The 288358-nt window shown below is 41.2% G+C and overlaps 6 protein-coding genes and 2 long non-coding RNA genes across 42 annotated transcripts in view; 4 read left to right on the forward strand and 4 right to left on the reverse strand.

The window, feature by feature from the left end:
* Positions 1 to 1852: 1852 nt before the first annotated feature.
* FLNB (filamin B) lies at positions 1853 to 73860 on the reverse strand. 3 transcript variants are annotated; one of them, XM_048315259.1, is made up of 46 exons: positions 73405 to 73860; positions 49562 to 49810; positions 48443 to 48540; positions 47411 to 47558; positions 44175 to 44293; positions 43364 to 43441; positions 42414 to 42576; positions 40942 to 41139; positions 39104 to 39241; positions 37829 to 37955; positions 37147 to 37283; positions 36581 to 36774; positions 36114 to 36227; positions 35466 to 35609; positions 35022 to 35145; positions 34615 to 34775; positions 33998 to 34088; positions 33591 to 33760; positions 31315 to 31432; positions 30352 to 30614; positions 29145 to 29742; positions 28749 to 28922; positions 28208 to 28370; positions 27662 to 27822; positions 26676 to 26843; positions 25045 to 25168; positions 24616 to 24772; positions 22851 to 23040; positions 20758 to 21005; positions 18941 to 19015; positions 18125 to 18227; positions 17089 to 17229; positions 15425 to 15553; positions 14773 to 14946; positions 14461 to 14619; positions 13861 to 14064; positions 13112 to 13264; positions 12685 to 12807; positions 11873 to 12139; positions 11501 to 11638; positions 11290 to 11405; positions 9350 to 9482; positions 8148 to 8324; positions 5556 to 5774; positions 4424 to 4627; positions 1853 to 3670 (listed from the first exon to the last, which is right to left on the reverse strand). In XM_048315259.1, the coding sequence occupies exons 1-46, from the start codon at positions 73751 to 73753 to the stop codon at positions 3483 to 3485; spliced, it is 7869 nt and encodes a 2622-aa protein (XP_048171216.1). In that variant the 5' UTR covers positions 73754 to 73860; the 3' UTR covers positions 1853 to 3482. The 3 variants fall into 3 exon arrangements, with proteins under 3 accessions (XP_048171216.1, XP_048171217.1, XP_048171218.1); XM_048315260.1 differs by lacking the exon at positions 18941 to 19015 and having other exon boundaries at positions 73405 to 73785; XM_048315261.1 differs by lacking the exon at positions 5556 to 5774 and having other exon boundaries at positions 73405 to 73785.
* A 1015-nt stretch (positions 73861 to 74875) lies between these two features.
* On the reverse strand, positions 74876 to 92279 carry LOC125331372. Its single transcript, XR_007206015.1, has 3 exons — positions 91802 to 92279; positions 88834 to 88909; positions 74876 to 74991 (listed from the first exon to the last, which is right to left on the reverse strand). It is a non-coding gene; the product is annotated as an uncharacterized LOC125331372 (long non-coding RNA).
* A 23979-nt stretch (positions 92280 to 116258) lies between these two features.
* On the reverse strand, positions 116259 to 195263 carry LOC125331442 (sarcolemma associated protein). Of its 32 annotated transcripts, none has more exons than XM_048315421.1 (25): positions 195186 to 195263; positions 193716 to 195066; positions 161856 to 162003; positions 156161 to 156233; positions 155314 to 155350; positions 153854 to 153916; positions 152734 to 152829; positions 152392 to 152463; positions 151576 to 151716; positions 150828 to 150965; positions 149432 to 149600; positions 149296 to 149346; positions 148735 to 148785; positions 145248 to 145310; positions 139586 to 139642; positions 136101 to 136184; positions 135784 to 135843; positions 130491 to 130613; positions 129885 to 129959; positions 125708 to 126028; positions 124772 to 124889; positions 124287 to 124458; positions 122736 to 122870; positions 119195 to 119284; positions 118049 to 118195 (listed from the first exon to the last, which is right to left on the reverse strand). In XM_048315421.1, the coding sequence occupies exons 2-24, from the start codon at positions 193911 to 193913 to the stop codon at positions 119201 to 119203; spliced, it is 2529 nt and encodes an 842-aa protein (XP_048171378.1). In that variant the 5' UTR covers positions 193914 to 195066; positions 195186 to 195263; the 3' UTR covers positions 118049 to 118195; positions 119195 to 119200. The 32 variants fall into 32 exon arrangements, with proteins under 32 accessions (XP_048171376.1, XP_048171375.1, XP_048171383.1 ...); XM_048315420.1 differs by having other exon boundaries at positions 161850 to 162003; XM_048315419.1 differs by lacking the exon at positions 119195 to 119284 and having other exon boundaries at positions 116259 to 118195.
* LOC125331446 lies at positions 162785 to 163942 on the forward strand. Its single transcript, XR_007206059.1, has 3 exons — positions 162785 to 162844; positions 163350 to 163419; positions 163861 to 163942. It is a non-coding gene; the product is annotated as an uncharacterized LOC125331446 (long non-coding RNA).
* A 7554-nt stretch (positions 195264 to 202817) lies between the features above and the next one.
* On the forward strand, positions 202818 to 224680 carry DENND6A (DENN domain containing 6A). Of its 2 annotated transcripts, none has more exons than XM_048315452.1 (20): positions 202818 to 203021; positions 205686 to 205724; positions 205831 to 205873; positions 208580 to 208692; positions 209685 to 209765; positions 210138 to 210243; positions 211349 to 211428; positions 212873 to 212935; positions 213581 to 213636; positions 213974 to 214096; positions 214275 to 214370; positions 216409 to 216503; positions 218239 to 218304; positions 218395 to 218459; positions 219102 to 219191; positions 219898 to 219951; positions 220038 to 220147; positions 220706 to 220808; positions 222285 to 222359; positions 222829 to 224680. In XM_048315452.1, exons 1-20 carry the CDS (start codon positions 202833 to 202835, stop codon positions 222958 to 222960), a joined length of 1779 nt encoding a protein of 592 aa, XP_048171409.1. In that variant the 5' UTR covers positions 202818 to 202832; the 3' UTR covers positions 222961 to 224680. The 2 variants fall into 2 exon arrangements, with proteins under 2 accessions (XP_048171409.1, XP_048171410.1); XM_048315453.1 differs by lacking the exon at positions 222829 to 224680 and adding an exon at positions 221772 to 221808 and having other exon boundaries at positions 222285 to 222344.
* Positions 224681 to 226286: 1606 nt separating this feature from the next.
* On the forward strand, positions 226287 to 236988 carry ARF4 (ADP ribosylation factor 4). The gene is made up of 6 exons (XM_048315593.1): positions 226287 to 226570; positions 232621 to 232701; positions 233193 to 233302; positions 234436 to 234507; positions 235021 to 235146; positions 236034 to 236988. The coding sequence occupies exons 1-6, from the start codon at positions 226504 to 226506 to the stop codon at positions 236118 to 236120; spliced, it is 543 nt and encodes a 180-aa protein (XP_048171550.1). The 5' UTR covers positions 226287 to 226503; the 3' UTR covers positions 236121 to 236988.
* Positions 236989 to 242601: 5613 nt separating this feature from the next.
* Positions 242602 to 247337, reverse strand: PDE12 (phosphodiesterase 12). The gene is made up of 3 exons (XM_048315592.1): positions 246076 to 247337; positions 244952 to 245030; positions 242602 to 244216 (listed from the first exon to the last, which is right to left on the reverse strand). The coding sequence occupies exons 1-3, from the start codon at positions 247312 to 247314 to the stop codon at positions 243774 to 243776; spliced, it is 1761 nt and encodes a 586-aa protein (XP_048171549.1). The 5' UTR covers positions 247315 to 247337; the 3' UTR covers positions 242602 to 243773.
* Positions 247338 to 247525: 188 nt separating this feature from the next.
* Positions 247526 to 288358, forward strand: part of DNAH12 (dynein axonemal heavy chain 12) — a 59558-nt gene continuing 18725 nt past the window's right edge. The window contains exons 1-51 of the mRNA XM_048315555.1: positions 247526 to 247932; positions 248041 to 248142; positions 248919 to 249082; positions 249308 to 249398; positions 249676 to 249702; positions 250629 to 250818; positions 252117 to 252195; positions 253076 to 253234; positions 253672 to 253867; positions 254278 to 254466; positions 255278 to 255428; positions 255548 to 255639; positions 255884 to 256062; positions 257349 to 257484; positions 258241 to 258366; positions 260105 to 260239; positions 261044 to 261237; positions 262198 to 262414; positions 262952 to 263137; positions 263500 to 263700; positions 264789 to 264983; positions 265199 to 265320; positions 265452 to 265734; positions 266343 to 266462; positions 266836 to 266992; positions 267216 to 267388; positions 268706 to 268858; positions 269276 to 269515; positions 269991 to 270236; positions 270533 to 270652; positions 271355 to 271464; positions 272098 to 272281; positions 273030 to 273170; positions 274082 to 274165; positions 274249 to 274437; positions 275069 to 275188; positions 275990 to 276178; positions 276840 to 276991; positions 277694 to 277832; positions 277920 to 278086; positions 279147 to 279402; positions 279592 to 279891; positions 280602 to 280780; positions 282329 to 282521; positions 282610 to 282771; positions 284106 to 284300; positions 285125 to 285258; positions 285497 to 285659; positions 286106 to 286186; positions 287264 to 287440; positions 287825 to 287956. Coding sequence (XP_048171512.1) covers positions 248919 to 249082; positions 249308 to 249398; positions 249676 to 249702; positions 250629 to 250818; positions 252117 to 252195; positions 253076 to 253234; positions 253672 to 253867; positions 254278 to 254466; positions 255278 to 255428; positions 255548 to 255639; positions 255884 to 256062; positions 257349 to 257484; positions 258241 to 258366; positions 260105 to 260239; positions 261044 to 261237; positions 262198 to 262414; positions 262952 to 263137; positions 263500 to 263700; positions 264789 to 264983; positions 265199 to 265320; positions 265452 to 265734; positions 266343 to 266462; positions 266836 to 266992; positions 267216 to 267388; positions 268706 to 268858; positions 269276 to 269515; positions 269991 to 270236; positions 270533 to 270652; positions 271355 to 271464; positions 272098 to 272281; positions 273030 to 273170; positions 274082 to 274165; positions 274249 to 274437; positions 275069 to 275188; positions 275990 to 276178; positions 276840 to 276991; positions 277694 to 277832; positions 277920 to 278086; positions 279147 to 279402; positions 279592 to 279891; positions 280602 to 280780; positions 282329 to 282521; positions 282610 to 282771; positions 284106 to 284300; positions 285125 to 285258; positions 285497 to 285659; positions 286106 to 286186; positions 287264 to 287440; positions 287825 to 287956 — 7968 coding nt within the window. The 5' untranslated portion in view covers positions 247526 to 247932; positions 248041 to 248142. The remainder of the gene's footprint in view (positions 247933 to 248040; positions 248143 to 248918; positions 249083 to 249307; positions 249399 to 249675; positions 249703 to 250628; positions 250819 to 252116; positions 252196 to 253075; positions 253235 to 253671; positions 253868 to 254277; positions 254467 to 255277; positions 255429 to 255547; positions 255640 to 255883; positions 256063 to 257348; positions 257485 to 258240; positions 258367 to 260104; positions 260240 to 261043; positions 261238 to 262197; positions 262415 to 262951; positions 263138 to 263499; positions 263701 to 264788; positions 264984 to 265198; positions 265321 to 265451; positions 265735 to 266342; positions 266463 to 266835; positions 266993 to 267215; positions 267389 to 268705; positions 268859 to 269275; positions 269516 to 269990; positions 270237 to 270532; positions 270653 to 271354; positions 271465 to 272097; positions 272282 to 273029; positions 273171 to 274081; positions 274166 to 274248; positions 274438 to 275068; positions 275189 to 275989; positions 276179 to 276839; positions 276992 to 277693; positions 277833 to 277919; positions 278087 to 279146; positions 279403 to 279591; positions 279892 to 280601; positions 280781 to 282328; positions 282522 to 282609; positions 282772 to 284105; positions 284301 to 285124; positions 285259 to 285496; positions 285660 to 286105; positions 286187 to 287263; positions 287441 to 287824; positions 287957 to 288358) is intronic.

Below are 288358 nucleotides of genomic sequence, written 5' to 3' on the forward strand. Positions count from 1 at the left end.
GCCGGAGGGGGCTGAAGAGGGAACTCCAACAGCTCCCCAAACCAAAGGAGATGGCCAGTGGGCAACCAGTGCAGGTGAGACCCCAAGGTATGGCAGGAATAAGCACAGCCCAGGGTCAGGGAAGGCTACAGGGCAGACTTGAGCTGCAGGGTGAGAAGGACAGGCTGACTGTATGGGTTGTGAGGAGCTCCAGGACATCATCTCCAAAGACCCCTTCTCTTTGCCCATGGAGATGTACAAATGCATCCCACCAACACCATGCAGGGGGATGGAATGCTCTGGAGTTACCCTCCCATGGCAACTGCTGTGCTGCAGGGACTTACCTTCCACCACCCACCAAAATACCCAGTGAACCTCTCAGATGTGCCATGGGTCCCAGCCTGTGCTCCTGGGTGGCAGTGCCCTGCCCTGGGTCACTGGCCAGCAGCAGGCAGGGCTCCAGCTGGCTACCAGGGCACTGCCACATCTGGTGCAGTGCTTGCAAGACAGCTTGGGCCAGCTGCAGAGGGATGGAGGAGTTCCCAGTGGCACTGAGGGAGTAAGTGGCTAAATCCTACTGCTAACCACCATCAAGGAGAGAGACTACAAACAAAGAAAAAGAACAAGTTCAGCCAAATTGGTAGAAAGGCACTTCCACACCTGGAGGCAAAAACCTGATGCCAGTCCTCTTTCTATGCTGAATAAAGTGCATCTTGTACTACTGCAAGTCTACCCAGCAGGAGGCACTGGGACACCAGTAACCGAGATGACATACCAGTCCCACTGCACTTTCACAAAGGTTTCTAAGTGCCAAAAGCAGGGCAGAATGTCCCCCAAAGCACTGATCTGTGCCCAAAACAAAGTCAGTCCTCAGCTGGCAGAGCTGCTGGGGTTAGCTGAATGTTGTTGCCCAAAATCAACCCTTCCGAGAAGCTCTTCCCAACACCACCACTGGGTGCTTGCTATCCTTAGCAAAGTAATTTTTGTGGCCACTCCACAGCCATCAGTGCCCAGGCCAGGCAGAGATGGTCACTTGAAGCAGAGCTCGGTTTTTATTGAAGGTAACCCCAGCCACAGTAACAACCAGGGTCCATCAACTTCACAGCCAACTCCTGCTAATTTCAGCCAGTGTCATTAAACCGAGACAAGGGGCAACAGGCAAGAGAAGGCCAGGCAAGAGCAGCATGACTGGAACATAGGAGTTACACAGGTGAGACATCTCAAGGTTTACTCACCCCAACAGCTGTAATCCAGGTTTTTTTGTTTTGTTTAAAAACATTGAATAGGAGGCTCACGCTGACGTAGCACAAGGCTAATGAAACACAGTTAACCATAAAAAGGAAATAATCTGATAAACCTCAGGCAGGAAAGTCCTTGGCAGTCACTGCATCTCAGGTTTCACCGGGGCTTTCAGCAGGAGAGTGTTTGGGAAAACATCTGCTGGTTTCCATGGCTGTGCCTGGAGGTGCCGGCCCCAGGTGCAGGGAGACACCTTCTGCAAACAACCCCAGGGATCCCGGGGGGAGCAGCGGGTGCTGGGAGCGCCCTGGGATCAGAGCCCAGCTGGCAGCTCTGGGCACACAGCACTGCCTCCATGCCTGGGGTCTGCACAGTGCAAACCAGCACAGCTGTGTAATGCCCTATTCACACTGTGCCCACTGTACCCTGTACGTTTATGCCATGTACTAAACTTCTGCCATTTTGTTTAAGGCGGAAAAAAAAGGTTTCAGGGAAAAAAATTAATGGTGCTGAGGTTCTGCCTAAATTTTCACAGCTACCTGCACAGGCCATGGCCTATTTGGTCTGCCTGAAGCTGCTGTGTGGTGAAGTTTCAGTGTGAACTCTACTGACTACATATGAAAAGAATCCGATGTTGTTTTTAACATGCACATTTTAATGAAGCAAACATTTCTATTTAATAAGTTATAAGATACAATTTTACAATCCTGCATTTTATTCCAGTTTATTTTGGTTTTACTTTCTAGTTTACAATGTAGTGAGCATTTCACATTAAGGCACAAAAAAAGCACAGTAAAAAAAAAACCCAACCTTCCTTTATTTTCCTAATAACTGTGCTGGAGAGTAGTGCATCCACACATAACTACAGAACTGTAAGCATGAACTTCTCCCGAGGGACAGTGACATGTCAACAAATTCTACCTTCTCCAAATTGCAGAGTTAGAGCTCATCAGGAGAGTTTATTGAAGCCCCAGCAGCTGACAGCAATTCAGATATGCACTTGGGAAGTAGTATGGAGTAATCTGGGACAAACAGACAAGTTACAAGGAAGTTTCCACTCCCTAACCCTCAGCAGCAACAGCGGTTGCAGCACAAAGGGGATTTCAGGAGAGATGAGTTTGCTTCAGGCATGTCCTTGGACTGAGATACAATAAACACCTTGCACCAAAGAGGGGTTTGTTCATTGATACTGCTATTACTGGTACTGCTATTATTGGTATTGCTATTACTGGTAACTTCATAGACCCACCCTGTGTCCCACTGCAGATGTAGGTCCCAATCTCAGAATGCCTTATTTGCGCCCCATCTCAGCCACCAGCCTGGCCTGCAGCCTCCAGGGAAAACCACTGGTCATCTTCTCAACACACCATGGTGCTGTGGACTGCAGCGACTCTGGGTCTCACAGGTGACAGCCATGCCTAGCTCAGCAAGTTCAGGGGCTTCACCTAACCCAACCAACCCAGGGCTTGTTTTAAATCAAAAGAGTGGGGGGCGGGGGGGGGGGTTACCTGTGAAGTTACAGAAACATCACCAGCATCCCAAGCTCATTAAAAACCGCATTACTAGCATCATGGCCAAAAAGCTACCTGTCTATAAAGTTACAAAGCATTAACATAGAGAGGCTGAAAGATTACAGGAAGTCATTTTCAGTCTGCTTTTGGTTTGCTATAAAAGATAAACTTTTTCTAAATGTAAACCATTAGCAAAGCATTTTCAGAAACATTTTAAATTTGAGTGGTAAAGCTACTTATAGTAGCTTTTTATAATGTTAAGCGTTAAAATTGATCAAGTATACAAAGGCACCTATTATAGTACCAGTTTTACCTCATTTCTTTACAGAAAAGAATTTGAACTGGGGACAGCCCAAGTCATATTCCATAACTAAAATGTAAAGTCTCCAGTCAAATAAAATCAGTAGTTAAGATACCCAATTACAAAGACAAATTCCAGTTTTCAATTAACATCTAAAGTCTTTAACATCCGCAAGGGAAATTAGTGTCTAGTCATCCACATGATTCTCCAAACATTAACAGTGACCCAGACAGTACTACAAAGGTACAATTTGAGGAGATATTAAATAGATTGACATTAGGTTGGTAAGTAGGATAGAAGTGAAATGCTTGTAAAAACAGTTACAGAGTTTATGTCTGACTATTGAAATGTGAGCTGTGTGTATCTAGAAACTGCATTTTGCAACAGGACTGCACCCAGTACAACTCTACATCTGAACTGCAAACACAGAGAGCGCCTGACACTCAGCGGGTTTATGGAACGGTGACATGGAAGGGACTCCCAGGAATGTGCTCGTCACCCCACTTCACTGCCAGGACATAGTCACCCCTTTCCTTGACAACATAAGCGACGTTGTACTGATGGCTGCCCAAATGCTTGATGGACACCTCTTCGCACGGTATTGTAGGTCCATGTACGCCAACTAACAGCATGTTGGAACCTACAGCAAAACACACCACTGTTAATATTCCTGAGCTTAAACAAGGCAGGGTGGCTGTACCATAACATACTGGCTCTGTAACACATGGACTTTGTTATTTTAATTCAGAGAGTGGTAGCTGAGTCATACATCAGATTAATTTGGTATAAGAAGGAATCCTATATTAAAATGCTTTCAACCTCAGAGGCGAGGGTTTAATCTGTGCTTTTTGCCAGACCTAACAGGTTACCACTATCTAACTACAGGTTACCACTATCGAAGTAGAGCACAGGAGACATCAATGTTGCTTGTGAAAACAAGCTGGCATTGCTTTACAAGTACTTCATCAGAAGTTAATAGCAGGGGCCAGTGGACACAGCTGGCCTGTAATCCACCTACCACAGAGATCCCAGATGATGATGATGATGATGATGATGATGAGCATCAAAAGGTTACAGGAACACCATGCATTACATGCTACAATGTACCACAAGGGTTGCTTAAGTTCAGCAACCTGTTTGTTCTCATGCCATAACCCTGTGGGTCTTTCAGGTGCACCTGGCTCAGATGAAGCCATTTGGAAAGGAACTGGCATCTTTACAGCCTCTGAATTAGGACTCACTTGGTAAGCACAGTATATAGTATTTAGCAATTTTCTTTAGAACCAGATCATTACCTCAAGCTCTGAATTTTAATTCTGCAAGTTGGGTTAGGGAAAAAAATGCCCAGCTAAACCACCCACCCAGAACATCCATCTGGTTCCTGTATCCATACCTGCTTTGCTGCAGTCCACAGAGAAGGAGCTTTTCTGACCCACAAAAGCCTTTGAGAGTCCTGCTCCCCGGGAAACCACTTTGCTGGCATCCGAGGTGGATTTGGGAATGGCGCTATAGCAAGTTTCAGTCGATGACCTTGTCACCGACTCTACCAGGATGGAAGAGGTTTCGTTGGCACTGCCCGGACCAACCAGTCGCTGCCCTGGAAACAGAAAAGGTTTCTCACATTCAGATTCGCCCCATCTGAAAGGCATTCACAAGGAGGTTTCGAAACCTTCCTAATGACTAGCATGCATTCTGGATCCAAAATGCATTTTTGGAGAGGAGCAATTTCCTACTTGGGTTTTTAAGCTGACATCTTCCAGCACCGCTGGCAACAATCCCATCCCAGAGCCCTCAAGTGGCTAAAGGACCACAGGAACTTCAGGATTCATTAAGCAAAGCTAGCTGCTTAAGAAGAGTTAATTGTGCTCCAATCACCAAATGCCAAAAATGACGAGTTGGCAGAAAAGCAGGTGCAATTTTGCAATGACACATTTTGAAAGCAGAGCATCCCAGCCTGAGGGAGTGCAGTCCCTGCCACCCTCTCCCGAGAACAACACCACACCAAGGGCACCACGAGGGCTCATGTCACTAGCTCAGGGGCAGCAGTAGAGATGAGCTTCAGCCTGTGCTTAAACACAGTGCTGGAGAGAGAACAAGCTTCCTAAACCAGCCTTCCTCACTTCACCTAGAAGCCTCCCAGACATTACTGACCTTTGCTTAGGTGATACCTGCACCAAAATTAGACCAAGAGAGGCAACACATGCTACAGGTGAGCAGGTTTCAGGCTTTGGGGGTGGGGGGAAATGGGTAAATAAGTCATATTTCCCGGCTACCAATGAAAGACCCTAGCACTAGATTAGGACTTAATATTACCCCATAAAGCTTTTTTATGCCTCATCACTGAGTTGAGCTGCCAAGCTCCATGACTACTGCTTTTGTAGCTGCTCCTGAGACCCCTCATCTAGGCTTTTGCTTCTAATGTTTTTGGGCATCTAGACCAGAACACCACATTATCTCGGAGGGACGTTTTCGCTGAATGACATGACCTGCTTCAGGCACAGAGTAAATACTAATTAGCTTTTTACCTGTAACCTTTGCCTTGAAGGGGCTGCCCACTATGTGGTTAGGTCCACCATATTTAACTCCAATTAAATAGTTTCCTGGAGCCATGGGTGTGTACATGACTTTGTAACCTTCTGGAGTTTCCTGGCAGTCCATTTTCACCTTTGATGGCCCTTCAATTGTAACAGAGAGGGTACCTGGACCAGCCTTGGTCGTGTTAATGAAAAACTCCGATTGCAGTCCTAGAAAGATGTAGCACAGTGAGACACACTCTTCCTCACACCCGATGTTACACACGCAGCCTCAGGCATTACATCAGGGCTAATTCGGCGCAAGATCAGGCTGCCCAGGGCTGCAGGCAAGGAGGGACACCACATCAACCCCAGCAGCCTTGCACAGGCCAGCCCCAAATGGAGCTCTGCACCCCTGGCAGCCTCCCCGGCTTCATCCTGCTCCCTCCTCCAGTTAAGCTATGTGACTGTGTTGGAGAAGGGGTCATAAGAGCCCTTCAGGACTGAAATGGAAGTAATTGGGTATCAAAAAACTGGCTTAGACAGAAAACAAGAGCTTTTCTGCTGGGCATCAGAGCCCACACCCACACAGCTCCAGCAAGGCAAATTTTGGGAGAGCTCAGAGCTGTCTCACTGCCTGGACTGTAAATCAGCAGTGAAGGGTGCACAAGAAAGCAGGAGAGACAAGGGGCAGGAGATGGCCTGGAGGAGATGGGTGTTTGAACTGCTCGGCAACAGCACTCCAAGCAGTTTGTGGAAACAAAAGCTTGTTTAATTACAGCATCTGGTTAACACAGCTGAATTATTGCTGCTAATACTAAGCCAATGACACAATGCCAGCAACACAAGAAAAAATTAAGTAAGGCTTTCAGCCCCCAAATAATTTACTGTCAGACTCTGGCCTCAAATATTTATGATCTTTGGGCTGTTGCATGAGACACTGTTGAAGAGGAATAAAGTGCTCGGGCTCACTCAAAACCAGGACAGCCATGGGAAAGTTTACTGCTGCTGCGATGGAAGCATGAAGACATGGGAATAAACTCGGGAGAAGTTTCTAGCCTCCCCACAAAAGAGGCTGTGTCGCAATGCTGGAAGAGCCCAGCTCCCACAGAGGATTGTGCCATCTTCCAGTGCTCCAGCAGCCCATCCCCCTGGCACCGCTGGCCCGGGAGGTCAGTCATCAGCCCACAATGCCCTGCTCAACTGGAGAGAAGTTAATTCTCAAAGCCAGCAAGCTTCACAGCTTCTCTCTATGAGTTCTTGCTCCAGAGGCACTGCTTTTTCCTGTGCCTCAAATGAAGGCTCACATTGTTGGAGGCTGCAGACGCTCAGCCCTCCCAGGGGGACGGTTCAGGTGCTCAGCCACTGAAACCCCTACACTGGGTCATTGTTCTAAAACGCTGCTCAGCAGCTCCCAGGGCACCGCACTTTTGGCAGTGGCCAGGATTCAACAACGGGGCACAGAGCAGCTTTGCTGAAATTAAGCAGTCTATTTAGATTAAAAACAACCCCAAGCACCTTTATAGATGAAGAAATATTCCCTTCTCCCTGATGCTTCACTGGCTGGTATTAATGAGTGCTTTTGTTTCCACCCATTAAAGCAGCTCGAGCTATATCTTTATTTTATAGAGTGTATCTGCATGTTTCCAAAACCAACTGCTTGGTTCCTCCAGAACAGCAGAAGCTTTGACCAAATAACTGCAGTATTTTTTTTTTTTTTCACAGTGAGAAAAATGGTATGAAATAGAACCCACAGGAGACAGCAGTGGATAGGATAAGATGAACTAGCTATTCCCTTACACAACAAAAGAAAAGAAAAATAATCTATCTCTGCTATTTACCTGTGTGTGTGGCCTGAGCAAGAACACAATTAAATAAATCAAAGTGCATATCCTGGAGTGTTTTCATACTTTCTTACTACGGCCACAAATCATAGAAATGAAAAAACAAACCCTAAACCCTACATTCTTGAGCTGAGAACTATCAGATGAGGCAGCCACAGCAGACAACGAGGTGTCAGATTTCCAAGAAGAGACTGTTCACGCTGCATCTGGAGCATGCATAGCATACTACCAACAGAACAACCCACCTTCTCCCTAGGGTTTACACATCCTACTGCATTTCACTTGAGATTTCTTAGAGGTACAAGCACCAAAGGAAAGGGACAGGATACACCCTCATACTCATTTAATTAACACAAGTCAAACAAGATTCCTTCATCTAGACAGCCAACTCAGACATTGTGTTCACGTGTGGAAGGGAGCCAGAGCATCTCTGGAGCTCGAGGGACCACCGACGTGGAGCTAAGCTAAGCAGCAGTGCTGTAGCCCAGCTGCTAACCAGCAGTTCAGTGAATGCATGTTGCAGTTGCTGATTTACAGAAGTTTTAAGTTTGTTAAGGCTCAGTATAGGGTGCAGACTTGTGAGTGATGGTTATGACATGAGGAGCATGCTAGAAAGCAAAATAAGCCTGCACTCAGGTCAGCAGAGAATGTGGGTTAGTTCAGCTGCCTTAGCAGGTGAAGTCATGTACAAGTATGCCTAGAAATAGGTTCTGTGTGTCTCAAAGCCCAAGTGCAAGCAGGTTTGTAGGAGAAGGGTTACCCGTGGTGCCGCTCTCCAGGCCGGATCCATAGGCTGTGACGAGGGCGGGGTTGCCCGCCTGGCCGGGCTCGCCCACGCGCACCTTGAAAGGGCTGCCCACCACATGGCTCCCGTTGAACTTCACATCGATGGAGTGGATGCCGTTCTCGTGGGGGATGAACCGAACGGCGTATTTATCTGCAAGGGAGAAGGGGCTCTTCTGACAAATCAGAGGCAACAATCCAACCATAAACCACCAATTAAACCCAACGCAGGGCTGATTAGCAACCCAAGCTTCTGAAAGGCTTTGGCCTATTTTGGTCCCAGCTTAAGTGAACTCAGCTACACGATCTGCTAAACTCGTATTTAAGCAGGAAAATGCTGTATTTATCACAGAAGGTTTTACAGCTTGAGTATTCACCTTGCTCACTAGGACTTGATCTCAGCTGTCATCTAGTCTGCAGGGTGAATTTTAGGATTATTTGCCTCACTCGTGCACTAAAACATGACAACTGAATCACAGCCCAATCTGTCAGCAGCTGAGGGAGCAGTGCAGAGAAGAAAAGCAGCTGGTCAGAGCAAGCCAAATCTTACCAGCGAGCTGAGTGTGCTGCTCTGGCACCACACCTTTATCTAATGAAGTCATTTAGCAATTTGCTGATATTTCACATTTTTGATTGCATGTTAGCTCAGAGGCGGGACTGATCTCCCCCAGCTGGACAGCTGCTGTCTGTTCATAGTACAGACCATAACTCATACAGACTTCAAGTGAAAAAGAAAAGCTCATTGCTGAAACAGGTGTTGAACTTTCTGTAGTGTTTGCTTATAGACAGCTTCCTTGACATTTCATGTGAAGGAGTGAGTGCGAGTTAAAAATAAACTATTAGTCAAAGACCGAAGCATAGCTTTGAAAAATAAACTTCTTCCCTGGTTAAATTCAACAACCACATCATATTTCATTTATTACTAATGTCACTGTACCTTCGCTGGCAAGCCAAGATTTAAATATTTGTATCTTACACAAGTTGGGGCTCACTCAGTTCATGGAAAAGCATGGACATAACCCTGATTGAACAACTCTTGACACCAAAAAAGTCATTTTTCAAGCAACGTGCTCATCCCTGGGATACACTATTCGTAAGCCAAAGGAACTGAATTTCCTATGGGGCAGCAAGTGCTTTGAGGTCATGCAATTGTGTTGATCATCATCAAGCTGTGCTCACCTGGCTCCAGCTCAGACACATGGCACTCTTCGACAGCTCCGGAGGGGCTGTGGACTTTAGCATCGATCTTGCCCTTTGCCCCATTCAGCCTTATTGCAAAGGATGCTGGCTGATTAACTTTTAATCCAGACTCCTGAGAATGCAACAGTCAGATTATCAAATTTAAACTTTCATTTCAGACAGCACAAGATTTGTGGCAGGAAAATAACCACTTCAGCATGAGGGCTTTTCAGATTTTAACAAAAGGCATAAAGTTGTGACTTGCATTAACTCTCAAATCAGAAGCTCTCTCTCTCTTAGGGGGTGGCTGATTCAGGAGTCACCCACGTTGGCTAGGCTGACTTTTCCCACGGTAACAGACTGTTTTTGGAAGTCAGACAATTGTGCCACATCAAAGAGATGCAGGTTTACAATACTAGTCACCCGTTATCACTGAGGTCAGCCCTCAGTATTCAGGCACTTGATTTAAAGGATGCTTAAGCTATAGCTCCATTTTCAGCCCATTCATTTATTCCAGATTCATTCAGGGAAAAGCCTCTGATAATCCAGTTGTCTGAAAGAGTAATATGCATGTTTATATTTGCCACAAGAGGCTGCATTTAGAACACCACCACAAGACGTCTTAAACATGAGAAAGTAATTTAAAACACGAAACCAGATGTTGCGGTGCTGTCAGGCCACTGGTGGAAGGCGAGGCAGCTCCGCATCTGAGCCACAGTGGTCTTCGACCAGCACAGCCCATGCAGCTATCCAGCAGTAATATCTCATGTTTAACATACTTTACCTCATCTTGTTTTCAACTAAATCCTGAAGAGGGAAATAAATGCAACTGAGTAGAACTGAGGTACAATGTATAAACAAGTCCCTGATGTGGGTTTAGTGGAAGCTGATGCTGCACAATGCACTCCGTTACCGAATACTCAGCTTTATCTGCCTCTCCAGGACTTAACTGAAGTGAGTATTCCTGTCAAAGAGTCTTTAAATGAAACACAAGGCAAACATCAATACCACAGTGACTAATTAACGCCCTTGTAACTCCTGGGTAGAAGAGATACTATCAGATCAGGCTGTCATGGTTCATTTACACAGCTGAGGTGGAGAATTCCTGCAGCCCAGGCAAACTCCTGGGGATCACAGCTGGGACATAGCCAAAAAAAAGCCTCAGCTGAAGTACTAATCACCACTCAAGGAGGACTAAGGTACAGTATATTTAGACACAGATTCTCAGTCTCACATCCAAGCTTCTGGCTTTGGAGATTTCAGTCAGGCTTTTAATGTTACTTGTATTTTAATGCCTGTAACCACACACACACACAAATTATATGGTGAGGTTTCCAGATGAGCCCACACCAGCTACAAAGCTGTGATTCACTCTGAGATTCACTACTGTTCATGAATCATCTGAGCTGTGACTCTGTGGTTTTGTGACATCAGCCAGAGCAAATCTGCACTCTGAACTCACGGTGGGGCCACCTCTGTCTGCCCAGCCAGTCTGCAGTGATGTTCCAACCATGCAGCCCTGCACTACCTCACCCATGGAAATGCAGCTCTTCATCCACGTGCCAAACGAGGAACTTGGTACCAACATGATCACTGGTAGTTCACCTGAGTTTTAGTTCTCCTTGGCCTTCCCCTAGCTAATGGCATGGGAAACATGTCTTAGCTCCTCCAGTGCTATTTCTGGAGCCTCTTATTACTAATTCCTAAGTGTTATCACTTGTAACACACTCAGTTGAGCCTTCTGCCTTTGAACTCTGGCTAGCCAGAGTTATCCAGGGGCCAGCTGCCAAAAATCTCTCTGACTGCAAGCTGAGCTTGAAAACAAGCACCAACCAAGGCAAGGCTATTACTAAGAAGAAAGGACAACCATTTTGGTTTTGGAGAACAAGGACGAAATCAGTTTCTGTGGTAAGTTGTAGAGATGTTTCCTTATGTCTCACCTGAAGACTAGTGACAGTGAGCCTGCGAGCATCATCAGAGGGGGCGATGACGGGAACCAGGTAGGGGCTTTCAGGAATGTGCTCATCATTGAACTTTATGGACACCTCATAGTTGCCTACAGAGAGAAGAGAAGAGAAGCAGTGAGTGTCCTTAGTTTCTTTCAAAGTCACATTCAGTGTTGTTTCCACATGATTTTGTCTCAGTACATACCTGGCTCTTGAACTATATATGATGCACCACAAGATCCATCTTTATGGTCATCAAAGGTAATTTCTGCTTTACTTGGGCCTTCTACAGCAATAGACAATCCTCCAGCTCCAGCTTCCCGTGTCCATATGCTGAACTCAGCTGTTGAAGCACATGAGAGCACACACAAGAGTAAGTTTGCTGCTTGCAGCTCAGCTTCCTCCTAACAGACTGTAAAGTTCCACATTTGAGAGTATTTTTAAGAATGGTAACTCATCCTATTATCCTGGGAGATACTGCTTAGCAGTTTCTCCAGGAGGCTGCTGTTAGCCAAAACATTGCACTGCAGACCTGCACACAGCAGATCCTGGAGCCCATTGAGGGCAGAGGACTCACCTGGAACACCTGTCTCTCCACGCTCCAGCCCTGGGCCTCCAGCTCTCACTTTATGGGCTCCCCCCTCGCCCAGTGGCCCCACGGTGAACTGGAAGGGGCTGCCTGGCACCGGCTGCCCTTTGTATTTGACATCCACAGTGTGGACCCCCATTTCTTGTGGCACAAAGCGGACACAGTAGGTGTTTTTGTCACACTCTACAATTTCAGCATCGAAGTTTCTCCCAGAGGGACTAGTTACCTGGGCTGTCATATCAGCACAATCAATTTCTAGAAAGAAGAGAATAAAAAACCACATATTAGAAAGTGACAAAGGGTTTTGGAAGCAGGACCTGAGCTCAAGTGATTACCCAGGACAAATAACAGAAGAGGCTTCATGTGTGCTTCTGAGCAGCAAACCTGGCCAGCTGCAGCTTCCCAGGTGCTACAGAGGCAGGTGAAGTGGCTCGATAAGTGCAGCCAGCTAAGCCTGGCCTACGTGATTCACAGTTTCCAGACAGCAGTACAAACATTTAACAGCCAACAGGATGATCTTAAAACCCTGGAGCTGGGGTGAGCTGTGCAGCCCATTCTCCAGCCTGCTATGCACAGAATAAATTAAATAAGGCCTCACCAGTATTTATTTCTCCATGTGTTGATCGTGGTTATACTTATTTTTAACTGTTTGAAAAGACACACTACCAGTGTTTCTTCCCTAAGCTATATTAATATGAGAATGTCTTTACCACACTGAAGTTCGTATTTTCCCTGCTTCAGGTACACCCATGCTACATAAGTGCAAGTTGTGGTTTTGGGGATAAGGATGTTGTTCTTACCTGGGATTTTTAGGTTCAGATCACATATGCTTCCTACTGTTGCAACAGAGGGAGCCCGTCTTGTTCGTGTAATGCTCTCCTTAACTCTTCCTTCACCACTTATCTTCACACTAAATGGGCTGCCTGTAAGTATCACAGCAGGTCATTCCTCCTCTGCTCATTACACACTTCATTGAGGGCAGAAATGAAAGCTTCCTCTGACTTGTAGGGGATCATAGGGGAACTCTTATAGCCAACTAATCAAGTCAAATACACCCACATAACCAGAACAGTTTCGGATGCTTGCTGCCTGGGGAGAACCTTCTTGAATCTTTGGAACCTATGGCCCAAGCCAGACCACACAGCCTACCCACAGTTCCAGAGCACTGGTCAGCCAGGTAAGACTTCTGTTGTACTAACCAAAAATTTGCCCAGCACTTCTGCTTACCTGGAATGTGTTCGTCTGCAAATTTAGTGGACACAATGTACACACCAGGTACAGTTGGAAAATAGGACACTTTGCAAGTTCCATCTTCTAGATCTTCAGTTTGGATCTCTACCTTGCTGGGTCCTTCGACTGCCAGTGAGATCCCACCATAACCTACAATATAGATAAGTTAGCCTCAGATTTCCATAACTCTACTCTAAATCTGACATAAAATAGTCCAAACCCATAGCAGGTGCTAGTTGGTAGGTTTGTATCATACTGGGCACATGGGAGTTGCATGATGCCTTAATGGCATTTCCATATACCTCATCAGTCAGACGTTGAGGCACAGCATGCATTCAGCTCCTAAAATTCTCTGACCATATCCCTTTCATTTCATTGATGTTGAAAAGTCGTCTTCCAAGCTAAAAAAAGTTATCTAAGGCTTCAAATTAAACCAACAGGGAAATAAATATCTTCCTCATCTCCTTCCTGCTGTACCAAATGATACTAGAGCCAGCACCACCAAACTAAAAAGTTTCATCACTGCCCCAGTGACAGTCCCTGTTGGTTGTAACAAAGACATGAGCCAGGACCTTAAAAAGCATATTCTAAGTTAAGAGCACTGTCTGTCGTTAATAACTGACAATAATGACTGTGTTTAATGGCAGCTTGTGACCTGGTGGTCACATGCTAAGGGAGGCGGTGCCCTTGTGTAGAGTCAATATATATCTCACAGCATCTCATGGTCCCTTTGTGAGGGAACTAACCTGCATCTCTTGTGTCTACAATGAAGTCACACATTTCAAAGGTTCGTCCTTCTACCAAGCCACGTCCAAAAACTCTTGCCCGTCTGGCATCCCCGATCTCGGACTGGACCACCATGATTGTTACAGGGCTGTTTGGTACATGGCTCCCATTTTTCTTGATGCTAACCAGATGTTCTCCTACTTCCCGTGGAATGAATGAGATGCCTACAAAGCAGAGAAATATGAGAAATTTATTCAGTTTTTATTCATGTTATACTTGATTTAAATGTCTTCATCACACCAAGAAATGAAATACTGCAAGAGCACTCTCTTTACTCATGTTGAAATCTTGCTGTCAAGTGGACCACAAGGCCATTCATATATGCCAAGGCCATTCATTATATTCATATATAAACCCACTTCAATCACAACCTGGCACATCACATACAAGCTAAGACAAGAGGTTATTCTTCATACTTTTCTGTCTTTGAACAAGTGTAGCAAACACTATCAACTACTTGGTTGGACAACACTCTTCCAGAAAGGAGCACAGAAGTCAGTCATTTTACACAGCAAAGCAAACTGGAGTAAAGGCTATCACTGTAATCTCTCAGAGCTTACCAATGTGGTTATTGGGCAGCCTCTTCAGAAGACAAGGCTCATCACGACCAGATGGGGCTTTAATGCTGGCTGTTAGGAGACTGAGATCAGTCTCATTGATGTCCAACATGAAGTCAGCAGCAGAACCAAGTTTAACCTGAGACCGCCTTCTGTTATCATCTGAATGCATAAAGAGAAACGAGTCACAAAACATTATAAGGTTAAGTGCAGAACAAGTCAGAGGACTTCAAACTCCTGCCACAAACCAGGTTCCCCATGCTATCAGAGGTTAATTTTTAATATGAAGTGCTTCCAGAAGTTTAAACTTTATACCTGTGATCTTGGCTGTGAATGGACTGCCTGGAATGTGTTTGTCATTGTATTTGACCAGGATGCTGTAGTTCCCAGGTAGAGTAGGTAGGTACGTGACTGTGCACGTCCCATCTTTGTTATCAATGCAGCTGATCTCTGCTTTTGAAGGTCCTTCAATAGCCAAGTCCAGCCCACCTAGGAAAAAAAGTAGAGTGGCACTTACATAAATCTTTGTGAACACGAGGTCCAAAGACTAGGTCCAAAGAGAAATATCTAGTACCTGGTACTGAACACTGATCTTAAATGCATGTTTTCAAAGGACAGCAGCAAAACTAGCTCAGGCCAATCCACTAAGGCCACAGCTCCATTCAGTCTTTAGATTTACCCAACAGTGATTCCACATCCAGTCATCATCCACTAGATTTAAGCTGCTTTCAGTTTATTTTTAATTAAACAAACAATTTGCACCCTGTACCACAGGGTACATCTACTGCTCTCAGGAGGGGTAATAAACCAGTTTTTACTGCAAGTTACAGCCTGATATTTGCATAAGTCATTTGTATCACATCAGAGATTCAGAGTTGGACAGATGAATGCAAATTAAAGCCAGTGTGCATTACACTACCAAGAAGTTCCTTGCTTAGGGTAGGATGGGTTTAAAGAACTGACTTACCCTCTCCTGCATCTTCTGTGACAATGGTGAAAGTTGCTGGTTTGTTGGCAACCCCATAAATGAGGCCAGGCCCATAAGCAGACACACTGCCGCTGTTGGGGTAATTGACATAGAACTGCAGAGGGCTCTCTAAAGGGGAAAAAACCAAAAAGAAGCACTTTTAAGGATGGGTGGTCTGGACTACAAGAACTGATGCCCATGTTCTTGAATGCCCTTCTCATTATGTGATATCTGACAAACCTCATTGTGACTGTAATGCACTTAAAAATCAAATAAGCCTCCGTTTCCACCCTCAAAAGACACTTCTCTACAATTTGTGCCACATTCAGTCATGGAAGAGTAAGTGTTACCCTAGTTACCAGAGATAAGCTTAAATGATGTTGTAAAGGTTCCTGTTCATTGCAAGTTTATTTTTAGCACATTAAATCAGAACATGACTCAGAGGCAGGCTTTCAGTTCAGGCACTGATTCTGAATTTTGGTTGCTCAGAATTAGGAACTAGCACAGCACATTGTCTGACTCAATGAACCTGAACTAGCAAATTTGAAGGGTATCCAAAAATGTATTTGCCAGCCTCAGATTAGCTAAGCTGGTGCACAAGAACAAAAAGTACAGTCACCAACAGCCAATAATGGTTTCAAAAAAAGGCACAGATAGCTCTTCAGTTCGAAGTTAGATTTTGCAGCTGAGACAGTAAAAAGTTTAGTTCATGACAACCTTCAAGAAAGAAACATTATGGCACATCATCTTTCTATCCCACCACAGGGTAATGGTCTTAGTGAACCAATACATCAGACAGGTCAGCACCTAGGGAGGTGCTAATATCCATAAAGGGCTGAAGAGACTGAAGCAGCACCATGCATCACATCACTGAGCTCCCTACTTCAGCCTAAGTTATCCTGCGTTTTTGTACCAACAGAACCAGCAGCCCCTCTCAGGCAGTACTGAAGGTATTTTGTTTCATGTCTACACATCCTTCTACAGGTCTGCCCCTTTCTGCCCAGCCCCCCACATCCAGCATGCCTGAAGAACCACAGGCCAGCCACAGCCTCCAGGCGAGGCAGCGCGCTTCCGCTGGGGAGCTGGTGAAGCAAGGACAAAAGAAGAGAAATGGAATGAAAGGCAGTGATTTCTGTTTGTTAAGAAGCAGCCAGGAAGAAACAAAGATTACAGCATGATGTGCATGTGTGTTTTATTTTATTGCAATCAGATGGAAAGAGTAACTATAGTATTTTAGCCAATCAGTTCTCCCCACAGTTTTGAGATTTTTTGCCAATGCAGTTTTAAGGATAAACACACACTGTAACCAGTAGTTTTGTTGAGCACCATGGCAGTAAATTTCAACCTGAAAAACTGGTAGTTAGAAAATTGTATGTTTCTTCTTCATAATAAAATGCCACAAAAGCTAGTTTCCCAAAACCAAAATCCATTTTAAGCCTGGCTGGTACTATTAAACCACAATGGAAGCTCATATATGCCGTCACTTACTCCTTTGCTTTAGCTCTGCTCTGGACTACTTGCAGAGAAAGGGCTGTTGAATGGTAAAATATCCTGGGCAGATCTTTCCACAGCATGTACAACTCAGCTATAGAACCTCACCAAGGAGCAGATGCATCAGCAGGACTCTACACTCAGATTTGCATCGCCTGCTTTTTCAGACTTACCTGGGATGTGATTTCCCATGTATTTTATGTGCATTTCATGCAGCCCAACCTCAGTAGGAGCATATTTCACTGTTACTGTGCCATCTTTGTTGTCCACAATATCTGGTGTATCCGTCTTTCCAGAGGGCATGTGTACTTCACCTACAAAATGCCACCATGGGAGTCACAGAAGAAGAAGCTGCCTGCTTCCCCTCTCCCACCCACAGAGAATTGTCTAGCCATTTTAAACAAGCATTTAAAATTGTTAAATTCCTTACCCACAGGCACAAATAGGAGACTAATGGGAACACTAACCAGACATGTTTTCTGCTTAAGCTATATGAATACAAGGCAGTGATAGACATCTGGCAAACAGTCCTGTGACCTTACAAACTCTACAGGCAGGGCTGTTTGCTGCAGCCACTGAGCTTTCCACAGCAAGCTGCAGAAAAAGCACTGATCTACCTCGTGGCAAGATGCTCCATCTTCTGTTGCACTTTTGAAAAGGAAAGACTGACTGTTCTTTCAAGCTGTGGCAGGACAGGGCTTGGGGTGGGATTGCTGAGCTAGGGGGCAGAGGGGACACAGGCCTTGTGAGCAGGAGCTTAGAGCAACCACAGTACTACTGGAGCAATGCTCTCAACTGCCAGACCTGTAGAAGAGGGGTCACCTGATTTGGAGAAGGGATGTAACAGGAATGCAGAATTAACTGCTTTACAGCATCTGCACAAAAGAAATAATGGAGCTTATCAAAGATGTGTGTAGCTTCTGTGTAGAAGGGAAAAAGCATCAACAGGCCCTGCAGTGTAGTAGCTCACAGGCTAGCACTGAGGGCCACAGCAGCACCAAGAATCCCCTGATTTAACTCAAACCATTGAAGGGGCGTATCCTACTCATCCTCAGCGGGTGCCACTCGATGTGAAATTAAACAACTAAGTTGCTGGCAGGATACAAACCTCCCCCACACACTGTGGTCTAGACCACCCAGTCTGTTAGCTGCAGATGGATAAACACACTAACAAAAAGCATAAACCTCCCTGAGAGGCACTCCAGGTACCTGTTATTTCTCCTTTCCTTACAGCAAATGGGATAACCATATCAAAGGGCCTGAACCCCATGCCATTCATGTCTCCAACCGGGACATAAGCTTCTTCTGTAACCTAAAGGAAGCAAAAAGATGGGTCACTTCAAAAAGGATGGTAGAGCCAAATGAATACTGAGCAACTCCACTGCAAGCACAAGCAGAAGAGAGTGTGCGGTGATTATTGCAGCCAGCCAAGGACTGGGCTCAACCAGAGCAGTGTCCGGCCAAGCTCTCCTTCACAACACCACACCGCAGAGCAGAGCAAATCAAACATGGCGCGGACGGAAGACATGCTGGAAAAAAGTCAGAGATAAAAATGGAACACAAAGGGATGGAAGACAATGTAGCGCACACAAGACCCAAAGTGGCTCCATCTGAAAGGATTTAGTTGCTTAAGGCCTGGAAGAGAAAGTGATTTTTAAATGGGGCAGAATGATTGCAACACAAAATGGACAAAAGAAACAAGTTTCACAATGCGACTCTGAACTCAAGACACTGTGATTTTACTGGGAAAACAAAGGAGTGCACTCAGGGTGCATTTGCCAACAGTAGACATTTCAGAAGTGGAAGCTGTGGGTGCAATGATCCTCTTCACGTTTACATAAGTTTATTTGGAGATTCCCTTCAAGCAGCAAAGAAAAAACAAGGTCTGGATCCCAAGAACAATTGATGAAACAGAAAGAATGAACACAATGACCAGAGCGATCAAGCAGTCCCAAGAAGCAGGCTGTCATCTGAAATGGAACACAGATGGGGAAAAAACAGCTGAAAAATGTAAAAATTTTGTACCCAAGGGCGGAATCCGGGTGGGGAAGCGCCCACTGGCTCCTGCGACCGTGCGGTGACATCATCTGCATCTACAGCCTGGGCAGGGGTAGAGGCAGGTTAGTTGTTATTAGATGTTATTCTAGCATGGAGGCAGTCCCACCTTTCACAGTTCAGAACACACAGCTCTTTCTAGTTCAACACCTTCTCCCACCATGTAGCCCTCCCAGTCCTCTCGCCATAGCAAAGACCTGGATCCAGTCAGGGAAGCTGGGAAACTGCCCTTATCCACAGGTGCTGGGGGAAGCCACCAGTGGCACAGCAAAGGGACAAAGCTAGTACGTGCTGTTGTGTGATGCTTGCGAGGGAAGCAGAAAGCTGTGCCTGAACACTGGTGGAATTGAATATCAGAGTTGCTTTCTTATGGGACTGATGCAGTGAGGGAAGGGAAAGGTTTAAACCTAAGATGAGAGTCCCCGAGCACTGCACAGCGTGACGTGCCAGCGGGGAGGCAGGGGAGCTGGCTATCGTGGGAAGGCTGCTCCAGCTCACGCACTTGGATGAATGACCCAGCCCACATCCAGCAAAGCCATTCTTCTGATTCATAGCTGGGACTGCGTCGTCAAGACACTGAATGTGTTTTCCCCTGGCGCAGCCGCTCTTCTCACCAGGCATGCCAAGAGGATGACTTGCAAATTCCCATATCTCCCATTAACCTGACATGAGTGGCTGGGACTGACACCCACACAGGCAGCTCCCCCAGGCTCAGCCATCCCAGCCCCTCCTGCCCATTTACACCACTGCAAACCATCCTAATAAAATAACCCACTGGAAACTTCTGCATGGATGGACTCCACTAAGAAAACCAATGCAAAACAGAAAGGCTGCTGTTTCAGTGTTCTCTGTCCCCAGCTGAGACACCCAAGTCAAACGCATACTGTATCAGGCAGCTAGGAAGTGGGAATTTTGGCTGGCCAGGATTGGGCTCCCTGACCTTGAGAGGCATTTCCTGTGGTGAACCTTAAGCAGTGACCAAGGGAGTCGTTTCTCTCAAGGAAATCTTCAGACACCCGTAGCCAGGAAGATAGGTAGGAAGAGCCAGAGTTGCTGGCCCCAAGGACTTGCTCATGAGCTCCATCCGGACTCAGCGCAAGTACAGTCCTGTGATTTCATAGACCGAGACGCACCAGAGGTTGCTTTGGATGAGATTACAGGACCAGGAATTGTTTTGCCAACACAGAGAGATGTTCTTCATAAGAAGGGCTTCTGTGAGCCCTGAGAGGCACCTAGTCTGCTCCTCAGGGGGCTGGGGTATTGTTTGCTAAATGTGGAGTACTGCACATTGGAAAGAAGATAATTAGAAGGAGGGGGAATTTGGCTACAACAGTTTAACCAGCACTTACAAATAATTTTTAAGTGTGAGCTAACAGTCTGCTTCCCTGGGATCTGTTAGCAGACCGTTCCTTGTTTTGGGGTCAACTTAATAAAAAGTGAGAGACAGAGAAGGCAGAGCACTGTATCTGACAATGGCTAACGTAATTAGTTGTAGAAGCTGATTACAACCACCCTTACATCATTTAGAAAAATAACTACATGGTCAGGAAATGAAAAACAAATTTCTTCAGAAAAGCTAAGTCTTCATCCTCTGATGGCTTCTATCCCGTTTCACTTAACTGTATTGCCTGCTCAAAATAAGCTCTGCAAGGAACAAGGATTCATTAGCTCCTGCTATCCTAATAAATGTCTGTACAAACATTTACACACAGAGTTAACCTATCGCTAAATAAAACATGGCAGCAGGAATCTGAGTGGGAGGTACTTCTGGAGCAGAACTGGCTTACCATGACAGTGAAAGGACTGTTGGGAATGTCCACCCCACCAAAGCGGACATAAATCACATAGGTTCCTGGTTTGGCAGCAGTGTAGAAGATATCGTAAGTCCCGTCCTCATTTTCAACAACATCTGCTTCAGCTTCTGTCCCATCTGGCGTGAGGACAGTGCACGTCACTTTTCCCTTCCCTGCTGATTTGGCGTCTACCACAAAACCAACCTCCTCACCAGTCTTCACAGTGGGTGCAATTCCAGGACCTACAAGGCAATTTTCATTACTGAAAGTGTTCAGAGGACAGTTTTCCCAGGCAGGCTGCCTGCAAGGCGCCTGGGGAGCATGGCACCAAGACATTGGTCCCGGGGAGTCACAGATGTGGGTTTGGGAGCAGATGTACAACAAGGGACATTTGTTAAATTGGTCAGCACAGTGGTATGCAAGAGCTGGCTACCAGCTCTCCTTCTCCTCTGCAATCACAGAGGATGGATGGGAACAGAGAGGAAAAAAGCTAAGTTTGAAGAAAGCAATGCCTTAACCCATACTCTTATCATCCTACTCCTTTATGCAGAGCCAAAGGCACTTTCTTCTGCCCAGCCAGCAACTTGGCTGCACTGCTTTAACATAAACCTCCCTGTGTAAGCAGCTGTAAAAGGGCACAGTAGCAGCCACGGCCACATTTCCTCCACCATTATCCATGAACAATTTTCCACTGTTCTGCCACACATCCCAAAAAAAACATCATGCAACAATGCTAAAATTGTAGCAATCAGATCTAGCTTGAAGAACACTGTGTTTAAATGAGAACTATTATGTCTTATTTGCAGTAGTACATAGTGAATACTCCTGCTTCTGACCTGCACTTGTTACCAGGTAAATGGCTCATTTTCAAGTGGCAATAAACCTGCTGGTTTAATACCTTGGCAGTATTCCAGCACTTACTCCTAAGGTGATTGTATTTCAGCTTTACAGCACTGAATCAGAAGCACTTCTTGGAAAAGGGAAATTTTAGCTGGCATCTGGCAGTAATCTCCATCTCGGTTACTTTGAATAGTTAGTGACTTGAGTTACTTGGAAGAGTATCAGATTTACCCATTAAGGCATCTTTTAAACAAATTTTGAGGCAAACGGGATACCTCTTTTTTCTTCCATTGTGTCAGGAACGTATTTCTGTTTAAAACAACTTGAAAGCAGCCAGCTCCTGGACAGGCTTCAGGTGCACTCTAACTGCACAATGTCCAGGTCCAGCACAATGCCCACACACTCTCACAGGTCTACAACAACAGATTAGGTTTCCCTGTTCAATTTGGCCTTGCCTAGTTTATTTAAGTCTCTTGATTGTAGAATAAATAATGTTCAGTGGCATTCTTGTAACTAGTTCCTGTCACTTCTGCTCCCTGTCACAGCCTCCTGGGAGGTGGGAGCATGCCACAGTGACCAGCCCAAAGCCATGTGATGAACACCCATCCTTAGAACTGGTAAGGGACAAAGCTGTGTGCTCCTACAGCAACGAATTTGGTCCCTCCCCTACACCAAGGCAATGATTTTTTGAGTCATAGTAATATCTTATCTTTAGGTTCTCTCCTTCCCAAAAGCCTGTTCAGACCCAGGCCAATCTTGACCAGACAGAAAAGCAGCAGAAATATTCACTAATAACACCCAGCCTGAACAAGCTTTGCTAATATAGAAGCACATGGCCAGCTATGTACATCCTCGGAAATAATTCTGTTTTAGCTTGGAATGAAAAGCTTCTTGCAACACTCACTGTGCAAGAAGCACGATGCAGTGGACACACACATATGTGTTATTTTTAAATCAACCTCACTGAAGCTCTCAGCTAGATCTATTGATGCCAAAATAAGCATCAGACAGTTGCATCTGGCTGTTTGTAACAGCCCAGGCAGTTTGACAGATTTTGCTAGAGGCTGCAAGAGATCCCTGCTCACCCAGAGGGTGGACACTTTATCTTTAGGAAAACCCCTTCTGTACGAGCAGCCAGATTACACAAGTCTCAAGCACGTCTTCTACACCCATCACATCCACTGTACCATGTTCAGAAGGCAGCTTTACATGCAGAACAACAGCAAAGAGAGGAGTCAAACACTCACCCGTGGCCAAACACTTGCTGGCATCCCCAGCTGGAGATGCCCGGATCCGATAGGGAGAGGCCGGGATATCATCTCCACCATACTTAACGCCAATTGTATAGCGGCCTGTTTTGTCAGGGACATAGGTGACTGTGTAAGTGCCATCCTTGTTGTCATGAATGTCCACTCTCTTGGGTTTGCCCTCTTGGTCCTGAGGAATGCAAACCAGAAGATTTAGATACTATGAAGGTTTTGAATTTCCTTAGCTGGGCATCAAATCTGTTCACAGCCATACTTAGGTGGTCTCAAACAGATACAGAACTGCAGCTTCTTGAAGTTTAAATATATTTTGCTCAAAGACTAGTAAGAAAAGTAGACTATTACGAGGAGGAAGGTTATCAGACCACTATAAAACAATCAGGGGTATCATTAACTACTCTTTGGTTAGTATGAGAATGTTTATAAGAGCAGCAAGCCATTTTAATAAGCTTTATATTAATTGTAAGAAGTTCGGGCGGGCTTCACTGTCATATTTCTACTGGAAATGAAGAAAACTTCCCAGGTCCCTGAGGCACAGACGGGCAGTCAGACTGTGCAGCTCTGTCCTGAGTAAGCACTGGGTAGCCTTAGGCAGCTGCTCCCTGACAGGTCAGAAGGGAGAGGGAAGCATTTCTGGAGTCTGCTATCAACCCCCCTGCATGAGGCATCCTGCTGCTGGCACACTGCAAAGTCTACAGTTAAAAGCAGGTCTGTGCAGTCCCTTCAACTACCATTTCTCATCAGCTGCAAAGCACGAAGCATTTTAGAAAGTCTTCCAAGCCTGCTTACAGGGAATCACATGTTGACTCCACTTTGTATTTTATAACTTAACACTGCCTGGGCTACAGTATAAGCTGCAAAGGACTTGAGATTTTAGGTACAGCACAAAAGAGCTTACTTCTTTCAGGAAGGCTTGTGAAATGTTTGACATTCAACAGCTCAGAACAAGAAACAAACAAATGCTGCCAGGAGGATCACCTGTGCACTTCTACCGTATCAGACTTGTGGAACTGGATCTTCAAAGCCGCAGCCAGGCTGGGAGCTCTGATAAGCATTTTGGATCCTTTAAGAGCACACTTGCACGCCAGAATAATGGCAACTGCTTTGGTGCACCTGAGCAGGCATTGAGACAGTACAGGAGCAAGAATGCAGAAGGGCCAGTACAACCAGCCATGCCGTGACCTCGGCATGCCAGAGCTGAGCTATGTGCTTTATGGTCCACTAAGCAGACACCTTTTTGCTGAGGCCACAGAGTCCAGGCACTAGAAACTTCAGAAAGAGTAGTAACAAAGATAAATCAAAACATTCCTGCAGTATCTCCTTAAGCAACTTATGACTTCTGGCAACCTTGAGAGACATCATAATGTGATGCTCAGAGTGGTCATTATCTCATGGCCTTGCTGAAATACACTGCTAGAACACTGTTTCCATTTCAAATGTTATTCCATTTCAATGTATTTTCATAATCTTACAAGCGACTACTTATCTCATTTTGGGCATTTGCAGAGTGTAAGGTTAGGCAAGAGCCAAACAGAGCATAGCTGATGACTAAGACAGAAGTTTCACAAAAGCACTCTCAAGAGCTCCACAAATGCAGAGTGCAAGACTCTCCTGTACCAAACCTTAGAGTCCAGTCAGCAGCCCAGTCTCCAGGACACTGGGTATGTGAGGATAAAGCTGCGGACACTTCTGAAAGGAGAGACTCATGCCCACCTAGAAAACATGTTTCCTTGGTTTTGTTACTCACCGTGATCTGTACAGCCAGAAGTCCCTGCCCAGCATCCTTAGCATCCACAGCAAACTCCACAGGCAGGCTGGCTAGAATGCCATAGGAACTGAGCCCTGGTCCACTCGCTGTCACTTTACTGGCATCATATGTAGGAAGCACCTTCACCTTGAAGGGACTTAAAGAGAAACCCATTATTTCCCCTCCTCCCAAGTCAATGGCTGCTAGTTGCTGCAGTACGCGTTGAGGTACATGTGGATACACTCCTCCTACAGTGTCTGCTGCAGGTGCAGTGGACTCAAAATATCACTGAACCCTGAAGTTGTGCAAGAAACTGCACTGGTTAAGTAGAAAGGACCACAGCCAGTCCTTAAATGGTGCTCATGTGCTGGGAGAACACAACTGGATTGTTAAATCTTCAGTTCTCCAAAGTTTCTCTTATCACCTTACCTTCGAGGAATCTCTTCATCAGCATATTTGACAGAGATCATGTAGGGTCCCTCCTGCATAGGGGTGTACACCACCGTGTGGGTGCCATCTCCATTGTCTACCACATTAACAGGTCCCACAACTCCTAAAAAAGCAAAAAATGTTTTTTTCAGCTGTGCTATTAAAATACAGTCATCTGCTGCACAAAGCTACAAGATGCACTGCTCATTTACAGCTGGCAACAAGCTAAATTTCAATGGGTTTTTTTTAATGAAAGCAACAGGCATGGATCAATGATCAGTTTCCCATATTTTGTATTCAAAGCCATTGACTTGAGATAGATTTGTTATCCACTGCTCTCTGGGCTCCCATCTTCTTGCTGTAAACAGAAGCTAGCATGAAAATACTGGAGAAAGATCTGCCTTTCGGTACAGTCTAGGTCAATTGCTAAAAGTGCATTGAAGATCTTTCAAGACAGAAAATGAGTAATGCTTATAATTGTCTGAACTGTCATTTGCAAGATTACTTATTATTACTGGGATTCACAGCACAGAATTGAGCCCTAAAGCCAGTTGGTGTGTAGCATTCACCAGCTGAGTCTTTCACAATCAGGTGTTTGGAAAGGCAGGCTTGCTGCCTAGGCAGGAACACCCTGCAAGCTGCCAAAGAACTAAGAAAGCAGGATCAATCATTTCAATTTGCATTAAGCTAAATCTACAACAGATTATGTGACATATCAGTTCAGATCAACACACAAAGCAGCCTACAATTACAAGTTGGCTTTAAAATATAGAAAGGATTAATAATAAAGCAAGCACAAAAGAAATGTATACAGTTGCCATGCACAGCCTAAAAGCAACACCTTTGGCTCCCATTCCCTCCTCCAGATGATTCTTGCTGCTGCTAACCGGATTTCCAAGAGCCAAAATTGCCAGTAGTTAGTGAGAGTTCAAACCTGTCTCAGTGTCACCCTTGGGACCACCTTTAAAGAAATCCGAAATTGCTTTCAATGGGGAGCGCCATCCCTGGGAATCCGTCTCATCCGCTAGAATTAAAGAAGTGTTACCTGCGGGGCACCTGCACAGCGGGACCTGACACTCCAATGGGGAGGCAGCTCTCACCTCCCAGCAAGGTGAAACTGGCAGCCAACAGGTACTCACTGCCAAGATACTGTGCCACTGAGACACGGCTTTCTAGGTTAATGCAAACACCATTAATGCTATCATTCAAGGGCCTTGTTGCTCTCTGGGGACCACTGGGAAGTTTCACTATGATTCAGAGACTCCTGCAATACACTGACACAGGTTTCCCAAGTCGCTGCTCACATGCTAGACCTGTGGATTTACTTTTTGATGTCTAAAACTTAACACACAATTGTTCACCGGTGATGGTTACTCACATCACTTCTCCCAGCCCTGAAGATTAGGCTAAAGCCATCAAAGACACTGTCCAAAGCAGCACCACCCAGGACACAGCTCTCCTTTCACAGCATGACACGTGGGTCAGCTGCCAAAGGGCACATGCCAGATGAACAGGAACAGAAGTAAATGCTCATTCAAGTGGCACTGCCACCCTTGCAAGCAGGGCCAGGACCATGTTACCTGCCCAAATACAGATATGGGCACAGTTAGATGGAATACTTTGGTTCTTACCTCTGGGTCCTGTCACCATCACCTCAAGAGGTGCTATTCCTGCCTTGCTGGCATCTACAGTGAAGGACTGGGGGATTTTGGCTCGGACAGCTGTTCCCAGACCTGGTCCTGCTATCTTCACCTTGCTGGGATCCACAACATCCTTCACAGGAACCTTGAAAGGACTGCCTGGAAGTTGACATAGCAAGTGTTAAACACAAGAAGTTAACAGTTACAGAGAACAAACAAAAGGTCTTTTCTCCCCACTTTTCCTTAGGCTTTTTTATTACTGTGCCTTTGCTGCAGGCAGGAATGACAACCCCACAGCTTCCACACTATCCCTCTGCTTCTGCAAAACTCAGAAGTATAGTGATGGTGCTTCTACATTTTCATATAATTGTTGACAACAATTCTGTTGTGATCCATCTGCTTCTCACACCTCAGGAAAAATAGCAAACATGAAAGAAACCAGAAGGGCAGATGAAGCATCATGGAGGCAATGCGTTTCCTTCATATCTTACCAAGTTCAGTAAGTCAACAAAGAAAATGGGACCAACAGGAAACATCCAATTTACATGCAACATACAATGCATGCACAGGTAAATGTCTGGTTTAGGGAACAGTTACTATGCTTTCTGCAGTGACCAAAAATTGCAGTGTTTAATAAAATCCCCATGACAGGATCACCCATTAGACCCTCTTACTGCAGAATAGGATCTTTTATGTACCCACATACCAAAGGGCTATTTTCATGACCTAAAGTATTACACACCACTTGTGCATAAGACCAGTTATTTGTCAAGGGTTAGTGTCCCTTTCCCTGTCCCACTCATCTGTACCCACTTGAGCAAATGCCACTGCCTTTTCTGCCTGAGTTCTGAGGAAAAGCAGAAAGTCAAAATCACATCAACATTTCATAGCACAAGGGAGATGCAGCCAACTGAGAGCTCCAAGTCCTTAATTTGACTTCTTCCCTCTTCTGAAAGCCACTGAGCAAGAGTTCTTACCAGGAATATGCTCTCCCCCATACGTGATGTTAACATCGTAATCTCCTGGAACATAAGGAACATACTCGGCACTGCAGCTCCCATCTTTGTTATCTTTACAGCTAATTTTAGATTCTGAAGGTCCTTCAACAGTTATTCCAAGGCCACCAATTCCTGCCCCTCTGTAAGACAGAAACACACATTGTTAGAATCACCTGCTTCTAATGGCAGCTTTGTAGCCTTCGTGTGCTCTGGCTGCATTTTCATCCTTTCTGGGAATATGGTGTCCTGACTTGCGATGTTCAGCCTTCAGCATGTGCTGACAGGCAAAGCTGTTCAGCACTAGCTGATTCACATTTTCCTAGAATTTTCTCCTCAGTAACTATCAATCCCTAATGTCAAATGTTTGCAGAGCAGAGTAGATGATGAGGTAGCACACAGTCATCAGCAGGACACAGCTCGGCCTTTTTATAAATATTTGTATGGAGTTCAGCATCCTGCATTGTGCACACCACTACACTCTTCCCCCCCTCAGATATTCCTTCAAGATCAAGCAGGCCCTGTCACCTGGTGACAACCGAAAAGGCATTTGGCTGATTTGTGAAAGCTTCTGTGAGTCCAGGTCCTTGGGCCTTCACACGTGATGGATGGCAGCCCTCTGTGACATTCACTCTGAAGGGACTACTTGGCACAGGCACACCATCGTACGTCACGCTGACTGTGTGCGGACCTGTTAAGAAGAGGGAAACATCTTCTGAATTCCCTAAACATGCTCATAATTTAACATCATTCTACAAGATGCTACAGACTTAAATGTCAGTTTATGGGTAAGTGTTTCCTCCTGCATTTCACAAGATTTCACTAGTGTTTTGTAACTGAGATGCCATCTACACGCTGTTCTTTTAAAGCCAAGTTACCGTAAAAGTCAGTTCTTCAAGTTCAAGTAGAGCTACTCCCTGCAGAACTAGCTCTTCTACTGGCAGACCTCTTGCAAAGATGCCAACAAGTTACTGGCACACCTCAGGGGTTTGCCAAATGAAAGTAGCAGAAGAGCTGCTTGCTCTCGGTTTTCCCCTTTCAAGTAAAAGAAAACAAGCCCTGCGGTTACCCTTTTCAAATGGTGTGTACTCCACTGAATATGTTCCATCGGCATTGTCTTGGATGAGACAGTCTGTGGGGGAGCCAGATGGGCTCGTGATCTGTGTCCTGATGTGGTCACCACCAGCCTTTGTTAAAGGTCGAGCATCCACAGTGAACTCAGTCGTAGCTTCTCGGAAGACGTCTGCAGGAAACATTTTGAAGAGTCACTTCAAGAAGTGCATATATTCTCAACAACAAAACATTTCGTGAAGCAGCATGATAAACAACTTAGCTGGGAACATGAGACTCCCTCCTGTCCAAGGATCACCATGGAAACATGCAAGGCTTTTACAACTTTCAATGCTCAGAATACTCAAAAAGAACTGCAAGTCCTACAAACTCTGATAACAACAATTATTCTCACCTTTTCCTTCCACACCTGGCCCAAACACTTTAACTCTGCTTGTGTCCACAGCTGGCTCCACTTTGACCCGGGCTGGGAATTTAGGCACTTGCTCTCCTCCATATCTCATCTTGATTGTGTACATGCCAGCCGAGAGAGGCACGTAGGTAACGACATAGGTTCCGTCTTTGTTATCATCGATCTGGACCTCAGCTTTGGAGCCAGTATCTGACACCATGTCCACCCGCAGGTCCCCAGGGCCCGCTTCCGTGCAGTCGACATTCAGCAGCCCTGCCTCGCCCACTTTACCACGCTCCAGACCTGGGCCTGTGGCAATGACTTTAGAGACATCAAATGGCATTTCTATATCTGCCTTAAAGGGTGAACCGGGAATGTGAACTTCTTCAAAGAGGATGTTTACAAAATACTCTCCAGGCTTCGTAGGCAGGTACGAGACAGAGCAGGTTCCATCGCCATTGTCCGAACACTCAATTTTAGCTTCACATGGGCCTTCTACTGTCAAACCCAAACCTCCAGTTCCTGCCCCTTTAGTATCTATTGTGAACTGGGCTGGTTTTCCAACGAGGCCACCTCGAAGACCTGGACCATGAGCTTTTACCTAGAAGAGAATATGCAGTTGAGCTAAACTGCCTTTTCCATGTTATTGCCAGAAGACTGCCTAGTTAGACTTGTTTGTATGCGGGACTCAATTAACAGGCTCTTAAAAACACACAGAAGGCACTGTTCTCCTTGCCACTCATCCCATTTTTACTGTAAAGTTGGTACTCCTCCTCCAAAGAGGTTTCTAGGCAAGGATATTTGTAATTTCACCATAGCTGTTTTTATATAGCCGTGGGAAATAAAAGGTGGAAATTTTAAACTATTTGATGGCTGGACAAATGTTTTTCCTGAAATATATTTCCTTAGAAAAAAGTATCTTAATATATCAGAGATGCTTATCAGAAAGATTCCTATTAAATTAGGAGCAATGCTTAAGTTTACCACACTATGCAGGATGCTTGCCATATTTTTGATTAGCTCAATGGTTTTTTTAAATACAGTGTTACAGGAATGAATTCTACAAGTCCTAGAGGCTTCAAAAGGAATCACTGAGTGCTCTGAGTAAGGCCATTCTGTTTTGGCCAAGACCAAGCCAAGTCTCATGCAATAGCCCACAATTCAGTTTTCAGGTATCAGTTGCTGTTACAGCCCTATACCACTCACTTACCTTGGAGGGGTCTGGAGGTAATGTGGCCTCCACAGTGTAGGGGCTCCCTGGGATTGGGTTGCCATCATAACTCACATCCACCACATACAGTCCTTCTTCCCGTGGGATGTATTTTGCAGTGCTGCACTCCTTACCCAGAACTGGTTCCACCAGACATGGCACAGCCTTCCTCATAGGACTGGAAATACTAACCTCCAGTTTACCCTGCCCACCTGCTCCTTTGGTATCAATTACAAATTCCTGATCCTTCCCTACTTCCACTCCTGAAAAAGACAAAACCCATATTACATTACTTACTTAACATCAGACAGTGGTCCAAGGAATCTCCCATGCACATATCACTGAGGGAGCAGGTATTGCCAGAGCCCTGCCCAGTTTACATCCCTCTGCAAGCAAAAACCCCTCCCAAGCCAAACAAAAAAAAACCCCAACTAAAATCAAATGCTTTAGTTAATTGATGCTACAAAGCTATAGGGGAAACAAGCCTGTAAGATGTGGTCTGACAGTATCAGAGGCTCATTTCAGGAAAGCAACATATTTCACTGCCTTAAGTTCTTCCACTTCAGGAAAACAAAAAGACTGTATGAATGACACTGTGAACTGTAGCAGTCTGACACATTTAAACAAACAGCCATCTAGCCCTCAGGGAAACAGATTTCATCAGTGAGTGCTCAGCCTGGTGAAGCATCCAGCTCTGTTCACCACAAAGGACCAAACCCCAGACACACATTTTGTCCACATAACTATGTAATCTTTGCAAAAAAGAAAAAAAAAAAAAATCTAAATTAAAATTCAGTCCTCATGAGGACTGAGTGGTCAAGTTGTAAAGTTGGAGCTGGTTGATGCCCAGCTGTAGCAAGTTAAAAAGGAGATTGTTTTGCCAGCTCCTGTTCCAGCAGGACATGTTGCCTATCACCAAGACTCCAGAGACCCTTCAGAGGCTTCCAGCCCACAGGTACTTACTGTTTTCGAGTCCATTGACCTTAACTTTGCTTAGGTCTAGAGGAGCAGCAACGCCCACCGTGAAAGGGCTTTTAGGGATAGGATCACCACCGTAAGTCACCAAAACCTTCATTGGACCCTAGTTGGAGAATTTACAAATTAGCTCAGTTCCCCACTTCGTACAGACACACCAACACCCAAGCAGTACATAACCACATCAACTAATCCATTTTATCTGGCCACAGCCAAACTTACTGATTTATGGACACTAAAGCTCTCACACCACTGCAGCCCTTCAAAGTACTAAATGGTTTTTATTTAATACAGGAAGAGAGAAAAAGACAGTTCTTTCCAACATTTAATTAGACTATATCCAAGCTGCCTGGCAAAGGCTCTAGCTCAGGCTGGCTCCCACCCTCCCGGCGCTCAGATCCGACAGCTGAATGAATGTCCCACTGCTCCAGACCAGGTATCCCCTTCCACCACATGGAGAGGCCAAAGCTAAGACTGCAAAGAGGCCGTATTATTACAGCATCTGAAATACCAGGAGTTTAAGCTCTATAAGTCAGAAAGATTAATGCTCTTGTGTATTTTGGCTGGAATGCTGCACAGCCATGGCAAGCTCCAGCCCCACGATGTGTGCTCCTTTTATTCTCTCCTACCGCAGTCCATATTTTAGCTATAGTCACTGTTTGCTTACTTTTCATTCTTGGCTGGTTCGGCTCCCAAGTGAAATAATCACGGATATTTCATGCAAGCTAGTGAATAGCTTCCATGATTATTTTTGGTTGTTTTTAGAAAACACACACATGGGTAGCTGTAGCAACACCACGAGATAGATAAGACCGAATAAACAGCATTAAACCAAGGCTCCTCTGCGGCTGACGCTGCCCCTCAGGAATTTAACTACCTACTCCATCCTTCCCCTGCTCTGAAGAGTCCAGAGTCTCATTCATAAGCTACTGCTTAGGAACCTGAGCAAGACAGGGTCCAGGAAAGACCTATGTGCTCACAGCGTGGAGGGACAATGAGGCTACTCTAATTACTGAGCAGTCTATCTTCACCTCTCTTTAACCACTGCTCTCCTGCCACTGCTGTCCACAAGCATCTCCTGTAAGCCCACAGCTCCTCCATGACCCGTGGTACTTCTCCAGATGGAAGACCCAAGCGAGAAACCTGGTTTGGGCATCTTAGCTTGTTTTACCAGTGCTTTTCAGGTGAAACACAGCAATCTGGTACTGCTCATAAACACATGGAGTACAGAGGAGTGCTCCCTTCTGTGTACCAACCCTGACTGAACAAGCAAAGCCTCTCCAAAAAGGCACGCCAGCCATATCCTGAGATCATGTAACTGCTTTATCCAAAAACAAATGCTAGCTCTATGGTGCTTCCAAGAATTCTAATCCAGCATTATTATACTGCAGTCTTCCTTATCAGACCACTTTCACATAGCTCCATTCAAGGAAGCTGGGGTAGATGACCTAGTAGCTCATTTGGTTGTTAAGGAGAGTAAGAGCAGCAAAACACTTTCATCTCAGCACCAGAGCACCTATGTCCTCAGAAATACAAGATTCGTGCATTCTGGTGTTTAGCAGCCCTTTACAAACATGCAAGTACAGCATAAGGAAAAATATCTCCAGTTATTAGCAGCTTCCACTTTCAGCTCTTTAATGGTGTTGCTAGGAAGCACCTCTGTGAAATCAAGTCAGACTCGATTTTTTCCAACCTAAGGGCAAACCTCAACTGCAGACAAATACTTTGATGCATTTAATCTGCAGCTCAGCTTCCCTCCTCAGCAACAACTTCTTCGCTTTTCTACTGGGAGCTAGTGCAAACCCAAACCCTTCTTTTTGTCCCTGCTCAGGTTTGCACTCCAGCTCCTGATATGAGCAGCTTGCTGACAGGCAGCACTCTACAACCCCAACTCTGCAGGACTGTGGCAGCCCAGGGCAGCTGGGGCAGCAGTCAGCTCCATTGTGGAGTCTAAGAAGCTTTGCCACTTTTCTTCTTCAACTGATAAGGTATAGAATGGCAATGTGAGCTGTGTGCTACCACTTCAATATCTCTCTTTTCCAGAGAAAATAAAACAGTGGCAAGCTATCAATAACTACACCAGAAAAATTGGATTACCCCTTTCCAATTCCGATTGTACTGCAGGCTTTAGGGATCCTGGGGAACAGGACACCCTGCCAATTTTTTCTGCTTTTCTGTCTGTGCACAGGTACTAGGGAGGGAGGTCATTGCACTACAGCAACATGAGTTGTTCACTCTTGTACTCCTGCAAGAGTCGGACTTACCTGCTGTATGGGCGTGTACCTAACAGTGTGGGAATAGTCATAGTTGTCAATGATATCCAGATCCATCACTGCCTCTCCCGGCACTGAGCTGCTGAACTGCACATCCAGTGGTGCTTTTCCAGCTCCCTTGGTGAACACAGTGAAGTGTGTTGGTTTGCCATTTTCCACACCTAAAGAAATATGTTAATTGTAATTTACACCCAGCTCACACATAGAAACTCTTCTCAAGAAGCATTCAGTACCAATAAAGCCCAGTGAAGAAAAATGCCAAAGGAAAGGCGTTGTTTCCAACTGCCTGACACCACACCCTGCTGCTGCACCCCAGCAATGCTCGGCCAGGCTGTGACCACCCTGCAACAGCTCCTCATGGTCCAGTACTGGCCACACTACATGAACCCAGCTCTCACCAGTTTTGTTCAGTCCAGGTCCTTCAGCTTTCACTTTGCTGGCATCGTGCGAGGGGTCCACTTTCACTCTGAACGGGCTTGCAGGAATTTCCTGCAACAGAAACACAACCCCAAAAATAACCAGGTCACTCTTCACTAGCCAAAATCAGATAATAATTTTAAAATAATTCTGCTCTAATTCCAGCATCCTGAGTAAAATTTCACCTCACTTAAACATTGCCTTACTGAGTAGTATAATTCAAAATCTAGGGCAAAGTTAACAGCTGGAATTTTGTCCCTCTCTGTTTTTTATTTTTAAGGAAAACTTTTTTCCCTTATTTTCTTTGAAAGTCACTTAGGCTTTTTTCCTTTAGAAAGCAGCCTTGCCCCACCATGGAGACCACACTCATTATGCCAATCTAACACATTGCACTTAAACTTCAGTGTCCCCAGCCAACTCCTCTCCAAGTATTACAAAAGAAGTTTCCGTTTTTTACACTGCTACAGAAACAGTGACCAGACAAAGTGCATGTGAACTGACATGGAAGGAGCCAGCTGTGAACTGGCACATGCATGGTGATCAAAGAGCAGATAAACAGATTCTAGAAACATCAGGCTGCAAAATGAAGATTACAAACCTCTCCTGCAAAAAGCACTTTAATAGTGTAGCGCCCGGCAGCAGGGGGTGAGTATTTCACTGTGAACGTATCATTAGCATTGTGAATGATGTCGAAATCTATGTCCTCTTCCTCATTGCTGACCACACGAGCATCACACTTAATTCCAACACTGACATCACCTAGGAAAAGCAAGTGGAGGTTTTGCTACTGGACAGACATTACCAGCCAAACAGCCAGACCATTCCCATTTCTAGTTGTTGAGTCATCATGTTAACTAATGTAACAGACCAGATCACAAGTCACTGCAATGTTCTGCTTCCAAGGTTTTTCCACTACACAAGGAAAATCAGCATGGAACAGTACATAATCCCCTCCTTGCATGACCTGTGATTCTGATACCACAGAACAGCCCTGGCTGCCTTTACCTTCTCCTGCATCTGTGCAGTCTACAGTGAAGTGGGTTGGCTCACTTGCTTTCAGGCCAGTTCTCTCCACACCAGGTCCAAACACTTTGACTTTCTGAGGATGACTCCCTTGACCTATAAGGACCTACACAAATTCACAAGGGTCAGGATCGCACATCTCCGTCACACTCAAGATCATAGCCAAGTCAGAGCATTGTTTGGAGCTACAGGAAAACAGATGCAAATGAATGGCCCCAAATATCCCAGGCTGCAGCTGGGCTGATAGGAAACCACCATGTGAGCTTGTAAAAACAGAAAGATTTATACAAGTGGAGAGATTCCTAAAAAAATGGAGCAGAAGGGCACACCTTCTTGAAATTCACAGAAGGGTTTTATCATCCTAACAAGTAGTTGTGAGCACCAATGTCCTATTTGGCTAGAACTAAGAACTATCTCTGTACTTACCCTAAATGGGCTATTGGGCACATTGGCTCCTCCCCAGACAACAGAAATTGTATGTTTGATTGGTTTAACTGGCACGTAGGAGCAGGCAAACACACCATCAGGCTTGCTCTTTATCTGGATATCAATAGGGTTTCCTTCTCCATCCTAAAAAGCAGTAATACAAGCAGAAGGTTCAGGCACTTCAAGTATGTTTGCATAGTTTGAACAGCCCAAGACTGTTCCAAAATGTGTCAGGTTTTTCAGAACTGCAGCTCAGAAATACTGAAGAAATGTGAAATTTACACTACTTTAAGTCTTCCTCATCTAACACTTGCTCATTCATACACCATCCTACAACACATAGAAAATTCACAGGTTCAGAGACACTTCAGTGCTTCCAAATGACAACTCAAGGAAACTACACCTTGCTTTGCTGAGGAGACTCCAAGTAAGGAAGCAAAGCCATGTACTTCATACACCACAGAGAAGTCACTTTGTCTTCAGTTGTTGCCTGACTACATTACACAGATCAAAGCACAGAGCTGTGAGTGAATTACACATGCCCAGAATTAAGTGGCATGTAAGCAAGTAGAAATACTTAAGGCATTTTTCTAAACAGTATTAAAGCCCTTTTGCTGCAGTTTCACACAGCTGCCTTTGGGTTTTTACCTGTGCATACATCTTCAGAGGTGCTTTCCCAGCGTCCTTGGTTTCAACTGTGAACTCAGCAGGATTGTTCACTATACAGCCAGTCCTCTCCAAGCCCGGGCCGTAAGCCTTCACCTAAAAGGGCACCTCAAGAGTATTAGTTTGCAGTTCAGAAAGAGAAGCAAAACTAAGTGATTTATGTATGAAGACCTGCCCCCTCCACAAACCCCATGAAGCATGTGATACTACTTCAGCAAGTTTTCATTACATTAAATCAAAACCACAACAGTGTTATTAGAAAAAGCTGGGGAATATCTGGCTGGGTAATACCTTGGCAAATTCAGAGCTTTAAGCAGAGGTAGCTTAAGAGTCTGCTACCAGAATCCTTCAGAAACATCTCTGTAGTTACACCAAACTATATAAAATATAGCATCCACTGTAGTTACACCAAAGACGTGCTATGCCATGGGTGAACTTCTATGCCCCACCTTATCCGCATTGAAGTCTCCTGAAGCCGGGCGAATGAAGGCCATGTAAGGGCTGTCTTTTATGTCCTCATCATCACACATGATGTGCACAGCATATTCACCAGGCTCTTTGGGCCAATACTTCACATCACATGAGCCATCGTTCTTGTCATCACACTCAATTTTAGCCTGAGAAGGGCCTTCTATTGCAAAGCCTGAAAAAGGAACAAGTAGGTTCCTCACGTTAGGTTTGTGGTGGCTGCTAACACCACTTCCACAAATAGCTTTTTGTTAGCCATAACCACACCTGATCTCTCAATCACCCTTCTTCAGCAATACAGGAGATAATCCATCATCCATCATTCCCTTCTGGATCTCATCCCACAAAAGCACAGATTAACACTCTCCATCACACATACTCCTGTCTCTAGGACTTGCCTTTGATACTCTGATAGACGTTTCTGTTTAGACCACAACATCTTACAGACATGTTTTTTTTACTGTTGGGAAACCTATTGTTTCTCATGAGTTCGTTGCTGGCATTGCAAGATGCAAATATTTCAGGGAAACTAAGTCAAGTAACATACCAAGAGAGCCAACTTCTGTGCCAATGGACTCGACCACGAAGTCGGCCGACTTGCCCACAATTCCCTCATGCAGTCCTGGCCCCCAGGCTCGCACTTTCTGAGGACCTGCTTCATGACCCACTTGAACTTCAAAGGGGCTACAAGAGAAAAACGAGGCATGGCATTAGAAATGAGGGCAAATATAGCATCCATGTTTTTCCCCAGGCATTTTAATGAGGCTTTACATTGGATTTTCCAAATTAATAGATGCTACCATGTGGTGGCACAGTGCCCAGCCGAGTGTCTTTCTAGCAGAGAGGTCATCCAACTCATCACGTTCTTACATCTTCCACCACAAATCCTGCGTGTCAAATACTTGCTCTGCTTGCTATAGCCCTGGACACTGAAATAACATATCCCTTCAAAATCTTACAGCAAAGTCCAAGCTGCATGATCCACCATGTTTTATTAGTTTTTTTTGTTCCTGATTTTGGGTTAGAAAGACTGATGCAAATCACCCTTCAGAGCTTTGTCAAGCTGCTGCAGCCCTAAAACAGGCTGTTAAAAATAAAATGTTACAACAAGTTTGCCACTGACTTGTCTCCCCACTGCTTTCTCAAAGGTCAGTGTTGCTTTAAAAGCCCACCAGCTACACAACCCACCGAAGGACACAAAAATGCCCAAAAAGCTACTTTTAACTCACCTTTTTGGGATGTTTTGTCCACCCCATGTAATTGTGACAACGTACTTCCCTGGGGTAGCTGGATAATATTCAAATGCATATATACCATCCATAAAGCCTTTTTGTTTCACCAACTCCTCCAAGCCCTCTGTTGAAAGATCAGTTCAGCATTAAACTTAACAGTTTCCATCCTGCTTTCAATTACTCAGACAAGTTCATGTTTTCTAGTATTTATTTTAGCTTGCAAGAATAAATTTCTTCCACCAGAAAAAAAAAAGGTCAGGTTATAAGGGAAGTTAGTTCTAGCTGCCCTCTAGGACAAAGACAGCAAACACTTCCAGAAGAAATACAGCAGAAAGTATTTTAAGTTACCAGACTTAATAAGTTCCCTTGTGTTTTATTTTCTTAGTCTGCAGTATGATGCGTGTCATATGTTAAAACAAAAAAGCTTAACATTCGTCAGACTTTGTAACCACAAGTATGCAGGGAATGCCTACTTTTCATTTTCTTCAAGATGAAGAATTTAGGAAGAAAAGCTTAATACACTAAAATTTACATCGATACGTCTGTTGCTTTTTTTCCCCCCAGCCTCACGAAGCCACACAGTCAGAGCTCTGTGTGTGTGGAGGAGGTGAAGGCAATACAATGCACCTTTGAGTGCTGCCCCAGGCGGGGGGAGGTGGCGGGCTCAGAGTACCACACAGGACTGCTGCTGGCAGCTGCATGAGCCAGCGGCTCCTGTGCTCCCATCCTCCCAGCCTGCCAGGCAGAGGGGCCACATCCAGAGCTCAGGACACACCAAGGCACCTGGGGATAGATCCTGACACATGGTCTCTGTCAGCCTATAGGTTTCCTTTCCTCCCCCGCTTGCGTGCCCAAGCGGCTTGTGCCACCAGGAATACTGCTCTGAGCCATTCCCAGCTTTATGACAGCAGGATTTCCATCCTGCCACAGACCCTGGCATGTGACTTGCTTCCACAGATTGGATGAAGATGCAGTGTGTACCCATAAAGCTTAGAGGCCACAGCAGGCAGATGCATGGATTTCCTCAGTTTTGCTAACTGATGCATTAAAATGGAAAGAACTAAAACCAGATATAATCTTAACCAGCCCTGCAGATCAAAACCTCCCCACTAGACACAAAGTAACAATAAACCCTTCTGAAATCTGGCTTTTTATACAGATCCCATCAGTTCCATCAGGACACCATCTCCTTCCTGCTCTTCCTTTTCCCAGGCTCTGCTCCTTTCCATTCTCCAAAACACATGCACAGCACAGACTCACTCCAGCACTCACTTGGTCCCTTTATAGTCACTCCAAGGTCTCCGCTCCCTGCTGCTCTTGTATCAACCTTGAAGTCGGCCGTCTCCCTGATGCGGACGCCCTTGGGCTGTAGACCTCGACCAGTGGCACGACAGGCGTTGGGGTTGCAAGCTGCAAGGCAATTTCAGGCATTACTACTGTCTCTGATCTCAACATACAGGTAGCCTAGCCAGCCTGGGACAACCTTTAGTTTAATGTTGACTCAGGGCAACCACAGCTTAGCTTTCAGCACAAGGTTATAGAATTAAGGCAGACAGACAGGAGTCTGCCCAGCCACTGTCTATACTCCCTGGCTTTTAGGCAATAGCAGTTGGTGCAGCCAGGCAACACTGACCCCCTCCAAGGCCATTTCTTAGAATGGTTACAAACACTGAAGCCCTGCTGCTTTCCAATTCAGTGCCAGTTATCAATACAAGACTTTTACACAGCTATCACACAGAGATATTTACTACAGACACAACCTTCCTGACGCCTTTCACACTGAGGCCCACTGCAGCGTGGGGTGAAGGGTCCCTTTTGCAGATAAGCCCCAGTGAACAGTATTATTGTGCTGATCTTTGAGAAGCACATGACTGGGATAACTGCTATTAGCAAAGCTGAGTTTTGCCTGTGCTTTGTTAAAAGACATCGCATCAAGCCCCCTCTGCTTGTCAGAGTTCACACTTTCACAGAAGCAAAGCCACCAAGCCCTCTGCAGACTGGAGCAGCCATGGGTAGGGGCAGGAGATTACACTTGGCTTAGGCTGATCTTGGCCTCTCTACTCCAAGCACTTCTCTGGACCTGCAGAGTGGCTGCAGAAATAAAGTACCACACACTTATGAACAGTTTTCATTACACAATCCCAGCTGTCATAAGGTCTTCAACGCCAGAGACTTGAGAGGTTTGAAGAGACTTACAAACAACCACAGCTTCCCAGCACTGTAAACCAAACATGCATTTTCCCCAAACACACTGTGCTTACAGCAGGAGCACAAGTCTGTCAAGCAGCTTGTTAGGTTCTCACTCACTACAACAGCTTACAGGTTTTCCCCTCACCCCTGCAGCAGCCAACATCGCCCCTGTATCTTATACCGGACGGTGTGAGCAGGGATCGTGTGCCATCTGCCAGCTCTGAAAGCTCAGTGGGAACACACAGGAGCGTGGCTGACGTGGAGTGGGAACAGCTTGCAGAGCACTTACACAGCTGCATCAGGCAGCCTGTGGTTAAGCCAGTTTCACTGACTGGGTCACACAAAGCTTCAGTTCACTTGCAACTTTCCTCCCCAGTCCCAACAAAACCAAAAACCCTTTTGGCTGGGACAAGCTGCAGGCTAGAAGCTTACAAAAAGCAAACATGACGGAGCATCCTGCACACCTCTTACCAACTATGAAGCCATTAGCAGTGAAGTCCAAAATTCCACAAATGGAGGGTAGCTCAGGAGAGATGAGCAGAGATCTAAAAGCATAGGAGCACGTAAGGATGGAACAGAAAGCAAATTAGGTGTCCGTTAAGGAGGAAAACAGTAAATACAGTCATTTGAGGAACAAGGGTGGAAAACAGCAAGACACTGCATAGCTACATAAATTACTCAAAAAAATACAAAGGGCAGCTTAACATTTGTAAGTCTAGGCAGAAAGGAAACTAGCAACAAAAGCCATATTACTGTTAGAGAGCACTGGTTTACTCAGAGTATCCAGGTGATCCACTGAAACAGGACCAAGATGTTGAAAGGTACAGAGAATGTAAAAGGCAAGATCCAAGCATTTTCTGTGATCACATCCAAGGAGAAAAGTGGCCATCTACATTTATACGCATTTTGAAAAAACATACCCTCTCCAACGAGAACAGTGCAAGGAGTTTTGGGAATTGCCTCCCCTGCAAAAGTCACTTTGACAATGTGAGGACCAGCTTGAACAGGTTTGTAGGTGCAACGGTAGACTTGGTTGCCTTTGTCTTCCACCACAACTTCAGCAAGGCTTCTCCCCTGAGGATCCTCCACTTCCACAATCACGTCACCCACACCAGCACCTGCAAAGGAAACAAGCCCAGCTGAGTCTTGGCTTCCCCAGCAGCAACAGGCACTGTGTTTCAGACCACCACCAGCTGTCTGGGCTCAGCCAGCCATCCTCTGCTGCCAGTGCTAGGCACAGTCTCTGTGTTCAGCTTTTGCTGACAGCAACCAAACATTTGAGCAGGGAGTGGGCAAGACAGGATAGTGGCATGTCCATGAAGTCAAACTGACAGGGCTCTGCTGCTCCAGCCACAGGGTTTCACAACACAGTACTGAATATACACAGCCTGGTTACCCTATGGCTACCACCCTGTAGCACCTCTATCGAAGATCAGCCCGCAGCTTTTCCAGTCAGTTCAATCTCTCAAGCTTTGAAGTGGTTTAGATTAAGAGATTGGACAAATGAATGCTGGTCTGACAAAGATCCTCTCTGCTGGACTATATGTATTCACTTTTGTTCAGACACCTGCTTCTCTCATCTTTTTCAACTCACCATCCAAGAAAAACAGTTTTCTATACACTTTCAGAGGCCAGACATGTCTTTACATGATTCAGACCACTCCCTCTCCCAATTAGAGGCTGAACATAGTACTTCCCTCACTATAACCACATTTAATTTTATTCCTAAGCTCCCTCAGGCAGAAGGCAATTTAAAATATGCTACTCAGCATATTTTGGTGTTTAAATGCTACAAGTAACTGCCCTAAGTAGTTTCACATTGTTCTAAATGAATTAACATTTGTAGCATCTTATTGACTCATTCCTCTAGGCTACAGCATTGGCCTAATAGCAGGTAACAAATAATGTGATGGAGATGCCCTAATGAAGATAGTAGCCCTCTAATAATTACAATAGAGGTTGAAACCAGTTCATCATTGAAGTATGAACTCAAAGTAACACTGCAGCAGGTTCTTTCTGTAGAGCTAAATACAGAACGCACTATGCGTTTACAGTTTGCTCACAGTTTATCCTTCACATTTATGTTCAACCTGTCACATTCCTGTTTAAAACAAGTCAGGGAAAGAAACCAGACAGAGACTTGACTGCTGCCATCCAGCAAATTCATGGCAAATTTCTGGGTCAGGCTTAGTGCCCTCTTGCCCCAGCTTGGCTCCACACTTCAAATATTTCATACACACCTGAAGCCTTCAGAGCAGCCCAGCTGTTATGTCACCTATGAGCTTGATGGGGCTACAAATCCTCATGCACTTTTCAGCTTTATTTCTCCAAGGCCTTAGGTTCTCACATTTGAGGAAACTGCAGGATTTCCATCATCATTCATCCTGCTTACCTGCTGTGTAGAGGTCAAAGTAGGTAGGCTTATTGGCAATGTTCCCTGCTGCCTCCAGTCCCGGTCCCTTTGCTGTCACTTTGCTTGCATCTCCCTGGGCTTTGTCAACATTCACTTCAAATGGGCTCTTCGAGATGTGCTGCCCAGCAAACAGGACTGAAACCTAGAGACAGACAGCATCAGCTCGGACCACCAGGCAGAGGCAGAGCTCAGATCACCACCATAAAGCCAAGAGCAGGCCCAAGCACCTCCATTCCTAACACAAAGAGTCTTTCCCTCAAAGGTGAGGGACCATCCATCCCACAACCCTCATCACATCCATGCAGTCTAACTGCTGGCCACCTCCTTAAAGTTCTCTTGATTACAGAGTCAGCCACACCAGCATGGAAGCTTACATCAGGACGTGCCAATACGAGGTGGATCTTCATCAAGCAATAAGGTGGCAGCAGAAGTTGCATTTTATCATTTCAGGCTGGCTGTGGGGACCAGCCACTCTGGAAAGTGTCAAAGCAATAGGATCCACCATCATAAACCTGCTTCTGTGGGCATCCAGGGACAAAGGGAGGGAACCCTTCTCTGCAAAACCCCTATAGTGTACGGTACCATCAGCAAAGAGATACCTTATAGAAACAACCTGTTGTTTTCATCTGCATCTCTGACTGGCTTTGTGAGTTGGACAAAGTGGCCCCATGTGAGAGGAGAGCCACCTGTAGCACTAGATACCCAAACACAAATGCACTTTCTCCCAATACACACTTCTTTCCCCATTGACAAGGGGAGCAGCCCAAAAGCCAGATGGAGAACTAAGGCCACATCAATTTAACTCTTCTTCAGGATGCCTGAGGTGGCTCTTACCCATCAGTGAACAGGGAGCCCTCAGGGGCTCACATTAACAACCAGCAGAGCAGCGTGTCTAGCAAGAGAATACTGGTTATTGACACACAACGCACCTTGTGAGGTCCAGTAACCCTTGGAACATACTGCACCGAGTAGGTCTTGTTTTTGTCACTGGACGGCGTTATCTTCGCCTAGGAGAGAAAACACATCCATCATCGAGCTGTGCCTACGCACGCCAGCTAAACTGTTTTCTGATACTACAAACAATTTCCAGAGTCAGCAATGTTAGACACTTGTTGCTGTGAGAGCAGGGATTCTTGCTATTCCCTCTTCTCACACGGAAAAATACCCCATTGGTTTTGTCTTTGCAAGAGAGGAAGCAAGCCACCTTCTCCCCACCCCAGCCCTTTCCTTTGCTGTTAATTGCTCTGTTGAGGCAGGCCAAAACTGAGGAGACAGTAAGTCCAATGTACAGCTGTATTTTTCTGGAATGTTGTAACATGATCGAGTGGAACACTTGGATGAGAAGTTTCTATAAACATTAAAACCAGCATTTTAACTCAAAATGATTCATGGCATCTAAATAGCTACTTTAGCCATTCTTGCAGAATGAGTAAAGGCAGACAGTGATTTAGTGATGTATGTTATCTAAAAGCAGGTCAGAGTGTACTTGGCCAGTCAAGCTAAAGCTCTGCAACTACTGGACACTAGAGTTGTGTTGCTTAGCTGCAGATAGTGACTTTTTTTCAAGGCAATTATGAAGAAAAGCTTGAGGCTTCTTGCACTTTAGATAAACGGTATTTTGCAATTTCTTTTTAAATTACTTATTTGTGAAGAACTCACTTGTGAAAGATCAAGGTTACCGCAAAATCTATGCATTCAGACCAACTTTACTTTTCCATACAAGACACTTAACTTACATACCTCCTCTCTGTTTCCTTCTGGATCTTCTATGAAGACCATCAAGTCACCCTGCCCAGCACTGATAGTGTCCACTGTGAAGATGGCAGGCTGCTTCACCATGTTCCCATGAGGCTCAATCCCTGTGAGAGAGATACAGAACGGCACATTAGCTGCTGCCACAAAACCTGAAAGATAGTTTGGAGGTTACCCAAAGGCTGTCCAACCCATTCTCCCATGCAAGCCACCAGAATCAGTTTTCCCAGACTCCTGCACGACAAGTCTTTACCCTCTGCCCAGAGCATCATGCTCACAATAAGGCCTTCTCTTACAATACAAGCATTTTTAAAAGATGGTTGAATCATCAGCACTCAACCCATCTCACAATCTCTGACCAAGTCAGGAATCCAGCTGCTATCTGGATTCAGGGGAAAGCAAGTTACCCTGACAGGTACTGAGGGTCACCCCCACTGCTGGTGAGTGCAGGGCTGATGCTGACAGCAAGTGGGATACGTGCATTAGCTGCTCTTTAGGAGCTGCTCTGCTTCACACAGCTGAATTTTGAAGTGTGCTGCATCACAGGATGGGTGACTAGAGACGCAGGAGAGAAATTCTGGGAAGCCTTTAGGTGAAGGCATTACCCTAGAGCCAAGGGTAAAAGACTTACTTTAAGCAAGACTTTTTTTACCTATACTGTCCCATCTTACTCCATTTTCAAAACCCAGCAGTACAGATACTGCTCAGATTTACTATTCTTTAAAATCTGCTCAAACTACCTGGCCAGAATGAACACTGTACAAATAGCATGCAGGAACATCTTAAAACCATAAAAATCCTGCTACTTGGTGTGGTTTCCACTTAACTTTTAATCAGTTTCCTTATTCCTCAGCACAGGGCCTGCTACAGCACGCATTTACCAGCAGGGTTTCATCATCTCCCTGTACATAGTTCCAGGTCATGACATCTGTCATGGTGGTGTCAGACTGAGTGGGTGGAAGAACTTCCCAAAGTTGCTGATTCCAGACTAGCCCAAACACATATACCCTTCCATCCAAGGCAATTAGTCCTTGGCTGATTCATAAAATCGTGGGCACTACTGCTCCATAGCACAATTAGTGGAAAGCACAACGTCTGATAGATTATAAAGGAAGTGGTTGCGAACAACAGAATTCCTGAACTTGTTTATCTTCAGAAAACAGTAACTTGAGAGCAATGCAAGGAAGATCATGTTTTTGCTAGGAAATCTGAGCATTCTGATAAGGTGTTAACAATTGACATATTCATTCTTTCAAACTAAGCCCTAGCTTATCATCTAGCTGAAACTGCTATGAATTTGCTCTGCATCTCTTCAGTCCATCCCACAAGCATTAGAAGATGGTATTCAAGTTAAGTATCTCTCCTTCTGCAAGCACAAGTAGGATTGATCATCCTCCTCTGAAGACAATTTCAGCCAGGACAGCATTAGTTACAACACTTTATTAGCCTACACTTCATCTTCTAGATTTTACTATCTTACCCGTGGTCTGCTTTGGATGGTTAAATGAGAACTCCTAGCACACCAGTGACAACCTGCACAACTCTGTACATCCCCTCTGCAGGCTCATTTCACACTGGCTCTACACGTGGCTGTCCCCCCAGCACAAACCCCCATGGTGTCCAGGGAGGTGTGCTACAGCTAAGGCTCGCATTGGGAGGTTATGAGTAGCTTACATGAAAAATGGTAATAAAAAGAGCTAAGACTGACCCACTTCACACTTGACAGTCATCTTTTTCTGGAAGCATGAAAACCTGTTTTTCAATCGTACAAAAGACCCTGCTCAGTCAAGGACTAAAGCCCCTTGCTGCTGGAGTCACCTTCCAGTTCTGACATATCTTAGCAGTCAGAATTATCAATTAGTATATTTAGTGACTCTGTTTTAGCAATTAACTTCAGGAAAACATCAATCTTTCAAGAAGAGCCACTCACTCTAAAGTAGTTTTCATTACGATGGCTCCAGAGCACCACACACATTAAAGCAGACAACAAAGTAATTCCAGTTTCTGAATGAATAAAAACATGACTAAAGCCAGACTTGACAGATTGAGGCAGGCTAATCAGTCTTCAGGCTAATCATTTGGGGCCTGAAAAATGTGTCTGTGTATTGTGGTTTGCTGTGGAAGGCTCCAACAAAGGACATAAATCCCAAGCCGGACAGGTGCTAAACCCATTCTGACTGTTGCAACGGCTCCTAAGTGCACAAATAATGTCCATGTCCATTCATTCCACTAGTTAAGTTTCAATGGAAAAATCAAGTTTAAAAAAACCCAAGCAAATAAAAAAGCCAGGAAAAAATATGGAAAGTTTTGTTTCTTTCCATTTCACTCTCGTACACCCAATTCTGAAACTCACTCATTCTAAAAATCTTGAAGGACCAACAGCAGCCCCAGATGTAAAAAAAAAAAAAAAAATTAAAGATGGAATGGAGAGCCAAGTGTAATGCTGAAGAGATGCCTTCCAACATATCAAACATGTTAGAGGTAAAAATCTGTTACTTACTCAGTTGTGACTGTGCACCAGTCTAGAATAGAACCTCATCGATACTCATACGAAATTATCAATTTAAAAGGTCAGTTAAAAATAAGAATGCCTATGTAGATCTACAGTTGCATAAACATCTGTGGACAAGTCCTTCCAATCAGCAAACACAGCCTTTCCAACAAAGGCTTTTTAATATCTCAAGGCTTACCAACCTATCTTTGTACATGTGCAAAGTATTCAACATTACCAATCAATTCAACTAAGTTCTTTAGAATTAGCCCACTGTAACACACATCAAAGCTAGTAAATGGAAAATTGTCTCTACAGAGAGCCTGCTCAGAGAGACAGTGAGGTGATGAGGTTTGTCCTCTTTTAAGGAGTGCTTTATCACAAGAAGCATTCACAAGGTGCTAGATCATCACCCATCAGCAGCAACACTGCTGGCCTGAATTCCACACTAAGGTTGTTTTAGCCCCATAGCATGCTACTTCTTCCAGCTGTGGATGGGAGGCTGGCAGCTTGCAGAACAGGTTCAGACTGGGGAATTTACATGTTAGAACTAGGAGTGTCTTTTGGACTATATCCATGTATTTCTGAAACCAGGCACCACACCAAGAGTATACAAGTGAAACTTTGAAGTCAGTTAGTTACAGTAGGTCTGAAGTTCAACATAAGCAGAAAACCCCACCCAGCTTTCTGAGAAGTTACTGCTCCATGCAGCTTCAGCTCATCAAGTCCTTACCTCTGCCATAAGCCCTTGCTTTCTTTGGATTCAGTTTGGGTTTTAAAGGAGCTCCGGGTTTCAGCTTGGCTTTGGGGAACTGGGACAGGTAAGTCATCACAGAGTGCTCATCTACATCAGGGTGGATAATTTCTTCAGGGGTAATAACCTGAAAGACAGTGCAATTAAGTATATTGTACCAGTGCTTGGTTACTGCATGTCAACAAAGAAACAGAGCTATGACACAGACTTAGATTTCAAAACTCCCACATGCTAACGAGATTTCTTACATTTATTTTCCCTTTGATACACACAACATCATTTATTATCTCAGGCAACAAAATCAAGATGCTCATTATCGTCCCAGTGCAGTCTGGGGGGCTTTTCATGCCTTGATTATTAGGGGTTCTCAGGAGACTGCAACAAGTGTAATGGTATCAAAGCAAGACAACAGTCGTCATGTTCCCCTTGAAAAGTGACATGGGGATAATTGATACTGAAAAAATTAGTAATTCATAATCCTGTATGCTACAGCTCTGAACTGCAAGGCTTGCAAAGTAAAACTTGTGACCAGTCTCTTCTCCTGCTTCCACAATAAAAGCTGTTTCAGAGACTTCTGGAATTCTGTTCAACTTTATCAGCATGAAAATAATCCAGTTTGTAAATACATCACTCTCTGTTTGAACATTATCATCACAGGTGATTTCCTAGGCCAGTAAGTTTTTCTTCTGTGGAATTCAATGCAGCAAAACATACTCACTCCATGGACTAATAGATCAGGCACCACCACATAAGCCCTTTCCTCCTACCTTACACGCTGCAACAGCAGCTGTCTTCAGCAGACACCTACACAAAATCCTACAAGCTCTGAAATGCAATAGTGTGTTTCACTACAGTGCACCCTTTCTCAGGCAACTCTACATGAATTAACTGTAACTTTTCAGAGCATCCAAGCAGCTTCACCTGCTTTCCTCAATTTTAACTCCAGCTAGCCACAAGGCCAAAGCTGGCCACTGTGCTCCCCACAGGCAGCCCACGTCTTGGTGGCCGTACCTGCGGCACACCCAGCCAGTCATCCGCCTGCTGCATGGCTTCCCGAGCATTGTCCACGGGCTTCTTCGGGTCCCAGGTCTCCCAGTCAGGGCACAAACCTGCAAGCACATTTCAGTTATGTGTTACCTGCCAAGGTGCTTCCCTAGCTGAAGAAACCAAGCACAAACTCCACATTCCCTTGTGTTACACTGCTTTGCAGAAAGACATTCAAGAGTGTTGCAGAAGTAACCAAAACAAGACAAGCATATGCTGACCACTGAAACACCTCTAAGACAGCAACCAGTGTAGAGTCAGAGAATGGTTTAGCCTGGAAGGAATCTTTTAAGGTCATCTATACTGACCCCCCTCTGCCCCTCCGCCCCGCAATGAGCAGTGACATCTTCAAGGAGCCCTGTGTAACCTGGCCTTGAATGTTTCCAGAGATGGGACATCTACCACCTCTCTGGGTAACTTGTGCAAGATACCAATATAAATTTAGCACAGATACATCTACCATCCTTTATGTTTCACTGGTCCTCCTGCAGCATATTTGGTGAAGAAAATTTCAACCGCTTGCCACAGCAGCCCAGATTGCATTAGATGAGCACCAGCAATCATACTAGCAAGGCTGTTTTATAAGGTGGTGAGGAAATTTTGCCTTTTTCACACTTCATCAAATTATTTGCCTTAAGCAGCTCAGTCTCAACTTGCTAAACACCGAAGTTTCAGGTACTGTGCAGCTTCTGGCTGCTCTGTGCTGCCTCTGCAATCCTATTTCAGGAGAACACATGAAGTCTCCCACTGCACCCTGAAGTTGAAAGGCTGTTGGCACTTGCCGTGGGAACAATCCTTTCTTCCATGTAGGAGCCAGCATTTGTGCCTTTGTCCCTTGCACCCAATACAAAGTTTAGATGTGGCGCCTCCCAAAATGCAATCACACATTCTGCTTCCGGCCAGAATTTCTCTGGGCCAAGTAGTTTACAACTTGCTGCTTCCTGCAGCTGGTCTCTGGACTTTTTTGGTTTTCTTGAAAGCCTCATTCCAGTCTCTAGCTCAGTAGTGAAAACTTCCTCTCATAGGAAAAGCAGCCACAAGGACAACAAGCAAGGAAAACACTGGGCATCAGAACAAAGGACTTACCTGGAGCACAGCTGTCAACAAGAGCACCCAGTGCTTTGCCATCCTGCCAGTTCTGATTGAAGTTTGTGATTGGCAAGTACGGAATTTTGTTCTGGATCCAGCCCAGCAGCCTCTGCTTAGGGGTCTGCTTCTTCGCATCATCATCACCTTCATCCTCCCACACTGGCATAGAAATGGAGTAGTGGAGGATAAGGGTCCATATCAGGCCAAGGATCAACTTCAGGTTTCCATCAACTATGGCTTTACTATCTGGAAGACAAAAGACATACAACTGATTATTTGCCATTCTAAAGCAAAGAGGTATGTTTTTAAAACAGTGTGCCTGCACTCATGCACAGATAATCAAGGACAAGAAAACTGACCCAAGCCACTGCAGGCATTTGCTCAGGTAGAGACACCATTCCTCAAGGGGTGCATTAGACAGGACGAAAAGAGAAGAGTCAAAGGACTCAGTGCTCCCCCGTTGTATTGAGAGATCAGTGCTCTCCAAGAGCGTGACTTGCCCTTCAGCTTTACAATCTTAGCTTAGGAGAATTGGCAGTTTAAGTCTCTGGTATTTTGATTTGGATAAGTACCACCTGGTATTTTGTAATGGCATTTGTATCTTATGAAAAGGCCAAACAGCATGTGATGGAGTTCTCCCAACAGGCATGAAACACTCCAGGGCATAGCTAAAAGCATTATTTAGGAAACAGCATTTATATACAGAAACATGTCTCCCACACACATCAATAATTTGCCTTTAAAATGGTAGGGGGAAAAAAAGTGCTGCTATGTAGTGAAGACAAGCAAATACAGACTTTGGAATTAGTCTGGATATATCAAGACCTGTGTACAATCAGAGAAGTGGGCAATGGAGGTCCATGGAGGATTCTTTGCACCATCACACAAGATGTCATCCCTTCACACTACAAATTCAGAGTTATAGAAAAGAAGAGCCAGCTTTGGCTTTTCCATATCATTCTCCAGCTTAAGAAAAATTTATCATCAGAGTGGCCCTGCTGCTGTTCTGCTTTAAGACACACTATGGAGCTAAGTTTAAGGCTGCTGGGTATCAAGATCAGATTTTCGTAAGCAACGTCTGCAGGGGCAGGATGCTTTTCTGCATGCATCAGTTGTGCATCAATTTGGCCTTGTGAAGTGACTGCTACAGGTTTGCAAATTCTCATGCAAGTTGCTTTAGCTTTAATGAGTCACAGATTAAATGCCCTCCCTCCCGTTGGGCTTGTAGTTGTTACTCAGGTTGTATTACACTAACAGTTCAAGTTTTTTCAAGCCCACCCAAACCAGAGCTTTTCCACAATGTTTCAGGATGCTCTCAGCCTGACAGTTCCTCTTATTCACAGCTGCATGTTACAGCACAGCATTTTTCTGTTCTTTCCTCCATCTCAAGTGAAAACTGTTAGAGAAATCCCTCTTCAGACAACAGAAGTTACAAGTGACCTGGAAGCTTTTGTGTACTCTCCAGCTCCTGCAGCAGACACTGGAGTAAAGACAACTACAGCTGTATAAACTCCCTTTCATGCCACCACAATTATTGTACAGGCACCTTACAGAGTCCTAGCTAGCAAAGTAAAAGTGTTCTGTAACTGGATTGCACTCTCCAGTTCAAATTCAGTGTTAACAGGCAAAGTCCTCCAAGGTGACCCTCCCTGTGCCCAACATCCACTGGGCATGCCTTACCTGCTCCTCTTCAGCTACAGAGATCACAGCAGCAACCCAGCACCATCTTATCAATGCAAAAAGATCTACTGACTTCCAAAACAAGTGATTATACAGAATAGTGACCAAGAACAGTATCAACCAGGGTGTTCCCTTTAACGCAATGCTCAAGCAAAGTGGTTAATATTTACAGGGTTTCACAATAGAGCAGTATGTCCTAAACAGATAATAATGTAACTTCAGACCTTGAATGGCATTCGGACTTTCTGGATAGTTAGCGTCTGGTTTGTATGGGATTTTTTAACACTGGTGTTGACCAATGTTACAGGATTACGATACATGTCTGCCACTCGAATGTTCACTGCTGATTGCACATCCAGTCCAAGATAGAACAGATAGCTATGAGGTGATTAAGCCCCACTAGGTTTTAATTACAGGTTCCAAGGTAAAAGTCTACATCATGTAAGCAGTGGGTCTCCTAGCAACAACTAAACATGCCCTACTGTTACCCGTTTCAGTCCTCTTTCCAGCCAAGCTGCAAACTGGTCAGTGGTGTGAAGATGCTCCCTCACACCAAACCGTCAGTGCAAATCCTCACTACCCACCTGCCCCCTGTGCCAGCAGCCCCTCCATCCTGCCCCATGGCATGACCACCAGGTCACACAGTGGTGCTGGAGCACACCAATGGCCAGCCCATCTCTGCTCCAGAAATGCCTCCAAGCTTCAGTTTCAGATTTATATCAACGTCGGCATTTTTACTAGAGGGACACAGGGATGATTTAGTATGCTACAATGATTTAGTATGACAGCCTCATCTCAGAAGGCTGTCCAGCATTTCCAGGGAGGAATGCCAGCAGGACAGAACCACCTTGAGTACAATGCTAAGCACACATTACTCGAGATAATGAATGGCTCCTTTTATATTTATAGCACATAAATAATGTCTATATGTGGCTGCACTGTGGTTACTGCAGCAACCAGCTGTGTCTTCAGAGCTTCCCCCAGCACCCCATTGCCCTCTCCAAAGGCATAGCGGGCCTGTGGTCCTTGACCTGGGGAAGAACAGCTGTACAGGGCTTCACAAAAAGAGCAAGAATATCCCATCTCATCAGCCTCATCCAGAGAGGCTGGGCACAGGGCTGCTGCCCTTATGACAGGAAAAGGTCATCACAGGAACAGGACAGCTCTTCCTCTCTGGGGTTGGTGCCATTGCCACGACTGCACTTTGTTAGCAAGTTAGCAAGCTCTCACAGCCTCCCAGCTTCCTGACAGGCATAGGGATCTCATGATGTAATTTTTTCCAAGAGAAGGAGGAGGGCTTGTCTGCTTTCATTTGGGGTGGGGAGTAGGGAGGGTGAAGAACTCCTGGGCAGGACAGGAGACCTTATCGGCAGCCAGCAGAGCTGCCCGCATGCTCTTTTCGCAGGCACCCCACTTCCAGCACTGGCTCACAATCTCTATCACTATATAAAAGAACCCTCCAATGTTCAGGAGAAAACCAAAGTCCAGCTCACAGCAGGCTTAGCTTCCATGCACTGCTGTAAAGCTCAGCACCACCTGGGCACTCAGCCTCTCCAGAAGAGCCTCTGCTTTAGTGCTGCCTTTTTCATTAACTGACTAAAAATATTCAGTGGATTCTCCTCAAGGTCTCTTGGGCTTTAAGATGAAAGTGGCAACTGGGAAGACGCACATCCACTCACAGGTTCTTTACAGGGAGCACAGAGCTGACCCTGAGAACACTCTTAGTACAACCAAATTTGCAAGAATCCCCCACCAGCTCTGAGTGCACACTGTCAGTGTAATAGTGCCAAGGTGTTGGGATAGTGGAAAAAATAATATATTCCAATGACCCTTAAGAACCAATAATCATTACTGCAGGCACTGCTTGTACCCCAGCTCAGCTGGCTTTCCACTGAATTCCCTCCATTCCCTGATCTGCTTCAAGACATTTTCTGGCCATCTCAAGCTGGAAAATGGATTACATAAACAGCAGACTTCCACCACTGCTTTCCTACTACAAAAATTACTTTTAGGCATACTTATTACTCACACAAACAATACAGAGTCTTCAAAGTCATGTTTCTCAATTACTCCACTGGAGTTCATAGTAAAATGACAACATAGAGATGCACAGTTGTGGTCAGTGTTTCTGAATGGCAACAGCCCAGCCCCTTCACAATTCACCTCCACAACTCCCAGTTGCATTTGGCTTTCAGCTTCAATGAGTTAGGTGGACAGGAGCAAATTGCCTGCTTTCAGCTGTGAGAGCATGTTTACTGCATAGCACCAGCCATGTTTCCACAGATCAAAGGACCCCTCTCCATGCAGGGGACAGTCACGGGTCCCTGCCTTCCTGTGGCTTGGAGGAAGTGAGCTGTTGGATCTCATCTGCCAAGATCATTTAGCAGGGCTGAACCAACTTTTTATAGCATCATTGTAGACAGCTTTAATGTAACCTTTCTTGGAGAAAGTATGGTCATCTGCATAATTTGCTTTATTCATGTCACAGTGCTTATGTTAACATCTGCAAGATGCACTTACAGGTGTGTCAGAGAGCAATGTTTCCTGGTTCCCGGTAGGAGACGTGTGCTTTGGAGATCAAAGTCCCTGCACAGCTGACTCATACCTGCTGACAGCCACTGGACTTCTACCTTCAAAGGGCACATTTTTACGGGAAGCCCAGGCATGAAGCAGGAATCCATGCCACAGGACCTCCATCTTGCCTCACACTAGTACTTGGGAGGACTTCAAGCTCAACTGTAAACAGACAACTTTAGAGATGCCATCTAGAAGAGCCAATGGATGAAGGGTTTGGAAAGGGGGTTTTTGCACTGTTTTTGGTGGGTTTGGGGTTTTTTAAGTTATTATCAGAACTAAGAATTTTGTGGGTATGATATGCAAGTCCTCCTGACATTCTTGCTGTGGACTCCAAAATTTTGAATGCTCTAAGATGACCACTTTCAGACAGTCTGCAAGTTCTCATGGCTAGACATGCTGTCCTGAACCAGCAAGACACAAAAAAATGCAGAAACAATCAAGTCCAGATTTAACACAAACCTTCATTCCCACCTACACTGTTCAACATGCATTTTAACTTCAACTCTCCAGCTCCAACTTGCTTTCCTCCTCTAGAAGTACCCAATGACAATATAACATCAACAAAATAGCAGCAACCATCAGCAAGATGCAGTCCTGTTCAGCTGCAGGCAGGAGCCATCTGCAGGGAAGGGTTGCTGTCAGCCCACTGCTGAGGTCCTGCTGTCAGGGTGCATCTCAACATGGCCTACATGCTGACTACTGGGGAAAACCTGCCAGCCAGACTTAAGCTGTTCTGCAGAATCAACAACAGTATTGAACAACCAAGCACTTTCCTCAAAAAAAACCAAACCAAAAACAAGCGCCTATATATAGCCTACAACATTAAGTTTTATGTAGAAGTATCCTGCTTCTTAGTCAGCTATTAAGTGGCTGCCTGGTAGGGTGAAGAGGAAAACAGACTGAACCAGAGCTCATTTGCTTCCCCCATCACACCTCTGAGTCTAGATTGTAATTCTTCCACTTTTATTATCCTATTAACTACATGGCAACCAGCCCAAAAAATGGATTATGGCAATTCCATAGGCCAACAGTACATACCACCAGTCTCACTCTTGAAAAGCAACCAAGTTTCAACTGCTCAAACCGATTTATAATTGTTGCTCTATACTAAATATTAATACGATATGTTACACTTGGACTGCTAAAATCACACTCCTCAAAGGAAAAAGAAAGATGGTAAAGTACCAGGGCTTCAGCTAGCAATGTGACTAGTCTGAGCCAACAGTGTGACCATTTTGAGACAAATGCGTGTCATTTTTATGGCTGGGGCCACAAAAAACTACCCAACCTACCAAGTGGAAAACTGCCAATGCTTGGTCGTCTGCATTTGTCCTTATAGCTGCCCCAGGAGCCAGTGCCAGAACTGAAACCTGGCACTGGCTTGAAGCTTGCACATTTATCTACTCCAGTAGAAATCCCTAAATTCTATTCAGAACACAGGGCTTGAACTACATGACCTTTATTAGGTCTACAATTCTACAATTTTAAAAAAAGCAAATAAACAAAAAAGCATTATAAACAAGTTTGTGACTAGTATCATTTGCTCATATGCAAGTCTACTCTGCATTCAGATTAAGTATAAGTACTACCCAAACTGTGGCAATGTTCCTTAAACTCTGCCCTACAGCAGGGCTGCAAGTCATTCTCTGTTGGACAATTAGAGGAAACAAGATAAGCCACTGAAACAGACAGCTTCCTTACTAAACCGAGCTAGTCATACAGACTGTGGAAGCATTGCAAAAACAAATGAAGGACTGAAAAAGCAGCTTTTGAGTAGTAAATTTTATTTTTTTTTAAATAGTTTCACAGCTTAGGCTGCAGTCAATACAGCTTGTTCACTATCTCACAAAGCCATCTCAGAAGCTTTGCTGATGATTTTCACACAGAGAAGTTAAAGCACAACCAGCACTGATCTTTGCATCCACCTTCTCTAAAAAGTGGTCATCTTCTTCATATTTTTATGTCTTCCATATTTAAACTTTTGTTCTATGCATTATATGGAGGGAGAACCCAAATCCATGGTTCTCAATATAAAACACAGTCTCACCAGCAGCCCTTACTCCTTATTTCCGGACATGGAAGGAATTTTGCATAGCACACACAAAGTTCATTTCAATTATGGATCAGTTATGAAGAGACTGTAGGAATTTAGTAGATCTTAGTGTCTTTAAGTGTCTGAGCATTTCCCCACATCTAGTTATTCTCACCTATTGCTAAATAGCTATAGCAGCTGGGGGACAGAAAAATTAAGCAATGATTAGGGTTTAATCTTCTGGAACAGAGAAAACACCACACTGAGCAGAGCTGCATGCCAAACTGAAGTATGCAGATGAGATGGTGCTGAGCAAGCTGCCCAAGGAAATTCTTTCCTGAAGCATACAGTATGTGTTCACAGGCTTACCATGCCTGCTAAAGACATTAGCAACATCCTCTGTAGGGATAATATGTCTTTAAATCAATTACAGGGGTTCCTCTGTGCTTTGAGAACATACTGCAACCATTTCCTCCAGTGTCCCTTAAGCCCAGGTCCACATCCCAGCTCCTCAGGGTCAGCACATCACTTGTGTCCTGCCACGTGCAGCAGCTCACCCCACGGAAGCATAGGCTGTGCCTATGGCACAGAGCTGGTTGAACTCAAGCTGGTTTTGGGGATACCTGGTTGTGACCTGCCAGCTTCCAACAGTGACATGCTGCAGTCCATTGCATCTCTGCTTCTCAGCAGTGTTTGCAGGAGGTGCTGTGACCCCTAGGACAGCTGTTCCTCAGCATCCAGCTTACCCGAGCATCCCTGAGCTTTCAGCTCACTGGCTCCCAGCTGAGCTCCCACACCCTGCCAAGACACAGCCACTCCTCAGCTTCACTGACGAGCCTCAGGGAGCTCATCACCTGAGGAAGTGTATCTTCAGGAAGCCTAAGTGATACACCATGTACACTCAGAGATCCACTAAGCTTTTTACAAGGTAGGTTTCCCAGAGGAGGAATGACTCTTCACTGGAGGGTTGTAAGAACAGTAACTGGGTGCTGATCTGGGCATGGACAGGAGGATGGAAAAGAATATGGAGTTTTATTTTTTTGTAAGGGACAGAAACCATTTTCTTCTAAGCTTACCAGGGTGACTGTTTACAAAAAAAAAAAAAAAAAAGAGTAAGATTCCTCTGTGATACAAATCTTCAGATTTGAGATATTAAACATTACACTTCAGAGGGTTTTAAACTATTAAAATAGTGTTTACTTTAACTGGATTTGAAACCAATCATGTCAGAGAACTTCAGGCCACTGTTGCATCCATCACCCTGTACTGTCTATTAGTGCATGTCGGGCCTCTAGAAAGGATCTCATGAGATGGAACTGGCAACTGAAAAAAATAAGTTCAAATCCAGTCTTTTCAGCATAGGTTTGGCAAGAAAAAAAATATCACACAGACTTTTAATACAGTAAAGAATAAAAATAATCAAACCAATGGAGCTCTCAGGAGCAAAATACAGATTAAAATAGCTCTGCCCTTAACAGGCACCCAGAGACCACTCATGTCTCACATCCAGAAGAAAAAGGCATAACACAAAGCAAGTTCAAGCCAGCAGTATAACAGCAATAGCAACCAACCCAGCTTCTCCAAGAGAAACTGAAATAATCCAACAGGGCTTGAAGGAGAAGTCAAGAATTTCAAAATTAGGAATTGTTAAGGGGGGGGGGGGGGGGGGGGGGGCGGGGGAGGGAGTCAAACTGTGGGTGGTTTATTAACAAATTCCTTAATACTTTCAGTCTGAACACACCTAGGTTTCTTCTGCCTTAAGTGCCACATCCCAAGTCAAGATATGAGAAAGTAAACATGTTAGTCTTATGTCCAGGACGAGCCACAGGCAGGTGTTGGTGAACATCCAACCCTTGCTGTGAATACTGTCAGAGAGCAGCAGATGGGCTCCACGCTGCCGGCACACTGCTGGGATGGGATCAGCAGTGAGCAAGGGTGCAATACAGAACAATGAGAGCTGCCATTCACAGTGGCTATTTCAGACCCGGCTGCTGCCTGCCAAGCAGGTCCCCACGCACAGCTGCAGGACTGCAGCACAGATACCCAGCTGAACCGCATACAGGAATGCTGCGCCCATTATCTGAGATCCTTTTGGGGCGGGGAAGAAAGGAAGGCGTCTGAATGTTCAGCCTTTTTAGAGCAGCAAGTTGCCATGAGTGCTGCTTTGTCCGCAGCCAGCGAGCCCCTCGCCAGCCTGGCGGGGCAGCGCGCCAGCGCCACACTGACCCCAAAACCCCGGCTCGCCTCGAGAACTGGCGCGGCCGAGCACGCGGCAGACGGGGGACAGGAGGCATCACAAGGGGGTTCTCCCACTCCTGGAACCCCCGTGCCCCACCTGCAGCTCCCGCCCCGCACACAGCCAGCGGCACAGCAGACTCCGGGCCTGCCGCGGCACGACGCTGGCCATGGCATCCCTGCCAAAACCACCCCACAATGGGCCCTGTGAGCACGGCCCCTGCACCAGCAAAGCACATTCCCCGCTGCTGAGCTCATCCCAACACCCCTCGGTGCTGCTGCCGGCCCCAGGAGTGGCTGGGACACCGCGGCTCCCACGTGCCTATGCCAGGGACAGACAGTGCAGGCATCCTGCACCAGCACCGAACCAGCAGTTGACATTCAACCCCTTCGATAGCAGAGATCCACATTTCCACGGAGGAGTGAGTGGGAAGCTGGGTGGCAGAACAGGAAAAGGTCTGCAGTCCCTTCATGCTTCAGTGTGCAAAGGGAGCCCAAGCCTGCATGGGACAGTTCTGCTCCCTATGGGCTCAAGTCGACTCAGCAGCCCCCCATTCTCCAGGACAACAGAGCTGGCAGCATGCCAAGACCGACCCTATCAACTTCAGACAGCAGGTGGATTGGGAAAGCCCCCAGACAGCACCTGGCAGCATGGAATGGGGCTGTAGAGAAGGGCTTCAGGATAGCACCTACACAGACACTCACCCCCAGCTGCCCCAGGTTCAGAGGCAAGTGGAGGGAAGCTCCAGGAAGTCATGGGGACAGCACACCACAAGGCACCCAAGTGCTGATTAATCATCCAGGAATAACTTGAGAAGGAAAGTCCCTGAAGTGGGGAGTGAACATGCCAGAATCGGATTTGTATTAAATGAGGGAGGGAGGGGGAAGAAGGCATCCTCCTGCCTTTGCCACACTCTGCTGAGAAACACTTGGCTCAGCTTTTGAAGCCAAGTGACATAACACAAACTACACCTTCCTCCTCCAGGCACGAGACAGAAGTGAAAAAGGAATGATCCTACACCAGGTCTGTGCTCCCCCCAGGAGTCAGTACATTTACTGCCATGGCACAGAAGGCTTCACCTTCCCATCAGAGCAGACAGCTACACCTGAGTCAGCAACACCGCTAGCCAATTCACAGGAAGTGAGCTTCAGTTTAAGCAAGCCATTAAAATTTTAGTTCAATGTAATACTGTCTACACCTTGCACAAAACACATCTCTAGGAGTCCGATCAACTCAAGGTCATTTCATTCACACGTGCAAATAAAAAAAGCACCTCATCACAGCACCCCTTGTGCACACACAACTAGAATGCCAAGCCTCAATCAGAAAGGCTGAACTGAAAAAAACAGCTGTAGTGCCAGAATACTGCAAGTGATACAACAAAGCTACAAATTGTCTCTGAAGCCTAAGAGTTCTGTAACCATCTCTGTAGGATTAAGGTAATCCTAAATCTTGCAGGTTACTCCAGGTCTCATCAAGGTCCAAAACCTGTCTAGTTCTTGCAAAGACCTCCCGGGACTGGGCAGAAACATTAGGTGACAAGCCATTAGTGATGAGCTGTATCTCACATTACTGAAGGAACGCTACCAAGCTTCAGTGCAGGGGACAACAGGAAGGTCCACCCTCAGGCACCTCAGGCATTGGAGATGAAAGAGTTGCAAGAGACAGGGGTACAAAAAAAAAGATGCCTCAGCAAGACCAAGAAGGAACGAATAATCCAGAGGTTTCCAGACACCAGAGTGACCTCTGTGCTACTAACAGCATGTTTACTCACACTGGGGGTAGGTCAAGATAGTTAGATGAAACAGCATGTAAAATATTGCCGAGATAAATGAGCCTATTCAGATAGGGCTGTCTAACATCTTTTGAGCAGCGGACGCCAGGCACAAAAGCTGCAAGGGATGGACTTTGTGAAGCCAAAACCAACACATTAGAAATTATCAGAAGTGATTACTGTTTGGGGAAATCCTTGGCCACAACATACACCAAGATTCAATTTTTCCATTTGAAACCAGAGTTGCTACACTGACTGTGAATCACTGTGCACAGGGCTGTTCAAAGGAAATCCCCATTCATGCAGCCCTGCACAGCTCAACCCATCTCCACTTCATACTGCAGCACCAAAGTATGGAGGACTGGAGCACATTTTGTGGTCGGGGGTTAGTAACACATCAGAAAGTACACTGCCAGTTCCTTTAGTTTTGCAAAAGATTTGTGGTTTGTCTCAGTTCTGATCATCTCTGATTCTGAGCACCTAACAGCACTGCTCTGTGCAGGCTTGTTTTGAAGCATATAAGCCCAGGTACCATGTTACAGATGCTCTGCAGCCCTCTGCAGCTTAGTGACAGAGCCATTCCAGAATGTATCAGCAGGTCAGCTATCTCTGTCCAACCATTTCCCTGAGAAGCAACAGGAAAGGTAATCAAACTCTAACATGCTCTGCTCAGTTTGGCTGGGATAGAGTGAATTTTCCTCACAGTAGCTGGAATGGGGTTGGGTTTTGGATTTGTGCTGAAAACCGTATTGATAACACAAGGATGTTTTTGTTACTGCTGAGCAGTGCTTACACTGAGTCAAGGCATTTTCTGTCTCTCATCCCACCAGCGATTTGGCTGGAGATGCACAAGAAATTGGGAGGGGACAGCAGACCCCCAGTGACTCAAGAGATATCCTACACCGTATGGTGTCACACTCAGCACGAAACCAGAAGAAGGAAGGGGGGGAACATTTGCAGTGATGTCACCTGTCTTCCCCAGTAACCATTACATGTGATGGATAGCTGAACACCTTCCTGCCCATAGGAAGTGGTGAATAAATGCCTTATTTTGCTTTGCTTATTAAACTGTCTTCATCTCAACACATGAGTTTTCCTACTTTTACTCTTCCATTTCTCTTCCCCATCCCACTGCAGGGAAGTGAGTGATTGGCTGTGTGGGGCTGAGTTGCTGGCTGAGCTTAAACTACGACAAGTGCAATTATACCCCCAGTGCATATAGGAACAGGCACTTTGAAGATACCCTCCAAATCTGAATTTCATAATTTCATTTTGACATTCAGACATAGTATTCACTCAACACAAACACACAGCACCAGAAGTAGCCCGACACCCACACACCCCAACACCAGAACTGTCTCACCAGGCCACTGCCCTTCAGCACTGCTGTGATGATGTGAAACATCCAAAATGAGCCACCATCCTGTCTTCAAGCTCCAGCCATCACCACTACACTGCCATGCGAGTGTCCATCAGGAGGGGGTGACACACAGCCAGCCTGCTTTCTGCAGCTGCACACCAAGCGAGGATGAGCAGGACACAATCACTACAAACACATGCATGGCCTGGAAGGCACTGCTGCTTTTCCATGACCATTATGAAGGTGTCTTCAAGCTTCTGTGTGTAAGCCAGCTAGACTAAATTCCCCATGAGCTTTCACACACAGACATCTATCCTCCCCTTCCACTGGAAACCACGAATACCCCTCTCCAAGAACGAATGGGGTCACTGTCTTCTTGGAACACCAATTCTTAAATAAAAAAATATTTAGTGTTGTGCAGCTGCATCTTGAAGGAAAAATGCTCTCCCCTCTTTCTGGGGAAAGAAAGAGGTTTGAACGCATTTTTGTATGCTTGTGCAACGCAGCCGTAAACACGCTTCCATCTGCACATTACACACAGCTCTCTCCTGCACCGTGTCGATTTGAGCCCTGTGTGTTTAACATCCCACACAGGACAGCGCTGTGTTTATACGGTTTCAGCTACAAGCCGCTAACATAAGGAATAGACGCTTGGCTTGAGGCCCAGGTAATTCATCCAACTGTGGCAGCCACTATCAGACAGACCTCTTTTGAGAGGAGCTTTCATGAGTGGGAACACGGTGGTGAATCTGCAGAGGCACAGTCTGCACGGGTGGTCTCCAAGCACCTTAAAGAGGACCATCTGGGATTAATGGTACAGCTTGAGCACACATTAGCCCCAGCTGTGCGACACCCGCTCATGCAGACCACATACCCCTGCCTCCCACTCAAATTCATTCCCTGCACAGCAAAGCTTTGCTTCAAATGTGTGAGTTCTGCATGGCCCTGAGTAGTCCAAGTCCCATCTCACCCTAGCTGCCATGGGCTGGCCAGCCCCAGAGCTACTCTCCTGCCCTGTGGGTCCTATGCCACACCAGGGCTCTGCTCAGGGGCCATCCTCCCACTCTCCTAGAAAGCGGCAGAGGCAGCTCTGCTCATTTGACACCATTAGCCTAATCCAACTTTGTCAGGAGCTGCTCAGCCGTAACAGGTTCTGGCTGCTAACAGAGTTTCCAAACTAGCCAGTGCTCAAAGGGATACTACCTTTACTCTCCAGAGGCTGGACTTTTAAGTTCTCCAACTAAAGGCTTCACACAAGCCTTTCCAAACTTCATAAGCTTGCAGATCTCTTCCTAGTCTTCAGGGACAGCACTTCACCACACACATGCTGACCAAGAAGGGTGCAGGCAATTACCCAAATCATCCCCCAGCTGCAAGATCCCATTTTTAATCTGTAGTCTCACATTGTTCACATTTGCAAGCCTATTGTATTTCACATTTTTAACACAACACTAAAAATAGAGAGCACTGGCTCTAGGGGCAATTTTTCTAGAGCTGGAATAGTTGCAGCAACTTCACAAGCTATGCTGCTCTGTCTGATCTCCCATACCTCTTTCAGTTACCTATCAGGTTTGGTGCAGTGTTAGACAATGCCACTTGTTAGCAATTCCTCCATTTCACTGTGAAAAATGTTTACTGGCATACTATTACCTCCATCCAGACACAACAAGAGCCCCACAGGTGTTTATCTTACTTCCCAGAGGAAGTCTGGGCTGCTTCTTTCAGCTTCTACATTTGAGCTTGGATACTCTTGCTAACCAGGTACTGCTCCAGAAGTTTGAGTTACTTTTCTTACAGATAAAGTAAGAAGTATTCTGCAGCTTGTTAAAGCCTGTGTTTAAGTAATCAAGCTGGTTAATTAAAATATTGAGCTTCCTCTGCCTTAGGCAGTGCTTTCAACCAATAGCTGCAGCACTATGTGTGAAGCAGTTCATTTCTTCTTTTTTGCAATTAAAACATTTCAAAGGGACATAGTTTTCTTCAGTTATTTATCTATATCAGAAGAAATACTTCTTTACTCAAACACTGAACTCAGAGCTAAGCTACAAAAGCACAGCAAAATTTGAAGTAGCTTTGTTTAAGTAGGGTTTTATGCCACTAACTTCAGAGGGCTTCACTCTGAGTCAAGAGTCATTCAGCAGAGCTTTCCACCCAGGAAATCGCTGACATCTCCACCATTTACAGGGCCTGAACTAGCAGTTCCTCACTCAAGTCTGCTGCTCCTGGTGCTTTCACAGCAAAGCAAACCTCCTCCATGAGATAAGCCTTGCAGAGTAGCTCCAAACTGCTTTCTTCTAGAAAGCAGTACATTGGGATATACTCCAGTGAGAATCCCAGTGGCAATGCAGTTAATTCTCTGGGGCAAGGTCTTTGCAATAACCTCGTCCAGGGCATTGCGCATGCTTCTATCCCTATAACTGCAGATGTCTGCAAGTCATTAGCACGCTCAGCAATGCTCACTGAGCAGCCACGGATCATCCGGTGTGACAGCACCAAGGGCAGTCCCGGTGTACTCCCACTGCTGTACAGTGGCTATGAGCTGAATGCAATCAGGGTTTCTTCACTCATGTTTTTGGAGAGAAGCTGGACCACTAGAAGACTATCTCAGGCTCTTTTTGGATGCAAAAAACATAACTGACCACCTGGGAGCTGCACCTGCTTCCGCATGGCTCTGGGGAGTACCAGGGCACATGGCAGCTTGGGGATCTGCAGGCACTCCTGGGTCACCTGACTTTGCAGCCTCCCACCAAGCAGACAACTCGCTTGGTCTTTGGCACCTTGACTGAGCTGGCAATCCCTGCTCCTGCTCAGCACTCAGGTTAGGCCAGAGAAGTACTATTAGTACAGGAGCTGGTTTATCAACATGCAGCAACCTCTGCCAGCTGGGGTCTTCTCCAAAGCAGCTGTATTGGGCTATGGCAAGTTACCCTCCTCCCTCTGGCCACCCACATTTGATGTTGTTGTTCAGGTGTCCAGCCCACATGCTGCATCCTCTGTTAAGAGCATTGAGCTTCATCAGTCAGCACTAAATAGCACAGGAATACATAATCACAAAGTACTGAGAGCATTAAGACAACACCACTATAGAGGGTCCTGCGGTCCCAGTTTAAAAGCCTCCATGTCTTTGTCCTGACTTCTGACAGCCAGCACTGGTGAGCTCAGGCTGTGGCACCAGAAGTCATTGCCCTTTCAAGTGTCACCTCAAATTTTCCTGGCAGTCACCAGCCCAGTTTTTCTACTTCTTCAAAGCTGCATTTTTACTACACGTCTAAAACAGTTACCAAAAGAAATAATCCCCAGAGACAACTAAAACTGTTTCTATTTGACTTTTAATTAGATCATTGATCTTGTTCTAGCGGTTACATGAGCTATAGGATATTTGCATGCAACCACACTGGTAATCAACAGCCGGAACAAAGCTGAAACAACACTATTAACATCCCAAGTCTTCCCACAAACAGTATTTTAAGTCTGCTCAGACACCAAGTTGTCCCCCACAAGGAAATTTGATAACAAGCTATATCCGAGCAAGTGACAACTGCTCAGAGTCACTGCAACTAGAGTGACACCAGCAAACAGCAGCCCTTCACGAACATCCAGGCGCTGGAGGAGGCTTAAAGATGCCTAGACTTCAGATTATTTGGGAGACCAACAAGCAGAATTACTTCTAGTCTTGCAGCAAAACCCGACAGAAATTCACTGTCTAGCTGTGATGGTGAGGTAACATGTGATATCTTGCACCATTCAAGATGACAGACACCAATTCTGTTTAGCAAGCCAGCATTTCCTGTTCTGTAGCAAGGATCAAAAGCAGAGAAAAATCCAAGATTTGCGTCTCACACCATGACAGATACAAGGTGTATTTATTATCCTGCCAGTTCCCAGCATGGAAGATGCATCAAAAACAAATGCAGGACCTTGTACATACATCCCAGGCCAGGCTCTTTGCTCCTGTAGTCTGAGACCAGGGAAACCTGCTCCTATCACTCACCTTATAACAAAGGGAAGATCTGCAAAAAGGTAAAGCTCACCTCCAAGATGTACTCATCAGTGTTTTAGCATTGAGACTTAAACTAGTTCTAAGACCTGGCTTGCCAGTATTTGCCTACGGAAAGTCCACTAAAACTGCTGTACCTATTACTGCAAGGTTGTTGAGAGAAAAGGGAATGCAAAACAGTTAATTACACCAATTAAAGGAAACACAGATAGAGCAAGTTAGCATCTAGCCGAGGGGAACAGTATTTCCTTTTCTGTGTTTGAATAACCTTCAAATGCACATATCATGGGTGTTTGCTCAGCACAGCTCTGTACGCTGTGCCTTGTGCTGCGGGGCCCCAGAGCAGACGAGTACACAGCACAGCTCACCAGTTGCTCATTTTGGGCCCACCAACCACGACAGTGCCCTTTAATATAGGCTCACAAATACAGAATACATTGTCTCCTTACAAGAGAGGCCACAGACAAATCAAAACCAGTAGGCAGCCACAAGCACACAGGGTAGCCCAAAACTGCCGTGGGCTGTGAGCTGCAGAGGAGAGCAGCCACCAGCTTCCTACTCCCAGGTCAGGCTGGGGCAGGCCCCAGGCCCAGACATGCTCACAGCACCAATGCAAAGGATAGGAGTTGGCATTTCAGAGCACCATGTAATAGCTCAGCCCAGAGCACATCACACAGGTTTCAGTACAAAAAGCTGAACCCCCAGATTTCAGCACAAAAAGTGTGTGGAAGCACACCAGCTGTGGGCTAGCAGTTGCCTCCAGTGCCTTCAGCTCCTGCTCTGCAGCAGAGCAGCCATGCAGAGGGCTGTGGCCAGTGTCACAAACACCTGCACCCCACCCAGACAAGCAGGAGGCAGCAAGAGCCACCCCAGCAGCATGGGGAGAGCAGAGGGCAGCTGACAGACTCTGCTCAGCACAGCACCCACACCATGCCAGAACCACACACAGCAATACAACACTGGGACGTGCTGCTGTGACAGCCATTGCCCAATTTGCCCCTCTCAGCAGGCAGACTGTGTGCCAGCGTGGCAGTCTGTGCCCACCTCGCCCTTAAGAGGACCCATCATTTGGGAACTGTGCTGCCACGAAGCCTGGCCAGCTCATGCCAGAGTAATTCAATGCTCTGACAAATAAATGCGTCATGAATTACAGCATGGCCTGAAGCAAGGGAGAAGGAGCCACAGCCCATGATGTCATTGCAGCCCACAGTAATTTTTGTGCTGTTACTGGGTAACGCTGGCAGGAGAGTTCATGCAACCTGCTGCTGCTGTTAGAAGAAAACAGCTTGCCCCTTTGTAAGAAAGGCTCCGGCCTGGATGGTCAAAGCTCTGCCACTATCAACTCACCAGCCTGATCAGTAAAACTTGCTACATTTCAGTGACCCAGAGAAATTAATTCTGAAGTATCTGCTGAATTTATGCTTTAAAGTAAGAGACTGCTTCTGTATTTATTGATTCCTTCCCATTAGATGAGTTGTCTACTTCTACAGGTTGTAAGGAAAAGCAGAGGACCGTCACCTCAGAGGAAACATCCCACTAGTAACCAGACAGTGCAGCTGCTTGTGTGGCCACTCAGACACTTTAGAGGGACATGGCTGCTGTCTTTCAAGGGCAGTATCAGCAGGAGGCCCAAACAACTTCAACCCATCACACCAGGGGAGACAGGATTCAGCTGCTCCACCCTCTGCCCACTCCCAGGCAGCCCAGGGCAGTGTCTTCTGTCTTACCACAAAGGAGGATGTGCCAGGCAACCCTTGCTTCCCCAGGAACTTGGGCAAAGCTTCATTTGGCTGCTGTTTGAAGAGGCCTAGCTTGTTTTCACTAACACAAAAAATCCAGTTTATTCTTGCAGTGGTTGTATCCCAGTTGCCATGTACAAGCACAGTAGAAACTAGACATTGCGTACATCTATGTATACACTATGGATGCTAGACTTCAATTGCTGACAGCAGAATAGTGCTTACACAAGGAATTGCAATCCATTAGGTGAACCCAAAGCCCACCACAGCAGATCCAATCCTCACTGTGATGTACCAGATATTATGTAGGCATTTTCAAAATTCAAGGTTAGTTGTAGGAGGGACAGAGCCAAGGGAGGCTCACAGACAGGTTAGAGACCACATCAGAGCCCAGAGAACCATCTGGTTGAGATACAGCATACACTTACTAGAGGGCTTTTGAGTACAGAACTGGGATTTATCTCCTAATGATGACCTAGAAGAAAGTCCTCCCTACTAGATTACAGAGCACTAGCTCTTCCTCAGGAGGAACACAAACAGGCAGGAGTGCAACTACACAAACTTTTGCCTTGTGGGGAAAGAAAATCTGTGCCAAGTCCCCAGAAGCAGTACCTAGGGGGAAAAACTCACTAGAGTTTCATTGCACAAATCCAAATAAACAGGCAGAGCTTGCTTAGCCCATTGCACAGAACCTCAGATCTCAGTTGACTCAACTCTGAACCCGAGGTCAAGTACCCAGGAAGAGCAGGGGTAGCTCTAGCAACCCCACCCGGTGGGTGGTTGCAAGAGGGTGGGTGAGTATCCACTTTTACCACACACACAGACAGACAACTACAGCAATCAAGAAAAGATACAGAAGCAGCTAGCACAAGTTTCACAGGCACAATATTTTCATGAAACTGCTACTCTTATTCCTCCAAACACAATGTAAAGATACTGTTCCACCACCACCACTCCTTGACCATTAGCAGGAATTCAGCCCACAACAAGCTAAGCAGTGCCATATAGTGAAGGCTGTAGCAGACTGCTCAGATCTACTTGCAAGGGTAGGTAGTGCCTTCCCTTAGTCTTTTCTACATTTATTTTGGGTTGGATTCTTCCTGCAACAGTTAACATTCAGCTACACAGCATTTCCTTCCTCTGGAAGAGACACACTTGGTATATCTGATTCCGTTTTTTCTTGCCACATCCAAGTTGATTGCAGCTACCCACCATGTGCACCCATCATTACTGTGGTGCACTCTTCTCCCCGTGGGTGGGTACTCTAGGACATGACTCACAGTACTATCAGAGGACACACAAAAAGCAAGAAAACCCCTACAGTTTGTCTACAGAAAGCCTGGCTACCTCACCAACAGCCAGAGTCAGGGTCAATGCTTTGTAAGCAAGAGCCACTGTCACAGGCTCTTCAGGCACACTGGTACCACACCAGACAGAGCCAAACACCAGGGCACTGAGCTCTGTGTCTTTTTCACTGTGATGACTTACAAGTTAAGTGCCATGTTCATGAGCTCACTATCATGCCAGACAGTAAAGGAAGACAGGGCCACCTGATGCTGGTGGCAGGACCTGGCAAATGTCACAGTACAGCAGAGGTTTGTTCACTTCAGCATCACCTGCAACACACTTTCACTCTGTGCGCTTGCTAAACATGCATTAGCAGCCTAAACTTAGCAGACCCTTGTTCAGGGCCCGAACTAGCTGCTCATCGAAGTCTGTTTCTGAGAGAAAGAGAGAAAACAGAATTCCTCTGCAGGCCTGGGGGATTCAGAGACCATTGTTTTACTTCCCATTGCTTGGAGCAGACACAGAACAATGCTGGCAACATAGCAGCATGACCACACACAAGGCTAACCACATTCTTAGATTACAGTTGTAGGCTAGAAAAGAGTTATCCTAATCCGTTTAAACATCCCCATGTAAGTCAATACAGGACATGGCATTAGAATATGGAGCAGTTAAGATTTCAGTCCATCTTGAATAGCTGGCATAGCCTCCAGTGCCTTAAATGAAAAAGCTGTTTAGCACATTAGTCTAACTGGCCCCAAGTAATTTTACCAAAGTTTGATCACTTTACAAGTTTCCGCTCATATGTAAAAGAATGCAAGAACAGTCTGTGTAAGCTACCTTAAAGTTTCCTGTAACTTGGAACTCATAGTTCAGGCAAAGGCACTTTTTCATTAGACCAGCAGTCCAACTACTGAAACAGAAGGTCCTGAGGAGACCAAGCACCCTCCAAAGCTGAAGCCACCTCCAGCAGAGAGGTCCACTGCCAGTCTATCAAAAATTATTTTCAAGGGGAAGGATTAAGTGTCATATTTCCAAGAAGCAGAAATCTGCTTCCAAGACACACTGGATATTTTCCAGAAAACAGCCTCCAGGGAAGTCACACATAAGTGGCAGACAAAATGCAAGTGTATTTTGACTACCTCCTTATGATGTGTTAATAGAACATTGAGTGAGACAGAAGAACCCTTAAACGTACACAGGCTGAAAACACATTTTCTTTTTTCAGTTTTCAAGCACCTAGCTCTAAGTGTTACAGGACAACACATTTACTGTTTTACAAGAGACTAGTTTTCCCTCTAGAAATGTACGGTTTACTTTGTCAGTCTTAAGTGTATCAACAGCCTAGGGAAGAAAGCTGGGTTTCAACTACTTTCCTAAAATAAGATTTCTTTAAGGTCCTCAGACTCATAAGTCAAGATACTTTCACCTTTAGCACCCTACAGGCCACAGTGTGTGCATCAAGTACTTGGTTATTAACCAAAACCGCACCCAATACACAGGTTAGGATTGGTCAGTACTCCTGCAGCTGGGATATGCCAAGACCACCAAACTCTCCATGAGGCAAGTACCAACAGACCATGATTATAACACCATCCTCTCCTCACCCATCTCCTTCCTGGGATAGCTTAACTCCCTGCAAGCACTGCAGCAGGGCACAGGACCACCACAAAGACAAACCTGTAAACAAATCACACAACTGTAGCCAAGGCCAGCATCGGATCCTACTGCCACAGCAGCAGATGTGCCACTGCCCATCCATTTACTTGCACTGCCACTTGACATCCTGCTGCTGTGAGGCAAGCCAGGTCAGCTCACTTACCTGGTGAAAGTGCAACCTGGCAGAGAAACCACATTTTTCAGCTTGCTCAATCTGACTGTAGCAGCCTAAGACTGAAGTTTTACCCAACAAGGCAGCTTGGCACCCATCCTGCCTCTACCAGTGACACGAGGCTGCTGGGTGAGCAGTGGCCGTGAGAACATTGCCAAACGGGCATGGAGCAGCATCAGAGTATGCAACTAGGACCTGCTGGCTGCAAGCTTGGGTGCAACTTGGCAGGTCTCACTCCAAAACCATTTGCCAGGTCTCACCCCAAAACCATTCAGCCACCCAACTCCTCTGTTTCTAAACTACATCAGTTGACTCCTATAGCAAATTACCAGAGTTTCTAGGGACAAGCTCAGTGCCAAATTAGCTTCAATTCCCCTCCCTTCTCTGCTAAGCAATCTGTAGAGTTGATCAGCCCCTTCAGCCAAGAGCAAAGCCCTTGTGCTCTACATTCCTGGCATCCTACTCCCAGTGCCTGTCATGCAGCATGCCACTCAGCACCCAGGAATTTGCAATTATCTCAGTCTAGCAGACAAGGAAAAAAGCTAGACTTAACACTTGTTAACACTTGAGCAGCACACCAGCCACCTCATGTTGAGCAGAAGGCTCCATGAAGTCACCTACTCTCACAGCAGCTTTTTCAGCACATTCACTCCCATCTTTGCTGGATGGCACAAAGCACCTATGTGCTTCATGGCCTTCTTTACAGTAGATCATACATGCAGTCAATTTTGCATTGCAGTGAAGACACTTCACGCCTAGAAGAAAAGCTTCCTGAAACTAGCAAAAGACTTTGAGCAGAGACTAAACAAGGGGTAACCACAGCAGGAGAGATTGGGCTGCTGATGTGCATCCAGAAAGCTTTGTGGTCAAACACTGTGTATAGGCAGACTTATTTTATATGGACGAACATTGAATGCCAAAAGCTTGCTACTGAAAAGGTTTTAAAATGTGGTTGTAGTACAGCAGCAGTAGCTGAGCCATAATACATGGCTTCCAAAATGTTCCTGGAAGTTAAATAATAACTGGAACAGGCACTGCATCCACTTAGCAGAGGTCTGATGGCATTATTAATGCCAGAAATCCAGCAGGCGCAGCTGTCAGGTTTTCCCAGTTGATTTGGCTCAGAGTTGGCCCTAAACACCCAGGCCCTAAAGGCCAACCTGATCATAAAAGTTCTCTACCTAAAGCCTTGACTAGTTTCTTTTTTCACTTTAGCTCCACGGCCTGCAATGGACCTGGTTTTGTTCAGCAGCACAAAAAAGAGTAAACAGTAGAAACAAAAGGAAAGTCTCAAGTTTTTCAGAACCTGCAGGGAAAAACACACCGGGGCAGGTAGTGATTCCAGCAGATGCTGCACCTGCAGGAGAGGTGCTGAGAGCTTCAGCCCTTCAACCCAGCAGAGCACTGCAAGGCTCATTCAGAAAGTCTTTCTTGGAAAGGGCATTCAGAATGTTTTTTCAGGACAGGCTCAGTTTATCCAGGACTGTACAGTAAGGCTCCTGTGCTACTCCCTTGGCTCCAGCTCAGGTGGCAGAGCACTGATGGAGCTGTACACCCCTTCATGCAGAGGCTGGGATATGCAAAAGCATTAGCAATCACAGTCATTCCATTCTCTCAAAGCTTCAAGTTTTCCCAGGTTTTGGGGTTTTAAAATTTTATTTGTTTTTTAAATAGCCAACACAATGCAAGTAAGCTGTAAAAACAAATATACATGTCTTAAATGATTACAGCCACCCTGCAGCTCAGCCTAACCATGTAAAGGAGCTGCGCTGCTGCAGCAGCATTTCTAGAAAGGAAGTCACTGAAAGCCAGACCTGACTGGAATAGCCTTGATCTCCCAAACCCGTCACCCTCGGGAAGTTCCACAGACAAATAGGAAGGCAGCTGGAGCAACAACATTTTTCTAGGGAAAACAATACAATAGGAGGGGATTGCTGGTCTGGTGTTGGAGCTAGTTCCAGCAGCTGCCACAGAAAGGTGAGCTCTGATATTAGCAAAAGCTCAGCCCAGGAATCAGCAGCTGCAATTTGAACCCCACTGAGTGCAAAGGGAATCCATCTCTAAGTAAATAATTAGCACCAGCTTCATTCCCAGCTGCAAATACATGAGCTGTTTTGCCCAGGGAGGACAATCAGCCACTCGGGACCAACAGTTCTCACTTCTTGTCCAAAGCTGCTTTTACACATTAGTAGAGAGGGACAAGAGGGTACCTAGCTACAGGTTTCCAAAGAGGGCCAGGTCTCCCCTAAACCGGAGAAGTTTCTATTTTCTTGCTATTGTAGCTAAAGCCTTTGAAAAAAAACAGCTTTCACCTTGGCCAAGTGTTTTAGACAACTGAGGAGAGCTGCACTCACCCAAATTCAGCTGTGCAATTCATCGAGGCCAGAGTAATCAGGAAGCAGTAGTTAGAGTTATCTGGCAAAGAACTAGAAAAGGCATTCACATTCCTTCCCAGAGATCTCAGGCATTCAGATTACTGCTTTACAGACTACGCTGTGGCCACACCTGAGCTATCCCCCAAACGGTCACCAAATGCATTCCTGAGGGATCATCCGCAATCCGACGTTCATACCAGCAGCTTTCTCTCCAAACCACCAGTTATCAACTGCACGCTCCAGTATGACACGGGCAGGCATATCTCTACCAGCCTGGGTGGCAGTAGCTCAAAGCACCCATTGCCTGGGCTTAGCAGGGTTCCTTGAACGTTTCCTGCCGTAACCTACCGCAGCAGAAAGATTGTGGAGAAAGCGCAATCCTGTTCAAAAGCTGCAACTATGCTTAGGCAAGCATCAGTGCTAATCTGAACGCTGGCATCATCTACTGGACTATGGTGAGCAAAGTCTCCCCACTCTCCTATACTACCTACGGCTGCAGCTATTTCCACACAGCCGCTCAAGTCTGGCTCCAGCACCCTGCCAGAGCCCAGGTACGCCCGGCTAGGGCGGCATCGTCCCAGCCGCATACTCCTGCCAGGCTGCTGGAGGGGTCAGTGCCTGGGGGAACTGGCTGCACGGGGAGAGAACACGCTCTGGCACTAGGTTTCTTCAGGAAAGACCTGAAAGCAAAGCCTCACTTATGAAGTAGTGACCAAGAGGGACGCTGAGGAGTACAGGAGCTCACTGCCAGCCCCGACAGCCGGGCTGTTGAGGCAGCCCCACAGCACACACAGCTCTTTAAAGATAGAAGCAGCAGAAGCCACGCAGCTTCCGAGCCCGCAGCCCCCATTGCCCTGAGCCCTGTCACGGTTCCACCAGGCAAAGGTCCAGCGCAGGAAAAAACACAATAAAATGAAAAAACAACAAAACCACCCGCCGGAGACGCACTCACCGATGGAGACCAGCTTGATGCTCTCCCGCTCCAGGAACTCGAGGGCCACCGAGACGTTCTCCAGCTGCATCTGGCGGAAGGTGGGCCGCTGGTGGTACTTGCGGTACATGCGCTTCTGGCTGAGCACCTCCAGCAGAGCGATCAGCCGCAGCCCGTCGCTCAGGTCATGCTGCAGGTTGCCAATGCGCTTGTTGACGCAGCGCAGGTGCTCGTTGCACCAGCGGGTGAAGGTGTTCTGCTGGATCCGCTTCCAAGGCGCGTCCTCCGCCAGGTCCTTCTCGGTGGCCGGCATCTCGCCGTCAGGATCGGCCGCTCTCCGCGCGCCCTGACCCCGCGCCTGCGTGCTCATGGCCAGCCCCGCTCCGCCTCCTCGATCCGCTGCGCTCCGCCCGCGCCCCGCCCGGCCGCGCCCGCCCGCCTGCGGGGAGGAAGGGAGAGAGTGAAGAGCGCGGCGCTCAGCGGCCGCACCGCTCCTTTTCCTGCTCTCGCGCCCGCTTCTCTTGCTGCCGCTGCCGCTGCCTCCCCCGCTGCCCCGACCCGCCCGCTCTGCGCCGCTCCTTCCCGGCTCTATGCGGCTCCGCGCCGCCGCCCGGCCTTTATCTGCTGGGAGCGGCACGCCCTCCGCCGAATCAACCCCGCGCCCCGCCGCACCGGCCCGTGGGGGCCGGCCTGGGCTGGGCTGGGCTGGCAGAGCCCCCGACGGAATGGGGGCCACGCTGGGCCCACACTCACCTGGCCGAGGTGCCGGGCGGGGCCGGGGCGTGGCCCCGGGGCACGGGCAGGAGCACAGCTGGCCTGGCGATAGTGCCCGGCCGGCGTGTAGCCCCCTCGCCCCACAGACAAATGAAACCGCAATAGAAACAGGAGCGCAGACCCCGACCCACCCGCACACCCCTATGACAGCCGCACTCAGGCGACACAGGTCAGGCCGCCAGCCGTGTGCCGGCCGCGGGTGGATGCAGCCACGGGTGGGTGACCCCTCGCTGGGCCTGCAGAACTGTGTAGGGGGCCGGCAGAGCCCGAGCTTTGGGCTGAGGGGATTTGATTCTGCACAGCCCGCGCCGGGAGAGGCTGGGGGTGCTTACACGAGATGCGATGTGGCAAAGGGACAGCAACCTCTGTGCCGACACACATGATTTTATCGGCCATTTGAAGATTATAGAAACTTCTAAAAGCAGTCAATTAAGGTTCGAATTCTTGGGGGGTTCTGTGCTTTTCCCCTACTTTAGTGACTGATTTCCTGGCGCGCCACTCCCTGCTGACATACAAGACTGTGACTTGCTGCTGACTCATTTGACGACAGCAGTCAATAGAACTACTCCAGCTGCCTTGCTGCATGCTGAATCTTTGCAGGTCGCCGAGACATCTCATGACACTTACTGGGTCAATGATAGCTGCGGTGAGGTGTCCCTGCGTGACGTACCCCGAGGGAAGCCTGTGCCCACCCACTCACCCTCCTCCTGGGTCCAATCCTGCACGCACTTACGGTCTTGGCTTTGCTACCAGGAGCTGCTCCACCGATTCAAGCGAAGTGTGTGTATGTCTACTTATTTACATCAAGGCTGCCACGCTGAAAGGTGCAGAACTCTGTCAGATAAAACAGATCCATTAAAACACAATCAATAAAGTCTTATTAAATTACTATAGCTATTCTCAGCTAGAAAATTAGAACACAGATTTTCAATTATTTTCTTTCAAGGGTGTTATTCTAATGCCTCCACTAAACCATGACACTGTGGTTTCTCTCCAGTGACCTAATAGATCCTTCCCCCGGACTAAGTTATATTAGATGCATTTGTTGACAATAAATTAAGAAGGAAGCAAATATGAAGATGAGGGAAAGTGGGAGTTATATCTAAGCTTCCATTGTTTCCCAATCAGCATTGTCTCCTGTTTGAAATCAAAGAAATCAGAGATCAGATTTACTATACTGAAATGTTGAGGTGTATCTCATGGCACAGCAGCCACTTCAAATTACTGAGCCAAGCAGCAGGAAGGATTCAAATAAAAACTGACATTAAGTGAGAGCTTTAATTCACAGAGCAAAAGCAGTGACAGGGCATAGAGATGCTGCAACCAGGGCAAGTTGTGCCTCTGTGAGCAGCTCTCTGCTGTCAGCGCAGGCTTGTCCAACCCAGGGGAAAGCAGCCTCGAAACATGGAGCTGAGGCTTTTCTCAAGGGCTTTTCTCCCATCATCCTATACTTCATCTTTTAATAGATACTAATTGCTTATTGACTTTGGCCTGGGTTGGGACTCCTTAGCAACCATTCCACATCCGGATTAGCTGATTGCTTATAATATTTTAATTTCCGTTCCTTTTCACTCCCACACCTAGTAATGCACACTCTTTAATATCATTTTGTGCCCGTGCCATACTGAAAGTTGAAGCTTCAGACATTTTTTTTCTATAACAAAGACAGTGAATGGGAATTACATAGGAAAAAAATAGAATTAGTATTAGGACCTCTATTTTTAACTTACATATTTACTAAAAATTTTCAATAAAAGTAATTTTTTCCATAGACCCAGCAAAGCAAAATTTCATCCCATGCTCTGCACACATAAGGACAGCAGTTTCATTGAGTGGTTTTCCACCATTTCATCCATCCATCCATCCATCCATCCATCCATCCATCCATCCCATCAGAAGCACTCAGGCACAAAACCAGATGTGAAGTGCTCAGCAAAGCTCTGGCATGGACATGCAAACCCAGCTCACCCTGTCAGACTCAGGACAAGGGCAGTGGCACAGTCAGGGCTGCTGCTGTTGGGACCATTCAGGGTTGATGGGGTGCTGGTGGTCTGGATGCAGCGGCCCATGTTGCAGCTGCCCTTCCCTGCACATCACAGGGCTTTTAATCAGAATTCAGCCTTTTGCATCCTGACTGCTTTCATGATTATTGGGAAACAAAGACTGCTTTATGGCAAGAGAATGAAAAAAGCAAAATAATTTCTGCTCTGAGGAACAGATCTTGTTTCGTTCCTTTCTTCCCAGTCACAGATGACCCTTGCAGCTATGGTCTGATCAACGTTTCTGGTTGACTGGTGGCAAAGAGGGGCAGCCCCTGCGTGCACCCCCTCGCCTGCACGGGTGACTGAGATCAGGAGAGGTGCTCTGTCTGGGACCTGCCTGGCTACAAGCGTGATATCCGGCTGTGGCAGCAACTGCAAGGCTGGGCATCAATGCCTTGTCTCATCTACTGATGAGAGAGTCCCTCTGTACTGCTCTGTGATCGGATTCTTATGGGGGTCACATTTGACCTGAAAAACTGCATTTCCTTTGAAATGAAGTTGGAAGACACTTTAACACAAATGAACACGTGTTTCAAGTTTCATCAAGAGACAGAGAAGTAAAGACAAGCTAACCTATGAATCTGTACTTGCTGGAATACCATCTTGGTACTGTATATTATTACAAATGAACTAATGTATGCCTTGCAGAAATACCTTATGTGCATATTTATATGGGTAGATATTTGTGTGGATGTATGTATATAGGCAGAAAGGGAGGCAGATTTCAATACTGTGCTCTGGGGTGGATACTTTTTTCTTTTGATTTGTCCTGTATGTCAAGGATCTTTCCATCCCATTCTTCCTTTACTTGCTAGAGGCAGATACAAGGAAGGAAGAACACTGTCATTGCTTTCTTGGTTCTCTTTAAGCAGTTGTAAAAACACAGCAATGATTTTTTTCCACTGTTTTAAAAATAGGCTTCCTCTATGGTAATTCACTGCAAGGCTGAATTAAAAAAAAAAAAAAACCAATTTAATTCAGCAGCAGAGGGCTTCCACTGCCACATACTCACTGTTTTATCATGGAACTGCTCAGTATATTTTGTGTTCGAAAATACAGCCTTGACAAATGGAATAAATTGTAAGGGCAATTCATTATGGCATACTCTATTTTTAGCAAAAAGTTACTGCAGAATGTCTCTCAAACCAGAATATGGCATTAAGCTCTCTGAACTCACAGGGAGTTGCTTTGCTGGCAGGAATAAAAAAAAAATTAGGAGCACAGTTTAAACTGTAAAGGTAAATAAAAGTTGGCTGGCCTTTGCAGGTATGTTGCTGCTCTTTTTGGGATCACTGACAATCCTTAATGGAAATTTAATCTCATTTATCATATCTTTGGGGGCCCTGGAATGGTACCATGGGACTCCATGGTGGACACTTGCCATTAGTTTTTTTGGAGCATATTAACAGCAGAGGGAAATGGCAGCTCTAACACCGGCTGTTTCATTGAGGAAAGGTCTGTTGAAGCCTGGTTGTGCAAAAGCAGAAGGGTGTGGGGAGCGGCGGCACGGGCCCTCACTGACATCAGCGAACAGGCAGCGCATGATGGGGTGACTAATGAAGTCAGGTCTGTTTCAGGGTAATCAACTTATAACAGTCTCATGTGATGATATGTTCTTGGATTACTCCAAGTCATGGGCCATACATGAGAGATCCCGGCCATTTGGGACACTGTACATGCTCTCTGCTTGACGCATTGTTCAGCAACAGCTTGCTTTGATTGTAAGAGGACAAGAATCGGAATTAATCTCAACTGTTAATCCAACATCTGCACACTTTGCTTAGAGCAGGAATCGGCCATGGCTGAGGATTCAGGCTGAGTCTTCGCAGGTAGAAGGACTTTCCTCTGCCCCTGGAAGGTTGTGGTTTAATTATCACCTCAGAGAATCTGTGCAACAGAAATGTCACCTTTTAAAGATTTCAGTGGTGCTGCTAATACACAAGGAGCAATGATTTTTTTTTTTCCCACACTACAACTAACCCCACACAAGTGACTTTGAAGATGCATCATGTCTCAGCAGAAATGTGTGGGGAAAAGCCAGCAGGATGCCTCCATCTTTTCCAAAGGTTTCTGTCAAAGAGGCAGCACACTGAGGGTTTGTACCCTGCGGCTGTCAAAACTTGTGAGTTGTCAAGGCAATGGCTTGGAAAAAGAATAACTGGGCCACGGGCTATAGCACCCGGGTAGCTTTAGAAATAAATCAGGAGGTTTTAAATATTTATAATTTTTTGGCACATAATAGCCTTATCCAAACACAGGACAGCATTGTGCATTAAAACAAAAGCCGTGCATAACAAATGCCATAAAATAAATTCTAGCACATTCAAGCCAGTGTGCAGATGCTAATCCTCACATCCCCGTGGGGCAGCTCATCCTCTAACCCAACATCCAGCCAGTAACACTAAAGATCCAGCAGCTGAGGCTCACAGTAGTTAAAGGTTTGCTTTTTCAGAAGCCGCAGGCACCATAACTCGATGGGATTTCATGACTAAGTGACCATAAATGGCATTGCCGCACAGTTGGCAGCACCGAGCCTGGCTCAGCATCACAGCTGGGTCCTCCCAGCCTCCCGTGTCAAAGGTTTCCAAACACACCACACATCTCCTTCACCCATTACCTATTTACTGGGTTCTGCAAGACAATAGAAGTGTTTCTTCTCAATTGATGAAGTCGTCATTAAACCTCTCCTTTCGTTACCATGATCTCTACCAAGCGAAGCCAAACCCAGACAAGCTGTTCAAGTCAAAGCATGAATCAAATGGATTGCATCATATGGATTGCATTTTCCTTATTCAGCAGCTCTATGGAAGGCAAAGAAGCTCTGCATTATACAGATATTGGCTAGGACCTTTGATACAACTTGTTCTGAGTTTTTCCATCTTCTGTTTCCTGCTCTGTTATCCAAGGAAGACAGCAATATGAGAGCCTGCAGCAGCAGTTCAGTCCAAATTGGACAGAGGGATGTCTTTAGGCAGAGAAATCTCTAGAAGTATGCTGAAAAATATAGCTTGTTCTGGAATTTGTATTGAAATTTATCATTCGAAGGTCTATTCAGGCAACAGTTGCTTCTAGTAGCAGTTGTGTCTGGGGCAATTTTCATCTCTCTGTGTCTGGAAGAACATGTTTTTTCTTCTGCACAGAGTTCTTGCTGCATTATATGTATGTATATATATGTCTTACTGCATTATATATGTATCCAGAAGCTGAAACTGGTGCCAAAAGCAGCCATCCATCTGGCAAACACAGTGTTTTGCCAGAACTTACAGTGCTGCTTTTGCCTTGGGTCCCAGGGAGACTCACAGCTGGAATTTAAACCTCTGGTTTTGACACAGGCTGTAAACAGCCCAAGAGCAAGGCTGCTTGTGCTTTCTGCTATCCTGAAATCAGAGGAGACAACTAAACTGAAATCCATCTAGCACATACTGGAAAAGCAAGGACAGGGCATTCCCTGGGAGTGTCTCATGCAGGAATTCACCTAATTTATTTGTCCAAAATACCCTTGCTGCTTGTTCCCGTGGAAATGTTGTGAAGTTCATCTCTTTTTCTTGGTTCATCTGTTTTTCTGACTGATAAACTGCTGCAGGGGGTTTAATTTTACTTCTGATTTGTGAAGTTGATTTTAAATGAAAAAACATATATTCACAGCCATGTATAAGCATCTCTCTTTCCTAAATCCAAACAAAGTTGTGTTGGTACCTGAGGACAATGCCTGGCAGTGCAAATGTCCCCACAGCAGTGCCTGCTCTCAGCCAGAACCCCCACCGAGCACCAGGAATGCGGCGATGGCTGCGCTGTGGGTGTCCGAGCGAAACATAGCTTACCCAAATAAATGTGACTTGACATATCAAACATGAAGTTGAAAAATAATTTGAAATAGCAGCTCATTTTTAAAATAACTCAGGATCTGATTTCATGACCTGGGAAGTCAGATCCTATACAAACCCACACAATGCTCCAGTGTGCAGCTAATCAGGGTTTCCTGCCCCTAGCAGATACCGCAGGCACGGGCCTCATTAGACATTTTCTGTGCTTACTTCCAACCTTACCTACTGCTTGTGTTTGCACTCAGAGTAACCAGAGCTCTCTTCCTAAGATGATACACCCATTTTTCTCAGGGTTTGAATTTCTTTGCTTGTGCTTTTACTCCATGAGTTGGAGCTTGCAGGAATGATGGTGTAAAGTTGGAATTAAGCAGCTCACATCTGCCAGAGCTCATGGACTGCACAGAATTCCAAGTGTTCCCCAGTTAGTCTTCAGGAGCTGTTTTAACCTGAGATACAGATGAATAGTTGTGTTTGACTGCAGAGGAGCGGCCAAGCTCCTCCTTGGGACAGCTGGATGTAGCGTAGGAAGGAACGCTTTCCAGGGGAACAGGGTATATTTTTTAAACAAACCAAAACTCTTCTGTGTGACATAAACAAAATTGTTGACCCGTGTCCAGCGAAAGGGAGAGGTTGTTTGGCTCTCCTGGCACATGCCCCAGGATGCAGCAGTGGGGTGAGAATGCCAGTGCACAGAGTGAGTGAAAACATAACATCCCAGCTATTTCAGAGGAAAGGCGTGACACTGCGGTGCTCGGTTCTACCGTCCCCACTGCAGTGTTCTCATGATGGTGAATAATCAACACCAAAAGCATTTTAAGTGGATTTGCTTTCTGCAAAAGGCTGAAGTCATACTCTTCTCTTTTTTAAACATTCCCACAAAAATATTCCCAGACAGAAATCTTGCATAAAAGAAGACTTAAGTCTACTGACTCATTTGAAAGCTGCTTTATTAGCCCCTACATGGGCTGATAAGCCTTGCCTGGTGCATAAGGACACAAGGGCTGTGCATTGTTCTGCTGCTCAGCTCAGTGCAGTGCTAGCAGCCTGGGCTTGATCCAGCCAAGCAATTAGAGAATTTAACTTCCTCCATAAATGCTTGTACGTGTGAGGCCATGTGTTCGGGGGCATTCCTCTACTCAAAAGGAATCTAACGTTTTAAACATGTTGCAGAAACAGAAGGAATGGCAGAGGCCTCTGTGGACAGCATCACATTGATTTGGGTGAGAATTAGGAATAATAAAAGGCAGAAGAAAAGCACTTGGACCTGGCCAGCAGTCACCAGCTTAAAGCCACCCTTCCCCCTGCGTAGCTGTTAGTCAGTTCTGCTATTAGTGAGTATATTGCAGCATAACAATGTCCTGCAGCTGAGCTCTGCCCAGCAACACCCTCAAAGAGGAAAGGCGGGTGTGTGGGTGCAAGAAGCACCAGCTGGGGGAAAAGGGCAGGGTGTTGCCGTTGTCCCAGAACAAATGGAAGACACCACCCCAGGGTGGGCAGGAGGAAGGTGGCAGTTTGAAAAATCCTGGGCTGTGTGTTCCCTGCATGAACTAGGGGGCTGGCTGTATGGGGACAGCTCGGTAAGGGTTTGTCCAAAGAAACCAGAGTTCTCAGATGGGAGAAAACAGGGCAGGAAGAAAGCTGAATAGATCACCCACCCCATGGCACAATCACTGCCTTACCAATTCCTAGGATCTTCTCTGGCCATATACTTTCCCTAAAAATGTGAGATTCCTCTTGGGAGATCCTCACTCTGCTCTGGCTCAACCTTTGGCTTATAGGGCAAAACTTGAAATTCCCAGGTTCCTGCTTTTCTCAAAATGATGATTCCTGGATTTTGTGAAGCAGGCCCAAAATCATACGCTAATGGGAGAAGATGGCATCAGAAAGGTGTTACTGGTGGAGCTAGCTGGGCAGCTGGCACCTCTTGCTCCTTGTGTGCCTCATAGTCCTGAAATGGGAGATAATATTGAGAGTGAGCCCAGTCACAAGCTGTCTAATTGAAAAGGACCAAAAAGTAAAAATAGATCCTTTTCAAACTATGTATTTCAAAGGGCAATTCAGCCACTGCAGCAGCTGGCATTGCACTGCACATCAGCCATCTGGTACGGCACTCCAAGCAAGGAACATTGTCCTTGTAAGCATTGTCACTTCCCTACAGGTTAAAACAGCAACCAAGAGCCTGGTATGACACAGAGGGGAAAAACAGAGCCCTGCCAAGCCCAGTCCTACTAATCAGAGTGAGCAAGAGCCAAATGTAACAGGGGGACAGAGTTGGGGCATGGTTTGAGACCCTTTTTTGAGGGTGGTCGCTGTGCCTTAGTTCTAGCTGCCCCATTGCTGCAATACTGGTAGAGAAGAGGGAGGGAAGAGTGATTTATAGATAGAGCAGCCCAGGTAAGTGGTTTTATCTTTACAGCCCTGGTGATAACAGAGTTTGCAGCAGGATGGAGGTGATCTGATCCAGCTGGGGCTAGTTGTGCTATGTGGGAGCCCCATGGGGGCCTGGCAGTGAGGATGTCACCAGTGCAGGGCTGCAGGACCTCTGCAAAGCTCAGGGTTATCACCACTGCCCTCTCAGAGGCACTGGCTGTTTGCACAGGCACAGCATGGTGGCCGCCCAGGTACCTCTGGGGGCCCTTGTTTGCTTTTGGCTTCTCTGAGACTCAAGCCTGGGGAGGGAGATGGCAGCAGCTCCTTTAGGGACCAGAAACAGCCCCCAGCTTGCAAGATGCACTAAGAGGGCCAGGTGCACCCACAAGGAGTCTCCTTCTCCTGCCTCCTGCACAGCAGTTGTTTTCTGGACATATCTCCCCTTTGTTGAACTTTGTATGTAAAACTCTTCCTCTGTTCTGCATGGACTTTAGTCCCTTTGGCACAGCCATCGCTGGCTGGCAAGCAGCTGGTATGACTGCATCTTAAAGCATGGGGCTGAGTGGGGCACATGCCAGCACACCTGTGTTATCTCTCTGGGAGCAGTAGGTGAGAAGACTCCAAGTGAGAGGCTTCGATCCTGTGGGAAAAACACTAATCTGGCTGTTAACACACTGGGGCTGCTGGTGCTCACCTGGCACAGGTACCGTGGCCAGCCACAGCCCAGAGCCTGGGAGCTCCATACAGACAGATGAGCCATTCCCTGTCCTGTGACAGGCTGGTTTGGCCCCACAGGAGCCTTCCTCCTGCTCCTTCGCCAGCCTTGGCAGTGGTGTGCTGAGTTTTCTGCGGTTCTCACAGCAACCGCAAATTTTCCTTCTGCAAAGCAGAAATCTTCTCCCAGGTTCCTTGACAGCAGCAAATATCCAGTAGCAAAGTGGCAGGGGGTGATGAAGCAGCTGCAAACTGGTCAAATACAACTGGAGAACGGCTTCGTTGTCTGAGGGGGCGGCAGGCCGGTTTCCCTTCCCGGCAGATCCAGCCGCTCTGACAGCTCCTAGGAACACTGATGAAGTGGGCAGGGGGTCCCTGTGGGCACAGCCCGGCTCCATGCCCGCGGCTCCATCCCCGCCGCGCCCTCACAGCGAACCGCCCCCTCAAAGCCCTTGGCACTGCTGCCCCCTGCCGGCCCGCGCAGCCCCGCCTGGCCCGGCCTTCACGGCGGCCCCGCTGCTCCCGGCACCGGACAAGCCCCAGCAAAACGCCTTATTGGTTTAATTTGATAAAAATCCCTGCAAAAAAAACCCCGCGGCGGTGCAGTCATAGAGCCATAGAATCGCTTAGCCTGGAAAATCCCTCTAAGATCACCAAGTCCAACCATTAACCCAGCACTGCCGAGCTACCACTAAATCCATGTTCCTCAGTGCCCCAACTACGTGGCTTTTAAGCACTTCCAGGAATGGTGATTCCACCACTGACCTAGACCACCCGTTCCAGTGTTTGACAATGCTTTTGGTGAAGAAATTTTCCTTAATATCCAATCTAAACCTTCCCAGGTCCAACATAAGGCTGTTTCCTCTTGTCCTGTTACTTGTTACCTGGGAGAAGAGCCCAACCCTCACCTGGCTACAATCTCCTTTCAGGTGTTGTAGAGCCATAAGGTCCCCCCTGAGCCTCCTTTTCTCCAGGCTAAACACCCCCAGCTACTCCCAAGGAGACTTGTGCTCCAGCCCCTTCCCCAGCTCTGTTGCCCTTCTCTGGACACACTCCAGCACCTCAGTGTCTTTTGTGTAGTGAGGGGCCCAAAACTGAACCCAGATTTGAGCTGTGGCATCATCAGTGCCCAGTACGGGGCAGTCAGGCCCTGGTCCTGCTATCCACAGTATTGCTGATACAGCCAGGATGCCACTGGGCTTCTTGGCCACCTGGGTACATGCTGGCTCATGTTCAGCCGCTGTCAACCAACATTCCCAGGTCCTTTTCCAATGGGCAACTTTCCAGCCGCTCTGCCCCAAAATCACCCAAAGCCCGCGCAGCTGATGGGTTCATTCGTGTTCCTCAGGGCTTGAGAACCGCAGTGGTGGGGTGGGAGCAGGGAAGGGGCTGTGCTGCCCCTGCTGCGGCCTGGGAGTATCTCCTCATGCCGCAGGAATGTGGTTATGTCATGGCGAGTCCCCCACACGCCCCGCCGCTGCCTCCCAGCCGGCCGCCGGCCGACAGCTCTGGGAAGCATCGTTACTGCTGAAATGGAGGCATAAATTTCTGCTGGCAGGGCTCCTGGCTGTGAAAACTTGTAAGCCGTAACAACCTCTCACTGCGACAAAGTTACTCCGACATTTCCCATGGTCCCGGTCCCATCCCTCAGAGCTGGGGGCAGGAAGAGGGGGAAAAGGTTTTAAAAACTTTTCATTTTCCTTACGTAGTTGAGCGTTACCAGGGGCAATATTTCTGACTGTGCATGAATCCTTCCTGCTGAACTCATGGGGCATGACGCACCCACAGGAGGGGAGAGCATGCCCGAGACAAGAGTGGCTGAAATACTCTCCTGCTGAGCTGCTCTTTCTGAGGATTTGTATTTCTTTTTCCAGGTTAGAAGCTTTATTATTACAGAAAGAACATGAGATTTTTATGAGTGACTTTACAAATTAGTTTCTCAAATTGTTTGCAGCAGCACAAGAAATGTTGCAGTCATTAAAGTTCATAGAAAGTATCAAATGCTCCATCACCGCAAAGCTTTTCCTTGTGCAACAGAAACAAGGCAAAGTCGCCCCTGGCATGTTCAGACGTCTGACTCTGAAATGCTGGTCATCTCTCCACCATAGCATACAGCAACTCATCCTGCCCTTGTGCACATTGCTAGAACGAGCCCGGAGCTGAACCAGCACAAACCCAGCTACAAACATGATTTTAAAAACAAATAAGTAATTATTTCCATTCACCTCATTTAATTTGGGTTCATGCAGAAATGCTGTTCATCCAATAGTCCAAAATATGTCACGTATTAGGAGCTAAAGCGTCCAACCCAATGAATGAGTCATCACCCAGTGGATGAAATCCCATATCTTCATGGCTGCTCATAAATAAGACAAGCTCAACTTTATAGTAAGTCATAAGTAAACAATGAACTATATGAAAATCAGACTCAGCTGTGTTATAACTGCATGGGCACAGTGCCCACATAGAAATGAAAAGCGAATGTGATACCATCACCGTTTGGCATTGGAGGCTGAATTTAGGACTGAGACTCTTAAGAGGGGTTTTGATGTGTGCAGCAGGGCAGTTGGATATCCAGGCCTTTGAGGCCACTGCAGATGCCTGTTTGCAATAAACAACACATTATCCCGGCCATTAGCACTTCTGAACCTCAGATTCCAATGGGCAGATTTTCTGAAACTGTCATCTGATACCTTCTCGCGACAGCATGAAATCTCCAGGCGGTGCTCCCGTGTTCTTGCAGCTTGCTCCTGCATCAGTGCTCTCTCCTAGAGGGAAATGAAGGGCAGCAAAAAGCTGTTCCTTCACCCTGAGATGAGCATTGGTACATCCTGTGCAACCCTCATAACCATACCCTGAGTGCTGGGCTGGATTCACAGAGCTGGCTGGAGTTTTTGATTTGTTAATAACTATTTGAACCAGTGTTGTGAGAGAAGGAGGGAAACAGCAGAAAGTATTGATCAGCCTCTATCTTGTTATAAAATTAACAGCATATAAAACACAGCACTGAAATAACTGGAAGCCTGACCACACTGCAGACAGCCCAGCAGAAAGGCCAGGCAAGAGAAGCTGTGTTGATGGCACTGAGAAAGACTCTGGCTTGTGGTCATGAAGGGATCCTTCTGCAGCAGGGGCAGCTGAAGCCACCTCCAAGTCCAAGATCCATTACTCCCCCAGGGAGGGTGTCCCCAGCCACAAGCAGCTCATGGGGCTGCAGCCAGTTTTGCAGGGGCATTTACTCCAATATAAACATCTTTCTGCTCCTCAGAAAGTGTTTTGCTATCTTGTCAAAGACTCTGGGAAATGTCTCGTAATTTCCTATTTGTATTCAGGTTAAGGGTGCTAGTGGGATAAAAAGAAGATCATAGGAAGCAAATCCTTGAATTTTAGGGAAACTCAGGGTGTAGCTGGATGTGACAGAGGGTAGACAAGGTTGACAATCTCAAAGGATATTCTCTTTTCACGAGACTGACACTGTGCAGGTAACCATTAATGGCAGAGCTGCTATTGCCTGAAGAAAGTGCTCCAGGGACAGGTGCCCCACAGAGGAGCCACCCTTGAAGACTTCCAGGTCTGCATGGGCTTGGTGGTACACTCTGAAGTGGAGATGTCCTGCTGCTCCCTCACCGTAGCCTTCTCCTCTCAAGTACAATAGAGCAGCTCAGGCTGCCTTTCGGATAGCAGTGAGGCCAAGACAGTAGCTGTCTGGCTATAGGAAGGGAAGAGACGAAAGCAGATTTTCCCTGAGAGAGCAAAGTTCCAGCATCTGCCAAAGTACACAAGGACACAGACCGCCTTGTGGCTGTCCCTGCAGAGCAGGGGCTGGGGCAGATGGGGATATCTGTTCTACAGTGATGTGTCCAGACACGGGGGAGGGCTTTGAGATGTGGCACAACAGTGAAAGCCCAGAAGAGGCCCAAGCCTAGTCACAGGCAGTTGGTTCATCCCAAGGGACGCAGGGTCTCATGCTGGAGAATGGGGCCTGGCTCCCTTCCTCCTTCCTGCCCCGACATGACTGCATTTCTCTAAAAGGCTGAGAATAGTTGTGCACTCTCAGAGTTCCACAGATGACTTACAGGTCCTCTCAGGAGATCTCCAAAGAGCTCCTCTGGCTCCCCTGCCTTCCTGGTGGTCCTTGACCCAAGTGGCTCTGGCAGTCAGAGCAGGCTGGGCAGTACCACAACACCAGCTCAGGCTTTTCCCAAAAAAAGATGCTCTGATCAGGGAAGTTGTTTTATTTTCTCAATCCCAGTACAGTTGTAACAGGGCAAAACATGAATGATATCCAACCAGAGATGTGACTGCACAAGCCCAGGTCACTACTTGCTGTCCAAGCAGAGATCCTCCGTATACATTCTCTTTTTAACATTGGAAAATTATTGTACTTTAATAAAGTTCTGTAAATGGATGAATAATTTCCACAAAGGAAAGAATGTTAAACTTGCATTGGCACAACGTTACTTCTAATCAAGTGATCTTCATAATTCTCCAGAACAAGCAAAACTTCATATTTTCCATATGTAACCATCTTTGTCACCCAAAGTACTTTGTATTCAATAAAAATACCAGCTTTCATTAAAGAAAAAAACCCTTTTGCTGCACAGTTTTTCTGGCATTGCACATCTCTGGTTCACTCACTCAACATGTTTAGAATTAAATCACAAAACCTTAACTCACCCTCTAATCATCTGTTTGTTTCCAGATTCATATTCCCACAATATGTTTGCTGACAGCAGTTGGGCTCTTTGACAAAAGTCAAGAAATTTTTCCCAACAATGTATATTTGCTTCATTCTGGTGAATTACAGGGGAAGGGTGCAGGCTGTACAAGCTGTCACCAGTAACGTGACTGTAAGACCAAGTGTAATTTATTTAGTACAAGCTAAATGTTTATATTAAGTGTTCTTTGTTCCGAACATTATCACTTCAACATTGAGCTTTTTATGAAGAGAGTTGTGAGAAAGGTTGAGCCCTGTTTTGAAAGGTTTTTTAAATTTAGCATCACTGTGACTTGGAGCCAAGACCCCAATGCATACTGTTCTCAGGAGAATGATGGCAAAAAGCTGCTCGTCTCAGTTTCAGGCACTTCTATAATGTTCTTTTTGACTTCGTATTATGTGTTAGAACTGAATAAGAGCAAACCAATTCTTGAAAGGATATGTTGTTTCAAAATAAATCTAAAATCTTACACTCCAAATAATGTTGAATGTGGTACTTTGATATTATTGTACTTTATCCCTTTCTCCCACTCTTAAAATGATCCCTCCAAATTCACATTGATTTCACAAAGCACTTTGATCTCAGCAGAAACAAAACACACTGGGATGAAATCTGGTCCTACCAAAGTCTCCTCAGCTTTTCTCACCTGCCCACCGATGGACAGGGTCTGGAAGGTGTCCCCACCTTGGTGCCCACACACAGCTGCAGTTCAAGCAATGACAACAAGCAGCCCTTCTTTAATAAACCAGTGACACCAGTTTATTAAATTGGTGATAAAGCAACACTCAGTCTGTGACACCTGGAGAGCCCTGGATATGGTGTCTTCTAAAAGTAAAGTGCAAGTTACTCTGTCCAGAAGAGCACTGGACTTTGTCAGTAGCATGAATAATCTCATTCCATATAAACATACTTAAAACTGCATCCCAGTATGGTATTTGCCACTCAGAAAAGACAACAAGAAAAAGAAGAGCAGCAAGGAGGATGATGACTATGGCACAGGAAACCCACCTTGTACTGAAGGGCTTCAGGACCCTGATCTGCTGCCGAGAAGGTCAAAGCCAGACACGGTCACGAGCTGCAGCACCTGCATGGAGACAGCAATGTCAGAGGCAAGGGGTTTCCACTTCCCAGGGGAAAAGTGATTCATGGCTGAAAGCTGCAGCTAAGCAGCCACACACTAGGGAAATAAATGTTCAAACAGGAGTAATTTGACCTTGTGAACAGCTAACTGTACCCTTAACTATCTCTTACAGTAGATCCTCCACCTCTAATATGGAAGAATCAATGTCAGATCTTTCTCTAAAATCCATGTAATTTAAATAGGAACAGTTGAAGGCAGTCGTCCCACCTTACATACTGTATTTCATCCTAGTTCCTGTTTTCTTGGGAGAAATTCATCCTATGAACAGTGATTCCAAGTTTTACTCCTAGAAAGTATTAACATCTTAGTATTACTTCCATTTTTACAGCAGCTAGAATTATCCCTGTTTGCTCATTGAAAAATATTTTAGACACAACAAATACAATAGCTCTGGGTTTATCTGAAGAAAGGAAATCCTTTCTGTGGACTCCCCTTTGGTTCCTGCTGAGTTGCCAACTCCAAAGCCTGCAGAGTGCCCAGCAGCATGAGAGGGTGTTTCTCTGGGGTGTGAAGCTGACCCTCCTCTATTACAGATAACAGCTTTATGGCACAAGCATTATTCTTTACCAGTGCCCTGTTTTCACAACGTATTTAATGAATAGGCTTTCAACTCTAAAAACACAGGCCAAGATCAAGAAGGCAAATTACCTTTGCGCTTGTGATTGTATGTTCACATAGTTACACTTATTCTCCTCATTAACATATAGGAGTCCCTTTTGTGTTAACACACTTTATTTAATTCTAATAGGCTTTTTGTTGTATTTAAAAATCTAGAGGAAAACAGAAAAAAAGTCCCATTGTTCTCCCACATGTTTGTTTTCACTACAACTACTAAGAGGAAAAGCCCTTTACAAAAACAGGATACAGCAGACTTCTCTGCGCTGTGCACCCCCACACACTCGCACACTCTGAGCATGGCTGCAGTGGTAATCGAGACTCCATAGAAAGTCATCAGTGATTGAAAAAAATCAATGGGAGTTTTATTATCCACTTAAATGAGAGCAATATCAAGTCCCTGACAAATAAACCCCACCAGCCTGGGCAGGTTCTGCTCCCCTCAGACAAATTACCATCTGCCTAAGGACATTTCCTCTGTGACATCCATTAGAGAGAGAGGGGCAGACAGGGATGCCTGCAGGCCAAACCCTACCATTGTAGAAAGGCATTAAGTCAATGACAAAAGCCATAGCATCCAGCATCCCTTCCCAGCAGTCTTAAGAAACAAATCACCAGGGAACCATGTGATGTCACCTACATCAGGTGGTGCCTGGCCCCAGATCCCCCACGAGATCTTACTGAGCAGCCACCGGCTGTCTCTGGGGTACCCTCAGGAGTGGGGCTCCCCACTGCAGTTCTACTAAGGACTTCTCAGAGCTCCTTTCTTAACGTATCCCATGGCCTCCTTTCCCCCCTCTTGGATTATTGCTTCCCTGATGGATTTTTGGTCAGTTGGCAGAGGGCTGTGCTGGCAGCCCCCAAGAAAGGCCAGGGCTGAGGCAGGAGGACTCGTAAGCTGCACTCATTGCAAAGCACATTCCTGTGGGCTGTTGTTAAGAAGATAATAAAAATTGCTGTTTTCTTTCTCCCCACACATTAGCATTTGGAAGGGTTGATACTTCCAAAGAATAACACTGACTTGTTCTCCATGATACGGAAGAATAAATCAAATGCAATTACCAGGAGACCTGCATTTTTGTAATCAAGAGCCTCATCTCTGGCCAGAAAGTACCTAGGGAGAATCGAGTTCTAGCGACCAGGAGGCCAGTAAAGAGCAATTTGAGCTTTTCTGACTCTGAAATGTGGTGATTGCAGTTCCATTCGCCTGGGCAGAAACTACCGCTTAGCAGCCTGGCAACCTCCTTCAAACACCATCCCAAGAGCATTTCAGTTAAGAAAGAAGTCTCGAATTTTAGGGAAATATGACTTCTGGTTTCTTTCTAAGGAAAAACATAAAATGCCATAAGGGTTGAGGATATTCTTGCAGTGAAGGGAACAATATACTACTTTGGTTTTAATTTTATAGGGTTGTGGTTCTACTTGTTTTTCTTTTGACGATGTTAAGTAAGCCTTGTTTCTTCACCAGAAATTATTATGACTTTTGATTTAGCCATGATTTCTGAACAAGAGATTTCTATAATGCAAAATTATTACATTACAATGTAAATTATATGATAAATCTTTATGCAAATCCATAGGTAAAACAATACAATTTTATTACTGCAAAATAAACTTTCAGATTACTGACACTTTGTCTTCGAACCAGAGTCTTTGCTATCGCTCAACAAACTGAAGAGCCAGGGAGACAATTTAGCACAACAGGCTATGCCTAATACTACTTAGAATCAGACCACAATGTTTTCAGTTCAAGGGAAAAAAACCAATTTCCATTATATCAAAGTCTTTCAGTGTTTAGAAACTGTAAACTGACATCTGCTGCTTTTTGCATTTATTGGTAAATTGCTGGCCATCATCAGAGGACAGGATTAAATAATGTGGCTGTCATTTCTTCCTCATCAGGGAGAAATAAACCCACAGTGTCCTCCCTTGCTGCATGCAAGGAGTTCAATTACAAAACTATGCTTTTCCCAAACTCTCGGTATCTGCCGACCGGGTGTCCCAAAAGGCAAGAAATCACAATTCCCTAGGCAGTGCCGGGACAAGCTCACTTTGAGCAACTCCTTTTCTGAAAGCAGAACAGGGACAGCCCTCCGGGCGCTCCCTCCATCCCACGGACCCTCACCCGCTTCCATCGCCCTCCGGTCCCAGCCCCGGGGTCCCGCCGGAGCCGAGGGCAGGTCCCACATGGTGCCCAGCCACGCCACCCCTCGCACCTACCGTGCACCGCTCCCCGCGGCCCCACCACGCCGATGGATGGATGGAACTGCCGGGCTTGGCTGGGAGCTGCTGCTGTCCCAGCAGCGGGAGGTCACCAGGCTGCTGGTCTGATCTTCAGTTCGCTTTCCATCTGAAAAGTTTAACTCCTTCACGCCCTGAAAGGCAAAATATCTGCAAATACTGCGGCGCTGCGCTCATCCCTTGCCAGGGATGCTGAGCACACCCTTGTCCCAGGCTGCTCAGAACAAGGACACACACCTGGGAGAAACCAGGATACGGGGGGTTGGCATGGGCAGTTTTGCCCTGAGACTTGGGGGTGAGTGTGACACAGAGAAGTCCTCGATGAGATATTTCTCTTAACAACACACACCCCTAAGCCCTGTCCTGAAGTCTCCTGTATTCCCACGCATTCCTGTGGCTGCCAAATCCCCGCCGGGGACCCCAGGGGCTTACACTTTGGAAGGGAAGGGGAAAACCTTTGACAGCACTTTTTCTCTTTCTCACCAAGTCCCTGGGAAACCGAAGGGGGTGGAAATTGCTTCTGGCAGAGGAGAAACCCAGATCTGAAAGGGCACACTGGGAAGGGGCCCTAAAAAATCCCAGCCCCAACCCTGCTGCCAGGAAACCCCAGCCAGTGCTAGCCTGGCCATGCCCATCCCTGGGGACCCACCTCCCTCCTTGCTTTGATCAGAGAGATGTTCCTGATGATGGGGTTTTGTGGTCCAGCTCAAGATGCCTGGGCAAGAGCATGGGGAAGAAGCTGCCTCTGCTTTGCCCTCGCAGCCCACTGGGTTTTCAGGTCTTTGCACACCACTCCCAGGCCCTGCATGTGGTACTGCCAAAATGCATAGGACAGAGTAGTGGCAGCCACCAGGAACTCCAAGTGCTGCTATTTCCAGCAAGATGTTTAAAATGGTTACATGATGATGTCAATCCTGACCTCCGTGTCCCTCTTGCACTCCTCTGCTGTGTGACTGTTGAGCAATGGAAACACTTTCTGGGTTTCAAGGCACTGTGTCCTGCCCCCATCCCTGGCTGTGGGTTCCCTCTCACCCTCAGCCACCACACTGTTCTCTGCAGCCTATTCAGAGCTGGCAGATGGGAAATTTTAGGCTCCTGCCCCCCCCCCCCCCCCCCCGCCCAAAAACTAAATCTGGCCCCATGCAAGGCTTCTTCAAACACCACTTGTTAGGCATGAAATCATGGCTCAGTAAAAAAGCCCACTCTCGCTGCCACACATGGGCTGCCTCTTGCCCAGCTGTGGTGGCAGTCACAGGAAAGGGACAGGTGTGAACCTTCCTCCAAAGGAGAATGTGCCAGGTGAGCAGGCTGCAGGACATCACAGGGAAGGCCACAAATGGCAGGGACAGGAGCATTTCATGGGGCTGGCAGCAGGTCCAAGCTGTGTTGGAGGTTTTCTACCCAGGGTGTTGCAGTGCCCTGTGGGCACAGCGCTTGCCGGCCCAAGCGCACTGGCACTCGCCATGCTGAGCCCAGCTGCTGCCCACCCCTGCTCAACCTCTGTGTCCTTTCCAGTGCACCAGCCCATGCATCCGCAGGAATCCAGACAAGTCCTCGTCGCTGGCAACAAAGTGCTCACAGCAAACAACCAACACAAGGCTCCTGTAACCCACAGCTCCGACACCAGCACGTCCCACCCTGCACCCTGTGGCTGGGCTTGATTTGTGAGCTGTCCAGGCACAGGCTTTGCTGGGACCCTTGAGTCAATCCAGTGTATTTTAGCCCAACATAAATAACATGACCCTCAGACAGCCCCTCCAGAGGGGCTGCACCTGGCAGAGTCTCTTCCTGTCCCAAAGGTGATTCCCAAAGGACTATTGGCTCATGCCCCAGCCAGACCCCTTCAGGTTCCAGGCACTGTGAGTTGTGCAAAAGATGACTTTTGTCCCCAGTAATAGGAGTCTGAGTGAGGGAGAGGGAGGGGAGAGGTGCCCCCCTGCCCTTTCTCCCCAGAGCAGGAGGCTGTGACTGCAGTGCTGTAATTCCAGGTGACACATGGCATCTCTGAGGCTGCACCATTGATGGGGCATGAGATGGTGGCTGACATATAATCCCCATGCAGACACCCTTATGAAGGGGCTGCAGCAGCTTTTCATTCATCCCTGAGGTCAGCAAAAACCAACATTTAAGATAATTTTCTAAACCTTGCTCTGGAGGGAGAACAGCTTTGGGGCTTTTCATTTCAGGTATGAAAAATGTAATTATGGATAATGATGCCTCTTGCTAACCCAAGCAAGAAACCTTTCTGTGTTCATGGCTGGTCCCTGTGCCCTAAAGTAAAAGAGGGTTTCTGCTTTCATTACAAAACATATTTGTATTTCAACCTGAAAGGCTCTCTCATCTGGGAGCTCTCTAGTGGCCAGCACTCTCTCCTGCATCTGGTGTTACTTAGCCAGCAATTTTTCTTCTGTGTTGCCTGGGGGCCAAAAATACTCCCCAAAAGGCAAAACACGAGTTAAAATTGTTAAGAGAACAAAACTCTGTTAGAACGTTTTATTGGAGTCTGGGGAAATTACTTCTAAAATACATACACATAATATTAGCAGCAATAATAGAGTTTTTAAAAGTTCACTGTAAAAGTAATGATGTTTCAGATGGGAGCCAGCATTTCAAACCCATCTGTATGGAGATGACATCAGACACACAGCTTATGTTTCCACTTTCGGTGGTGTGAAAGAAAATAGGCTGCTGCACGTACTTACCTTTAGCTAGTGTGTTTGCTAAACTTGGACAGTTTGGTTTGGTATCTGCTTGAACTCAGAAAGCTTCACTTTCACAGAATGCAAAAACTGGGGTTTTTTCATTTACAGGCTTCTCAGCTTGTATCAAAAACCACCCCTCTCAATCCTCACTGAGTTCTGTCACTATGACACTTAAATCCACTATTCTATTTAAATTTTTATAAGGTAACAAATTAATTTAGGGCATGGTGAATGCAAGATCTGTCGCAGCAGACATCTCACAGCGTTCCATCACAAATGTTTAGGCTCACCTGCTTGAAATCAACCTTCCGTTTTCCCCGACCGTTCAGTGAGGGGTGGCAGTACCAGGGTGGGCAGTATGGAGCTGCGCTGCGACCCTGCCCTCCCCCTGGGGCAAGGCAGCTCCAGCACTCCGGCCACAGCCTTTCCTGGTGCCAGGTAAGCAGATGCATTAAATGCTGGCGACTTCCCAGCTGAAAATAGAGAGGGTGGGTTATCCCACGTGCATCTCTTGTGAGCAGGAGCCAGGTCTCATTTCTCACCTGCCCATGACAGGAACCCAGTGCGCTGTGGGCAGTTGTGGGGACAATTCAAGGAGGTGCAGTCCCCGCTGATTTGGACCTGCCCAGGATGCACTGGGTCCAAGCACATTATACATTGCTCTTACTTAAGGATACTTGCCACTGATGGCATTTTCTGCCGGGAATGGGAACTCCTGAGGACTGTTCCCATCTGCAGAAAGATGCCATTGCCTGCACTACAGAGACAGGCATTGAGGAGGGGATCTGCTGGCATGCGCACTCTAAAGTCAGTCTGAGATTTCCACATCATCTTAAAAAAAGGGTAAAAAATCTAAGTGATAAGAACAGAACAATGAAATCTGAGCAAACAGCTCTAATGGATGTTTCCTACTTTCTTAAGCTCCCTCCTATGTTTATAAATGAAAGAGAAACATCCAGAGATTTCTAGTATGAGATCTCATTTCTTTTTTAATCAGAAATGCCCTGAATACTTCTCAGTTTCTGTTTTCAGATGTTGCCTTCTCACAGAAATGACCACCTACAGCATTCATCTTTTTTTTTAAAAATACATCTTTTCATTTAAAAATTACATTGAGATTTCATTCTTATTCCAGTTCTATGTTTTTCTTTTTTTTTGACATGAGTACAAGCATTTTTCTAAACTTAAAGAAGCCTTTCTCAGAGGGGGGTGGAGATATGAAATGTTTTTAAGAGGTAGTTTTCTTTGATTTCCAAAGAATTTGATTCCAGTGCTAGAAATCTGCAGAAAATAATCCCAGTGAGAGGAATAACCAAGAGCCAGGTTATTCCTGAGGCTCTGAGACCCTTTCAAGTTGGTCTGAAAACCTCATTGTTAATCAAAATAATTGCATGAGAACCAATCAGGAAATCCTGAAACATTCAGAATGAAACCTTGTCATTACAAATTCACCATCATGGCTAAAAAACAGATTATCTCTGTCAAAAGCTGTGGGAAAGTTTGCTTTGTAGCAGTAGGGGCAGAAGTAAATATTTGCCCAATCTGTTTTGTTTATCCTAAAAACATATATACATGTGCAGAGCTTCAATTAAACACTATTTTCTTTTCCCCCATGTGTACATCATTTGAACTGCCCATGTGAGGAGCTTTTAAAGCATCTCTCCCAGGAGTCAGGGAGATGGCTCTGTGCCAGCGCCTTACTCAGACCATTACGCCATGGCAGAGCAGGTCGGATTGCTTTGAATTTTAAGCCTCATTTCTTTGGTCTCACCTCTGAGTCCATTTAAACAGAGCTGGCCCCTTGCTGTAATTTAAAGCAATCTAAAGCAGATGCACAAAGTGCCACTGAAAACATACCCATAGACGTGTTGGTTTTGCTGGTAAATGCCACAACTTCCCAAGGCTGGTGCTCACAGGGAGCAGGAGCAGGGGGAAGGGGTTCGGGTGTGGACAGGGTCTGTTTCACCAACATGCTGATTCCCCAAGTTACTCTATTTAAACCACTTTAAAAATTGCATATTTTCTCAAGGAAGAGTAGTGCTGGGGATGTCTGAGCTGGTGGAAGAACTTGAGGGGACACCAGGACAGATCAAAACAGCTGTTTTACTACCCTGTGGGAGTCACGAGCCCCTCCTGTACCTACCCCAGAACCTTCCGTGCTGACACTGCTTTTGCAGCGACACAGTCAGAGATACAGATGCGAAAGGTCTCCGGTCTGGGCTCTCCTTTGCAACAGCTGTTTGCAAAATTAGTGGTACACTTTGTTTTGAAAATGAGGTCCACACTTATAAACATGCCATTTAAAAATGCAGTCATGAAAAAAAAAAAAAAAAGAAAAGGCAAAGAATAAAAATAAAAAAATTCCAGCCAGTGGTTGAACCCTCTGAATCCTTTCCCCTGCGGCAACAGTGTTCAAACAGGTGAACAGGGAAGAAAAACAAAGGCTGGAAAAAGAACAAATGGTCACCACATTTAAAAACACCTGCTGGAAGTGACTGCAGCAAAAAATAGTTCAGAACATTTTGGAAAACACCTGAATGATGCCCACAATCTACTGCTGCCGCTGAGGGGGCTGGAGACCTAACTGCACCCTGGGACCCCACTGGAGCATCCACTGATCCCACTGGCAACACGTAAGTGCAACAATCCTCTGTGAGGTATTAAGAGCATTTCAAAGTCTCTTCTTGCATGGAACAACTCACAGCAAAACAAAAGTACAGCTGATTTTGTCCAGATTTATCAAGCCTTAGATCTTTATCATCTCAGGGGATCAGGGTCTTGGTGCTTCTCCCACTCAAGTCATTGGGAATGCTGCCACAGGCTCCAGACAGCAACCAGACCTTATCCTACAGGCTTCCCTGTCGAGCTGACACCTTTTCATTTCCCAGCACCTATGGCAGCCATAGATTTCCCAGAGCTGGGCAGTCTCCAGGCAGAGCAGTGGGACAGACACCAGCCTCCCACAGCTGCACAGGCAGGCGATGATGCTCGATCACGATGGCTGCAGGTCCCTCTGAGCTCAATCCCCAGACCTGCTGCTAAACCAACCTGTGCTGGGATCCTTGTGGTGGAGGATAAGCTGGAGGGGCCACCTGGATGCCCTCAGCCCTCCAGGCCTGGACCTGTGGTTGGGGCTTCTCTTCCCCAGCCATGGGTCAGCAGTGCAGGTGAGAGATGTGTTCTAGGAATGATGAAAATCTGGCATTTTGGCCCTGCTCTCCCTCCAGGTCCTTGCAGTGCAGTGAGGGGTTGTCTCACCCCAGAGGGCTGCAGCCAGGACTGCACACAAATTTGCACATAAGCACCACCACTTCCATGTGAGGAAGACAACTGGTTTGACACAGTGCCCTATTTCAGAGTAAGAACTGGTTGCAGCTACAGGCCGGTCCCCTGCATGGCTGGATTTAATTTTCAACCCATTTCTGTAGGATGTAGCAACAAACCTTTGTAACATCATTGAAACAGACACATCTTGTGTGCATCCCCTAGCAGGACCATCACTTCTGGTGTCTTGCGGTTGTCCTGTGCAGGGTCAGGAGCTGGACCCAATGAGTCCCTTCCAAGTTGTGATACTCTATGATCCTCTGACCAGGAGCATTTCCAGCTACCCACCCTCCTGTGCTGCAGCACCTCACTGCCATCAGAAGTCACTGCTGGTGACCCAACAAAGCTGAATGACAGCTCTGACCGGCTGTTTATGCCTTCACATACACAGACATGGGTCTGCCCTAGGCAAACAGGCAGAGCAGGCACTGCTGCCAGCCAGGCACCTTTGTCATCCCAGCCCTTGGAAAAAATAGAGAAACACAGAGGAAGTCAAGGACACCTTAAGAGAGGAAGAGAAAAACAATGGGGAGCTATGCTGGGAGGGAAAGAGGCCAAGGAGCAGGATTATAGATGAATAACATGTGCAGTGTAATTAATCTAGATTAGTTTTTATTTTATAGCATTAACAGCCCGCAGTCGCAGCATGCGGTAATCTGGTCCCGCGAGTTCCCAGCCTTCGCAGGGCTGGGCCGGATCGCTGGGAGAGCTCCAGGCAGAGCATCAGCGTGCAGGAAGCGGTGCCAGTGACTCACCGGCTGCATGCTTGCTTGGAGACTAATGAACTAATACCGGCACTCCGGCCCTTTCCACGGCCCCCTTCCATTAATCTTCGGGTTAAGAAGTGCAGCAGTCGCTCAAGAGGGAAATTCCCACAGAGCAGAAGGATTTGTGCCGGGAGCCCCCTGTGCTGACCTCCTTGGCAGCCTTGCAGAGCCAAAAGTCCGACTCCTCCGCCCCAGCAGCCGCGCTCGGGAGCCGCTGGGATTTACGGCTCTTCCTCCGCGGGAGGCTGCGCGTCCCACAGCGCCTGCCCGTGCAGCGGGCTCGGGATGCGGCTCATGCCTCGGGCATTAAATGCAGAAGCAGGGTCTCGCCCTGCTGCTGGGCAGCTCACACCCATATCTTTGTTCCTCTAAAAGGTTCCCCTTGGCATTTTTGTGTAGATTTCACCTTCTGCAATAGCAAGTTGCCCATCTGAAGTGCTCACAGCCATCCTCGCCTCCCTCCCAGCCTCCCCCCGCTCCCAAACTCTGGAGAGTAGGGGTTTTGCTTTCCCTAGGTTACAAATGGCCACATGCTGTCCTATTACCAACAGGCACTACCCCTAAAGGGCCCACGTGTCAGTTGTGGCTGGAGATGTATTAGAGCTTTCCCAATTTCAAAAAAGTGAAGCACAGTTAAAAATTGTTTCTTAAAACTCCTGAGATAGAAGAGCTGCACAATGCCACAAACAGCAGGAGAGCAGGGGATGGTAGAGACAGACTCTCCTGGAGAAAGATGTGCGATAGAATTTGATCTGTGCTTCCCTTTTCATCCAGGACAGTCTGTATTTAACATTGTATCATCATGTGGAAAACAACTGAATTATTCCAGGGGTGGCAGAGACCTGCAACCGCAGTCTTGGGGAATGGGACAACCAGTACAGTTGGGGACTGGGGGTCCAGTTACCACACAGCTACTTTACTCCATCCTTTGTCTTTATTTTATATTTGTATTTCTTCAATAGAATAGAATACAACTTATTTTACATAATGTATACAAACTATATCACAGTGCTTTACAGAGAAAAGCATGAATTACATGGTGAAAACTTGGGAGAAAAATGACAAGGTCCTCTGCACTGCCAAGCCTCCTCTTTCCTCCTGATTCCAGAAGACCTACCGGGACACCCTCAATCTAGTGGGAAACTCCCACCTGACTAATTACTGGCCCCAAGGTGAGTTTGGCTCATCACTACTGTGCTCTCCCTTCTCTAGAGCACTGGCAGGGCTGGTATCCCAAAGAGCTGTCACATTTAACCCCTTTGTTCTTATCTCCTTTTTCTCACAAGACAAGCAGCAGCTCTTTCTTTTGAGCAACATAATTACTCTCAAAGTAATTAATGGAAACTCAGGGAAACCCCCCATCATTCTTTTCTCCCAGGATGAGCTATTTTTTCCAGAGCACATGGGTGGCCCCAGATAAACCACTGGGTTTAGCAATGCTGTTTGCTGCATTTATGAAAGCAGTAAATCCATCACAACTCCACAGTAACAGCTCCAGGGTGGGATGCAGACCCGGCTCCTCCAACAGTCTCTTTGTAGCTGCTTTATGAACACAGCAAGCAAAAAGCACTCACAACCATCATTCATGGTATTACAGGATACTGTAAGTGACATTGGATAGATGACTGCCAGGTCTCTGAGACCTAGGAATGAGAGTACTCACAACGGGAAATGGGAAGTTTTTGGAGGCTGGGAGAGAGTGGGATTGTGGACAACAGGAGCTGAGGGTCACGCATACAACAGGGACATGACAAGGACAGACAGAGGGAGACTGACCTTAATGCTAGATGAAAAGTTTTCAGGTGGATCCCCAAAGTGATCCCTGTAGGAATCCTGAACACAACACACACATCTGTGAATAAATACACATGTAGCAACAAAAGGAAGGAACTGGCCATGGCTTCCCTCAGGCCCTGAGCTACTGCAGAACATCACATTGTGAAACAGGGCACTGTTTTAACACATACTTTTAATGAGTAATAAGAATAATAAACCACCCATTTTCCATTCTCTAACCTAATGGAATAAATGTAGAAATTCCCAGCATTTGTACAACAATGTCATGTCCAGAATGATCAGGATCCCTTTCTGCAGCAGTAAAATGGAACACACCCATGGCAGAGCTGATGACAATGGGCAGAAAAAGAGCAAAGGCAGATGCGTAGGAGTAAGTTTCCCTACAACACTTAAAATAGAAACATAGGTCAAATATACATTTGATGAGTAGGAAAAAGTGAACAAGAAACCAAAGTTTTCCTAACTTCATAGTCCATTTCCTCTTCTAATCCCTTTCATTCCAGATCCACATCAATGAATCAGAATTTGACCTAAAAACTTTGCAGCAGGAGAATTAGCCAAATGCTTGAATTAAATATTGCTTATAAAAATCTGTTTCCTTTTCTTAACAGCAAATTTTCCAACTGGGAAGAGTTTGAGGCCCACAGGCTTTCTAAATTTGGAGAACTAGACATTTCTCTCTTATATCCCATCCCTCATAACTTGGAAAAGATACAGCTTTACACATTGAATTATTTTCCAGGAGAAACTCAGCAGGATATTTGCTGAGCAGGAGGGATTCTCTACATCTAAATGATACTTGAACAATCTCTTAATTTCTGGCCACACATCCTGTAGCCATTGAAACCACTTTGAGTATGATGCGACTCTGCTGGCCCTGGTGGCTGTTGTTTGGCATTCCATGACTTGCTCCTGACCAGGACCTGGTGTGTCTGCTGGGGCTCTCCTAGGCCCAGTGGCCAAGGGACAAACCTACCTTGGCTTCACTGCAAGCTCAAGTGCTATCGTGAGGTCACTCCAGCAGAAAAAATTAAATACCTCAGACCCTGCCTACATAACTGCACTTACCTAGAAAGTCCCAAAACAACCTGATCAAAAAAACCCCATGTCCCTCTCAATTTTATAATGTATTGATATGTAGTTATAATCTCTGGAGCAGAGCAGCTTTGGCTTGTTGAGCACACATGAATGAATCCTGTGCAATGGCCTAGCTCACAAAATAAACACATTGCCAGATCACACAGGGCCATGCTGGCACAGGCAGGTGAACCACAGCCTACAAAGCTTTCACGAAGTGACTAAGGCTTAGGGGATAGGACTGGGTCCTATCTGACTGATTTTGCTTTTAATCAGTGGAGGTACACAAGCTTTTATCTCTACTGATAAAGTTTGGGCATGAGGCACAAGTGATAAAGATGGCAACTGTAATCTCAAACACTAAAATAACAAAGGGTTTATTAAATGAGTACTGGCTGGTCCATGTGAAGCTTCTTTTCCAGAGAAGGATACGACTATAATTAAAAAACATTTAAAGTCTAAATAGGATTTGGTTACTATGTTAAGGTCCTATGTTCTTAGTCCATACGTCATCACTCTTGGCTCAGCTTTCAGCTGCAACCATTTTTCAGACCATGGAAAGGAGGTTGTATCTTCCCTACAAGCAAGCAGAAGACCATCAAGCTTAACTAACGATGGAAGCTTTGCCTGTGGGAAATATAATAATTTAAGTTTCCATATTGGTGGCATAACTGGAATATCTAAGTAATGGCGTGAGTGTTTTCTTGGACTAGTTTTAAGATTACTGCATAAAAGGAAACACTTTGAAGTTCAGGCAAAAATCAGAACTGGTAACTGGTGGTTTTATATCCTGCTGGGCCTTTCAGAAGCCATGGACATACATTTAGAACACCAATTAGGTCAAGCTTTTCTATTGTTCCCAAGACATGTAAAAACATTTTTTGAGAATTCTTCCTTAACAAGAGAGAAAAAGGAGGCAGCTCTCCCTGCATGGCTCCTGACTTGCAGAGGGTGGCTTTACACGATGCTCCACAAGTGCACAAGGGCCCACTCCTGCACACACACAACAAACCTGGGGGCCTGCAGTGAGCCCCTCACTGGGTCTGTGCACACACACAGACTCTTCCTGCCTCTCCATCACACTGCCGTGCTCCAGCCATGGGGAATGTGTCCCCCAGGCTCCTCCAGACAGCTTCTTTGAGCCTCTGCCTGGGGCCTTATGCTCTCGCAGGAACACAGGGCCATGGTTCCAGGCAAGATGACAGCACAGACCCTCCCAAACTCCCCCAATGCTGATGGCACTCTATCAAACAGCTTTTCCTGCACACAGGATTCCTGCCTGCCACATCCCCCTCCCTCCACAGAGCAGTCAAAACACATACAGCAAACTTCATTCACATATTCATTCACATAACGTAAGTTATTGTTGGGTGAACAAGAGCCAGAGAGCAAGACACAGCAAAAAAAGGGCAAAATATCAAGAATCTAGCATGGCACCAGTTAGCTTAGATTAGTCTTTTTGCTTTACCCCCCCTTTCTTTAATTGGATCAATATTTTTAATGCAATATTTATCATGTCTTACTAATGAAAACATTAATGATGATAAATATCCGATTTTACTGGAACAAAATACGTGTCACTGCAAAGTATAATTTCCTAGGATCTCATGCTCATGGCATGTAAGTCACTCTGATTCCTGTTCTAGGTGTGCAAATAGAGATGTGTCAAGCTTTGAAGGACACAGAAGATCCTAATAAATACCCATGAAATAGCCCTTCCTCAGAAAGTGCTGTAAGTAGATATAAGGAACACTGAAATAGTCCGGAAAAAGTAGATTGTATCCTAAGGCAGTGATGCTTCAAACATGTGCTGAAGCCCATAAAAATAAGTTAAGGGCTGTGTTGACAGACAGGATGAAGGAAAAATCTGTTTCTGGGATTAGTAGTTACAAAAGGTCTTCCAGATTCTGGAGTAATCATAGGATGAAATTTCCAGATGGCTCACCAGGATCTTAGTAAGACCAGGGAAGAAACACACATCCCTAAAGTTACCAGGCAGAGCATATCTTCTGAATAAATGGTATGTCAAGGATACTCCTGAGAATCATCACATGATGGTGGCACCCAAAATCGTCTCTGAATGAGGACCAGCTTCTCCAAAATTGGACAAATCTCCTCACCTTCCTGGAAGCAGGAGGAGTGAAAACTGCTTCTTGCCCCACATGTCAGCCAGGACACCAGCCCTCAGGCCGGCGAGGGGCACACTGAGGATCTGTTTGGGGCGCTGCTGATATTGGGACCCAGTGAGGAGCTGGTGGATGTTTGTGAGATGCCCCAAACCAACTCACTCCCGCGCTCACGCCAGCTGGGTTCATCTGCTTTCACAAAGCTGCTGTTTTGAGATGAGGGTGAAGACACTTAGTAAGCTCAAAGAACAGAGTGCCATCAAGGAGTTACCCCTCCCACAGGGAGCTGCAAAGACAGAACACCTTCAGATGTGATCTTCCTCAGGTTTAAGTGTGAAACTCGGGCATTAGAGCAAGTGAAACCTGGCAGGAGCCATGAAAAGCAAGTTGGTGAGCTCCCCCAAACCAGCTCGGCAGCCCTGGAGCCTTTCCCAGGGCCGGCCCAGGCTGATGGGCGGGTCCATGAGCGCTTCCCCTGCTCCAGAGACAGCCTGGCAGCGCTGCCAGCGGCAACAGGGAAAGGAACTACCAGAGGGGGGATATCAGGATTCTGACCCAAAGGTTTGCTGAGCCAACCCTGGCTTAAAGCCAAGGAAAAGTGGCAACAGCTACTACACAAGGAAGGCTGGGGAAGTGCTGTTCTGCCCCTGATATAATGCAACATTTACCTTCATTCACCCAGGAAACAATTCAGAGAAGACAATTCAGAAGAAGTTCTCAGGTTTAGGACATGGCTCGAGGACACTGGGCCATGGCACCCCCCAGTGTCCAACGGCACTTACCCCCAGCCCTTCCCGTGGCATGAGGCCAGGTTTGAAAGCAAACGCACTGAAAACAATCACTAATGCTTGCTAAACACTTGTTAATTTTTTTAAACAAACAAACAAACCAACCCAAACAACTTTCAGCCTTCTGTCCCTGTCTGACCAGCACAGAGGAAGTCACTTGCTGGCAGCAAGAAGAGGCATAGAGACATGTCCCTGCAGCAAGGCAGGTGCTAGGAAATGGGGAGCTTTTGTCTACTTTCCTCATGGTAATTCAGGAGCAATTCTTTTCAGTAAATATGGCACAGAAAATCCAAGTGAGGAGAAAACAAGCTTTTCTCTCTCAACAGGCAGGTCCGTGTGCTGCTGCCAGTGTGCAGCTGGCACAGAGGTGGAGCCTGCCAGTCTGCAGCCATCCCCTTTGGAGAGAGTGATTTCCCATTCAGGTACAAAAAAGATGCAAGAACCCAGCCAGGCCAGTGCTCTTGGCTGCTCACAGGACGTCTTTACAGGCTGAATGACAAGCTGTACAGCAGATGTTCACCCTTGGCAGCAACCCAGCCATACTGTGGTGTTTAGTTTTGCTTTTTCAGCTCTGGCCAAAAAGGATGCACATTTCCTCCACGCCGTGTGATGGAGAAAAGACTGAACCTGACTGTGGTGATATTTTCTAGTGGACATCAGCAAACTCATCCAGTAGGAAACCAGGTGCTTTACTGGCAGTTCAGCAGTGCCCTGAACACCATCCCCTGGATGACTAACACTGAATCCCGGGAACAAGGCAGCCGTTACTGTCACTGCATGGGTCAGGCATCACTTACAAAAGGCTTTTGGAGGAGTGCAAAAGCAGATTTCTGGAGAAAGCTGAAAGGGGACAAAATGGTTGGCTCTGCTGCTCTTCACACTCCCCACCAGGCTGCAAGCACCAATTTTCACATAGTTTAAAAGAAAAAAAAAATTGATTGATTTTTGCTAATGCATTACAGTTTGAAATGGAGCAAAGTCAGATTCACAGAACTGATCTGACTCAGGATACAGCATCTTTTTTTAAATATAGACACCTAAAGATGAATCACACTTGTCTCATAAGGACACTTCCTAAAATTTTATCTCCCCTTACTGTTTAGGGTTCCCGTTCTGCAATAGAAGATGACGTCACTGTTTACATAAATAAAGGCAATGGTGCTCAGATCAGATCTAGGAAACCAGTCTCTTCCCTCTTAAAGTTTAGTAACCATTTTTACTTTCTTACAAGGTTGGGGAGTGTAAGAACTGGCCAGGGAATAAATAGAAGCATAGACAAAAAAAAAGGTGCAAAAGTGACCCAAATCACATACTTAACACAGATTTCTTTTGTTCTTAGAAAACTGGCCATGTTAAAAGTAGGGTAGCTCTCATTACTCTCACTCTGTCCATATTGGGGAGATTAAACTTCTGCACAGGAGACTTGCAACTGAAAAATATTGCCATTACACTGAGCACAAATAGCTTTTCTCTTGAACACCGAGCATGCACGTGGCCTCCCCTCTCCCCCCAGCTTACATTTTATGAAATTTTGGACAGTCAGAGAAAACTCTCCTTCCATATGTTCAGGATGTTAAGATTTCAACCTCCTTGCAGCAGGAAAATAAAGTCATCTTCCTTGTAATGCCACAGCACTGAGCACACACAGATCACCGAAACAGTAACACATGAACTGATCTCTGCCATTGCGGAAAACTGCAGGGATCCCGGAGCAGGTCTTGTTCCTGTCATGTCTGCAGATGCTCTGTTAAGGACTCCAGGGACATAGAGCAATTACTAGGGTTTGTTTCTGCTTTCCAGGAGCAGTTCTGTTTAGGAGAGAATAGAAAGGGATTACTTTTACCTTATAGTTTGGACTTACAGGGTGTGAACTGAATGTTTCTTCCCACAGAGAGACATCGTGTAACAACTCCTGCAATGCTCTGTAATGGGGCTGTTCCTTCTCAGCAGTGCCCGAAAGCCCAAGGGCTAACGAGGGTGACAGGCAGGGCCCAATTAGCAGCACAGGCATAGGACCGCTGTGTTTAGGCCACACACTGAGTCTAAAGGGTTTTTTTCCTTTTGTTTTGGGGGCTTTGTTGGTTTGTGGTTTTTTTGCTTTGAGTCTAGAAAGTTGACATCTGCTTCTAGTAAAATTAACAAACTATTTTGTCAGTAAATGTAGATTGAAACAGTACTGAGAACTGCATTGTCTGGGTCTGCGGGATCGTAGGAAGTATCGATGAAGCATTTTCCACTGGCATGTGCATAGAGAACAAAACATTTAAGTGAAGATAATTTTTTCCATATATATTATGTACATTATTAGATACAAGTGAGAATTAGATGAAACAAAACTAGAACAAAGATTCTTTTAAGTTTTAAAAGGATCTTTGTCTCTCAGCCATAGGGATGGCTCAAGCCAAGATCCATGGATGAGGCAATGAATGAGGCAACAGATGCATCAAAGGCATCTCACTCGTAGTACACAGTTTAGCCAAAGCAAGACAGATCACGCAGGGATGTGCTGGCACCAACGTCATTCTTGCTACAGCAGAAAAGATGCTCCCCAGATCTTACCTTCTCCTGATGCAGCCAGGCACAGGTGCACCCTCCACTGTGCCCCACACAAGTCCTGGCACTTGGGCCAGCAGAGCTGCTCTCACCAGGGGCTGTGCCCACCCTGCAGTGGCACTGTGCCCCATGGCAGCGTACCCAGCTGCATTCTGCAATGTGATCTCCTCCAAATCCCATCCCACCACATTCCCTGCAGCTGTGACTGCCCAGAGCAAAGACTTTGCTTCCTGGACACTTCAGTGACCAGAAGGGTGTCTCCAGTTGAAATCCCCTGGCAGCTATTTTATTGTTCACCTGGCTTAATGGTGCAAACACAGCTCCAGGTCACCTCCCTGTTGTAAAAAGCAGGAGAAATCTTCTGTATTCAGGGAAAGGGAAGCCCATGGACCCGGCTCTCATGTGGTGGTGGAAGGTGCTGGCCCTACACGGGTGAGAGGAAGCCTCAGGTCACAGTGGACCCAGGGGTCAATGCCAGGAAGGGGACAAGAATGGAGCAGGCTTCCCACGAGGTTCAGGCACAGGGCAGGAAGGCAGATATTGTCTGGGAGGCCCCTCTCTTGCACAATGCGTTAAACATTAAACAGCACCTTCCCTCTCACTGCTCCCAAGGTCACACAGGGCAGCTCCCCCAGCTCCGGGCAGCAGCCCGGCTCAGGGAGGCAGGCAGCAGACACCAGCAGAGGATGGGGGTGCTCTCTCAAGGCTGGAAGAGTACTTTGTCCCTCTGTGGTAAAACCCAGGAACATCCTTCCCAGACCCATTTGACCCTTCCCTTCCTGATGTGCCCCCTACACCATGCCTCTCTCTTGCATTGTGTGGGAACATTGCCCAAAACACAGTTTTCCCCTCATTTCCTTCCTCTCAAGACACCTGGAACTTCTTCCTGCAGGCTCCTGCCACCCCTCATGCAGGCCAGGCCAGGCCAGGCTCTCCAGGCCACCAGCTTATTGTCCAGGAAACCAAAACAACCAAACATCCAGCATGGAGCTGCTGGGGCAACAGGCTCAGAGACAACACAGCTACCAGGGCTTTTGTGTACTGAGGATGACAAATAATTTATTTCAGCAAAAACAGCCTGACATATTTGAGGAAAAACAGAAATAACAACTACCAGCAAGGACTCCCCCAAGAAGGCTGTAAGGGAAGTATTTTCCATCACAAAACACGTTTTGAAATGTATTTGAAATTTGTGATTTGACATCTCAAGCTGTTAGTAGAAGCTCCTTGCTTAAATGGGTCAGTTTTGCATGCATTAAGCAATGCAGCACAGAAACAAAAGAAAAAAATCCTCTCCAGCTTCAATGCCAGTTTAAAAGTTATTGGGAGGCAGCCAATATATTTGGGGAAGGTTTTTAAACACCCTCTTTCAAACTAAGATGCCTCAGCAGAGATCAGGGCACACAGCACACCACAAATCGCGACTCCAACTTCACCCTTCTAACGCACTGAATTTTAAAAGCTTAACATACCTTTATCTAAACCTCTGTATCATTAAAACTGCACTGAGAAGCACAAAGCTTCATCCCACTAAAACAGAATGTATGGGTAAGTAGAGTTGCATGCTCTGCTACACCAGCTTGTTTCTGCTACATGTTCATTTGATTCAGGAAGCCATGCAAAAACAGCTTTGCTGGCCCACTGAATGTGCACCGTAAAACAGAAACTTAATCACAGAATATTCTGAGCTGGAAGGGACCCACAAGGATCATGGAGTCCAACTCCTGAATGGCCCATACGGGGATCAAACACACAACCTCGGTGTAACTAGCACCTGCTCTGACCAACTGAGCTGATCTGTCACAGAATCACTGAACAGTCTGGACTGAAAGGGACCTCAAAGATCATCTCATTTCAACCCCCTGACATGGGCAGGGACACCTGCCGTTAGATCAGGTTGCTCAAAGCCCCATCCAGCCTGGCCTAGAATACTTCCAGGGATGGGACATCCACAACTTCTCTGGACAACCTCCCTCACAGGGAAGAATTTGTTCCCAATATCCAATCTAAATCCATCTATTAACATACATGCTGGACTCCAGCTGAAAGCCAACCTCACAAGGCAGACCACAGCACCTTGAGATGTGAGAGGCAGACACTGCTTTTCACTGATGGGCATTCACAGCCTCCTCTCAGGGGTACTGCCAACTGCTGGGGTTCAGCTCTCTCCCCCTCTGGACACTGGCAGACACTGGAGCAGGTGTAATCACATGTAATGCAGAACCCACATGACAGCAAAACACCTCAGCCTGGCACTGCAGAGAAAAGCACGGGGTTCTCAGCTGGATGGAAGGCCATTATGTGTGCCTGGGTCTGCAGCCACCAAGGCCCTCTTGGCCCTGAGACCTCCATAAACACAGTGCTGAGCCTGAGCTGCTTCTGAACGGGAGAGATACTTGCATGCAAGATTTGGGCAGCCACAGATCGCTGAAGGACTGGCCTTTCTCATACTTCCAGGTGCTCCTTTTTACCGCTTTTCAGCTTTCATTAGTGAGAAGCAGGAAGAGTGAAGTGGCGGTGTCCCCAGCCAGTGTTAACAGGATGTGACTCTGCCCTGAGTCATCATCCTCTTTCTCCTCAAGTGGAGATGGCTGCTCACACCTGGGTCACGGACACCTCTGGCCATTCTCATCAGGACAAACCCACTACTTCCCAAGCTTGCAGTTCAGAGGCTGCAGCAAGCAACCTTCACATCACACAGTTAGAACTTTGTATTTTCAGAGTATCTTCACAACCAAAAGGACTGAAGAACTCCAAAATGTGCTCAAAATCTAAAGAATAATACAGCAGTTTTCTGATGAAGTATCTGAGCCAGCAGCATCTCACTGAGGTCTTACTTACGTCCAAGAAATTAAAACATTACACCACACAGCTGCAGAATATGACTAAATATGCAATTATTGTTCTCTATTTTACATTTGAAAACTTACCATGTTAGAATAATCTCCAGTGAAATGCATTTCATGGGAACTGGAAACAATTTACATTAAATGAACCAAATGAACACCACTGTTAAGGAGTCCACGTGCACATGAGCAGAACTGAGGTGCCTCGGCTGAGAATGATCTCTGCCAGTACTGTGCCTCATCTTCCATCCTGACAAACTTTACAACAAAGGTTTCCCTGATACATTTCCCTGCCCATCTAAGGCAGTCATTCAGTAGCAGCGACCTCTCACAGACTCACATTCCAAGCAGATGCAACATCCTACACATCTGACAAAGCAATTCAGTTCTCACCAAAGAAACATCCCAGAAGTGCTCATTGGGATGGAATTATTCCAGTATTTATTTTTCTATTACTGGAAGAAACATCAGTGTGGGGCAAATAATTTTTTAGCACTCTCTCTAGACTTCAAGTGAGACACACCACATAAGACAACAACATTTTTTTTGGTATTTGTCTACTAAACATCCTCCTGAAAAGGGACATGGATGTGCTAAGGTACACCCTCACTCGCTGCAAAGGCAATCATGTAAAGTAATAATAAGGGAGATCGTTAATTATTTATTATTGGCTGGGTCATAATTCTTTTAAAGCAGAATTAGAGTTCAGAGAAGACTGCAGGGGAAGGATGTGCTATTGCTGCAACTTGTAGCACAGGCACACCAACACCTGGCCAACCCAAGGCTGGAAATGCAATTAAAAAATTACTGTAAAGTTGCTGCAGGCTACATCTTGGCTTATGTGCCACTGCAATAATTACAAAGTGGAGGAAAAAAAAGAGCAAAAAATGTCTCTCACAAAGGCTAGCTACAGTTGGATTCCAGTCAGGTTCTGCAACAGAGGAACTGCTAGTCAGCAGTGGCTGCTACACTTACAACAGAAACACCAAACACCTGGAATATCACACCTGAGCCTGGAATATGGACAGTGAACCTTTAAAAATGAGCAAACTATCACCACCTTTTACCTGTAGCATTACTTGGAAATAAACTCATTCAGGGTCTAAGGAAGAGTGCTCAGCACTGGTGTTGGCAGACAGGAATTCAAGACAAACTTGTAAAACATTAAGTGCTACCAACAGTGTCCCAGGAAGAACAGCAGTTATATTTATCACCTTTTTAGGCTTCCTTGTCCTCCCCAAACCTCCCAGCTATCTACTCCATCTGGAAGAATGTTTTAAACATTTAACTTTCTAAACAGAGAAGCAGAAGAGACAAATTACCTGGGTATTACACCAGGACTTACTGGTAGCCTGGAGTGCAACCATGGGGACTTAAACTGCACCCTGGGGTGGATCCAAACCACACAGTCTCCAAACAGTGAGGAGACTTTCCTTCCTCAAACTTGCTGAAAACTGTGTGAGTGACTCAGTGAATGTGCTTCTCTTGAATCAGCACTGAAACAGAGCTCCAGAATTCCCTCTGATTTACAGTGCAGATAAAAGACTGTAGAACTGTTGGTCTTCTTAAAGGATGATCCATGACTGATCCCCTGAGGGTGTCTCACCACTAAACCCATGTAACTCCTGCACAAACCAAGGTTGCATTCCTACTCCGTGTTCCAGCCCTTCTCTCCCTGGGTTCAGACCTGTTGGAGCCCGGCTTTACCACGTCACACAGAGGAGGGAAGGTCATGTGGCTGCAAATCCCACTTGCACAAAGTAAACAGGTAAATAGATTCCAATTTTAAAGTAAGTTTTAATTGATTCATTAATTAGTAACTTGTTTTCTAGCACAGTAAAGCAAGTGGAGCAGGTTCAGAAGTTGTGGAGTGCTGAAATTTGGAGTTAGGCTGAATGAAAGACTATGTACAATGCAAATCAGCTTTCTGTTGTGATGTAAATTTATTCTCATAATTTTTACCATTTATTCATCCCAGAAGACATATTGCATATTTGGAACATTTTTAAAGTAAGAGCCACTATATTCAAGACAAGAAGTAGTTTTGTCACATCAAAACTGATGACATAATAAAATTATTTTCCAGAGCAAGAACTCCTTACAAGAAATATAAATAGAATATAAACTTCATAAATGATCTAGCATGAAAAGATTAAAATAGTAAATCCATTCCATACTGAAGGCAGTACTTTACCACTCATAGTGTGTGTGCGGAATTTCTAAAAAAAAAAAAAAATCCATGTCCCAACAGTGGGTACTGAAACAAATACCGGTAAGCTTTTGGTTAAATTTTATTCCCATAGAACAAAATGCATTGATGACTTCACCCTTTTGTCTCAAATACTAACACAATCAGGTAATAAAACATTGCTTTTAGTTTAACTCGGGCTTTGGAATTGTTCATCAGACACGATGAAGGGATGACACGCTTTGGCAGCACATTGGCTTTTTCAATGTCTCACCTGATGTAACGCAAGAATTACCTCTCCCTGCCAGCATCTCCATTACCACAGCTGAGAACCATTTACCCAAGAATCTCAGTTACATCCCCACTCCCTCTCATGGCTGCTAAACACCAGTGACCATGTCCTGTTCCACCACTTGTAAGCGCAATCTCAGAGCAGCACAGACACACATCCACATCCCTCAGAGCTGAGACACATCCAGCTCTGGGAATGATGCTCACTGAGCACACTGAGAAACTCAGTCATGTCAACAACCTCCAATTTGAAATGCTTAGAGAGGGAAGTGTCAGTAATGTGCAAACAACATGACGGGGCTGAGGGAAGAGAGTAAAATGTCTGATCCTGAGAAAAGGACTGGCTTTGCTTCACTCTAAGATGGAAGCAAATCATAGAACAACCTGTGGGAAGCAATCAGCAAAAAATTCAAGAATGTCAAAGCATTTAGAAAATAAAATTCCCCTTTCAAAAGTTTTTTTTAAAAATGAGTTTATTAGTGTTATTAAACCAAGACTTCTGTAAATCCTGACATTCCAATAAAAGTGATCACTACACTACTATCACTGTAACTAATAATGCAGGTTACAGAACAGCTCTCTGTTTGTAAAAACTAAGTGAAGGAATTATTCTATGAATATTTTCCCTATTGTGCTTCAGGGATCAGATTTTGTCTCACTGCTGTTCAACAGTGTATGATCAATAGTCCTGAATAAAGCTTCAGGAGTCATCTCTGTAAAACCTGAAGGGAAAAAAACCCTTTCAGTGCTGTGCTGAAGAGTCATGGGAACAGGTTGCTGCCTGGGCCTGCTGCCTACAGTGGTTTTTACCAAACAATATTGCAAAGTCAGATACCACCGGGTGCACCTCATACTGGGGTGATGTGAGGAATACACAGATTTGATTAACACAGTTAAAATCTAGAAGCTAGAAGTCAGTGAATCCTGAAAAAAAGTTCTGGTAGACAGTAAACCAGGAATACCAGAGTAGGATATAAAGCTTATTGTCTATTTATTTATATGATGTTAGTAAGGTAATTACTGTAAGGACATGTTCTATTCTGGCATCTACTCTTCAAAAAAGAACACTCAGAAAATAAAAAATTGTTTAAAAAGCTGACAACAAAAACTAGAGGGATGAAGAAAAAAATTAAGAAATTCAATTCATTCATATAAAGTAAGATTGGAGGGTATGATCATGGTATGTCAAATCCGTGGATGAGGACAACATTTGCAGCAGAAGAACATCCTCCAAGAGAGATGTATTGGAGTCCAATTTTTGGAAGCCAAAGCAAGATGAACTCAAAGACAGGGTTGGGGTTTGGTTTGGGTTTTTTTTGAGAGGACAGTAGTTGCTCACGTACCTTATCTACAGAGGTGACTGATCCTTTATCTGAAGTTCTTACAGCAAGAATTTTTTTTTTCTAACAGATACTGAACTTCTTGACATTCTGCTGCTTATGATGAAATCAGTCTGAAGTTTTATGACTGTGATATCCTGATTAGTGATCAGATGAGTTCCCCTTACCTTTACAAATGGGGACTTGGGCCTGTAATGTCCCTTCCCATTGAAACCTGTGTTTCAATTGCTGATTTACCTCCTACTGCTGGGAGCCTTTAGTCAGACACTGGTAGCACCCAGCTTTGAAAGCAGCAATGGGTGCAGCCCCTCTCTTCCAAGCAGAACTTGGCTCTGTGGACAAACCTCTGCTCACTTTCAACAAGTTGGTACAAAGTAAAAACCCAGGAAATGAACCTCACCACACCCCCCCCCCCCCCCCCCCCCCCATACTGCAGCCCAATTCCCCATGAAAGAAAGAGGAATTCTGTGCTCATAAGCACGTGCAAAGAGGGACTGGGATGAGCAAATGAGCTGGATCTGGGGAATTGAATGCAGCTGTTTGCAGGAAGCAATCACCCTTCAAACAGACCCAGAGGTATATGCAAGAGAGAAGGAAAGAATATGGCTTCTAATTCTTTTATACGATCAATTGCTATTATTAACGGAGACTCAACATTTTGAGACAGTTGCTAATGAAACACTAATGGTGGATGAACAGCCAGAGGGGAGAAAAGGCCCCTGGTGAAACCTGGCCAGCCCCACTTGCAGAGCCAGTGCAAAGGACAGTGGCTTCCCAAAAGCCATAGTGGTGACCTGGTGTTTTAAAGCACTCAGATGCTGCTGGTGGAATGAATTTGGCAGTGGATTTGTCATGGAGAAGATTCAAGCCAAAGAAATTATTCTTGCAAGTGGCAGAACCCTATGGATTAAGGCAGGAGACATTCAAAATCTTACATAAAGCACACAGAAATCTGGAACAGGTAACATACTTCAGAAGACTTGATTAGAAAAATAAGTTAGGGATATACCCCAAAAATATGTGCACAGGTGATTGATTACCTTTGCTTCAGCCATCAGTCATTTGATACTAATTCTCACTGTTTTATGAGAACTCTTGCAATATATTGTGCAGGCTCACAATTCTCCATTTAGCACCAAAAAATCCAGACATTCTGCAAAAAGGATGAGGCTAAGACTCCGGAAGAACACATTTAATTCAGCTACAAGGAACAGGAAAATCACACTGTATTTTTCACATATTTATATTTTTAAATAAAAGGTCTGCTATTGTAGTCCCCACACAGGTAGAATTCTTTTAGAATTTAAAAAAGATGCCTCAGTCAAGACACCATGACAAATCTGAAGAACTGTTCAGATAGTCTAAGATTTATACTAAATCTTCCAAATTGAACTAGCAACTGATAAAACAACTCTCTGAGGAGCTTTGCTACTATGAGGAACCTTTTTAAAACCTCAAACTTCAGTGCAAGCTCAGAGCACTTGTTTTACAAGTGGAGCATCTCACACATGTGAAAACACTGCTCGTTACAGTAACTCCAAGGCTTAGCTAATCAAGCCTCACAAAAGAAAGAACCTAAATATGAATGTAAAAGAGCACACACACTTACCATTAAAAAAAGCAGTAAAAAAACCTAGAAAGGTTTGTGCAAGGAGTCCTTGCAAAATAACTCCACTTGCTGTTTTAGTATCGAAGCACTGAAGAACAGCAGCTTCCCAGTTACCCAACCCTTCTCCAGGGATTCTTGCAACAAAAGAGTGAACTGTGCATTTTAGCTCATTCCTTATCATTTTGAACATGCAAATGTCAAGAACTCCTGGAAAAGGCACTGCATTAGGTATACTTGTAAGCACAAACCCCCATGCAATGTGTACTATGCACCTGTGTATATATAATATAAATATGCATACATGCACATAATGAAATTAGAAATATTTCTCCTTTAATACAACCATGTTGGGCCTCTAACTGCAGCTCTCTGATGCTCTAAAGATTTCTGAAAACACAACACTTGTCTTTAATACAAGGACAAACTTAAGCCCCAGGCAGCACTGCTGCAGTGCAGGGTCCCCCCGGCTGCTCCCAGGGAACCTGGCACTTCCCTGCTGCCAGCAGGGAGGGACCCCAGCTCCACCAGGCTCCACCTCCTCAAGCCACCTCGACATGCTACTAGCAGGGAAGAGGGAAGAGAATCCACTGCACAAGAAACAGTAGCTGAAAGGACAAATGGGCAGTTTGAGATGCTAAAGACTGAGAAGGCAGCATCAGGTTCCCTTCCCCCAGCAGGGCTTTCCTCTATGGCCCAGGACCTGCAGCCACTGCTCCTCCCATCTCAGCACCACTGCCACCGGCACATCCACCCTGCAGCTCCAACACCTTTTCCTCCTCCATGGCAATATGCTCCCAAGCCTTCCATGGTTCTCTCCTACCCCATTTCCTTCCGAAAACCACAGACAGACGGATCAGCTAGACCAAAACTTAAACCAGTGCAAATGTGAAATAAAAGGGAAAAAAAAAGTCTTTTGCTCTTACTGGACATGCTGCAGACATTGTGCCTAGTAACTGTGGCAATATCTAGTGCAAAAGAAACTTAGCATGAATCTCTTGTTTTCAAATGACATTCAACTCAAACATGCATAGGGAGAGTAAAGTTATTTTATTAAATCATGCACATCACGTGTGTTAGTGCAAATAGTTTAATCTGTACTCCAGAAATTCTATTGTATTTTTATATCTTTACAAAATAGATTTAAAACAATTATTTACTTTAAAAAATGTAATTCTGAAGTTAAGCATTTCAGAACAATATTTGCAATAACCTATATACAAGAGGTACTAAGTACCACTGGCATACGAGTGTTCTGTGGTTGGGTGGCTTCCTGCAACTGAAAAGGATGAAATGAACGAACTAAATGACAACAGTTATTTTCTACAAGTCACTTGTGGACTATTTTCTCCAACTAATAATCCTCCCATTAGCAAATCCCATGTAACTTAAGATAGAACCTTTAATTAAAGGACAACGACCCTTAAAACCTCACAAAGTAAATTATATGCTAAATTTCTATTTAAATATTTAAACTATCTGTCGATTGCCATAACACTTTTTAAAGCCAATTGAATTGCTGAGATTACCTCCCTATTTTGAAGTTTCCTTTAGCAGAGCCATTTTACTTTACCATTCTTTAACATATTATTTAAGTCTTTAATAAACCTTTTTGACAGAACTGCTGAGCTGAACAAGACAACTACTGTCTACATTTAATTCAGCACTAACTACAGTGATTCCCACCAAGAGTCAGCAAATAGCAATGGTTATAGTACTTAGATAAGGAAAATAAACTTTGTAATGGGGACCACTGCATCATACTTACAGCCATGTGATAAGGATCCACAAAATTTTACTACCAAATTAAAATCATCTTCACCTGACAATACTTCATCAGGCATACGATTCCAATTTTGTAGTATTTTATGTATCTAGATTTTCTCAGCTGATCACAGACGTACTGTAGCAGTTCTCTTAATAAAGTTACGTCCACAAAAGCTTATTCTAAAGAGCTTCTCCAGCTCAAGTCAGAAAGTATCAAATGACTGAAAAAATAAACTGATACATGTGATATGTGAGAAGGTATTCATACTTTTAAAGAACGTATCTCTTTAAATATATGAAATTTAATAAATTACATTCAAACTAAAGTTAACATAAGTTGAACCACTGCACTATGTCCATCAAATGACCAAGTACTTGCTCCCAGAAACACCTTAGTTCACTCAAGAACACACACATGCTTACACTCGCACACGCGCACACTAAATACTTTAGGCTGGTCTTCACCATCAGTATCTCTATCTCTTTAAGGCTGGACATGAATTGTGTTTATTCCCAAAACCCATTAATAAAGCAATCCTTAGGAAAGAAAAATACACTTCCTTCGAAAGGCGTGGTAAGAGAAGTTTTCTTAAGTCTTGTTCCCAACAGCTCAGTGACTAACAGCAAGTAAAATGATACACTAGTTTAAAAAAAAATAGATCATACTGAAAGGCACTGAGCACACTGCATCTGTTTCCCAAGTATCTGCAAGGTTACTTGGCTTGGATGTCCAAATCAGTATCATCTTCTTAAATCTAGCAATCAGATTCTAAAGTCAGTGTCCACAACCCTAGCCATTATAAATAATTTGGTACCAAGAAGCCTACTTTAGGCCACCATTATAGTATTCAGAATCCCAACATACTAATTTAAAACTTGCATGAAGTTGTAAGCAAAAATATTGCTCACAGTATGATGAATGACAATTTTATTCCCTCTTTATAGACAGATACATTTTATACAATTTAAAGCAAATGACCCTACTGCTGTTCTCACGCAGAGCTGTGCTGTATTAAGAGGTAAAAAGGAAGAGAATTAATCTGTTTTCCCTCAGTATATGAATGTTGCCAGCTTCTAAAGGGAGGACGGTGTATGGATTCAACAACAGTTCTCATGGAGAAGCTCTGGTTAGGCCTGGGTACAGCACCACGGCTGTTACAGCAACCAAAGCTGCCATCACAGGCATCCAAGGCCATTGTCTCTGTGTGGAGAGAAAAAAGAAATCAATATCATATTTGTTCTAATTCATACTAATCAGTTTACCTCGTGGTTCCTGCAAGTCCTGAGTACCTGTTGATAGGCATCACTACAGTGTTACCCACGAGCCCTGCTGCAGGCTAGTCCTGACTTGGAGCACCACAGCAAACCACGCTCCTCTAGCACAGGGAACTCCACACCTCTTCATGACTGAGGATCGTCTGGAGGACTTTTGGCAGCTCCGTATTTCCAGGTATGTTATTGTACACACCTCAGAGAAATGTGCCACTGAACATGTGAGGGCTTGAGATGTTTAAAACATGGCTTGCGCCAAGTCAAGGCTAGACACAAGTTTATGCACATCTTTAACTTTTGACCGTTTAAATCCAGGTCTGTGTAGCAGATCCTAACATCATTTTTAACAGATTGTCACAATATTGCATGACAACAATGGCATTTTAAGAGGAGGACACACTGAGAGACAAGAGAAAATGCAAGCTGAGAGTTCAGAATACAAACCAACCACCTATTTCTTGTCTTTTTTTCCATCTTTCCATCAGCAATAGTGAGAAAAATTAAAGTGTTTAGAGCCAGAGAGGAATTTCTTAGTTCATAGATAGGAACCAAAGCTTGTTGAATTTTATTATTAGAGGCAAACTCTTCATTTTTCATAGTTAATTAAGCAATGAAGTTTTCTTACAAGCCCTAGCATCGCGCAAAAGGCAGCCCATTTGCTAAGGACAAATGGAGACCGAGTTAGAAGAGGCACGTTCAAGCACCAGTGAGAACAAAATTAATTGTTAGAATTAAAGAAATCACAGAGATGTTAAGTGATTAGTGGATTGCTCAGCTCGTCAGTGTCAACAGAATGGCATATTAAATGAAGGGTTTGCTTCAGGTAAAGAAATACCTGTGAGCATTTCACCATGCACTATTTGATACAGAAATGGCACAAACAGGTGAGAGGGACAAACATACATTGACTGAACAGTAGTGCTTGTACCTTTCGCTACCACAATGGGCCGTAACACCAATACAGGAAAGCCAGGATTAGGCCGATGAATACGGCTGGGACGGGTTGTAATATGGAAGGCTAAAGAAGGGAAGGGATATTAAAAATCACTTTGTGCTATAAATCAATCAGGTAAAGATGATTTAGAGAGGGGAAAATAAGTCAGTAAGTTTTGTTTTAATTGAAATGTATTAAAGACGTCTAACACATTACAGTATTATCTAATCTGGTATACAAAGTTAGTACACCATTCTACTCAAATGAACAGGGATGTTTAAAAATAAAGGGAAGTAAGCAGAAAATGTTCCAAGAAACCTCTTGTCACAACTTGGAATTTAGCACCTGAAAACAATACAAATCTTAAACGATTTGCCTGTATCTTATTTGTAGTTGGTTTTAGTTTTTCTAAGTGAGAGGAAATCCCATTTGGATTTCTTGAGAGACAGACTCACACCAAAAATTGGATTTTTCAGCTACTTCATTCCTTGCTAGTTAGCCTTTTCCATTTTCCATCACCAGCCTCCGGAAAAACAATCTTTTTCCTCCATTAGTGAATCAATTACAGATATGTGCACAGGCAAACCCAGTAGTTCAGACATTTCCGTGAGATTGTAACATGACTGTACAATCCACACTCAGTTACTAAAAAGCAGAGAAGCACATTTCCATCAGAGATAACACAGAGCTCAGCATCTCTGCCAGGTCAGCAGCCTTGTGACCAAATGGAATTCTGAAAATTGATCGAATGCTGCAGCTGGGCCAAACCAGCAGCTGACCAGACTGCAGGGTTCAAACAGCTTATGGCCTCCTCAGAACCATCCACACGTTTTCTCAGCTATGTTGAATTCATGTAAACTACTGCATATTCTGGATGAACAGCCTCTATCTGTGATACGATAAATTAAAAGCAAAAATGGACCTAAATGCTTTTTAAGCTGTCCTTGGAAGACATCTGCTTTCTCTGTATCCTACTCTATATATTTGTGCACACACAAAGACAAACAGAGGTTAAGGTCAAACCATGCCAAATATTTTTGAAACTGTTTGTGCTGAAGCTACCTTGATTTTGTTCAGTCAAATAAATACACAAATGATAAATTCATGCTTAACTTTTCTAAAACATTGTAACTAATAAGTAATATCTCATCCTGTTATGAATTTATAGGAATCACTTATTCATAGAACCTCCAATATGGTTCAAAACACAGGAATATTAGAAGGTATTCTAGTCTTGTTCAATTAATTTTTTTTCAATCAAGGCAAATACTTAACAGAAAAATTATGTGTCACTATTGAAGTTTTTTTCATGCAGGATTATTTTTGTGTCATGGGTGCCACGAATCACAGTGCCACCTTCCCACAGAAAGCAGAAATGATCACAGCAGTGTTCAAAAAAGTGCCAGAGGTTTAAATCAACCAGAGCAGCTGATGTTCTCAAACCATTCACATCATTAAATCTGTCATGTAAAGCGCATCAGGAAGTAACCAGTGACTACAAGCATGCAAGCACAAGTAGTACACCACACTGCTAAGCATTTCAAAAACACAACACTGCAAATTTTTTTTTAAAAGTAAAACTTAAATATTAAAACTTAATATTTAAATGATATCCCAAATGGAGTACAGAAGCCTTGTCTTTTCTAACATTTGTTGGTTCACTGAACAATTCAATAGATTTTTTTTTTGTAAGTTATACACATTCTTGGCAAACGAAACCGATGATAAATATTCATCATATTAAATGAGATCACCTCCAAATGATTAGATTTTTCTCTCACAGACTTATTAATACATAATAAAGCTCCCTCTTGTCAAGGAGCATTGTAACTAGGTGCCTCAATAAAATTGTGCATATTTTATTAGAATATGAAGATACGCAAACTCAGACACAGATGGGCTGCAAAAAGGAACAAATCCCACAGTGGGAAGTCACTTTCTGTCCTCGGAAATGAAGTAGCAGATAATGATTCCAGCATAAGGGGGCAATGGTACTTGAAAAATTTGACCTTGGAACTCAGCCCAGTATCCATGATGTTTGAAACAATCCCCAAGATGGATATGTTTTACATTACTGACTGTGAGTAATGTTTGGTGAGCAGAGTTTGCCCTTATATGGAGGATGCTCTTCATCACACCCTGACCTCCAGGTTTCAACTGTCACAATGAACTCCTCTTATACAAGCAGATTTTGGCAACTGCCATGGCTCCTGCTTTCATTTAAATACTCACCTTTAATTCTTCCTAAAATTTCCTTTTAGCTTTTCCACTTTCATCAGGTGCTCCAATTTCCTTCACAGTATTTCAACCCTTTACTATCCCCCTTTTTCCACTGATCATTTTGATTCTGAGGTTAATGTTTTTAACAGAGCAGAAAATCTCACATTCACAATTATTTATTCAGTGTGATCTCTTCCATTAAAATGGGGTGGGGTTTTTGTCTGGTTGTTTTTGACTTCTGCTTTAAGTAAGTCAAGTAACTCAGCATTATCTGAGCACTGCAGAAAAATTCTAAGCAAGACTCAGGTTCCAAGAGGATTATGAAATCATATTCCTGAAAATATGGCTGAAAAAAGTGAGAAATGCTTTGAATTCTTTACATCTTTGACAGCTCTATACTGTTCGAGGTTTATATTCAAGAATTGATTATGGTAAGGATATTAATACAAACTTCTGGCATCCAGCTGATTTTAGAGGATGGGATCTGTAAAACCTTCTTAGTAGTCAGATAAACAGTTTGCTAAAGTCTGTCACAGAGCATTTATTATCCTCCTGTTTTGTACTGTGCATTACAGGAGCTGTTCACCCTGCACTGAGCACAGAGGCAGTACAGGAAGACAAAAACAGCCCTCCCAGGGTAGTAAGGGACCTAAAATAAGGCTGTGGCCACCTTATAATGGCCTGCCACACCCTTAATGTTTGGAACATTTCAGAATCTCAGTAAAATAAAAAGCTGTCTCCAGCTGGGAACTCAGTTCTAATGATACAACCTCTCAAATAAATTGCAACAGAAAACAGTATTTTCATTAGTGAATAGAAAGGACAGCTCAACTTTACTGTTTAAAGAATGAGCCCATGAGAGATAACCACGGTTAAGAAGCATAAGCAAGAGTAAGGAAGGAGCATCCATTGTAATAAATACTAATAAAATAAGAGCAGCTTGAAAAAGTTTGCTCAATTCATTTGGATACAGGTTTCTCAGCTTTTACCTCTGTATCACTCTTCGAAATCAGAAAATTTTACTCAGTTCTGATTCACTAGTATTTAAGCCACATGTTTTCAAGAGAGCAGATATCTAAGGACATACTTAAAACTGTCAAGCACCTGTAAGTTTAACTTTCATGCATAATTGTAACAGTGTAATGATCTGCAAATCTGCACAGGTAGGACCAGAATGGAATTTTGCATAATATGGTATACAGCTAGCTTTTTTTTTAAAGTCCATCCTTTTCTCTTTGACTCTTCCATATTACTTCAATCAACAGGATTGCCAGTGTCATAACCTGACTTCCCCACACATTTGGTACAGACTTACGTTGTTTCCTTTTTCTTGTAGCAGCTTCAGGTTTTCTTTACATTGTTTGAGCTCTTCCGTGAGTGACTGGTTTTGTTGTTCAGCCACCTCAAACTTTGCCTTCAGCTCTGAGAGCACAGTCTGTGTTCTTTCATACTAAAGACAAAGAGAGAACAATCTGTGGACCCCTGGACACCCAACACATGCTGACAGCTTAGCACACAGCTTCCTTTTCTGTCATCTGCCTAGACTAACTCGCCTTGCATCAGTGCACTCTCCACAAAAGCAGGGTAGAATTTAGATTTCCTTTTCTTCTAAATTAAAATTTTTTGCCCAGCTTGGCAGGGCTAGGATTACTAAACCCAAGGAAATACAAAGTAAATGCTAAGCCTTAATTAATCTCTCATACCAGTTATTTATTATCATATTGGAACAGACTGTAAAAACTACAAATAAAAAACAAGAAAGTGGGGAACAAGGAGTCCTTCACATCTGAATAGTGGTCTTACATCTAGGCTGCAGCTTAAATACCTACACCCCTCTAATAGGTGCAAAAATAAACACTCTGTATGAAGTAAATCAAACCCTCTTCCCACACAGCAAATTCAAACCTAACAGCAAGGCAGGCATTAGAAAAATATTATGCCTTGTTACTGTCATGCCATAACCCTCAGTGTGGGTCAAGAATAAACAGTACTGGGTGAATGTGACATGTTCCTACAAAATGGGTAGCTTTTCTTTTTTCAAATCCACATCCCATTTTTTCTATTCCAGCAGTCCTCCTGACTGGGCTTAGTAAGGACAGAACCAGTGACTTTCAGTACTGGCACTCACCCCAAATTTAGAAGATGCGGCATCTTTACAAATACTTATCTGATTACAAAACAGAGATTAAGATAACTGGGATTTTCAAATTCTGAGAATTGTAAGGAATGTAACATGGATGAATTAATCACAAATCAAACAAAAGGACGGCAAAAGAAACTAAGAGCAGTGGCTGGGGATACACTCAAACTGCTCACAAAGAGGGAAGGAGTAAGTGTTGGAGACTATGGCCTTCCTACAGACATAATCTTTAGAGGCCAGGCAGATTAAATACATGCTCAGAATGCTGGCTCTTCCTTAGGCACTTACAAATCCACTAAGATAAAAGGAGATCTTTGTAAAGAATGTGTAGTCTCATCGTCAAATAAAAGAGTTCAAATCCAACCAGGAAGATCAGACTGTAAAAAAGAATTAACTTTGACTCATAACAGCTAAAGAAACTCTGGATCATGATGGTCATGAAGACTCTGAGTAACGATTTACCTGTCTGAACAGCTTAAAAGTAAATTCATTACAGCAATGCATGAAAGGAAGGTTTAGGAAGTTCCCAAAGAACACATGTTTTTACCTGAAGTCTTCCTTTTTTAGATTTGACTCCCAGTTTATATTTTCTTAGCTACCATTTAAACTGCTTGCAATAAACATAAGAAATAAATTCATTACCAGAAAACTTTCCCTTTTCATTTAGCTTAAAAAGTTCAGCCATTGGGCATTACATTCTTGCAAAATGGAAATGTTTCGTGTTACCTCTTTCTGAAAATCTTTTGCTTGACTCTCAGCTTCACTGAGTTGAGTTTTCAGACTGGCTGCATCCCGTTGATGTTTTTCTCTCAAAGATCCCATCTGATTTTCAAGTTCCTTTCGAGACATTTCAAGAACACTTATATCGCTGGTCAGTGCTAAACTCTGCTTCTGAGAGCTGAAAAACAAATCCAATTGATTCCTTATGCATTTTAAATTTACATAAACAGGCACTTTTCATCCTTGAAAGCTTAACACACTGGTTTTAACATGTAAATGTCAGCTTAGAGCAATCATAGAAGTACAGACCATTATCGTTTCCCTGTACAAAGTGCTGACACAAAAGGCTGGCCATGGTCTTGCTTTTAAATATATGTCCCCAGCTTGCTGTGTATAACTAACATTTAGTACCTCTTTTGGGAGAAAAAACCAACAACAACAAAACTCTTCAGCTGCTGAGGTACCTCCCAGACAAACCATTGTGTCCTTACCTAGAAAGCTCCTTCTCTTGTCGCTGAAGTTCAGATGTAAGAGAAGTATTTTCCTTTCTCAGTTTAACACATTCAGCTTCCAGAGCAATCCACTCTGCCTTCAACTTCTCAAGTTCATCTGCAATGAATAAATTTAATTCAATTAAGTAAAATTATTTCATGACTGCTTCAAGTAACACCAACTAATAAATGCAGGAAAAGCTGCTATTGGTTGTAAATCTCAAATATACTTATCATATCACATGAATTCTCTCATGAGCACCTGTAAAACATTACAGTATCTTCTACTATTATGAGGTTTATGACCCATTACCAGGGAAGTTACTTTCTTCATTAAAGCTTTTTCTAAGGTACAAAGAAATAGAAAACAGTCTTTTTATGGGTCAACTCCAGTATTTTAGAAACAGTGGTAGAAATGCATATTTGAAGAAAATTATTTCCAAGGCTTGAAAATAGCAAGAGAATCACTAGAAACCATGCCTCTGTTACAAGGAAAAGAATGTTTAAAGCAATAAGCTTTGGTGAAGCTTTGGTAGAATTAAAAAGTCAGGAGCTCCCCCTTTATGGGCTTAAACTATAGAGAAGTTACACAAGTCCTCTTAGAAAGTTTTGACAGTATGAATCCCTCAAAATGCAAAAGTTTTCTATCTTTTCTAGGTGGAATTATACTCGGTCTACTTCTGGTATCAAAGAGTACCTAAGTTAATTTAGGCATAACTGACAATAACTGTTCAATGAAACATGCAAAACATCTTTGCTAACACTACGAGCCTTGGTACACACACAAATACATACGTGTGTGTGTGTATACAGACACACACACACAGAGTAAATGACTACAGGCAACAGACAAATGGTGATTCAAATAACTGGCATTCACCACACTGAGCAGGATGCTCTGTTAGCAATGCTCTGTGGCATCTTTCAAACAAGTACCTTTCAGGCGAGAGGCCTCTTCCTTCTGCTGCTCCTCACATTGCTGGCATTTGAGCTTAAAACTGGCTTGCAGATTGACAATTTCTTTTTCGTAATCTGAGGCATCTTTCCTCCACCGTTCAAGCTCTGCTCGCACTGTCTGCAGCTCGGTTTGCAGTGTAGAGATATCTGTGTCTCGTTCTGACGCTGCCTTTTCTGCTACTTTTTGAAGTGACAGAATCTCATTTTGAGCACTCACTAGTTCATTTCGAGTGGTTGAAATTTCATTCTCCTTTTCCTTGCGAAGATTCTCAATTTCTTCTTGTAACCTTCGCAACTGAGCTGGAAAGCAGACATTCGTGTTCATATTTTTTCAAAGTGTACTTAAAAAGCCTAAAAACCCTACCTCCCTTCCTCAACATACTGATATTTAACAGGACTAAAGAAGCCTAAAGCAACTGAAAAAATACATTAATCTTGTCAAATGCTGTACCCTTAAAGACACAAGTATGTGGACCATGTAATACAGAGAGTCAAAAGAAACAAAAATTATGTCTGGACAAAGCTTTCTTAGCCAAGGCTGTGCTGTGTATGTGATACCAAAGCAACTTTCCAAAATCTGAAACCAAGATTTAGATTCAACATCACTGTAAGCAAAACAAGTATTAGAGGACAAGGACATTGGGGCTTTCAGGGACAAGAGGAAAAGCAGGAAAGCTTCTGTCACAAGCCAAACATTTGCAAAGCTACACTGGAAATGTTTGCCTGTTCAGCAGTTAACTTGTGATGTCTATAAATATTTGAGGCACAGAGTAATTTCTACTCCATTCTCAACATGCAGTAGAGGAAATAAACATTATTTCTGTGCAAAAAGCATCTTTCAAAGCACAAGATGAATTTTAAATTGAAAGGGACAGCTGCACCAAGTATACTGAGCTAGAAGAAGGTCCTTTAGCATTTACAGCTTACTGTAAATGTGCAGCAGTCACATACACGAGGCTACTTGACATTTCTGCATGAAGCAAACCCTATAAATTATTCCCATCTAAAACCCTTTCATTACTAAAGACAACTCTGAGCACAATTTTTCATAAACACATATTCAAATAGAATCCATTGTGAACGGTTGGAAAAAAAAGTACAGTACAGAGGAAAGGGAAGTATGAAAGAACAACAGAACTACAGTTGTAACCCTGATTGATGGGAGCAAAGTGTTTAATTTGCTGTGAGTTTCACTTTTAAAAAAAATGTATTTCACATGATTCCAACATGCAGAAAAGCAATTGTTAAATTACTGAAGAATTACTCTGAGAAGAAAAGGTAAAATTCTTAAGAGCACTTGAAAGCCTAATGTAAGATACTGTAGGGGGTCAGAATTACAGATTTCAAGTTGTATGTTTCAGAACCAAAGGGCAAAACAAGGACAGTGAAAAGCTTGGGGAGGATAACCAAGGCTGAGTAACCTTCCTAGATTACTTGTATTATTTTTGTCCTCTCAGTCCATTATAGAGCATGACAGGAAGAATGTGAGTCTTGCTGTAAACTGATAGAACATCAGAGGTACTCAATAGAGACTTGCACCTCCATGACAATTACACTTGATGTTTTTCAGTAGCTACCTATATAGCCATACAGAAAGAATTCATATACTGGTACAACCTAGAAACTTTGTTGATGTGCAATGAAGAAGTAAAATTCATCTTTTTTGTGCCCTCCTCTAAAGAGGCTCCAGCAAGACATTTATCTCATTGAAGACACTAAAGAACCTATGAATTACCCAATTCCCCACTGTGAAGGAAAAAGACATAATGGGAAAAAATATGGTAGTTATTATATATTGTAATACCTAAGAGCTACTATATACAATAGTAAATTAATTTCATGGCAATTCTGTAAAGGATGAAATAGTCTATCTGTTCCATAACAAAGACATTTGCAGCATGATGGATTTTTAAATATATATGAGCAAAATGAGGCTTACTACCACCTCGTTTGTTTGAAAATAATTTCTACAGGCTTATACTAACAGAACAGCAAACGAAGCAGTGAACGAGAACAACCTGACAGTAAGACAACACATGATGCATCAACAATTGCCTTTCCATGTATCCTTACATTAGAAGCCTTGAACCTACCAAAATAATATGCACTAAAACACAAGGAACTACAAGTTGCTAATACAGCAGGTGCCTGAGCAAAGGAATGCAAACCACATCTTCCCAATAGTATTTTCTTCATCAAGCCAAGCTAAACTCCTGCTTCTTGGTGCTGGCAGCATTTCAAAGAAATGTGGGTTTTTTTATTCTGTGCATGTTGTTGGTGAACAGCTTTCCCTTTAGACGTTCAGGCATGAAAACAAGCTCTTGGACAGTCTTGGAATGAAAATCCAAGGACACACACGAGTTGTAAGTTTGGTGGGGTTGTAGAAATAACTTACACAGGAAAATTACTACTAACAATATGGGAACCGTTTCTGAAGCACTGGATATAATTTGAGAGGACAATTAGAAAGAAAACTTCCATTACGTCTCTTGTTTATGTAAGTCATTACCTCATCTAAACTGAATGCTTCACTTCTTTCTTTTTTTTTTTTTTTTAATAAGGAGCAACAAGTTACTTGAATTTCCTTGCTCTACCTATGTGTTCATCTAATGAATCTGACATGTAGAGACACGACCTCAGTTGTTTCTCTGGCACTTTCTCTTCTCTATCACAAACAAAGCCAGCAACACTGGCTGGCCTAAAACATTGATTCCACAAAAATACTTCTAGAAATACATGAAGCTGCCAGTTGGTTGGGTTTTTTTCTGCCCTGCAGTTCACAGGGGCTGCCAAGGGAGAATCCTGACACCTTTCCCCCAAATTGTGAGATCTGTCACACCCTAGAAGTTTGGGAAGCAGCAAAACACACAATGAACATCAGAACATTTTGAACTACAACAGAGAGAGGAGGGAACATTAGCAAGACCTCTCTTGAGAAGGATCCAGAAAACAAAAAAGTACTGAATTGAGAAGAGGAATCTTGCAATTAAGTTTGGCTCTGTCAAGTTCCTACTTTCATTCTCTCTTTTTAGAAGGAAAAAAAATTTTTTTTTTTGCACAGAAATAATTATCAAATATTTTCTAATCATTGTTATGGCATTTACTAATTGAAGAATTTTCATTATTAGCAAGATAACACTCAAAATTAAATTGCTCCTGTCATTCTGAAGATGAGCATTCTATAAGCTTCTCTTCCTTACAAGAGCAATGGCAGAAAATGTAAAGATTCTTTTCTGACAGTCACATAAAACAGCTATTACCTAAGTTTTTCAGTGTAACTAGTATATGACACAGTACACAACAAACTACTGCCCAGAAAACAATTTTCTAGGGCTATTTTGACTTCCTCAGAAAGTCAGGGCTGTCAGTCCACCTGCCTGTCTGCTCATCTGCTTCCAGACATGTTTAGGCCCAAAGCAAATGATATGCTGACAAAGATCCCAAGGGATGAAGCTCCTTAGTTTTGTAACAATCAGTGGCTGAGTAGCTCTTCAAACTAATGCTTGCTCTAGGGAAATCACAACATAATATAACCTTTTTTGGCTTTAAGTCTGGACAGACTGACAGACTCGACCAACAGGCTCACTCACATGCATGGATGACAAGTTAATGTGATACAGAATATGTGACTGACTCAGAAGTTATGTAAATCATGGGATTACATCCTGCTGTAATCATTTTGGGCTGAAGAGAGCATGATTGGTTATATCAATTTTCAAAAAAGGATGGACAGGGTCTCTGTTGCAACAACTTTACTGCATGCTCTGATGCTGGATGTGGATCTGAATGAAAAATTTCATTAAGAGGATCCTACAATAAAGAGACTGAGTATCACAAAACCACCTAAGCTTCTGAGTGCTCTGAAGGCAGTCCCAATAAGAATCCCTGGATCATTCCAAATTGAGAAAGAAGATTAAAAAGAGATGAAGAAGAGGTATCTATTACAGATTACATCTTTTGCATTTTTTAAGTGACTATTAGAACCATAGGAATTGACAGGAAACATTCCACAATAAAATTCAAAGATATGATGAAAGAAATCAGATTTAAAATATACACTCAAACATTTTCCTTTATTAGGGATTATGATGCCACAGAAACACTCAAAACTATATTGTTTCCCTAAAGAGTGTGTGTGGGGGGGGGAAATTCCTACCTTGCAGAGCATTAATTTGCTTGTTGGATTCTTCAACTTGCACTCGATATGCCTTTCTCTCTTCTTCCAAGAGTGCTATAAATAAAAGTGAAAATGTGCCCAAGAGTTTTTGTTAGTAACATGTATTTCAGCTGTATAATTAATTTTACTCACAACCTCCCCTTAAATGAACAGATTAAACAAACATATTATTTCAGGAAGTTATCAACGGTAGTAACTGTGTAAGTAGTTTAATAAAAGTTAATACTAAGACATCATTCCATTATTGTGGTAGTATTACAATTAATTTGAAATTAATATCATCTGTTGCCTGACCCGAAAACTCCATGTGTGCTAAATGAAAACTGGTGTGGGAGAAAAAAAACCAAACCTGTAAATATGAAATTAAACTGGACTATACTATTTCCTGTCAAAAACAATAGAGCTACATAGCTGATAGGATGATCTAACAAAGAGCTACCGCTGAAGACATTCAATTACATCCATTATCTGACTAAGGATGAAATATACAGTGTTCAAGGATGTACTCAGTACTATGAAAACATGTTGGTTTATCTTGAACTACCTGATAAATACCCTACAGAACCAAGTTGATCTGGGTCTCACCTTGAAGTTCAAAGCATTTTTGTTTACTTGTCCTAGCTAGCTCTTGGGCTTCAATCAGCTCCTTGTGCAGTTGCTGAATTTCTTGCTTAGCCTCAGTCTCTGATTGTGCACCCTGCAATTCATCTGGTAAAAGAACATTTTCTTTAAATCATAAATTTGTACAACAGTTTAATTTGCACTGCCATGTGATGATTGGCAACTTTTTACTCAAATCTTCCAAAGTTAGTTAAATTAAACTCAAAATTGGATTAGGCAAATATTAGCAAAAATATTAATATACTTTTAGAAGTAGTAAAACATATGCAAACCTCAAAACATTCATTGTACGTAACATGCAGTATGAAAAAAAATAACAAGGAAGAATTAGAGAGTTTTTAAAAACACTATACAGCCTGGCAAGGACTTCTGGATTGACAAAAACACGGAACAACAAGCCTAAGACAATCCTTGACTGTGTTTACCACTTGTCTCTTTTTAAAGGAAGCTGCTCTAAGCCTGTCTCAGTGCACAGGCTCAGGCAAGAGCTGCTGTTCTGTGTCTCACTGCTGCCACCCACCCACCACACTGCCAGGCTCAGCCCCTCCCTCTCCCTCGGGGGACCAAAAAGGAAAGGAAAAATTTAGGGAAGTTTTCTAAAACAAAACTAAGACAAAGAAGAAAATTCAAGCCTCCTTATTTCATTCAGTGGCCTTAGTGAATACCAAGATAAATATTGCACTTAATTTTTTTTTATTATATCTTAAAATATTAGGTATATCTTTAGTATGATCATAAGTCTATGCACGTTATTTAAACACTAAATAAAACCACTTTCCCTTCCCCATAAGTTTTGTATTAGCTAAAATGCATATTAAATGCCTCTTGTGCTTACAAGAGATGACTCGCAGTCACAGACAAATTAAATACTTTTACAGCTGAAGTTTTGGAGGAATTTAAAAGAGGAAAACTAAGTATTTGTTACTAAGAGCAGTGTCCTCTAATGGGCACACACTGGAAATTAGATGCAGGAACACTCCAGCCTCCAGGCTTCTGCAAAGCCAGGAACAGCATGCAGCAAACTCTCATTTACTAGATTTTCCTTAAGCAGTGTCCGTGCATAAACTGATCTTTCAATAGGCACAAACAGAACTAATAAACTCTAGAGGTACAGGGCTAAAACTTGATATAAAGCTCCTTTGGTGAGAAAGGTGATGCCTTAAGAGGCCTTTTAGACACAGAGACTGGGCAGGAGTAAAAGAATAAAATAGGTATTTATTTGAAAGGCTTTCAAAGGTACCCCCTGGGAGCCAGAAGCTATTGCCAAAAATGGATGCCAAGATGGACGACAGGTCACAGGTTCTTCACACTTTTAAAGGTTTGGTTCATTTGCATATCAGGGTTAATTCTCCAATTAAAGCTTCAGTTCAATGATGTCATTTCCCCTCTGCTTGCCCCCCCTTAGAAGCTCTTTGGATTATACTTTTTGGGCCTAGGACAGGCTGGGTGACCTTGGAGTGCAGGCCCGAAGAGGCTTTTGTTATGTCTACCCAGCCTGAGAGAGCAGAAACCAACAGGCCACAAGAAACTTCAGAGTTACACTCTAAGCAGTACAGGATTTGAAAAACACAAAGGTCAAGGTATAAAACATCAAAGGTAAAGGAAGGAAATTGGTGAAAGAATTCCAGCTGTGTATCATTGGAGAAGGGGGATAGAAAAGGGACACATTACACAGTTACCTGCTCAATAAATGTCTGCAACTACAGACCATATGGATTTAAGATAAAGGCTTAGAAAAAGTATTGCTTTGGTTGCCTGGACCTCTCACTAATAAGGAAAAAATAAAAAGCCATAATTTAATTCATCGTTATACTTTTGACATTCATATTTAGCTGTATGTGTTACCAATAAAGTAGATTTTTTTTTCTTGTTCTCTTAATTAAGAAAATTGTTAAGCAAATCGTGCTAAAGCATTCATACTGCATCTCTCTAAGGGGCTGTTTTTCCTGCTCTCGCAGTAATGAACTGGTGGGTTTGAGCAGAGCTGGGGACACACATGTGCTTTTAGACCTTTTCAGAACAAAATTATGAGAGCAGAAAGAACAGAGAGGACTACATATTTCATCCAAATACTTTGTTTTATAGTTTATTAGTTCTAAACCCAAGTTTCTTTTTACTGAACATGTTTTGTTCTTAGCTTCTCATGGATAAAGATTTAGGGCAATTAGACTTTCAGCCCTCCTTAATGAGACTTTTCAGAAGAAATGGATGAGGAAGTTGACAAATTATGCTCAAATCACACCTGATAAAGAAGCAGTGTCCCAAATCCAACAACAGACACCCTAAATGAACTTTCTGGTGGCAGTGTTTTCCAGTCAATGAAAGCACAAATCATAAAAGACAGTACTGCTTCAAAAGAGATGAGAGGCTCAATTTAAGGGACAACATAATCTGTTTAGCAAAGGCACCATCAGGGTAAACTCTTTCCTACCTCAACACAAAAAAGGAATTTCCATCTGCCTGACACACTTCTAAATCAAAAGCCAAGAAACATAAGCACAAGAGAATATTGGCTTTTTAGTCTTACCCAAACTGAAAATTTAATGTCTTTTAGCTCAAAGCAGATACAATTTTTGTGCTAATTCCAGTTTTAAAAAGTACTTCTTCAATGAGTAGGACTGCCCTATTTATAAATAATAAAACTATTAAATATCATCACGCTTAGAATCAGTTCCCTTAAAGAAGCCAATTCACATCACGACTAACTGTTCTCGGAGAAGGCTAAGGAGTTACCATTAATTACAACAAGGTGCCAGAAAACATTAAATAAAAAAGAAAAGGTCAAATATAGCAATTTGAAAACCCTCATTCTTTTTTTTCTACCTCATGGAAAATTTTAATCTGTGATCAGTTTGTTTGCCACATTGTAAGAAATGTTCTCAATTAATACCAGTATTTCCCACAAAAGTATAGTGAGGCTTCCCTTAACATTGACTCTAATGGTAATTTTAAAATTGCTTAAAAAGCTTTTTTTTAACAATTTTAATTTAAAACAATTTTTTTGATAACAGAAGCACACAGGCTGTGGTTTTAACTGATCCCTTATCTGTATATGCTTAGCCTGTGGAAGCAACTTTATGAGCAGCCTGGTATTTCTTCAAGCCTCGCTTCTGAAAGTTCACTTTCAGAATTTTGCAGGATTTCTCAGGTTATTCAGAAGACAATATTCAGGGTACTCTGGTGAAGTCAGACAAAACAATTAAAACTGAGATTTTTTTTAGCTTTGTAAGATCCACATGGAGGAAACTGTATCATATATTTAAAATAAAGTATCTGGCTATTCTCACTTAAAACAAATGGTTCCTAAACTTTCTGATCCAACTGACCACTGTTGATTTTCAAAATTTCTTATGTAAATTACCACTATTCAGCAAACCCTCATCTGAAAACATTTCCTACTAAGATTCTATGGATCAGTCTTGTAATTACTATGAAAACACAGGGACACTGGTAAGTAAGAACAAGATTACCAATCTTCCAATGACATTTATTGCTTCTTTCCATCTCTTTAACATTTACCTGTCCTTAACTTTGCAATAAGTAGTCACAAACAGCCTGTTTAAACAGAAGTGTCCAGGGAACTGTTATGAATGGTTAATAAAGTCATTTACCTTGTGGGGAAAAAAACAAAGCCAACTAATCTGTGACAGCCTCCCCCCTTCCCATCCTTGCCAGATTCTGACTTGTAGAAACTTGAATCAAATCCTGAACGCACTCAGAAATTTTGATGAAAAATGCTTGGAAGAAAACTACAGCAGTTAGAAGTCTCGTAATTTTCTTGTTCCATTAATTTGTTCTGTAAATTCCGACAAGACCACTGCCTTTTCCAGCGGCTGTTTCCGCATTCCAAACAGCCACCAGATCAGAAATGTTCTCACTCTTCCTTAATTACATGACTGCATAACAAGTCCACTTGAAAACCTCTCTGAGACAAATAAGATCCTTTTTAGGGCAAAGTCAGGCACATGAAGTACCTTACTGAAAAAAACTCAAACAAAACTGTGGGGTTTATAAGCTCTTCATAAAAATTAAAAGGGCAAATGATTCATTGCACAGATATTTTTTAATGGTTTGTGAGAGCTAAATAGGAATGCCCATAAATAGCCTCAAGTGGAAAAGTTGCTGCCAACCTCAATTTTATAACCAAAAGAACGACTATTATAATCACTACAAACAACTTTATCAAGTTCTACCTTCTAGCATAGGAAGTCACTGAATATACTTGCTATTAGTTGCAGATATTAGAGCAAACCCCAAACAGAACATGCCCAGTATCTCAAACACTCCTTTCTAAACTATTTTGCTGAACTGATGTCCACTGGGAAATATCACACTCAATTTTATACATGTTGCCAAACAGCAAAAGTAATTTGTGCAATTTTTGGAAGCCCTTCTGTTGTAAAATTAGGGAGTGTAAACAATTGCAGAAAAAAGCTCTTTTACAGGTCTCCTACGTTCCGTTATGGTTTCCTGTCTTTCTGAATCACAAAGAACTGTGACTTTTTTTTTTATTTGTGATCCCAGTAGGAGCATAATTTTACAGATCTTATCGAGTGTCTAATTGTTAAAGAAGCATAAAATTATTTTCAGTAAGCTAAATGTAATAACTGATTAATATGCCACAAAAATTTTCAGCTAATGAATATGTAAATATCTGCTTGCTAATTAAGTTTTCAGTATATGTCTTCAATGCAAAAAATTTTAAAAATTTACTTTTATAGCAATGAAGCTCAAGGCTAAGCCTCAGCAATCATTCTAACTACAGTTATAACACAAACTTCAAATCTTGATTGTGTTAAAAAGAAAATCTAAGATCTTGTTTTGATTAACCCATCAGATGCAAACTAACAGAAGCATTTCTGACAGTGATGGAAGCTATGCAAGTAAAATTTGACAATGCTTGAAAAATGTCAGTGATGGAAGAATCCCTCCTCTCCAGAGCTATCAGTTTTAAATGTGTGCTGACTCTACTTCTCAAGTCAAAGTTATAACATGTAAATTCCTAGAATAGCGTTGGTGAGTGCAGAGATTACCTCTATACACAGATTATTTCTATAGCAACACTCAAAAGTGTGCTTTTACATCACATCGCCCAAAGCAGTCATTACTGATATTTAAATTTAACTCTTTATACTACGTGATTAAAATCTTTGAATTCCAGCATTCTACTTTAATGCACATTTGATAAAAACCAGGTAGGTAAAAAGATTACATATATGGATTATGCATCTAAAGTTGCAGAAGTGAATTTGTTTACCTTTTAGAAGAGCTACTTTAGCAATAGGTTCATTTAGATCTTGGTCATCCATTTGAGCATCTAAAAAAAAACCCCACACCTTTCAGAGAGCAGGCAGACTGCAGACAGTTCTCATATACACATTCTTTACATGGAGAGAAGCTTTTATGTTCTCAATTTACATGAGCTGAATTATGAAGCCGCAAAATAGACAATCCTGTTCTAAGCTTGCATCTGACTCTGCATAATACACTCCATTCTTTTCAGAAAATGCTCCTGATTACCTAGATTTAATTCAAACCAATTTGAGGTTACAGAAATCTCAGTTAAACTCTTACCTGTAGTGTCGTCACTGCTTTTTTCCTTGCTTGGGCTAAGGGTGTCGGACAAATCGTTCGATTCTTTGACTCGTGCTTGGTTCTCTGCAAAAGACAAGGAAAAGCAACTACAATCAATCAATGCTTTGTTCATAATTTCTCCTATACACCAAACTACTGCTAAATGTCAATAGAAAACGACTTGGTTCAAGAAACAGTTAAAAACCTGCTGTTTGCTTATTTCTTTGCAAGTCTGGGCTAAAATGGATTCTGCATCCCTGGAGTCATTAACCCAGCCTAGCCTCTAACAGGGGATGCAACTGCCTCATGCACAGCTTGAACTTGGGTTAATGCTGTGTTCTTGCCAGCTGGAACTGTGGAAAAGCTGATTCAATCAGCAAACAAATAAGAAAAGAAGACTAGAACAATGCAGATACTGTAGCAAGTTAGAAAGAAACTGCTGTTAAGAATAAAACTGTGCCTCAGTATTTTGGACAAATAAAATAATAACAACAAGTCTTGTACATACTGTACTGTTCAAAATAAGTGTGGTGTGAACCATTAAAGAATCACAGCAATCTAAATTAATACACTAATTCCTAGAAAGAATTTTCAGTTTAAATTGTATTAAGAGAAAGCAGTGTATGTTCTTTCCACCAAAAAAAAAAAAAACCTTCATGAAATATCTGTTCATATATAATACAGCTTACTGAAGCCAGACAGCTTTGGTTTTTTTTGGATTGCTGGTTTTTTTTTGTTGTTGGGCTTTTTTTCCCAGTCCTAGATTTTTAGTGGAGATCACATATTTCAAAAAATGAGGGGATTTAATTACACCAGTGCATCCTTTTCCCAAACAGAATCACCCCTGACTCAAAGTCTAAATATTATATGTGACTGAAATATACTTTTAAAAATTTGTCTTAAATAACAATTCTGGTTTAGTTCTGATGGGTCCATCAAAAAAGGACACACCATCTCTGTATGTGGGCTAACCCAGCAGGTCTGTCAGCAAGGAACTGTCACTAACATGCAGGTGAGGTTATGCAAAATGAAATCTTTCTTGGCTGCCTATTCGGAGCCTCGCTTTGACAGCACTGCTGCCCACCTGCAGGTTAACAGAGGTTTCCTCTGAGTCTCAAGTTCCAGGCAGAGATATTATATAAAAAAGGGGTCAATACAGCATTCCCAGTACACAGACTTCTACCATCCATGCAGAAAAGCACAGAGAACACAAATAATTTCACCACATATCGATAACATACATGCAACAATGAAGTACCAGGACACATGAAGAAAGAAGCACATCAATAAATAAATCGTGTTATACAATAGGGTTAGTGTATGAAAATAAGTAAAAACCAAAGGGGTAATGAGACATCTTTTCAAACAATGAGAGAATACACAGAACTAAATTTCTCCAAAACTAAGTAAGTGGAAACTGGTGACAACCTGTGCACCTACATGAGGAAACCCACATGACAGAACATAGACAGGTTAACAGAAAAAAAACCCCTGAAGTTTTCTTCATCTAACATGAAACGTTCTCTATAACTGTGTCAGATTAACATCTATTTATACATGAAACAGAAGGCAGCAGGTACAACAAAGCAGCTGATGAAGAGCCAGACTCTTCCCATCCTAACGCAACCGAAATAACTGGAGAAGAGGAAGGGAAAAAGCACCTGTACAGTTAAAGCACATTAGAGGTTCAGACCTGGCAGTTATTCCAAACAACTCCCATGATTTTAGCAGACTTCAAAGTTCATCATGATTGCTGTAGTTAAAAACTTAATCTTTGGGGGTGGTTCTTTGCTAAAACAAAAAGGGATCTTTCTTATTTTTAGGAATAAGGTTTTAAACTAATATCTAAAGATGTTACAAATCAAAACATTTTACATTATCATATAGAATCAAGCTCAAAGGACTGTCATTAAAACTGCAATAATTACTAAACCAAGTAATACATTCTTTTTTAAACTATTCAGAAAAGTATAACCTAAAAGCCTCACCCATGTCAGTTATATTAGTGGTCGATCCAGAAGCACTAAGCTGAGCAAGATCCATTTCCAACTAACTTTACCATATCTGGGCATCCATAGAAATACTGCTCTGTGCAAAATGGGAGGAACAGTGCGAGCTCCAACCACTGAATTAATTCTCTCTCCCACAGCTCCCCCTTATATACTTCCCTCCCAACCACCCTCGGTACACCAGCATCTTCCTCCCTCCTGTCCTCCTCCCTCTGAAAAAAGGCACAAAAGATTAGGCACCAGAGGAAAGATGCACCAGTTCTACATGTGAAGCAGCAGAAGTCAAAAAGACAAATTATTAGAAACCTGCTTCCTATTCTGGAACCAGAGTCGTAAGCACAAACCCCCTTCCTGTACTGTATTATATCACAGCAGTTGTTCCTATTTCCCATAATAAAACGGAGCTGAATAAATATAGCCGAAGTGATAAAGTATATTAAAATGTGTTGACATCATACTTGATGAGTTAGAATATATTACCAAACACTAAAAATAGCTCAGGGCTTTGCAATGGAAGGGGCATGCAAGTATTACGTTACAGTTATTGTATGCATTCTTTTGCCAAATATGGCACCTTGTCTATAGCTTCCTCACATACAGAAAGGGGTTAAAGGTGCTACTCTGTGCATTAAAGGAAGAGAAGACAAAATAAGTATCTCTAAAACACTGGACCTTTTAACAAACTAACATTTATTCAACACAACAACACTTTGTGGAAGGACAGAGGGTAAAGAAATGAGGCAGTTATGTCTAGACATCAATAAAAAGCTGCAAGAGAGGAGTGATCCTGCAAGTGCAAACAATTGTACATTATTAGATACACGGGAAATATTGACCTGCACACTTTGCAGCATTCCTGACCTTGGCATTATAGGGTTAGAATAACTGTTCCTTGACAAGGTAAGTCTTTTCTAATTGGCTCCTTTAATTTAACTTGCTTTACACATTAGAGAAAAGAGTTAGAGATGCACAGATACATTTTACTTGGAAAAGACACATTTAGGAAGTTAATACTTATTTTAGAGTTATGAGGGTGTAAGTTAGAAAACAGTCGAATTAAAATACACTTTTATTTAACACTTAAAATTACACCAAACATTACACCAAACATTATTTCCATGTAGCCCTATAACAAAACCAAAATCCTGTTTGGAATTCATGCAGGCATTAAAGCTTGAATTGAATTTATAAGAATTATTACATATATATATTTTTAATGAATATTCAGGTAAGAACTAAGTCAATATTGAGACTAGCATTTCATGCACTCCATCTTCAAAAATGGTTTCCATTAAATCTTTTTACCCTGCAATAGTATTTGGAGTAGAATTCAGCAAACAATTTCCCTCCCCTTTATTGAATTTCTCCTCAAATGCATATTCAATCAAAACTCAAACTGCTGGCTTAACACAGAACATGCACTGAGTGACAGAAAAAGCATGCTTCAAAAACAGTTAAATAATCCAGAAGTCTAACCTTTCAAAAGCTTTGTTTCTTCCACTTTGGTTAGATGTCCTTCATCTATGATCTTGTCTGCCAAACAAAATAAGTGTTACTTTCCAAGCTCAAATTTAACCAGCTTTTCCCTGCACGCATCTACATAGAGTACATTCCATGACCAAATTAAAAGCTGATAATATTACTTCCTACTCAGGCTTGAACAAAAACTTTATTCTGGTACAGAATAATGAAACAGAGCACACAAGCCTACTGGAACTTTGTGATACAGTGCATAATTACTTCTCCTTATTAACTTACATAATGCTGCAGGTCACTAATGAGAATTTAGAAAAATTAACTTTATGTACTTTAAAAAAAAAAATCTAATAGGAAGCAACAAATAATTAATATATTTCTCAAGTTTAGTGATCAAAAAAGGAATTTGAAGAGCTGGTTGCCTGAAACAGATATCCACCCAAAACAGCAGAAATGTAGAAATGCACCACAATAAAACAGCAGTAGAGAAGTCTCCTCCACATCACAATTGCTTTTAACAGTGCCTGTGAAAGGTACACAGAAACAGCCCTTCTTTGTTTAAATCTTTCAAAAGAGCTACACAAACCTTCAAAAAATCAGGAATGCATCACATTCAGGTTCATGAAAAATGGAGTTTTTATAAAAAGTCTACTTTAGGGAAGTCTACTCCATGTATGTGAGGTGCACAAAAACCCTAGAAGTGGAATTTGAGACTAGATGGCTAACTGCATCCTAACTGCTGCTAGGACATGAAGGTAAACAAGAACACCAAGGGAAGAACAGGATTGGATTAATCAAAGACACTAAAAAAACTACTGAATAATTCACTTCTTTTTTCAGATGAGATTTCATTATTTCAAACTCCTTAAGAAGTGATGCCAACACAGAATTATTGAGGGTCCCATCTTACAGATCATGTCCTCGGTTTTTGTGCAGTAGATTTTGCAGGTTTTGTGCAGTAGATTTTCTGTTAGTCCCTCAAATATCAGGCTTGAAGCTGCCTTTGCCTCCCCTCTGTGCTCTCCCTCCCAGATCCCTGATACTCAGGCAGGGAATGCAGTTTGCTGGTTACTCCATGTGCTGTTAGCAGGTAACTGAGACACAGAGAAGGCTGAATGAACAGCACAAACAGGAGAGTTCAGACTAAGGAAGCTGGATGACAGTAAATCCACTTCAAATTTTTAACTTAAAAAAAATAAATGAAATAACTTTAGTCAGAATTTCCAGCTTCAAGTATTTTTGAAGATTACTCTGACGGCACGTTGCTGTAACTATGACAATCTAAGGACAGATGCAGGACAAGATCTGGGAGGAGATATCCTTTACAACCATAGATGGCATACAAGCTTCCAGACAAAAAGCCCTGAAGTCGGGTTTTCATGACCAAAAGCTTGTCCCGTCCTCTACCCTCCCCCACAGCCAGATAAAGCAGTCTAAACCAGATGTTCCCTCCACCTACTTTTATCAACAAAAATTATCCTGCGTTAGTGTAATATTTTACTAATACTGCTTCAGAAATACACAGAACACAACACTGGATTTTCAGGACTGGCTTTAGGTCTCAAGCAACTGTAAGAGATCACTCATCATCCAAGTTCAGAACAGCCTCGAGTTCCTCAGAGCTGGTGAGAATGACTGTGCCTACACTGAGAAAGGCACCGTGGAAGGAATCAAGTTACTGGCAGCCACAAGTCAGGAGCTCGAGTGATATCATGAGTCCTCTTCCATTTCAAAATAAAAAAAATCTAAACAAAAGTCTTCATATACGATAATTCCAGGACTCAGCTGTAGCTGGAAGACAGGTGGAAGGGAAGGCAGCAAGGAAAGAGCTGAGGAATTCTCCCTGTAGATCTGAAAAAACCAGCTGAATGCAAAAGCAAGTAGCTTTCAACTGCTTGATCTGAAGGGGTAACACCTCAACCATGCTAGGCTGCTAGCTTAAAATAGGCTTCTATAATCAGCTTACAGAGGAAAATTTAGCATTATGAATTGATAGATCTGTTAGCTTTCACAATTCAGTAACTGCTAAACCCCGAATAATTACAATACAAAACACAGACTACCCTCCTTGGCACAGATGTTTTCCAAATTAACTTTTGCAGCAGCTCTTTACACTCCATTTCCATGACTAAAAGAAATTGCAGGCATGTTTTCTTTAGGTTTTTTTTGTTTCTGTGGTGGCTTACTGCTTTCTAGTGTCCATTACTGATTTCACCATTTATACAAAAGGTGTCTCCTTGGCACTGTTTCTTCAGCCAAGACCTCGAGCAGCAGCACACAAGTCCCTTTGCCCAGCCTGACCCAAAGCTGGCACAGTCAGTGTTTTGCACTTGGTGACTGACACCTCTCCTAACTTCCAGAACGAGTGAACGTTCTCTGTGTTTCAATAACGCTACCATTAACATATGGCATAAGCCAACAAAAAGGTAGTTTATTTCAGCATGCTGGTGTGTATTTAGATAATACACAGAAAATTGGATGTTAGTATCACCAAACTACACAGAATTTTATTTTTCACTGTTACCACCTTAGTCACTAAAAATGGCAGAATCCAGACAACAATCAGAAAGCAAAAGCTAAAGAGATGTCTTCTTTATAACATCTCTTTCAAATCCCTGCATTTTTTTATTTTACTATTTCAGAAAACTTCATAAACCCAATTTATTTTTAAATCCGTGTTTTCCCTGGATCAAGACGTACAGTCTTGGCTACCAAAATATAATTTAGGGTGAGGATCCTATCTTTAATTTCTGGCACAAAAGAATTTTAGCTTTCATGCAATCCACTCCCTACTTAGCAGAAAGCACAGAGATGCATACAACTAATGTTTTTACTGATACAATCTGCTGTGAAGTTAAGCTTTCAGTTCATTTCTAAGATAATTCATATTTCCTTTTGCTGATGAATGCAGCTTAAAGCCAGCTTTCCTTTAGGTTTTTAGGCATTTATTATCTTTTCAATTTAAGAACTCCATTTTAGATTTGGGTTGCCTATCACTATGTGCAATATAATAGCTAAGATCTGTTAACATTAAAATTATCACTTAAGTAACATGGCCCCTCTATATTTGTATTTTGGCATCAAAATAGTTTTGAAGAAGGCCAGGTTTGAAAACCAATAAAAAACCTGTCCCTCAACATACAGATTTCCAACCATCTGAAAAAAGTGATACTAAAGAGCTTTAACTTTACTTGACACCTGCAGGTCCAAAGTAAAAGTCAAAAATAACCAATCAATCCATCAAAAAACTACAGTTAATAAATTTGCAAAAATCAGTTTGGTGAAAAGAAAAAAAAAGTAGACTTGCATTTAAAATCAAATGCAAAAATCACAAAGTAAGGGAAAAAAATCAGGACACAAATGAAGGATTAGACTGGATGTGAAAGACAGGAATCTAGCAGGGCAACAAATCTTACTTTGGTCTATACATCACCACATTTTTGCTAATAATGCATATCATGTACTAGTCAAAAAGAAGCACCGTGACTTCTGCTGTTGATACCACTGATTTTCACCAGTGGTTACTAAAAAAACCACTATGGAATGAGCAACAAGTGAACTGGATGTAATGATCAGAAAGTAACAGACTTCCCAGATCATTCAGAGCCAGATTTCATAACACTCTACAGATGTTACAGATCAGGACACGTTACTGGATGATATTGTGAGCGCATTGTGCTTAAAAAATAAAAATAATTACAAAATATCTTTAAAAACCTGCAGAAGCAGGATTTTACAAGCCATCTGGTTTCTGGGATTTTTATTGTATTATTATTGTTTAAATAATAAACCTGCTCCTCTCTCAATACTTAAATCTCTGGGCAAAACCCCAACATACTACCACATGATTAACTATTTATTCTCTCTGTATTGCCAATCTTTATGATATTATTCTACACTATTTTCTGTGTACCTTAAAACTTGAGTTCCTGACAATCTCTGGAACTGTATTTTTTCTTCCCAGGAGTTCCCAACCCTTGATGCTACACAGAGCAAAGAATAGGAGTAGGACTGAAGGGTAGCATTTACGTACAAAAGAAAAAGAATACATTGTACAGTTTGCAGTTTTTAACCTCATGATATTGTGAGGCCTAGTTAAACACATTTGAATGCGGAAAAGGCAAACTTTCGGTCCAAGAAGAAATACAAGAGCCAATGATTTGGATTTTTTCTTGATGTGAGAGTAAAAACTTAGACTGTCATAAAAAATACAAGATACTGAACCCTTTTGAACTCATATTCATTCTTTTAAAAGTGAAGCAGGCGAGGCCTTGCAGTGTCTTCACTCTTAGCTTTCAGTGTCTCGAGAAAGGGTAGGCATAAATACACTGATCTTAATTTTACCCTTCTTAGTACTTTTTTTATATCTTAAAATCTTTTACTAGATACTGTTGATCACTTTTCCTTCTCAATAGTGACAAGACTGATCACATTTAGTTTGCTGAAGTGATACTAATCTAGGTTTTGTCAAAATTGGTCCAGCTAACATCCAAACAATGCAAACAGGCAACCAATTTGTATTTGAATATCACACAGTGTGCTCCTCATGTTCAGTCTAGACAAAAAAAGTTTACTCAAACATTTAACTTCATTTTTACGTACTGATCAAAGATGATTCATATAAGATCTTTGCAAAATTTAGAATTATTTTAAACTGCAGCCTGACAGAAGACAGCTAGCAGTCATTAATTTTTTTAAATAAACATTTTTTAAATAAATAAAGTTTAAATTTGCTTTGACAAACATTAGCAGTATCACGTCATTCGGTTTATGGCACTGCAATCTGGATCACAAGAAGTAAAATCAAACAAGTCTGCTAAACTTCCTCGTGAAAATTTGAGAGGAAAGAGTCCAATGGGCATAATGTCAAAAAAAGATACTGTCTTATTTCTGCTTCTAAATGCTTCTCTGCTCAATTTTACGTACATAAGTTCTATAAACTCTGGGTTTTTTTGAAGTTTAGTAGCACTTTGCTTCTCTTCATTCTAATGATATTTTTCTTTTGGTAGGCAAAAGGTATTAACATCTTCAGTTTTTCCTTAATTATACATGTGCAGACAGTGCTGTTTCATTACTCATTTTCAAAAGTCATTTGCTTTGAAAAACACATTTCACATTCCAGAATAACACCTCTTTAGAAAGATTGGTATTGCAATTTTCTGTTTTTCTTAACAGTCTCTTGGATTTCCACATACAAACTATGGACTTGTTTTCCCTTTTGTTCTTCATTACAACTAATTGGAGAATGTGTAAGGCCTTCAGTTATCAGACAAATTATAGATATGTGAAAAGGCACCTCATGTCTGTCCTTCTGCCTGTGATATTTGCTTAAACTGAAAGGCTTTCAACTTAACTTGTAACAGGTGAAAAATTACACTCAGTTTTACACATCATGTGGCAACATAACACCCTTTTGTTGGTCAGGGCACAAAAATGGATGAACTGAGAAGAAGAGACAACGTGACCATCACTTTGCAAGAGCTAAGATATCCTATTCCTTCTTCTACCAGACATCTGTGTAACACCACAATGCCACAATTCTGCACTTAGAAAATTTCTGCTACTACAGAAATATTAAATAGTAGTGATAAATTCTGGTTTCATCCACCTTTTCTGTGTTTTCTGTTGTTTTTAAAGCAAATGTGAACACTCTTGTACTCACTCTGACATTCTATGAACTGATGAATAAAAGTGCAGTCCCCTCCACTCTTTGAAAGAAAGTGCTCTAGTAGAGAAAGAAACACTTCAGTTTACATCTTCTTATCATTTTCAAATTGATGCAACAAAAAATTTGAAAGGCATATTAACAATATTTGTCAGTGTACTCACAATGGACTTTTGAATCAAATCTGAGTTAATACGCAAGCAGACAAGACATGAAATTGAAATGATGTCTGAGGGATACTAGGAAATAGATTACTCTTTTGAACTGATCAGAAGAAAGAAGTACTTCAACTGCATTTTCAAAAGACACACGTTTTTAACCTATATTCTTCAGAATTTTTATTAGCTTTAAAAGGGTATTTTCTAAGTTTTTTATTAGTCTTCATGTTGATTCTTCATATCTAATACCCTCTACTTTAAAAGTGTTGTTGAATATCTCCCTACACTTTTTAAACAGTTTCACTTTGAAAAGACAGTTCTGCAGCAGAGCTCCTAAAACTGGGCTCCATTCCCAAGTCTACTCAAGTTCTTGTTCAGCTCCCAACTCCATCAGAATTCCTGCATCTCTTCAAGGTGCAAACACTTCCTTTCTGAAGAACCTCAAAAATCGTTTGACCAAGAGTCCAGCAGTGTGAAAAGGCTGTCATCAGTACAAAGCTGCAGAATATGGTACATTCTAACCAAATTGTTCAATCATTAGCTCTGACATCAGAAGCTCAACTGCAAAACTAAGCTTTACTATATTTCAAAGTTACTCTATAAACTTTTTTTTAACCCACAAGGACAGAGCTTTTAAAAAACAGCACCAGGCTCTAAAATTTATTTTCCATATTTAAACTTCCCTTTTTATTTTTTTCTCCATTTTTACCTGGTCCTCTAAGTGATCATATACAAATTTCTCATATCTTTCTTTATGTAATATATGGCTCACAAAATTTAAAGATGAAAGCCAGGTGTGGTGCAACACACTGAGAAAAATACCACTTTTTGAAACAACTTAGTTCACACAACTTTTATCAGGGGCTTGATGTACAAACAAGTTCCTCTCTTCTGCACCAGCTTTTCCAGATGTGCAATGAGAGAAAATGAATGCCTAACCATTATCCTCTAATACACTTTTTTTATGAAAAGCCTCTGGAGAGGCTATGAGTTCTTAGTTCCTCTACTCTGAATACAACTCTTGGCTGCTACAGCCACAGAAAAAAAGTAATGTAAAATCATTATTCTTGTCATGGCCAGGTAGTGTGCCTGTGCACATACTTTGAGAGAACGAGAGACAAAAGGAATTTTAAAAAGCATACTGATTTTACATGGGGTTTACCGTTTTCCTCTTAAATTCCCAAAGTTGCTCAATCTGCATTATAAACCCAAAATTCTTAGCTCTTCTAAAATAATGCAAAACTACACAGCAAAAAAACCCCAATGAAAAACCAACAGTAACTGCTTCCTGCTGCTTTTAAGAGAACAAAATCCAAAATCTGGCAGAGCAAATAACTGCCCATCTGTCACACAAGGGCTACATAAGGGACCGGAAGATGCAGAAAGGCACAGACTGTCATGAAGAGAACACAGGGCAGCAAGCTGTAAAATGCCAGAGAAACGGGGATGGATCAGGTATGGCAGAGATGCAGAAAAATGTACAACTGACAGAATAATGAAAAACTATGCTAAAATACAGAATAATGAAATAGCATGGTATGTGCATGACAAACAAGGTGATAGATTGTATAAACACACAGAAAGAGAACTTGAATGAGCAGTTATATGTTGTCTGTACTCAAAGAGAAATAACTTGGCCAACAGCTTCCTAAAACTTCCAGGTTTAAGCACAAGTTCCACTGTTAGTTATAGAATGGAGGAATCTATCTTGTCACACATCCATTCAGATGACACTGACTCTTATACAATCCAAAATAAGTCCAAAAGGGAGTGCTTCTTCAACTTTGACCAAAAAAGTGAGTTTCAGTGATATAATGATATTTTAAATGTGATATAATGATTTTTAAATGTGCAATTTTAAAATTTGGACTTGTAAAAGGTATCAGTACTTAAAAAACTCACATGACATTCCTACCAACAATTTTAAAACAAACAAAAATTGTTTCTTTAAAAAAACCAAGTCTAGTATGATGTTATAAATTATTCCTCTATGAAATAATTTATATTTGAAGTCAGAGCTCAACACCTTTTACTGTATGTTTCAAATTAGGTCTAGTTTAAAAAAAAAGAAAAGTAGACTCATTTCTTAACCATTCTATCAAATATTAAGCTATTACCAACCTAAAATTATGCATCAACAAGATGGATCAATCTATATAAAAATAAAATCTCATGGCAGTCTACAGAACTAGGAACAAATATTGAGTGTCCTGCTTGCCAACCTCAGTGTGCACCACAGCTAAGGGCCTAAAATGCTAAGATGCTTAGAGCAACCAGCACTCTGAAGATTTAGGGGAGGTTTTGGTACAGTTCCTGTAGGTGTTTAACAGATCTCTCTTCCTGGTCCCAATAAGGACCAGCCATGAGGTTATGTCATGATTAACTTTTGATTTTGCTATTGGTCTCCCTAGTTAAGAACCTCTTAACTTACAAATATGCATATGGAGCTTTAAAATTCTGTCTCAAAAATACAAAAACAGTAATCCTTAAACACTGTGAATACTGGTTAAAACCATGAGTTCTCTATATAGGTCCCCGAACCCTCAAACCAATCCTACCACCATTCCTCAGATTGTAGAAGCAAGCAACATCAAGGAAAGAATTAAAATTTACATAAGAGGATAAATACATCTCAGCCAATTAAACAATCTGGAATCATAACTGGAATATTTTTTGCTACATGTGATATTGGACAATTTCACTCAAAAAACTTTGTGTACATTAAGACACATGAGCTAAACTATTTGGCTTTAACTAACTGGCCTCTAAAAAACCCTATCACTTAGATCAAGCTGTATTAATTCCTGTTTCACATAAAGATACTCCTGAGTTTTAAAAAGTTAGTTTCCACTATTTATAAATTTTATATACTCACTTTTTTCATATTTACGTTATAAAAAAAATAGGTTTTGCTGACTTTACTTAGCATACCCAACTTCACTAGAAAAATACTGTATGTCTATGTGTTGCAAAGGAAAATTAAAAGGAAAAACAATCAATGAGCTCTTCACTTTCTTGTGCCACAACCCTGACATCATTCATTCAGTAGACACCTCCTGATTCCAGTGACAGCCTATCACAAACAAAAAAGAACCCCAACAAGGACAGCCTCCAAAGCCTCCAAGTTGTTTTGTTGTATTTTACGGAACTTTCCAACAACACTGTGACTGGAAGCATAAGCAAAAAAAAAAAAAAAAAAGCTGGTCAGGAGTGGACAAATTCATTTCAAAGAGAAATAATTCCAAGCAAAACTTTAGAGAACATTTTGAATTTTTTCATCTTCAAACATCAACCATAAGACAAAAGGTAGCCTTCAGATACACTACCTTTCTCTGTGCTCCCATTAATTTTAGGTATGAAGTCGTCAACTTGTATGCCTAGGATTAAGAAAGGGCATTATTTTTGGAACCAAGAAAAATGTTTTGGGTTGTTTCTTTATAAACACAGCATTTTGAAATGTACCTGGCTTTTCATACCACCTCCTCACAAGCACCTTATCAGACAAACCAGGCAAAGTTTGATGTGTTTCCTACAACAGATCACGTTGCTGTTTATTCAAACGTCTAAAAGGTTTATTAACTCCAAAGAATTACTGCCTATTACATACATATATATGTGCATATATAGATTAAAAAGTATTTTAAAATCTAATGTTTCTATGTCCCCTCCAAGCCTCGGGCCCCGGGCCAGAGTAAACACCCGCAGCAGCAGCGCCCTCTGCTGGCCCTGCCCCGACACGGAACCACCAGTCCAGGAGAGCTCCTTACTGGGATAACTGGGAATAGGAACTCTTCCACCAGACACCGAGACTACAAGATTATCATAACAAAAGTAACTGAACAGCAAATCCGGAAACCAGCTTGAAACAAGAAACTGATCACACCTACCTAAGCTGTTGTGTTCTTTAAGAGTTTTCTCTTGAAGGTGTTCTAACCGTACTGTAAACAGAAGTCCAAGATAAAGGTATTTCACAGATAAAAAGAAAAACAAATAATCAAAGTTCCTTCCCCGCTAGTGACTAACCTTGTAAAGCAGTCAGCCGCTCATTGGTGAAGTCATTATCAGCCTGCAAAGCTTCTATTTTTGCTTGAAGCTCTTGCTCTCTTTCTTCCATTTCATCTATTTTATGCTGCAATTCCTTTTTCTCAGCCAGTCCTTTCTGTTGGATTTCTTCTTGTCTTCCTTCTGCTACCTGCTCAAAAAGATTTTTAAAAATGTTAAAAAATTAACATGTGGAAGAATAGATCTTCTTGACGTTTATGCAACTAAACGTACATAAGTAACTTTTTTTGCTAATCAGATAAAGGAAAAAAAAAATCAAAATCTGTTACTTTTACATGAAGTTCACTTCAGGTAGACTGAGAGAATCTCAAAATATCTTAACTAACTTTTTGACTGAGGAACATAAATGTTACAGCAACAGTAAAGGGCCCTAGAACTAAGAAATGCCCAAAGTCTCCCCGCACCTCAATTCAGTCAAAACCCAAGAGCCCTTCTGAACTGAATGTACATTATACAGACCAACTTGATTGAAAGCCACATTTTTCTTTGCTGGATCTCAAGATCGTAAGTTTCAAACAGTCTCCTCCCTCAAAACAAGGTAATAAGTTTCAATTTTGATTCTTCTGTGTATACTCATCATCATCAATGATCAACCCATTGCTGGGGAAACAACTGCCTTAAGACCAGCAATTTAACATTTTAATTTGGAAAGAAAAATTTCACTGATGTACTGAACTAGGAACCTAGGCTCCAATTCCAGTATTTATCTAAGACAAATGCAACAACTGTCTCAGGTCTCCAGAGATAACACCATTACCTCCCTCGTCCACAACTCCTATTTATCTAGATCGGAGACTCTTGGAGAACAGGCTTTATCATGAAGTGATTATTCTGTTCTCCAGCACAAAGGACCTTAAATATTAATATACTTAGATATTTAGTTTAATATCAAACTTAATAGCAAGATTGAAGATAAGCCATATTATTACTATGTGGTGGTGTAACTGCACAAAGAGGCAACATGAAATGCAAATTTATTTCTAATTCTAGTTTTCATTCCTCTTACCTTTAAGATGTTTAGCTTGAACGTTACTAGTCCAAATAAAAGCAGCTGGATACAAAGTTTTACACTAGACATAATTTTATACTATAGTATATTTCAGCTCCAAAAGTATGGTAACTTTCAAACTGAATGAAGAGGGAACCTTTTCAGGAAGTTACTTAACTGATGACAGTTTCAATGACATTAAAACTGAACCTAAAGAACATGTAGAAGATGATGTGTGTCTTTCTATTGTTAACATGTTGTTTAACAAGTTTCTTAGCCTTTTTTGTTTGCTACATTAGAAATTAAACTGTATTTATTTGTTCCATTTATCACAGTTCTATCCAAAGTCAGATGAAGTTTTGTCATTACCTTCAGCTTGTCAGAAAGATCTTTAATTTCATTTACAGCTCCATTGTACTTATTAGCTAATTCCCTTAATTCTTCCTGAGTCCGCTCATTCATTTCTTTCAGGTGTGTACATTCATCTTCTGTATTACTTAAACTCCGCTGTAAGACAGAATTATTATGCAGTAAATAACAACAAAAGACAGACAATAAGCTACCAAACACTGCAAATGATCTATTTTTTCCAAGCAGTTACATATGCACAGGATGCCAACTAAGGGAATATAGCAAATAATGATAAAGGAAAAAAAATAAAGGAAAAGAGAATAATGCGAGATATTATAGGGGCAGAAATCTTGAAGAAAGTATCCAACACTTTAACTGTAAAAGCTCCTTTTAGAGTGTACTTTGTACAAGTAGTTAAGCATATGTTTCTATAAATGCTACAGTTTAAACAAGGTCTTACAGTATTTTTTTTACTGCATGTATGTCATTTTCCCATCATGCATGTCACACACACAGTAACTTCTGTAAGACAGCTTCATGAATTTTGAAATCGGGGGGAAAGGGAGGAGCTGAAAGAACAGCTTCTCATTAACTGTAACAATCTTAGTCCTGTCCAATACAAGAAATAAACACTACTACTTAATATTCTGCAAGTGTCACAGTACAACAGATACTGACGAATTGCAGCAACAAAACAGGCATGTAAATAGCAGCAGTTACAACTATTTTCAGCACTTCCAGGAGACCAGGCATGAAACTTCAATACCTCCACTTCAGACAATTTTCTGACCACTTCAATTTTCTCCTGAAGGACCCGCCTCAGGGACTCTTTGGCTGTTGTCTCATAATTGTGTTTGTCTTCCTGTAATGCTATAAGCTCTTTTCGTATACTGTCTTCTGTTTGATTCTGCACATATAAAATAATTCAAGAATAGAATATAAATTACAATTTTGCTCATTAAATAAATTAGATTGTGATAAAGCCTGTTCTATTAAAAAATGTTTAGCAATTCCTGGTAGATAAGAAAACGTTATGTACAAATCAGCGATCAAAGATTCTTGATTCTTCCTACGCCCAGACAACTGGGTACAAACAAGTTATTTTTTGAAGTGTATGTATAGTAGCACATGTTCAATGGTCAGCTTTGATTCCAGGAAATTTATGGGTCATTTTTGGGCACTGCTAAGACAATGTCAAGCCTAGGAGACCTACAACTGGACAAACCAGGAACCTACAAGAGGAAAGGCCTTACACTTATAACGTAGATAATTGAGAAGAAATAGAAATAAAATAAAAATCCAAGGCAGGCATAGATGGCCTAAACAACAATCAGGGGAGCATATACTTGTAACTTGACTATCAGACAGGACATGGGCAATGAAAACAACAGCCACTTACTGAGATGCCTTGAAATACAGAGCAGATCAACAGTTTTTCTGCTACTAAGATTATCAAAGTTGCATAGGCTCATTTTGGAAAGTTTATGTTCCAAATGTTTTCCTACAACTAGCTACTTTCAAAACTCTTGAAAAGAGCTGCCTTTCAGCATTCCTAACATTCAACTTTAAGCGAGCTACTTACCTTTGAACAAGCCTGTAATTGATTTCCCATAACTTCTAGTCTTGATAGCAGCCTGTCTTCATCTATTAAAGCCTAGAAGAAAAGAAGTATCACCTCAGAATTATCATGTGCTCAATGAAGTGCCAGTAGAGTTCTGCTTTAAAGACCTGAATTTTGTTGGAGTACTTACTGCTGATAGCTATTTCAAAGGTACATAACATTTATTAAACATTGTGTTTTGCACAGTTTTAGAGAACCACCATGAAGTTTTTATTATTTCTGCTGCTTTTTCCCCCATTAACAGCTAAAATTTGTATGGCAGTGCATAGTTCAGTCCATAAAGAAAAGGATGCCTGCAGATACCTGCCAACTAGTATCTGAAGCCTCTTGTGTGACAGCAAGGAGTCGCTGAAGGGTTGCCAGCTTCTGTTCCAACATTTGTTCCCGATGTAAGGCTTCCTGTGAAGAGAGCAGGGCACCAGTCAGTTCAGCTAGAACAACTCAGGAAATCAAAAGTAACAGAAAAGATCCCAAAATACAACAAAAAAGGAAATGTGAGTGGCAAACACTGTCACTTGTTCAAAATCATGAGAAGCCCCATTCCATTTTATGAATCCACAAATTTATTTGGATAGTTTAATTGGAAAATGCCATCCTATAACCTCAGGTTCCTAAACCTTCATTTTTTATGCTATGTTGCACATGCTGAGAACACACTGTTATTCTTTCCAAGACTTAAAGACACTTTGTCTTGTCAATAATTTGAGTAACAAAACTGCAGACACCAAAAGGCAGCTTGGCAGCTTCCATGCAATGAGCTGTTCATCCTCAAATGAGGTCACGAAAGAGAAATGCCAAGCAAGAACTCCTATTTTTGTTTGATTTTTGGTTTATGACAGGAAGATAGAAGAGCATCTTCGTTAACTCCAGGATATGGAGAATGAACAGATTGGTGAGTGAGTATGTATTTGGCTTCCCAAGAAAGAGCATCTGCATGAGCTGCTTCCTGCTAAGTCAGCAAATACGTATAAAGATAGTATCTATCTCAAAAGCCTTGATGTGAACAAATAAAAATTGCCACTATCAAACAAAATCGGGCAAAATAAATCAGTAGAACTTATACACAGTTAAACCTGGATAGCATTTACCAGCAAAAAAGCTTCAATTTTTTTCCCAGAAAGCTGATTTTATCATCCTTTCTAAAGAGTTTACTTTTACCTATCAGCACACATTAAACACATTAAACTTAATGTGCTGCCATTTTGCAGTCCAACTCTTCTGTGACGTGACATCTTGGGAAAAACACACCTATTAAAACTGACACAGAAGCAGGCACAGAAAGGCTGGTGATACCAGTGAGGAAGAAGAGCTGCCAGCACTGTCCCTTCCTGTGTAGTTTCCAACAGATGCAAGCCACAGCATAAGATTTGTGTTTTGAACAAAAATACTCAGCCAAACTAAATGCCCTTTAAAAAAAACTTACTTGTAGATACTGTGAAAGCTGAAACAATTCCTGAGAATACATACTGGGAGTGTTAGCAGCAACCTGAAAAAGAAGATAAGTAAGACTCAGAAGGGTTTTGCAAAATTCACTTAGATCTAGTCACAAAGGTAAACTTCAGATTATCTATTAGCAGCATTTTGCTTCATTTATTGTTCTGTTACTCTTTATGCTTTTTTTAATCACAGAACTTTCCAACTCGAGACTTAGGCCCCACTGTGTTTGTCTACACAAGTTCTTGAACCACCAACACACCAATGAGTTTAAAGCTTTTGTTCCAGCTGAGACTAAACTGACAAAAAAGAAACAAGCAGCACAAAGGTGAAGCCATTCAGCCAAAGGACAAACACAAATCGTGGGCTTCCTATTCAATGTCATCACACATATTATGACTGCAGATTTCCTGCTGTTATCACCATCATCATCTCCCTTTAAAAGTATCAATTTCAGATTTAAGGAATACCTGCAATATCTTTGATTAATAACAAACTGTTCTTCACTTGGAGAGAAGCAGGGGGTTGTTCTGTGGGCTTATTTCAGCCAATCTATTTATTCACTAATTATTGTAGGCTTCCTACACTGAAATAATTTTTAACTGTTTTCCCACAGTTATACCTGCAGTCTCTCCTCAGGATTTCTGCCCTTGCCCTGGATTCAAGCCACACATACTGTTTTGAAATCTCAACTTAAACACAGTCTATAAACTCCTCAGGTTGCTGGCTTCATAAATAAGTTCCCAGAGTTTCTTGAAATTTTGTTCTTCATGTTTAAAACTCTGATTAGAACCTATTTAAGTTAATCCTTCCTTTTAGAGACTTGAGAAATAATCAACTCCTGATCACTCTTCTCAAGAGAATATCTATTAACAGCTTTTCTACAAGTTCCCCACATTACCAAAACTGGGTTTAAGAATTACACTTGACAATACTGACTCCATGACTCTACAGTGAGCAACTCCATCTATGCAAGAGAAGCAGAGAGCTTTGGTCTCAATCTTCCTTGGGAACATGACAGTACTTTCCAGACTGCAGCACAGCTTCTCCTCCATAAAAAACATGATATAAAGAAAACAGACCTTATCTAAACACCAAATCATGAGCTACTCTTGGGTCCCACAGAACATCAAGTATTAAATTATGCAAGACCTGTTAGTCTGTCAACCTGTACCTGGAAATTAACTATCTTAACATCAACGGTTTTGGTCCAAAGCCATGTTTCAGGTGCCATAGTGTAAAAAGTCAACTTACCTTCAAATACACACTGTAATACTGCATTACTTCTCTACCTTAAGTGTCACTCAAAATATTAAATTGGGTAAAAACATGCAGTGGAAAACATATCCAAATGTTACTGGACAGACTTCACTATTTCTTCACCTTTATAACAAGTCTGAAAACAGCATGTGGCTGAATAAGGCATAAACCAGCAAATTACTGAATTACCTTGTCAACAGGACTTGGCAATGGAGCATGGATAACACTAAAAAATTAAAAAAAGGAAGTAAACACAAAATGCACAAATGTTGTACTTGGACATTTTCACCAGTACTAAAAATTTAACATCATACATTTTTACTATTTCTTATTTGGACGTGCAATTATATGGAAAATTTCCCATAATAACTTACTTTTACTTATCTTCCCACAAGCAAAGACACCCTAAAGCTTCCTGCAAGTATTTCTGGATACTAATGATAAAAGGATATTTAAATAAGCAATAAACCCCATAGAATTGTTGATAATGAAAGATGACTAAAATTATGTCATTTGTGATTAGCACTCAGTGCAAACAAAATGCTAAAGTTTTTGTTTCTACTACTCTTGGAAAACTTCTCAAGAATGTGCATATACACAGAAAATGCTGTCAGTATTCATCTGAGTTTCCATTAGCTTCACTTTAGTTGACTCCACGTGCATTTAAAGGAGCCAAAATAATAAAGAAAGAAAGAGGGCAGGAGAACTTGCTCATTTGCTTTCTTTTTCTCTACATTCTTCTGTTTCTAATACCCATTTCAGTAGAGTAAACCAGTCAGAAAAGCCTGACTACATAAGAATTTTTTTCTTCTTTTAGAGAACTTCTTTATTCTTCATAGGTGCCTTAATTACTAAAAACAACAAGCAAATGAGATTTTTTTTCTCATAACGCCTGCAAAAGAACCATGCTTTCAGTTACTTGCTTTGCAGGATCACAGGAAAATAAACTGCTCCCATGATGGTTTTAAACATACTATCCATCAAATCCTCATCATACAGTAGGTGAGTTTTGGTACAGGTGAATACTTATTCTTACTCTGATCGCAATCGAGCTTCCATTCCATCTGGAAGGAACAGTTTGATTGTGGAGACTATACATCCATGGGTAACTGAAAAGAAACAAATACTACGTCATCATGATCCATCACTACTTAATTGTAAGTTCAGTGCTTAATGTTATAGTAACGAAGCAAACTGTCTTGAGACAGGCAAAGAGGAGGAGGCATGAACACCTTCAAGCACCAGTGCCTGGGTCTGCCCTCTCAAACCTCCTCTGGACACAGGAAACTTCATCATTACAAACTTGAACAGGTTATGCTGTGTACTCAGTCCTGGCTGTGGAGCAGGTCCAGTTCCAACTCTTCCACATGCAGCAATACCTGAAACTGGTCTTTACTACAGTAAGTTCAAAAAGTTAATGTGTTGATCATAAAGTGAGCGAAGAGGAATGCATCTTACCTGCGCTACGTAACAGGAATGCAGAGGTATAAACAAAGTAATGAGCTGCCTTTTTGACAAGATTCCTACAAGCAAATCCAGGCACTTAGAAGGTAACACAGCCAATTTGTGTTACCAACACTCACTTCAAGATCTGGAACTTGACAAGTGATTATTATTTACAAACAAGGATAGAAAAGGGAATGCAGAGGAAGAGTGTAGGAACCACTGAGAAGTGCATCCTTTTGAACACCATGAGCAGCATCATCCAAGACAATGCATCTCTGTTTCAGGGTGCTTGTAGTGCACATCTACTGTGTAGCCCTAGACAAGTAGCCTTTTGTTTCAGAAGAGGTAAACTTGCTCCTTGAGGACTAAATTCAAGATTCTTCAAACTCTAGAAAGAGTCTAAGGAATAGAGGAGGAAATGCAATATTTGATTCTTACATTAAGTTCAAACTTTCTATACAATGTTTCAAAAAATGTTACTGATACCATTTTTGATGCCTTTGCAAACAGTCAAATTATGTCTGCCTTGGCTGACTTTTTTTTCCTCTTGTATGGTTCTATGAATTGGGAAGTAAAAAGTATTTCCAGATAAATGGAAAGTTAGCTAAACATTGTTCCCAAAATACTACCACAAATGAGATACAAACGAGTGTGTGGTGACCTATCATGTACCACCATACCTCCAGCACCCACTAACATATAAAGACAAATAGCTGCTCTACTTTCTCGGTTATTAATATCAGTAAAACAGTTAATCTGGCTTTGAAAAAAAAGGGCAATGGGTGTTTTAGGACATTGGTAGTACTCCAGGGAAATGAGACAGGTCTTTAAGGAAGCTACCTCAATAGAATCTAAAAATACAGGAGAAATGATCCAACCAAGACAAGCTGGTTTATAGCTAAAAGCTAATGCTTTGGAGACAGTCTCCTGGCTAGAGCACCTTGTTTTTTCAGGCTGACCTGGTAAAGTATTAAATTTACTTGCCGGGGCAGAATAGATTAATCTGCAGGGTTTGGGGTCTTTATTTATAATGGAATAAATCCAGTTTGCAAAAACATTTAAAAAATACATTAACAATACTAGCTGTAGCCTGTAATACATAGCTTTCATAATGAAGAATTTTTCCTTTAAGAGAAAATTAGTGATTTTAATAAGAAAACATTAGGATACCTGACATTAAATACCAACAGACAGCTTTACCTTTGGGTCATATATCAGGTAAGATGATATAATTCTGAAGTTTTTCTGTCAACAGCTAGACTAACAAAAATCTCCTAAAATCTTTAGGAGCTTCATTTATGTCAAATTAAGATACAATGGGCATCTAGCAAAAGGTCTCAAATAAACAGTGACTGGGAAAGGATACCAAGCATTTTGATAAATTTATAAAATTAAAATAGTAAGAAAGAAAACAACACCCAAACCCTGCAGTCTGATCTTTAGCTATCAGTTCATCGCAATTGGAAAAATAAGGAGCAAGCATGAGGGAAAGGTAAAGCAACACAGAAAACATGAATACAGTACTGAATGCACAGGACAGCAGCAATGGTTTAAATTCAGGTCTATAGTATGTCTTTCGAGGAATTAACAAGAAAAGGCAGTGGAGCAACCCCTGGTTTCCCAGTGGGGCTGAGACACCCCCTGTCCCCGCAGCTCACCCCCCTCTCCATCCCACTCACCTCCGGGCGCTCCGAGGGGCCGCCGCTCCCGCCCGGCCCCGGCACAGCCGGCATCGCGCAGCGCCCCCGCCAGGGGGCGCCCCAGCGCCAGCCACCGCGGCCGCCGAGCCCGCCCCGCCCCGCGCGCGCCCTCCGGAGCGGGAACAGCCGCTCCACAGCCACTGCCCCCTCCACAGCCACTGCCCCCTCCACAGCCACTGCCCCCTCCATGGCGTGAAACAGCCGCTCCACATCCACTGCCCCCTCCACAGCCACTGCCCCCTCCATGGCGTGAAACAGCCGCTCCACAGCCACTGCCCCCTCCACAGCCACTGCTCCCTCCACAGCCACTGCCCCCTCCATGGCGTGAAACAGCCGCTCCACATCCACTGCTCCCTCCACGGAGTAAAATCCTGTTCTTGCTCCATTTGCTGTTCCACATTCCAGTCATGAACTTGTTTCTTCCCTCCAAAACACGGAGCTGCCCCATACTTCATAGCTCCAAAACCCCCGAGATCTGCCCTGAACCCCGACAGGTTCTGCTGCACTGGAGCACAATGGGAACACAGAAAACATTTATGTTTGTCTCAATTTTTGCTTCCTTGAGAGACAATGCACCAATGATGCTCTCGTTTTTATTTTCACTTATTAATGTAGCTCCCCACATCCCTCGGGGGTCTGTGCACTGCTCTGTAGCACACACTGGGCTCCCTACTTGCACGACCTCCCTCAAACACCTCTTGACAGAACAGATGTATCAGAGAGTCCAAACCTGACTAGAAAGAAGTGCATAAACTGTATTTGAACTAAATCATCTTGGTATTGTTTGACCCTGACTTGCAATGTTGCTGCTCCTTTCCATGCAGGGAAATATCACCAGTTAACTCTTGGAATGCTCTGGCACCAAGTGGGAAATTTAGAAAGTGCTAAAAGAACATAAACCACACTAAGAGAAAAGCACACAGAGTAAGACATTAATAGGTAAGTGCTGTATTAAGGAGAGGGAAATGGCCAGGCCCCTGTGCTTGTCAGTAATACAGCAAGTGGACAAATAAGGAAGCAGGAGGGATGCAAACACTTCTCCAAGACCTGTTACTGACTTTGGCTGAGCAGCAGGAAGCTGAGGAATTGGTGTTCGTACTGATAACCTGAAAAATCACATACTGAACATGCCGCTATTTTAATGAACCAAATCCAGATCACATTTACAAGGAAATTACTTATTAAAACAGCCTGAACAATAAAATAAATGTATTCTAGTAATACTGACTGAATTCAGAATTTACATGGGCAAGTACACTCGTTCTATCCTGTCATTACCTTAAAATTACACACAGTAGATTGTTGAAATGTCTTGTGCAAATAAGGCATTATGTAAATACCAGAGTGCAAAGTGCTTTTAAAGGGAATCACCAATTTAAAACCTACTTTCCTGTCTGTTTCATGACTAGATTAGATTAACAGTAACATCTAAGACTACTGAAATGAACTGGTGAAAAACCTATGTTTATATGCATTCCAACCGCATTCACAGGTAAACACCCTGTGATGATACAATCTTCATTCACAGCTTGGGGGAGCAGAGAGGGAGGAAAGCAAAGCTGTATCCTCTTCCTCATTAGACTGCCCAACACATTCATGAGTAACATGAGCACAGCTTCCATGTTCAAAGCCAGAAAAAGGACAAGGAAGCCTGCATAATCTGATCACTCATTACACAAATGCCAGGTCACTGGGACTGCTTTGTAAAACTAACATAAAACCACAGCAAAGAACTACTGGCAAAAATTCATGGCAAGAATTTGCTTACCATGAACTTTCCACAAACGTTTCCATAAACTAACTGCAATGTGCCGATAAAAACAAGTCAACTCCAATTTTTCTTCCAACTAAATCTTATAATAAAATTGTTTTAGACTAAATACACTTGAACAAATTCAGCTTCTCTTAGCAAGGACAACATCTCATCAGATTAATAGTTCCAAGTTTATTTGATGCAATGTATTCCTTTGGTTTCTTCCATGTACACTGCTAGTATTCATAAATATTTGCAATCACTTCACATGGAAACATTTTAAGTAACTCCCAGATAATTTCTGCTAGGCATTCTGGAGTTGAATCTTTGCAACATCATTTTTGAGAAAAGGAAAACAATGTAATGGGACCTTCACTACAATGAATCACTCAAAAACACTACAGCTCTAAAAGCTCTCCACGACAAAATACTTTAACAACACCTTTACTTAACAGTGTTTTCTTTAAAGATATTCATTAACCTTCCTCTGATACAGAGCTCAGAACTACAACCCATCTGGCTAAAGACAAAATTCATGAGTAACAGAGCAGGCATCATCTTTATGTTTTGTTCACTTAATGCACTTAAAAAAATTCTCCTGTTGTACTATGGTTTGGTTTGCTGGGCTTTGGCGGGGGGGGAGGGGGGGTTTGAGAGAGGTTTGTTTTGATGAACATTTTATTTGTTTGTTTTAAAGAGCTTTATCATCAGCATTCCAATTTAATATTATTCTTTCATTCTTCTCTAATACACTACTCTTTAAGGAAAAGCTCTATGAAGGTCTTGCTCAGAAAAGCCGTAAAGTAGAAAAGGGGTGATGGCACTTCTGACATTCTACTGCCAAATCTTATGTGTTACTGAGTAGGAAGGATGCTACAGAACACGACCAGAAGTTCAATGCTTACAGAAAGCAGCAGACCCATCTTTAAAAAGTCTTGACAATACTGATTACAATCTAATAATCCCCACACAGACCAGTCTTCAGAAAGAGAATGAAATGGTTCCTGAAATACTATGTAATTTCAAAAGAAAAGAGACAGAGGCTGCATTTTAATTAACACAGATACGGAGCTGTTGCCACAATGCAAGATCTCCTGAGCGTGCATACTGGGAAGAAGACATCAAGAAAAAGAAACCAAACAAAAATGCCATCACCTCATTTGTCAGCTAGCAACCTTTTTCTATTCTCATTTCAAAGTACCTGCAGAAAATAAAATCAGTAGCAGTCACAGAAAGAAACAGTGGGTATCCTGAAAAGAATGAAATTAGCCTGTTTCAAACCTTCACTGACTACTTGATCAAGAAATTCAGGTTCATACTTCTGCCACACTATTAGCTGAAACCTTAGGGTTCGAAGGGCTTGAAAGAAAGGTAATTACAATTATAAGATAACAATGAAATCCAAACACAAAAAGCCCAATACAGCACTACACACACATGCTTGTGTTGCACTTTCAAAATTGCTGTAGGTCAATTTAAGTGAAGCAATAGATAAACATGTGGCTCCAGTTGAGCCTCCTTTTCCAGACCTGCACAGTAGCAGCCCAGAGCCACGGAAGAAGGCAGGCCATGGAAACAACCCAGTTAAAATCCATCTAGGGGCGTGGGGGCAGAAATAAGAGTCTGTGTTTTCAGCAGATGAGTTTCTTGATCTGGTACCACACGGGCATAGGGCTGTCAGCACAAAGGAGGGAAGAAGTAACAAAAAACCTACCCAAACAAAACTATTTTCTTACAATGAGAATGTAATTTAGTTTTAAAGACTATAATGTAATAAGATGTTCTAAATAAATATACTTGAAAAGAAACCAAAAAATGATCCATACCCTTACCTTTCCGCGTGTTCTCCGTCACATCTACACCAAACTGGATGATGTCACCTGACATAATTTCACATGGTGGGCTTTCCTCAGATCCTCTACTCAGTCTCTGACTATTAATAAAGGTACCATTACTACTTTTAGTGTCTTGAAGATAGAACTGTAGAAAAACAAACAAAAAGAACAGTAAAGTATCTGGGAAAAGTAAGACAAGAAATATAAGCTCAAGTAAAATTTTATTTGTAAAAAATTTATTTATAGAAAATAACAACTATATCAAACTCCAAACACCCTCCTCAGGGTGCAACACCTTCCCATTATCAAGAAATATAGGTATTTGATTTTGAGTTAACACGACTGAATTCTAGCACATACACCGTGCAAATAATTGCTACAAAGTGTGCCTGAACTACTGCCTGCAGTAGAAGATCACACATCATTAACAACACCTTTTGCCATATACATGTAACAATTCATATTTAAGCTGGTCAACACACAAAAATCCTAACTGCTCATACATTTAAGGTAACAGTACTGCATGACAAACTTGTTATAGGGAAGGCTAGCACTAAGGGCACAAGGAAAACCTCTAGCAGAACATAGAATTCAGGAATTGCAATAAAAGACCACAGTGAAACTAAAGAAAACTAACAGGATGCTTTTACTTCTCAGCAATATTATTTCACATCATTAACTTAATTTCAAGATTGATGTATCACCAAGTAGACTTGTAAATACCCATCTGCAGAGTTAATTAAATTTTAATAGTAACTTATTGAAGCTGAAACTGCTTATGACACAAGACTTGTAATCAAAACTGCTGCATCTGAGAAGAGGCTACAAATGAGTCACCTGGCAGAAGACCGGAGTGACTGGCTACAACCTGAGCAGTAACAGCATAAAAGGGGGGACCAGAATGTTACTGACAGGTGTAGCTACTGGAATGAGTCAATCTCAGTACTCCAAGATAACAACAGCTGCTACAGGAACCTGCTGGAATGGTAGAAATCGCTGGCTTCCTGCACTCATAAAGAATCTCATCAAGGCCCAAAGCAGGCACAAGGCTGGGGGAAAAGATGCTGTGTTCAGAGAAATGGATGTATTCCCATGTTTTTCTCATAAAAGCAATTGACCTTTATTTTTTTTCAGCATTCCATGCAAAATTTTCCATGCTTTTATTTACCTCTCTTATCACACTCCTCAAAAAAAACCTGATGGACAGCTCAAAACCATAATGTCGAGGGGAAAGATGGGTTTAGAATAGAGTGGGAGCACAGCACCAGGGCTCTTCAGATCTTGTACTGGAAAATGACACTGAGTGTATGATATGGATCTTATATGGCATAACACAGTGCCTAAGCAGAGAGCTGAAATTCCATTGTGTCCAGCACACAGGACTCAGTAATTAAGGGGAATGCCAGCACAGGAAAGCTCAGGTAGGTGTTTGAAATGAAATGCAGCATGTGAAAGAATGAAAAGCAATATGTGTGGTTTTTTCCCCCTCAGCAGATATGCCTTAGATCTTCAACTGAAGGAAAAGAAAACAATAATCAGTCATAAGCTGATAAAGATGAAGGTAAACATAAATTATGGATAGATCAAGAAATTATGACTGCATTCACTGTACTAATAATCAAACCCACCCTACTCTAAATAATACTCTCCATGTTATGAAATACTATCTATTAACATAATAGTATATAATACAGCTTTTATAAGTTATATGTTTAAAAGCCAATCAAATTAATTACCCTGTTAATTTAATAGTCTGAAAGTACTGAACCCTCTCACGCTTCAGTGCAGAGGTAATTATTTCTTGCTTCCTGTTTGTTTTGAATTAGCTTTCTTCTTCATTTGAAAATTCTTCTGTTATGAAAAAGTGAGTCACAGGCAAGGAGAAACAAACATGCTTCTGCTTATTTGCTTTTCCCCACCCTTCTCTTCTTTGTGCATATCTGCCTTTTATCCCTCCTAATGTTTTGATTAATCATTGCCCCTTATATGCACATTTTTGCAGAATCTACGAACAGGACTCAGATGAGACAGCACAAGGAAATACAGGACAGTGACCACAGGAAAAGAAGTGCAACAGAGCATCAGCCATATAAAATTTATAAAATATCAGCAGACACAAATTTCAAACCGCAAGAGGATATTTGTAAACAAATGTCCACAGAAAATGCACATTAAATATTATGTAACTGATGTCCACTTAAGTGCATACTACTGAATTGTATTACATAAATTTTTGGCAAGTGATGCTCTTCAAGTCTTTTCATCCTGTTTGTACATACTCCTCTTCCTGCATCCAGTAAAGAAGCAATACCAGCCACATGCTAATAGCTGATGTCTAAGGAAGGGAAAACACACTGCCTTCAAATCTTGCTATGAAGGATTCAGTTATCCCTAGTGTAGCCATTGCTTGGGAACCCCACCGAGCCGGTCCCTTTCAAGTAGCAAATTCAAATGTTACTTCCATGCTGCTTTTGAAGAGTTCAAATGATCTTTCTCAAAGGTCAATCCCTCCATCCTTTCTGCGTAGTTACCACAGTTACCTCCAGGAAATAAAATCAAGTGCAAGCTCTGAAACAAATGTGTCTATACATTAACTACCACTTGTGGCAGAGTCCCGGTTTTTAATGCACTATTTAATTATACGGTATGCTCAGAGGGTTCTCTCATTCCCAAACCAACGCCTTTTACACAGCAGCTGTGTAATACAGCGCCTTCTGTCAATCCAGCACTATTTGTCCTTCCTGCTCCCAGCGCAGCCCGAGCTCGGGCAGCACTGCCAGCCCATAGAGCAGCGATGAAATCTGCCCTTCCCAGCTCTCAGTGCCGATGAATCCTGTGTGCACAAAGGAGAAAACGCTGCCAGAAAATGGTTTTTCCTCAGATTTCTACTTTGCAGACATTTAGGGGGAAAATGTGCTGCGGATCAGACGGTTCAGAGCAATGCCTTCCATCAGATCTGTGGATTTGGCCCCTGGGGCAATCCCAGCTCCTGCGCTTCCCAGCTCTCACTGCCGAGCTGCGCCACCACCTCCTCACTTGGACTGGCTCAGGCATTTGTTTAGTCACTGCAAACCACTTTCGAGCTGATGCAAGATACACGAGGAGGTGCTTAAGCTGGTGCCGACAGGAGAAAGGGCAGCATATACTGGCCTAATTATACTTGCTTTTATAATTCACTCCTCTCTTCAGAGCAAAGTCCCAGCCCTTCTGTACCTCATATTAACAAGTCCAATGTAGAGCAGAGATGGCAGCTCATGCACATTCAAAACAACTCAGCTTTTGAGGACTGTAGAAGTATTATCACATCCTTAATTCAGGTGATAGCTGTATATATTGCTTGAGCGCTGGTTTCCCCTCCTTTTTTAAAAAATACAAGATAACACACAAAGTATTCAAGAAACTTACTCTCCATTATCATAACAGCTCAGACCAAAAAAAAAAATCCTAGCCTGTATTTCTTCTTTAGTAATTTATTGTTTATTTCCACTCTCACTTATATGCCATTAATAAGATCAGTTAACTGCAGACACCTTACCAAGCTGCTTCCACAAAATTTGTGAAGATTTTATTCTAAGGTAAAACTTGAAGTTCATCAGTACACACAAATGTCTCCAGTACAGTCCAACTTCCTTAGAAATTACGTTATGGAAGTTTCAAAAAACTACATATTTTTGTTTCCCTGTTTTGCAAGGAAATTACGTACTTATTTCACAAATTTAGTATTTCTAATATTTCGAGTTACTGTTCAGTTTTACAAATGGAATATATGTACTTTCTTCTAGGTCAGTGCCTCAGAAGAGCACCAACAACCTGCTAAATCACACTTCGTGTGTTATTTTCATGCAGTTAGATAGATACAACTATGATTTCCCCCTATAACAAATTCCTACTATTTTCTGATTAAAGAAATAGAAGATTCTTCTGTAGAGATCCCAAACTATAATACATCAAAATTAAGCACATAAAATATATTAATTCTAACTGATATTAGGAAGATGCAAATTCCCCAGGAGGACAGATTTTAACCTAACTTATGAAATGTAGGTAAACTGTTTTCTTCAAAGTCATAAAACCAAGTAGCAACAATAAATCCACTTTGTTTAATGATTACTATTGTAACATCTTCCAGGAGGCAGGCTGAAGAGAACTCCTTACTTAGCCTGACAAGTGAGAAAGTCATGAAGTGTTTTCTTTCCCAAGCCATATGCAGGCCTGGCACAGGATGAGACACTTCTAAAGAATCTTAGGGAAGACAAAAAATGGGCTCAGAGATGCACAGAAAATCTTAAAAAGAAAGTAGCACACTTATTCAGTGATTTAATTACCTCGATTTAATTACAGTAGAACGACAGGAACAAACAACTGACCAGCTTTTTAAAACTTCTAATATTTGCTATTACTATGTACAGCCATCCTTTGCCATTTTAAGAGCACATTACTGCTACTCCATCTAACCCAGCTTGAAACTGCAGTTCAGGGCAATTATTTTCAGAACTACATATTAAGTAAGTAAGTACCAAAATGTAGGCTACTGCCTTTTACAGAAAGTCAAAAATTAATATATTTTATTTATTAAATAGATGTTCACTGCCTAAACAACTAATGTAGAAAGAGAACCCCAATTTCAGAATGTCCTAGTGTAGCATTCATTTTCTCACCTCTTATTTCCTTTGTGAAAGAAGTACACAGAACTCCCATGTGCTTCAGGGTCCTGTTATACCTTTGTGGCTTTAGCTTAAACCAGAAACATTTAAATTATTTTGTCAAATTATGAACTATAACCAGTAAGGAGATGGCAGCTTCATTTTTGCCATGGTTACTGCCACAAAGGGGCAGCAAGGCTGTCAGCCACAGAAGTTAAACCATAAAATGCTGCAGTTAACGATGACAGATTCTTCCCCTACTCACACTAAATAATCATTGAACAATTAATGCAGGCATTATAAATGCACCCCCTGAGTACTAAAGCTAATACTCAAAAGCAGCAAGTAACTAGGGATCTAGAAACTGGAATACTTGCCCTGGAGTAAAACTTCACTAAGCAGTAATACAGCTGTGTTCGTTTACTCACTGCATGCTGAGAATTCTACCAGGAAGCGAAGTACACTGTGCACAAGTCCAACTGTGCAAAGCCAAAGACTTTAAAACAACACATACCAGGGTCAAAACAACATGGTCAGCATTTGTCATACTGTGGCTAGAAAGTTTCTTCTCTCATATTGTTAAAATATTATTTTATCTTCTTTGAAGTCTTAATATTGAGCATTTTCTCATTTTGGGAGCAGCACTCTGCTAGCAGAATACACTGGGCAAACCATACTGAATTCCAGGTCAGTCCTTTGGCTGTAAGATAGAGAAGTTCAAATGCTAAATTATCTCCAGATCCAATTGATTGAGTTCCTCATTCTGGTCTGCTTAGACAGATCCTAAATTCCTTTCCTCTCACTTGCCTAACTCCACCCGCCTATCAAGGAAGTAGAAGTATTTGTATCCATAAGCAAGCATAATTCACAGGGTGGGGTACATCAAGCAAAATTGCTTTTCTATTTAGTTTTCTGTTTCTTAAACACACAGATCTAATAGCTCTTTGCTTACTAAACCCCTGCTCCTTCAACTTAGAAACAAAACTAGTGCATTAACTTTTGAGTTCTTATGAAATCTCCTTTTTAAAATGACTAACTACGCCAGGCAAGCACACAGTACGAAACTAAAAGCAACCAGCTGTGAAGAAAGAGATCTTCCAGGCAGATTGAACAGGGTGAAGGAGTGGCAGTTGGCTTTTCAGGGACCGTAAATATTGGCTTTCTCAAGTGAAGCAAAACTTGCTAGTAGTTTTCAGTAACTTTTCTAAAAAATAATAAACTTAACCACTCTTTCTATGCAGTAATCAAAAAAAAAAAAAAAGAGAAAAAATTAACATTCTTTGATATCACTGGACAAAAAAAAGTCACTGTGTTTTTAACTCAAAGTGTAAGCCCAATGTAAATCCAGCTACAGTGATGAGAAAAGGTTAAAATCTTCAGCTACCCCCAGGAATCCAATGCTATCCTTCCAAACTTGCCAGTAGTTCAAAGGGCTAAAGGAGAAATGACAGCAGGGAATATGCTCTTCTGCTGACCAAGTTGTTCCTGTGTCTGTTTACACCTTGAAGTTTTGTTGTCTGTACTGCCAGGACAACTCTGCTGGTTGTTATCTGTTGTCAAGCAAAATAAACTGTGCCACTAAAAGCAGCTTTGTGCCAGCGTAACTGAACCTGGGTATAAACACAGTTTGGCCTTTCTAGATGTATTATTTGAGGTGCTATAAAATATTAATCCCTGTGCTGCTTGCCATGTCCTGGTTGTTCAAGTGCTTTGAAGTTCACCATAGGCCGTGTCACCCAGCTTAATTTTTGTGTGAGTGGAGTCAGCAGACTTTGCCTGAAAAGGACACAGGGACTATGACAGGGAAGGGAACATGGATGGATTTGTGGGGAGGAAGAGGAAGGTAGGTAGAAAGGCAATGCCCAGCACTGACAGGCACCAACAGATAAACTCTGCATAAAACCTGTGTTTGTCTACAATCCTGAGCTGCTCTAGTGCCTTCCTCAGCAGCAAAATGTCACCTTTCTCAACAGAACAAAGCAAACATGTCCAAGTTATACCTGCAAACATTTCAGCACTGACTTTTTTTGACATATGACTTTGCAATGCTTACTTTAGCTGCTGACTTTTACAGATACACCTATCAGAATTTCAAATTCTGGCATATTAAAATCATCAACAAAAAAGAAAAACACAAAAAAGTATGTTTGCAGATTTAATGCCATCTCCTATGTGTTGTGCCCACTTAAGCATCACATTTACTTTCTACATCACTATTCAACATTTGCTAGTAGCTGGAACTCAACTTACTCATCTGAAGGTGAAAAGGACTCAGGGTTACTATTAGTCAATAGCTCTATACTATTCTTCAACATCTGTAGTTACAGATAATCTACTTTACATCCAAAAATTCCGAAAGAGGATATCAGACATTTACTTTACAAGGACTTTTGATTTGTATTAGGAAGTGGTCCTTATTAACAGAAAGGCTACCAAAAATATTAAGCAATATTTTCTAATTATTCAGTTTTACAAGTAGCTACACGTGGCTTAAGAATACTCTATTAAATGGTTTGAGCTATTTTTATCAAATATAATTGACAAGCAGTATTGTTGCATTTTTCCAAGTAATAAGAGAATAGCAGAAGATGGCTAAAAGTTTAGGTGTAGGACCTCAAACTGTATCACAATCCAAGTTCTCTAGTTTAAAACAAAAGCAAAAAAACACGTTCACAATTTAAAATTTGTGCATGTACATGAAAATGAGGAGAAAAATCTCTGCTGCTTGTCTCCAAAAGTTTGTGTAATTATGCATTGCTGCCCTCAACTTTAAACCACAGTCCCCCACACCTTTCACAACCACTACACCATGGAATCACATGTGGTAATGGACAAAAGGAATGAGGGAGCTGGACCAGAACGGTGGTGAGTTATCTGCTCCTTAGCCATCACAGAAAGCAGTAAAGTTGGCTTGATGGCAGGGACAGCTGAAAACCCAGTGTGATTTCAGAATTCCTATCATTTTCAGTTTGCTTAATTTGGTTGGTATGTAATGATGACCTGAGCTATAAAATGAGCAAACTTCAGAAGCTGGTTCCTAAGCAGCATCAGTCAAGAAGAGAATGGCAGAGAGCAGGCTGTATTTACAGTGTCAACCACCTGACTTCTGTCAATTGTTACATGTCAGAATCGGTACACAAATTACATAAGAACTTAAAAGTACAGTTCACAACCAGAATCTGAAGTTCTCTGTATTAGGAGAACAGCTGCCTCAAGCTGAATTAAGAAAACCATGACCTGCATCATCCTTGCTTTCATGAAATTCATGTTTTTTCATAAAATACGTACTTCTGGGTTCCTCAGTCTAGGAGAGATACGGAGCCCCTGGGGCAGGTCCAGCAGAGGCTAAAAAGATGATTAAGGGACTGGAGCACATCTCTTACGAGGAAAGGCTGAGGGAGCTGAGGCTGTTCAGCCTCGAGAAGGGACAACTGAGAAGGGACTTCATCAGTGTCTATAAGTATCTGCAGGGAGGTGTACGAAGATAGAGCTGGGCTCTAATCTGTGGTGCCAAGCAATGGGACACGAGGCAATGGGCAGAAACTGATGCCCAGGAAGTTCCACCTGAATATGAGGAAGAACTTCTTTACTGTGCAGTGACTGCACACTGGAACAGGTTGCCCAGAGAGGGTGTGGAGTCTCTCCCATTGGAGATATTCCAGAACCATCTGGACACAGTCCTGTGCCATGCGCTCTGAGATGACCCTGCTTGATCAGGAAGACTGGACCAGATGACCCACTGTAGTCACTTCCAACCTGACCCATTCTGTGATTCTGTGAAAATATAATTAAGTAAATAAATTGCATTATAATTCCTGAATTGCTCAACATCCCCACGGTCAGTACAGAACTCTAGGAACATCACTAACTCACTTTCAGATTGCTTTTATTTACCTCAGCTCTGAGAGGAACTATCAACACTCCCAACACCTAAAACAAGAAAACATCTGGAAAAAAAACAGTAGTGTTATGGTGATAACAGTTTATACAGGGAAAGAATCCTTCATATAAGATGATATCTATATCATATATACCAATATTAAGTAACAGATTAAACTGAAACGAAGCTTTTATTCTATGATTGTGCACTATGACCTTGCACAACCAATGTGAATGGAAACATTATCACAAAGGATGTTTCCCCTTGCTAACCTATTTGCCTTCACCCTTCTCCAGCAGAACTGGAGGCATTCAAGTAATCAGACAAACTATTTTCTAGAAACAAACATTTCTAGCCTAACTTGACAGTTGTGAAGTTAACACCTCCCAATAATTCCACATTCCATAATGGAAAAATGTAGTACAACACCGAGTCACAGAAGAACAAGTCCTGGACACTCCCTATTACACAGTAAGGCCTCCTCAAAATTCTGTTGTAAGTACACTCTTGTAGAAGATTCATGCTGAAGGATGTGAGCTGAAGCAATCCCAGGCATGATACAAAATATTCATTCCTCTTCTAAATAAAATTTTTCACAGGAAATACAAGGCATGGAATGAAGTGATTGCAGAAGGTAGAAGTTGCTCATGCATCTGAGTGCTGATCTATCCCTAGATTATTCAAATAATCCAAAAGGCATTCACTGTCAAAAGGAAGAGAATGACAAGATAGATACTCACCAAAAACCTCAAGATTAAATGTTTTACCACAAAATGTGACAACATCATACAAAAATAGATCCCTCTCTACACATCAATGTCACTACTTTTGATGCAAAAAGCTATTTTTAAAAAGAAGAGATGTAGAAGAAGAGTTCTAATTTACAAGTAATTTGGTTTATATATAGATGACTGACTTGCTACAGTGAGACATCTGTCACCATAGTTACTAATTACTACTCTTTAGAATGTCCCTTTTACTTAACTTTTGTCCTCACAGTTCACAAGAATTTCTGAGTATCAGCCTTCTGCTACAAGTGCTGGATGGCTTCAGGACGACTAGAAAAATTTTATATTTATTCCCTTCACAGCAGAATGAAAGTCTGTCCCTTCACATACGCCATGCTTTAAAACTTCCTTTTGTACATGAATCACAAAATAGATTAAGGACATTAACACTTTCAGAAAAGATGCAACTCCATTCTGAATATAGACAAAGCACAAAAATTTCCTGCAAAAAAATTACCCAGCTCAGTACTAGTTATATATAATATTCTTGAGGAAATTGAATTTTTAGCCTACATGAAAATTCTCAAGTACTATTTTAATTCCATCCTGAAAATGCTGAGAGAATTTTAAGGTACATCACTGCTTTAAGTGCAAAACTAAAATACATTAACAATAAAGTACAATCAACGGAAAGATTCCCAGGAAATGATTACTCACACATCATCCCAAGATGCTCATTGACTCATTAGAATACTAAAACAATATAAAGAAGAGACTTATTTTGTCTTACTGCTGTCATAGATGACAATATCTCACATAACATCCAGAGACTTGGAAAGAACTTTTCCTGCTCCATATTAAAACGCTGACTTGTGTAATGGACTCAAAACCAGTAAGAAGTAGATAAAACCAGATTTCTAAAAGGAAATTGTACTCCTTGCAAAGAAGTTTTCTGCTATATTTCATTAAAGAAGCTCATTAAAAAAGACATTTGTACAGCTACATATCATGTATCACTGTGACACCAGTGATTACTTTGTATAATTTATCTCAACTTCTATCATCACATCAAACATGGACCCTGGGGAAAACACATGGCCAAGGTGACTTCCTGAGGTTTCACTTAATTCTACTGTGTTCTCTATATTAATCAATTATGGAAATATACTGCAACTTAATGCAGCTTTAAAATAAAGAAATAAAACCCCTAACTGGCCATTACCCAGAAATTAAGGCTTCTTCAGGATAATTACTTCTAAGTGTAAAATATTGCTGAAATACTCATCCATCCTGATGGCCTTATAGGAATACTTTCTTACAAAACTAGTCTGAAAGCTAAACACTATTATTTACTCTAATAAATGTAATTAAAGTTTGGCAACAGGACACACTCAAACTTTGCAATAAGTAAAGTTATCTTGCTCTTGAAGTGTAGAAATTCCCAAAGACTGTATTTGTACCACACATGTATCCAGATAAAATAAATAAGCTCTGCAAAGAGCAGGTTCCCATATACAATCATAATTTCTTTTCAAATACATGTTTCTAAAGGTTTGTAATGTATTACTGCAATTTACTCTTACCTTTAGGAGGCAAAAGAACCCATAGATATTCTGCACTAGTGAAGAACACTAAGGCTATTCAGAAAACTATAATTTTTATTCTTAAATTCACAATCAAAAAATGGTTAAACTTGATAGTTAACATTCTTTGGCCAATCTAATGAAGTTCAAGACCGAAATAAAGTGTGGGTTTGTCTCTGACTACTGCAATGAAAAGTATGACATAAAGAGGGAGGTTAGTCATGTTTGGATAGAGCTTTGCCCTAATTTAAGAGCAGAGGTAAGGCATAAATCTCTCCTGGTCTTTAGATTTTGACTGACCTTATAAGAACCTTGCATAAACAAAAACTCAAATCAAATTTCTATAACACCTACTAAAGAAACCCAATGAATTGGTTTTATGGCAAAACACTGAAGAATAAGGAGAAATGACAGAAAAAGTAGAAGACAAATTAAAAACAAATGTTTTTTAAAAAGCAATCTTGAAATACTATCAGCATCTGTCAGTAAATACTCAGAATGAAAAATCCAACACTAACATTATCCATTGTTTCTGCTTCCTCAAAAATCTTGAGCTAACAAGATAACTTTATAACTAGTAAAAAATTAATTGAAATGGAAATTCCCCTAAGAAAATTGCACTACTGAACTTCTATCAGCAAACAATTACATTTTCATTTGCAAGCAAATTGGAGAAAAACCACAACAGAAACCAAGATTACCAGATACTCTGCCAGAAGAGAAGATCTACTTATACGAAAGTAAAAGGTTGTGAGGCAGCTCGTTAGTTTATCAGGAAACTCCAACTCCCAATATAACCCCAGACATTTCAAGGCAGGTGCAGAACTGCAAAAGCTGCTTAACTGTCTTGCTACTCAATGCTAAGCTGCTAAATTAGTTAATCATTACATCAAAGCTCCCCTACTCCTGGCAAAGAATCTCTTCCCACATGCTGACTTTTCAACTGTTTAGAGAATAAAGGGAGTTGTTGAAACTATTTCAAACCATTTCTCATTTCTACTCCTTCCACACTGTGTTTACCTACTATCATTAATTCCATACTGCTCTTGGTTTATGGTGGAAAAAACTCCCAGTGATCACACATTCAGATAAAGAAAAAAACTATCACATTTCACAGACACCTCCAAATGCAATGCAATAGTGGTTTGGCATCATCACTATATATATAAAAATTCTCAAAATACCCTGAAAAATTTAGGAAGGTTTCTCTCTTCCTTTTATTAAGGGACATCATCCATCTGAAAGGACTTGTCTAATATTACTACAGTACTTTTACTTTTTTTTAAACAAACAACTGCAGCAGGCCTTGTTAATTCATCTCTCCTTTGCACAAAGCAAAGTTTTCTTGCTTTCTGTCATCATCTGCTCCTGAATTATTTATTAACAGAGCACAAGTGTCACAAGGAAAAGAATGTTCAGCACATTGCTAAACTACAGTTAAAATGCCCATCCTGAGGATAAATGTAATGCTACTGTGATATAAATTCAAGGCAGCCAATAAAGATGCAGAAGTACAAGTCCTAGCTGAAGGGAACTGCCTTAGCACAAATGACACTGCACTAATTTTCATCATGTCAAACAAGATAATTTTGTAAGAGGTCCAAACCACAAATATTACCCAAATAGAGTGTAGCGAGAGTTCACTACACAGTTCCTCATACTGAAAACAACAGGTCACCAGAGCAGTATGCTCCTCCTTGCTTTTCTGAAGACTTCTCTGCATCAAGGACAGACCAAAACTTTTTTTTTTAAACACTAAATTCAATTTATTTTCATTCTGTGTTTTGAACTTCAGCATTCCATGTAGAGAGCAAATGCAATTAACTGGAAACCAAACACCAAAAGAGAAGGGTGTGGCTCCATCCAAAGACGGAAAATTCATTTTCCAGCACAGAGGAGAAATCTGACAATTGGGAGTTTAGTATTTGTACTCAAGGCATTGCCAAGCCATACCTCCAACAAAGTGAGAGCGAAAATACCCTGGGAGGAGGCTGCATTTATTTGCAATGCATTCCTGGGTCAGGACTTTCAAAGCAAGTAGTAATTAAATACTGGTATTCATGAACAAAGGCTGATTTATTCTGGTGCTCCTTTGAGATCAACAATTTCACAATAAAGAAAAGGATGACTTACTTTCAACTTAAGTTAAGAAATCCACATATGGAGATGGGTCTGCCAGCAATGGGACAGAATGTATGAGCTGATTTTTGATATGCAATCTTACAGAATATTGATCAGCCATTTCTTTAGCTGTGTCCTACTGGCTTCAAAACAAGGGGCAACCTTCTCACAGGTTCACAACGTCAGAACAACCCCAGCAGAGGAATGGGCAGAGGGCAGATAAGGCGTTCAAGGATGTGGTAATTACAGTATCAAACACAGTGACTCACGACTCATACGTCTTAGTCAAGGGCAAAAATCACATACACGGTACACTGGATTCACAGATTAGAAGGGTTGCTAACATGGCAAAACTTGCCAAGGTACAGGTTTCTACACAGAAGTATTTTGCTGGCTTTTTTCCTAGCTACTTTCCATCAGGGTCATGAGGGATGTTACACTCGTAACACCCGTGCCCATGAATGTGACTCTTCAGACAAGCTCAAAATAAAAAACAACACACACACACAAAATAACCAATAACCGAAATCTCCTTATCTCTTTGTCAATAGAAATGTACCCAGAACACATCAGTGCCCATAACCAATCTGCCAGTGGCCATTAGGAGCAGGGAAACTGCAAAGTACTGCTGGAAATCCCACACCCTTTCACCTGAAAAGCCTGAGGGAGTGGTCATCCACACCTCTCAAAAGTCATTATCAAGCCTTATAATTTTTTGTACTAAATGTGCCATATTTCCCTCTAGAACACAGACAAAAAAATTCAAAGTACAAAAAGAACCTCTTTCTAGCATTAGAGATTCTACATTGTCAGTCTAAGAAGAAAAAGCCTCCACTGATGTTTTAATTCTTTAAACCACCATAAAGAAATTTTCCAAATCCCTTCCCTAAGCACGAAAATGCCTTTTCTGTTCACTATTTAAAATTGAGTTGCAGCCACTAGAGGGCAAGGACACGATACACAAAACACTGCCCAGGCTGGGTAATAAAAAACCAAAGCCACAAAAAGCAGAGCAGAAACTACAGCTGAAGATTTGGTTGTTCAAGGGTTTTTTTAATACTGAATTTTTACATTAATTATAGGAATATACCCATATATTCTGTAGGTTGCCTGAACTATTAATTCCATCTTTACAGTCTAAAGCCTCCCAGACAAACTAGTTCTACACTTCAACATCCACTTTAACAATTCTCATACTGCTCAAATTTTAAAATTAGGTTTCTCAACTTCAGTGTTCCTGATACTGAAATTATGCAAGTTACTGGAATTCTACCCAGAATAAGCAAGCAACGTAAAAACCAGAATGCTGTCCAAGGCTTTTCCCATTAAATATAGAAATTGAACTTCCTAATCAATGGTAAAAAATATCTAGCTAGAAATTGGCCATATGCTGCAAAAGAACCAGAATTAACATGCAGATTTTTTCTGTGTCTAATCAGCATTTCAAAAAAATTGCTCTTCTGAGAACAGTTAGGTTTTTCTGTACAAAGACAGCCCTTTGTTGAAACGTATTCTTGATATTTAATGTATTAAATTCTGTTAAAATTCATTATCTGTGCTCTTAAAATAAAGTCCAGAAACCAAAGCAAACCAGGAGAATGAGTCATTTACTAAAAGGAAAAAAAACCCCCAACTGATAGAAGGACACACGCCGGAAGCTCAAAACAAAAGCATCTAAAGATTTATTTCAAAATCTATAGTCCCAACAGAGCATGGAAGAAAGCTCAGCAAGCTTTTCATTAAAAATGATGACACTTAATAACAGTGGCAATGCACTGGCACTGTGCACAAAATCAGTCCCATCTACACTGGCCCATCTACTCCATGGAAAAAAAGCATCTGTACTGTATATCACCAAAACAGATGAGCCCTCAAATTAAGTTCACATAACATTCAAACTGCACTCCCAGTACAAACACAGCCTTCCCACAAAAAACATGTTTGCTGTTAAGTAATAAGCTTTGACATACCAAGAGGTTTGTCATCCAAGCTCAAATTTAATACAGCTGTAGACAAGATTACACTTTGATTAAAGAAAAATCAGCAAGACTTTTACACTACCTATAATTAGTCTGCTATTAGTACAAAGTTTTAATAAACTTTAATTAGAATTAGAGGCTATCCAAAGCTTGTTTCAAAGGAAAATAGGTTGGGCCACAGGGAATTGGCAGCATTAAGAGCAACATGGTTAAACACAAGTTTAAGAGAAAAATGTGTGTCCCTACTACTTCTTTCAAATTTTTTGGAAAAAGGTTTTCTTCTGCAGCCAAGTAGTGTACTCAGGTCTTAAGCAAGTATCAGGCATATCAAACACAATAGATGATGCAGGTTGGTAGAATGTTTCACTGGATTATTACATCTTAGCGCTGTTTCATAAAAAAAAAATTTAAAAAATCCTAAACAAATCTGTGGCACTTTCGTTACAGGAATTTCCAAGTGTTTACCAGAAAAGCGACTTCACATGTTTGCACAGACAGCCTTAAACCAATTAAGATGTTATTGTTATAATAAAAACAGAATATGAAATTTGTATATAGATCAGTAACAGCTCTCCTGATTGCTTATACACAAATTCATGTGAATACCCACCAAAGCTACAAAATCTAAGAGATTCAGGAAACAAGTAAAGGGCAAGGCCCTCTCACATGCACAGTGCTCTGGTTAGCAGGCAGGAATTAGTCTGTCTACCACAGACCTAGAAAGAAGTAAGTTAGTCTTTCTCCTACTTGATCTTAAAATTACCTCCTGCCTCTGTTGCCACCTGACAGTAGCTCCTCGGGGCTGAGGAAGCAACTGTATTTTAGACATTCTCAAATGACAGACTGCAGCAGGAAAGTACCGCATGCACAACCTCAGCCTTTACACATCTCTTGGCTTCACTGCATAGAACTTTCCTTGACTGCACTCAGAATTTCCCGTCTAGGTTTCCAGGGAAGTGTCAGGAGTCGGCTCTCTGCTTTCTTCTCTCTCTATTTCAAATAGTTTGCATCCCACCAAGCTCCCCTGTTCACACCAGGTCTGTGCTGGGAGCACCAACATTTCACAGCAACTGTGGAAACACACCCTGTGCTCTCCCAAACATCCACTTCAAAAGTTGCACCGCAGGACATCTCCAGCTTCCTCCCTGTTTATATGTTCTGGTTTCTTTTGGAATAGACAAACCCCTCACAGACACGTGGTGAAACTGAGTGCAGACCAGTCCCCTCCCAGCACACAACAGCAACATGTGCTAAGCACACAAGGGACTAGAAAAAACATCACAGAATATCCTGTACTCTTTCAACCTTCAACAAGGTACCTTAAAAACTAAGGGGTGCTGAACTTCTGAGCTTAAAGTATATTATTTAATTCTTAACAAGTTCTCATGGGACAAGTAAAGTGCATTTTTACTACAGTTATTTCAGGGCTTGCTTCTCTGTCTCTTGAAATTAGTTTGAGTCAAATAAAATAAACATGTACTGTTAACAAAGGTGCCTCATTTACCTTGTTACATTACACTTTTCACACTTAATTCAAAACTGGACAACTTGAGCAGCTTATCTACCTCCTGACTGCACAAACTGGATGGACTGCCAACTTCCAGACTCAGCAGCTGAGTGTCTCCATACTTCCAATACCATCCACTCATCCAGTGCCAAGCAGAACTAACGCAAAGCGTGACACACTATCATCAACCACCAACCAGCAGCTTTCTGCCACCTGTTTCTCAACCTCAGTGTTTCTTAACAGGCACATCAGCAACGTTGATGTTTTCTTCACTTCCCTTTGACAGGTTTAGCCTGAAAACTTAAAAACCAGAAACAGCAAACTAGTAAACAAAATTGTGCGAACTACATCAATAGTTCAGAGTAATAAAACAGAGAAGAAAAATCCCAAGAGAACTCACAAAGCTATTATTCTAAAAGCAAAACAGGCAGGCATTTCAAACCAACCATTAAATCTTTATTCCTAACTATTCTATGAATACGCAAATATTTTGAATAAACTAATTTGCAAATATAAATTCTTAAAATTTCAGAAGGTCCTTCTGGATCTTATCATATATATATATATGATATATCATATCATATATACAGTAACCAGGGAGCAGACTATTAATCCAGTTTTTGCTTATTACTTTAAGAGAAAACGAATAATCGTTTAGACAAAGTAAGTCACTTGACAGTAATACTCCACGATAAATTACAATAGAAGTATTCTTGCATTGGACTTTCTGATAGAATGAAAACATTTACTTCTTTGCCAGTTAGACAAGAGTAATTACAAAACTTCACTCAGGATCAGCTATCACCTTTCCTTCTCTCATTCCTCTCTAAAAGCTTACCAGCTGTGTATGATTGACTAAGATTTTGGTCAGCAACCCAGAAAGAAGTGCTTCTATGGTGAGTCAATGAATCACCTGGAACCTCAATAACACTTCAACTTAATAAGTTACTGGTTGCCTTCTCTCAGATTTATGTGCAGCATAATTTCAACTAAAAATTCAATGCATATTAGAAGGATTCAGTCCCTAAGCCACAAAAATAAAGAAACAGAAATAAAATTTCAAAAAGCAAAAAACCAAAAACCAAAACAAAAAGCCCACAAGAAGAAAGTAAAAATATTTATTCAACCAAATAATGAACTTAATAAAGAAAAAAAAAATTACCATTTATTTTAAAAGAAAACTACTAGAGCTTTTACATTCTGCAGATGTGAAGTTATCATTGTCAGTTCAAGGATAAAAACATTCATCTCTACTCAGTATCAGCTAAAATGCAAACTGAATTAGTAGATTTCTTCATGAAGCAACATATTCAAAAATACATTAAGTATGAAACAAACTATTTTAGCTGTGACTGAACCACATAAATGACAAGTACTTCCATGCTGCTATTTCAACTTAAACCAAAACCACTGAAGTGAGCTCTGATAGGGAATGCTCTCCTTAGCAAGTCACAATCAAAAACAGGTGAAGTGGTTCACAATAAGTGCCTCAAATATGGCAGAGACACAGCACACTCCTCACTAGGAACAGTCTTATATAAACAGCTGAAACTATTTTTCCTAAAATCTTTCATGTAAGATGACCCATCTTCCACTTACACAATTAGTTCAATAATTTAAAAAAAAAAATCTGTCTGCTCTGCAAATACTTTACTTCACTATAAATGCAGCTCCTTACAACTGCCATCCCTGCATTGCTCGTAACAATGGCTCTTTTCACCATGCTAAGCATATTTTGACAGAACCTGAGAAATTAAGCTGAGAGAAGTAAGCAGTTTTTAAAATTCAATATTCAAACAGCAGAACACAGAAAATCGCCAATAAAAAGCTTTGTTACCTTAAATGATAATTGTAACATTTACGATCATATTTCAACAGCGCAGAACTCTGCTCTTTGGGTACCTGCACTTGATGGCACAAGTAAATGTAAAAAGGAGAAGTAGCAATACATGTTTCCTGTTGATTTGTCTTTTTTTTTTTTTTTTAAAAAAGGGCAACTTGCAATCTAGAGTGTGCAATTGTGACTTCAATTGCTCTTCAGTTTCAATATTCCCTCTGTATCACTTGATCCACTTCTAACTGATCCCCTTGTCTCTATCCCATCGTTGTAGAATTTCCCATGCAAATTCCACAGTATCTTCAGAGCTCAGTGCTCTTCTCACCCGATTGTTTATCCCCAGTACAGCCTCAGTGCTGATATGAAGCTCACCTCGACAGTTCTCCAACCTGACCACACAGATGTGCTTCCTGCCCTCACAGCACCTGAAGACAACCTTCCATGACTACCAGGCTTTGAGAACTGGTTGCTTGTATTTAGAAAGAATGAGACACAGGATCAGAAAAGTTTCTTTCAGCCTTTCCAGCCTCTCTCCAACCCCTAAGCCCACTTATATCTGGCTGCTCCATCACCACATGATACATACTCAAAGATACTTGGACATAAGATGAGACGAAGGCAAGGTGCACTAAGCTGGAATTCTACGACTGTTGTTCGTACTTTGCAGAAAGGGACAGTAGCAAGAGGAAGGTGGCAGCTGGGATTACTTATGGACTCCAGTGGGGAAGCGTTGTGAAAAACAGACAGGTAACTCTTTTAAAAATCTGCAATTCTTTTCATCCCAAAGACTGGAAGGAAGAAAGGACCAACATTACAGACAAGGGAGCTGAAGTCTAAGTTTAGTTGTTTTAAGAATGGCCCAAGTGTGAGAATAAACATGAAAAGGATTGGATGAATGATGGACCAGTTATGCAGAAGGGCTTACCTGGCATTTGACAACTGGTTTAGAAATATTCTGTGCACCCATAACCTTTTCTGCCATAGATTTGTTCTTACTTCTTCAGTTTTGTCAAACACCTTCCTAAGAATCAGTATTTTGCAGAACATTTTATTTCACCATCTCAACTAGAAAAAATAAAGGGAAATTTAATTCCACAATCTGAAGTATCTCATTTTCTAATGGTAATATACATACATTAAAAATGAAAGGAAGTTACTACCCAGCAATTGACAAAGAAACACAATACAGAGAGGAACTCCCTGCTACAGAGGCTTTAAGCCTCAAGAGGATCAGCTAAATCAAACAAGGAACACCCTACTCTGATGCTGGGGTTCATTGTGCTTTTTTGCTGCCTATTCCATTTCACTATTCCTGTTCAATTAGATTACTGCCCTAATGGTGGCAAGAGCATCTTGCTCTAAGTAAGTGTTACCACCAATATTTTCAGAAACATGTAGGTTCTGTGACCTCGGATTTTCTAAAATATCTTTTCACTGTACAATGTAAGCTGACAAGATTTTGTTCTATGCTATTTGCTTTAGTCGTTCTGTCTAAGGCACTAGAAAGCACAGAGGAACACAGGAATCGATAGTGAAAAAAGTACCTTTTGAATTGGAACAAAATCCTGTAGAAGAGTAGAACTGAAACTGAAAAGCAAGAGTTCTCTCTGAACTGCAGCTCTGAGTTTTGCAGCAAATAACAAAGACTCTATTCCACCACAGTTTTCATAATGCAATTTCTCATTAGCACTGTGGGAAGATGCAAGACATGCAGGCTTTCTGCTATGGGGCATCTTTAACAGTTCTACCCAAGCAGAAAATCAACACATCTGAAAAAAACTGTTAACACCTTTATAAAGAACACTCATCCATGTCTATTCTCCAGAACCTGAAGCTCTAAAGCTGAAAAAGACTAAACGACTCAAGTATTTAAATGATAATGTTCTCAAAACTTTTAAGTTTGGCTTCATACACTGCTAGCATGTTAAACAAGTATGTTTATTATCATAATTCAGACATTTAAATTATAATACCCTTACTACGCCTCAAGTGTAGGCAGGTATCTAAGTGTTTTACACTGTAAACAAGCCACATTTAACTGAATTTACCACTTGTGATTATATAAAATAAAGATACAAGACATTCCTCTCATCATAATCCTTCTTCAAGCAAGGTCACAGACCTCTTTCCAAAGGCTTGTTTATCAAAGCAGATAAACTTTCTCCTCCCTCTCTTAAGATGCCAGCAAACAACGCTCATACTTCAAAGGCTGCATTAAAAAAGGCAAGTACAGCTCATACTCTTTCAAATGCTCAGAAATACAATGCATGAGGGAAATAAGGAGCTCACTTCCACCAGCCTACATCTACACAGCATATGCATAAACCCAAAGAACCCTGCTAAGATGTCGAAATGGCCCTCAGACCTGTTCATGGACACAACTGATAAAAGTGCACTCCTGACAGATGTTTGAGTAAATGTAGTGTACCTAACACCTATCTGATTTTGTGGTCATTTATTACTGGTGTGCTTTTCTTCCACTGACATGGGACATTTCATCAAGAATTATTAAAAGCACTGACAGAAATTCTACTACTTTGGAATATAGTAACAACAACTACTACTATTACTACTATGCTAGTACTTAATGAAAACAATGAAGTTAAAAAATACCAAGAAAGAAACAGTGATGGGGAAAAAAAACCACAAACCCAAACAAATGGAAGATGCCCCATCCCTGGAACTGTTCAAGGCCACGTTGGATGGGGCTCTGCGCAACCTGGTCTAGTGGGGGGTGTCCCTGCCCATGGCAAGGGTGTTGGAATTAGATCATCTTTACAATCCCTTCCAACCCAAACCGTTCTGTGATTCTCTCATCAGCAGCAGGTTGGTCCTGTCCATTCACCGTATCTAGCTTTATGGAAAAGAACCCCCAGAGCAGGAGTTATATGGGTCAACAATAACAAAAAAACCTGAATTGTCTCATTTTTCATATTTGACTCAGTACACTCACTAAAGTCCTTTTTCATGTCCTAGCAATTACACTGTCACTGCTAATAGTAAAATAAAAAAAGTTGGCCACTTCTTATGTTCCAAAATATTTGTTTTGCTTGTGACTTTATTTGTGAATTCAGGCAGAACTTTCCAAAGTTACAACTTCTTTTCAGACAGAAGAGACTGTACCTAGAAAGCTGATTTGCCTGTTTTCTTTTTTTGTGTCTCCACTGTCTCACCCATTAAATATAAATATGAAACACAATTTTTATATATTAAATATAACCAGTTTTGAAATAAAAATGCATGTTGACAGTGTCTATAAACACAATAATTAAACTTTAAGGTTAAGAACATTTTCTGCCCATATATGATCACAAATTTGCATTTTAAAATCCTGCCACTACTACTGTCCCATGAAAAAGAATACTTGGGACACCTCAGCATGAGTGTAGCAGTTGAAAAAAAATACCTCTTCCAAATGTCTGCAAGTATAACCAAGCACTTATTATTTCTTAAATCCTTCTATTGTCTGAAGAGTTTTGGTCTGGACAAGACAAAATAGTCTCTACTCAGCTTTCCTCCCCCGTAAAACAACTGTCTGAAGCAATATTGAAAGCAGAATGGTTCAACATACTTTCTAGATTTGAGGCACAACACCAGCAAGCAGATCTAGTCACTGAAATAATGTTACAAAATTACAAGTACCCTAACATTAGACTCAAAACTACACCTTCATAAAAGGCTTTAAAGGATATTACAAAGCAATTATTTACAAAACAGCAATTATAAAAGAAGATGCATACAGCAAGTTTAAACTATAAAGCACATCAAAGAGAGTACAAGTTACAGATCTCAAAATGAAGCATAGTAGTCATCAAGATCCTTTAATATTAGTTTATAAAACTCAGATCATCATCTAAAATTTATCCAGTAACACTTATCCTGGGAAGGCTCAACACTAAGCTGTGTGGGAAAGGAAGGAAGCAAAATGAGTACACTTGGATTTGATAACCAGGGGAGACCAAGAAAACCGCTCTTACCTGCACATCTGCATACAAAATCGTTCAAGTACAGGCACATTTATACTGACCTGCGAAGCAGGCAAAATCCCAGAACAGGGTGACCTAAGGAGCCCCCAGGAATGCAGTCTGAATGTCCCAGAGTGGCTCTGGGACAGCCGTGGCAGGACAGCTGTGTTGGTGCAGGGTTTTGCCAAACTAACCCTTCCCAAGCCCACTTCTGGAACATGGGATAAGGGAAGGTCAATCTGCAGCTAAAATGTAGATCTGCATTAAATTTATCAGGAAGTAATACCCTGCAACAGGATGGATGTACAACCTGTGCTGATCTCAGTCAGTGAGGCAGCATGTGTACAGAGATTCCAAATGAAAACATGCATTTTGAAAGGAAGGTTATCCTTGTTTGTTGACACAGTGCATTTGTTCAAGTACAAAAACCTCCAGAAACATTTTTCTCTCTGTTTACATGCAAGTTAGAAGTTATCTAAACACAGCACATATACTTTTGACTTTCTAATTTAGAGTCATTCATAAATGTAACCAAAGATCAGAATGACGCCATGGGTAAAGAGCATTCAAATAGACTTAGAACATCCACATGCCTTTCTGTGTTATAGGTAACATATTATTAATATAAATAGCAGCCTATCAGTCCTTCCCTTAATTACATAGAAAGGGCTCTGTTCATATACCAAATCACTGGCCTTCACTGTCACAGACAATATTTAGATACCTACCAAAGCTCTGCTTAAGCAGCACAACCAGTAGCTTTACCTAACATCAACTAGCTAAGGAGATTGCAAAAACAAACAAACCCTTTCCATGACAATTTGTATTCCTGACTTTCTCTTACAAGTGCTGGAATATGCAGTCAATGAAAAGTCCTCAAAGAGGAAGATGAAAAAAAAAAATTTCCCCTTTGAGTTCTTAAAAAGGAAGTAGTGGTTGACAGCTATAAGTGAAAGTGTAGTATTATTTCCACCCTTATGGAATTAGGAGTGGAACTGGGAACATTCATGACCTTCATTTAGTGCTTCCTTTCCTCCAGAAATTATTTTAAAATTTCCTGACAAGTTTTCATGGTAATTTTAAATTGCACTATAAAAGAAGTACTCCAGGTATGCATAATACTGAATTCTATCTAGACATACATATACTGGAAGCTAGAAACATAACTTAAGACAACAGCAACACAGGCTAATCTACCAGCTAATACGCCTCACACTGACCTCAGAAGCTTATTTCCTGGCAGGGATTAATTCTGTACACAATATCCTCTACCAAGTCCACAAGCAACCTCAACTCATTAGAGCTGCTGTGGCCCAGCAGACTGGACCAGACAATCTCCTGAGGCCCACAGAAACCTTAGTTATCCTCTGCCAGTTCATCCATGCCATAGAATTTGCTGTCCTTGTTCACAGTATTGTAACTTCCCTCCAAGTAGATACCACCTTAGCTACTTAATGACCTAAAGTTCTGGAATCCATAGAAACAAAAGAAACTCCATCAAACTTATTCTTTGTCTCTTAAAAATATGTGCTAATATTGTCATAACCTTAAAAATCCTCTGGCATCCAGCAAGAGGAATCCCTGTAATGATAGCAAATAAACAAAGAGTTGCTATTACCTACAGAGATCAAAGACCTGCAAAAAATAACTTGGCTGCAGAATGGATTCTTCCACAATCAGATATAAAAAACAAAGTTTTTTTTTTTAATAACAGAGCTCAACATGTGAAGAATTACAAATAATTCACTATGCCTCCTGAAAGCTTTCAGATTCTTCAAGCACCTGGAAGCAATAAGTATACGTGCAAAACCCAGCAATGCCAGAATAAAATCACAAGTAACACTACGGAAACTGATTTGCAATTCTATTGCCCCTAAGTTCTGGCATAACTATCACAGCTAACAACCAAAAAAAAAAACCAGAGAATGACAGCTAATTGTGCCACGAGTTACTGGGAAAGGTCACCAGAATACTAAAAGATAAAAAGGTAGGCAGGCTAAAAGCTCAGCTTTGCAGAACCAAGAGATCTGGCTTCTAACCTACATAATTAAGAATTACACTTCATGAAAAAACATTTTTAAAAAAAACAGAGAGCAAGGCATAATTATCAAACTCTGCTGGGGTGGGGTTAAACAAGAAGAAAAACCACTTACAGAACATTGACACTAGGGCAAAGACTAAGTTTTAGACAAATCTAGGTTTAAACTTAATCTCACTCAACTTCCAAAAAAGGAACAACTTTGGAAAAGTTCCAGTTAAGAGCAAAAACTTCCATATCAGATAAGACTAATGACATATGCAGACAGCAGCAGCCAGTACCAAGTGTCTCCAAAAGAACTTGCTGTACAAATATCTATCTGGCCCATTACAGAGCTTTTCATCTTGGATTTGAAACATAAGCATTTCAATTCCTTCCTTTAAAAAGGGTATTACTCAATACATGGTTACAAGCATCCATAACTTTTCTATTTTAAGCTCTTGCATTTATTTTATTTTTATGAAAGAAATACTACAGGTGTAATTATGAGAATATGCAGCACTAATAACTTAATTCTTAGGTTTCTATTCATTACTCTCTTAACACAAGAACAAAAGGTCACCCTTCTGTTCTGATATAGTTTTTATACATACACGAGACATTGTATGCTTTCTGTATTGAAGACTTTCTGTAATAAATATTTTCAACACACTTGAATTATCATGTAAAAACGAAAACTAAACAAGATATTCCCACTGGGGAAAAACTTACTTTAACAGCAGCACAATATTGTCAATATTTTTTGTATTTAGTTACAAGTTCTCCTGTTTTACACTATTAGGACATTTGCAATTGAGCCCATCTCACTATCAATTCTTCAGTCTTTCCAATAGTTGGTTAATGTTATTTTATAACCCAAAAGTTCTATGAATAGTACATATTTCCCTCCATTACACACCACAGTTCAACTATCAATACTGTAACGTTCCTTAGCTCTGTAAAGATTTTATAAATTCCTCATGCCCTAAACTACCCTGGATTAATCCCAGTATGTTTTATGTTTACTTTTTACAAAAGTAAAAAAAAAAACCCCAAAAAAGGTCAAACTCCTGCTAGCATTTTCTGTGTTTTTCCACTCAACTACAGTGTTACTACAGGATTTCGGACTTTCTATTATAAGCCTGCTGGAAGTTCATCATTTATTTATACTTTCTCAAGACTGAAATAAACTCTAAAGCATTGCTCAATCACACACAAGTCTGGTACAACACAACAGGAAAATTCTATCAAATTAATTGTCTGGCTCCAGCACAATGATTTTCCTTTTCAAGGAGGAAGCTGTTCTGGGCCTCTGGCAGACAGATATGTCTTCTTGCAAGATGGTACAGTCCAACCCATCTCTCTGCCTGATGTTCCCACTCCTAGAGCAGACTGAAAAAACACTTGCCTATATTCAACAAAAATGTGACAATGCTGAGCCTTCTTCCAACAATTCTGCCACAAGCAGAAACATTTCTGCAAAGACAGACAAGTTGGGAACACTAATGCATTGTCACAGCAAGATCTAACAAAATTCAGAGCTCTTGGATAACCCAAACTCTCAGCAAGTGAGCAACATTAACAGGAAGCAAGTACTGATGTGATTCAAAAGAAAATCCTGAGACAACAATCAATCATATAATTTAGCAGCAATAGACTGTAAAATTGCTAGCTATAGGGATGGAGACAGCATTCTTCCTTCCTTTTCACTGGCCTGGTTCCACAAACAACAATCATTTTCACTTTATGTTATCTATTAAAAGAAATGACAAAACCCAAAATGCAACAAAACAGCTGAGTATGTATCAACACATTTTGCAGAATTCTAGCTAGATCAGACTCAAATCAACACAACCAAAGTAACACAATGACACAGACACTCCTCACCCACATGGCCCTTCACAGCATACATAAATGCAATTACTTTCATTAGATAAATAAGCAAATGAAGCTGTTGCATTTATTAAGAAAAATGAGAAGATAAAGCCAAATCAAAGTATTTCTCCAGTGCCATGTAAATCCACCTGTTAACAATCATTGGATTGCCCAACTAACACGAAAAAGTAAAAATCAAGAACAACTTTATCTAATCGAAGTGTAGGGAAGCAAGGTTTTGCATTTATAAGCCTGGGACCAGGAGCAAACCCAAACCATCCCATTACAGATCTAAGAAAAACACATTTTCTGGCCTTCACTCTGGCTAAGTAACCTGATTCATTTGAGGTTTGTAAAAATTCATTTCAAATACAAAAGGGATTTTTGTTTGTTTTTAAAGCCTAATCAATGTGTTGGTGTTCCTGGCTCAGGAGAGATGCATCATGACTGCAATGGATCAGCTCCAAGAATTACAGTATTAACTCTGCAGCAGTGGCTCTAGATGGTATCTCTGCAGGGAAATCCTTGTCAGCACTGACTTACCTCTACTATAAATGGCTGCCCGCACTCCTACACCAGCTTCTAAAACCATGGTGCTGAAGTTCGTCAAAAGCAAGAGCTCCCTACCTCATACTATTCTCATGATGATATCAGTATAAAATTGGATGGTTCGTTCAGGGTGAAAAGCACTTACGTAAAAATATTAACAGGTGTATGTAAGGGCTGCCTGACATCAACCTCTTACCAGAGGCACCCAAGCACTGGAGTTTCACCTTAGTGCATTACGGCAGATCCCCACGTCAGTCCCCCAGGGCACTTGGAACACATATTCAATGTTTGGAAGATAAAGTGTCTTCAATGTTTGGAAGATAAAGTGCCCCCACTGCAGATGGTAACCATACAGCTACATCAAGAGTACTGAAAAATAAAATATCTGTACATCTCTCAGACAACAATCCTAACAGAAAGCTGAAAAGATATAATAGAGGAAAAAACAAATAACAGACATGGCATCTATCGAAATAAGAGCTACTGATACATGAGAAACTAAACATCCCTTACATAGATAAACACTAAATAGGCCAGAGTATCACACAAGAATCTCTACTGGAAGCAGCAGGAAAAAAACCTCCCACCGAAACCCTACAATTCCAAATACCATTTTTCATATCCCACTTAGTTTTTTAAGATAAATTTACTAAAATACTTCTGAACTAACAGAGCGTCCAGAGAAAATGTTCTGTACTTCCTGAATCGTGCCAAGTTCTTGATATCCACAAAACATTTTATGTCATGTTAAGTGAGCAACATATTTCCTCTTTACAAATTTCGTTTGCTCTCTTTCATATCAATTTACTTTTACCCCTAGTACAATACAGCACAAAGAAAAACTATCTAATCTCAGCTCCTGTTTGTCAATGTAATTCTTACACTAGTGGTCCAAAATTAGATGAAGTATGCTAGATAGGGTCTAGTAAGCTGCAAGGGGTTCTTCCTTTGCAAGTGCAGCCTCCGCTGTTTGTCCTCGGGTTCCTGTCGGCCGTTCACTCAGCACAGCCAGGGCCCTGCGGGCAGCCCTGCCCTTGAGCAGATCAACTCAGCCCCCACACCAACACTCACAGGCTCGGTGTCGTCCCCAAACACGACCAGAGTAAACTGCACTGTGTCCTTCAGATCACAACGTTAAACAGGCTGTACCTTTGGGCTCGTTGTTTTGAGTTGCTGGGGTTTGGGTTTTCTTGTTGGATTTTTGGTTGGTTGTTGTTTTGGGTTTTGTTTTTTGAAGGGTTTTTTTTTAAGGGGGGGAATCTGTTTTGTGTTTGTTTTCTTTAAAGAAGAGGGTGCTCCCTGCAGGACGTATTTTGTAGTATTTTTATCTCACATATTTTAAATCTAGAAGCCAGAAAGCACAGCTTTAATCAATTTCATTTACTATTACGGGGATTATGGATTTCAATATAGTTAGCATTTATGTCACCAAGATACGAATGTGCTCAATTCATATCCACTTTGAGTTAAATGAAAACAATAGTATTAGCTACCATTAACACATCAACTTGTGCCTACACGGTTTTTTTCAGTTATTACAAATGACCAGTTCTTTGGAGTGCTTTTGCTCTAAGAAAATACTTTATTTTTCACAGTTTCTCAGAGCATTTGGTAAACTGTGGCAATGAATTCCCTATAAAAGGTACTTATAACAGCAACTCAAAACAATCTAAGGCACTGAATAATTCCAGATTTTGAAAGCCTGGGTATCTGTTGGAAGCTTCAGGTTTCTACTAAAAGCTTCTAAAACATCTGTCAGAAGCATTTCAGCCTGGAAGCCATATACAAATTCTCAAGGGTTTTCCACTTGTTTGTTTTCAAAAATGAAAACAAAACCCAAAAAACCAAGTTTAAGATTATTTCAGTTATGCAATTTTTAAGAGCTTCTTCCCATATGCAGCGATATGAGCTGAACAAACATATTTAGATTTTGTGAACTATAGCCCACTTTTTCTTTTGCTTTGATTCACACTTTTTGGAACACTCCATGCTCAGCACAACATCTACTTCCTACATATCTAGTGAGTCACTTTTTCAGGCACCTCTAAAAAAACCCAGATTCATTACCTTGTAATTACTTTAAAAAAATAAAATCAAAATTAATTCTAAGCATAATATTCTAATGTTATCACTGCATGAAAAATCCACTAGTTAACTAGGAGTTACTATGCTGTATCTACAAACACAGGCAAAAAGAGGCATTGCACAGATTGTCTGTAGAAGTACTACTAAGCACAGAAAAAGTTCAAGTACAGATAATCCCACCACCATCTCCTTCTACCTTAATCATATACATATTTAGGCTTAGATATTATGTTAAAAATATTTTTAAAAGCAAATCCAACTTTAAGTACCTGCTTTTAATTGGTATGTATCGGTAATCTCAAAAACTCATCCCACTTTCATCCTTAATAATGCTGGTGTTACATAGACATTATCTCCTTGGGCAAATAACTTTTTCCATGCATAATTAAAGTGCCTTTATACAAAGCAAACATTCACATCTTTCAACTGCAAGTAACATGTTATCTTCAGCTTGGTCTACTTATGTGACATATTTCAGCTTATGCCTTCCTCTGCCTAAGGAAAAAAAATTTGTACTACTTTCCTTGGCATTGCTTACTGCTGCTCCCTCTCTGCAGGTTCTACCCCTATTTACAGATGATATCGATAAAATTGTTTACAGACTATGTAGTAAACAGGATCACTCACATGATTCACTAAACAAAATAAAACTCCAAGCCCTCAGGAAAAAACCAAAGAGTATGAGAGTATAACTGAAAGGCAGCTCAAGAGGCAGCACAGAGACTGGACTGAGTGACTGGTAATGCCAGAAACTGGTATTGCCAGAGTCCACAACTTACGAAACTGTAGCCCCAGATCATTCATGAACCATTTTGAAATATCTGAAGGTTTTTCTCATTACTAAATTAACATTTGAAGGTCTTTTATCTTTCAAAAAACCCAGAATTGATAAACATCCTACATATAAGCTTCTAAGAAATGTTTACAAATACTCTGACAAAAAGAATTTGTGCAGGTTTAAATATAGGTCATTGATAGGATAATGACAATTTGCTAAATGAGATGTGCTTATTAGCAGTTATGTAAACAATGATAATAGATGTTCCTGCATGTAAATGTTCTGGCATAGTTTCATGGTTTTGTTTACATTTTGAAAACACCACAGAATTTTTTTAAGTAGTTCTTCTGATTCAAGATCAAGCCTGTGTTTATCAGTATCTTCTACCTGCCTTTTCACACCAGCATTTGATACCTATTATCTCTAATGGTGTATTTCCCCCTCTCCTCCAACTGTCTCATAATTTACCATTCAGACACTCAATCAGATGAAAGCCAGTCCATATTGCTAAGAAACAAGCACAGAATCTGAAATTCTCCACATTGCTCTACCAATGCTTTAAACCTTTTATAACATCACCACATTTAACATGCATCAGGAGTGGATTCCAGGGCATGATCCCAAACCCATTCTTTACTTGATCACTATGGCTACAGATCCCCACCTTGGCAATTTTCATCAGACCCCTGTCAAATCTTCACATGATGGTATCTCGAGAACTATTAAATACAATCCTCTTACTTACTACCACTATTAAGTTGCTATTTTAAAACAGATAAATGAGTAAGCACATAAATTTTTTACCTATATTAGAGAAGCCAGAGCTAACTGAAATTTAAAAACAAACAAAAAACCCCATAGCTGATGGTCTTTGAAGCTTATCTATCAGTTACCATATTTTCTCAACACTCAGTGCTTTGTCAAATTAACCATCTTGAATACGGCATACTGTTTGTAACCATATTAGAGCACATGGGGGTCTTAAAATCTTTTAAGTCATAAGAAATGTTGATAAAAAGCCACATGCATACTAATTTCTAATTTAAAGACAGCACAATAAATCGGAACATTTTACTTTGTTGAATCAAACAAGAAAGGTTAAAGACTAAACTTAAAGTATTTCAAGCACTTAAGTTTTCTAGAATCCAAGAATGCACATCACGCACACACAATAGAGCCAAAGCAGCGTGCTTAATGAAACGTTTAATACAGATAGCAGTTTGCACAATTACCTGCAGGTAACTTGAAAGCCATGCCATAATCCAGCCTTAGGAAATTAAATGCTTGTCTTGTCCCATCATGCCCAAGTATTGCATAACACAGGATAGCTAACAATGGAAGGTTAAGAACTTTGACTGCGTTGTACTGCTCCTCCTTCTGTGTCATACTACTGAAAAAATCTGCATTAATTACAGACCATATTATTCTTAAAATCCAGAGCTACACTGACTGCATTTCATAGAAGGGCTTGGTGTGAAGCTAAAATCCAGCTGATTTAGAGGATGTTAAGTTCTAGGGCATAACATCAATATATTTGGGAAAAAAATACAGTGCTGAGCAACTGTAGTCTGCACTCTGCTAATTTTTTTCTGGCTATTTAAAATTAACTTGACAGTCATTAAGTAAAACAACTTTACTTGTCCCAGTTCAATCCCTAGTGGACAAAACACGCACTACAGGACCCCTCAATTTCGCTTAACAAGACTGCCAGACTTGTGAGAGGAACAGTTAAGAACACAGGATGTATTTTAAAACCATTTTCACTATCAATAAGACTGTATCATGAGTGCCATTCATTACACTCGTGTTCCCAGTGATAAACTTTCTATCAGAACCAAACAAAATACTCCACAAAATTTCAAAAGGACAAGTAGGAAGAGTGCCAACCAAGCACAGTATCTTTTTGAAATCCATTTTTCAACGCTCCTCACAATCAATTTACATACACAGATAAAACAGTAATTTCTCCGCATTTGAAAAAAATACTATTACACCCTATATCGATACAATGTGCTTTCACATTTGCATGACTCACCTCAAAATCACCTACTTCCAGCAATGAATAAGACACACGCAAGTCTTTCAGTACTCTAACCATTTTCAACTGTTCGTTTTATATACTTTTCATAATATTCAGTTTCTGCTTTGTAAGAAATTACCAACTTACCTGGAAAGTTATAATTTTAGAACAAATCTTACTCCTTCACTAGTCAACCATACTTACTACAGCAAAACCCAGAGTGATCTGCAGTCTACAGACACTTGCTAAAACAAACGTGCAGTTTCAGTGTTTTTAAATAAACACCTTACCTTGCCTGTCTTGTGATCAAACCAGACAAGAGCATGGTTCCTGGACAGCACCTTGCAGTCAAATGTGGCGTTGTTCTGGGCTGGCCGGCAGCGAGCCACGGAGCGGCCGATCTTGACGGGCTCGTCCAGGTAAACATGACGCTCCTGAAACGGGTGGGAGTTCGGGCGGCAAGTGAAGATGGCCAAGGCTGAAGGCATCGAGGACAGATTGCGGTTGCCACACCAACCAGAGATGAAGAGAGCCTCTTCTGATGCAGACTGTCCTCCACAATTTTTAAAACACCTCCACAGCAACTTTATATTAAAGCAGGACAAATATTATCGTATGAGAGGCCTAACAACCCATTGTTTCAGTGTGTAAACTAATTCTGGCAATAATCCAGTGAAAAAGCCCCATTATGTCTCTTAACATCAGCAGTGGCCCAAAAAAAGTCTAAAACATACAACTTTCAATCCATCCTCCTCTGGAAGAACAGGAATAAGCATCTGATTCCTTCAGAGAGAAGCAAAGGCCCCGTGAAAGAAGGATACAATGTCTTAAATCCAAGTAGATGAGTCATACAAGTACTTTTGTTTGTAACCTCAACTGCCTTCTTTCCCCCCTCCTTCCGTAAACAACACTGACCAAAAGTCTGACCAATGCAACATGGAAGCAAGGAAAGGTTTAGGGAAGGGGGATGAAGGAGTAAGATTAGCGTCCTCTCTCACAGGGCACAGATCAGGAACTGGAAGGTGAATACAAAGCCCTCGCTTCACAACAGGGACCTACTGCTTTACACAGCAATCCGCATTTCACCATCTTCATGTGTTAAACCCCAGCAGAATAGGTGGTCCTCGATTTAGGATGCAGTGCGAGAGCTACACTGTTTTTCTCCCCTACACCAGATAAAGCTAAACTGGTCTACAGCTTCTGGGAGCCGCTCAGATAAGGAACTTGATAAGGCATAGAGAGGCTCCCAACTCTCCTTCTCCCGAGGACAAACCAACGCGTGGGAAGGGTCCTTGGGGCCGGCCTGCGAGGCGCGCTGACAGGTCGCTCCCCGGCGGCGGCTCTGGCTGGCGGCGGGGTCGGTGTGCGTCCCTCGGCGGCGGCTCCGCAGGGGCGGACGGCGGGGGCTGCCCCGGGAAGTCCCCGCCAGGAACCCCCGGCGCGGGGCGCGGCGGCTCCGCTCAGCCCCTCCGCAGGTGGCTACGCATGAGGCGGGCCCGCTGCGCACCCCCGCGCTCTCCGCCCGCCCAGTGCGGCTCCGCTGCCCCGGCGGCGGGAGAGGCCTGGCGGCCGGGCCCGGGCGCTCCCGCTCGGTCGCTCTGCCGCTCAGGCGGCCACCGGCCGCGGGAACTTTCCTCCGACCTGCGGGGCCGAAAACAAACCGGGTCAGCCTCGTCCCTCAGCGCGTCTCGCCGCGTCCCCTCAGCCCCGCATCGCGCGGCCCCGCGGGCGGCACGGGGCGCACCCCGCTCCCCCCTTACCTTGCGCGCAGCCGCCGCCATAGCGCCTGGAGCCCTTCCCGGTGTGGCCGCGGCGGCGGGGCCGGGGCGGGGCGGGGCCGGGGGCAGGCGGCGTGCGCACCGGCGGGCTCCGCGCATGCGTGTTGCGCGCGGTGAGGCTGCGGCAACTGGGGGGCCCCGCCCCGCTCCGGGCGCGCGGGGAGGGGGCGGCGGGATGGGCCGGGAGGGGAGAGGGGAGAGGGGAGAGGGGAGAGGGGAGAGGGGAAAAGGGAAAAGGGAAAAGGGCTGCTGCTCCTGCTGGAAGGGCACGGCTGGGACGTGTTAGCACGGGGCAGGTCGCTGAGGTGAGTGAGCCGCGGCCCCGTGCCGTCGCTTTGCCGTCGCTGTGCTCAGCTCTGGGAGGGAGGGGACGAGCGGGGGCCGTCAGCCCTTATAAATAAGGGGGAGGGAACGGCGTGAAGTTGTGTCAGGGGAGGTTTAGGTTGGATTTTAGGAGAAGGCTCTTCACCCAGAGAGGGGTCGAGCACTCGAATAGGCTCCCCAAGACTGCCAGTTCACAAACCTTTTGGACAACGCTCTCAGGCACAGGGTGGGATTCCTGGGGCTCCCTGTGCAGCGCCAGGAATTTGACTCGATGATCTGATTCCAACTCAGAATATTCTGTGGTTCTGTGAAAGAGTGGAGCTTAGAGCAGGAGCTGGGGTGACACGTTCTCAGCAGAGCTTGCATGGGAAACTGCAGGAGTCTCCTGAACATCCTCCTGCTTTCCCTGTGCGCTTCTGGTGGTTTTATGATCCCAGATTAAAAACCTAGCGAGCCGCAGTGTGGTGTGATGTGTCCTGGGGCGGGAGGAATGCTGGCCATGTTTGCCATGTCTTGTTTCAGGTTGGCAGCTGGAGCAGGGGGACTCTTGGAGCAGTGGCTGCAGGGACAGGACTGAGGTGGGGTCACTGGTGCTGTGTCTTCCCTCAGTACATCACGGAGCATCATCCAAGGTCATATTTATGCCCGTTTTCTAGAAGCCAAGGAAAGGTCGCTTGTCAAGGTCATATGGTAGGCTGGTGCCAAACAAGTCTCTCCAGTCCAAATACATTCTTAATTCCATCATTGCCTGTAAAGCAAACAAGTGGAAATTGTGTGATATAAGATAGATGCTGGTAGTCGTGCCAGCACTATAATTACCCTGTGACAAGGTGTTAGGATTAGGGATATGGGAGGGTTCTCTGATGGCAGAAAGAGCTGGCAGCCGTGGAGGACAGGAGCGGAGCTGGGCCAGGCAGTTCAGCAGTGGATGAAGGGAAAGCAGCGATCGAGGTAAGGCAGCGCAGTGTGTGAGACAAAGCACAACTGGTGTGTTCTGAGTTGTAGGACAGTAAAATCTCAGGGCTGCCTTCATTTTTTTTTCACTTTCTTTTTGACTGCACTGTGATTTGGGGAGGGGGTTTGATTTGTTACAGACTAATTTTCGTCCAACAATCCAGTGAGAAAAAGACAGCAAAACCAGGCTGTAGCATCTGTGTTTGAAACAAAGAAATGAAATCCAAGATTAAAGACAAGTCTGATTTTATGAAGACAAAAACAAACAACTGATAGGTGGAAGATTTAGAACTGTTTATCCATAGTTTTAATTCTCCTGACAGGGGCAAAAAAAAAATCTCGCACACCACTCCGTGGCTTTCATCAGCTTATGAGATTGTACTACTGTGATAAATATAATTGTAATTTACTTTTACTAATTGTTTTAATAAGTGCAAATTCAGTGTGGCTGTTGCTTACAGCACACAAGGTGCCATAACTAATCAAAGGGAGAAGGAAAGGGGTATAAAAAGGAGATGGAGAAAGTGAGAATAAATTTAGGTCCATTAGGAGTTATATTTGAGGGAACCAGTTGCAAAAGTAGAAATAATTGAGAGCGCTTTGGAACTGCAAAGTGTAAAAAGTGGGAGCAAAGGGTACTACAGGTGTTGGAATTAAAAGAATATTTCTGAGAGCATTTTCTGTATTTTTGTCTGCATGTTTAATGGAGAAAGGAGACTGAAAGTAAAATTAGAGATGAAGACGATCCATTACCATCTATAGGACCTAAGAGAATCAGGTAAAACAATAAACTAAGCAGTGGATAACTTTCTCTGATGTTCTCTCTAAGTATTTATAATAACATAATAATAATGTAAGTATGTAATTTAAACTGTAAGCCACTGGAATACTATGTTTGCCTGAACCCTACTTCATCCCCTGGAGAAATTGCACTCTGACAATCTCTCAGGAAAGCAATGGTATGTGCCAGCTGCCTTTCTAGTTCTCTTTGGCACTGCCAAATGGCTCATGTAACAACTGAGCTGTACCCACTGCTCATCGAGAACATTAATTTGAGCCTTCCTTCTCTGCATGCGTGCCAGCTCTCAGAGGAGCTGCATGGGTGTAGTTACCCTCAGACTTTTTAACTCCTATTTCAAATTGCTTGATGAGTTCAGAAGTTATCAGGGGCAGAGTCATAGGCTAAAATGAAAACATAGAAAGCAGTTGCATTCTGAAATGAGGATACAATTATCGTATGGGTATTCTATGAAATGTCTGCTGCTTACCAGAAAGTGTCCTTCCCAGAACTGTGGAGAGCAACAGGTGGATGAGGATTTCTGTGTGAAGTGCTCGGCCGCTGTGCTGTGCTCAGAGGAGGAGGAGAAAGAGGAGGAGGAGGGAGGAAATGTCAGCCCCTGCTTCGTTTCTACAAACGCTGTCACACAGCTGAACCAGGCAGAGTACCTCGCAGCCATGTTAAGTAAGGGCAGCACGATCCCACTGTGTCCATCCTTTTTCCGGGCAGGAAGTCCATGAAAATGTTATGATAGCCATCATAGCTGAGGGTAGAAAGAGCCCTCTCCATAGCCATCTTGGGTAAGGGAAAGGGAGAGGAGGGGACTGTCACTGTCACATTTGTCCCCTAAAGAGCTGGTGGCTGTTTCAGGAACTTAAAATGCAGCTGAGGTAGTTTATGTGCATACCTGAAAAACATCTGGATTTTGGCTTGAGGGTGTTGAAGTTGTAATGACTTGATGAAAAATGAGGTCTTTTGCTGATGGAAGCCTATCGTGAATTCTGAGGTAACTGTAACTGACGCAAAAAGAAAAACACCAAGCAGCATTATAGGCAACTCAGTGCCACATTTCTGAGTACTGTGCAATGATGATCCAAAAGGCTACCAAAATAATTAATATGTATCAGACTAAGTTTTCACTGCAGAGGTATGAACCAGTTGCTTAGTGGGAGATGTTGATTCCAGAGAAATTGTTACATTTAGAATGACTGAGGCATGTCATGTATAGCAACAGTTCCGTTTCTAGTGTAAAAATTGAGATGCAAACTGATAGTGAAAGCTGAATAAACAGGTAAAGTTGGAGATGCAGTTTTCTACTGAGTTCTCATCCCTGAAATATTCATCAACAATTTATCCAATCAATTTTTTACTGATTTTCAGAAATACAACAAATTCCATGTATAATTGCCATACCACATTTAAAATATGACAGTCTAAGAAGGCATTTACTGCTGTATAGACCGGTGTGGAAACGTAAAGCAGAGTTTAAACTGTTACTTACATCCTTATGTATCTTTTGCAAAACAAGCTTGCCTCAGAAGTAGCTTCTAAAACATTCTGAACCAAGCTGCCAAAAAGTAAGGAACTGTTTCAGAGAAGTTTTCTCCAGTGTTTAAAAAATTGATTCTAATTATCACCCCAGATTTAGTGAACCAGTTACACTTTTTTATTTTAGTGCTATTATTGTTCTTTAGTTTCAGACTTATTTTCTGTTCATGATCTTTTAACTCTGACCGGTTATGTAAAGAACGATTACATTATTTTTCAGCATTAGTTTTGAAAAAATAAGCAACTTAGCCAGTTTAATCCTCTCTTGTCAGGTAGGTTCTCCATTTATTCCATTTTCTTTCAGATCCTTCCCTGCTCCTATTTCTGGTTTGCATTAAAAAAAAGATACAAGTATCCAGTATACAAATGAGTGTCTTACCAACATAATAGACAATTACATTAATGCAATATATGTAGTAAGCATATACTGAATATACTATTCAATTTACGTTATGTAACAAATATGAATGTTATACAATGATTTAAAATATATTATTTATGTACTATATATCCTATCCATTTATATATACAATGTACATTGCATAGTATGTTGATAATATATGTATTTGGTGTATATACATAAGTATAATGTAACATACATACCATTAATACATGTTATGCTAATACATAACTAATTTTACATGCAGTATTTTTTTCATTTCAAATCAAATCAGGCAAGTTAATGTATCTGGCATTTTCACTGCTTTATCATTTTAGCAGAACAATCATCATGTGACCAGCTCTTATTTGCTTTTCTATTAATATATCAATTAAACAGTCAATATTAATATTGACTTTTTGAAATGTTTGATGTTTTCTGTGGCTGTTTGAAAAATAGAAAAGGTGCTTCAAAAATAATTACAACCTTTTTTGTGTGTGTGTTTATTTGTTTTAAATGAATGTATTTATTAGACCAAATCTAATTTTCAAGTACAAATAAAATACTGCTTTAAACTGAAATCTCGAGGCGGGGGATGGAGGGGGAAGGTGAGATGAGCAGATGATGTTTATGCAGTTCTTTGGTGTTACTCTGTGGATGTGAGCAGTCTGCACAGTCACTCCCTGCTGAAGCTGATGGAACCTGGCCAGCCAGCAGCCAACACAACATTTGCTGCTACCTGATAGAAAGCATCCTGCTGAGAGGGGGGGGGACAGAGCCATGGAGATCACAGCTGTAGGAGCAAGATAGAGCATGGAAAAAAGGAAGGCAGGCTCAAACACTGAACAGTTGTGGATCTTTAGAACCCAGCTGTCCCACATAGGCCTTTGCTCATTTTTATTCTAGCAACTGACATCACAGGGCGTGCTTTTTCTAGAAGTCTCTCTTGTCCAAACCCTTCTAAATATTAACAGATGGCTGTACTTCTGCAAAACTAGGCTGAGTTCATGGAGATTTGTAAGGGCACATTCCATATGCAGAGCCCTAGTGTTTCATGAGGCTTTATTGCAAGAAGTAGCAAAATGCTCTCAATTAGTAGGTTCCCAACTCTGAATCAGTCTATCTTTTGTCCTGCACTGAGACTTCTTGAAGCAGAAAGCAGTCTCAGATGTTTCTAAATGTTGCAGAAATATTTTTTTTTCTTAACGTACATTCTTTCTCAATTGAAGAAGATAATCACAATTTATCAAAACTAAAATGTATATGAAATGGCTAGGTGAAAATCTTTCTGAACCAGCGTTTCCCTAGTTATTGGGAATGTCTCCAGTGGGTGAGAATCCTTTCTTCAGTACTTACCAAAGATTGTGTGTCTATTCTCTTAACTTTCTTCTGCCAAAACATTATTTGTTAAGCATCAGGTGGAATTAATTTACTGTTCAATAAAATGAGCAGAGCATATCACTCTTAGTAAGTACTTTATTCTTATTATTTCACATACACTTTTAATTGACATGAAAAAAATAGGTGCCAGCAAAATCTAGAAGTACATGCATGATGATAATAGCTAAAATTTTGGTTTGCCCATAACAGCAAGAATATAAGCAAGGGAAAGTATAAAAGTACAAACAAGGGAGGGCTTATAAGAAGCAGTGAGATGGAGTATTTTCTTAAACCAAGTGATAAAAGCTTTTGGCCAGGCTGTTTCAGTTCTTAAATGGGAACAGCAAATGAAATGCTACTGAGAATCATTGCGCTGAGTTGAACTTGATTAAGCTCAGTCTTAGTCATGTCTTTTTTTGGATGGTAATCTTTTACAGAATTCAGGAGTTAACTACTTGAAAAATCTGTGAGTGTTGCATGGTATCACTGTAAGATACATGAAGCAGCTGGAGATAGTGAGAATCTTCCTGTAGAGCCCTGCCTGAGGCTGCACACTGCAGAACCCCATTCCTATCTCAGTTTGTATCTAATATTCACTTTGCCAGTAATGGTTTATGATAACTGAAGGCTCAAATTATATCCATGATATAATTTGATATCTCAAATTATTACCGTGCCATAATTTTGTCTGAGTTATATGTTTGTTATGCCTTTGTCTAGAAAATTACTCGAATGATCAAAGCATAGTTTAACTTCTAGCAGTTTGGTTTTGATAAACAAATGTTGTTAATGGGTCTTAAGGAAACAGTGCATCTAAGGAGTCCTAAAATTTTTTTAAGTATGTATAGATGTATTATTCTGGTTTTAATATTTACAACTCCTGTCGTGGAGAAAAAATGACATGTAGTGATTCAGGTAAGCAGCCTGTCTGCATCTACTGCTGCTGAAGCTGTTCTAGTAGCAGTCAACCAAAAGTCTAGTGTGAATAATTCGATAAAAAGAGGTCAGGAGTTTGGAGGGGTGCATGCATGACTTCTTTTTAATTTTTTTTTTTATTAAATAAAATCGCTATTTAGCACTTTTAACTCTACAAAATGTTTCATAATGAAATATAAATAGCTGTTGGACTGTGCTAAAAGAATATTTGAAAGCTCTTACATTATTAAATAAAGAGCTTGGGCTTTGGCTAAGGCACTAAAAGAGGGTTTAAGAGATTTGGATGCTTTTTTTATTATCCCAGTTTCCTGTGAGGGTGAAGCTGTCCAGTCATCAGCCAGAGGGGTATTTCCATCTCCCTCCGGAGCCGTGCTCAGCGTTGCAAAGGACACGATGGAGATACGCCCGCTAATTACGTGGCGGCCACGTCGTCCCCGTGCAGGTGCTGTCACGGACATGTCGAAGTGGAAGAGAAAGCTGATTGATCCTTTACCTGCAGAGCTGCCGCCACGAGCACCCCGCTAAGCACCGGTGGGACGGGCTCCCCGGGGCCGGGTGCGGTGTCTGCAGCCCGGGTAGCTGATGCCCTGCCCCTGCCCCTGTCCCTGTCCCTGTCCCTGCCCCTGTCCATGTCCCTGCCCCTGTCCCTGTCCCTGTCCCTGCCCCTGTCCATGTCCCTGTCCCTGCCCCTGCCCCTGCCCCTGTCCCTGTCCCTGTCCCTGTCCCTGCCCCTGTCCATGTCCCTGTCCCTGCCCCTGTCCCTGTCCCTGCCCCTGCCCATGTCCCTGTCCCTGTCCCTGTCCATGTCCATATCCATGTCCCTGCCCCTGCCCCTGTCCCTGTCCCTGCCCCTGTCCATGTCCATATCCATGTCCCTGCCCCTGTCCATGTCCCTGCCCCTGCCCCTGCCCATGTCCCTGTCCCTGTCCCTGCCCCTGTCCATGTCCCTGTCCCTGCCCCTGCCCATGTCCATATCCATGTCCCTGCCCCTGTCCATGTCCCTGTCCCTGCCCCTGTCCCTGTCCCTGCCCCTGCCCCCGTCCCCGTCCCCGTCCCTGTCCCTGTCCGCGCAGCTCCGCCCGCCCGGTGCCTGTTGGGAGGGGCCGGGCCGGGCCGACGGCACCGCCGCCCTTCCCTGCCGGGCCGCAGGGGGGCGCTCCCTCCCTACGGCCGCTACCGTCCCCCCCCCCCCCCCCCCCCGCTCCCCTCAGGAATGGTATGGCCTCCCCTCAGTGCCGGCTTGGCCCCTCCCACTCCGGGCGGCTCGAGGGGGAGAGGGCGGGGCGCCGCTGGTCACGTGACTCCGCGCGGCGGGGCCGGGGTCGGGGCCATGTCGCGGCGGGAGCGGGGCCCGGAGCCGGGGCCGGGCGGTGCCGAGGCGGCTGCGGAGGATGCGGCGCCGGCGGAGCCGGAGAGTCTCGACCAGTGCCTGTCGCTGCTGCCCTGGGACCGCTTCTCAGCCTGGCTGCACTGCGTGTGTGTGGTGGGCTTCGACCTGGAGCTGGGCCAGGCCGTGGAGGTACGTGCGGCGGTGGGCGGGGGGCACCGCTCGCCCCGCGGCCTGCGGGCTGCGGCGGGGCCCCGCCGGAATCGGGCGCTTCCTCTGGTCCCGGTGTTGCACAGAGGCGGGGGAAGCTCGGCCGTGCTTGAGGAAACGAGGTTGTGCGGAGCCCCAGAGTGGCGAGCGAGGCAGCGCCCTGGGGAACTGGTCCGGCTGTCCCGGGTGAGGCTGGTGATTTTCGGTCAGCTCTTCTCATGGTGCTGCTTGTGCTGTCAGCGGGCCCTTGTTAATGGTTTGCATTAATAATGGTTTGCGTGCCGAGATTTGTATGAAGTACATCGTTGGCTTTTGTTGCATACGAATAGTGCCGATTTCCATGGCATCTAGGTGTTAAAAAGCGTGATAATAAGGAGAATGTGAGTGGTCTTCATAATTAACAGCGTTCTCCAGGTCACTGAGATCTGTGAAAAGGTTCTTTACAGGTTTGAAGAGTTTCCCTTCAACACAAGCTGGATGTCGGGCCGTGGCAGTGTCACAGCTGCGGCTGCGGCTGCCAGCTGTGCTCTCTGTGTAACAGGCAGGACAGCTGTGGCACTGCTTTGGGAATGCAGCGAGGGCACGGGCAGGACAGCTGTGGCACTGCTTTGGGAATGCAGCGAGGGCACAGGCAGGACAGCTGTGGCACTGCTTTGGGAATGCACCGAGGGCACGGGCAGGACAGCTGTGGCACTGCTTTGGGAGTGCGCAGGGAGCTCACAGTGCTGAGAAACGGAGAGAAGAACTATCCTTCGCATCAGTTTTCACATCCTGTTTCACCCTGTTCACCATGTGACTGCGCAGCAAACTCTTGGTCTGCTGGGAAAGTTTTTTTCTTTGCCTCGCCTTAAAGGGATGCCAGCATAAATGCATGGCAGACTAGCCTAAAATTCAACTAATCCAGCTACTATAATATGTAAAATACATAACTGTTCACCAAAGATAAATGCAAATAAAACGCCAGCATACTGTGCTAATTATCTGAGTTCTCTTCTTGATGTTATAAGGTGGTGTTAACAACAAAGACAAACGTTTCTGTGTAACCTGTGGCTTGGGCAGCTGCTGTGCCCAGTGGCTGAGGGAAGCACGGCCTCTGTCCTGGCTGCAGACCCCTCTGTTGACAGGCACGTTGATTTAACTGGGTGCCTAAAATGGAACTTAAAATGTTTACAGAACTAAGGCCTGGGGTTTTTTTTCCACAATGTAGCTGCAGGAAGAATAATTAGTTTTCAGTTTATATAGGAATTCTGGGAAGAAACACCTGCTAGTGAGGAGAAGTATGCATTCAAGTCTGTATGCCAATCTTCTGATTAAATGTGGATAATTTCAGCATCATTCAGCTACTGAGAGAGTTACATTTAGTGTATTTCTTAGCATAAGATAGCAAAGGAAAATATTCAGAGTTGGAAAAAAGATGGTTGATGGGTTTGCTACATGCAGAATGCATGCGTTCCGCTCGTGTCTGCTTTCAGCTTTAGTTGCTGAAACGCTTTCCTTCATAACGTCTTAGACAGCTGGACATCATTTGGTAGGAGACTGAGGGGAAAAAAATGCACTGGAGACTTTATGGCTGGGGGACAGAAAGGTGCTTAGTCAGAGATCAGCCAGTGGGTATATTTGTTGTTTTCTATAGAGCAGGATAGTCTTATTTTATCAGGAGATAAATTTACTTATATTTGTAGAACAAGATTAAATGAGATAAGGGGGTGTTAGCTGTATGGTAAGATGAAGACTCTGCATGGAGCTACTGTTCCTGCATTCTGAATTTCCTGGACTAGGTCCCAGTTTTGGGAGCTCTGAAACCTTTGAAACATAATCCTGGAATTTATTTCAAATTTCATTTGCTTGCAAGGTAGCCACTCATTTCAGTAGTTTTGGAGTGGGTTGTTTTGAGGACCTTTTTAGGTGAAATTTAAGTATCTGAGGTTTGTCCTCTTTCCTGTATATTCTGTTCTCGCTTGCATAATCACTGATTTTGCACATTCTTTTTTTTTTTTTTTTAAATAAAAAGTGTAATGTATGCTTCCACATCTTACATTGTGTTGCATCATTTTTGGTTTCTGTGTTGCAAAAACTTTTTACATTATCTTTTTTTTTTCTGTAAGTACAAAAAGCCATGACACTGAGTTTATTCCTTGAGCTTTCACAGTTGTCATTAGGGGCTAGTGTTCATCCTCCAAGAGTTAGTATTAATATAGAGGGTGTTTTGTGGCTGAATTTTGGTTACTCCAACCTAACTTTTGATTGCAACAGATTTCAGACACCAGTGTGTGTTTGCTTTAAAGGTAATAATCTAGTGCATTTTGCATGTACAAGTTAAATCTAAAAGATGTAACCTTGCTCTCCTTTGAGACCTTTTGCACGAAAAATCTCAAGTACTCTGAATATACATTCTAAATACACCTTTTTAAATGAATGTTTATGGTCTCTTAACTGGCATCCAAAATACCTTGTAAAGATGGGTGATCAAGAAAGCTTAAAAGCATATGAAGATAAGAACTGAGACATAATATTAATAGCTTACAATTGAAAATGTCCTCAGGCTAGGAAGGTGTTCAAGGGTTGTATTGTTAAAATATTTGATGGAAACTTACTGCTTATACCCAGCTTGTTTTCAAATAAAATAATACTATTTTCTTCTTGTAGGTAATATATCCTCCACATTCCAAACTCACAGATAAAGAGGTAAGTCATGGTTGCTGTATATAATTTGGTTTTAGCTTAGGAAATATATAAATACATTATATCTCAGGAAATATAACAGCTCTCTTTTCTTTTCCCTACCTTTTAGAAAACCAATATTTGCTATTTGTCTTTTCCAGATTCTAATTCGGGTAAGTGTTTCCTTTACTCTGTAGTCATCTGTTGTGGGACTAAACTGTGTTAAAAAAGATAGAATTTGACAGGATGTATTCTGGGCTTTAGATCAAATATGTATTTATATATCTTAATTAATATTGCAATACAGAAATGTTGTAGCTAAGGTTAAATATAAAACTGCAACTGTCTGCATTGCAGTAAGGTTTGAGGATTCTTCTCCGGTTTATGTAAGTGTGTAAGACCTTCCAGTGACATTTGTGCAGACGTTTCAGAATACTTGGCAAGTAAAGAATGAACATCTTAATTTTGCTCTTTAAACAAAATAATAGTATTGTCACTGTAGAAAGGAGAGTAGGCACGGAATTTGAAGGATTTAATAAAACAAATGGAAGTATATGGAACCCTCTTCTCATGAAGCACTAAATATTTTCTAAGTTCATAACAGTGAATCTGACTTTTAAATTCAAAAGCATTTAGAAAGAATGGTTGTGAAGGGAAAACCTCAGCCATCTTCTCCATTCTTGCTGTGCCTGTGTGTGGTCCTGCTTGTTAATTATTCCTGAATCTAAACTTCGGCTCCCAAAGAGAAATTGGGGCATGTGGCTGATGGGTTGGACCACCTGCAAAAAGATATGGCAGAAGTACAGAACTCACTTTCACGTTTATTTCTATACAAAAATCAAAACCTGCAGGACCAGCCTTGTGCCTGTAACTGCACTGACTCTGCTTGTGGATGCTCTGCAGTGTAACAGCTTGGACAGGGGGTGATGCAGATTTGTGCTTTTAATGTGTGTGAGCTCTCTCTTATGTAATTTATTATAAAGTATTTTGGCTAGTTTTTCTCCTTTGTCTAAATGTCATTAAAATTAAGATATTTTCTCTGCTGTTGCTATTCTGTATGTAAATAGAGGCAGAGCTTCTTTCTGTTATTGAAAGAGAAGATGAATTAATGATATCTTCTCACTACTCTCATTGTTAATGGTTGTATCTTCAGTCTTTAAAAGGTGTCTTGAAGGCACAAAATCATGTGTTAGTGACGAAGGTTGCTTTCTTAAAAATTTTTGGTGTATTTTTTCAAATAAGAGTGTAGTAAAGTTGCTTTAGGCAGAATAGGTAAGGAGGTTCTACTTTCAGCAGGGAAAAATCCCACTTTTTTGCTTTTTATAGTGTCCCTATTAAGAACTGTTGGTTCTTGATCAATCTTGGTAGGCTTAACTTTCAAATGGTGTAGGAGGGGTTCCCTGTGTAAAACCTGCCTTCCACAAGGCTGGAAGTGCATCCTGTCTGGTAGGATTTATTTTTTCATCAAAGGCCTTAACATAAAAAAGAAAGCTTGATGTAATATAGCAGTGAAAGAAGTTATTAGCTTGCAGCTAAATGTGAGGTCAGTCCATCCCAGGTTTTCATGGCTCAAAAGGTTAATTCAACTTCTTTCTCTTACAACTACAAAGAGATATTATTCCAGTACTTGCGGCTATGAATTTAGAGGGGAAAGTTGTTTTAGTCAGCTACTAGATGATGACACTCTTTGTGGTTTTAAGCTGAGTTTCCCAGTACAGTTATCCTTAAAATAATGCTTGGACCTTCTCTGCATGGGTAGAACAGACATTTACAGACACTTACCAATCTTTTCTGGAAGAGCTTGCTACATAAGAAGACATGATACTCTGAATTATATTTCAACACATTAATGATTAAGGGTAATTTACTTTTAGGTCTTTTGTGTGTAGGTTTATATAGTAGTTTGTGAGGTATTTTCTTTGGATGAAGGGAACAAGCTTTGAAAAGTTGAAGCAAATATTTACTGCTGTGTTATTGTCATGTGCTGTGTTTTTTCTTCTTATCATTGGATCTGTTGCTGAGCACTTGCTTTCACTATCTGTTTGAATTAGGTAGTTATCCCATCACACCATGTTTTGCTGCTTTTGGTTTTGTGTTGGTGCATTGAGGGTTTCTGACTGCAGCTTCAAGGGGTTCTGAGACTCAGCTTGGTGCTCTGGGCATGTCAGTGTTGCTCTGCACAGCCAGTGCCTCTGACTGAGGGGCTGGGCTGTCTGTGCTTGCTGTAGCAGAATGTGTGTGACTGAAAGAGAGAATGAAATTGAAGTTTCAAGTCTGGTGAACAGTTCCCTGGAGAATTAGTTACATTTTTCTTTAAGAATTTCATTTTGATAGAAATGAAGGAAAACTTCACTCCTTGGGGATATTACTGGGAAGTCCTACTCAGTTTCACTTAGTTTTCAGCAATTAGCTTTGCAGCTTTCAAAATGATGAATCCTAGACCTGCCTGTGGATTTACAGATATCAGCATAATGCACTCCTACAGTGTGACTTCTGTGTGAACTCTATGGTGTCAAAAAAAGAGGCAAAGTGCAGCCATTTAGCAGAGGAACGACATGGCTAAGATGATGAAAACTATACAGGCATACCGATGAAATGGGTAATGCCAGTAGGAGAACAGCCATTTGACCTGTTTGAGGGCATGATAGTCACTGTGAGGCAGTGACTTTCTTTCTTTGTTGTGGACAGTATATTTACTGTTGCCAAAGGTGCCAAATTTTTCACTTATAAAATTATGAAGATATAAATGTTCACAAGAGCAATGCAAGATAAATGAACCAAAACTCTGATACCTCTTTGGCTGTAAGCAAGTGCTCATGTTAAACAAGGCTCAAACTCAGAATACTGTCTGTTTGTTGTTTATTTCTTCCCCCATGTAGGTTGTCTTGGGGACACACAGTTTTGTTTTAGATTCCGACGGTCTCCTGGAAGGAAGGTCTCATTGTGTTGTTTTCTGGATCAATTGGATAGAGATCTACCAGTTTACTTAAAGGTTGGAAATGAGAAAAAATGAAGTTAAATTTCTTTTGGGTAATGTTAATTTGTGGGTCTTCACCTTTAAATATAATGTTTGAAAAGAAAAATCTCTGAACTGGATGTCCTGAAAGTCAAAACTCATGTTTGTTGTAGCATGTTATTATAATTATAATAATAATTAGTTTCATTAACTATTCTTTAAGTTTTATTAGTATGGATTTTCGATTACAAGGAATTAAATTGAAGCCCAGATCTATTTCATTATTGACTAGAAACCTGTAGATCAAATTGTAAGAACCATTACTGCTGTGGAAATACAAAGTGCTTAATAATGTTATTAAAAAAAAATCCAAGCAACTTGGGCTATCTCTCTGAGTTTCCACCCTTCACTTTTTGAAGATGGAGCAGTTACCTAAAAGAGGTAGCGGCCAAAAGTTGTTCTCATCATGTCCATAGGGAATATTGAGGCCTCTGGAAGCCTGATTCTCAAACTCAATTTAGTTCTGTTTATGTGGCCAACACTTGAATTCCTGTTTGTAGGAAGGGTGAAGCTGATGTCTGGTCTTTGAAATGTGAGAGCCTACTTCTGTAATATTCCAAGAATCTTTTGTAAAACTAGTACATTGAAAGACTAGGTTTTATCTCTTCAAGTCAGGGCTTTAAGGTTTTTAACTGCTAAAATCTTTTTAGTGCTACTTTGCAGAATTGTTAATGCTGATTTATCCCTCAGGAAATTATTTCTATTTTTGGTTTCACAGTGTGTCAGGAGAATGTAGATATAAAAATAGTAAAGCCAGAAAGCACAGCTGTTTCCACACACTGAAGTTTTCTCTTTGAAGTACTTACTGAAAAAAGATTATGCCAATAAACACAGTAATCCTTCTAGTTTATTGTAGCTAATCAACTTTGGAGCTTGCAAGGGAATAGGCTTTTAAACTGTCTGTTGAATGCTTCAGAAAGGGGGGCAATATCAGGTGGTTGTATTGAATTCTTTCCTTTCTTTTGCAGAAAGATTCAGCATATTACTATGGCTATGTGTATTTCAGACAAGTTCGAGACAAATCATTAAAAAGAGGCTATTTCCAGAAGGTAATTTCAGTTCTTTTAGGTAAATATTAATTTGCAAATTAATTATTTTTCAGTGACTGCAGAGGAACAGGAAAACTGTCTTGCTCTCTAACTAAATTAGTTATTAATTTATGTTAAATTGGTCTAATTTTACATCAGCTGTGCTATGTTCCAGCTCTACTGTCAGAAGAGATAGTTTTGTGTCTGTGTTTAAAAACAAAAAGTTGGGAAGTTTTGGGGGTTGTTTGCAGTTTGTCTGTAGTCAGATGTGTCGTTGGCTTGCATATGTGAGAAAAGTCACACTTGGTGTTGTCTGAGGGGAACAGGTGCAGTAGAACCGAGGGGTAGTGTTAATTTGAAATTGTGTTTCTGTTTTGTAACTCCTTATTCCAGTCGCTGGTCCTCATCAGCAAGCTGCCTTATGTCCATCTCTTTCGTACCATGCTCAAGCAAATAGCGCCAGAATATTTTGAAAAAAGTGAAGCTTTCCTGGAAGCAGGTACTGATCTTACAATGGAGCTCTTACACTATCACGTACTTGTTCTGGAGAAATAAGCAACACTGTCGTGTTCTAGTTTGTGGTTTTGTCTTCTTGCAGGGTAGAGGGTTGAAATTTTAGCAAACTGGCTTGACTTCTAGATCACTCAACAGAGCTAATTGAATTCTGGATCTTCCCTGGGAGAGTTGGAGGTCCTTCCTGAAACACATCTAGGGTTGTGTGTGTTTCAGGACCAGCTGTTGAGCACAAGGAGCTGATGGCAATCCTTAGTTTGCACTCTTTGTTGCCCAAGTCCTTTTGGGCAGTCTGACAACTTTTGCTAAGCAACTGTACAAATGTCATCTTGCTTGAGGTTTGTTTTTCTTTGTGTGTGTGATTTGTTTGTTTTTTGACCAAATGGAAAAAGCAACAGAGCAGCACTGGTAGCAGGTGCCTCAGTCTTACTGCAGAGCTGAAAGAGCTGGAGAAGGACAAATAGGAAAGTTATTTGCTCTTTGCCTGAAAGAGCTCTGTTCTGTGTACTGTGCCTGCCCCATCCAACTTTCTCGCTTTTTTGCTTTCACTGAGCAACAATTTGCATAAACCATGAAGGAATTGCATTTTTCAATCACCTGTTTTCGTGGGAGGTTGTATTATGAGCAAAATAATCAGAGACTATGAGAATTATGTATTGTATTCATAATGGTTTACAAGAAAATGCTGGAGAACTTTCTAGCCAAGATAGAAGCCAACTTTTTTCTTAACAGCTGGTATTTATTGGTTCTGCAGTAGTAGCCAATGTACATAAATGTAGGTGTTCTTTTCAAAGTTTTTTAGTACGTACTTTCGTGGTTTTGCAGATAACATTTCTTCAACTAATTGGAAGTCCTGTTGCTACAAAAAATGGAAGACCAGAGAACACTGTTTTCTTGAAATTAAAAACTTTACAGTTCTAATGGAATAATACATAAAGAATGTCTGAAAGGCTGTAAAACTTATTTAGTGTGATCCAGAGACAAGTAGAACAGCTGTGGACTATTAGCACTAATTTAAAGTTGCAGTGTGCACAAAGGTGACTCTGTGATCATGGTTTATAGCTTACAGAAACTCTCATATTTTCTTTCAGTTTGTAGTGACGTTGATCGTTGGCCACCACCAGTACCAGGGAAAGTACTGCAGTTGCCGATTATGGGTGTTATAATGAAGGTAAGTACTCCTGCACTTGCTCTTCTCTGAGGGTGTTTTCCCCACCTTTTACTGTACAGGTCCTCACAGCCTTGTGCCTTGTTTTCATTGTCCTGTTCTTCCAAACAGGAGTTTACTGAGAGCAGTAAACAGATGTTTACTGCACTCAGAGTGAAGGTCTGGAAGATCCTGATTCAGTGCTTTGATTGGGGGGAGGATCTTTTATGGTGCTTAGGTTAATTTTTAATTTTTGTAGATACTAAAAAGCGATGTTTCAGTACAACTACTAATTGCAGTGTCTGTATCATCCCTCTGCAATTTGTATTCTAGGAGACTTTAGTGCTAATTATATTTGTCAAATCAAACGTAAAGTAGCACTTGAAAATACTGAGAGTTAAGTTCCAGTCAAGCAAATTAAATATATTGATGAAAATCATTCTCGTTCCTGAAAGTGGACAAGTAAAAATCATTTTTGGCCCACACAGCAGAAATAATTGCTTGTGCTGTTTATAATTTTCAATGGCAGTGAAATATGTCTGAAGAAAACTATTAAAGAAGTTGTATTTAGTGCATGGGGAGGAAGTGTAGAGCTTAAACAGTGGTTAAGAACTGGGCCACTGGGAGTCGTAACATCTCCATATGAAATGCCATTAAATGGGTTTGATGAAATTGGAGGTTACAGCCAGAAGTACCTTCTCAGCAGATGCTCTCAAGTTTATGGCCAGACGTATGCATCACCAGGGAGAGAAAGAAGTTTCTGAAGCTGTTCTGAAAGCAGAAATTTAATAAAACAGTTCTGGGTGCTGGATGATGAGGAGTGTCAGATATATCTTGTTTGGGTATTGCCTGCCTTTATCTCATAAATAATTCTTACCCATGAGAGCTGAAATTGCATTCCTAAACTGAGTAAAACTATAATTACTGCCCAGTGATATTGTGTCCCTGTTTTCTTACTCTGCTTGGGCAGTTTTAAGTGTTGTGTGTAAATGATATCCATTTGTGCATACCAACCTCCAGTATGACCACATTTCTAGTACTCAGGACTTACAGATGCAAACTGTGAGACCAGAGAAGTATACTTGTGTTCAGACTATTTGGATTCTGCCTCATTCACCAGAACATCTTAATGTTTTAGGAGAGGATTTTTTCTAAAAGTAATTCTGTACCGTTTTAAACCCCCAAGACCTTATTTCAGATCATTCTTTCCAACATTAGAGGTATTTTAATTGAAATTACAGTAACAAGTTTGACTTATTTTACCAATAGTCTCTTTTTTAACTAGAGTGTTATTTTCATATTCTAATATTCAATTTGCAATTGGAAATTCTGTAGGTGGAAGTTCTGTAAACAAGCATCATGCTGCAGTATATCCTCTCTAAATATTACAAATTATCTCTAAGTCAGCATTTTAAGTATCTGCTGGATTCAATACAGGGGAAAATAAATCTTTCTTTTTCTTTCCAAGTTGCGGATTCCAACATATCGTGACAAGCCTGGAACAACACCGATAGTACAGAATATGCACCAGGTAGAGATTAGATACTGATATTGTATATAAACCCAGACAAAGCTAGAGATGTGCTTTCATTCTTTTACTTTAAACTTGTTAGAAAAGATTGGTAGCAAATTGTCATACACTTTGATAATAATGAAATCCACAGTCTTTGAAACTTTGAATGGAGGAGTCCAGATCTGGATTCTTATAGAAAGGATATTCTAACCCAGTTACCCTAAGCAGGGATAGATATCCAGGTCCTGGAAGAAGATAGTTGGCTGAAAAAATTACTAACCTGAACAATCTTTTAATGTTTGGATAATTTGGGTTTTTTTGAGGATGAATCTAGAATTAAAAGTCTTTAGTCATAGGAGATGGTTATTAAACAAATCTGTCTGTGCTTTCATGTGCAGTTGTTTAAAACAGCTTCAGTATTTTATATCTTTTCTGGACTGAAAGTCACATGCCTGTAAGTGGGGGGGGGTGTGTGTCTGTCTTGGGGGATATCTTGCTCATGGAACACAAAGGTAGTTGTGGAGAAATGTGCTATATACTGCAGCAGTACATAAATAATTAGGCTATATACTGTCTACTGTCTGTAAGCATTTAAGGGAAACCATTTCATTTAATACCTAGGTGTTCTGATGACTAAAAACCAAGCATTGCGATGTCTTTTAGGCAGATGCTCAGATCTCCATGGCTTTACCGACTGTTCATGAAGTAGATCTTTTCAGGTAGGAGTTTGGGCTGATCTATTCCTAGTTGTGAATTCCCACGTTTTTTGATTATGACAGTTCCTTAACATGTCTCATTGCTTGTATGCGACATTTATCATGTTGGTTTTAATATTCTTTTTCTGTGAAGTTTGCCAAAACACAGTTTGGACAATATACAGGCTGAAACTGCAATAAATGAGCAAGTTCATTAAATGTTCCATTTTACAAGAGTATTTTATGTTTTCAAATTACTATTAAAATACTACTCCAAACTTCCTTTTTATCCCTTTATTAACCAGAAGAAATATGTATTTTATGATGTCAAATGTATTAAAATACCTCAATCTGTTTTTAGGTGTTTCTGTCCAGTGTTCTTTCACATTCAGATGCTTTGGGAGCTGGTGCTGCTGGGAGAACCACTTGTTGTGATGGCACCGTCACCAGCAGAGTCTTCAGAAACTGTGTTGGCCCTTGTTAGGTAAATGTAGTACAGCTTCTTAACTAATGTTAAAGGGAGTCAGTGTAACATTGCAGCTGAGTGGACCTTCATTTGATCTCAGTGTGAAAAAGCATTACAAAGTTTAGAGTTGCTTGTGTCTTTCATGAAAGTTTGCACTGAATACATAAACCAAGCTCATCCTCTTTGTACCTTGCAGCTGCATTTCACCACTGAAATACTGCAGTGATTTCAGGCCATACTTCACCATCCACGACAGTGAATTCAAAGAATACACAACTCGCACACAAGCCCCGTAAGTAAATAAAACTCTCTGGGGAAGATGTTGCTCAAAACCACTTCTAACCATAAATTAGGATTAAAATACTGTTAACTATTCTGGTTTTCTATCATTAGAGAATAAGGTTTAGACTTTTTTTTGGTAAGATTTATCTTTCAGTGTGCAGTAAACAACTGATACAAGTTTTCATTCCAGTTAGATAGGACAAAGAAGTTATGAAACAATGCCATAATTAAACTAGGCTTGAGCTTCACTGGATACTTCTCTACAGAATGAGTCAAACTGCAAGTGTGAAACCAAGAAAAGTTCTTGCTTTTCCATAAGGGTTTGTCTGTGCAACACCAGCTCCAGAGTAGCTCCTTGGAAATTCTGCTGTAATTGTTTTAGTTTTTAATTAACTGCAAAACAAAGTGACTTGTAGAATCCAACATCCATACAGCTGTTTTGTAAAGCTAAGTCAGTTGGTGTCCTAACTGAGACAATTTAAAAATCAAATATCTCTTCACTAAATTTATTAGGTTATTATTGTAAATAATTCAGAAATTAAGCTTATTTTTTTTAAGAATGTGAATGTCCAAAACCAGTGATGTTTAAAACTGCTTTAAGGACACATTTTTTCCTCTTTATTTCTTTTAAATCCTGCTCTTATTTTGAGAGCATATGCCTCCAGTATTTCTTAATACATGTTAGTTAAATGTAGCTTGATTTGGGAATGGAGTGCATATGCTAGATTCACTGATCTTTTAATAGATAAATTTCTTCTAATATCAGAACAGGCAGAGGTTGTTGATTTGGATGTTTTGTTTGCTTTGTTGGTTTTTTTACTGTAGTTTTCCTCTCAACTGATGTATTTCCAGAGATAGAGCAGTGGAAAAACACATAAACATAGGCAATATGTTTTAGATTGTGTTCCATGGGAATGGTTATGCAGTATGTAATTTAGTTTCTAAAAATAATTCCAGGAAGAGTTTGGTTAAACTGCATGTGTTTCAAAATTGCATCCACTGTAGCAAAATAGAAAGGTTGGTCACTACATGGATTAGTATTTGAAATAGAGCTGAAATTGCTCTTTCTTATGGAAAACAAACAGTTGGAAAAATTGGAAATAGGTTTTTAAAGCCATGGATCTAAGAAGGTGAAGAATCCAAATGATGCCAATTCTGTGTATTTTATTACTTTAGTAAGAGGGGGGCAGGGAAACTTAAGGATAGTGTACAGAAAGTGTTAAATTTTGTGATTTTTAAGACCAATCTGACAAAATGATAACTTATTTTTAAGATGGCAGGTTCAGTGAGACTTGTTGCTATATTCCTTAGCTGACGTTTGACTGTAAAATGGGTGGAAACCACTATATTGAAAAATATGTTCCTATGTCATCATATCAGTGCTATAAATCCCAAATTCTGCAGGCCTATGCTGTAGCAGCAGCCCTGTGCTCTTATTGCCTCTTGTTCCCTGGGCGCCCCTGTGCACCCCCCAAGCCAGATGCCAAGCACAGAGCAGACAGAAAAATCTGGCAGGGTGTGAGCTGGGGCATAGTGCTGTTAATGTGTTTGTGCTGCATCACTTGATAACTACTGCTTAAAGCAAGTGGCATATTAAGTGTCTCATTTTCTTAATGACGTGCACATTCAAGCACTGAGAGTTTGTTACAATCAAACCTTGAAAAGTAGCAATTTGTCTTTCAAATATGGATCAGATTCCTGCTCATTAAAAAAAAAAAAAAAAAACAACAAAAAACCAACACATCACAAAACTCCAGTAACAGATAATGCCCTGTTCTCGCCATTGCAAATGGGCAGAATTTAGCCAAGTCTAAGCAGATGATGTAATTTTTATTCTTCACTCCCATTTGTACTTTAAGATGCCTCTGTCTTATTTTCTAAAACTTTGAAACTTTGATAAACATTTGTGCTCTTATGTGCAATTTAAAATGTTTCTCTTAAATACCAAAGGAAAATAATTTCAAATTAAGAATTTAAGTTTACCTTTTGTATTTGTTAGGGCAAAAGCTGTTGCTGTTGTATTTTAAACATTGTCATTATTTTTCTAGGCCATCTGTCATTCTAGGGGTGACAAATCCCTTTTTTGCTAAAACACTTCAGCACTGGCCTCACATTATCCGAATTGGAGATATCAAACTTCCAGGTAAAATAAAAATATCTTTTACAATCCTGTGTGATGGGATCTAACTGTGTGCTTATTTATTTACAAACATATGTAATTATGTTCCATTAGTTTAGTTTAATGCTAACTAAATTTTCATGGATGTAAATCTGTCAAGTGAAATTAGAATCTTGACTTCTCTATGTCTTGTCAAATCTAGTATATTAAATGCAAAAGGTAGTAATACTCATTAGTAATAATGTTCTACTTTTCACAGAGTCCTGATTTTGTATCTCTACCAATAAGGTATTAAAATAAGACATAATATATTACTGATGTTAATTTTAGTGTGAGTAGAATGTAATAAATCAGTCACAGCCAGCACAGAACATAAGACCTGTGTGAAAGCTAAGTTTGAATGTTACAGTAATATAAAAAGTTGTTGACAATATTTTGATAATATATTTCTAATTTGGCAATATTCCAGTAATTATTAATTGTTCAGTCTGGATGATTTCCTTACATGATTGAGTAGAATTTTGATGTAATCTTTGTATAACATGTCAATTGCCAGCCTGTAGTAAAATACTGCACCACTCTAATTATTGTATGAAATTCCTGAATGTAGCTGTTTGCTGTGACAGGTTCACTATGCTGTTCTGACAGTGGGAATGCATAAATATGTAGTTAAGATAAAACACCATAAAATTAATTTTTGCAGAAGAAGTTAATTTTAATTTCTGAATACACTGAATTAATTAAGGATTACATACTGTGTTCAATATAATTAGGCAAGGTTTTGCTTTACTTTAAAATACCATGTCTGTCTATGGTCAGAATACCTGTGGGGGCTTAGGGTAGTGTGGGGAGGAGTTACTTCACTGTTGTGTAGTTAACGTTTGGATAGTAGACTCTTAATTAAACTCTGAAAAGCCGTATAAACAGGTGGCCTTCAAATCTGATATGCAGCTTTAAGTATGAAATTGTAGTTCTGATGTAGTTATGGGAAATGCTTAGTCAGGAAGTTCTAGAGATGTATCTGTCTGACCTGTCTTGAAAAATGTATATTTTATTTCTTTAGGGATAAAGAGAGAGCTTCTGATTTTTTTGTTGTTGTTTTTTTTTTTTTACATTTTCCCCCACTCTGCAGTTTCAATAGCAATTTAACTGTTTCTAAAGTCAAGCATCCAAATAGATTTAGGAGGAAGGTTCTGCTGAGGCTGCAAGACTGATAACAGGATTTAGGGTTACTGGTTGGAGCAGGATAAATTGGAAAAACAAAACAAAAGCCCTTAGTATGGCCTATGACAAAGGAGGCTTAAATTAATTTTCTTACAACACTAAATCCGTGGCTACTATTTTATTTTCCTCTATACAATTTTTAATTTTGCCAAGGTACCAAAGATTTTTTCCCAAAAGCATTTACACTAAGGGGAACAAAGGAAGATGGAATAAAAATATGAAATTAAGAAAACAATTATTCACTGCTATATATCCGTATGTTTATTTGGCTTCTTGGATTTGGAAGGTCATCCTTTGGCTGGTTTTGTTTGTGGGGTTTTTTGGTTCATTTTTTGCTTGTTCGTGTTTTTGTTGATTTTCAGGTATTTTGTTTGGTTTTTTCTTTTCAACAAGGAACCCTTATATAAAGTGAAAAGTCTTATTTGCTGTCGTTCATGTGTGTTCTGGATATGTACTTGGATTCTTGTCAATGCTTCTAATGTTTTTTACAATATTAGATAGGCTTCAAGTAAGATGACTTTATGTGTTTTGGCAGGTGAAGTTCCAAAGCAGGTGAAAGTGAAAAAACTGAAGAACCTAAAAACTTTGGACTCCAAACCTGGTAATAACTTCAGAGTTAAATTGCCAGTGTTACGATTTTGAAAGGCATACCTCATTTCTCCTTTGGCTATATGCTGCTTTTTTTCTTTAGGTGTTTACACCTCTTATAAGCCATACTTGAACAAAGATGAAGAAATCGTTAAGCAGTTGCAAAAGGTAATGGTGCAGGTCACTTCTTAATGGAAACTGGTTTGTGTGTTTTGTGTACTGTTGTACAGTGTTTTCATTTAAGGCTGCACTTTGTGTAATCAAAATGAAACTGGATTCTGGTTCCTTTGCCCCAGTCATAACTAAATAGATTGATATACACCCTCATTGTAGAAGGGCTGCTGCCTTGTTAGCAGCTTCTATAACCATATGAATGGTAGGACTCAATAAATTAGCTTAATAGTTTAGAGGATTACAAGTATTTATCTGTTCATCTGTTGAGGTTTTCCATCCTCTGCCACCCGCAGTCTCTTTGGTCTAAAAGTCTCACACATGAGGCATGTAAGACTCAGAGCTACCAAATTTTAACTGATTTGCAAACAGTTGTTTATAGAAACGTTTCTTTCCTTGAGTTTCTTTACATGAAAATAAAAAAATCAGTAATTGCAAAGACAAATATTTCTTTACAAAAGGACTTGATGCTACTGCTTTCCTTTCCAGGTTCAGGGTAGGAGGTGCTGTGTGTGGGCTTATGGCAAATGAATACAGAAACACTGGAATAAATATTCATGAAAAGTAAACCCACCACAACTACCTACATACTTTGGAGTAACAGACTGACTGTGTTTTGTTGTTTTGGTTTTTTTTAAGGGAGTACAACAGAAACGTCCTACGGAAGCACAGAGTGTGATACTTCGGCGGTATTTCTTGGAATTGACGGAAAGTTTCATTATTCCATTAGTGAGTTCTTAGACTAATTGAGTTTTTACGTAAGTAACAAGGAGTAGTTTTTCTGGAGTTACCCTAAGTCCAGTAGCTCTCCAGTGTACCCTTGGAATCAAGCCTGGGTCCAGTACTGGGTCCAGCTGGCGAGGCACAGGTGCCTCCTGCTGTCACACCTGACACTTGGCCATGGCCCTACTCCCTGTGCCTTGGACACCTTGGGGCTCTGGCCATGCCTGTGCCAAGCCTTGCTAGAGCAGAGATGGCCACAGCTCAGACAGTGTTCCGTGGGTTAGTTCTAACTCTAATGTCTGGGTGAGGGACTCAGAAAATCTCTTCCAAACACTTGATATGAAGTGTGGTTGCTGTTTGGAATCACCCATGATATGAAGGTACCTGTGGACTGTTCCCAAAGGAAAGAGAGATTGTTTACCAGTGGCTGAAGTTCAGGATATAGATATTCTATGTGTATGTTTGCTTCCTGTCCTTCTTTGCCTCATGTCCTTCTTGAACTTTGCTGCCTTAAAGTTCTGGAGTTGGGAAGTACAATCTGTATAAGATAAGCTCCTTCTTGTCTTCTCATGTGGTAAATACGCACAACCGCACCCTGTACTAACACTGAGAAGAGAAAATGCTGTGGTCACAACCAATAAGTAAACACACATGTGGACTGTGTATCTTTAATACTGGTTATGCAAACAACCTTTCCTTTTCCTTTCCCCAGGAACGTTATGTGGCAAGCCTAATGCCTTTGCAGAAATGCATATCACCCTGGAAGGTAAGGAAGTATAATTTGAATGAGGTGGAAATTGGTGATCGGAGAAATTAAGGTCTGCTAATTTTTTATTTTCTTTCTTTCCATAGAGTCCACCACAGCTGAGGCAGTTTAGCCAAGATGACTTCATGAAGACCCTGGAAAAAGCAGGACCACAGCTCACCTCAGGTTTAAAGGGAGATTGGATAGGACTTTACAGGTAATTTATTTCATCAGCATAAAAAATTATCTAAATTAAGACACATCAGTAGTATTAATACTGTTTTTTTCCTGAGCAAACTTACAATCAGGATTGATTTGAATAAGGCTTTCTTTTAGAATATAAGAAATTGATAGTACTAAGTATACTTTACTTGCCTAAATCTCTTTCTCTGCTAACGTTACAGGTTTCTGTAGATTATTAGATAGTGTTATTTGTGGTTTTATATCTGGTCCTAGCTTGATTCCTCCTTCCAATAAAACACAAAGATAAAAATTAGGCTGTTTCAAACTGAGCCTTGATTTTTTTTTTTTCCTAAAATTTCCTAATCTTTATTGTGTTTCAGACACGTTCTTTACCTTCTTTTCTCAATCCTTCTCTTAATTAATAGAAGCACCTGTTAATCTCTACTTCAGAATATTACATCTCTTGGAAAGTAGAGAAAGGGTTCTAATATCTTCTTCAATCTCAAATATAATTACATTTGATGATGTAAAAAACCCTGTTACCAAATTGTACTTAAAATATAAAATGTATTTTTCTTTGGTGTTTTACCAGGCATTTTTTGAAATCGCCAAACTTTGATGGTTGGTTTAGGAGCCGGCAGAAAGAAATGACACAGAAGTTAGAGGCCCTTCATTTAGAAGCACTCTGTAATGAGGTTAGAAAAATGTGTGCCTATGATTATATTTATCATCTTGCAATAAAAATATATTCTCCCACAAGTCAGTTTTACTCCCATTTTCATAGGTTGAACGTGAAATTTTTGACAGTTTTGTGAATTCTGATCTAGTAAAACATGAATTTGTTAAACAAGTACAAGCTAGAACTAACACAGCAAGAGAACAATATGAAATACAGTTCACTTGTCATAACTGTCATCGTTTGTAAAACATACCTTTAGTACTTTTTGGTTTGTTGTATATTTTAAAAATCAAATACACACACCCACCCCCCAAAAAAAGCTTTTTCCTCTTATTTGGTAATATTATTTTGTTCAGCTTCCATCCTTGGCATCCTTGACAACATACTTTCAGTTGTGATATAGTTCGTAGCTTTAAAGGTAAAAATTCAGCGAATTTGACATGCTAATTGACAGCTAATTAGACATGGTTAGTAAATAAGCCTACAACTGATCCACAGTAAGTGAAAGCTGAGAAATGAAATCTGTTTATATATAACAAAATGCCACATAAATATTTTTATGTTGTAAGATCCCTTCCTTAATTAAGAAGCCAAAGTGGGTATCAATATAATTTGAGTTAGAACAACCGATAAAGGAATTGCAAGAGGAGAAGACATTGTACAGCTAGAGAGGGAATAGGAAGAACAAAAATAAAGGAAGGCAATGCCACAGCTTTAAAACAAGCAAACAAGATTGCTCTGGTTATTTTTCAAAAGCTATTTGTTGTTATCCCTTGCCTTGTCAGTTCCCAAACAGTACAATGTAGCAAATCCAAACAGATTGTTCAAACAGAGCAGCCCAAATAATTTGCAGGTCAGTTATACAACACAGACTCTATCTAACTGTATTTGACATTGATTTAATCAAAGAAAAGGAAATGTGTTACAAATTTATTACCAATTCTGCTTCTTTATTGTTTTTTCTTTTGATCCACAAAAGAAATGTTTCCCTGTACATGAACAAATGTCTTTCATAGGTGAGTCATAAGGGGGTAGGGGAACAGAACTTCCATAAGAAAATTCACTTGATTGTATCTTACTAGTTATCAACTGTGATCTCCTTTAATGCCCTAGAAACAGTAAGCACTGCCCTGAAGTGCTTTAATACTGCATTGTGCTGGCAGTTCTGATTTGCTAATCATTCACTGCCATTTTGCATTGTAGATGCTCTTTTTCAAACTAAACCTGTTTGGCAAGACTTTTTTCCCCCTTTAATTTATTTGTATTGTGTTTGTGTGCAAGTTTGCTATTAGGTGAAGTACTGGGCAAACAGGCAAATAAATTAGATTTTGCAGCTCACAGTAAAGACAGTGCATGGGTAAAGTGAGGTTAGCAAATGGCATAGGAATAAAGAAAATACCTATTCTGAACATTAGTTATAGCTTAAGACTACTTTTGAAAATTACACATGTAACCATAAATATTTAAACGCTTAATTTTTTTTTAATTTTAGAACTTGGTTTTCTGGAGTCAGAAGCATACTGAGGTAGAAACGGTGGATCTTGTCTTAAAGTTAAAAAATAAACTGGTAAGTAACTGAATTGAACATGACTTAGCTACATAAAAGCATTATATAGTTGTTTTTTCAAGTACATAAATGAAAATATTCTTCTTGATGTAGGTAAAGAGTCAATCATTCATTCAGGCTTTCAAAACAAAAACAGTCAATTTCAGCCATGCCTGAAAAGTTATTTGGCTTTCCAACATCAGCCAGCTATGCTGGAAGCATTGTATTGCTGGGTTTTTTTTTAAATTAGCTGGAACTGAGCTGAATCCCCAGGGAAGAAGAAAACCAGATTTTCTTTTTATAACTGAAAGTCCACATCAGTGTTGCTCTCACTGTTGTATGATTGCTGAGAAAACCTGCTGTTGTCCAAACTCCTACTCAGTCAACAAATGAGGAATTCATTTTCCATATTTTCTAATACATGACTTCAATATTTCTTAAGGTAAACTTGCAATTTTAGTAGAAATCATGTTTTCTGGTATCTTTGCAGTTGCAGGCTGACAGAGAACATCTTCCTGTGAAAACTGACACACTGAAAAAGCTGCAGACACACATCAATGATATTATACTGGCGCTGCCAGATGACTTACAGGACATCTTGCTCAAAACTGGCACAACATGATTTCTACTGGGCTCTTTTGGTGCTGAAAACCAAAAGGCAAATAGTCTCACAGAAGACAGTGGATTACCAAGTTTGGAACACAGCTCTAAAACATTAACACTACAACTGGACTGTACTAATAGTATAGCCCACTATATCATTTTCACTGTTTTTTCCACTTCAATACCAATGCAACTAAAGGGATTCTTGTGTCTAATACTGTTTGAAATAAGTGCTCTTAAAGAATAATCTGTGGTCATATGAAGCTGTGCCACAGTATAGGACTACAGTGCAGTGCTGGCATTGCAGAATGTTTTCCAATTGGTGCTGCTATACCCAATCCTACTCAGGGGTAGGCAATATTGATCCTGTACTGTCCTGTTGATGTAGTATCTAATTATTTTTCTTTCTTTTTTTGTTTTAGTTTTTAGCTAGTGGTAAGTCCAACTGACAATTTGGTGATTTGGCCAGAATACCTTATAACTGAGGTATTTTACTAGTAAATCACAGCTTTCAAAACTGTTTAGGAACAACTGAAATTACCAGATCTGTTCTTAACTTTCTGCATTTCTCCTTCTTGTCATCTCTCCAAAATGATACTGATTTGACATCTCTAAAGAAAAGAAGGCAGCTGACAAAAATTTTCTGAAGGGAAGTCTCTTCCACTCAGTGTCAGTTATTAGGGTGCTCTTACATGCCTTAAAGTAATTATTTATTAATTTGTGGTTTTAAACTGTTGACATCCAGGATTTCAAGTGGTCACTTGTGTAAATGCAAGCATGTAGTGTTCATCACAGGAAATAAACACTGTGGTGTTCTAATAGGGATTTTAAAATCGGTGATTTGGGTAGAGTTAGCTGATACACAGTCTGTTTCGGTTGGACATCATACCAGTCAGCTCCTGTTATAATTTGTAACCTTATTATTTGTGGCTTACACTAGTCAAGTGTTTGAGGAGGTGATGAGACTGGAGGGAGAAGATGTTGGCTTCAGCTGAAAAAAGCCTCTGGACAGGTCAGACTGGCAAAAAAAATTGTAGCATGAAATTATTCTCGGTATGTGCATACAGCAGACATGCATAAAGAGTAATTTCCTCTTGCATTATTAAGCAACAAGAATGGGATGTTTATCTTCTTGAACAAGTTTCAGTGGTATATAAGAACTCAGCTGTTCCACATGTAGTGTTGTACTTTGACCAGTTTCAAGTACAGTAAATGTAATGCTACTGTGTACACACAGCATATACTTTTATATGTCAAGTGCATCACAGTTATTAAAAAAAACCACTCCGCTTTTAAGCGCTTGGATGGAATTTTTAAAAACTTATGACATAATCCTGCTATAAGAAAATGCTTTTGTATAACAAATATTTCATACCATCTTTCTAAAAATGTCTTATTTAGATATAAAGTGTCACAACTGTATTTTTATGAAAATAATGTATTTTAATACTGTTATGTTTTGTACACAATTACTCATGACCAAAAGTTTAATGTATCACATTACTTAAACTATACCACTTCAGCATTAATTGCTAACTTGAAAATTTTTTTTTTGCACGTCCTGATGAAAAGCATTTTTAATCCAGAAATTATTAAGTGGCCATTCATATCCTAAGTTATCTTAAATATTTAACCTGGAGCACTGTATAGTTCCATGTAAACTGGTAACAACTATGATAACTAGCACATGACTGCAAATACGTATTTTTTTAAACAAAAATAAAAGAGTCTGATTTTTATTTTTTTTTCTTTGGAAGTTACCTGACTTAGAAAATGGGTGTGTTTGGTTTTTCCCCTCTCCTGTGTAAGCAAAGCTGTTCAGCTTGCAAAGACTGCTGCTTGATGAAGCTGTATGCCTGAGCTGACCAGAAATGTGATGGAGTAGTGTTGTAGTTTGATTATACATCATGGTTGGAATATGACAGAGCTGCAGGATCCTCAGCAAAGGAAATGGAAGGGCCTGGGTTTTAAAGCTAGTGTTCACTTCTAAAGCAAGCGTTTATTAGATTGTACTCAAAGCACTGAAATACTGAAAGGTATCTAGTAACAACTCAGACACAGTAAGAATAGGCCAGCTTGGAGATCTAGAAAGTAACTATCCTCAAGTACAGGGAAGCTTAACTTTCCTAGCCAAAAAAAAAAAAAAAAAAAAGCGTAAACACTGAATGCTCTGAATAGAAGATAGGTAAGTACTGGAAACCTAGAACTGCACTCTTTAGATTACAGCTTCCTGCTAGTTTTCGTAGTTGATCAGGATCATATTAACATCTTAGGTGTGACCTAGATTTAAGGTATGATTTATTATTTTATAAAAATACAACTTTCCATCTTAACACCAGGCTTTTGGTTCAAAAGAACATAATTTAGAACAAGATTTTCAACCTTACCCATTAGCAAAGCTGTGAATACCCCAGTCCTGGACGTGTTCACGATTGTGTTTGGACAGGATACTGAGGACCTAGTGTAGTGGAAGGTATCCTTGTCCATGGCATGGGGGTGGAATGAGATGATCCAACCCTTCCAACCCAGACTATTCTATGGTTCTATGAAAAGAACAGCATAAAGTGTCTGGCTTAGTAGCCAAATGTTAGGATCTGGTTTGGGAGTATCTTAATAAAGATCATTAACAATATTTTTCTTTAATAGAGGATAAGTAAATACCTTCTGTTACTAGACTGTTGACCCTGGCTTGGTTCAGTTTTACTCCCCTATTACCTCCCGGTGTCTGGTGCTCCCTGGCCCGTAGACCGAGGTCAGTTCGGTGCCACGCTCGCCCTGTGCTGCCGCTCGGGGCCGCGGGGGAGGGTCAGGGCGGGGTGAGAACACGGCCCTGCTGTGCCCGGGGTGCCTAAGAATCATTACTGTAGTAGTGGATAGAGATATACAAATAATAATAGTATAGTAGTAGTAACATATCACAGTGCTGCCTTTTGTTGGTTTGTTTTGGTTTGCTTTTTAGGGGGGGAGGCTGGGCTTGTTTGATTTTTTAAAAAATTATTTTTTTTTTGTCCCTGTCGCTATTGGGGTGCATTTGGAGGCGCCTTTGGAGGCTCTCCGAGGATTGTTTTCACCAGTCTCTCGCTGCGGGCTGCGAGCGCAGCGTTACCAGAGCTGCCCCGTGTCCCGGCGGCCGAGGCGGGGTCCGCCGCACCCAGCGTGCCCTGCGCGACCCGGAAGCTGAGCTGGGCGGGTGGGTGCGCCCGCCTACATCCCCCGTCGTACCCCGCGGCGCCGGCAAATGCGCGCGGGGCTCAGGGCGGCGCGGCGCCTGCCGGGAGCTGTAGTCCCCGCCTCGCCGGGGCCGTGTGGCGGAGGGCGGTGCCGCGGCCGGGGGATGTGGCGAGCGTGACGTGATCGTGTCCGCGTTGGAGCCGGGGCGGCCGCGGTGAGCGTGACGTGGCAGAGACCGAGCGAGGTCCCCGGTCACAGAGCACCCGCCGCCGCCGCCGGGCTCCCCTCGCGCGCGGAGGGATCTGTGCGTGCACACCGGCCGGGCCGCGCTCCCTCCCGCCCTCCTTCCCTCAGCGCTCCCCCGCCGCCGCCCAGCGCCGCCGGAGCCGCCATGGGCCTCACCATCTCCTCGCTCTTCTCGCGCCTCTTCGGCAAGAAGCAGATGCGCATCCTCATGGGTGAGGGACACCGCAGAGCCCGGACCGGCCGGGGCCGCGCAGCCGAGTCTCGCCGGACGGGGGAGGGGAGGCCGCGGGTCAAAGCGGGGGAGTCGCCCGGTCCCGGGCTGCGGGGCGCGGACACCGCGCTGTGCCCGTCCCATGGGCTGGGGGGGCGTTGGGAGAGCGGCGGGGACGGAAGGGTGAGCGGATCGGGCTGTATTTGCCCTTCCTTTTCTCCCGCCGTGTTCCCGTTCCCCTCCTTGCCTCGCCCGCCGCCCTCTGGTCCCGCCGTGCACGGCGAGGCCGAGCCCCGCTCCCGCACCTGCGCCGGGCCGCGCGCGGAACAAAGATGGAATTGCGGCCGGGCAGGGCCGGGTGTCCCCGGGCGAGGGGCCGAGCGAGCCCCGCGCCCCGGCCGTGCCCTCCTGCCCCGGCACTGCGGCTCTGCGAGCAGGATGTGACAAAGCCTGGTGTGTGCAGCACCAGGGGCGTAAGAACTGCCGTATAATGGCCGATTTTCGGCAGCTGTAGGGAGCTGTACTCTCTGTATCCTGACTCCTGTGAAAGGGCGTTTCGGTATAGCCTCTGTGGGCTATTAGTTCTGTGCCTCGTGTACAAACCCATAAAACCTTTTAGCTGCTCTTGCAGTACTTGCTTAATTTTACTGTCTCCCCATAATGATTTATTTTGAATATCCATTTATTTTGAAATTATCTGTTCCCTTGACACGGGCTGAGTAGGAGTTGGAGCCAGTGGCTCTTGAAGATTCTCACTTTCAGATTATAGTTCAAAAGGTCAAAGCCAGCACATACTGCATTGGTATTTCCTCCTCCGCTTTGAGTTCTTCCCTGCCTTCTTCCACCCACCTACCCACCCCTGCAAGCTTTATGTACAAACAGTTCTTAGCCTCTAAATTTTTCTCAAATTCTGTTACCAAAGTGAATGGAATTTAGTTCATGGCCATTGACTGAAGTAGCTTGTTGTAAGGAACTATATAAAGTGCTCATTTGGATATAGCCAGCAATGGGAGTGGGTTCTAACTGAAACTTCCTGGCACACACCCATCCCCAATGCTGCCCGGATATGCACAGCAGACACAGCAGTGCAGCTTTTTTTATTTATAATCTTTCAGGTTCTCCATATATTTTGTGATGGCAAAGTTTGTTATTGCATACCCAGTAATTTTTGTTGTACCTTATCTGTTTGAAATTAGAGACTCTCATCCATTTCAAAATAATTCCAATAATTTTAGTCTTCAAGGCTATTTAGTTCATGTGTTGGTTTCAAGGAGGTAATTTGATTGTCTCCCTAACAGCCAGACTCTTCATATGTCTCTTAATGAACGAAGTGAAGTCTTCAAGTGATCTTGACTGTAGGTTGTAGGATGAGACAGTCTCTGTGGTATTTGTAGTTCTCTTACATTCTGCAAAGTACTGAAAACAGGAAAGTGATGTCATACATATCAAAACCGCTTGCAAAGCTCTTCATTGGTAGGAAATTAGGTCAAATTTAGGTTAGAGATGGCTTTGGAAGGTGCACTTTCTAGCAGTTTGTTCAAATGAATTTATTTTTTTGTTTCTTAAAATTTTTGATTTTAAGGCCTTATATTAAAATGCGGGGCTGGATCAGAGCATGGGACAGCACCATATTTGTTAGATAGTATAGGAGAGTAAAACTTGGGGTATGTTGTGATGAGAGTGTGTTACAGGACAAACTGGATGATTAGAAGCAGAATGTTACACTGGATGTGACATAATTTGTGTATACCTGTAAAACAAAAAATAATCTCTTTATAGCATTCTACATCATATATCAGTACTTTGAGGAGAGACGTCTGAATGAAATGAATACTGGGATAGAATTAAAACTTTTCCTCAAGGTTATAATTTTTGGTGTATGGTTTGAGAATGGGCTGTACAAGGCCAAGCATTTAAGTTTCCATATGTAGAACACCAATTAAGAAATAACTTTATGAGGTAAAGTACTTAGGGGAAAAATATTATGTGAGTTGATAATGAACAGATGATTAATTTATAATTCTAACTCCCTTTTCACAGCTTTCTTTGGTTTCTGCAGAATTGAAGATAAATTAGAATTAATTTAGCTCCTAGAACAGACTTTGTGCTATTGAGTTCTGCAGAATTTGAGTATTTCTCATCAGGGACCATTACCAACAGCACTCACTTATCTGTTATGTTCTCAAACTCCATTTATGGTAATAGGTGGACATTTAATGTTATCCTGTTATGGAAATTTTGTTTTTTAAAAAATGTACTTGTACAATTATTTTTCAAAAACATTAAGTTACTGTTTGGAAGAAATGCTTGAAAAAAAGAGTCATGCATTTTCTTTATAAATAGGCATAACATGAGGGAAAAGAAAGAACTGTGGGATAGGGCTGAATGTCTGAAAGTCAGATTAGGCAGCTGGGGCATCAAGAGTAGAAACACTGAGTCCTAACCCTACATGCACCTGTCTGTGAAACTCTTCACTGATGGTCTTCTGTCCTTGAAAAAAAAAGATTTAAATTCATTGTGCACCTTCCAGTATCATAATTTAGTGTTCTGTATCTTGGTGTAGCTGTGCAAGTGTTAACTGACATAGCAACTACTCAGGAGTTTCAAATACAAAGGTAATTATTAAATACATTGGGTGGAAAATGTCAGATTCTTTGGGAGTTGTGTCGCTGTACAGATCATAACCATTTAGCTGTTTTTTATTTGTGGGGGTGTTTTTTTAGACAACTGTTGGTTTGCATGCTGTTGGCGTTCTATAGTTTTTATGAAGTTCTGTGCTGTGATAACAGAGGCAGCTTGATATTCAGCCACCAGTGATCAAAGAGGAAGTTGGTTAATGAAGGATGCGATGTGGTCAGGGATGATGTTCCCAGGGACAAGTGAACTAGAAGCTTGAGATTTAGAAACACAACTAACAGGCTGTAAATAAAACACTCTTTAAGAGGAGTAAAGGGCTTAGAAACACAGTGATTTTAGCAGCACATGAAAGCATTGTAGATATTTTTTTTCCAGCTAGAAGGAGAGGATGTTTGATTCAGTTTAAAGATAAATGGTTGCAAGTACAGGTCTGTGCTTCCCATCTGTACTTTATTGTAGTCTTGGTGCTTTGCAGTACAACTGCTGAACGTTAACTCTTCATCGAGTCTCGTACACCTTGGTTTTGACACTGGTCAGTCAAGCAGTAGAGTCAGTGAAAATATAGAATTGGAAATTTACTTTGTTTGGGGATTTAAGATGTGGCTTTTAATCTTGATGAAGTTTATGATGTGGCAGTAGCTCATAGATTTGAATTTAGTGTTCCAGTTCAAATGTAAACGTGTTTATTCTTGGATTACTAAAAGAAATAGTTACACTTCCTACCAGCTCAAAAGATTAAGTGTGATTTAGTGCTCTGAAATTTTTTAAAAGGGTGGTAAATTGCAAATTGGAGTAAGAAATATGAATGGATGCTTTGCTTTTCATGACTTGCTTCTTTAGACTTCATAGCATTTGCAGTTTGACCAAAAGAGGTGGTTTTGCAAATAGGGTCACGGTGATTTGCATAAGGTCCTTCCCTCAGTTAAGCTTCTGCCTCAAGTGTGACGCCAGAAGAAAACATGTATCCATAACCCCATAGCTCAGCCTGCCTCAGTGCAAAGTCCAATGGCTTAATCAAGAGTTGTGGGTAAGAGTGGATTTAAGCAAAGTCTCTGGGCTTTGTGCTTACATAGGCACTGTAGCCTTCTGCCAGCACCACTGAGGTGTTGGTGGGTCATGGCACAAGGGTAGAGTGGGTAACTGGGGCAATATTTTTGTAATTTAGAAAGTAGTTTAAAATTCTTGACTAGTTTCTAATTTCTTAACTCTGAGTCATGTCTTCAAATGGATCTCAATACCCCGTGTACATTCTTTGAAATTAGATTAGCTTTTTTCTTTGTCTTTATCTCTGTTGTTAGTATAAACCTCAAATACGCTCTAACAGTTTGTGTAGACAGTGGCATCTTTCTTACATCGTTAATTTTAACAGATCTTGTCAGTGTTTGTTATATTGATAACAGAGTTATTTTTTTGGTGGGGAGCAATAAGAGGAGAATTTTGAGTAGTAGTTGTAACTAATTGGTGGTTCACTAAATTATGTTATGTTTAATTTACTGGAAAAAAACCCTATCATATCATGTATGGGCATTATATGTTCCTATCAAGATCTAGGCATCCTAACAAGTGCTTACTTGAGGCTGACCTGTGTGAAAATAGTGTTGGGTTTCAAGCATTGCGCTGTTACAAACATTGCCTTTCAGCATAGATGGAGTGTTTGAGGGTTCATAAGTTGGCTTAGAGGGTTTTGTAAGGTGACTTGACACTTCACTGGTGTGGGGAAAATTGTGGCATTTACAATTTTCATGACTTGCAAGTTCTTGTGTAACTTCTGCTGCACTGTGGCTTTTTTTTGTTCATGCTTGTGTGTGTTTCTGAAAGAAACCAACACTTAAACAACAGCAAACTTAAAACCCTTAAATTTCATTTTGAGTATTTGGGCAGTCAAGGAGCTTTGGTTTTGGTGGTAGATTCCCACCCCACCCCCTTTCCTTCATGCTGTCATGACATTAAGGATTAGAACAACTTTTTTTTTTTCTAACTTGCAATCACATTACCAAAGAAACTGCATTGGTATGTTTAATCCTGTGTGCACTATTAGAATATAGGACAATTATAGATAGGGTTTTTAAATTAGTTTGCTGCAACAGCAGTTTGTGCCTTGAGAAAGAGGAGGTTTTTCAAGAGTTTGGTTTCATTCTGAGTAAGTAGGTAATTTTGAATTCCATTTTTTTGGTGATTCTAAGGAAACAGTTGTATTATTAATAGGCAAGTCACCAAACCTCTTAAAGCTTAATATATTGCAGTTGCAGAGTAGGTAGTTAACTGAGAGCACTTAAGAATATGTATTATCCTTATAAAATGAGGATAGCATTTGGTTTCTTGCAAAAGAATTAATTCTTTTGATGGGGTATATTTTTGTTTGGACAAAATGTGATTGACTGTGTTAAGTTTCGCAGATAGACATTTTGTGCTGTGGTGTTTAGTACCTGCTGTTTATGGAGGTGCTTGTGTGCTAGGTATTGGGTTCTAATTTGAAGAATTCTATTCTGAGTTACACTTATGTGTTCTAAAATGCGTCACAATAAGCAGTTTCACAAATAGTTTTGGAAAACTACAATGTATGCATACAGTGTTGGTGATATGTTTCCAAAAAGTCTTTTGGGCTTGATTTTATTTTGTTTCTCAAGGATCACATATTTAATACCACATAGCTTATTTGGAAAAACATCAAGCTTAATTTTTGTTTTAGAAACAGAAGAGCAAATTTAAGTGCAGCAGATCTTGTGTAAAGACCAACAGTGGAGGCTCCTAATGGACGCATCCTAGTGCATCTCAATGTATAGAAGCGATATCCTGAAGAGAAGTTACAGCCCTTGGGGTGTATGTGGAGGGATGATGAGAGATTCCTTATATACGTGGTTTTGTCAGTGCTAAAGAAATGTTTTAGCAAAGGGAGGAGAGACTGGAATAAGGAACCCAGAAGTGTCTTTGATGGATAGTGCCAGCTTCAGTTGGTCCATGTGCCTGTGAAGCTGAACTTTGCAGAAGGTTGAGTAAGTGAGGCCTTCCTGAGCTTAGTGAAGTAACAAATGTGTGATCAGTTAGAAATTGTGTGCTGCTTGTAGATGACTGCTAGGCTTTTAAAATCTTCCTGATTTAGACAGAAGAAACTTCCAAAGTGAATGATAAAGCTTAACTAACACAAATACTAAGAAAGATGACTAGAAACTTGTGAATCCTTAGGTTGTGAATGGAAGTGTCTTACTGAGCTTGTTTTCTTCATGGCTTGTTCTCTCTCAGTGCTGGGTAGAGGAGGTGGGGAAAAACATAGTTTATCAGCAGTTAATTAAGAGTGTTTAAAAAGCTGGTTTTAGTAAAAAAACCCCTAGTACTCTGCATGTACAATGGCATGTTTTTAAATTAGCAGATTGTAGTTCAGTTTATGAACTAATTCAATTTTTCTCTTCCTTCTAGTTGGTTTGGATGCTGCTGGTAAGACAACCATTCTTTATAAACTGAAACTAGGAGAAATTGTCACCACAATTCCCACTATTGGTAAGATCACCAGTTCTTATAACTTTATTCTTGTTATTCTAAACCTGACAGGCTTCTGAAGGGTGCAGGGACTTCCTATCTTTGCTGTTAGAATAAGAATCAAGACAAACATGAACTGCCTGGTACTGCCATAACATAACTGTGTCAGACCAAAGAGACATCCTGACCAGAATCCGTTGTCTGACTCTGGCCAGTAGCAGATGTGCAGGAGGATAGGAACCGGATCAGTAGCACCTCTTCCCCCAAACACCATGAGCCTCACAGTTTGTGGCTGGAAGATTTGCTCAGCCACTTGGACTTGGATTTAAGTGATTATTATTTTTTCTCCCTTCAGTCAATTTTCTTCCTGATCCACCAATTCAATATTGAGAAGCCATTTTGTACATACTTGGGAGAAGTGTAGCTTATGAAGTATCTATCTTTAACATGGTTAGAATTATGTTTTAACACCAGAATTAAATATTCTAATTACTAAACTCCTTCATTTTTAGGTTTTAATGTGGAGACGGTAGAATATAAAAACATTTGTTTCACAGTTTGGGATGTTGGTGGTCAAGATAAAATTAGACCTCTTTGGAGGCATTATTTCCAAAACACACAGGTAAGAGTTCTCAGACGGCAGTAGTTAAAGACCTGTTTTGTAAAGCCTCATTGTGTTTTGTAGAGTATATATGGAAAGTTGTTTTCTTTCTTTCAGAAAGGCTCTGCACTAGAACCTGCAACTTCTGTGGGTACCCAGATTTTATTCTAGTTGAAGTTAGTTTACTCTAAGGGCTTCAAGCCTAGTTGTGAGTGTAGCCTCTCAAGGATCAAGTCCTTTAGGATTTACCAGTGTTCTGTAATGTGCCAGAGCAGCTGGTTTCTTGTGAGGAACTCTTAAAATATACGGCTTTTACTATGCTGTATCAGTGTCTTTAGTAAGCTGAGTGTCTAAAATATGATAAAAGATCTTGTTAACAGTTGATGAAAAAGTATCAGCTTCACCCTGATGTGACTAGAGTCAGTTTTTGGGACATAAGTGTGATTCCTTTGGTTCACAAGTAATGACGTAAATTGCTTAGTAGTGTCAGAAAACTTTTGGACTGGGTTTGTTTGGAGTTTTTTTGTGTTGAATATAGAATTGTTTCCATGATATTTGTGTGCAGCACAATGCATATGATTGGTGCAGAAAAATAGTGAGGTCTGGATTGACAAAAGGGACCTTGTACCTTATTGTTGTGAATAGAGTAATACTTAATTTCAGTTCCTTATTACTGTCCTGTTACTGAATACTTCTAAAAGACACATCTCTTTCATTGAAGAGAATGATAAAAGTAAGGTTTTCAGACTGAAAGGTTAAGAGTAAATTGTGTAAGAAGGACACTTGAATAACAGAGATGCTATTCAAAATACTGTTTGGTACAAACTTTTTAAAACAAATTCAGACATTCCTTTAACAGTGTGGGTTTTTTCAGTGAAATATGAGAAGTTGAAGCACTTGTGATTTTCAATATGATGAGTGAAAGGGGAGGGAGGAAGAGTTCATTTTTGTAATTTTGCTGCATTTTTTTCATAACTTTATTTTGAAGTTGAGACTTAGGTAGTTGTTCAGACACACATCATGCATTGTTTAAACAGAAATTTCTGTTAAATTTGTCCCCTCTCTTAGGTAAGCAATCACAATATTCAATATGAGTTTTAACATAGTGCTGCACATTTGCATTGGTTTTTTCAAATCTGCTAAACTTTCTACAGGGCCTCATTTTTGTGGTAGACAGCAATGACAGAGAGAGAATCCAGGAAGCAGCAGAAGAGCTGCAGAAAATGGTAAATATCAGTATCTTCTTGAAGTATTATTGTTAGACTGACTTTGTCCTATTTTTGGATGTTTGTCAGTTTCCCTAAGAGATTTAGGATTTAAAAGTTCTAGGGACTTTGTACAGTGCATATTGTATTCACGTGGTAATTCTGGGTCATGTAGTGCACAGAGTTGTAATTTCAACTCTGTAGAGAACTAATAATGTGTCAGAACCTTTCATTCATGAAACCTTGATAGATGCAGCAGAAAAAGAATTTGGGAAGAACAAATTGGTGCTAGAGAATGTTTCATCAGCAGGGTGCCCATAAATTTAAACTTTCTAAATTGAAAATTGTTTCCTTAATTGGAGGAGTTCTGTTGTATACTAGTTAAATTTCACTCAATACTTATTAGTGACTTCAGGAGCAAGAGTGAAGATGTTTACAACCCTTAAATCAGTATTTAGATTTTTTTAGTGTTTGTTGAAGTAACTGATATACTTAACTGAGGTAATTTAATAACATGCCTATATTTTCTGTTAGCTTCAGGAGGATGAGCTGCGAGATGCAGTGCTGCTTCTGTTTGCAAACAAACAGGATCTGCCAAATGCCATGGCAATCAGTGAAATGACAGATAAACTAGGTCTTCAGTCCCTGCGTAACAGAACTGTAAGTGCTAAACTTTCTGATTGCTGAACTCTTTTCTACTTCTATTTTATATCATAAACATGAATTTCCTCTAAGGGAAAGGGTAGTTTTCACCTCTTTCTGTAGAAAGATGCACATAACTGCTGCTAAACTTTATAACGCATAATTCAGGTCCTTGTTCAAAATAAGTGATTTAGAAGTATAATCCAGTGTGTACAGCTGTTACAGGTGTTTCATTTTTTACCTTTTTCTGAAAACATACAAATACTCCAGTCAGTCACTGAAATACACACATCCAGCATTTGACAAAAGAATGTGATGGGCTTTTCTGTTTTCACAATATTCTGGGAGAGCAAATGCATTCTGCATTCCCACTTCCAGGAGGAAATTAGGTAGCTTCTGAAGCGTTCGATTCCATCTGCTCAAGCTTTAGAGATGCAGGTTTGCTTCACATAAACCATCCCACCTTTTGTAGTCTCAGTGTTTGTATTGACACACAAAGATCCTGTCCATAGAAGCTGTTTCAGAGGTCCATTCATTTAGATAATTCCATGTCCACCTCCTGAAGAGCAGTCTTCCAGAGACAAGAAGTAGTTTTCAGCATTTAAACCAAATACAAGTTCTGTATTTGTTTCTTGGTGCCTTAAACTGTGTTGTAGCCTTTAGTAGGCCAACACTTGAGTTTCTGGATAATGTCTGAACCTCCTCTACCCTATATGTACTTCTCAAAACTTCAAAAAATACCATTTGTTCAATCTTGACCCTACTTACAGCACAAAACAGTACTGAAAGAACACTATTACAACACTAACACAGTTATAACAACACTAAAGAGTCTCACATACTGTCATAACTTAGCTTGCATTTTGTCAGTATTTAAGTTTAATTTTTGTGTTCTGCGTTAACAGTGGTATGTCCAGGCTACCTGTGCTACACAAGGAACTGGTCTGTATGAAGGACTTGACTGGCTGTCAAATGAACTCTCAAAACGCTAATTCCAACTGGATGACTCTTTCACCAGGGACATGTTTGATATAAGTGGTCTAGGCTTGTTACAACAAAATTAGTTTGCATCTTGGTTATTACAGTATCTGGAACTGATATTTGGGCAGGATATTACAGCGTTTCAACTTATTTCGTTGCCAATTATTGTTTACCGAGCTACATGTTGCAAAGATAGCAATATGCTTGGGTAAAAAATCTCCTTAACTTGGAAAAAGTGTATCTTCTGATTTTATTCCCCTTGTTAGCCTAAATGCCTGAGTATAGTTATTGTGACATCTTTAAGATCTGTTTTGAATACTCTTTGAGCCCCAATAAATTAATGTTTTAATTTTTTTTCTCCCTGCTACTCTTAGTTTACTGATGCCCTGTTTCATTCCTCAGACAGTCTGCTGATTTAAAAATGTAGCATTCCGTATGTATTTATTTCTCTCCCTTGCCAAAAAGATTTCCTAATACTGCTTGTTCCAAGCCAAGGAAATACTCTAAAACACTATACAAATCTACTGCACTGAGGAACATTTTATTAATCCTTGGGTTCTGTTAGCCCAACTTGCCTTTGTGTGAATTGGATTTGATGGGTAGAATAGTTCTGTGCTGGTTGCGAAGAGCTCATGTTGAGGTTGTTTTTAATATTCAGCAGATTGTCTTCCTTTATGTTGTATCTTTTTTTTTATGTTGCATGTTGCTTTTTGGTATCAGCCTGACTATTTTTGCCCAGTGTATAATAGTTCTGCTGAAGTTTTACTGTTTGTTGGTGAACATATCTTCATAAGGAAATTTTGGAAAATTCATCAAACTCAATGAATTAGTTTCTTCATAACCCACTTGGAATTATTCCTAATAAAATGATAAAATGTATAGTTCTGTGTATGCTCTTCTTGAGTCCTGAAATAGTTGAATGCAAATTATCACTTATTCTTTTTCCATATACTGAGCTTTCCTGCAGCTTGAATATGAACACCAGTCTCAGATTTTCACTTGTTTGGAGCTGTGTAGAGCAGGACACAGAAGGGAGGCAACCAAATTGTATACAGTGCAGTAGAGTAGCTGTCATCGGGGCTTACATAATTCTGTAATGTCTTTTGAAGTTGTAAACCTAAAATTCCTTTTAAGATGTCCAGATATGAAAATACTAACAGTTAAAAAATTGTAATAAAACAAATTCGAACTGCCTGAAAAGCATGCATGTCTGTTTCATAGTTGTATCTACATGTGAAAACCAATGTGGGTTCCAGTAGGAGAGTCACACGTTTTGTTGGTGGCTAGCTGGGAAGGTAACTTGAGTGCTTTTACAGGGATGTAGCAAATATTACAATAATGCTGATAATCGCCCCCCAAAATCTTCTCTATACAGCTGCTACTGTCAGCTTTCATATTTCTGTCCCCTTACACCTCTGTAGTTCAAAAGGCATAAATTAACGTGTTTTGAGGCCACTATTAATGGGTAGTTTAGAATCTGTTTTTCTGTTGCCTGTCTGCTGTATCAAGGCAAATATTGCTCAACCCTCCAGCTAAAATATGCTGTTCTATTGATTGGATGTCTTCAGGAACTGAAAGCATGATTCTGTTGCAGTTTCAGGCTAAGTGCTCCTCATTTTCCACCCAGGTCTGGTTACCCTTGCTACAAGAAATCCTGGTGATGAGGTCCAGTAAACTCAAGCTAGTTTTGGTTCAGAACACCTTCCTGGGCAGCTTCTGCTGTAAGTGAGGTTTAAGTTCTTAGAAGGTACTGTTACTGTGAACACAGCTGAGCAGGGAACATTCCAGAGTTTTTGAATACAGTAATTAAGTGTCTTCAAATGTGTAACGGAAACCCAGGAGACAGTGTAAGGTGAGAAGGGTTTTGCCTGCACCTTTAATGAAATGCTGATTACTTATTAACCCAAGCTGATACACCCATGCATTTGATCAGTAGCTGTTGATGTGCATATTTCTAGCAATGCAGTTCCTTGAGTTAAACCTTAAAAGGTACACCTTATTCAGAAGAGACAGCTTGTGCCTAATGCAAGCTGGTTTTTGTAGTCCCAGTAGGTTAAAATGAAACAATGCTTGTTACACAGTTAGAGGTAGTATTTAAATGAAACAGTAGATACTTAAATTAGGCCTATTACCATGAAGGAAACATTCTGCCTGGGAGACATTTAATTATTTAAATGAGTTAATATTCAAGTTTAGGTGAGCTCTGTTAAGCCACTATGCTTTTGAGTTGTAGCATGTGTATAAGTTCATATTTCAGAGTCACCATGTTTGGGTTTTGTATCAGTAGGTGTAATTCTGCTATAAAATGAATAATTTCTCAATGTCAGAAAGTAATTAAGATCTTCAGCCTCATTTAAGAGTGATAGAGTCTGCATGAGGGTTAAGGCTACAGCTTGCATGGAAATACAGTAAGACAATGTTGTATATCAGTAACAACATACAGTACAGCCCTTCTCGCCAGAGGAAGATGAAATTCCCTTGAGCATCCAATTTTTTCATGTCTGTTAAGAGTTTAGGTAGTAACATGGTTTGTCATTTCCCTATCAGAAGTCAAATACCTGAACTGAGCTGCTGTCCCAGAAGTTCAAAATCTTGAACAGGCATGAGACTGCTAAAAATGTGTTCCTCATTCACTGTAGTGACAGGAAATCGTGAGTTTCAGTAGCTGAAATTTCTCTTTGTAAACATCAGCTTCATATTCAAACAATGGGTAAGTTCTACTGCACTGGGGAATTAGTCAAGTAATATTTGTATATGGGAGGCTTTATTTCAGTGTGTCAGATGGCCAGCTTAACTATAGAGAGCAAAGTACTGAAGAATGAGTGGGTTTTCTTTTATTTGACCTTGGTGACAATTTATTTCTAGATTAAGTACATGCATGATTTTCATTTTTTTCATTGCTTACAGGAGTGGCCCATTTGTGTAAAGCACTGGTTTGGGTTTTGCTAGTAACAAAAATTCAGAGCCCAATTATTAGTCCCTTGTTAAGAAATCTTTCTAAAAAGGTTTGGACAAAGGCAGTTTGAGTGCAATATGATGAAACTTTGCACATCACCGTGTCCAAATAGTCTTTCCCACCCTTGTCAAGAATGGGGACTTAAGAAATTACATTCTGTATGCTGCTGTTGGATTTATGAATAAATCAGACCTGCCAAAACTGAAATGTTTAAGGCCTTTCCTCTTACTGGAGGAGCTGGAAGATTTGAAGCTATTTTCTTTTTATGCCAAGAATGTGAGAAACGAGGCAACTACACAGTTAGAGATGTTGAAAGCTCTGATGCCTTAGCACACTGGGTATTGTTCCCCTTGGGTTTTTCATACCATTTTTCTCCTCTCCTTTCTTCCTCCTTTTCTCAATCATATTTAGCATCACTGCTTGCTTTATCACGATACATGAAGGTACTTTACACAATGCTTGAATTATACCCTTCAAAAATAGCAATGACACAAGAGATGTGCAAGAATTCAAGTACTGTCACAGGAGGCTAAGAGACCCCTTTGTCTGGAATGGATATGGTCAGGGAAAAGAATAATAGGAGTTCCAAGTTACCAGACCAGTCTGAGGGATCTGGCAGAACTTGGTTTATTTTGTGTGTATCAAATACACAGGTAAACATTTCTCAATACCCAGAGCCTAAAAATGAGCCAAGTCTGCTGCCTCCAGAAGGCCAGTGCTTCAGTTTCCTTAGTTCTGTCATGTTATTGTGAGTGATGAGTTTGTCCACAGCAGGATCCAGCGTGAGAAAAGAAACTTCTCCCTCCTTAGACAACAGCCAGGCAGGAAGCAGCATAGTCTCTCTTGAATTGAATGAATCAGAGATGGGAAATTCAAGTAGAAGGCAAAGAGATTTTCCTTTTTCCTTAATGGCTGGTCTGAGGAAGTAGAGTAATCAAAACAAACAAATTCCACACACACTTACAAAGAGGCAAAGAAAATCCTACCCCATCTTTTGTTGTGAAGGGCATGGACCATTCCAATTGCTGGATGAGGAACAAATACAGGTGAGTTTAGGTTTATGAAATAAAATAGAGACAAGCTGAATGGGACTTCCACAAATGTGGGTTCTGGATGGGATTTAGAGAGGAAGAATTAATTGCTGGGCAAGGTCCAGAGATGTAGGAACAGCTAAGATGGGAGTTAAAATCACCATATGTGCAGTAGGAAGCACCATATGTTACCTCACACAGATGTAAATACAGCTTGGGAGCATGGGGCTTTGGGCCAAAGGTGTACTTAAGGGTTGTCTTTCACCCAAAAAACCCAGGTTTTTTGAACTGTGCCTCTCTTAATCTAAACCCTAGTGCTGCATTCTCATTCCAGACATGCTGACATGTTCCTGACAGGCTGCTATTGGCAGTCAGCATCTGCTGCTGCAGTTTCCTAATTAAAGGGAGGATACTGTGTCTGGAGATTCCCCACCACCAGCTCAGGGGGCTGAATTTCCTCCTAAATGTAGTAAAGGATTATCTGCTATGTGCAAGGGCCTGTTCCAGTGCCGTGTTTGTCCTCACCACTTGCTTCCTGCAGATTCCAGCTTCCCTGTGCGCTGCCTCTCCCTGCTCTGAAGGAGGAAAGAGGCAGCAGCCCGAGTGCCAGCACAGCGAGCAGGAGCGAGCTGCCGTTTCTTGGAAGGGAGGTAGAGCACCAGGCAAGTCTGTTCTCTAAACAGCTCCATCTTCTGGTTCCAGGGATAAGTTACATATTTTTAATGTTTGGGTTTGGAAAAGACAAAGTAACCCAGGTGTAATGGATTGCTACTTAAAAATGAGGAAAGTAATGTTCTTTCAAGTTACAAGGGGAGCTCAAGTAGCCTATGTAATACAATCTCACTTCCAAACTTCACAATTGCAATCTTACTGTTCCAAGTGACTGAGACATTTTTCTTGCCAGCCTACAAGCCTGCATTACTCAGTGGAATTTGTTATTTTTCCCTCTCAATTTTTTTCAGAGCTGGCAATTTGTAGGCCTCTATATTTCTGACTCAGCTGTAATGCAGTCATTCTCAATGTTTTCCCTGGTCTTGATACTGAATTTTTCTCTGGAACAGATCTTCCAATTAATCTTTCTGCCCTTTAAGATGCCATATGCTTGCAAATTTTACATCTTCAGGTGAAAGTGTTCCCTCCTTTACTAAATTAGTAAAAACTATTTGCCCAGATGGGGGTTTACAGCCTCCATTCTGTTTGCAAGATTTTCTCCTCACACCTCTATCTTGAAATTTAGTTGTGAATCACTGATACTTTTATTATCAACTTTGCGGTCTAGAAGAATACAGACATCAACTCATGCAAGACTGAATTACACTTTATTTTTAATTAGATTTAGAACAGTAACTGATCAAAGACCCCACCCAAATTATTTAGGGTTCAATTTTTCGGGAAGAATCCACTAGTGCAGTGATCTAACATCCTTCATTGCCACTTTTATTGCCACATTCCATTTTGCTTCCCTTTTGTATCCAAAGGTGCTTAGCTGAAGTGCTGACTTAACAAAACCAGAAATCTGAGGGTTTACATATAAGCCTGGCAAAGCTGTTGGAATAAATGAGGACCCTTTCATTGAGGTATTGTGTTATGTTTTGAGGTGGATCTGCTGGAGCAGGTTTTTGTCTTGCTTCAAGCTTGCATCACCTCTTTCTACCTCCAAGCCTGTATCTTGTTCTTTGGGCACAAATGGCTTTAAGGTAAGTAAGTTCAGGACATAAAGACCCACTAAAATGTTAATACAAACAAGAGAACTAAAGACCCTGTATTTTTAACAGGATCATGTCCCTGTTTTAGTTTGGTGTGGCATGAGCAGGAACAAGGAGAGCAGGATCAGGTAAGAGAGTTTGGGATAAGAGAGAAGGTTAACTGTTTATATTGCTGAAAAAAAGCTACTTGCAGAGGACATTCACATGAGCTCTTTAGCAACACAGGCTTCTACAGACTCAGAGTAGTGGAATTTGTCCATTTCCCTTTATCTGTGTGCAGAGTTGGTAATAAAATAGGGGACAGTTCATGAGCTTTGTCTTCTCACATCATGCTGTTTGAAACACATTTGGAGATTTATGGGCCTGTATCTTTTTAACTTTGTATGATCTCTGAAGGTAAACCTGCCTTGAGGGCTTTGCTACTGCAGTTACCAGCATCATGTCAGATGCCCAGGCACTACAGTAGCAAAACACAATAGTAATTGTATTGGAAATAACAGAAAAGAGCAGATATTTACAAGCTTCTACAAAGCACCACCCTTCACAGCATAGCAAGTACTATGGCAAGAGACAGCACCAGCAAGCCTCAGAAATATCCCACTTGAAAGTGGCTGCCTGGTTTGAGTAGCATTTAAACAGTTGAGTGAGTCCCAGCTACAACTACAGTGCACCAGAATGCAGGGGAGGTGAGCAGGTGTGCAAGTAGAGTACACAGCTTTTATCAACCCAGGCACACTTGTTTTGCCATTAAAGACACCAGTAACTAGAAAAGAACCCCAAACAACTGACAACAGTGACAGACAATTGATAAAGGGAGTTTTATTAGGTGAAAGAGGAAGATCTAGTGAATGGTTTCCAAATGCTCTTTGTTTCCTGTGGACTAATGATGCAGGGCAAGAAGCTTGTTAAATGATTAAGCCCCCTCCAACACATTCAGTGAAGGTATGGATAAAATACACTTCCCCACATTCTACAAAATAGGGAAAACCAGGCTATTTATAGGAAGAAAAAGTGCACGTAAAAACACTTAAAAAGTCAGGTTGTCTTTGCACGAGAGGAACAAAATACAACCATTGTGATAAAGGTTTGCAAGTCACTTGTGTTTCTTTGTAAAGATTTAGGCACAGATAGCTAATGCACCACACTATTCTGTATCTCTCCCCACCTGAAAACAGATGATATTGATAAAAAGCTCCTTCCCATCCAAAGCTGGTTGTCCTAAATTCCAGTATTTCTCTTCTTACCGATGACTCAAACCAAAAGGAGCAGATGTTCAAAGTAGATGCTGTTTCTTCATGTAGTCCAGTTTCACCAGGCATTAACATTATCCTCATTACCCATGTTACGTGGGCAGACAAATTCCTTCCAAATCAATTACAGCCTTGAATTTAACATGGTTGGCTATTGACAGTCTATTCACTGATAATTAAGAACATCTTTTCAGAAGTTGGTAGGTACAAGTACATTGTTCCTGCAACTTACCAAAAGTTGGGCCATAGTAATGGTAAGTGAACAAGACAATTTCTGAACTTAAATTATCATTACATTAATTACAGTGAAGTTGAGTCAACTAGATCCATTTGGGTTTGGGTTCTGTGTTTGGTTCTGAATTAAGCAGGGTTCAATGTGTACACTGTCTTACAAATCAGATTAAATTCATATTTTTTAAATAAAATAATTATTAATCCTTTAAAAACACCACTAGAAAGGTATATGATAATCCAATTTTTAAAACCCTGTCTTAAGTATATTTTTTCCCATTACCATATAAAAAAGGAGGAAATTGTCATGCAAATATTCTGAGCAGTGTCATAATATTCAGTAGAGCCATTAAACACATGAACTCTTCATTAATCGTCTTGGCTTTCCTTTTAGTAGCATACAAGTCAGGGTCTAACCTTAGCTCCCCAGCAGTACATTAAATTTAATTTCTTGTTTGAAAACCTCCAAAAGCAGCACGCCAGAGCTGCTCTATTTCCACTTCAAGTCACATATTAGTGCTATATGATCAGAAGGATGTGAAACACTTGGCAAAGCCTGATGGGTTGTTATTTCTTCATGACTTGGCAATGGAATGACTTGTTCAACCTCTAGAGCATTTTTGTCAATGAAAATGTAGTCCAGACATCCATGAAACCCACCAACATAGTTTGTATAAGCAGGTTCTCCACAAGCACTTAGCAGTTTGAAAGGATGGCTTAGAGACATACTGCACCTTTCTTCCTCGCCATTTGAGACCCAGTCTTCATGATCTTCAGCAATGCCACCTCTGCTGATAAAACTGTAAGTTCCTGACGAAGGTGTGCTATTAAAATCTCCACAGAATATGATTGGGATATTGGGATACAAGTCACATGCTACATGCTTGATGTGAGACATGGCTACAGCAATTTGGATCAGACGGATGTTCCCACCTAAGGATATAAAAAAGTATTATTTCAAATAGTAATTTCAAAGTAATATTTCAAATAATGCAGAACAGCACTGGAGGTGCTCACTGGATTGCTCATTTAAGCATATATAGCTCTGAAACAGCAAATCTTGCATTTTAGAATAGTTTTCACGAATTAAGAAGCCTTTAAAGTTTGTGACTATGAAAGTTTTTGAGAGGCAGACAATTTTAACTTGAACTTGCACATGCAAGAACTCTGAAGTTTTAACACCCATAGTACAGCAGTTTTCCATTTCATGGCAACCATCCTAATAATATTCCAAAAAAGGCACAGAACCAAAAGAAAACTAATTGAGAAGAGAAGAACTCTTCTAACAGCTTCTGTAGCCCAGTCTGGTTGCCCTCGTGGCAGTACCCCAAGAGAGCTCTATGTTCAACAGGCCTGGGAAACCACAAGCACACACAAAGCTCTCTCTATTTTATGGTCTGCTTTTTGGGTGAATTGTGTGTAATGTGACTTGCCTTGCTTTCAGCTGCATTCTACTGAATCCCAGGCAGACTAGAAAATAAAAAATAAATATATAACCAGACCTAGGAGTCTGGCTTGATTTCATCTAGATAAGAAGTAAGGCAGGAAACCCTCAGTTCCAGAAGAAAAGGCTATAGCTGCAAAAGAATGGTGGGAAATCTGTTCTCCCAAAGAGCAAAAACCTTTCCAAACCCAGTTATCCTACATGTAGGAATGTGCCAAAATTACCTTTGGGATGCCAGTATAGGTGGGTATTTGCTACACATAGCTTCCTGGGAGGATCAGCTGTAGACTGAAGAACCGAAACCTTTAAGAGAAAAAGCAGTCTTTGTTAAAGTCTTAAATAGAGAGCTTATATATTTTAAAATGCACTAGTCAGCTTCTGCCTTTATGGCAATCCAGTTCAAAGAATCTGAAGCTCATAACAAATAAACTCAATTTAGGAGCTGTGCTTTTCATTAATCATCTGTATAAGGTCTGGGTATCAGCCAAAATATTACCACTACATCCAGGTATTTCACAAACGTTCTTTTGACTGTGTCTGGTTTGGCCGTATTTTTTCATAAGACATAGTTCATGCTGTACCATTCTTAAATACGTTTATTTTCTATTCACCAGTTCTCTCTGCAATAGAACTGGAGCTAAATCTCAATTTTTGGCAAGCAAATGTGGCATTCCATAATTGTTAAATTGAACATAAATTTGGAGGTGATTTTAGTTATCAAGGAAATCCTGTAAGTCGTACTCACTCCACAAGTAGGAAACTTTTACCAGTGTTTCTGCAATTCCTGACACAGCCTTCTATCTTACACACTTGTACTTGCACAACAGCTCTGTGGGCAGACCCACTGGCATTAGGAAGCGCACACACATGTCCAACCTTATTTGTCTCCCTACTGTCATTTCCTAAAGAGGCATTATAAAGCATACTCAACTTATTTAAAAGTTATTTATATGATTTAAGTTTCATAAAATACATTCTGATATATGAGAGTAAGTAGTGAAAAACTTGGCAGCCAAAGGAATCACTACCTGGCCCAGAATCTCAACAGCTGTCTTCATTTTAAAGCAAAATAATATTGCCTTTTTTAACCAAATTTTGGTAATTCCATATATCCAGTTCAGTATGGTCTCAACGTTTTGTTCTTGTTCCTAAGTTGCTCTTCCGCTGTATCCATTACCCCAGCTAACAGAGAACATAGTTCCATGTTTCAAATTGTTAATCCCCCACCTCCCTTCTTCTGCTTAAGGCTCAACAAAGCTGGCCCGGCTACACCTGACTGGAGATAGTGGGAGGAGGAGAAAAAAAAAAGAAAGAGGGAAAAGAGAAGAAGGCATGTCAAAGCTGGTACCTGAAGCACTGATGACCTCTGCAGCACCTTCTCCTGCACCACGGGGTACTTGGCCAGCTGCTCACACAGCTCCTTGTGCAGCGGCTCTGAGAGCAGGGCTTCGCTGAAAGTGATGTCGTGCTGGCTGAGGAGGCTGAACTTGTCCCTTCGATAGAAAGTGGCCAGGCCTTCGTGCTGCTTCTCCTTAATCCTGAACAGCCCTTCCAGTCCAAAAGCATCTAGGGCCGGGGCCAAGCTGTCAACGAAGACAGATTTGTCCACCTCTTGCAAGCAGATAAGGTCGGCGCTGTAGCCCGCCAGCTCCTTCTTGAGCAGGTTCTGGCGGTAGTCGATCTCCAGGGCGTAGGGAGCGCAGTAGGGGTAAAGCACAGTGCGGGAGAATTCCGTCTGCGCGTAGGTGTCGGCCAGGATGTTGTAGGAGACGGCGCGGACGGAGCCGTGGCCGCAGACCTTCTTGGTGTAGAGGTGCCGGGCGTCGAAGGTGCAAGCGCCGGGCCCGGCCTCCACGGGGCCGCTGCTCTCCACCTCGCGCGCCGGCCCGTAGCGCTGCTCCCCGTCCCCGGGCGTACAGCGCAGCTTCAGCCGCAGCCCCACCAGCGCGTTGGACGGCGTGAACACGCGCTCGGCCGCCGCCGTCTCCACCCACGCCTCCCCTGCCGCGTCCCCGCTGCCCGCGGGGCGCTGCTCGCGGAACCAGCGGAACAGGCAATGCTGCGGCGCGGCGAACTCGGCGCTCACCTTGGGGCACACGGGAAAGCCGGCGAGGAGAGAGCGCGGCAGGCGGAGCTCGGTGAGCGCGGGCGGGTTACGCTCCACGCGGTACCGCGCGTCCCCGATGTGCAGCACGGCGCCGTCCTGCCAGGCGGCCGCGTTCGGCACCTCCTCCGCCACTGCCGCGCCGTCGCGAGAGAAGAGCCGCACGGCCGGCACCGCGGCCTCGCCCTCCGCGCCGCCCTCCGCCCGCGCCTTCTTGCTCTTTTTGCTCGCCTTGCCGTGGCCCTTGGCGGCGTTGGTGGCGATGCGCGCCAGCGCCCGCCCCAGCGGCTCCGCCTGGTCGCGCTGCATGTGCCGGGCGCTGCCATCGGGCAGCACGAACCGCAGGCTTAGCTTCGGCTCGGACGGCACGCAGCGCACCACGGCGCGCTCCATGGCGGCGGGAGGGCGGCCGCCACTGCCGGGCGGGAGTACGGCGGGGGAGCCGCGGAGGCTCCGGAGGGCGGAGCGGAGCCGGCGCCACATGGACCCGGCGGCGCTGCGGCTTCCGCGGGGCGCGGCCGGAACCGCCGGACGGGGCGGGGCTGCGCCGTCACCGCGCGCGACGGGGGGCGGGGCCGCGCGGGAGGCGGGAAGGGGGCGGGCGCGCGCCGCTGGCCGTGAGGCAGCGCCTCCTCCCGGTGCCCCGTGCCCCGCCCCGGGCTGTCCGCTCGCCCCGGTGCGCGCGCCCCTCTCCCGCCGTTAACCCGCCGGCACGGCGTGAATCAGGCCGACCGGGGAGCCAGCGGGTTCTGTTCCCTCAGCAACGAAACCCCCTCTCCTCAGCGCAGCTTCTTGGCCAACAGGTGTCCGAGGCGTGGGCGGGTCTCCCTTATAACGTCCCGATGCTAACTGCGTATGGATAAATCCTTTAACGTCAAGGGTTTGGGTCTGTGTTCTGTTCGCGAGAAAACATTTCATGTCTGAGTTGAGACTTCACGCCGAATAGTCCCGAGCTGTGACAGCCGCGCTAGGAAAGTGCCCAGGACTTTGGAAAACACACATAAAATTCCGTCCCGCTGCTTCCGCAGCCTCTGCGCGTGGGGCTCTGCCCACACAGACACAAAATTAGGGTTTTAAAGCCTCTTTGTCAAGTGTGGGCAGGTGAGTAGCAAATCTCTGGAGTTCCTTAAAATTTCCATTTATAGCTGTACAAAAAGCAGAAGCTTAGCAACAGCCACCTGATGCTTGAGGGTATTAAATTTTCTCAAGGATTGTTGCTGTGATCCGCTTGGTGCAGGCAGAGGCTGGAGCAGAGGGTCTTTCTGACTCGTTCGGGTTGTGCCAGTCCTGTGGCAGACCGGGACGGTCAAGGTAAGGTTTTTCCAAGTCTCTGCTTGTTTGTTTGTTTGGGGTTTTTTTGTTTGGTTGGGTTTTTTTTATTTGTTTGGTGTGGTTTTTTGTTTGTTTGTTTGTTTGTTTTCTTTTTTTTTTTTTTTTAATCGCGAGAGGCACTGATCTCGGCCAGGCAAAGCCCCGAGCCCGCCGCCCGGCTCCGGGCCAACCGCGCTGTTGTCCTGGGGGCGCTGGGAGAGGTGAGAGCGGCGGCGCTGAGGGAGCGCCGGGAAAAGACGGGAGAACGTCGCGGCTGTCCGTAGCTGAGCTTTGTGTCCTGTGGTGCATCCACCACCGCCCGATTTAGTGCGTTTTTAGGACATACCGCTGATGTAGGAGGTAGCTTTGGCTTTCTCTTCCCGTGTTGGAACCTGTTGAAATGCACTTGTGAGTTTGTGCATCATGTTTCCAGGGGAACCCGACCGTCTGTCTTTGGAATAGCCATTACTCAACCGCTTAAACCGCCATAGAAGGGTGGTTTTTTAGTTGAAGCTTAGCCCAGTCGCACAGCACAAATTTGTTGGGCTTTCTTTCTTTCTTTCTTTGTATATGCACACTTTCCCTTGAACTTTGCAATTTTATAATATAAACTATTGTTCTCTTTTTTTGAAAGCTGAATTGTCATACCTAAACCGTGGAGATCCCTGAGGTGACCTCATTTTATGTCTTATGTACATTCAGCTTAATATATGTCTCTGTTAAATTCCTTCTGGACAGGATTGTATTCTAGAATCTTGGTTTGGTTATGGTTTTAGATGGAGCACTCAGATGAAGCAACTTCCAATAAACGCACTTTGAGAACTTTGTTTCGTCCCGCTGCTTTACCTCCACCAGTCATATCTGAAACGTCACCATCACAGAAAAAACTATTCGCATACCACAGAGGCAAGGAGCAGCAAGAGGTGCTTAATCAGTTACTGTGAGTTTCATGTAATTCAAGACATGTTGAAATTCAAGTGAAAGAGACAATGCACATTTGACATTTGACAAATAATAATGGTGGTTTTTTAATGTAATTATAGTGAGATTTAGTGATCAAGGAGTTGGTAATGAAAAAATAGGTTGGATTGATTAAAGTGTTAGCACTATTTTTAATATATTATTTGTAATTTTTCTGTGCTTCTGATTCTGTGTTTTACTTTAGAATTGATCGAGCTCTTGAAGTCTATTACATAACCATGGATGAAACAGATAAGAGAGATGCTGCACCTCCTATCACAGAACTGCCTTCCACTGTGAGAAAGTATTTCTTTATTATTTTAAGTCTCACCTATTTAGTTCTTAGTTATTGGGACATTTATTTTACTTCTTAGAATCTGCTTTAAGATACTTCTTTCATTCCTCAGTAATTTGTAAATGTGTTTATATACTCAGGTAATCCAGCTGAAATGTATACCTGTATATCTACAGAATAAAGTCTTTGTTTAGGAATAATATCTGTAAAATTTTATATTTCTGGTATTTTTTTTTTTGTACGTTCTTCATAACAATTTTCTGTTTCTTTTTATACAGATGGTTGATAAAGAAAGCCAACAAAGAGTGAGTTAAATTCTTTCATTTGCTTATTTTGGTGTAGAAGAGTGAATGGTCCTTATTCAGAGAAGTTGAGTATGTCATGTGGAATTATTGTTACTAAACAAGAAAAAATAGTCTTGGTGGGGAAAAATGGAATAGGAACGAAATAGGAAACTTGTCTTGTGGTCCTGTAGAGGGAAATTATTTTTCTGTTATAGAAAGTACGTCTATCAATATTTAATTTAACCTTAGTTAAAGATCATTACTTAGGAAAAAAACCGAACAGGCTTGAGGATTTTTTCAGTTGACGTCATAGATTGTAACTTAGCCTGTACAAAAAGTAGTCTTTGACATCGTTCCCTTAATCCTTAGAACATGCACTAATCCTGAAATTTGTGTATAGCTTTTAAAGTAAGACTTCATCTCTGAAAGCCAGTTGAAACTCAAATTAGTATTGAAATATTTATATTAAGTAGCCTAAGGTAACACCAATTTTGCTTAGCTGTTGTGAGATAAACTCATCTGTAGACTGTAGAGATTTTATAACAAAGCTGTCAATCAAAAGCAGAAATACCTATTTCTTTGGCCAAGACCCACTCCCCTTATGGGGGATGTTTGTCCACATTTTTTGCCAGATAAATGTTTGTCCAAAGAGCAATAACCTTAACCTTGAACTGTTTTATTGTCAGCCATAAACTTCAGCAGAGAACCAAGGATAATGCCATACTGACAAAAACAATATTTTATATTTAAACATTAAGACAAAGAGAGACCATGTTACCAACCACAGAGTAGCTTTGAGGATATTAGTCAGCGAATACTGAAAAGATTAGATTAAATACCCTACCCTTAAGGATTAAAAATTGTGAATAAAAAGAGATTTTTGCCAAGCCTAACACAAAAATACATACATAGGCAGTTATTGACCTCTGACAATCTTGTCCTTTCAGGCAGACTACCTCTTTATGAAGACACGTGTGCAGAGGAATCCGATGATTCCCATCCAGCAGCAGTGGCTGAGGTCCATGCTCGCCCTGGTGCCACAGTCGCTCATGGAGGGCAGGGATAGAGAGCTGCTCACTGAAGACCTTTTAAAGGAGATAGTAAGGGATTATGAAAAGAGCATGCAAAGATGTGTGTGTAAGTACTATAAATTCCTCAGCACGTATATTAATGTCAGTATATATATTATAAGCTCCGTATTCTCCTGCTGAAAATAATTGTTCCAGTTTGTTCTTTCAGCCAGGCGTGATCTTTGTAATTAACTACTGATTTAGCTTTTTTTGCCTCATCAGATGTGTGTTGGCCATAAGGTTTAAGGCAAAACTTGCTTATTTTATTTGAACCAGTAAAAAATTAACCAGCTGAAAGTACAGTTCAAGCAAAGACAGCTGTAGACCTCAGGTCAAAAAGGTTGATGGCTGCTGATGATATTTCATTATGTCTTTAACCTGTTTAGTTAATTTAAAGCAAGAATGTATTGCTGTCTACTGTTAAAGAAAGGAGAAACTTGTTATGTACTAGTTATTCTTTCTCCCTCTTCAGGAACAGCAGCTTTTTTAAGATGTTCATGTACAAACACATCCGTGAGTTTTCTAATGGTGCTACTGTTGCATGAAGAAGCTTTCAGTAAAAGCCTGCAAAGATAATTACTGTTTTCAGATATCACTCATACAACTCACTTCTATTTTAAAACCTTTTAAAAAGAGTAATGGACCGGAATTTTGAAGGTGTTTTCCCTTGAAATCATGTCTTGATTTCCTTTTATTTACATTTCTAGTATCTGGAATCTGAAATTGAGCCCAATTTTGTTAATATTTTAGTGGATGGCTGATCTTTTTAAAATGTAGATTAAAAAATACACAAATTAACATGGGACTAGCCTCTTTGCAATGTCATCAGTGGGATAATTATAGTTTCTTACTGTAATTATCTTAAACAAAGTTGCCGTAGATTCTTGCAATCATCGAATATATCAAGTCGGAAGGGGCCCGTACGCATCAGAGTCCCACTCCTTGCTCCTTGCAGGGCTATCTAAAACTCAACCATACAAGTGAGACCCCTGTCCTGATGGTCCTTGCACTCTGGCAGGCTTGGTGCTGTGACCACTTCCCTGGGGAGCCTGTTCTGTGACTGGCCATCCCCTCAGCAAAGACACTGCCTAAGTATTTAATTATTTAAACACAAACCCGTCTGAAAACCTTCAGGAACAGGGGCCAGAATTGGAATTAAGGCACCTGAATCTGTATAAATATTTAACAGAAGCTGTTGATTTTGAGTGACCTTTAGGAGAATGTGTTTTGGAGGCTAGGGTGACACAATTGCTTTTTTTTCCTACTGTGTGCTTGGTTCAAGCACCTGGAGAAACACCAAGGAAGTACAGTGACTATTGAATATGGCCTAATTTTCTTCTAACGTTCATGTATTTTTTTTTTTAGTGAGAAGAATTCTTGTTAAACCAGACATAAAAGAACTTGATAAATTGGAAGAGGAGGCACCTTTGCCTGTGTTACCTCTGTAAGTGGATTAAGTTAGCAAGTAACCCTCTGGCAAAACACACTGAGTTACATGAGGGAAATTCTTGTTGAGCTGTGTGAACAGAGTTATGATACAGTATTAATTCTGGAGCCCTTCAATGGGACAGTTTTAAATCTCTCTAGCAGATCTTGCATTTGAACACCTCTTACTTGAATGCTCTACTAAGTTTGAAAGCTCTTACTTGAAAGCTCTACTGCACCGACAGTGTTTCATTACTGCTGTTACAGTTACATAGAGCAGTGCTCATGACTGCAAATGAAACCTGGCTCTGAGTGCCCAGACGCTGAAGTCGTAGTGCAGCTGCCTTTGGAATGAAGTGTGTGTGTATGGGGAAGTTTTCTGGCTAATAGCAGCATTGTACAGCACTTTGACATCCTAAAACTGCATCTAATGCCAAGGTTTCATGTTATTTTGGTTTTATGAGGTGAAACCTTTGAGACTTTAGGCAAATCTATAATGCCCTCCCATCATGGAAAAGGAATTCAGGTAGATAGAATATAAATACCTGAACTGCACAATTTGCTGATGCATCAGAGTGTGTGCTATCAAAATGTGGTGATAAATGCTTCCTGATAGCAGCTGGTGGAGTTAGGAGTTTACATTGAAAGAGCTTCTGGAAGAGCAGGTGATCTGAAAATACCATGGAGGATAAAGCATGTTTTGTAAGACAGAGTGTCCTTACGACTTCCACTGCATGATAATTAGGACATGTGTGTGGCATTTAAGTAACAATTCATGCTAGAGAATAAGCTTTTGAATACTATCTTTTATATATAGTACTTTATTCAAGTGTGCTTGAGCTCTTAATTTTTGTTTGTTTATTTGTTTTGGTTGGGTTTTTGATGTTTTTTCTTTTTAGAGGCCTGGATTATTCTAGTACGTGGCATAACAGTTATATCAAAGCAAAACAGCAAATCATTTCCAGCTTACATATTCTTCACCCCACAATGAAAACTCTACTGGATTTCGGTTATACAGCATTCTTTAACTTTCTTCTAGTGGATTTCTCTAGTTCCAGGTAAAGTCTGTTCTGATGAATTATTGACCCATATAGGTTTTTGAAGCTGGCAAAGATGAGTTTGTTCAGTTCTATTATTTATCATAGGGGATATCATAGGGAATTCTGTACTAATCCTGAAGATCAGTCTTCTTGCTGGTTTTCATCAGTTGAATTTTCAGTTTAATCTTGGAACTTTACATTTTTGTAGTTTTCAAAAAGATAATTTTCAAAATATTTTTCCTCATTACTTTTTCTGGTAATTGTTCGGTATTTCCTGGAGTTTGAGGTAGGCTTTTTCTTTCCTTTTAGTCTACTGAAGCAATGCTTAAGTTCCCACTCTGCTTTCTGGTAGAGAAAGACTGGGTTTGTAATACAAAAGTTTGTATTATTACCTTACTCCATGTTTGGTTTGTTTAAATTTTGTCTATGAAGTTGCAAGTAATTTTCTTTTCTAGACTGAAAGGACCAATTGACTGTAAATCTCTTAAAACTGATGCATCTCTAAGCTGTTCAAAAGCAGAAGAGGAGATAATGAGTACGTGGTACCAAAGAGTTGTTGGCCTTTTTAGTCAGTCAGAGGCCTTGGATGGTGTAAAGTTGGATCAGCTTGAGTCTTTCTATAACTCTGTGGCTGTTCTTATGTCTAATCAGGTAAATATCTTTCCTCCCCATGATAAATTTAATGGGATTAAACCACTGCTTACTTTGTAGAAAAATAATGGAACAATAGTCTAATCAAATCATTGTAATTTTTAAAAAAAGAGAGAAAAGTGCTTTCAAGATATTTCATTTCTACATACATGTATTAGTAATAGACATACTTTTGTAGCAAAAATAAATGCATGGACTTTACTGAAATGTTTACTTGTTCATTAGTTTTCACCATTTAAGGGTTTGAACTAATACCCACTGGAGTTATTAGAAAAATTCACACTGATTCAGTTATCCATGAATCAGACCAGAAGTACTAAAATGAATGGAACTCCTGTCTTACTGGATGAGTGGAAAATGGGTTTGGCCTTTGTTATGTCAACTAATAGGTGATCTATGTTATTACCTAGCTGAAAGGATTACTGCAAAGAACAACTGAAGTTTTTGTGAAACTTTTTGATCCTGAAGACAGAAGTCGTCTGCCGTTATTTAAGATGGACTTGACTTATGATGAAAATAGAATGGAGTTTTATCCAAGCTTACAAGACTTGGAAGAAGCAATTCTGTTTGTAGTAGATTGTGTAGGACAGACTCTCCAGGTGTGCTTTTGTCTTTATTTAAATACATTATTGTTAAGATGCTCAGTATGTGAAAATATTTGTGATTTAGGAGTCTGACTACCCTGGCAATGGGATCAGAATGCAACTTGTATTTATTTTCCACAATTATTCTACAGGTCACATCATGAATCTTGATGCCCAGTGGCACTCCAGGCTCTGAAAGTAATTTTGTAATTCCTTGTTTTTAAAAAATTGGTGCACCTGCTAGTGATGGTTTTAGTTTGCTCTTTGCATCTGCAGTTATAATAATTACATCTTTAATTATATGTGTGATGATTTGCAATAAATTTGCATTCAAGTTAAGATCTCCAGAGAAAGACAAAGAAAATTAGAGTTGATATTCCTTTTCTTTCTAAGAAAAAGAAAATACTCAAATCTCTAAAAACTAATATATACAATATCAAAAGATTGATGTCTTGGGAACCCGTCTGTGGTTCCAGGCAAGAGAGCCATTCTGGGGGCCTTAGATGTGAACTGAGTATTGGTCACTAGTCACATATGATGGTACTTCCAGAGAAGTGTTTTGGGGTTGGTTTTCTGTATTTGCATATATGATGTAATTTAATCTTATGCAAGGCTGGATAAATTTTTTTTCCTTTTACATATTTTCTGTTCAACTTTTTGCTTCAGGAAAAGTCATTCTACATGTGTATGAAGCACCTGAATTTGGTCATATTTAGGGTCTCATTTTGTGATCATGTCTTCTGCAGATTGCAACTTACTTTTAAAGTATATGTATCCTTGCACCGCTTTTTAAAATCTAAATAATCAACACTTGCACTTCTCTTAGAACGTCCAAACGATGCGTTCTTGGCTAACAGGAGGCACTGCAACTGTGGATGCTGAGCTTCCTGCTCACACTGCACAATGGGCCAAATCCACTCTGAAAAAATCTATCAGAGACAACTTAGAAGGCCCGAAGGAACATTTTAAAGGCTATGGTAAGTGATGGAAGAGTGTGTAAATATCTGTTTCACCTCTTTGTAGTGAGTAACTTGCATGCATATAAAATATGACATGCATATTTTAGTAATATAAATATGTTGTAATTGAATTGTAGTTGAAAGTTATGGCTGGCTTGTAGATGGAACTGCAGAGGAACGTATAAACAGATTTATAGCAGAACAACCCAGCTTTGATGAATACACTACTGTAAGTGTCAATTCTATACTTCATAAATAATTTTTACTATACATACAGCAATAATAAAAAGGTAGCAGAGGACAACAGGTGCTTAGCTTTTAGCTAAAAATTATATGGACTACCTACAACATAACTTGATTTTTCCCCTAAAAATGTGTGGTAAATAGAAGAAATACTACTTATTTTCTTCAATGTCTAATACTTACTCATGTAGCAACAGCTCTGAGCTTTAAAGTCTAATGTTTTTCTGAAGTTCATAGATGAATTCTTCACCCTCAAGAAGGAAATCATGAGTTTGCCAGAGGTGATTTATTTCCCTATGATCTGTTTGAATTGTGAGGATTTAAAGCAAGGTTTGGCTAATTGTGCAAACAACTTTGCAAAAATGCTAATGGACAAAATATTTACAGATTACAGAGAAGAAAATGAAAGGTAAGTAGAATTTTGCTGCTTGTGAATGCTCTATGTTTAAATGCGTAGTAGAAACATGTAGAAGAAATGCAAATATACCATACTTTTGTTTACTGAAGGTTCTTGGCTAACTAATGATCTAATGCAGTTTGCACCAGCTGTTGTATTTTTTCTGCTGTTTCAGTCTCAAAAAAAGGTAGGAGAACATTTTAGTATAGACTTGAATAATGGAGGAGCTAAAAGATCAAAGAACTAAGATCAAAGAACTTCATTACTGTTCTAGATTTTTAAGTGTGAATTACAGTATTACTGCACTGTCAAAGGAAAGGCTGGTTAGACTCTCTTATTACCTAATAGATACCTCCGCAGGGCTGCTCTCAAGCCATTCCTCCCCATTTGTGTTTGTGCCAGGTGTTACTCCATCCTGGGTGCAGAATCTGGCATTTCAACTCATTACATTGCATCCCCTTAATCACAGTGAAATGTTTCATTCTGCAAGGTGTCCCATCCTTCAAGAGAGTCAGCAGCACCTCACAGTTGTATGATGAGCAAACTTGCTGATGATGCATTCAACTCCTGCATCCAAATCATTGATAAACACATTGAACAGAAGTGGCCCAGAAGTGAATCCCGAGGAACACTTCTGGTAGCAGTCACGAGCCATTTGCTACAAGTCCCTTTGAGCTCTGCACTTCACCAGTTTTTCACCCAGCACACCATGAACCCACTCATCCCACACCTGGACAACTTGTCTAGAAGGATTCTGTGAAGGACAGTATCAACAGCCTTATTAAAACTGAGAAAAATTATATCCACCACCTTCCCTTCATCCTCTACATGGGTGAACTTATCATAGGATATCAATTTAGTTAAACAGGAGGTTAATTTGCAGGTATGGATTAAGTCATGAGGAAACTCTTACTACATTTTTTAGTTAAAATGAACAGTTGTGGCCAAGTTATATAGTGATTCCACATTACCAAAGAGAGAAAATATTTACTAGAGTAGTATTTGTGTGTACACTAATGATACTTTTCTGAAGTCCTTTTACTAACAACAGGTAACCAAAGCATTTCTTTCAGAAGAATACCCCAAAATCCAAACAAAGCAATTATTGCAAGTCAGAAACCAGTATTTGTCTAGTCTGACTTGGTCATATTCCGTTTCTAATTTCATAAATAATGGAATTTGTGTGGGGATAATACTTAAAGAAGTAATTTGAATTTTTAATTATATTAAAGCTGAGCTTGAAGCCAGTCAAACTAAAATCTTAAAATGTTGGTATTTTATGTAAAATAAAACTATAGGATATGCAGTGAATTTGAAACCATTAAGGAATGGGCATTAAAAGTTCCTGAGTCAACAGAAGAAATGGTAGAAATAATGGATTACATAAAGAGGGTCAAAACCAAAGATATTCGTGACCTGGCGCAAAGGAGCAAGGTAAATGACTATCCTTTAATTCTTGATCTTTTATTAGATATGCTGGCCTATACAAATAGAGAATTCATTCTGGAGTGCAGACTTTTGTCTGCCTGTGTGAAAACTCAGTGTAACTTCAGACAGAAGTGGGAAGTCCAGATTATTCTTTGCCATATGCCTTTGCTTCTTGTTCCCATTCCCATATGTTCTGCATGTCTGTGAGAAAATGCAGCTTTTAATAAATCACTCAGTTTATTTTTTGTATCTTACTTCAGTACTGCTTAAAAATCTATTTGTGAAAATGTAACAGACAAGTATAAGGAACACTTTATGTGTAAGAACAGTCAACAGATTTTGAACACATGAGAAACAATTCACTCTTTGAGCAGAGTACAGGTGATGTTACATTAGGAGTAGTTTGTGTGTGTGTGTGAATATGTATTAGATTTTCTGTTATGGTAATAGGTCTATAAATATAACATGTTTATATCTGCAGAAATTATATTTTGTATATTTTTAATAACATTAGTGTTTCTGCATATAGATTTACAGACCACAGGAGTCATATTTAGAGAAACAACTCATGATCAGGGGAAGGATTTGAAAAATATTACACATATATTTTGAATGTTAATATTCTATTGGCTGAAGTAACTCTGAATTCTGAAAAGTTCATGAAATGTAGATTTCTATTTTATCTTTGTGGATAATATTGTCCTACCCCATATTTTAAACAGACCTATGATACCTAAAGTTTTGTGAAATCTCTTTTTGTAGGAGTGCTGTCGGCAAATGAGTTACTTGATAGATGTTTTTCCATTTGCTCCTGAAGACATTGAACTAAATTCAACAGCTATATTATGGCCAAAGAAGATCAACCTCATTTTTAAAGAGCATGATATTGTAAGAGCATTTTCTTAGTTTGTGGTGTATTTTGGCTTGCTAGACTTCTCACTTTCCTTGAGCTATTTGTTTCCTCAGCAAAATGTATATACACATATAACATAACATATATAATGTATGTACACATATAACATAAACCATACTAATTTAGACATGCATGAATAACATATTTCCAGATTTTTGTAACAAAAGTGGACTTTTTGTGGATAAATTCTAAAACTGTCACTGTAACTTAAAAGCTTCACCAAGTCTTGTTATCCTAACATGCTTGTGGTCAGTACTAGGTTATATGTAGGTGGATGAAAATTCACTACACTGCACATGTCTAGTACTGAAAATGTAATTGCCAGGCCCTTAATGAGACTGAGTGTCTGGACAGGAAGTTATTTAGTTAAAAAGGTATTTTATCCTGTCAAAAAAAGAACAGTGGGAGCAATGTTTTCTAGCAATCATCAACAGAAGATACACAACATCTCATTTACAGAAGATACACAACATCTCATTTTCTCTGTGTGACTGTAGATCAGTTTTCTTCCATGGTCTGTATTCATCTTGCTTGGCATGCTTTGTCTCTGTCTATGACGCAGTCAAGCCTTTTAGGGTTCTCTTGCCTCTCTGTAGTAATTTAGCATAGATCTAATAATTTCTTCTAAAATTTTTAAAGAATTAATAATTAACATTTTAAAAAATCAGTATCTTTTAAATATTACAATTAAGGATTTCTCCTTTACTAAGTTTTGTTTAGATACCAAGGCATATGTCCAAGGGTAGTAAATATGCCTCTGACTGAAAAGATACCCAGCTTGGGAGACTGCTTTGTCTGTAAAATAATTTGTTTGCATGTTATCCCCATGCAAACAAAGTATTCTTTTAACCCTCCAAAAATAAATCAATAAAATTAATTTTCTACTTCTGCACAGAGAGTCCATGATGCTTGTTCTACCTCTTTTTAATGAAAATGGTAGTACAGAGTGAATCTCACTTCTTAGTTGGAGTCCCTCAGCAGTGGGACCCTGTAACTGGCTGTCAAGTGACTTCCATTGTGCTAGAGGTTGAGGACAAGAAAAGTTTCACATCGAGTTTTCATGAGTCTGTATATTTGCATTCTATGCTCTCAGATATGAGTCTGTTCTTATTCTAATGCAAAAGGAAAATATTGATTCCTCCTTTGGAGAAGTTCTGTTTGTCTGCTTCACAAATTTTGCATGGCAAGTAGGTGTACTTGTCTTAGGAGATCTCCTCTCTCTTGACTGATTTCTTTCTTTGGTACCTTAAAAGAAACCCTTGAGTGTGCAGACTCAGTGCTATAAGGTGGTCTTATGTTGTAGAATTTCTGCCTTTTACAACCACAGGTACATGTGGGATAGCATTGGCTTTCAACAACTGTAGGTGTCCTTTTTGACAGTAAAATACTGAATCCCAAAGATGAGAATATCTATTTTTTTTCTGTAATGCTTTCCTTTCTGTTGTCTGACTCCTGAAGGAGGCCTTTAAGGCAATCCTGACTGTTCTGATTGAGATGAAGGTTCCATGCTAGCATATAGAGGTTGCACACACTTAAGTGGGATATACGAAAAGAAATTTCAGTTGTTGTAAGGATAATAATTTATCTGCATTGTTTGTTTTCTGTCTGTTTGCACTAAATGTTTAGATGGTAGTGTGTATGTTAATCATTGAAAGGACTTACAACTGCCTTTGCATTGCTTTTTTGTCATGAAAAAAATCAATTCTTTTGTAGCTGATTGAACGGTCTAAAACTAAAGGAGAACGAGAAGCGGTACAGAAATGTGATAACCTGCATGTTGAATTAGACAAGCTTTATAATTCTGTAATAGAATTAGAAGAATACTCAGAACTGGATCGCATGCAACAGGTTTGATTAATAGTATAAAATCGGTAGAAATGTTTTCTGTGTTTAATACACAGGGACCATGGAAAAAAATTATAATTAAAAGTAATCAGTTTAGCAAATGTGAACTGAAACATTTATTATCCTCTTGCACAGGGAAGAAGCTCATAAAATTACACTTGTCTCCCTCCCATTTTTGTTTTTCATTGTCAATTAACATTTTATTTAGAGGAAAGTTTGCTATAAAGTTGTGCTTGAATTAGCTGATAGGTAATCATAATAGCAGTTCAGAAAGAGTGTTTGGTAGCCTTTTGATATTTTTTTCCTACAAACCTCAAAACTTCATTGTTATGCTAGTGAAGAGCAGGCCACTGGCTCCAAAACTTTGTGAATTTCTAGCAGTATTTTTTAATTTTTAGAGCATGTCTTGTGCTTTAATTGGAGGATATTGCATAGTAAGAAATTTTGTCTTTTAAAAAAACAAAACACTTCAAAGCACAAAACAGAAATCCTAAGCTAATAAATCCCAGTTGCCAATATGATTTGCCAGGTAATAAAAAAGTATGTGCCTGCCTCCTGGAACAGTGAGTTTTAAAGCACAAACAATTTGGAAATACTCTAGAATTCAGTAATGAGAACCAATTTTATTTTTCATAATGTTCATCTGGGTTCTTCACAGTTTATGTACTCATCAATAAGCAGACAAGTTTTTTAATCTTGTTTTCTAAAATTTTAATATGAAAGTTTATAATATTTTGATATCTTATTTTGATAGCTGTTCAGAGCATAATTTTGTTATTTCTCAAATATACTATTATTTGATTTCAGTATGTGACTGACCTGAGGACATTGCAGAAAACAATACAGGACACTGATGAAACAGTAGCTGCTCTTAATAAAGAAGAGACTTTGCTTGGATGGAAACCAAGTGAATTCCCACTCCTCAACAACTTAAAAGCTGAGATAGAACCATACCAGAAACTCTTTAATCTTATACTGAAATGGCAGCGAACAGAAAAAAGGTAATTCCACTCCTAATTCTATAAGAGGGAGAGTGAGAAAAATGCTTATGCTGGTCTCCTCCATGTCAGATGTAGAATATGGATTTGTTTTCTTGTTAACATGTGTTATTAGCAAGTAAAATAAAAGGGTAATACACGTATCAGGCTTGCTACTTTTAATTCAGCTAGAAAAAATGTTGATTAGTTTTTATTTTTAAAATGTAATCATGGAATCATAAAATCATAGGATTTCCTAAGTTGGAAGGGACCCACAGGGATGATTGAGTCCAAGTCTTGGCCCTGCACAGAAGAATTACACCATGTGCCTGAGAGCAGAGGAGCATATCTCAGACTAGGTTCTAATTGTATTGGTCATGCTGGTGTAGCCTGTAGTAAGACAAGCTCTGTGAAAGAAATGTATTAAGAGAAAAATTGTTTTATGAGCCATTTTGTGTTCCAGAAAAGGAAGAAATTCAACTAGAAAGCTCATCATCTATATGTAACCAAAACTGGTTTTAACCTAGCAGCTGTCCAAAATGGTGGGTTCAAATTATTGTGTTGCTGTCTGGTGGCTAGATCCTACCACAAAACTGTGCTCTGTGTATAAATTAAGGGAGATTGTTTATCATTTAATGCATTCTTCAGAAGTTATAATGTGCTATGGCTGAAAGTGGGGGGGGGTTTGAAAATACAAGACCTAGTGTATTTTTAAATGTCATATGTCGATCTCTATCCAGAGGTTAACTTAAATATTTCCCCATTCATGCAGTTACTCAGACTTAAGAGAACTACACAAATACACAGAAGAATGTGGTTGAGCCACTTCTAGTTGGGCATTAGAATTTTGCGAAGAATAACAATAATATGGAAGGAGAGCTTTGCTTTAATTTAAATTGCTATTAATGTGTTGCAAAACAAAGTGATAATTATTTGTGGGTTACATTTGTTATTCTGTTTTGTGACCTTATGGTTTTTTCTCAGATGGATGGATGGGACCTTTTTGGAACTAGATGGGGAAAGCATGGAGGCTGAGATGGATGAGTTTTACAGAGAGATGTACAAACTGTTAAGACTCTTCCAACAAATGCAGAAGAAAGCAGCATCGGACAAGAAAAAGACACTGCGGCGCAAAGCTGTAAAGGGTAATCCAACTCTCACAATGTGTTCTACAGTTCTGGATCAGATTAAAGATTTTAAGGTAAGAAAATGTGAGGGATATTAATATCTGATGCTGAGGGACAAACGCTAAATTCAGGGCTCAGTACATGTAAATGATGCGGTGTCAGAAAGAGAGAGAGAGTGTGTTCTGAATCCTCATTTCCAGATTTTACTGTCCCATTCATTTTAATAAAATTGGATTTTTTAGTATTTTTTAAATAGTTTCTGGAATTGTTAATGACTGAACACATACAGGAGAAAAGTAATTTTTGGTTTGCAGAAAAGGATGTAGTTGGGAATTTTGAAATGGGACTCTGTTACGTTAATAGAAGCAAAGTTTAGCATCACTGAAAAATTATACTTATGCTTAATAGTTTTCTATATTTCTTCTTTGGTAGTTAATATAATTATTTAGAAATGGAATGGATAACTGAATGGAGCCATCTGCACTTTTTGGAAAAGATTTTCATGTCTTCGGCTACTGTAGCAGAATTTTAAATGCACATGAAAGGTTATTGAAAAATTAAGAAATAATGTATATGAGAATATTTGCCTTAAAATGTCTTTTCTGAATTAGGAGAATATTCCGACTGTGGCTGTCTTTTGTAACCCTGGCATGAGAGAACGTCATTGGCAGCAGATGTCAGATATAGTAGGGTATGATATAACACCAGATGCTGGAACTACCCTGAGAAAAGTTTTAAAACAGAATCTATCCTCTTACTTGGAACAGTTTACAGCAATAAGTGTAGCTGCAAGCAAGGTAAGCACAGAGATTTGATAGTGACAAATACGACGTCGGGTCTCTTAGTGAATATTTTTATGACTTACTGGCATTTTTTGTCTTTGCCATTATGCAACAGAAGAGATTTGGTGAGACTTTGGCCCATTATATGTCAATGATGAGTGTAAGCATTTGTATCTCATGTGACATCTTTAGTATTTCCAAAGCATGCTGCTTTCTGTGTGCAAGAAAAGGATATACTGAGGAAAAGTAATAGCAAGTAGTTAATTTGTGCTGCTAGAGCAAAATAGCTTATTCAGCTAGATAAGCTTATATATTGAATTAGTGAGTTGGAAAAAACCAATTCAGTCACTAGACCAAGCTATTTTCTTTTTAAATAGGAATTTTCCTTGGAGAAAGCAATGCATACCATGATGGAAACCTGGGATTCAATTTCCTTCAACACAAATGTGTATCGTGAGACTGGTATTCATATTCTGTCTTCAGTGGATGATATTCAGGCTCTTCTCGATGATCAGATTATGAAAACTCAGACAATGAGAGGATCACCTTTCATCAAACCATTTGACAAGGAAATCAGGGTACAATGACTACTTTTTTCAGCCATTTTTATTTGTAGGATAAGTGTAGTGCAATAGTATACCAATTGTTTTGCAACTTTCTTGTTTGAGTTGTTAATGAAATGCTTTCATTAATTTTTCAGCAAGAATCTTTTGAGTTTATATGAGTCATACTTACCTTATTTCTGTTTTGGAATTCCATCTTCCATTCAGATTCAAGTGCAACTGAGAGAACATGATTATTTTTTCTCATATTTTCCAAAATCTCTATTTCCATTACCCTTGCTTCCTAATAACTGGAAATTATATTTCTGTTATTGCTAATAAGAACACTTATTAATTCTTGAGTTTTGGACTCAAATTTTGAACTACAGTGTTTTCCTCTGGGCAAAGAAACTTCTTGATGGCTGGGAGAATGTTTGTTAATCAGACCTCAGAGCAATGATGGCAGCACTTTACACCTGATTTTGAATTTCAGGGCTAGAGTAGTCTTTGTGGTGCTCACACCATGGCTATTGACAGGAGAGAAGCTGGTGGAATTGCTTTGCAGTTACCCTCCGTAGTTCTTTGTTAGTTTATGTGGGAAATGTTCAGGCTCAAGCAGGCTCAGTGACCATATATAGTGTTTACACTTTACAGGCAGCCTCTCCAGCCTGCTCCAGTGGTATCTGCTATTGTCCACTTAAGGAACAGGATGGTGGACTTGCTGGATCTCTCCTATGAGCTGAGGTGGCTTTTCTGGTATTGTGTCCCTGCTGCCATTCAGCTACAAGAGCCCATGCTGTGGGGAAATGAAACAGAATTTATCACTGGTAGCCTCCTGGCTATTGCTTAACAATTAAGTTGTTCATAGCAGTAAAGTGATAAATGCATTTTGGAAAATAATTTCCAAGTAAGTAAAAATGCCTGAGCTCCTTTGGCCATCTGTATATGTGGAAGAACTTAAATACTCCTAAATATTTTTCTTTCATTTTGTTTATTGGTAGACTTTTTTTTTTCTCTTTGGGAGCTAGAATAACACAATGTCTACCTTTCCTGAAGGTTGTTTGTTGTCTCTAACATTATTTGCTTGGAAATGTCAAGTTAACATTCTTTAAACATTTATTAAGGAATGGGAAAGACGTTTAATTCAAATTCAGGAGAACATTGATGACTGGCTGAAAGTGCAGGCCCAGTGGCTGTATTTGGAACCCATCTTTTCTTCTGAGGATATTATGCAACAGATGCCAGAAGAGGGGCGGCAGTTTCAGACTGTGGATAGGCTGTGGAGAGAGATTATGCAGTTTTGTGCCGAAGACCCAAAGGTAAGGGAAATAGCCATTACTAACAGGAAACAGTAGCTTCCCTTCCCATTTTTTTGAGGGGCGGGATGCTTAGTTTTCAGAATATATACAGTGAACTACAGTTTCAGTTCCCTAGGCTTTCTAGAAACAAAGTTATGTTGTTCCTTATTTGATTAACTTCTACTGTTTGAAATATCTCATTTATAGCTGACAGTTTGCACATATTTGTTGTACAGGTTCTCGCTGCTACCTCCTTGCCAGGATTAACAGAGAAGCTTCAGACCTGTAATGAGCTTCTTGACAAAATCATGAAAGGGCTTAATGCTTACCTTGAGAAAAAACGTCTCTTCTTTCCCCGGTATGATGAGCTTTGGTTATTTAAAACCCACAGATTCTGAATGGTTTTTTTGTTGTGAATAAGTTCAGTCTTAAAAATAGCTTGATAATGCAGTTGTATTTCCTTTTTTTTTTTTTTTTCTAATTTTTTAGCTTCTTTTTCTTGTCTAATGATGAAATGTTGGAGATCCTGTCGGAGACTAAGGATCCTCTTAGAGTTCAGCCTCACTTGAAGAAGTGTTTTGAAGGCATTGCTAAACTGGATTTCCTTCGCAATTTGGATATTAAAGGAATGTGTAGTTCTGAAGGCGAGCGTGTACAACTGATTTCAAACATTTCTACTTCTGAAGCTCGAGGTGCAGTGGAGAAGTGGTTAATTCAAGTAGAAGATATTATGCTGAAGACTATACGTGATGTAATTGCCAGATCAAGAATGGTATGGGGTTTGTGATAATTTAAGATCTGTCGCACCTATCTTTGTCTTATGGCTGTCTCTTGGCTTTCTAAAATTCTTCCTCAACACAGGAGTTGATGAAGTTATGGGGCCAGGACCAAGTTAACATGACTTGTATTTATAGGCCAGTGATATACACTAGAGTTTAGTTTGAATAAGAAGCAAGTCGTTTTCCTCTAACACTGAATATAAATTCTTCTAAAAGTTTCTCAGCAATACTATTTTACAGGATATATCACCTGATGTAATAGTTCAGGTTTCTTATGAATTAGAAATAGGACATTTGTAATATGCTTACTTCCTCCTAAAAGAAAATCATTAGACAGAAAATGTTTCTTTGTATGAAGTTAACAAGTTGTGAATATTTCTGTAATATGGAAGGATAATTCTAAGAATATTTTAAATTATTGGGTAAAAAATGGTAAACCTAAAGGGAAAAGAGCATTTAAAGCTCCATTTGGACATTGCAAATAGGAAAATAGTATTCTTTTAGCAAAGAATATTAATAGGATTACATTATAAGCTTCTGTATTACATTGTGATAAACATACCCAGACACTGTGTTTCTGTAATGTATTTACCTGTTTCAGGCATATCTAGAGACTGAGAGAAAGCTCTGGGTTCTGGAGTGGCCTGGCCAAGTAGTGTTGTGTGTGTCTCAAATGTACTGGACAAGTGAGGTACATGAAGTTCTTCGCGATGGACCCAAGGTACTGTGTAATGCATAATTTAAAAAAAATCTTTCTTATTGTTTCATTTCAGCTGATGAATTTGCTTAATCAAACAGTTTTTTACAGTCAAAATAAAATTTGAAAAATGATGAGCATGTGTGTTTGACATCCATAAATTAATGTACAGTGATTTATACTTTTCATTCAAGTACTTGAATATTCTTATGTAGAGCAATCATAGTTTAAAATGTAGCTTTGCAACATAAATGCATAATTGTGGGTAAGAGAGACGTTGATGCAAAACTGTGACAATATAAAAGAGTAGCTTAATAAGCAACCTCTGTTAAGCTATTTAGTCAGAATGAAGAAGCCTGAAACACTTGAAACTGTGATATAACCTCTTCTCTCCTAGGGCTTAAAGGGTTATTATGATACACTTCAGCTTCAACTTAATGATATTGTAGAGCTGGTGAGAGGAAAACTGTCAAAGCAAACAAGGACTACACTGGGTGCCTTGGTTACTATTGATGTTCATGCTAGAGATGTCATCAAGGAAATGATTGAAAGCGGTAATTATATTTTAAAACATTTTTCTTAACACGTAGTTAATGAAAAATTGTTCATCAATCAGATTTTACTGCCTAAAACAGCACAGTACTAAGATGGGTTTGTGAGTATTTGGATACGAGCATCAACATCAATAATTTCAAAGCTGTTTTAAATTTAACCATAATAGAAAATCTTGTTATCTGCAACATCTTTTATGATTCCTGTCAACTCTGTGTTTGTCAGGTGTGCAGAGTGAAACAGACTTTCAGTGGCTTGCACAGCTGCGCTATTATTGGCAGAATGAGAACGTTCGTGTGTGCATCATTAACTGCAATGTGAAATATGCCTACGAATACCTCGGGAACTCCCCACGCCTGGTGATCACTCCTCTCACAGACAGGTGTTACCGCACCCTGGTATGAGCTCCCTCCTGGGCTGCTGCAAATTGTATTTACTGTGCTGTAGTATTGCTTACACTGTTCAGTGCAGCTGTCCTTTTAGGGCTTATGGTTATTGTCAGACTCTGCTATTTCTGCTAGAATGAAGTTTGTAATTTTTACAGAATGCTAAACATAAAAATCACTCATAACAAATTTGGACAGCCCACCAACGTGGCTGAAACATTAGTGGGTTATTCTGTTGTGGCTGTGCTTTTTTAAAACACACAGGAAAACCAGACAATATTTGATTGCTGTACAGATTATGAGAACCCAAAGTGCTCTTCTGGTGTTCTGTGGCTGCTAAATTAAGTGGAGAAGGATGCACTTGTGATCACACTGTTCCTAAGAGTAGTACAAATTTGGCAACCTGTTAGTATCTCTGCTCTTGGCAGAGGTGTTTATTATTGTACTGGTTTAACCTCAGCTAACCTGACAATTGAAAGTTACCAAAGTCATCTCAGGTACAGCTTTTCTCATTATCATTTACTGCAGTCTCTTTGCTGGAGTAAGTTTTGCTAGGCACCCATGGTGTGGCTGTAGCTGATGCTTGGTAGCTGTTTGTCAAGACATCGAGGTACATTGATGTGAGAGGATGATGCAGCTGCTAGTCTGTTTCGGTTTTAGGCTCACAAACCTTGAATCAGAGCACAGCAGGTGGAAGCCTGGCATTCTGGCAAATGGAAGTCTTGTTCTTTGCCCACCAATGTCTTAGTAAAGTATTCCCAGAACTTGTCAGTCAATGTAAACGTGGCCCTGTAACTGTTGGGTTAAAGCCTGCAAACTGGACTGTTTGTTAAAAGTCTGCAACTTTTTTGTTTTCTGTCAGATTTCCTCCTACTTCAATAGAATATAGGAGAGAATATGGAATTGTCAATGGAATGCACATGCTACAAAGGGGGATGGTGTGGGAAAGAAAAGAAAAGAGGAAAAAAGTATATTAAAGGGCAAACAGAGAGAGCAAGGAGTAGCAACAAGTAACTGCAACAAATTTAACTTGAAAGGTGTATCTAAACAAGAACTGAAAGATTGGGTACAATAAAGTTTGAGTAACCAATCATGGTTATGATAGTAATAAAACTAAACTCTGTTAGGGTCAAAATTAAATTCTTTTGCATCTTTTTCCCAGCTGTAAGTATATTTCAGATTCTTTTTAATTAGTAAAACCATACCTTTTAGATAGATAAAATGAGTGTATGAAACTATCAGGTGCAATTTAATTTTACCATTTTCATTCAGAATAATTTCATATGAATGAAGTACAAATAATTTCCATAAACTATTTCTGTGCTTTAGATTGGAGCCTTTTATTTAAACCTCGGTGGTGCCCCAGAGGGTCCAGCAGGAACAGGTAAAACGGAGACCACCAAAGATTTGGCTAAAGCTCTTGCTGTTCAGTGTGTTGTCTTTAACTGCTCTGATGGCCTTGATTACCTGGCAATGGGAAAGGTAAATAGAAAATAAATGTATGCTGTATTTTTTTTTTAGCCATGAAAATTTTAGGGTCCCTACTTTGCAGACACAAATAAATATGGCACACCTGTGCTCTGCTACCCTTGGATGCTATATGCTGTTCTCTGCATGTTTCATTTTCTGTGCTTTATGAAAGCCTATTAAGTTGCTAATTAAAACATGAAAGAAACAAGAGTTCATGGGATTGGGAGCTTCTGATTTAGCTTGCTTTAGAACCAAGAAAAAACTTTGTTCTTCAGTACATCACTGATCTATGATCTAAACAGGTTAAAGCATTATTATCATAATTGTATTTTTAAAATCTAATTAAACTTCCAACATGACAGTCTTAATTTCTTTTGAATCTTCTAAGGTTCTGTTAGCAATATGATTGGTTTCTTTCTTCATTTGCAGTTTTTCAAAGGTTTGGCTTCCTCAGGTGCCTGGGCATGTTTTGATGAATTCAATCGCATTGAACTGGAAGTGCTGTCTGTAGTGGCACAGCAGATCCTTTGCATCCAGAGAGCCATACAGATAAAGCTAGAAACATTTATTTTTGAAGGAACTGAGCTGAAGCTTAACCCCAACTGTTTCATAGCAATTACTATGAATCCAGGTTATGCAGGACGTTCTGAACTTCCAGATAATCTGAAGGTAAAATAATGAAATAGATGTGTCTGACCTTTGAGATGATTGTTTTTGACCAGATGAGCTGTTTCCATAAGGAAGCTTTACTAACTGAAAGCAGAGATAGTGCCGCATGAGGAGCACACCAGCTGCATATGCTTAAAGAAAGGAAGTGCATTCTCTCACCTGCCATAGACCACATTTTCCTTCCTTACTGCTGCCTGTATCTGTGCAAGGGGCAAATGGCATTTTTGTATTCTGGAGACACTGCTGAGGGAAAAGAGCTGAGAGGGACAGTGTCTTTTCAGCACTGCATTGTACATTGAGATGGATATTGATGGTAGCTCACTTAGGTTAACTTCCTAGGGAGTCATAAGCTGCAAGTATTGATAATTCTGTTTCGTGATGGGATGGATACTGATCCATCACCTGTAAAAGTTCTGAATTACTTTCCATTCCTAAGTTAATTATTTAAAGATATTTCTTTGGGTGTGTATTTCAGGTTCTTTTCCGAACAGTAGCCATGATGGTTCCCAACTATGCTCTGATAGCAGAAATTTCCCTCTATTCATATGGATTTTTGAATGCTAAGTCACTGTCAGTGAAGATAGTCATGACCTACAGACTATGTTCAGAACAGCTTTCCTCTCAGTATCACTATGACTATGGCATGCGGGCAGTCAAAGCTGTGCTGGTGGCTGCGGGGAATCTGAAGTTAAAATTTCCTACAGAAGATGAAGATATATTGGTGAGTTCCCGAGGGAATATTTGTTTAAGGAATTTCATAGATGCATGCCATTCTGAGTTCTGAAGGCAGTTCCAGCCCATCTTCTCACATCACTGATCTGTGTTTTGTGGTTTGTGAAATGAAGATAATAAAATACATGCTGCATTTTCCAGGGCTGTGCTGGGAATCGCACAGTTCTTGTCAAAGGCCCCATTTAATGAATTCATCTTTGTTACATACTAGGTTATTTTAGTCGCTGAACACCTTATGCTTTGTCTCTTAATAAGAACTGTAAAATGCATATTTGTTTCTTTTAGCTTCTTAGATCAATTAAAGATGTGAATGAGCCCAAATTTTTGTCACATGATATACCTCTGTTCATGGGTATAACTAGTGATTTATTTCCTGGAATCAAGCTTCCTGAGGCAGACTACAATGTAAGTAGTCTTGTAATTTTTCCTTGGTCATGATCATTGATTGTTTTGTGGTGATTTGCTTTTTAATCAAGTGCAATTAATGCAGTGAGGTATTTCAAGATGAGGAAAATTGCTGAATGCTTGCAATGAAACTTTGTAGCAAAGGGAATTCTTTATCTCTGCTGAATATAATCCACATCTGAGTTCCCTTACATTCTGAAGGGTTGTGCCTTACAGATTGGGAATTGACCTGCACATTTGCCAAATTTTAGGCTTTCTGATTTCTTTCTTAATTTTTTGACATAATTAAATGAGATTAAGCTTTGTGCTTGTATTTTATTTATAGCAACACTTAAAGCATCCTTTGTAGGAGGATGGCTGGAAAGAAGGATAAGTATGTTGGAAAAACAAATTGGATTAACTTTTAAGTTTTAAGTAAATACTGCAATCTTGATAAAAGTGTGTGGTTCCAAAGCACACTTCTGGTTTCCTGAGGGTGATACACCTTCTACTCAAGATAAAAATTGTAGTTAAATCCTGTTCTAGCACGAGGTACAAAAGCGTTTTTTTTTCCCGCAGGAAGTTTGCTATATTCTGACTAATAATATTTCACTTACTAATTAATTTGAAACCCTTACTGATAAGCACAAACTCTTCTACTGTAGTGCAGAACAGTAATTTAAATTGTAGCAAGAACAAGATTATGATTTGTTTTGATTTTAGGATTTTCTGGAATGTGCCAATGAATGTTGCACTCGACATAATGTCCAACCTGTAGAAACTTTTATGCAGAAAATGATACAGACATATGAAATGATGATTGTTAGACATGGGTAAGATTCTCATCACCGCACTATCTGTTGTAATTCTGATTTATACTGTAGCAATAATTTATATGAAGTTATAGAAGGTTTTGAGGGTGCCAAAATACTCCTCTTTGTATTGGAACAATTGATTACTGATACTGCTTTTGCCTGTTCCAAAATTCTTGTGGATGTATGTCTGGGGAATTGTACTCTTTCTGATATCAGAAGTACTCTCATATGTATAATGGTTTTAGGTGCTGATACCAGTATGGTGAAAACTTAGGACTGTAAAAGCTTATTTGTATTAAAATATTGGTTGTCAGATCTGTGCCATTTTATTCCTAGCTTTTATTACAGAATAGCAGCTGTGTGCAGAAAATAGGTACAATATGACATTAGCCATATGATGGTTAATATTCAGTTCATTAATTAATTCTCTCCATAAGACATCATGCAATCAGATTTGCATGTGCAAATAAACTAGGTTTGTGGAAAAGGTGTTTTTTGCATACAAAGAAAATTTACTTGCTTCACTTTTTGAAAATTAGGTGAAAATTAGCTTTAAACATATGTTTGATACTGTTGGCCTTCATGTGAGCTGTAAAAGTCTAAACTGCAAGACAAATGTGTTAATAGCAGGATTTTTTTTCCATCTAACAGCTTCATGCTGGTGGGGGAATCGTTTTCTGGGAAGACCAAAGTTCTACACGTGTTGGCAGATACGTTGTCTCTTATGAAGGAGCGTGGTTATGGTGAAGAAGAAAAAGTCATTTATAGAACTATGAATCCAAAATCAATCACTATGGGCCAGCTTTTTGGGCAGTTTGATCTGATATCCCATGAGGTAACGTATGTTTAAAAAATAATGTTCCCTGTATATTGTGTTTCTATTATTATGGATAGTAAACTGTTGAATTAATAATTTTATGATTTAAAACACAGATAAGAACACAACTGTAAATTTTATTTTAACTAATGCTTTTATGGTCTGTTTTTAATTAAGATATAAAAAATGCAGTACCATGTGTGTATGCGGTTATATAGGTTTAAATATACAAAAAAAACCAGTACCATTTTGAAGGTCATTGTCCTCTTATAGTTGCATCCATGCTAGGAAATCATATCAAACATAATTGCATTCATTTCTCTGTCTGTTCTTAACCAGTATAATCAAAGTAATGCAAAAACTATCTAGAAAAATCTATAAACTCATGAGTTCCCAAGTGTGAAACTTAGGCTTGGAGAAGGAATGACATGAAGTAGTAAATGTGAAATAGTGAAACTTAGGGTGACTCTGGAGAGAAACAGATGCAAGACAGAGCAGAAATGCTTCTAAGTTTCAGTAAAATGAATTGCTGATCTTTTTTGTTACAATATTTTTTTCAAGTGAAAAAAAATCTATTTTAAAATTTGCTGATGTTTTAAGACCCTCGGTGAAACTCCAAAGTTACATGTGCTCTCTGCAGCATAAGAGGAGAATAATTAAAAGTGAGGGATAGTGGAAAGCAAAGAGAAGGGTTTCTGTGACTGGCAGTTCAGGTTGTACTCTGTGTTCTTTGTCTCGCCCCCCATTCCCACATGTACCCTGTCAGTGGACAGATGGGGTCGTCGCTACAACCTTCAGGGAATTCGCGTTGTCCGAGACCCCCGAGCGCAAATGGGTCATCTTCGATGGCCCCATCGATACACTGTGGATAGAAAGCATGAACACAGTTCTGGATGACAACAAAAAGGTATCAGTCAGTGAAATAAATGCTTGAATAAAATTGTGTGACATTTTGCAAATACCCTCCTACATGTAAAACCACAAATACAAACTGCAGTGCCTGACTTTTGAAAAGAGCAAGTGCAAGGTGGCATTGGTGACAAGTCATAAGGGCTTTTTTTAGTGGTTTTTGATTGGGGTTTTTTCGTTTGTTTTGTTTTACTTTATTGGAATCATAATCACAAAATCAACTCATTGCTGAAAGACATGAATTCTATAGTATTTCCTGATGTCATAATGTAATTTTCTAACATAAATAATTGAAATTTAAACATCAGAAATTACAATTAATTATATATTATAAACCCCATCATTTCTAAGCCTGCACAAACTTAGACACTTGCATTTCAAAATAATCCCAAGACACAAAGGTTTGCATTTTCAAAATAATGGCTTCTGCAGTCAAAATTGTAACACCACTTTTGTAAATGGGCCCTAGGAATCTCAAAGCAAATACAAAAATGAGAGACAACATTGGGACTTTTAAGTTCTGGATGATAATGTTTCAAAATACTCAAGCTGGACTCTTACTTTAATATGAGAGGGTAGTGTTTCTCTGGCTGGAATGCTTCAGCATTAGCAACAATATCTGCAGATATCTTTTGTCCTTTCTTCTTTTCTTTATCCTGTTAAATGCAAGATTGATTGTAATGAACCTACTGGTAGGTTACTATGGAGTGCTATGGTTTAAGTGAAGAATTTAGCTAAAACTTGGTAAAAATCTGTTGCTACAAGTGGTTCAACATTTTATCTAGTTGACCTTACCTTTGATTTTACTTGGTTTTGCCAATTTTCATACAGAACTCTCCTGAGATAGGAAGTGTAATTTACAATAATTTTTTTTTTTCTAACCTTGCATGTTATTTTTTATCTTTCAAGCTTTGTTTGATGAGTGGGGAAGTCATCCAAATGTCCCCTCAGATGACTCTTATTTTTGAAACAATGGATCTTTCCCAGGCATCAGTAAGTTTTGTATTTAGTGAAAATATGAAACAAAATTCAGTACATTAAATGCACAATAAAATGAGTTTACCGTTTTTCCTTAGCCTGCTACGGTCAGTCGTTGTGGCATGATTTATTTGGAACCTTCTCAGCTGGGCTGGAGGCCACTTGTTACCTCTTGGCTGAGTAAACTGCCTGAACCTCTGAGCTCAAAGGAACATCAAGCTCTTCTGCAGGGACTTTTTGATTGGTTGGTACCACCAGCATTAAGAGTCCGTCAGAAACAGTGCAAGGTATTATTTGACATTTTTTCCTGCAGTAGTTAGTGGCTATGTCCATTCTGTTACCCTTGGTAGGAAGTGACTGTTCTCTCATGAAAAGCACAGTTGGAATGAATATGTGGCTCTTGGGACCAGTTTGGAAAGTTAAAATGAGAATGTCAGCTAAGACTTGAAACTTGATCATCGTTTTCATCTTCTTATTTTTGAAAGTACAGTTTGTATTTAAAACACTGATTAAAAAGTATTCCCGAGAGAATTTTGTACATTTTTTTCTTTAAAGATCTCGTGTTGTATAAGGAAGTGCTTTTTTAAGTTTTAGGGGAAGGTTGTAGTTCCTTGCAAGCTCAGTGTGGCAGTGCTTAGAATTTTGCTCATGTTTTGCTGCAGTTACTTCTGTGGGTTTTGGTTTGGTTTAAGATGTATAATTGTAGTGGTCACGTGGTAGCCATGAACATGGTTAACAAGCTAAAGGTCTTGACATTTCAATGATTGAAGGGGGCAAATGATCTTTTGGGTAAAAGTCAGTGTATACCTTGCCTTCTAATATGTGTTCAGAATTAGCTAGTGATCTAATTAATTTATCTCCAAAAGATAAATTAGCTAAAGATGTAAAGTATGACATCCAACCTTTTGAATCTCTTAGGAACTGGTACCTACAAGTGATATCAATGTTGTAGTAGCTCTCACACGGATTTTTGAAATGTTGATTTGTCCAGCTGTGCAAGAAGATCCCACCAACAAAAGCATCCGTGCCTGGATTATGGTTGGTTTTTTAACATGTAGTGAAATGTATATTTATTTCTGTATGTGCTGGTTTTCAAAACAATTGTACTAATCAAAGTAACTTTAATTTGTGAATGAGAGACGTGAAACAATTTTACTACCTCCTTGCTCTCTCTCCCCACACTCTGGAGGTGCCCAGATGAGATGGAAGTCTTAAAAGTGACAAATATGATTAAAAATTCTCCTATTTTTCCAATTAATTGGGATAGTGTTTTTATTAAATGTGCTTTTTAAGTAACCAAGAAGTTAGCTGAAGCAAAGTGTCGTATTTCTCTTAAAGGAAATAAATATTCATGCAACACCGATTGGCTTGTTTGTTTGATCAACACTTCCTTGGGAGAAGGTTTTCTGACAGTTGTATTAGCTGAATCCTCTGTCTGACCTTATATGATTGTTCTTATGAAAAACTGAAGAAAATAGAATATGAAAGTAGTTATTTAAAATTGAATTATAAAATTCCTAGATCCTGGTTTGTCATTAGAACTCTTCTCAGGCTTTGTCCTGTGACATACTGCTGTAGTCAGTGGCCTTTATTTTTTGTTATCTCTCTCTTTCTCTTCCTCTTTCTCTTTCTCTTTCTCTGTCCTTGAGTAAGACTTTTTTGTGTGCTCTGTCTATAGTCAGATTTCTAAATCTCTTTAGGCCAGGGATATTGAAGGGCAATTTCTAACATCTCTCTGCTTAACAATATTTTTTAGAATTATGTTTGCTAATCAGACTGTACAAGGTTTGTGTAATATGTCAATTTATGAGACAGTTACTAATTTTTTTGCTCTTGCAGGGTTGTTTTGCTTTTGCCACAATCTGGTCCATTGGTGGGACTTGTGATGGTGACAGCAGGACAATTTTTGATAATTTCTTGAGGGAAACTTTGTCTGGAAAATCTAAAACAAATCCCGTACCAGAGAGTTTGGGAAAGTGGGAGTGTCCTTTGGAAGAGAAAGGCTTGGTCTATGACTACGTGTATGAGGTAGGATTGGCTTCTGCATCCACTAAATAGATTATTACTGTCATACTAGAAGGAAAATGCAGCCAGGTGGGTATTTTAACTTTTTGAAGCCGGTTGGATGTTGTAGAGTGTTGGTTGGATTAAATCCTACAATGCATTTTTATTTCCTTTTCAAATACCAGTGTACTGACCATTTTTTTAATGAAATACCGAGATGTACATTTCAGTTATATTTGTAATACTGCCACAGTATAGTTCTTCTGTAACTCAAGCTCAGTTGGCAGATTCAAAACTGCTTTTGTATAGAAGGAATAATGTGGACTGTTCAGAAGGAAAGCAGAATATTAAGCCCATAGGCGGTTTGCTTATGTTACAATTTTTGTTTGTAGTGTCTATTAGAAATGTTCTTCTCTTGGTTTGTTGTTGTGGTTTTCTCTGTGTGTGGGTTTTTTTGTTTGTTTTCACTGAACAAAATTTTAAAGAAAAGAAAGGATTCTAAGTTTAGGTATGTACTTTAATACTTCATTAGTGAGGTAAAACAAATGAAATGTGTGATCTTTTGAAACATCAAATATTCATTAATTTATTAAAATCCATTATTTTAATTTTTGAAAGTGAGGTAGTAGAGAAAACCCTTCATATATATAACACCAGTCTGTTCTACATCTCTGCTTCTTCCTAGCTCAAAGTCAAAGTAGGTTGGGCTCACTGGAATGACTTTATTGAACAAATTAGTTACGGTGATAAAAATGTGAAGATTCAAGATATTATAGTCCCAACCATGGATACAGTTCGCTATACCTATTTGCTAGACCTGTTCATTACCCATGGAAAGTAAGTTGCTTCACTACAAATTTCTAAAGTGAAATTTGATCATAGGTAGAAATATCTCCTTTTTTTTGAGTTCATTGTTTGTATCAAACCCTCAGTTTATTCGGCCGTTTTAAAACAGATGTTTACTACAAACAAAAAAATTTGCCCAGCAGTCTGGTTTTATTTTTTTTTATGAAACCTTATTATAGTCTAAGTTTTGTATTCTCATTCTGATGATGATGTTAGGACAGCCCAAAATTTTTTGCATCCTCTTTCTACTTTGGCAATTAAATACATATTTTAATTTATTTTCTTTGATTAATCCTATCAAAATCAGTTATATTAGCCATGATCAGATCATATAAGAGAATGAAATAAAAACCAGCCTCAGGTTCCAAGGCTGAAAGATTTATGAAGTTTGAATCAATGCAAGACCTATCACAGGAGCTTTAACTCCCATGTGTTCATATACTTCAACACCAGTAGAATGAGGGAATGAGAAATGTTTATTTCCCCTCCCATTTTCTTGGTGGTGGAAGCAAACTAAAATTATGAGAGGGTTTAATGAATGCATTAGAACACTCTGGTTTCTTCTTTAGGCAACTAATGTTTTTAGAGGTAGAAAAAGAAGGGCCAGTTAGTAAAACCTTGGACTTCCAGCTGCATTTAGTTTACAGTGTTAGGTTTCTGCAGTCTATGTGCTTTATTTCTCTCTTTGTGAAGACCACTGCTTCTAGTGGGACCAACAGGAACTGGGAAATCTGTGTATGTCAAGGACAAGTTAATGAACAACTTGGAAAAGGAGCGCTACTTCCCCTTCTTTATTAATTTTTCAGCTCGAACAAGTGCCAATCAGACCCAGGTTAGTAGAACAGATCATTTATGTCTCAAGGAGATTGTGGATATGAATATTTAATCTGTGTTCTGAATGATCCTGTTTGCATTGCAGAACATTATTATGGCCAGGCTGGACAAGAGGCGCAAAGGAGTCTTTGGCCCTCCAATGGGAAAAAAATGCATTATTTTTGTAGATGATATGAATATGCCTGCTTTGGAGAAGTATGGGGCACAGCCTCCTATAGAACTTCTGAGACAGTTCTTTGACCATGGATTTTGGTAATTATTGGAAACACAACTGAAATTTTTTGTTGCTGTATTTGCTGTTATACTTATTTATTCCTTAGAATTTTATTTTCAAAACTTTTTTGAAGTGGTTTGTAAATGTTAAGGTAGATTTAGTTTATATAAAAATCCATTTTTTAAACTTGAAGCAACTTGTATATTACTTTCTAAGGACTTCTCAGTTTGGGAAATTGATGATCAAATTTGGTTTAAGTTTTTTAGAATGTTCTATTGCTAAACTTTTGCAGAGTTAGTATACATTAAATAAAATGAATCATTTATGCCTTTACTATTTTAGTTTTTTTTCCAGTGCAGTTTCTTGTTCTTTTTCTTTCTCTTCCTCCTTAGAGTTGGCAGCTTTCTGTACACATCTATATATATCCAGTTATATAAAACTTCTGATTTTATTTCTTATGTTAGTTTTCCCTATTATCCATTATTCTGTTAGTCATTAAAAGTTTTTTAACAAGATCTCAAAATATTTTTTTTAAATTCACAATGAAATCAGATCTTATAATAGGCATGAAATAAAATAAGTTGAGAGTCTTCCCTGCTTTTGAGGTTTTTGGCTTTGCTTAGATTGGAAGACTGGAGCAGGTGTTTTCCTGAGTCTGGATCATTCTACAGTTCCAGGCACTTCTCAAATACAGCTACTCTTGTGATTCCAGGCACTGCTCAAATATCTGTTGCTCTTAAATATATCTTGACAAGTTACACTTTTAATACTCATGTCAAAATTTCATATCAGGTTTTATGGAGTGCAATTTAAACAATCAATCTTTTTTTTGGGCCAGCAAATGGTATGTTAAGATTAACTGGTACACAGTTACAGGACTAGTTGTTTTTTGTTTTTTTAGGGAGGAGGGATTGTTTGTTTTTAAAAATATAAAATTTATAGAAATACATGTTATATTATGTAATGCCTATTATTTTAAAAAATATTTTTAAATACTTTTTTATGCATGCAGAGAGTAGTCTGTCATACAGCTGCATTGAAGGTGTAACAAATGTGTTGTATCCATATCTAAATGTCACATGGCATTTTATTTTGAAGGTATGATTTTAAGGACACCTCTAAAATCACCCTTGTTGACATACAGTTAGTGGCAGCTATGGGGCCTCCAGGCGGTGGGAGGAATCCTGTCACCCCTCGGTTCCTGCGGCACTTCAACATTTGCACCATCAATTCTTTCAGTGATGAAACAATGACGCGCATCTTCTCTACTGTAGTGGCTCTTTACCTAAGGACTAATGACTTCCCTTTTGACTTCTTAACAATTGGAAATCAAATTGTCACTGCCACTTTAGAGGTAAGAGGCAAATACCTTAATGGAAGTTTCCTTCAATTTGTTCATTAATATTCCTTTGGCTCTACAATAATGTAGTGTGAAGGGATTTTTTTGAGAAATAACATTTTAGAAGACATTTAGGAGTTATGGTAATAATGCAGTCAGTGTTAATTTTTTTTAAATTTTGTTCTCTGTTCTTTTTGTCTGAAGGTGTATAAGAAAGCCATCAAAAATCTTTTGCCCACACCAGCCAAATCTCATTATACCTTCAACCTGCGTGACTTTTCACGGGTTATCCATGGCTGTTTGCTCATTAAGAAAAGTGCAGTTGAAAACAAACATGTGATGATTCGGCTGTTCGTGCACGAGGTGTTTCGGGTCTTCTATGACCGTCTGGTGGAAGATGATGACAGAGCCTGGTTGTTCAATCTAGTGAAAGATATTGTGAAAGAACATTTCAGAGAAGCATTCGATAAAGTTTTTGCACACCTGAAGGAAGGATCGTCCCCTGTGAGTATCATGTTTAACCTGTTGCAAAATAATTCCCTTATTGCAAATTTAGGACTAGAAATTTAATCATAGGTGAAATTCTGATTCAAATGTGCATGAAAGTTTGAGTTGAATTTGGCAAAATGGCTTAATGAGGAAAAAATGTAGAAATGGAAATTGTTTGGGTGGGTTTAACTGTTGTATGTAAGCATTCTATTCAAAAAATATTACATTTAAAATGTGAGTAAACTTACTAATTTTCCTTAAAAGAAATTTGGGCATCTGCATCCTGTTATTGTTATTAAATTTTACTATCCAAAATCCTGTATAGTTGTGTTATATTTTATGCCTTGTCTTCCTTTTTTCTGTTGTTTTTTATGTCCCTTGTAATTTCATTGAAGTATAGAAGAAATAACTATGTGGTCTTAGTTGTCCATTTCATAATATACATCTGTATGAATTTGGTGTAATCTGAAGGTCATGATTATGAGACGGTTAGTGGCTATTTGAGCCAGTTGTTTTCCCAGAACAAATTAAGAATAAGTGTATAGTTCAACGCAGGAAACATAATTTTGAGGGGGGTGTTGTTTGTGAGTCAAAATATTTTGGAGTGCTTATTCTTTTGTCTGGGGTATTTGTCTAAATTCTCCTTTGTTTTCTAAAGTTCCAATGAGGAATACATTCATTAAATATTAAACTTGACTTCATAATTTGTTGAATATTTACCATAGGTAACAGAAGAAGACATGAGAAGTTTGTGTTTTGGTGACTACATGGTTCCAGAACTTGAGGGAGACGAAAGACTTTATGTTGAGGTTCCAAGCATTGAGGAGTTCAGTGATGTTGTGGAGCAGTGTCTGGATGAATATAATCAAACCCAGAAAACAAGAATGAATCTTGTCGTTTTCAGGTGTTTATGATCTGTGTTATTAAGAGCTTTAAGCAGTAGTTGATAATTCAGTATATTCAATTTTGTGGACTGTGGTTTTTGGTATATCTCCTCCCCTTCATGCATCCTTAAAAGTGTTTGTGGTGTAACACCTTTTTGGATGGAAGCAAACTGATTTTTCTCTTATGCCTCTCCCTATCTGAAAGTAAATAATAAGAAGCTTTTCTCTTAAGCGGCTTTGAATATTTGTCTTAGTTGTTACGGAAACATTGTGCACTGCCTCAGGTAGTTGCTGTACTTCTCCTAGGCCTCTGTCACCAGTGAAGATGGATGTCACTGGACTTTCATTTCCCAAGGACAAGCATCCCAAGAGTGAGATGTTCACAATCATAGCTGTCTGTCTACTTTGTTGTTACTCAGCACAGCTGGTGCTGCAGCTAATCCCGTGAAATTTTAGACTCTGCAAGACATTATTGTTACCTTAACTTGTGATCATGCAGAGCTACAACTGAGAGAGATTAGGAGGTCAAACTCCTTCCTCCTCCCTGTTGCTAGAGATTACTGCCTCTTTATATTTGCCAGGGTGGCTTGACACATAAGTATTTCGTGAAGGTGATTAGGATTACTTAAAACACTTCTAATATCAGTTTATTTTAGTCTAGGTCATTTTGCCAAGCTGGATTTGTGAGTGCCTGTATATACAGCTAGGCTGGGACTTTGAAGGGCTGGCAGCCTCTGATCACAGGCCACTTCCTGGGTATAGAAGCAATATTGCAGTGACCTCACTGAACAGCAGCCAGGAGAGCATGTTTGACTGTAGCCTTAAAGTTCAATCTCATAGATAACATCTGAATTTGTTTCCTTTATTTATCTAACCAGTAAAAATAAACAGAGTTTACCTTTCTTGAAATGCTTGGAAGTTTTTTTGAGACCGCTTTTGATAGCTGCTCAGCTTGCTTTAATTACCCCATGTCCTATGCCTAAGCAGGTGAGCTCCTATAGGCCTTGCTGCATATTCTGAGATAAATCAGGCTTGAGTTTTGACAAGGACTCTCAGTAATGTGCAGATACTGCTTCCTGAGGATGTTCCAACGTCAATTCCACACATAAGTTATAAATCACTGTCAGAGGTAGAGGGGAGGGAAATGTTTGTTGATAAAAACCATGTTCTCCCAGTGGTTACTTTAAAAAGCTGTTTAGGTTGCTATACTTCAAGGAAGTTAAAACTGGTAATACTGCTGTGATCTTGAAGTAGAGAATTAATGTTTTTCTTTGCCTTTAAGACATTTATCCTTATAGTGCTCCTGTTCTTACCTCTGCACATTCCTTTTAGTAATTTGTAGTAATTTAGCTAAATACTGGTATTTGTAAAATAGAAGAATTGTAAGTTTTACTTTATTTTGTGGTTCATGCCCACTCTCTTTCTTCCTCTTCCTCTCTACCCTGCCCCACCCTGCATTCAGAGATTTGTTTTGGGGATGCTACTCCTTGATTTGTTTCCCAGGTTTATAGGTGCATAAATGTACAGGTATTTCTGCTCTTGTTGTAATCAACATATTCCCAATGCAGGTACATGTTGGAACACTTGTCTCGATTAAGCCGCATTCTGAAGCAGTCAGGGGGGAATGCTCTGCTGGTTGGAATGGGAGGAAGTGGACGGCAGTCTCTGACTCGCCTGGCAGCGTTCATGGCAAGAATGTGTGTTTTTCAACCAGAGATTTCTAAGACCTATGGTACAAACGAGTGGAGAGAAGATCTGAAAGTGAGTATTAATAACCTGTCTACATTTTGACTTAATTTTGAGGAAGGATATTTTGGAATGTACAATTTTAACTGTCTTGCATTTTCAGAGACTTCTGAAGAATGCAGGTGTAAAAGGCTTGAAAACTGTATTTCTAATCACAGATGCACAAATTAAAGAAGAAAGCTTTTTAGAAGATGTTGACAGTCTCCTCAACACAGGGGAGGTACCCAATCTTTTTCCAGCAGATGAAAAACAAGAAATTGTAGAGGTATCTTTAGAAACTCTCTTTAATTTCACCTCCCTTTTAATCTACTTGGACAGTTCAGTGTGAAATGTGGCTTTTGTATATTTGCACGTAATTCTGTGACTTCTTTTTGAGACCTTAGAAAAATAAACCAGTTATTAGTAAACTTATGCAGTAGCTTATGCCAGCTACAAGCTTTAATTCTGACCTAGCACTCTGTTCACAAACACATTAAGTTGTGCAAGTAGAGAACTTGGGTTGTCCACAAATACCCTATGGCTGTAGTTATTTTTGTAGGATATTGTATAGGAGAAGAACGTACATCATAATGTTTTCCTTAATCAGTGAAGTGCGAAGATGTGATGTTTTTATTAGAAAACATGGCCTGCCTTTCTCAATAGACTCCTACTGTCTGAGGCACTAGGGCATTGTTAGGCAGAATTTCAGTGTTCTGACACTTCTACTCAGAGACGAGGTGGGCAAAGGTGCTCCATGAATCTAGGATTAGAAGTAATGATGCAATGTACTCAGGCAAATTTAAAAAAAAAATTAACTGAAATCAGACTGGGATTTTCACAATAGCAGTCACAATTTGGGAGGGAGGGGCATCAATCTTTATACATCAAGTTGGAAACTTAATGTTAGCAAACAATATTTGGAAATGTATGCTGTGCTGTCTTCCTATCTGTGTGGTGTTTTTAATAAATTACTTAAGTATGCTTCTAGTTGACTTTCAAAGTGGTTCTTAGTACACACACAAATTTTCTTTATTGCAATATCTGTATCACTTGATAGATGTTACTACATGGTTTTTTTGCACTTAAGTTATGGAGCATGTTGATACCTGGATTTGTGTATCTTTCAAAGAAGTTAGATTATAATTCTTGTGATCTTTGTCTATTAGTATTTCATTCTTGCCAGGTACATAGTGAAAATATTAAAATAATTTGGCTCTTTTCCAATTTCACAGTTTGTGTGAACATATTCAGTGGGTGTATGCTGGAACTTGGTAGCTATCCACAATGAGCAGCTGGACCAAAGTTGGTTTTTACTCATTTAAATCTGCTCCCTTAAAAGAATTCTTCTTTTACTATATTGTTATGATTTACTCTCAGTTGCTCAGAGCAGCAGATGATCATTTCTAGACTGAGTTGTCAGGGCCACAGATAAATAGTGCAATCCTGTTCTCTAACAGTATTTGCTACTTGTTCTGGCTTTCTACTTTATTTTGCCTGTTTCATTTCCACTAAAAAAATTTATTTCCTGGTGATGCTACCATTAACAGAATTGCTACAGGACTTCAGATGTGCTTAATGACAATTTATATAACATTTTTTATGCTATGTATTATTCCTAAGGGTGTTCGTGCAGCAGTTCAGGCTGGTGACAAAGGTGAAGAACTCAGTCCCTTGGCCTTGTTTGCACTTTTTGTGAACCTCTGCAAAGAAAATCTCCATATTGTGGTGGCATTCAGCCCAATTGGAGATGCTTTCCGCAATCGTCTGAGACAGTTTCCATCACTCATCAACTGCTGTACTATTGATTGGTTCCAGGTATGGGAAAATACTTACATTATTTCCTCAAAAATCTGCTTCAGTTTTCTAACACTCTGTATTTCTAAGTGCCATCAGATTTTCTTTTGTCTTCCTTGTAGAAGTACTCGTTGTTTTTCAAAATTTTAAAATTCCATAGACCTTTTCTGTAATATTTTGGGAGCTCTTTGATGTGTGATCTCAACATTTCTACAACTAAATAAAGTTAAATTTTTTTGCTGTAAATTTCTGAAGTGTGAATAGTCTTAGTTTGATGATGGCAATTTGTAATTTTATTACATAATGTGTATGTTTTAAAGGACTAGAGAAAACATTTCATTGTGACTGTAAAATGATCTCAATTGTGGCTGCTTATTAAGCAGGTAATTATATATTATTCCTTCCATCCATTATAGGAATGACTAGCAAATACAAATCCTGTTGCTTATCAGTAGATCTTTGATAGCAGAATAGAACTTGGAGAAGCAGTATTGGTGTAAGCAGTATTGCTCTCAGTTAAGCACAGTTAGCTCTATAACTTGGCCTCATGCTGATGTCAGTGAATTTTTCTGCCAAAGGATGAAATAGACACAGAACTGTTTAGATGGAATGTTAATGTGTAGCTTTGAACTAGAAGACCAGCCAGGAGTTGCCAGAAAATATTGCATGGGTGGTGACCTTGCTGCCTGAGCTAATCGACCTTTAAATCAGTTCATTGTTCTTGTAGCACACCTGGGACTAGTGTGTCTCATTCTGGTGGTTTGAATGGTAAAAACTGATTTTGACGTTTGAAGACTGCTAACAGTTGAATTTTACAAATTCTTCCCTCCTCACTTCTCCCTCAGCCATGGCCTGAAGATGCCCTTGAACGTGTGGCTAGTAAGTTCTTAGAAACACTTCAGCTCACAGACATCGAGCGTCAAGGAGTTGTGCCCATCTGTAAATACTTTCATACTTCAGTTTTGTCACTCTCTGAAAGGTCAGTCTATTGCTTTTCCAAACAATCATAAAATAGTAGGTGATTGAGTTTCATTATTACTCATTTATGTATTAAAAGTTAACACAACTATTTGCCTCCATAGCAAGGATATAAGTCTGTTGAAATTGTTAACTTCTATCAAACAGTTACATCACTTTGCTAACATTAAATTAAGAAAATAAATCAAAAAATAAATCAAAATTTAAAGTTACTCTTTCTTTTATTTCTTTTTTAATAGGTTCTTACAAAGTCTGGGACGCCATAATTATGTTACTCCTACTTCTTATCTTGAGCTTATTGCTGCATTTCAGAGACTTCTTACTGAGAAACGAGACAGCGTAATGAAAGCCAAGAAGAAATATGTGAATGGACTAGATAAACTAGCTTTTGCTGAGTCACAGGTGAGTTAGGACAAATATGGAACTGAAAATGGAAATTATTTGTCAAATGCAGGTTTTTTTCTGGAGAAGTCAGTCAAAAGTGCTACTTCGGGTTTTGTTTCGCTCAATCTGCAACAGTAAAACTAAGAAATGTATTTCGCCTGTTCTTTCCTACAATCACAGAACTTATGCTAGAGGCCATCTCTAAGCATATATTGTTAGGTAGATATGAACAGAGCTTCCCTTTCCTTGGTGGTTAACAGGGGACTGTAAGTGAGCATAGTTCTTAAAATTAGACATTGTAAGTAGGAGATAAAAATAAGTCTTGGAAATGTTTTAATTTGAAACGGAATGTTACATCCTTCTATCAGTAAATTAGTCATTAGGGAAAATCTAGGTCTTAAAAAAATTGTTGGAAATTGTGCTTGACCCTTCTGATCCCACCTGATTCTTTTGCATATGCCTAGGTTGGTAGGATGAAAGAAGAATTAATTGAGCTACAGCCCAAACTGGAAGAGGCTAAAGTGGAAAATGCAAGCATGATGAAGGTAGAGTTGTACAAATACAGCTTTGTGGCTTTTAATGTAAACATGTGTCTTATTTCATTGATGTGTGACTTTCAGAAAGTAAGAGTTGAGGTTTTTGAGCTCACTTCTTGTTTACAGAGGTTTCCAGTATTGTGAAACTTGCTATTTATGTTTATATCCTTAGAACAGAAAGAAAATTTCATTCTTTAGATAAAATACATTCTCTGGATATACAGTCCTTGCCTAAGCTCCATGCTGAAGAATGTTAGAGGAACTTTCATGCTTATAGTGGTTAAATCAGGTTTCCCAAGTTGATTCACAAACAATGTGAAAACCTCAAATAGTTTTTCCATATGCCCAGCTATGACAAAATAAACAAGAACAGTTTTGCACAGTCTGTCTTTGCATGCACAGGGATTGTATGTTTGATTTATAAAAGGACCCTAAACCCAGTTAATTTCATGGGAATTTAGTGGGATTTAGGATCGAAAATCTTGGGTGTTTTGAGAATTCTGTTATATGAAAATATACACATGCTTGTCTTGTAAAACGTGACTGTTGCATCACCCAAAAAGCATGATTTAATTGACATGTTATGCACTTGTTTCTGATTCCTAAGTGTTTTTACAGATACAGTGATACCTCTTCTACCTCTAAGAAAACTAAATCTCACTTCCCTAGAACTGCAAAGGGAGTTGGATAAAGGCTTGACTTATCCCTGGAAAGAAAATAAATTTCAATAATCAATGTTAAAGGCTGTGAAGCTATGAAAACTCCCTATAAAAGCTAGTCATTTTTAGTTACAGCCTGATGCACAAACATGAAGAGTTTCTTGTCTCCTGAACTTCAAACATATTTTAAATAGCTTTTATTGAGAGTAATCTGATACCATGCAGTTTATCTACTGTTGAAACTCCACGATGTTGCAATATGCTAAGAAATTTTTCCCTTAACATAAATTGAAATTATGTTAAAATATTTTAAAACTTCAATATTCTCTTTATGTTTTACACTATTCCATGAGTCCTGTAGTAGCTAATTTCAATTTATTTGACCATTCATGGTACCATATAAAGCTCACTCATGTTTTTTCTTTAGACTATAGAAGTAGAATCTGCAGAAGTAGAAGAAAAAAGAAAAATTGTAAAAGTGGATGAAGAATTTGCTACAGCAAAAGCTGAAGAAGCTCAGGCACTGAAAAATGAATGTGAGAGTGACCTGGCAGAGGCAATACCTGTCATGGAGGCTGCAATTGGTGCTCTTGACACTTTGAAGGCAAGCTGATCTAAATTTCAGCATTTGAAAGTGTTGTTTAACTCTCTAAAATGAACTAGGAATTTAGAAGAATATGAGATAACTTAGATGACACAGAAGTGTATAAAAAATATTCTGACCTGGAATTTTTAAAACATAATTTTATTTAATCATTAGTTTACTGTTTATTAGCATTTATTTAGTTTTTATTTTCCCTGCATAAGGGATATTGATGGCTATTGTTAATCGTGATGGTAACACTGTATCATCCCTTCTAAAAGTCCTCTAGTACCACTCGTTCATTGGCAATGGTGTTATAATTCCTCTTTTTTTCTGTCAGTTCATTTATTGGGTGCTGAGACATAATACTTGTCATAATTTTTTTACATGTATTTTTTATTTTAGCCTTCTGATATAGCAGTTGTCAAGACAATGAAAAATCCTCCATCTGGTGTCAAACTTGTCATGGCTGCTGTCTGTGTCATAAGAGAAAAAAAACCTGAAAGAATTTTAGATCCTTCAGGATCTGGAGGCAAGGTAAAATGGCAGACAATTCTCTGAAATAAAAATTTAATTCATGTTCTTCTCAACACTTATCCAAAATACAAGATAACCCATGGTCCATTAAAGTAGTCAAGTACTTATAGCCTCTACCCAGGATTTTACTGAAAACTTTCAGAATTCCTTATTTTCCAAATTTTGTAATGTGCCAAATTTAATTTGCTTTACTAATTTCTTGAGGATAGATAATACATAACTTCCCTGAGGCACTGTTTACTTTTTGGCTTTAAGTATGATTGGAAGGAAATGTTTGATCTGACAGACTTTCTGCTTTATTGGCTTCTCAAGGAGATACCAAGTTATCATTATTAAATATTAATGAGTTTTGATTAAAAGAGGTTTGTAATTTTTTGTATGTGTATTTGTTTTAAAGCCTGA

This window comes from Corvus hawaiiensis, chromosome 11 (genome assembly GCF_020740725.1).
Source record: "Corvus hawaiiensis isolate bCorHaw1 chromosome 11, bCorHaw1.pri.cur, whole genome shotgun sequence".
NCBI classification, from domain to species: domain Eukaryota; kingdom Metazoa; phylum Chordata; class Aves; order Passeriformes; family Corvidae; genus Corvus; species Corvus hawaiiensis.

Excerpts from the sequence above, each read along its gene's own strand:
- FLNB (XM_048315259.1), bottom strand. The coding sequence starts at position 73,753 with ATGAGCACGCAGGCGCGGGGTCAGGGCGCGCGGAGAGCGGCCGATCCT. Across the intron at positions 35,146-35,465 it reads TGCCCAATAGCCCATTTAGG|GTCCTTATAGGTCAAGGGAG; the intron begins GTAAGTACAGAG and ends GAATTTGTGTAG. Across the intron at positions 26,844-27,661 it reads TGGGGGAGAGCATATTCCTG|GCAGTCCTTTCAAGGTTCCT; the intron begins GTAAGAACTCTT and ends GTCAACTTCCAG.
- LOC125331442 (XM_048315418.1), bottom strand. The coding sequence starts at position 193,913 with ATGCCTTCAGCCTTGGCCATCTTCACTTGCCGCCCGAACTCCCACCCG. Across the intron at positions 156,234-161,849 it reads GAACACGCGGAAAGGTAAGG|TTACCCATGGATGTATAGTC; the intron begins GTATGGATCATT and ends GTTTCTTTTCAG. Across the intron at positions 130,614-135,783 it reads TAAAGTAGCTCTTCTAAAAG|ATGAATTGCAGGGTGCACAA; the intron begins GTAAACAAATTC and ends TTCTTTTACCAG.
- DENND6A (XM_048315452.1), top strand. The coding sequence starts at position 202,833 with ATGTCGCGGCGGGAGCGGGGCCCGGAGCCGGGGCCGGGCGGTGCCGAG. Across the intron at positions 218,305-218,394 it reads AACTTTGGACTCCAAACCTG|GTGTTTACACCTCTTATAAG; the intron begins GTAATAACTTCA and ends TTTTTTCTTTAG. Across the intron at positions 219,952-220,037 it reads AATGCATATCACCCTGGAAG|AGTCCACCACAGCTGAGGCA; the intron begins GTAAGGAAGTAT and ends TTCTTTCCATAG.
- ARF4 (XM_048315593.1), top strand. The coding sequence starts at position 226,504 with ATGGGCCTCACCATCTCCTCGCTCTTCTCGCGCCTCTTCGGCAAGAAG. Across the intron at positions 232,702-233,192 it reads CACCACAATTCCCACTATTG|GTTTTAATGTGGAGACGGTA; the intron begins GTAAGATCACCA and ends CTTCATTTTTAG. Across the intron at positions 235,147-236,033 it reads AGTCCCTGCGTAACAGAACT|TGGTATGTCCAGGCTACCTG; the intron begins GTAAGTGCTAAA and ends CTGCGTTAACAG.
- PDE12 (XM_048315592.1), bottom strand. The coding sequence starts at position 247,314 with ATGTGGCGCCGGCTCCGCTCCGCCCTCCGGAGCCTCCGCGGCTCCCCC. Across the intron at positions 245,031-246,075 it reads AGAGGTCATCAGTGCTTCAG|GTTTCGGTTCTTCAGTCTAC; the intron begins GTACCAGCTTTG and ends TTTCTCTTAAAG. Across the intron at positions 244,217-244,951 it reads CCTATACTGGCATCCCAAAG|GTGGGAACATCCGTCTGATC; the intron begins GTAATTTTGGCA and ends TTATATCCTTAG.